Source organism: Nyctereutes procyonoides, unplaced genomic scaffold (genome assembly GCF_905146905.1).
Source record: "Nyctereutes procyonoides isolate TBG_1078 unplaced genomic scaffold, NYPRO_anot_genome, whole genome shotgun sequence".
Taxonomy (NCBI): Eukaryota; Metazoa; Chordata; class Mammalia; order Carnivora; family Canidae; genus Nyctereutes; species Nyctereutes procyonoides.
The window spans coordinates 57,453,097-57,741,454 of record NW_026575052.1 but is presented as its reverse complement, the minus strand read 5'-3'; the positions used below and the strand labels follow the sequence as shown (position 1 = coordinate 57,741,454).

The 288,358-nt window shown below is 43.5% G+C and overlaps 2 protein-coding genes across 7 annotated transcripts; both read right to left on the bottom strand.

The window, feature by feature from the left end:
* Positions 1-50,254: 50,254 nt before the first annotated feature.
* On the bottom strand, positions 50,255-72,102 carry GATA3 (GATA binding protein 3). 4 transcript variants are annotated; one of them, XM_055331810.1, is made up of 6 exons: positions 72,070-72,102; positions 69,564-70,257; positions 66,594-67,130; positions 60,990-61,135; positions 56,366-56,491; positions 50,255-52,374 (listed from the first exon to the last, which is right to left on the bottom strand). In XM_055331810.1, the coding sequence occupies exons 2-6, from the start codon at positions 69,802-69,804 to the stop codon at positions 52,090-52,092; spliced, it is 1,335 nt and encodes a 444-aa protein (XP_055187785.1). In that variant the 5' UTR covers positions 69,805-70,257; positions 72,070-72,102; the 3' UTR covers positions 50,255-52,089. The 4 variants fall into 4 exon arrangements, with proteins under 4 accessions (XP_055187785.1, XP_055187786.1, XP_055187784.1 ...); XM_055331811.1 differs by lacking the exon at positions 72,070-72,102 and adding an exon at positions 70,790-71,051 and having other exon boundaries at positions 60,990-61,132; XM_055331809.1 differs by lacking the exon at positions 72,070-72,102 and adding an exon at positions 70,790-71,050.
* Positions 72,103-104,290: 32,188 nt separating this feature from the next.
* On the bottom strand, positions 104,291-280,838 carry TAF3 (TATA-box binding protein associated factor 3). Of its 3 annotated transcripts, XR_008665255.1 has the most exons (8): positions 280,444-280,837; positions 274,432-274,674; positions 146,764-148,586; positions 136,441-136,523; positions 109,512-109,767; positions 106,150-106,256; positions 104,623-105,166; positions 104,291-104,472 (listed from the first exon to the last, which is right to left on the bottom strand). XR_008665255.1 is itself a non-coding variant. In XM_055331509.1 (7 exons), the coding sequence occupies exons 1-7, from the start codon at positions 280,607-280,609 to the stop codon at positions 105,052-105,054; spliced, it is 2,790 nt and encodes a 929-aa protein (XP_055187484.1). In that variant the 5' UTR covers positions 280,610-280,838; the 3' UTR covers positions 104,291-105,051. The 3 variants fall into 3 exon arrangements, 2 of the variants coding, with proteins under 2 accessions (XP_055187484.1, XP_055187483.1); XM_055331509.1 differs by having other exon boundaries at positions 104,291-105,166; positions 146,764-148,583; positions 280,444-280,838; XM_055331508.1 differs by having other exon boundaries at positions 104,291-105,166.
* Positions 280,839-288,358: the final 7,520 nt, after the last annotated feature.

The following is a 288,358-nucleotide window of genomic DNA, read 5'->3' as shown; positions in this document are numbered from 1 at the left end:
TGTGGAATCTTTCACAAACAAAAACAAACTCACAGAAAAAGAGATCAGAGTAGTGGTTCCCAGAGGCCATGGGTGGGGGGCGGGGGGACTGGGAAGAGCAAGGTGATCAAATTGGAGGAAGGTGATCAAAAGGTGCAAACTTCCAGTTATAAGATAAATAAATCCCAGGGATGGAATGTACAGCATGGTGAGCACAGCTAACACCGCCTATGATATACAGGGAAGGTGTGAAGACACTAGAGCCTAAGGGTTCTTGTCACAAGAACTTTTTTTTCTTTACTCTTTTCTTCTTTCTTTTACCTATGAGAAGATGGATATGAGATGAACCTATTGTGGTCATCATTTCCCAACATATGTGAGTCCAGCCATCATGTTGCACACCGTAAGCTTATACACTGATGTGTGTCAATTATTTCTTACTAAACGGCGGGGGGGGGCATAAATAATGACTTTTCTTTAGTTTCCTGACTACAATCATAATACCCCTCGATTGCATATGTTATCTTTCAAATAAAGTTTATTTCTAAGTGCATTACACATCTCAGTGGCTCTGGAACCCTGTGGAAACAACAGGAGAACGAGGCGCCTGGGTGGCTCAGTGGGTTGAGTGACCAACTCTTGATTTCAGCTCAGGTCATGATTTCAGGGTCGTGGAACTGAGCCCCGCACTGGGCTCCACACTCAGCACAGAGTGTGCTTATCTGTCTCCCCTGCTCCCCCCGCCCCGCTCGCTCTCTTCCTCTCTAAAATAAATAAGTAAATAAAATCTTAAAAAAAAAAAAAAGGAAAGAAAAACTGACAGGTGGAGAGGAAAAAGCAAGAGCAACTCTAGGAGGAAAGATGTACTGAAACAGAAAACTATTCCCTCCCCCAGTGCACAAGCCCTTCAAAGTGTGTCACCACCTCCCTGAGCAACAGGTACACGTTATACCCACAGCGGGGCCCAGATTCTCAGAATTATCGCTGCTATCCCATCCACAACTTCCCTTTTTTATTTCAGGAAATACCTGACAGGGAAATTTGCGTAACTTGCCTAAGGCCACCCGGGGGCCTAGCTGGACATAGATTTCGAGCGTCCTCCTTGCCGTCTGAGCACCAGCCAGCGTTAGCCATTCTGACGCCACTCGAAGTCACACGGAGCCTGCCTGTACAGCGAAAATAAAAACAACCAGTTCAGAAATGAAAACCTCAATGAACCCGTGTGCTTCATCGACCTCCGTCCAAACAACTAGTTTGACTGCCCTGAGTCAGTCAAATGGACTCATTTTTTTCGACTCATGAAACTCAGTAGCCTAAGTTTTTGGCACTGTAGAGACAAATTCATAATGAGTCATTGGAACGGGAGTCATGGGACAATATTCAAAGTGGCAGATGACCAGAATGTTACTGTTTCAAGGGATAACTGGACCCTCACCCAGCCACCAACACGCTACACGACTGAGAAACATAAGCAGAGTCTCTAACTGGATTCAGTGGAATATCCTGGGAAGTGAGATCTCTAAGCAGCTGCAGAGGGGTCATTGATAGTTGTTAGTTTGACTTACTCGCTCCTCTGCTCACTCTTACCGCACGCCTATCCTGTGCCAGAAACTGAACGGGATGCTGTTTGGTATTGAAAAATAAACATGATCCCTGCCATCAAAGATTTTACAACATGAAATGAGAGATCAAGGTAAATATATTGATAGAATAAGGGTCACACAGAGATTTTTTTTTAACTTTTTTTATTTATTTATGATAGTCACAGAGAGAGAGAGAGAGGCAGAGACATAGGCAGAGGGAGAAGCAGGCTCCATGCACTGGGAGCCCGACGTGGGATTCGATCCCGGGTCTCCAGGATCGCGCCCTGGGCCAAAGGCAGGCGCCAAATCGCTGCGCCACCCAGGGATCCCTCACACAGAGATTTTTAAGTGTCCCTATGCACTGTGGGATTGCCGAAGAGGGCCTGACCCTAGCAGTGAGCCTGCTGGAGGAGATAGAGCCTCATCAGGAAACCCGGGGTCAGACACTTGGAGTATGGGAAGGAAGATGTGGAGATCCATGAAGGGGGATATAAGCCAATGTGAGCAACCAAATGAACTGGACCCATATAAGGAACAACCCAAAATAGGGACCCAGTTGCAAATTCCAACTTCACTCATGGGTAAAACGTGGGGCAAATGAAGGTTAAAAGAACAGCCTCAGAGTCTTGGATAGAAAAAAAAGTGGGCTTGAGGGGGCGGGAAGGGCTGAGAAGGGCAACTGCATTTTGTTTATTGCAGCGCGTAAAGGAATATGCTAGGAGCCTTACATAAGGTATCTCGTTTCATCTTTGTGACAACCCTACAAATTGGGGATCTTTATCCCTTTTTCACAGGCAGCTTCGGTGATTTCCATGGAGCTTTACCCACATAGCAAGGACTTTCACATGCACTGCATGATCTTAATCCGCACGTTTCTGCTCAATGAGTAGGACAGGAATCCCCATTTTATGAAAGAGGAAACTGAGGCTTGGGAAGCTAAGCAACTTTCCAAGGTCAGGGGCAGAGCTGCTATGATTTCCTTTCTGTTGACAGCCTTGCACATGGGACTATGCAGCCAACCCAGACGCTCACTTCCTCCCCAGCCTGAGTTCGCTTGTTATCCACGTGACTAGGTATCAATCTGGTTATCTGAAATCCAGCTGACGGAAACCCAGATTTCTAACAGCAGCTTCCAAATAGCGCTCGGCAGCTTTGGGAAATTCAGCTTGCCCATTCTAGGAGCGCCAAACAATGAGGGGCACCCTCACAGACCTTTTGGAGATCCATTGTTATGCCCTGTTAATTGAGAGAGAAGGCTCAGCCTGAATGTGTTGTCAGGTCCACACGACCCAGGTGATGAGACACAACCCAAAGAGCCTACAAAATTCTTTAAGGAGTATATTGTAGATCTGCCTGGGAAAAACCCAAATTCTGATTGCCCAAGTCTCAACAAAACTTTAAAAAAAAAAATAAGCAAGTCTCGCTTGGCAACTGTATGAAGACCACACCTTACGGTACACATACCTGGGCCTCATCATTCTTGCACAAGGGAGTTTCAGAACGGCCAATAAAACATTTCAAGATAAAGCTCCTTTGACTCTAAGCACTGTTTTAAAAGTCCCCTGCCAAAGAAAGTCCTGAATTTCTCCAAAAGTATAATTTAGCAACTATCGCCAACAAGATACTGGTTTGATAAACTCAAGCCTACTGTCAACAGAAATCCCAGGAACATGGATTTCCATTAAATATCTCATGTGGGTTTTCACCCTTTGAAATCCACCTCCACCCACCCACCCAAGGTGCTACCACTGGTCCAAGCACATAAAGATGCAAGGAACCACAAGTTGCAGATCCCAACAGTATCCAAGTCCAAGGCGATCCTATAAACAACTCTCCTGAAAAATAAACACCACCTACGGCAACTGGCCAAATACTACAAAAAAATCAGTATAAATCTAATGGGGGGGAAAAGGCAAAACAAACTCTGACATTCCTGTCTCTCTACATAGTTTTACCAAAAAAGACTATCCACCTAGGCAGTCAAAAGAACCTAACAATTGAATCAAAAATACCCATGGCTCCACTCCTAGCCAACTGCGTACTTGTAAAAAGAAGCCAATCATTTAGCCTCCTTGAGGTGCCATTTCCCCCTGTGCAAAATGGACTTAATAATAGCTGTGTCCTATTTACTCTGCGACAATGTATGGAAGATCCTCAAGATACTGTCTGTAAAAGTACTTTGATCTCCTCTGAGATAGGGCACTCTGTACATTTTAAGTGGTGTTATTACTGCATTTTGGCACACACGAAACCTGAATGGCCACTGACCAATGAAGAACTGGTGATCACAAGGCAAAAAACAGAGAGCAGGGAGTAGCACCAGGAGAATGGAAACCCAAGATAAATGAGTACAGTGAAGACAGAGGACTCACCTCTGATCAACAGAAGAGCTCAGTCAGGGAAGAGACATGCCTATCTAAAGAGAAAAAGTTGATGGCAAGACAACCTGACCCAATTCTTGGAAATCAGTTACCAAATCGGGAATTAAAGTAACGTGAACTGGATGTTTATTTAAAAGCTCCTAAAACACCCAACTCCTTGAGGAAGAATTTAGGGAAAAGCTTGTAAACTGTCCCCATTTCCACCCTGTCTGTTCTGGGGGTTCTTCCAGAACTCACCATTATACAGTTTGCACTTCCTGAATGTGAACTCTTTGCCTTAAATTTTTTTCAATTCCCTGATATATATTTTACGTGCATTTGTGCCATTTTCTGCTCTTCCCTCGTATCACTCTCTTACAATATTATATTTTCTAATATTTTCAGGCAAAGGCCTTCTCCGGATAAAAATCATTTTGACCAACATAGCTTATTCATTAATCTACTCAACAAGTGGGATGCCTGGGTGGCTCAGTGGTTGAGCATCTGCCTTCGGCTCAGGATGTGATCCCAGGGTCCTGGTATCGAATCCCACATAGGGCTCCCCTCAGGGAGCCTGCTTCTACCTCTGCCTCTCTCTGTGTGTCTCTCATGAGTAAATAAACAAAATCTTTAAAAAAAAAAAAAAGAATACTGAGTACTTACCATACACCTGAAAGAAGCTAGCAAAATGAATTTGATGGACAAATAAATACTTAACGATTTGATTCTAATAATGGTCTGTAGTTCTATATAGTAGTGTTCCATACTCCTTTGAAATAACAAAATATTTCCCCATTCATTAAAAGAAAAGAACAGCAACATATCTATAGAGTCATATCAGAACTACCCAAAACACAGCCCAAATACCTTAGTGCAATATCCCAAACTACATTTGAAAATCCCCATAATTAATGGAACAAATACAACAAAAATTCCACCTCAATATTTGTATTTTTTTCATCTCTGGGCCTTCTCCAAAATCTCTCTTTTTTGGCAAAATGTGGATAATCATATCTATTTTGTTCTCAAGAGTCTTCTGGGGAAGCCTGGAAAGTCTCAACACCTGAACATCTACCAGTTACTCAATAAAAATCTGTGGGTTGATTATTTTATGATTCATGGCTGCAGCCATAGAACTAGATCACTTCCCAGGCTGGGAAGTGAGAGCTCAGGGGTCAAGGTTTCTGTCCATATGCCTTGGATTGTTTTCCCTGGTTCATTAACTTTCTCTTGCCCACACAGAAGCACAGCCGGCTGCTTTTCTGCCTGTTTACATTCTCTGGAGCTCTCCATGCTCTGCATTTCCATAGTCCTTTGCTACCTAAAAGAGTCCATCACTATTAACAAAACTTGGAGACTTTATTATGTGTTTATGCTGATGGGTGGGCTCTGAAGAGTTGGTGGAAGACTAGTGTGGGGCTCTGCTTTCCAAGTCTTGATCCTGGGGCCCCAGGAGTGGAAACCATTAAACTACTCAGAGAAGAAAATGTAAACCAGAGACGTTCTGGATGCTCTCCTCTTCTCTGCATCTCTTCCCAGGTGTCCTCAAGCCGATCTGATGTTTAAATATCATCTACATGGTGATGACCTCCAAACACAGATCTGTAACCCTCAAAATCTCCTAAGCTCCAGACCCATATATCCAACAGAAGCTTAACATTTCCAATTGGATGTCTCAAGGATGTCTCCAGCCATCTCATAAATGAAACTATCATCCACCCATTTGCTCAAGTGAGAAATCATCAAGTGGCATTTCCCTTGATCCTTCCCATTAGTATCCATTCATAGACAATTCCTGACCCATTTCCAATCCATACACCCACATCCAATCCATAGGCAAGTATCAACTTTTCTCAAAAATCCCAATTCCCTATCCTCTTTTCCTCACCCTAGAAGCCACCATTTTTCTCACCTTGATTACTGCAAGGACCTGTACCTGAATTTGCTTCTTCACTTAGCCTCCACTATCATCCTCTGTCTTCACAACAGCCAAAGTAAACTTAACAATATCTATCAAGTTTTGTTAGTCCCCTGTGCCAATCCCCAGTCATTTCCCATGGCACTTGAAATAAAAATCCAAACACCCTTGGCCTACAAAACCCTCCATGATCAGCTGGCCCTCCCCTCTCCATCCTCATCTCCTATGCTATCACTGTCCCCACTGGCCTGCAGCAGGATGAGTTTGATGAACAAATAAATTTCAAGCACAAACACCCCAGCCTCCTTGCCTTCAGGACTTTGCCCTTGCTGATGCTCTGTCTAAAATGTTCTTCCCCTGGATGCACTTCCATTTGACCCCTTCTCAACACCCAGACTCAGTTCAAGTAATGCTTCCTCAGAGAATCCTCTGTCTGTTCTTTCTATACCAGCCACAACCCTTTTCCCCAAATATCTATCACATCACTCTCTCATTGTGTCATCCTGAAATCCCCTTATCTACATGTGCATTGATTGCCCCCATTTTGCAGTAGAATGCCAGTTCCATCAGAACAGGAATTTTGTCTTGTTCACTGTAAAATCCCCACAGCCTAGAATAGATGCCTGGCAGATAAATACTGGCTGTTGTGTATTCGCGGATAATTCCTTGGAGTATAAGTTTTACTTAAAGATAAGTAATTTAATATTCCACCTTCTGTATTAAAATAAACATGGGTATATTAAGGAATAGGCTGTACAAAATGTTAAGAGAAAATATGAGGCTGCAAAGAAAGTCCCCATTTGCTGAGGCTGCTTTGAGCTAAGCTCCCAGACTCCCAGAGACTCAAGCTCATGATCTTCTACTAATAAGCGTTCTCTAGAAGAAAATTCTGACAAGCATATAGCTCAGCATTGTTGTCCATAGCAACCCTCTGACTTGTACGTTCCAATCTCTGAACCATTTCCCAATATGAAGTCAACAGCCAATCTCCATACCCAAGTCTTCAGCTGCCTAATTACTTTAAATATAAATATGGATTTTTTTAAGATTTTACTTATTTGAGAAGACAGAGAAAGAATCCCAATGTGGGGCTTGATCCATGACCCTGAGCTCATGACCTGAACCAAAACCAAGAGACAGGGGCACCTGGGTGGCTCAGTGGTTGAGCATCTGCTTTTGGGGAGCCTGCTTCTCCCTCTACCTATGTCTCTGCCTCTTTCTGTGTGTCTCTCATGAATAAATAAATAAATCTTTAAAAAAAACAATAAAAAGATGCCCAACTGACTGAGCCACCTAGGCACCCCTAGATATGGACTTCTTAAACTAAATAATTACATGCATTGCTTCTCCCTTGATCAATAAATTATCTCACCCCCTCAAGTCAGTGTAGATTAGCCAAAAATAGATTCTACTTTGAGAAGGATGCCAGGTTTACTTGTCAATAGCAATTCTTCCCTTTATTATAGATTTACCCATCTTGTAAATATGGAATTGACTACTGCACATAAAAGTCCCAGAAAAATATTTGCCCCTAGCAAAATTCACTGAGGGTAGGACTTGACAGCAATAATTTTCTCCTCTAAAAATGACTAATTTGTTAAACAAACATGCATGTGGTGTTTATCATGAGCCCTTTCAGTCCTGAGGATTTTGGAAAGATCTTCACACATTTAGTCCTTATGGCATGCCTATTACTATCTCTTACTTTTTAAATGGGAAAACTGAGGCATGAAAGAATTTAATAACTTGCCCAAAGTCATCCAGCCTGGAAATGACAGATGTGGAATTCAAACCCAAATGATATACTTCCAGAGTAGTACTGTCTGATACATATAATACTAGCCACGTACATAATTTAAAATGTTCAGGGCGCCTGGATGGCTCAGTGGGTTAAATGTCTGCCTTCAGCTCAGGTCATGACCTCAGGGTCCTGGGATCGACCCCTGTGTCTGGCTCCTTGCTCAGTAGGGAGTCCGTTTCTCCCTCTTCCTCTGCCTGCTGCTCCCCCTCTCTCTATGCTCTCTCTCTTTCTCTCTCTATCTCAAATAAATAAATAAAATCTTTCAAAAATAAAAATAAATAAACAAAATTTTCCATGAGCTACATTTTTTTAAAAAGAGAGAAAAAAGGAAGCAGGGGAAATCAAGTTTAATAATATATTTTATTTAAAAATAATGTATTTTCTTTAACCCAGTAATACCAAGTATTATTATTTCAACACGTAATTGATGTAAAAATTATTAATGAGCTATTTTACACTTTTTGTTGTTCTAAGTCTAAAATCTGGATGTATTTTTTACTTACAGCACAGCTCAGTTCAGATGAGCTGTATTTCTAGGGCTCGGTGGCCACATGCATCTGCTGAGTGTCTATGCTGCCTTTCCAATGATAGCTCTTGGGAGAGGGTAGAGTTATAATTTATGCAGTGTGATGGTGTTAACTTAATGACAGAGACTTGGAAGAAAGCCTCAAGCCTCATCTCAAATGGACCCTATCCCATCAGCTTCTCTACCAGCCCCATCCAATTAGGCCAATGTGCACCTTGCATGGCTTTGAGATGCGGAAGGCATGCGCACAACAGAACCACAGCAGTAGAAAATGGGATGGACTTTTCCACCCAAACCGGGAGGCTGAAGCCCGGGCTCCAGGTGTAGAGCTGGAAGGCTGACAAGCTGCATAGTCTCTCTGGCCACTCATTTCTCAGCATCTCCGTGTTCTCGTGGGCATCAGGGTGGGACTGGTGATGGTGGAGATTCTTCTCAGTTCCCAAATGAGCCCGGTGGTAAAAGCATGTATGTTACAGCAGGAGAGTCCTGGGATTGAATCCTGACTTCCCCACTAGAATCTGGCGGCCTTGGGCAAATGCTGGAGCTCCTCCAATCCCAGTCTTCTGGGTGTTGCAAGGTATGAATGAGCTGACGCATGTCCACCACTTAGCCCAGAGCATGTGGTGCTCATGAAACAAACAGACACTGTTCTTGATCATGTTATTCAATGATTATCTAGATTAATTTTTTTTCTGTACCTATAAGCTAAAGAAATTGGGGCAATTCGCTAAAATTAAAAATAAAATGAGTATGTCTGAAATATCAAAAAAAAATTTAGTAAATTGAAAATTGGAGCTGAGAAGTAGATTTCTTTGATCTCCTGGGTGCCTTCTTCCCTTTTATAGGTGTAGTATCAGTCTATTGAAGGAAAGCATGATAAATAAAAAGTTTCAGCAAGACTAGGAGACCAAAATTCCACATCAAATAGAATAAACTCTAAGATTTTCAATTATAAAAGATACAAACTCACACATGAGTCCCGTTTGGTTCCTTCAAAAACCTTGTAGCCAGGGTCACCTGGGTGGCTCGGTTGGTTAAGCATCTGACTCTTGATCTTGGCTCAGGTCTCCATGTCAGGGTCGTGAGTTCATGCCCCATTTTGGGCTCCATGCTGGGCATAGAGCCTATTTAAAAAAAAAAACCTACAAAAAAACTAACAACAAAAAAGAAAGTAGCGTGATCAAACAGAAAATTTGGGACGCCTGGGTGGCGCAACGGTTGAGTGTCTGCCTTTGGCTCAGCATGTGATCCTGGAGTCCTGGGATTGAGTCCCACATCAGGCTCCTTGCGTGGAGCCTGCTTCTCCCTCTGCCTGTGTCTCTGCCTCTCTCTCTCTCTCTCTCTCTTCTCTCTGTGCCTCTCATGAATGAATAAATAAAATCTTAAAACAAAAAAACAACCTGTAGCCTCTCTCTTGTGTCATATAGAAGGGAATTTGCAATTTAGGCAAATAAGCATTTGTAGTTCATGCTGTGTCCCATTTAAAGTGATTTTTTAAAATTACTATGTAACATCTCCTGGTAGATCTTGTGAAAAATCAGGTTGTGATCCTCAAACTCCTTATTGCAATATATTGAATCTGTGGGCTTTGCCTCTCTCCACAGTCCCCATATCTTCTGACTGCACTGCAGGATTGACAGCCTCCAGATTGATGAGCAGTCCAACAATCCTATCATGTGGGGCCATTTGATTGGATCAATAAAACAAGTAACTTAACAAAGATGCTGACTGAAACACCATAGAGCCACATCCTAGCAATGAGTCTGAATTAACACAATTCCAATGTTCACGATGAGGGTTGGTATCCACGGAGACTGAGACTCCTGAGGTCTACTTTAGAGTAAAACTCACTCACACCTATTTACATATCCGTTACGACAGAAAAACAAAAACCACCTGAAGCTGTCCCACAGCTTTGTATTAAAGACTTGGGTTGAATGACACACCATAGAAAATGCATATTTTCTGAGCACATTACCCAGCTGATCTCGCGCTGATGGAAACATGAGCAAGCGATGCCTGAACTACCTTCTTAGTGAATGTTGTTCATGCAAAACACTGCAAAGAAAAGGCAGTCTTCTTGAGTCCAGGGCCAGCTGGAAGACACGGACACAGAGGCCAAGAGCATTCTGGAATGGGGAGCCATTCGCTACAGCCCAAGACAACCCTACACAGCGGGCAAATGCCATCAAAACACATTGTTTCCATTAAAAGATCCAGCACTCCGTGCTCATATTTAATAATGGTCATCGGCTCCCTCATCGCATCTGCCTCTGGAGACCTGCTCACCATTTCGAAATCTCAGTTAGTGACCACAGAAATATTACCCAGAGCAGTGACTGGCAGTGGGGTAGGAGCGAAGGCAGCGTTCTTGTCTCAGGGCACGGCCCCAAGGGGAGCAAGCAAAGCCCACGTTTCTGCCCATGAACCAGAGAAGGAAAAGAGGCAAGATGGATTTGAGGGAGTTCTTTCCGAGATGTGGCAATACAAACCAGACACACTTAGAAGCCTGTGAAGAAAGGACTGAAGGAGAATCGTTTCCATCAAAATAGAGAGGAAGCAATTCAGATCACGCTGATTCCATATGCAAAGCAGGGTTGTTGTTTTTTAATTTTTGGAAGAAGTCCAACTGGATCGTTTTAAACTCGTTCTTCTCTTCCACAGTGTCTGTAGACACTGATTCAAGGTGCAGATGAAACCTTGCTCTCCCACAGTCCCACAAACAGAAGCTGCACAGCCCAACAGCACAACTCTTGGGAACATGTTCGTGAGCGCTAAACTATATAGAATATACGCATCAGAGAGCAGTTGGCAAAATACAACATGAGAAGAATCCCTGACTGTTTTTCTACAATGAAATACAATGCTGAATTCTTAATTCACTAATTTTGCAAACTTTCATCTACCACCATTATACTCCTTGCTCCATGGGAGGGCCTAGGGTTGAAAAGATATTCTTTGCTGTCAAAGAGCTTATGGTCTAGGGCGCCTGGGTGGCTCAGTAGGTTAAGCACCAACTTTGGCTCAGGTCATGATCTCAGGGTCCTGGGATGGAGCCCCACGTCAGGCTTCCTGCTCAGCAGGGAGTCTGCTTCTCCCACTGCCTCTTGCCTTCTGCTCCCCCTGCCTGTGCTCTCTCTGTTCTCTCTCTGTCAAAGAAATAAATAAAATCTAAAAAAAAAAAAAAAAAACATAGCTCACAATCTAGGCGGGAAGCAAAGACACAATTACTGAGTTTGACAAAAGCGTTGATGCAGGTGAGCCCAGGGTGCTGTGGGAGCAGATGAAAGGGGTTTTCCTTCATCTAGGTCCGGGCGGAGGCAGCAGTCCTAGGGAAGGTTTACTGGAGGAGGTGGCATCTGAATCAGGCAGAGGGGTTGGCAAAGCCACATGATCACAAGAGAGCCAGAAGGGATGAAACACGGGCCACAAGCTGAGTGATGACAATCGGCGCTAAGGAGGCTGACACAGGCCAGACGACGCCCTACGTTGTGGCCTCCTATGAACCTGGATGCCAAGAAAACAATGGGAGAAGCCAGGGAACATGTGACAGGGGACAGAGGTGGTCATATTGGGGCTGTGGACCGCTCACTCTGGCAGCAACCTGGAGGTAACCATCGGGAAAGCTGAGATGAGACACAGAGAGACCTGTTGGGACACTAACAGGAAAAATCTAGGCAAAAAAAAAAAAAAAAAAGAATGAAGAGGGTTTGAATTAATGCCATGAGGACAGTTCTACAGGGAATATCAACAGGATTTTATGACCAATTAGAGGCGAATGAGGAGGAATTATGGACAACTGCCAGGCTCTAGTTCGGGTCGCGGGGTGGAACACGGTGCCATTTGCCAAAATAAGGAAACACAGTTCCTCCTGTGGCTCTTTCTGACCTCTAGATGATCCCATCTCTCTCAGCCTCAGCAAGCCACAGGGCAATCCTGCCTCAGTAGCCCACTGCAGCCCCACTCCTCTCCGCCAATTCTTTCTCCAAAAGGTGGGAACCAGGCAGAAATTCTAACTGGGAGAGGCATAAACGGGGCATAAATCCACCAACCCACCAAACCATCATCCCATTACATTAGCAGAAGGCTCTAAACTAAAGCAACATGAAACTCTGTGTCCAAAGGAAGGTTTTACTCTGGAGACTCTGCCCTCATTCCAAGGATGCAAATGTTCATAGAGGATGGGTTCTAAATTCACTAATGTCTTTGCAGAGATGAAGACCAAGGTGCGTCTTTCCACTAGGTATGCAGGCAGGGAACATATAATGAAGAGAAAACAGGCCATGGAATAAACTTATTCAGTGAAAAATTATACACATCTTAGCAAATATGGCATGTCTCACCCAGAGAACAGTTTGATTATTTGAGGCTACAAACTCTTTCAAGGTTTCCACGCATCAGTTTTTCTTATGCCAAGGACTTGTGGCTCCCTCTGTATTCATCTTGTTAAAATGTTAGGTCCCCTCATATATTCTATCCTGGTTTGGGAATTGTCCATTTGAAATGATGACTACACTCCACACAAAGAACTATTTCCTGACATCATCACTTCCTTCTCAGTGGGAAGGAAGATACTAGCACCGAGCTGGCAGCAGCATTTGGAGGGATTTAATGAGTGTTTGTAGAGCACTCCCAGGACTGAAGATGAAAGACATCCCATGAGCACAGCCTCTAATTGATGTTTGTTATTTTGAATGTTTCACTAAAGAACTTTTCTCCATATAAATGAACTCTCATCCAGAAGCTTTGAGAAGGACATAAAATTGAAGTGTCTTAAGTGTGGTCTTCCACCAACATGTTTTTTTTTATTTCCAGCAGTAATTTCAGCCATGGCAATTTCCCACTCAGTAGTGATTATCCTGCTAAGGTAAAGTATTGACTTCAGGTGTTGTGGTCCTACGTTGGAGTCTATTGACAGCCAAAACAACCACTTCTTTGGAAGTAAATTAAACACACAGATAAATAAATAAATAAGCCAGTGCTTTTGATGAGCTACATCATTTGCTTTTCAATCTATCCTTAAACAATGTTGAACACTCGTTTTGCTTCTCTTGTACATTGAAAATAGACAATCAAACATTTGATGTTGAACTGTACATTTGGCTTAGCTTCATCTTCCAAGAAGTTTTTTTCATAATCCCAAGGTTCAAGGAAGAATCAAGTTGTCCCATTTCAGTCCCAATATTGGCACTATTTCACTTTGTAACTTAGCCATAAGTCATCAACCAGTACCCAACTCGTTGCCCCATTGGGTCAAATGCATATGCATCCCAGGTTAAGAAGAGAATTCAGGGCTGTGGCAGACCTGGAGACTAAGGCAATGTGCCTCAAATCTAATGAAGGAGAACTGATTCCTTTGCTAATGATGTGCTTTTCCCTGTCCTGAGTGATGTAATAATCTTCCTTCTCCATTCTTCTTTTTCTTCATTAACAACTCATACTGTTTACAACCAAAGAAGGAGATAATGAATTCAAACCCATCACATCCCCAGCTGAGCTAGAGTCTTGGGTTCCTAAACTGGCAGATAAAAAATAAAGAACAGAGGAACCTGGCTGGCTCAGTGTGTGGAGCATGCGACTCTTGATCTCGGAGTTTAGGTTCAAGCCCCATATGGGGTGTAGAGAGCACTTAAAAATAAAATATAAAAAAATTAAAGGGCGGTTGTAATCACAGATTAACTGTGACATCTTTCCAGATTTCCTTGATGGTGCCAACAACTGAAGGAGCAGGAATACTCTAAGAATGCAACTCATCTACCATTACATAGATTTTTCCAATAAGCCAAACTCAAGGAAGCCTTAGGCCAGCTCTCCCAGAGTTGACCATTTCTAAAGAGATTGTACTTGAGGAAATGTCCCTGGGGCATTCCTACAGATATATGACCCTATCTATCATGTCTCTATCTCTGTCTCAAAAGAAAACACTTGAGGTTTAGTTTTAACTCATGGCAGACACAGCTCTAAGTTAACGCAAAAGACCTGTCACCCTGTTTCCAATCTGGTGACCTAGTGTTTTATGAAGCCCATGATGCTTCACTTGCTGACGAGGGTTCCAAACATATATGGAAAATCTGGGCAAAGATTGGCCTATTGTGTTGAAAACCATCTGAGGTTCATTCATATACACGGCTTTCACCTCTACACATGCCCTGCGATCCGGAAACCAGAGCACCCTTCAGGCCTTATCTGCTAGCCCTACGACCTTCAATGTTCCCTCTGGGTTCCTTTTAACATGAGTTTGTCTTTAAGAACAGACTTGGTGGAGGGGCGCCTGGGTGGCTCAGTGGTTGGGCGTGATCCCAGGGTCCTGGGATCGAGTCCTGCATCAGGCTCCCTGCTGGGACCCTGCTTCTCCCTCTGCCTGTGTCTCTGCTTCTCTCTGTGTCTGTCATGCATAAATAAATAAAATCTTAAAAAAGAAAGAAAGAAAGAAAGAAAGAAGAAAGAAAGAAAGAAAAGAAGAAAGAAAGAAAGAAAGAAAGAAAGAAAGAAAGAAAGAAAGAAAGAAAGAAAGAACAGACTTGGTGGAGAGGATTGGAGCACAGCATAACATGCCTTCCCCTGGCCATCACACTCACCCTAAAGACGGCCCTGAATTCTGCTCAAGACAGAAAGTTCTCCTGAACTGGAGGCGAGATGCAGAATGTCAAGCCATGCACAGCACTTAACGTGTCCCAGCTAGACACGCCTATGACCCAGAAGAGACAGCTTGAGAAATCCAAGCAAATAGAGCCCCATCCTGAAATCAGATTTTTTAAAATAAAATTAAATGAACCACAGAGCAATCATCATCTGTTATAAAGGAGGCCAATGACAGTAAAAGCTTTGTTATCAGACCAGTCAGGGGAGTGGCTGCTGGTCAGCTAAAAATTCTGGTCAGTACTGCTCTATTCAAATCGCCCCGGGGGGTTTTGCCTCTTATCTCTTCTCTGGCTCCCCCTTTTATAAATGAAAGAAAGTGTATCTGGTTTCTGTGCAAGTCGCCATTTAAAGTCTATGGAGATGGAGAATTAACTTTGTTTTGCCAAAAGCAGTAGACAGAGTAGCTGCCACTCCCTCGCCACCCTGCCCTGCAGACAGACCTTGCGTTAGCCAGTTTTAGCTGGTTACCAGGGTGAACATGTTGGTTGGGTTTGGGTTTTGTTTTTTTGTGTTTACTATTTCTAATACTTTAGGGTTGATGTTACTACCAACAATAGGGTTAACTTTTTTCTCAAATAATCTGAAAGTCGTCAACTGCCAAGGGAACAAAAATGGAAAAAGTGAGCCCCAGGAAGCAGTCTGGATGGACAGTCCTCTGGGTTCCACAAGGCTCTCCTGTCTTTACCACTTATTGCCCTTCTGGATCTCAGCAGGTCACTTAGCGGCTTCGGCTCTCAGTTTTCTCACCTGTGAAATGAGCACATTAGACAGGGGACCCCTGAAGCCCCACCCAACCCGGGATTCTCAGTATATCTGCAAGAGAGAAATCCTCCAGAATGAGTCTCTTGCTGACCGTCCAGACCACCTGAAGACCATACAGAAGTTACCAGAGCCAAAGCCCCTGAAAAAGATAGCTGGTTTAAGTCAACCTAGTGCAAATTCTTTGAAAAAGCCCTCACACTCAAACCAGGACATCCAAGCTCCAAGAGTCTCCTCTTTGACAGTTTGGGAAGACCACAGACAAAGTTTGGCCTTGGCCTCTTTGTCTGAAACCGAGACATCACCTGCTGGACTTGGAAAAAATGGAGGTGGAATTGTGAACAGGCCAGCACTGTATGCCACTCCCAGGAAACACAGATGTGAAGCCCCTGCTCACCAAACTAAGGGCTTTCAACAAATTAAAAGAGGGTAGAGATGCCACCAACTCAGCCACATGTGTCAGCGTGCCAGAGCATCATGGGAGTCACTTGCTCTGAAGCTGGAAGTCTTGGTTTTGAGGCCCAGTGTTTCACTGACAGTGTGATTTTCAGTAAATTAGTCTCTCTACTAATTTACTGAAAAAAAGCTTTCTTTTGTAGATCATGAGAAGTCCCTTTCAGAATGATGGCAAGATTAAATGAATATAACACAACACAATGCCCAGTGCCTGGTCCATACTAGATACTCCACAAACTATAGCTACAAATATTTCAGCCAAGGGATTGGGGATGTCGGGAGCGGTTTCTATAGACGTGTAAAAAAATGCTGGCAGGAAACCAGCCTGCATTGGCTGGGGAGATGGGCCTGAATTATCTATCTGGCCTCCTTCTTAGGATGGGAGGAAGGAATTTCTATTCCTCAGGGAAGATTAAGGAATAGAAGGGGGCCAGGTTCTCTTGTGAAGGGTCTAAACTGATACTGGCTGGAGGGAAGGGAAGGACAGGACTGAGAAGAACTTCAGGAATGAAGGGAGTTAACTCATGAAGTGACAAAGCATTCTCCACGTGCTAATAACAACAGCGAGGCAGGAGAAGCATATGCACGGAAGGCCCAGAAGAAAACAAGGATCACTATCTATACTAGATGAGGCGGGCCAGCCAGAGGACACAAGGCCCATACTTGCCTTCAAAGTCATTTGTTTGTTTTCCTATATAAAAGGAAGCAGAATGGAAAGAAAACACACACAAACACATACACACACACACGCTGGAGACGGATCCAGTGACCATTGGTACCATATTGCCTGATGTTTAAGCCGCCATTGCCCAACACCCAAACCAGAATGGTGGTGCCATCATGGTTTTTTTCGTTAATGGTGTCAACCTTTGTGAACAACATATTCTCTCTCAGGTCAAGCAACAGCCAAAAGAGAGGAGAAAAACCAGAAAGGCGGGTCCCTGTCAACTGTCCTCTGGTTGAGTCTCCAAGACTTCTGGACAGGATCCCACAGAAGATTCATCCTTTAATGATTCCATGGGCTTCACCTTTTTGGGGAACTCAAAGGAAGGAAAAGCCTGAAGAGCAAATGCTCTCTATACTTTGGTGCTGTCTTGTCTGTATGACCGTCTATCATTAAAGATAATGGATTAAAGGATCATATCATTAAGTTGGAAAGAGAGGTTATTATCTGTTACACCATGTCACCTTAAAGAGAATACTTGGAACACAGAGCAATGAGTAAAAGTAATTAGACTGGAGACTCAGTGCAGCACACTTGCTGCCCGTGACCCCATGCTATGCTGCAGAGTAGGGCCAGTTCCCGGTAGGGGGCAAGCAAAATCAGTTTTATTTTTTGCTTTTCTTTTCTTTTTTTTTTTTTTTTAAGATGTTATTTATTTACTTGAGAGAGAGAGAGAGCATGAGCAGGGGAGGGGCAGCAGGAGAGGGAGAGAGAGAATCTCATGCTGAATGTAGAACCCCATGCGGCGCTCAATCCCAAAGCCCTGAGATCATGACCTGACCCAAAACCAAGAGCTGGATACTTAACCGACTACACTACCCAGGCACCCCAAAAAATGGATTTTTCTATCACCAAAACTATGAAAGTAGTAGTCAAGCACTCCCAGCGAGGTAGAAACTTTGCAGTGAGACTGGGAAAAGCTGCTCATTTCTCGGGGCCCTGGTGGCTTCATCCAAACAATAATGAGGCTGGGCTATGGTGACTTTCTGGACTCCAAGTTAGTGGTGTCCCAGGCCATGGGCTGTGGGGTCCCAGACAGGTCTCTATCCCCTGATGGTTGTATGACCTTGACAATCTTCTATAAAATGAGATAACAAAAGCATCTACCTCATAGAACTTGGGGGGAAATAAATTAGTGAGCGCATTAAACACTGAGCACCAAGATGATAGAAAGGAGAGAGGGTCCCTGTCTTCAATGGGCTTTCAATCCGTAAGTGGAATTGGAATGAGCACATTCGGTAGATACATCTCCACTAAAGGAATAAGATAGGTTTGTGCAAATCCATGACTTGTGTCAACACGCTTTTTTATAAGAACGGATTTCTAACTGACAATAACTGTAGTGTCCTAGGAGACCCCACCATTAATAATTACGTGAAAGCACGTACCTGAGCATCTGCCCCTGAGTGGGCCCTCGAATAAGTAGGTCAGATGTGAACACATCCAAGCTGAGCTCTTAAGAAAGGCAGAGATTGCAGGACTGGGGCCAGCCGGTGCCAGCTTGAAAAGACAGCAAGGGAGACAAATAGGAAAGACAAGAGGAAAGAATTCGGAGCAAGATGAACAGAATCGGGGGCGGTAAAATGGCAGTGGGAGATAAGGGAATGTGAGGGCTTTCGCCCAGCTGGGGTCCAAAACATACGCCAAAGGAGGGCAGTTCAGGCTTCATCTCCAGGACCAGCTCCAGAGGACGGGCCGTGGCTGCCCAGAGGCCCGTCCCAGGGACATTCTGCAGGGCCCCTCGGGGCTCTGGGAAGGGAGCAGGGATGCACCAGCAATGTTGCCCATAAGCAGCAGTCTTGCCACCAGGGCAGCCTCCTGGGCCAGGGATCAGCTGTAGAGGAATGTTCTCTGGGCAGATGAGCACTCAAGGGTCACAGGGGTGGAGAGAAAGAGACGAAAGGGGTTCTAGAGGTGCACGGTGCTGATGGTGACACCACATTGGAAATGTCTTTAACGCCACTGAACCACACACCTCAGAATGGTTAGGACGGTGTATTTTCTGTTACGTGTGTTTTAGCACAATTTTTATTTTTTTTAATTTTTTTTTTTTATTTATGATAGTTACACAGAGAGAGAGAGAGAGAGAGAGAGAGAGAGGCAGAGACATAGGCAGAGGGAGAAGCAGGCTCCATGCACCAGGAGCCCGATGTGGGATTCGATCCTGGGTCTCCAGGATCGCGCCTGGGCCAAAGGCAGGCACCAAACCGCTGCGCAACCCAGGATCCCTAGCACAATTTTTAAAAATTGGGCAGCCTGGGTGGCTCAGCGGTTTAGTGCCTGCCTTCGGCCCAGGGCGTGATCCTGGAGACCTGGGATCGAGTCCCACATCGGGCTCCCACAGGGAGCCTGCTTCTCCCTCTGCCTGTGTCTCTGCATCTCTCTCTCTCTCTCTCTCTGGTGTGTGTGTGTGTGTGTGTCTCATGTATGAATAAATAAAATCTTTTTTAAAAAAATTAAATTAAAATTAAAAAATTTTTTAAAACTAGGGTAGGGAGACCCTCATCCCCAGGCCTGGAAAAGCAGCACAACAAGGCACACAGAACCCCAGGGAGCCCGCCACTCTTCCCCGGCACCTCTGGTGGCCATGGGACAAGCGCTCCATGGAAGCCGCAGTGGGGACAGGAGACGAGGCCATGGAAGGGACAGGCGTCGACTTACATTGGAAACTTCTGACCCAAATGGCAAAAGAAAAACAAACCAAGAGGCAATGTATCCAAATCTTGACAATGATTCTATCATAGGAGCCAAATTAGGGGGGATTTTCTTTTTTTTTTCCTCTGTAGTTTTTATATTTCTTAGAGAAACCTGTACCACTCTTGCCATAAGAAACAGTTATTTAAAAGCCTTTTAAAGCCTGTGGCTACCATTCTCCAGCTTCCCAGTCAACCTCCGCCTCAGTGGCAAGAAGTCCTGGACAAGGACTTCACAGCAGGTGACAGCAAAGCAACGGGGAAACATCACTGTAATGTCTCGTCTCTGTTATGGATGCTTGTACCCCCTCCCTGACTTCTTTTTTTTTTTAAATCTGTTTATTCATGAGACACAGAGAGAGAGAGAGGCAGAGGGAGAAGCAGGCTCCCCGCGGGGAGACCGATGGGGGACCTGAGTCCAGGACCCCGGGATCACGACCTGGGCCAAAGGCAGAGGCTCAACCCCTGAGTCCCCCAGGCACCCCCCCATCCCTGACTTCTGAGAGCCATCCAGAGTTTGGAACATTTGCAAAGAAATCCTCGGGTTTTGTTGTTTTAACATCCTCAGGAATTTTCTGCCTCTAAAAATTCTTTTCTTTCTTTCTTTCTTTCTTTCTTTCTTTCTTTCTTTCTTTCTTTCTTTCCTTTCTTTTCCTCCTTTCCGTAGGTCTCTGTATCTATGACATCAAACCCGACTGTAAATTCCTTGAGGGCAGAAACTAGGTCTTATTCCCCTTGCAAGCACCCTTGGAATGTAGCACAAAGGAAAGGATCTCATCAACGTGTGTTGAATGATGGCTGTTGACGCTCATCCACGTGGTCTTTCCCCTCCCGTCCCCTGCCCTGTGCCTGGCCCCTGCTTTCCCCTTGTGTCCCTTGCACTTGCCAGGACGCAGCTCCATTTCTTGCTGTCCCAGAAAGAGAGGAGCACATTCTGCTGATGTCTTGCCCGGGGGCCATCGTGCATCACCCCCCCGGGGCCCTGGTACTTTGGAGCATAGCCTCTGCGAATGTCAAGGGATGACTCCTAACCCATGGTTAGTCTCCCCAGGGCTGGCTGCCGGATGGTGTGATCCATTTAATAATAATACTTAACGCTTAAACTGCGGCTTCTATGAGCCTCTTCAAAGCCTTTTATGATCATTAGCTAATTAAGGCACAGCCCTGCCCTGGTGACTACAGTTATAATTCCCACTTTACAAATGGGGAAACTGAGGCAGATGTTAAGCAAGCTGCCGCAGGCCAGCGTCAGCATCTGAGCCAGGATTTGACGTTGCAGATACCTAAATTCGGTGTTGAAGCTGACATACACCCCCGCCCACCCTCCTTATTCTAAATCAGTGGCTCCTGAGTAAGGGGGAGACGGGCCTCTCCGTCGGACCTGTGTCCTCAATGTTGGAGGCATGCATCTGATTCGTTCATTCAATACTTTTGTATCTTTCCAGGTCCAAGTTCAGTATCTCTCCAAGCTCAAGTTCCTGCTGGGATAACCAACAAAAAGGACAGACAATGGACTTGTTGTGGGGTTTTCCATTCTTCAGAACCCTTTACTAGTGCACATGTGAAATGCATATGGCGGGCGAGAGCCAACTCAATGCTGTTACCCACGTCAGGCCCCCTCGCCCACTTCCTCCTAGAATGAGATTTCAGAGAGAGAAAGAAAGAGACATGAGACACAATGACACTGGTAGCTGTGGGAGTCCTCAGTTGATGACAGAAATAATAACTAGTCACAGTCAGGTAACAGATTGTAGTATATGATTAGGGGGATTAATACTTCCGGTCTCAGACATTAAGGCGCTCAGTAGGAAACTGTGATTGATTTGTTTGGCAGAAAGCTAACTGACTCAAACTATCCCAAAGAGAACCCAAGACTCTTAACTACTAAACACAGATTCCAACTATTAGCACAGACTAGAGCCATGCACCTCCTGCAGCATGGTGGGTTTGCAGCCTGTCCATCCACTTACTCAGGAGCCATTTATTTAGCATGAGCAGATTTGAGGGGTATGTCAGCTGCGACATAGAATTAGGCATCTGCAACTTCAAATCCTGGCTCAGATGCTGACTCTGGCCTGTGGCAGCTTGCTTAACAACTGCCTCAGTTTCCCCATCTGTGAAGTGGGGATTGCAACTGTAGTCATCAGCACAGAGCTGAAAACAAATATTTGAGATTCTTATTAAAATGAGTCACGTATCTCCAGGCCCTCTGGCCTATGGAAATAGACTGAATACCAAAGCCAGGGGCAGCCAGAGCACAGGAAAGATGTGGGGGTAGGTCCTGAAAGACACATTCTGGAAGGTATTGCTAGCTCGGGCTCTGGAAGGACCACGGGAACTGGGTCACTGTGAGGGCGTGGCAAGGACATTCCACACTCAGCACGCAGGAAGACACAGAGATAAGAAGGAAAAAAGAGTCAGGGGACCTGACCAAAGGGAAGGACATGAGTTGAAGGAAAGAAAGCTTATTGACTTTTAAGTAGTAGAATTTTCTGTTGTTTTGAATCCCAGTGACCATACACGGTTCTTCAGGGGAAAGGGCAATCCAGGATAAAAGCAGGCAATCCCACCCTGGAAAGTAGATATTTCTTGTGTTCCAAAACAGAGAACATTCATTTTTGTGCAGCAAGAAACTCTTCAAGGTGAACACTGAGCGCTTAATGTTTGCAGCTTATAAATGCTTCCATTTATAACTCTCTGAGAAGTTGAACCAAATTCATCCCAGGCTCATGAACACCATGGTTGAAAACTCCAAACGGACAACGTATCGCAGGACAAAATTACGGTCTTGCTATTAGGGGATGGTATAACTTGGTTCCCAAAGCAAATGCCAGGGGGAAAAAAATCATAAATATTTAACTCACAAATTTTCTCCTGAGGCATAAATGAGAGGCGTTCATGCAGAATCAGGAGTTGAAGGGGGGGGGGTTGTTTGTTTTGTTTTTATGGAATTAACTATTGGAATTAAAGTAATTAAGTGCTATTAGCTTAACAATCTTGAGCCAGAGAGACTCACAAAGTGGATTTCAGATCCCACAATTTTTTTGGCCTTAAACTCTGTTTCATTTCTTGCAGAGGTAAAAGGAGCTAAGGAATAAATACCCGGGGACTTGAAAAAGGGGAAGATACAGCCCTTTGCCAGCAAAGGGGCACTGGCCACACAAGTATGCTCATGGCCTCTGCGCTTGGCCTTTCGTATCCCAAAGCCCCTGAGTAAAGATAAAAGGAGATGAGACCAGAGATTTGAGGTGATGGGACAGAGGAGGAATATAGAAGAAGACCATTTTCCTAGGATCCTTCCCTACAGAAAATAGCTATGAGCCATAGCCGGAGTGGTCAGCTGGCTGTGCAAAAATTACAATGTTCTCTATCACAGCTAGGGTTGGCAGGTCACATACAGAACACCCGGATAAACTTGGAATTTCAGATAAACAACGAATAACCATTTGGTAATAAGTATATCGCACATATCACATGGGACATACTTATACCTCTATAGCACTCGTCATTTTAATTTACCTGAAATCCACATTGAATAAATGGGCATCCCATATTTTCTTTGCTGGACCTGACAACCCTAACAACGAAAGTTTGCCACATACAAGAGTGAAACATCAGGAAAGAGGAATGAACGTAGGCACATTGTTTTGAGATATGAAGGTAACCATCCCAAGGAGCAGCTAAAGGAGTTTAAGTGGGTCCCTCTGAGAGACAGGAATTGAAATCTGGGAACATGCAGGTCAGGGGAACTGCTGTTCTTCTTAGGGCTTCATGGGAGCGTTTGGATTCTCATCCACACCCTTGTATAACCTTGACAAAAATGAAAACTTTGTTTAGAAAAGGAAAGGATGGCCCTTTCACGAAGATGACGCCGAAGGCAAAGAAGGAAGCCCCCTGCCCCTCCCAAAGCCAAAGCCAAAGCAAAGGCTTTGAAAGCTGAGAAAGCGGTGCTGAAAGGTGTGCACAGTCACAAAAAAAAAAAAAGAAGAAGAAGATCCGTACGTCACCTACATTCCGAAGACCCAAGACCCTGCGTCTTCGAAGGCAGCCCAAATATCCTCGAAAGAGCGCCGCCAGGAGAAACAAGCTTGATCACTATGCCATCGTCAAGGTCCCCCTGACTACTGAGTCAGCCCTCAGTAGAAAATAGAAGACAACAACACACGTGTGTTCATTGTGGATGTCAAGGCCAATACGCACCAGATCAAACAGGCTGCGAAGAAGCTCTATGACATTGATGTGGCCAAGGTCAACACCTTGGCCAGATTGGGATCATCTAAACTGAGTCCAGCTGGCTAAAAGCTAAATATAAATTTTTTCACCATAAAAAAGAAAGAGAAAAGAAAGAAAGAAAGAAAGAAAGAAAGAAAGAAAGAAAGAAAGAAAGGAAGGAAGGAAGGAGAAAGGAAGAAAGAAAAGAAAGAAAGAAGAAAGAAAGAAAGAAAGAAAGAAAGAAAGAAGAGAAAGAAAGAAAGAAAAGAAAGAAAGAAAGAAAGAAAGAAAGAAAGAGGAAAGGATGGACAGCCCGGGTGACTCAGCGGTTTAGCGCTGCCTTCAGCCCAGGGCATGATCCCGGAGTCTTGGGATCGAGGCCCACGTCGGGCTCCCTGCATGAGGCCTGCTTTTCCCTCTGCCTGTGTCTCTGCCTCTCTCTGTGTGTGTGTGTGTGTGTGTCTTTCATGAATAAATAAAATCTTAAAAAAAAAAAAAGGAAAGGATGACCAATGATTTTATTTTAGCTCCCTTTCCCCCACCGTGATGGGTGAACGCAGACCTCCAGCCTAGAACCGCCCCCCCTTGGCAGCACTCATGGCTGGCTGACAAAGGAGGCGGGAGGCCGGTGGCTTTTGCTGTGGTGGGTGAGGGTTAAGGCTTTAGCTACCAACTCTTGAGCGCTTACTAAATGCCAAGCGCTGCATTTAGACCCAGACTACATGATCTCCTTCCACCTTCCTGCCGCCCTGGGGGACATTGTTATCCTCACTTTCAGATGAGGGGTGGAAGCCGACTGAGGCTAGGGGACTTGCCAGAGGTCACCTGCAGCTGCAACTGGAACACACACCTGTCTGGCCCCCGAGCCCTGCACTCAACCAGAGTGGTACATCATTTCAGAGGTGTGATGCGGGGTGCAAGACTCTGGTCACAGCCCTGCCTGGACTCAGGAAGCCAAAGCTCTCTGGGATCACCTAAATTCGGTGCCACGGAGAAGGGCCTGGCACTCTGATACCTTCTCCAGTGCCAACACGGTGCACTGTTGTCATGGGAGAGGGGCCGGTCGGGCCTGTGACGGCCCCGCATTCCTGGTGCTGTCTCAGAGGCTGCAGGGGACCCACCCAGGAAGAGGGCGCATACTCTGTGCCGTCTCCTCAAGGCTCTGCCCACACTGGGCTTCTCTCTGCATTGTTGTGCTGCGTGCCTCCAGCAATCGATACGGGCACTTAGGGGTCCTCCAAGAGTTGTCATGGGACACTTCAAGGCCGGTTTGGAAAACGTGGTAGGAAGTCACGACACGCCACGTGCCTGTTTGTTTTCCTCTGGAGAGCACGGGGCTGGTGGGGGGTGTTGGGGGGAGAAGGTATGAACATGGCCAGAGAGTGAGGAGGGGGTTGCCCTCCCAAACCACTCACTGCACCCCCTCAGAGCCTTGGATGCAGTTCCAAGTCAGGAGGAGAGAAGGCCAGGCCTTCTTCTGTGCCTGGGTGCTTGCAGGCTCCTGCTTCTGGAGCAAACAGGCCTAGGACAGCCGAAGCTATGGTGACAACACCGGGACCTAAAAGCTGCCACTCAAATGAACACTTCTGTCCCAGCTTTGATTCCTTCCAAGTCACACCAGAGCACAATGAACCCATGCCATCATCTCACCAGATTTGAGTTTTAGGGAACAAAGTTCTGCTTCCTTCCTCTGCATGGTACAAATCCGGGGTTGGAGAGAGAATGAGTTTTATGACCCAGCAACAGTGGTGGCCGCTGTTCGTCGTTATGATTATTATTTGCAGAAAGCCCAAGTGCGCACTCAGCACAGTTGGAAATGCCCAGAACGTGGGGAATGCCCCCTGGTCATTTCCAGGTAAGTCGGCGCGGCTCCCCTCTGCTACCATCAGATAATGGCTCAGATGATAAGTTTCGGCTACCTGGACTGGAGCCTCTTCCAGTATTTGATCCCAGTAAGAGATCTCTTTGATGTCTGCGATTCTCCTGGGGATAAGGGGCTTGACTCCCTGCTCCAGGCCTGACTCAGTGGTGACTTCCCTCCGGCTCTTGGGAATAACTCCCCTGCTGGAAGCCTCCACCCCAGGAAGCCTGCTTCCCAGGGACTGCAGAGAAGCTCATGCTGCCATTTGTTAAAACAAATATCTAGTAGAGACTCCCTATTTTTAGATGCTAAGGACACAAGTCTCTGCCAGCGCGGGTGTCAGTGTTTTAAGAAGTCAGAGTGAGGGACCCCTGGGTGGCTCAGCAGTTGAGCATCCGCCTTAGGTTTAGGTCGTGATCCCGGGATCCTGGGATCGAGTCCCACATCGAACTCCTACAGGGAGCCTGCTTCTCCCTCTGCCTGTGTCTCTGCCTCTCTCTCTCTCTCTCTCTCTCTCATGAATAAATAAATAAATTTTTTTAAAAATAAGTCAGAGTGAAATGGTTAAGGTCCTGGCTTCTGAGAAGCTCTGTGGGCCCTCCTCACTCTTCTCTGCCACTGAACAAAGTTTCTGGGTGGTTCTCACTGACCAGCTGGGGCATTGCGTGGCCCAGGGGGTAAACTCAATGCTCTATTTAACATTGGATCACAAATATGTGTGAGACCGCCAGCCTGGGGGCCTCCATCACCCTTTCTGGCAGGTGAGGGGGAGCTGGCTAGGCCTCCTGGGAAGGATGGTGATCGCTGTGGGGGTGCTGAGCCCCAGCTTGGGAAGCTCTGCCTCCCAGCCTGTCTTCTTGCCAGTTGAGTCACTGAAAATCCCCAAACTGTCAGGGTGGGCTGGGAGCGATGAGAAACAAGACCTTAGGGGAGTTAACCCATTGCATCTTCAACTGGCATTTGAGACTGGTCAACTGCATGATCATTGTCATGGGGTGGAAAGGACTTTATTCCAAGTTCTTAACTTGTGGACTGGGAAAATACTCCCATATCCATCAAATTCACACACACACACACACACACACACACACTCACACACACACACACCCTCCCCTACGAAGAACTGATAGCTTGCACATGAAAACGAGATCAGATCACAGGGCCTGACAACCCGAGGTGGGGTTCATCGTAAAGATGGAACACCAAGAACCGGCACAGAAGCCATCCTGCAGAGATGAGCTGTCCTCCCCACAATAGAAAGGGGAGGACTCTCCTCCATCTAGTGACCTGGCTTCCCAACTGGGTAGGTCGCTGCCTTTGGAAAGGTCAGGAAGGTTAGAGACCACGCAGCGGGTGCCTCCTCTCCCGCTGAGAATGAGGCAGGGGTGGGGAGAGAGAACACGCCGGACCAGGCCACAAACTCTGATGGGTCTGAATCCACCCTCGAAGATGATCTGTGCCAAGGATGATCCTCTATCCCTAGTTCCTCCTTCCAAAACCACATAATTCCAGACTTAACTTCTAAGAGTTCAGGGGGCAACTCCCAAGGCCTCCACAATTCTGGACAAGGCTCTCCGAGGAAACACCACCCACCCTGAGATCTGTTCCCCACTTCTCCGAACCCCTGCCAGCATCTCCTGTCTCCCACGTCTCTCCCCGGGGCATGCAGCAGCAGCTCCAGAGAGAAGCTCCCCTCCCTCTCTCTCCCAGGGAGGGAGGGAGCCAGGGCTGAAGTCCCAGCAGGTGTCTCTGCCTCGCCTTTTCTCTCAGGGCAAGAGGCAAATGCAGGTGCCTCCTGCCACTCCCTCTTTCCTCCTAGTGGGAGTGGGCGGCTAGGGAGGTGTCCCAGCCACTCCCTCTGGCCCCCCAGGGCTGGTGGTTTAGGGAGGTACTCTGCTACTAACTCCTTTCTCGGAGCACAAGGCTGGAGCCCATAATCTAAGCCTCCCCGCCACCACTTCTTCCCCACCCTCCCCACCACCTCCAAACAGCTTTAGGGACCCATGAATTCTGCTTTCAACAGGACCTGAGACTCTTTACTCAAATCTGCTCTCGTTAATTGCCCCCAGTGCTGGGCCAACTCCAAAGAAATGTAAGAAGCAGTCCTGGCCTTAAGGAGTTTAGAGTCTGCCCCCGGGAGATGGCGATTTGGCTCCTTAGATTTACATGCCCATCCTAAAGCTCCGGCTTGATACAATCTCCTTGTCCCTGCTTCTGGATCTCCTCTGAGCCCTGACAGAAGAGGACTTTGGGAGAACATACCTCATCTCACCCGTATCTGATTCCCACATTGGAAAGGAGGGGAAAGGAGAATTCTTCAAGAATAGGAAGGTGGAGGGTGGAGGGTGGTAATCGGACCTTCTGTCGATGCTCTGCACACAGAACTGCAGCTGCACGCTGGACGTGCATGGCTGTGCTGGAGAGGGTTCCCGCAGGAGAACGAAAGAAGCAGGTGGGGGCCCTTCCAGGAAATGCTCACCGAGTGTATACCCGGCCCGGCCTTGGCCTTGCCGGCATTCGGGGCTGCTGGGAGCAATCCCAGGACTGAGGTTAACCCATCACAGGCTGGTCTACCACCCCCAACCCATCCCTACCCCTCCAGAGAAGTGCCGCTGCCTTATGATGCAGTGGGTTCCTCCACCCTGCAGGGAGCTATTGGGAAATGGTGCTCTACGGAAATAATGGGAACCCCCAAAGATCCGAGTCTGCCATGTTAGCCTTCCAGAAGGAATCCTAGGGAAAAGGTAAGCGGGAGGGAGAAAGTGACCCAAGGAAGCCCAGCTGGAGGCCAGCAGCAACACGCAGGTAGAAGAACGCAGATTGGAAGGTAAGAAGTGGCCCCCAGGGGTGACAAAGGTGGTCCAGCCCAGGAAGACCACCCCAAAAAGGTCCCGAGGTTTACATATAACTGATTTTTGACCAAGAGAGTTCACTGTCCCAACCCAGGGATCAGGGATTTTTTTTTTCCACCTTAACCCCTAGGAGGAAACTGAGGCTGGGCCTGGATCCTGCCTAGCCAGACAAAGAAGCTGAAGAGAAGGAAAAGGGAAGACTGAGATGTGGAAAAGAAAGCCAACGACCAGGACAGGATGGGTTGAGCGTGATGGAGAAGAAATATGGAACAACAGAAAATGTGCAGGAGATGTGGTAAGAGGCGGGCGCCCTTCCGTTGTTCAGGGTTCTTTGTGCTCGGACCCCTCGGAAGGCCTGTGTCCACTCTGTTCTGGACAAGGACGAGCTCAGACTCTACTCAGGCCCCCAGCTCCTCTCTGCTAAAAATCCAGCCACTGGGTGCTTGGGTTGAGGGAACCTTTTCCCAGAAGCAGTCAACCAGGATTAGGGGATTACCTGATGGCAATCATTTCTTTTTAAGTGTCTGGCTACACCAAGATCCGCTGGGGAAGCAGCAAGAACTTCTACATCAAAAAGGTGGAAGGGGGGGGAAAAAAGCTGGAAGGGGAATCCCTGGGTGGCTCAGGGGTTTGGCACCTGCCTTCGGCCCAGGGTGTGATCCTGGAGACCCTGGATCGAGTCCCGCGTCGGGCTCCCCGCATGGAGCCTGCTTCTCCCTCTGCCTGTGTCTCTGCCTCTCTCTGTATGTCTGTCTCTCATGAATAAATAAATAAATCTTTAAAAAAATAAAAGGTGGAAGGTCCTGGGTATTTCTCTTGTTCTAATCAGAAGCATCTTCCCAGTCCAGTATACTTGATTAGCAGTCTTCCACTTCTCTCAAATGTTCCATGGATCGAGCTGAGAACTAACAAATCCACTGTTTGACAGACAGGGAAACTGAGGCACTGCAAAGGGACGTGTTGAGCCTCAGGGGTAATGGGGCCATAGCAAAGAAAACCCCCATCTCCAGCAGCCTGCATGTGACCCAGAGTCTGTAGAGCCCAGTGCTTGAGATACAATAACCTCAACTTCCCTGTTGTTGCTGCAGGGAGAATGAGAATGTCTGTGATGTTGAGTCAAGCCAAGCTAAGTTTTGAACATTCTCCCCGAAAAGTACGTATTAAACAGCACCGCCTTCTAGAAATGTGTCTTGTCTCCATCTTTCCCACAGAATTCCTCAGGAGCAATAGAACTACAACGAGATAAAATAGGATCCCGAGATCACGTGTGGAATTGCAGAATAGGGTCCTCTCTGCCCATCCACACAGCTCGGTGTGATGAAAAACTAAATGAATTAGATCTAGAAAGATCTACAGAGACCACACATCTAGGCCACACCAAAGGACTGTGTGACTAGCCCAAGAACGCATTAGGAATTGGCTAAACTGCCATTAGAAAGGATGAACACCCACCATTTGCTTCGACGTGGATGGAACTGGAAGGTATTACACTGAGTGAAGTAAGTCAGTCGGAGAAGGACAATCATCATATGGTCTCACTCATACGGGGAATATAAGAAATATGAAAGGGATTATAGGGGAAAGGAGGGAAAATGAGTGGGAAAAATTAGAAAGGGTGACAAAACATGAGAGATTCCTAACCCTGGGAAATGAACAAAGGGGTAGTAGTGGAAGGAGAAGCGGGCAGGGGGATGGGGTAACTGGGTGACGGGCACTGAGGGGGGCACTTGATAGGATGAGCACTGGGTGTTATACTATATGTTGTCAAATCGAACTTCAATTAAAAATATATATAAAAAATAAAAATAATGCTAATAAAATAATTAAATTAATTTTTTTAAGAAAAAAAGGAATTGGCTACACTGGCCCTAGAATCCTGGTCTCACGCCCTCTAGTTAATAATGACAAGAAGGACTTAGCATTACCATAATTAGGTGGCACCCCTGTGCTAGCCTGTATGCAAAATACTGCCATGGGCATGTTGCTTACTAGTTTAACTCCTAGACACGATTTAAATTATAAATACCAGCGACAATGTCACCTTTGGGGTAAAAAGACAGCGGTCCCAAAGTCTCAAAAAAAAAAAAAAAGGGAAGGAAGGAAGGAAGAAAGACCACAACATTGGGGTTCATAACAGTATAGCAAAGTACAGGTGTGTCCTACTTCCCGCAAATTCTACCCTATTGTATTTATGTTGAATTTTTGGAGTGAGGGCCTTTGAATGCGCTGGGAAGTTGGCTACCGAAAGTAATCCTATGGTGAATCCTTTTCATTAGCTCAAGCATCTTTTTGCAAGGCCAATAATTCCTCTTGATGTTCATAAGTCAGTTTTACTTAAACTAAAGTGTATATCTGTACGGAAAGCTAATCCCCAAATTATTCCGAGCACAGCTCGGATTCCACAAAGAGTGTTACTCCGGGAGCAGCTTGGAGAGAAAGCGTTTGAGTGGGAGTGGATCCTGGAGATAATTCGTACGGATTCTCCTCTTCCCTAATTTCTCCCATCTTCATCAGCAGAGCAAAGCCCCGACCTTTGTGCCCTGAATAAAGGTTTGGGGGGAATTCTATGAAAGAAAAATCATCGTTAACGGTGTAGACAAAGAAGCTTATGTTTCAGTGAAGAATAAACAGTGTCAAAAGGCAGGTGTCCACTAAGTCTCAGCAGCACCATTCCAAAGGAGGGACACGAGAGGGCACATCTGGGACGGACACAGAAAAGATGAAAAGAAATTGATGAAGGGGTTAAATCCATCATAGATGCCCAACAGATATTTTTAGGTTGATTGTTTGTTGTTGTTGTTGTTGTTGTTGTTTTCGTGGAAACTGTAAAGAAAACTTTAAGGTTTCTTCAAGGGTAAACTGAGGTAGGGACCATTCAGAGGGAGGGGATGGCCAGTTTTTCCACCTCCCCCAGAGAAGCATAGTGTGAGATCTGGGCAAGCTCAAAGGGCGGCTGACGTGATGCTAGAGTTTTCCTCGTGTTCTCTGGGCATTAAAGTAATTCATGCTCATTATGGAAAATCTGGAAGATAAAGAACAAAGGGGCAGGAGCACCTGTAATCCCACCACACAGGTAACCACTGGGACTCGGGGACATGGTTCTGGAACTTTCTAAAGATAGAACATTGGGATACCTGGGGGGCTCAGTGGTTGAGCATCTGCCTTCGGCTCAGGTCGTGATCCCCAGATCCCGGGATCGAGTCCCTGCATGGAGCCTGCTTCTCCCTCTGCCTGTGTCTCTGCCCCTCTCTGTGTCTCTCAGGAATAAATAAATAAATAAAATCTTTAAAAAATAATAATAAAATAAAATAAAGACAGAGCATGGTCTGCCTGCTGTGTGAAAGAGGTATGTTCGAGAGCAGGACATGAATCCCACATAAAGGCCGTGGTTCCTGCCGTCTTAGAGGCCAATCCACCGAGCAAGGCGGGGGATGCTTGGGAGCCTCGGGATCACCAACCGCGACCTTCCCGGGGCCCCTTCCTGCCGCCCCGAGCGCGGGGCGCTGCTGCCTGGCCCGGTCCCCACCTGGCCCATGTGCGATGCCAGCCGCCCGTCCAGGTGAGGGTGGAGCACTCCCCGTTCTGACAAATGGGGAAGCATCACCCTGGGGCACTTGCTGCTCCTAAATCGAGCTCTCCGTTCAGGGAAAAAAAAATAAACCGAGAGAGAAATTTTCCACTGCCCTATTAATCATGAGAGCAGCAGTCTGGGAGCAGGAAATACCGTGTGGCAAGCATCCCAGGTCGTAGGGGCCACCCAGCGCCGCCACCACTCACCGTCCTTCCGGCGTATCCCCCTTACTGGACGTTCGCTGGTGGGAAAAGCTTGCAAGCGTCTCTAACCTAATAGGGGAGGTGGGTGGTGGGCTGGTGGCCTTATCTCTGTGCGCAGCTCTGGGAGGAGACAGCCTGGGGGGCCGTCAGAGGGAAGCTCCTGACCAGGTATCTCCCCGTCTCGAGTTCACAGTGTCTGATACACCCCAAGATTCAACTCCTGGACGTATTTCCCTGCCCCTGCGTCTCTCTCTCTCTCTCTCTCTCTCTCTCTCTCCTGCTCAGAATCATGGTCAGGAGGTCACCACCCCCCAACAGGCTGTGTGAACCCAAACCACATAATCCCTGTAAGCCTCGGCACCCTCTTTGGGAAACATCATAATAATAATTCCCTCCTAAAGTTGGCGTGGCCATTCCCTAAGGAATGAATGTGGAATGAATCTGGTACACGAGCCAGTCCCCTGCCAGTGGCTTGCCCACTCGGCAAAGATTTACTGAGCCCTGGTGGGCCCCGAGGACATGTGGCTTCTGCCTTCAAGGACGACATCATCCAATGGGGAGACAGGGGTGAAAATCAACGACCCTGACGTCACACGATGAACCCCGTAACCATCGTCCTTTTGCAGACCATCCCATGTACCTGCCCCGTGAGGCCACAAGGCCGATATCCAGGGAGCCCACTTTACCCGTGATGGGGCTGAGGTCCAGAGGTCACCAGTTGGTTGGTAGACACTTGTGGACTTGAACCCAGATCTTCTGAGTCCAACCAACCCTAGTGCTTGGGAGCCCTATTCAGCACTCCCTTTCGTCCTCCGCGATCGGGATCCCTCAGAGCTTCAGGTGGACTTCCCAGGGGTAATTCAGAACACCACTTGATGCTGAACACAGCTTGTGGTGTGAACCTGAGCGCGTTCACCCACGGGCGATCCACTCTTCCCGGTTGATGCAAAATCTCCCGCGGATTTCCACCGGCCGTGGTCCGCTGTGTTGTCGCTGCCGCTGTTGTTTGTCATGATGGAATTGCAACCCTGAATGTCACCCTGGGACATATGGCCCTGAGACTATAAACTGCCACCAGGCCATTGCTGCTGAAGGCTGCCCTTCAGTGCCTGACAGCGATGATTAAACATCGCCTATTAAAGGGGCCATAAAGAAGCCAGACATCCTGCACGGATGAGCAGAGGAGGGCGCAAACAATGAGCCAGATTTTCCTGTCCCTCGGGGGAGTCACTCTCGTCTTGCAGAAAAGAAAAAAGGACTCGTGCAAATGCGAGTCACCCACAGGAGGCCCCGGGGAGGGCAGGGGTCAGAAGAGGTAGTCTGGACAGAGGCCCACCCAGTTGCCCACGTCCCTACGTCCAGTTGAGAAGTACAAAGTAACTTTATTTCTTCTGAATTCTCATTGTCTATCTCCCTCATTTGCGTGACCTCCCCTCCCCTCCTTGGTGTGGCCCCGCTCGGTCTCAGGACGGCTGGCCTGGCACGCCAGCCCCCTCACAGCCTCAGCTGGATCTCCCCACTCCGGTCCCCAGACCTCTGAGCGTCACTGCAGAAGGGCCCAGACTTCACGGGGCCTGCCCGACTGCGTGGCAATCCTTGAGTCACCTGACTCCATGCCACCAGACCCACCAGTTCCCTGGCCCTCCGGTCCTCCCTGCCCACAACCCGGCCTCCTGCCCCACTGAGAACATGGTCATCAGCATGATGTCCCTCAAGTACCCACCATCAGCCTCAACCCACTGGAGGTGTGACATCGTGCAGCGATCCCCTTCTCTGGCCGCTCCCGAACTTCTGAATCTCTTTCCATCTCTTCGCCTTTTTTTAGTAGAATATTGAATCTACCTCTTCTTACAAGGCCTTTGCTGCTACCCCTTCCTCTCCCACCTCCGTGTGGCCCCCCCTGTTGTGCATCTGGAATCTTGTCTTTTCTCCAATTTCTCCTTCCCTTCCACTCAACAGCCTGCTTGGCCTGTGACCCTCTCCGCCCCCATCTTTTCTTGGTCAGAGATCTCCAGGGAGGAGTCTGAGTGTCTTGGCCTCTTCTTCCTCCTCACCTTTTTTACCTCTCACAGTCCTGCAGCCACTACAGCCATCTATAGGCCTTGTTTTCCAGCTCAAAATAACTACCTAACTCAGAAGCTGATGCCTCTTCTCAGTTCTTAACCCTTGATTTCTATGGCTCTTGGCTTTTCTTTCTTTCTTTTTTTTTTTTTTTTAGTGGGTTGGGGTGGGTACCATGCACAAGATGGGGGGGAGGGGTCAGAGGAAAGGGAGAGAGAGGATCCCAAGCAGACAATGCTCAGCATGGAGCCCAACATGGGGCCCAAGATTATCACCCTGAGATCATGACCTGAGCCGAAATCAAGAGTCAGGTGCTCGACCAACTGAGCCACTCAGGCACACTTTGGCTTTTTTTCTTGAAATATCTCTTCCCTTAGGCTTACAGGACGCAGCTCTTCCCTGGTTCTGCTCTTGCCACTTAGCCAGCTGTCCCTATTTACCTAGCCAGCCCCTCCTCTTAAGTGTGGGTGATCCTCAAATTTATGTCCCCATTCATTTATCTGTATTCTCTACCCTCAAGCTCTCTTGTGATCTCATAGTCTTAACATGATTGCAAGGATCATTCCACACAAGCCACCCCCCCAAAACCCCCCTCTTCCACAAAGCAGTTCCATGTATCAAACTACCTGTTGGACCATTCAATGAGGATACGTCCCATCAACAACTGAAGATATTTGAGGGTGAGGTTAATTGTTTTTCTGGATTCCCTGCCTCCTCGGGACTTGATATGCTCTTCTAAGAGGCAGTGAGGGTGTTTGGGAGGCAGAGCAAGTGAGAATGGTGGGTCCATTTTCGCTGACACCTGGCGTGAGCTCACTTGACCCTTGCCTGCTTCACCTAATCAGTTCCCAGGTTCTACTGATTTTTCCTTCAGAATATCTCTCTCATCCATCCCCACCTTTCAAGTTGTGACCCTGAATCCGATAGCATCTATTACCTTCTACTTGGGAGCCTGCCATGGCTTCCTGGCTGGTTTCTCTTCTGCTCATCTTTCTGCCCTCAACCCATCCTCTACTTGTTGGCACACTTGCCAAAGTGTGTGACCACAACTGGGCCACATCTCTGCTTAGACATCTTTTGCCTCCATATTGAGTGCTAAAGAAGGCCCCAACTCTTTGATCTGCTATTCATAATATGGCCCCAACTTCTCTTTCCAGCTTTTACATGTCCTCTATACTCTTAAGAACCCAGGCAACTCCAGGTGAGGGTCTCCTCATCTCCAAGCGGAGTTCTCATCCTTACATTTGCACAAGATACCTTTGCTCTTCACACCACTGTGCTTGATGAAATCCTACCAACCTTCCAACCCAGCTCAGATGACGATGACTCTCCAAATCCTCCTTGGTCTCACTCTTTGTAATCCACCTCTTGGTTTGCACCTTCCTTATCATATTTAACAGTATTGTTACTTATTACATGATTCCTATTCCCCTTAGATCATAGATCCTAAGCTCCTCAAGGGAAGGGTCATGCCTTTCTGTTCCTGACGTCATCCCTGCAGCCAGCATTGTGTCTCGCACAAAGCCCACTCTCAGTGAGCACTTGTTGATTCCCCAGCTGGAAAGTGCCTTGATCATGGATGTGGTCTACGGAGTCCTTGTAAACTCGAGCATCTCGGCCTCAGACACCTTTTTTTGAAAGATGTCTGCACAGCAGCAAGCTGTAGTGTTTTCTTTTCTTTCCGTAAAATTTCTTCTCTGATTTTTAAAATTTTATTTTATTGTGATAAGAACTCAACACAAGATCTACCCTCTTAGCAAATATTTAAGCGTACAATGAATGCAGTACTATTGACTATAGGCACTGGGTTGTACAGCAGAGCTCATTCATCTTGCTCAACTGAAACGATATGCTCATTGATTAGTCACTCCCATGTCTCCCCCTCCCCCAGCTCTTTACAGCCATCATTCCCCTGTGTGGCTCTATGATTCTGACTATTTTAGCTACCTTGTATAAGTGGAATCATGCAGTCCTTCTATGATGGCTTATTTCACTTAGCACAGCACCTTCCAGGTTCATTCCCATTCTCGTATATTGAAGAATTGTCTTGTTTTTTAAGGCTAAGTAGTATTCCCCTGTATATATATCCCACATTTTCTTTACCCATGCCTCTGCCGCTGGACATTTAGACTGTCTTTACACCTTGGTTACTTGAAATAATGCTGCAATGAATGTAAGAGTGCTAATGTCTTTCAAAATCTTGATTTTGGTTCTTTTGGAAAAATGCCCCAAAGCGGATCAGATGGCCGTTCTATTTTTAACTTTTTGATGTACAAAAGTTCCAATTTCTTTACATCCTCACCAACACTTTTAGCATCATTTTCAAAGGCATTAAACATGCTGATGGCCGGACCCTTCTAATAATACTACTTTGTTGAATACCTTTCTATGCCATGCTCTAGACTAAATGCCATATTATCTCATCCAATCTTCATAGAAATCCCTATTTTACAGATAACAAAATGTGTTTTCTACAATCTACAAATGTGTAAGTCAGTGATTCTGCCCCTGTGAACTTCACTTAAGCTCTGGAGCCTGGGAGGTAACTGGGACTTCGTGTTGGTGCCTAACTGGAAGAATATCTGAGTCTGTGTAGCCACTAATTCTCTTTACGAAGAGCCACTCATATGGAATTTGCCACTGCTATTAATCAGCCCTAGCCACGAGTCAGTATGATACCAGAGACAGAAGAAGTAGTCAAACCTGTTTGTCTTAATGTGTTTGAATCACTCTTTTTTCAGTTTTGAATTTTTATGCATCTTCTATACCCCTGGATCACCACTAAAGGCATAGCCCAATATCTGGGATGTAGAGGGCACTTAATACCTTTACTAAAATTTTCTTTTCCTTTCTAGAATGTAATCAAAACATTGTGTATATACTGTCGTAATACATAACCAGGCATATGTGCCTTTTTCACATGGAAACACATCTTCCAAAAATGCAAAGGAGAAAGAACAGGCCTCCTCATCCCCTCTAGGGTTCTAAGACTCTTCCATATATTGGAGAGTCAGACTCCTGAGCATATGACAGTTGATCGCGGACCTTGCGTGAATGTTTTGGGAAAAGTTTGGTGGGATAAGAATTCAGATCATTGATTAACCTTAAACAGAGTCCAAGGACTCTTCCCAACCTCTGTGCTCCATGAGGAGCACAAGGCCAGCAACTACACACAGAAGAGAAGCCAGCCTACAGAGGAGACAGCACAACCCCCTGTGCCTGCCTCCCCGAGGAAGTATGGAGACTCTGAGTTCCTGCCAAGTCGGTAGCCAATCTCAGCATCAGAGAATCAGAGTGGATCTCACCAACGTTTTCCTCCAGTAAATATAGTCCTACATAAAGAGAAGGCAACCATGCAAAATATCTGCTTTCCTACCCAAATATTGAGCTTCTGCTCTCTGCTCTGATGGCAGAGGGAAAAAACACAGGCATTTCATGATAACAAATAAACCTAAACTAATTTATGTTTAGACTGGGAATAACAAGATGGACCACACAAACAGGAAAATGCCTGCACATCCATGGATAAACACATACACACATGCTCTCAGACATAAGCACCCACTTTTGTGATCCACTCTGCCTGACTTGACTCTGACCCTACAATCAGAGGCTAATGTCTCGATTAGTGTTAAGTTTTATTCACTCTTTGTCTTTTCTGAGGATTCCCCTGAATATACGTAGGGCTGACATTCTGTTTTATATCAACATCACCAATAGTTTACCCTGGATGTCAAAAATATTTTATACATTGGGTTAAACAGCATGTTGCATTATAACATCTTTCAATGTTGTCCAACTACTTGACCTCAGTAACAGAATAGGCCACAATGGAGCTGACGACACTTTCTTATTGATTCACCCTTCACCAAAGGACTCACCGAAGCTTTAATTACCATGACATCTCATGGTCTTGAAGTGACAAAACTGGAACATGGGGAAAGTAAGCCTCTTGTCAAGTATCACATAACAAGAGAAAGTTAAGGCAAAGGCCAAGAATCTCCAGCATTCTGGATAATTTTCATCTCTTGCTATCATAAATCTACTGATTCCAAGAGGTAGAAAGAGAAGTTGAAGAATCAGCTCCCAGCCCTTAGTAGACACCCATTTCTCTCCATACCAATGACTTGAGTTCTTGCCTTTTCATCATAACAGACAGAGAAAGAAAACAAATGAGAACCTGAATTATACTTACCCTTGCTCTACCAATCCTTCAAAAAGGGAATTCCAGACTGACATTTAGAAATCTGACTCTGTTGGACAGTTCCTGGTGAGTAGCAGCCTCCATATTCCTGCTTATTGCCTTTGTAAAGCAAATGCTTTCAATTGTCCAATAGCTGCCTTTTCAAAGTCCAGTAGCCAGCCACCTCTTGGAAAGTAAGTCATTTTGATTTTCATTTAGTTCTGGCTCTTTATAAATGTTCCCAGTTATTCCACCAGTCCTTGATGCATATCATTTGAGGTATGCCAATGTTGACTTCCCTATTTAACACAACATGGAATTATTTGGTTTCTGGGGTGCTCTGGCCTCAGTAGTAAAGCACAAGAGTAGATCATAGTACCAGCCGTATCCTAGATAACACAGATAGTAAACAGCCACCTTCACAGCCCCTGAAAAATAAAAAGGTTGGCCACCCTGAGATGCAAGACCAACCTTCATTAAAGCTTCTTCTTTTTTTTTTTTTATTTATTTATGATAGGCACACAGTGAGAGAGAGAGAGAGGCAGAGACATAGGCAGAGGGAGAAGCAGGCTCCATGCACCGGGATGCCTGATGTGGGATTCGATCCCGGGTCTCCAGGATCGCGCCCTGGGCCAAAGGCAGGCGCTAAACCGCTGCGCCACCCAGGGATCCCCTTCATTAAAGCTTCTTATATGAGTTTTGTTCTCTTGAACATACCTAGGAACAGAAATGCACTAGAGCAGCCCTCTCCAAGAGCATTATCCCATTTCTGGGACCTCCTCAAGTGTACCTTCCAGCACATGTCTGGATAGCCATCCTCCATGATTCCACTTTCCATGCTGACTCCAGAAGATTCTCTCAATCTGGGATGTCTATCCTGAATAAATTATTTGGAAACATTTTCCAAAGCATTGGATTTGGGGCCACTTAGCATGTCACCCACACCAGGCCCCTTTTGCCCACAAATGTCCTAGAGAGGTAGTTTTAAGTCCACTGTTCAAGGATCATTGGAAGGTTCCAAGTAGGATTCTGAATGGCAGAGAGAGAACAAGGAAAGTATATCTCTACATTCCTCTTCTCTCCCTATCCAAATGAGTCTTGATTGTCTAAGATACCTCTCCTGTGACCCTGTCACAAACTGATCCTTGCCAGGTAATTCACCGATACACACACACACACACACACACACACACACACACACACACACTGGAAAGATTTCAGTAAATAGATAATAATAACTCTTCAACACTATGGGCTGAATTCATGCCCAGTGTAGTTCTAAGGACATTATATACAGTATTTCACTCAACCCCCACAATAACTAAAAACATAGAATATTCTCTTATGACAGACAAAGCAACTAACACCTAGAGAGGTTAAGTAATTTGCTATTGGGTGACAGAGCCAAAATTTGCAACCTGGCTCCAGAATCTACTTTTTACCACTCTGCTAAAGCTAGACAATCAAAGGGACAGAGTGCTGCCTGTTACAGGGCCAACCTTGGCCTTGGCAGCCTGGTCTATAAATCAAGGAATCTATCTGGGACCTTCTATCCTGCTTATTCCCAAATCTTCCATCCAATGGCTGGCTCTGGAAAGGGTGCCCCTCAGGCTGTCACCTTTCCACCCCAAACTCACGGGGTCCTCCCTCTCACCTTCATTCCTTCTTCCAAAGCAATAGCATCAGTGATCCGGGTCCTTGGGACCAATTTCAATCACTAACCAAACCTGCTTCTTGGCCAAGCCCAGCAAGCCTGGGAATAGAAACCAAACACACCCAGAGGCGAAGTACACAGCACCACAAATTGAAAACAGGCTTCTAAAATTCTGTCCTTATGTGGCAGCCCGGTGGCTCAGTGGTTCGGCGCCGCCTTCGGCCCATGGCCTGATCCTGGAGACCCCAGATCGAGTCTCATGTCGGGCTCCCTGCGTGGAGCCTGCTTCTCCCTCTGCCTATGTCTCTGCCTCTCTCTGTGTGTGTCTCATGAATAAATAAATAAAATCTTAAAAAAATAAAATAATAAAATAAAATTCCTTATGGTAACTCTGTTCAAATCCCAAAGGGGGAAGTGCATCTCATAAAGCCCACCATCTCCTTTCCCCAACACTCTCCAAAAGAAAGCAAGACTGGACCCCTATATCATAGGAAGTCAGTGACAAGGAGACCTGACAATTTGAGGGGAGTCTGGAATCTCAATCCTGGGAATTTACCACTTCCTCTCAATACACAACTTTGGAATGCCTTTCCGGTCCTTGGACAAATGCCCCAGTTGCCTCTCCATCTTCATTTTGACCACACCAAAGGGCGCCATTCATAAAAACAAACAAAATCCCTGCTTCTTTTTCTAGATCCATACATCGTTCTGACAGGGCAAGTCATATTAATTAGCATTAGCCAGTCACTCTCAGATCCAGGATGAAAGGCAGGAGGCCCTGTACAGCGTACCACTATTAGTAATATTATTATTATAATTATATTTTATGGCAGTTTCCCTAACCTTTACTGCTCAACACTGGTTAATTTCTCCATTATAAAAAGTGGGTTCTTTTATTGGACTGAGTGTTTTGTGATTAGTTTGGTTGAGTTTTACCAGCTATGTATAATTAAAGGCGGCAAGTCTCCAAGTGGTGCCTGAAAACCCGTTATCCACTCCAGTTTATGGGCAAGCAAGCAATTCGAAAGAAAATGACCACCCTTCCCGGGTCATCCAATAGGAAACCACGTCTTCCTTCCATCTTCCAGGGGATTTTAAAACCAGAGCTTCCAGGTTATTGATGGTGCTGAGCTCCTGAAGGCCACCAATGACCACCACGAAATGCAATCTAAACACAACGTGCCTCTGCCAAGAACATTCCCACAGGATGCCAGCCCTGACCACCCTAGCTTTGAGTCTTTATTCCAGCTTTGACCATCACCTGCCATGAGGTGCAGGACAAGTAACTTCACCTCTTGGGAGAGAGAGCTAAATGAGTAGTCCTCCCCGATGAGGGAGAAACTGCAAGACAGTTGGTCCACCCAAAGAACCAATGGAAAGCACTCTCAGGAAAAAAGAGAGCCTGCGGCCAAGGCAGCACAGAGGCCTTCCCTCAGCTCTTGATCTGGGTAGAGGAGCTGTGGCTGCTCACAATGGAGAGCAGAAGGCAGCAACAGAGCTCTGGAGTCTGACAAGTTGTAAGTTTGGTTACTCAATGTAGCTTCTCTAACTAAGCCTCTTTGTCTTCCTGGGTAAAATGGGCATGATAAATAATAATATCTATACCCTCAGGCCGTTGGGATGATGAAGTGAGAAAACATGGGAAGTAAGTAGTAAGTGCTCAATAGGCAGCGTGGCCACCAAGTCTAGAAATGTAGGCAAACACATCGTGATTTACTGATATTAATTTCCTTATATGATAAAGGAATTGCTATGTTCCCAGACTTGGAGGCCACCTTACACATGAGCTGATATTATTATTCAGTACATTGCACTCTTAGGTGTTGAAAGACACCAACAGGCCCCTTTGCCCAAAAATATCACATTGTCAATAGCACTTAGGAGTCCCATGGGACTCAAGGAGTTGGTTTAAGTTAAGGCATTAAAGTCTTCTTTTGCATGCAAAGCTCAAAAAAAAAAAAAAAGGATAACTTTAAGCTGTTAAGAGCCATCTACACCTTCGCTTAAAAGAGTGTGTCAGCTCTGACTAGCTACTAGCTCAGAGTCGGAGGGAAGATTAGCTGACATGGTCTGGGCACTTCTAAATGAGGGACAGTGCCAGGAGCTCAGCATTGTGGTGACAGGTACCAAAAGACAGTAGGTGGGATTCCGCTAGGACGGATGGAAGCGGATCCAAGGCAAACTACACCTTCTTGAATCAGTCACTTATTCCTTATCCATAACCCATCTCCCAGCAAAACTCATTGTTCTTGAAGCCAATATCCCACAAAATAAATGCCTACTCTGCACCATCAGTCCCCAAGAAATAAACCTTTTTTGTTTTGTTTTGTTTTTTATCATAGTTCACCCCTCCCTTAGATGGCAGTCAGTTTCGACAGTGACATTCTCAGGTCAGCTTTGGTGGGATTTCTACATGGTGGCAAAGAGGTAAGGGGACTCTCCCCTCCTACACACAGCCTAAAATAAGCTATGGGCTGTCAAGCATTCCATTTTGTTTTACTACCTATAAGCCTTCTTTAAACATTCTCTAAAAATAAAAAATAAACATCCTCTAGAGGTAGCGGTCCATAAATTCAGGGAGGCCGTGCCTACCCTAGAGTCACAGGCAGGGTGGTATCCAACAGGACGCCGGAGCCATGTTAATTATAGGGCAAAATGTTGGGCTGAGGGGCTTCATGGGGCTCCTGTATCAGACATTCCGTATTTCATGTGGACGAGTTTGATCCTTTAAGCTCTGAAAACACCAGAGGGCAAACTGTCAGCACCACGCACAAGAATTTTGCCCTGAACAAAATGACCTTTGAGTCCTTAACTGGTTTCATATTCTTCAGGCTTCTGCAGACTTCTTCCTCTTGGGTCAGTCTCCAACATCTTACACCCATTTATTTCGCTGGGAGGGTTGGCCCTCTCTGGCCAACAGCCACTGATTAACATCTAGTCCACAAACTATGTAGAAACGTAATCCTTAACAAAATGGGGAAGTTCTGAGCAAGCCAACATATTGTATTGATTTGCAAACATCAGCCCGTCGTGAGCATCTTTTCTCACTGCATTACGGCCGTCTGTCTTCACTGAAAATCCATGGAGACTCCAAGATCAAGCTGGGACTCTCTTGTCACATTGCCACAGACATGAAATTCAGTGGTTGATGGGTGCAAAGCACAGTTCTAGGACATCGGATGGGACATCCATTGACAAAATTGGGACTTTTTTTTTTAAGACGTGCGGCCAAGGTGACATCTTTCATTAGGGCTACCTTCATCTAGATAGTTCTCAATGGTAAACCAAAGCAGCATTTCCCTGAAGTTTGAGACTTACACTGTAGACTTCTCTTTTATACTGTGAACGCTGAGGACAGATATACCAGTTCTGGCACGGTCTAGGACAGGCCCTCGGGGACAGGCCTTTCTGTGTCTTTGGGTAATGTGGATACACCTCTAGAGCTTCAGTTTCCCGGGTCATGACAGAGAGGGAGCACAGGCCAGCAGTGCACCTTAGAGGACCAGGGTGATGGAAAAAACGGATTGATACATGCCTCTTTCTTTCCTCCTCTCCTTTCACCTTTGTCCAGCCAGCTGGCTATGGGGGCGGACACCTCGCCAGCTCTTCTATCTGTGGTAATGGAAAGCAGAGACACCTAATCCCCAAGCTTCGTCTTCGGCACCACCGTAGCTGAAAACCTCTACCTTCATCAGAGCCGTTGGTGATTAGGAAAGCAGGCTGGCATAGAGGGTGCCGTCTCTCCCTCCCCATCCTTGGATGGACACGCTAAGCGGCAGAGGGGTGGGCTGGATCTGGAGTCTAGAAGGAAAAGCTGCAGAAGGAAAAGGCCTATCTAGTCCATAAAATGGAGATTCAGCCCCTGACGGACCCCGAGGGGTGTGATGTGGGCAGTGCAGAGAGTCAGGCTTCAAGCTCCACCGCTTTGGGCCACCAGTCACAGGGATAGAGCCCAAGGGGCCCTCTGGTCTCCTCTGTTGTGAGCATGGGCTGGTGCATCACAACGTGCTCAACAGTGAGCCAGATCCGCAGTCACAATTTGTTCTCAGGCACAGAGGTGGTAAGCCACTGAAGGAGGGGTCGAGCCCATACAGAGTTGCATTGGATGCTCATTTGCAAGCATAATTTATTAAGGGCTAAGAGAAGGCTGTTCCCTGGCCGGGTATGTCCTGCCTCTCACCCACCAGAGTCTCTGACGTTCCATTCTAAAATCACTTTTGTGTGGGTGACATGCCCTTACTTATTATACACAATTAACACCGAATAACAGGGTTCTTGATCATTCTATTACACTCACCATTACGGAAAAATCCTGAATAGTGAGAAGACACAGAAAGAAGGTTTCCTCCTTGGGCTTCCTGCACAAAGCCATCCCCTCCGGGTGTCTCGAGATGTGCACGTGAAGTGAAAAAGATCACCCTCTCACCTCATCTTGGGGTCCAAGGAAGCCGAGTCACCCTGTGAGAGGTGATGAATACAACTGCCCCGGGCTCGGGTCAAGGAATGTCTTCGGCACCTTGCTATCCAAGTGGGTAGCAGCCAGTGGAACCAACTTCAGTGGCCAATGCCCGATGCTGATGAAATCAAGATCAGGCCCCGGCTCCAGCTGGGGCTTGCTCACTTTGCGGAGTGGTGGTGGGGGGACTCCCCAGCCGCACACTGCATGCCCCACGGGAGCAGGAGGAGAAGGGGAGGGGGTCCTCTAAGCTACTTCCTTCTCCCTTTAGATGCAGTAAGAATCTGCAGGGTGGAAGCCTGAGGCCGGAGTGGCTCAAGGAAGGGCCCCGAGTTGAGGATGCAGGGGGCCCCCGAAGCCAGCAGAGGCAAGGAGACAGACTGTCCCCACCCAGGGCCTCCAGGCGCGGGAAGAGAATACGTTAGTGCTGTGTAGGCCATCACGGTTGGGTCATTTGTCACAGCAGCGGTAGGAAACTAATACGGATTTTGGCTTCACGGTAGCATTGGACTTGATGCTCGCAGAGTTCACCTGGAAGCCAAAGATTTAGGTGTTCCTGGGGCTCTCTGACCAGGCATCTGAGGAACTCGGGGACATCCTGACCGTCTCACACGCACCCAACTACTGCTGGCTGAACAGAAGGCAGTCTGATTGGAAGCCAGCCTGTTTAATGAGCGACTTCAATCTCTCCCCTGAGAAAGGGACTGATCCATGTGCAAGCAGCACAGATTAGTCCTTCGTGTCTTCAACAATACACTCAGTGTGGTGCATGTGCCGGGCCACTGCTCCTGCTCTTGGGGTGGCCCGTGAGCCCAGTACACCCGGCTGCTCCTCCACGTGGCAGGCTCACCAGGTGTGTGGCTTTGGGCACGTTAACTCGCCCTCTCTGCCCCACAGTGTTCTAATCCATAAAACGAGGTAATAATCTTCCCACTCAACAGGGCTTTTCTGGCGAGTGAGTGGGAAGATCCCGCACCTTGCCTTCCTCCCAGTATGCCTCCGTGGGAAGGATTCTGGGTTATGCGCTTTGTCTGGCAGCCCACGTGCACTGAATGGCCAGCTCCCTGCCCATTTCCCCACTGATTCCAAATTGTCTAGTATCCCCATCCCAAGAGTCAGATGGAACAAACCACCAGTCCCCTCGTCTTTCCAGGAGGTCCCTGCAGGTCCAGGCAGGTGTCAGGAGTCGTGGGGTCCTCAGAAGACTGAACCCAACCAGATGACCACTGGAAATCTGGAATTATCTGAGGAGGCCCAGCTTGCTGCAACGAGGTGGGTGTGAAGACGCTCAAGGTGAGGAAGAGCACAGCTTCACACACTCAGGTTCTCAGGTTCATCTGACACATGTCAGCTCACAAGCCCAACACAGGATTCCAGGCCCGTGGGAGAGAATTCGAATTTTGGCCTCAGCATTGCAGGGACTGTCGCTGGAGGGAATTCCAGGTGGCTTCAGCGAGGCAGCGGTGAGGGTGGCCAGGGGCTGCGGCTGGAGCCGCTGGTGTGTTCAGAGAGGCTCCTTGGTGCTGGAGCAATGCACCGACCCCTCTCTCCTCCCCACGGTCCCGAAATGGAAGTCCCAGCATGGGGGGTGGGGGGGTGACCACAGGAAAGGTGAGGGCGGCCACTTCTTACCAGGTGGATTTTACTTAATGATCCCATCCAGTTCGTGAAATGGAGTTTTAATGACCTCAAAAAGCAAATATCCTACCCAAACCCAAGCCCCTCCTACCCCCACCCCTACCTCCACCCCCACCGTGGCCCCAACAAATTCATTAAGGCATTTGAGAGAAGCTATGCAAACACCAGAATGCACATGGCCGGTTTCACAGCAACCCCCTCAAAGGTCCTCAGTTTCTTCCACTTCTTTTATTTAAAAAAATTTGGGGGGATCCCTGGGTGGCTCAGTGGTTTAGCGCCTGCCTTAGGCCTAGGGCGTGATCCTGGAGTCCTGGAATCGAGTCCCACGTCGGGCTCCCTGCATTGAGCCTGCTTCTCCCTCTGCCTGTGTCTCTGCCTCTCTCTGTCTCTATGTCTATCTTGAATAAATAAATAAAATCTTTTTAAAAAAATTTTTTTAAGTTGTGTGTGTGTATGTGTGTTTGCAAATGTGCTTTACAAATTTGCTCACTAAAATCTTAACGAATTTGACAGTCAGAAAAAAAAAAAAGCAAAGGGAGAAAACAAAACTTTTGTTTTTTAGAAGATTTTTATGCCAAAGGCCAAAAATAAAGGAAAACCCAGGTGGGCTGATTTCTGAGTCGACTACCCAGTGGTTTGGGCCTCCTGCAGACACCATCCAATCTTTCTGCAGCCGGGTCTCCTGCAGACCGTGTCACAGAACTGGGACCCCACGTTCCAGGAGCTGATTGCCTTGCCCGCGTCCACACACATCCCTAAGCTGCACAATTCTCAGCCCAGAGCTGCTTCCATCGGAACACAAACTCCCCTCCAGGTGTTTGCACGTCTTTGGGGCTGGGGCTGGGGCTTTATAAAGCAGGCCTTGTGTTGTTGAGCCTGAGACCTGTGCAGGGTGTGGGGGGAGAGGGCAGGGGGCACGGGGGTGGGGTGGGGTGGGGAGGGGCAGCGGGCCGGCTCTCCAAATCCCCACTCCAATGCGCAGCCTGCCAAACTGCACACAGACATGACAGGGAATTGTAAAAACGCACCACAAACAATGTGGCTAATGTACCGGGATCCCCTGCAAAGGAGCTGGAGAGGGAGCAAGGAAGGGCCTGGAGATAGCAGAGCCCTCACAGAGCACCCTAAAAGGAACTGCTTTGGGTGGGGGGGTGGGGGGGGACATTGATCCACTTCCTCTGCTTCTCCCCTCAGAGAAGGGGCACCGGGAAAATGAAACACTGGGCTCTGGCTATCTCCCTAGAATAGCCTGTAAGCAATTCAGGCAGAGTTTCTTTACACAATGGATGACTGAAATATGAACCGAGCTGCCAACATCAGCAGGACAAGCAAGTCTTGTTGTGTATTCCACTCAAGAGGGGCCTGGACACATTTCAGAAAGAATAGGGAATCTGCAGACTGGGACACTCACTCCCATCCTGGGTTGACGGTCACAAAATACAAGTTAATTTTTGTCTTTGCAAGATAGCACCCAGGACAGATGGGAGCGGAATGACCCACGTAATGACCCATGTGGAGTCTTAGGACGTACCATCCCTCGAGGCTTTTATAATCCCTTGCTCTAAACTCTGACAGTGGCTGTGAGAACGTATTTCCTAAAAAAGGGTATTCTCCAAAAAAACAAAAAAAAAAAAAAAAAAAAAAAAAAAAAAAAAGAAAAAGATCCAGTGAAATAAATCATCGTATTTGTCTCCTCTGGTGGGTCTCAGAGATTATCTAGTCCAATTAGATCAAGAGTCGATTCCCAGGGAAATCAAACAAATGGCCTCAGAATATTCCGGTCATCGGTGAAAGAGCTCGGGATGAAACTGAAGCTTTCAGACTCCACGGCAGTTGTCGCCACACGTTCAAGGGATCAGTGAATTTCTCTGAGGTCCCATCTTGCCACTGTACTGCGCTTCCACCAACGGTGTGGACACGTCCAATCTGAGGGTGTCCTCACACTGTTTGAGCAAGATGGAAACGTGTTTCAGAAGTTCATTTGAAAGTGCAAGAGAGGGGCGCCTGGGGGGCTCCATCGGTGAAGCTCAGGTCATGATCTCAGGGTTCTGGGGTCGAGCCCCACCTCGGGCTCCCTGCTCTGTGGGAAGCCTGCTTCCCCATCTGCTCCTCCCCCTACTCATGCTCTCTCTCTCTCTCTTGCTCTCTCACTCTTTCTCTCAAATAAATACATTTTAAAAATCCTTAAAGAAAAAAAAAAGTGCAGGGAAGGGGTCGGCGTGTCACTCAGCTGTCTCAGATAATAGTTGCAATGTTTGCTTCAAGGTAAAAACTGTATATAAGATGCTATGGTCCCAAAGTTCTCTTTCGGACTTTCTATCATTTTAAATAATAATAATAATTATTATTACTATTATTATTATTTCTTATCTCTGCTGACCCCTGTCCAGGAGAGATCAGAAAAATGACTCTACATTTGGGGGTTAAGTGGAGGATGGAGGAGGGTGTGAAACCAAAGAGAGCCTGGAATAACAATGCTTCGAGACCCCTGGGACGCAAATGGGACAATTCACTGCTGCGAGAATACGGAGGGGTGGGGTAGGAAGGCTGGCATCTGCGTTCCCGTGTTTGAATTTTGGGAGCAGATCTCTTTTACTAAATCCAGGTCAGGCACGCAGTACCTGGGAAGGCTGGGCCTCCTCCACATGGCTCTTGATTGGGAAACACTAAAACTGAAGTCCTGTGATGAGGACAAGCCTTGAAAACCAATTCTGAAACCAGAGGGAGGTTCAGAAAAGAGACACAGATCTCAGAAGCCGGGCTCCGGGTGTCCCCACCTCTGGGGGCCTCCTGTCTGCCTGGCAAGGACCAAGGCAGAGGCCCGGCTGGGAGTGTCACCGCAGGGCGCGGCGTCCCTGAAGGGGAATAACATGTGAATGTCACACTCGAAGAAGACACGGGAGGCTGGGTTTCTCTATTTCCTGGTCTGCTTTAAGAAGAAAAAAAAAGTGGTTTGAAACGGACTTCAGTCTAGACACTCACTGTAGGTGTTTGTTGACAGAAGCACCTACATCCTAAGTGTTTACCCATGAATTTCCACCGTCCTAGAGAGGGGCTCTAAACAGTAAAAGCGCCCCGTGACCCTCTGTCACTGAGTGTTTTTCGATTGGGTTGGCTTTTTAAACTTTTTCAAGAAATCATCCAAATGTGCACGTAGGGATCACAACCAAACCTCCTCGGGATAAGCTAATCCAACTATCTCCAAAGAGAGGCGCAACAGGTTGGAAACTGGGGCTCCTGGGTGGCTCAGTCGGTTAAGAATCTGCTTTCAGCCCAGGTCACGGTCTTGGGGTCCTGGGATAGAGCCCCGAGTGGGGGTGGGAGGGGGTGAGGGCTCCCTACTCAGTGGAGAGTCTGCTTCTCCCTCTCCCTCTGCCCCTTCCCCTCCCGCTCGTGCTCTCTCTCCCTCTCTCCCTAAAATAAAATCTTAAAAAAAAAAAAAAAAACAGGATACAGTTTCCTCAAAAACATTTGAAGCAATATTTTAGATCTACAACCTCGGTCTGTTTTTTCCTAAGAGTAAAACCCTCTCCTGTTGCTCTTCTAGCATCTTCTATTTAAGTGAAGTCAAAAGAAGAAGAAGAAGAAGAAAAAAAAAAAAAACCATGGAAACACGTGATAATGCCCTAACGAAGAAACAGAATCATTGTTATCATGTGTAGTGTAGATCTTTTGCACCATCTTCTAGAAATATCTTACTGAGCCAAATCAACGGCCAGAATGATAAAATGACACTTCCCTGGAGGAGGAGGAGGAGGAGGAGGAGGAGGAGGAGGAGGAGGATGGGGAGGGGGGGGACCAGAGGTGCCAGTGTCGCCCACAGTACCTAAAACACAATGTAGCTCAGAGTACTGAGTTTAGGATTTTTGTACGTGTGCAACCCCCCCCCCCAAGAATGTCAAGAATTTGAACTCCCTGTTCTTAAGGTGAAAGAGCACGGTCTCAAATCTGTTCCCGAAGAAAAGTGGTGGCGGATCCTGAGACACTGGAACCACACCAGAAAAATCTCCCGAACCGAATACGGCAACAGTCCGACCTTCGGAGCTTTGGAAGGGGCTGAAAACAACATTCCCAGCGCAGGTCATTAATTAGCAGCCAGTAAGATCTCCGTGTGCATCTCAGTTAAGTCTCTAACTCCTTTATTTCAACATTTAGCTTTAGGTTTAAAATATTTGCTAAGAAAGCAGAGAGGCGATTTAACAGAGATTTTTCAAATGTGTGCCATAGTTACACATTCTGTCAACAGAGTCAAAGGAAACTATACAGCGTTTAAGTTACAAAAAACGGTTATTTCGTGTGTCGCAAACATGCCAAGAAAGCCTCCACTGCGGTGTTATTCAATTCGACAGTAGAAAAGTAAAACAGAGATGAACTCAAGCACCAGCCCAGCTCCTTCACATCTTGCAGAGACCCGCGGGGTCGGTCAGCTGCATCCACCCGCCAGTCTCCGCGAGGAAATCCTCCCTCTTGCTCCTGCTGCCAGCAGGAGGGGCTGCGGCTCACTGGGGGGGGGGGGGGATGCAAAAGGTCCCCCAGCCGCCCACCCTGGAAGGGGGTGGCAGAGAAAAAGCCTCTGGGCTGCAGCAGAGTGAGAGCTCCAAAGATGCCCGGCTTCCCAAAGCAATCAATGTTTGCATTACCTCCTAGCGAATAACTGAACAGGTTTGGGGTTTGCTTTCCCATTAGCTAGAGCTACCAGATTCTAGAAGAGCTTGGCCACCAACCACTTTGATACGATGTTATTTGGTTGTTTTTTAAAATGCTTTAACTTTATTTTTATATTATTATTCCAACAGACTGTATGGGAGAGGCAGTGATCACTAAACACAGAACACAGCAAGACCTAACAATCAGCCAGGCTGCTCTCGGGACCCGGTCTGTCCGGCCGAGGTCGCGGGCATGCACGTCGGTAGCTCATACATTGCTACCCTGACAGCGCAGGCTGCGGAAGGAGTGAGGGAGGGGACAGATGCTGCTGTACCCTTAGAAGCTAGTTAATAAATATCATCAAAAAACAAAATGGAAAAGAAGCCCTCCGGAGCACAGCCACCTTACTTAGTTTATTCAACCAAAAAAAAAAAAAAAATGGAGAAAGAAGGAAAATATTAAAACAAAAAAAGTAGTTCTTAACACTAGCAGTAAATAAATTTATACAACAATTCAGTCTGTATAATATGATGAAATAAATCTACATCTTTTCTTATTTTGGTGCTTTTGAATTATACATACAGACAACAATTACAGGGACTTGTTCACAAAGCGGGTAGGGCCTGGACGGGGGCTCCCTGAACCCCCGGATGGCAACGTGCGAGTGGCCACACTGGCTGCCCAGGACGGAGAGACCTTCCTAGACAGCGGCCCACCACTTGGAACGAATGATTTGCCTACGACTTTTTTCTTTTTTTTTTCTTTTTTTTTTTTTTCCTTTTAATGCATCGAACAACTGTGACCAGTGAAAGGAATCAACACTGGCGGTTTGTCCGTTTGAATAGCAGACCTAGTTTCTTCTTAATTTCCGTTCGTTATCTGCCCCGTATTCCTTAAAATCCTTGGCGTCCTTGATGCCTTTCTTATGGCTACCCAGATGCGATAACGTCTTCTTCAAATGTACAGTATTTCTTACAATATAAGTTATATGCAAAGTTCGCCATGGTTTGTTTTTTGTGTTTTGTTGGGGTGTTGGTTTTTTTTTTTCACAGCACTAGAGAGACCCTGATAAATAGGGAATGAGAGTCTGAATGGCTTATTCACAAATGGGATCCAGATTATTCAGTGATCGAGAACGCAGACACCACAGTGAGCTCCTCTGCAAAAGTGGCAAACGTCATTTTGCTTTTCTGCCTTCAAAAACATAGATCCATCGGTTTTCGGCTTCATGATACTGCTCCTGCAAAAATGCACGTAGAAAGGGCTGGAGGGACTCTCGCCGGGAGGCCTAGAAGCATCGAGCAGGGGCTCTAACCCATGGCGGTGACCATACTGGAAGGATGGTGAGGTCCGAAGGAGAGGCTGGATGGGGGGTGCATCGGCGTTGGAGTGGTCAGCATGTGGCTGGAGTGGCTGAAAGGGGAAATGTGGCCGAGGGAGGACATGTGTCTGGAGAGGGCGGCAGGGTTGAACGAGCTGCTCTTGGGGAAGTCCTCCAGCGTGTCATGCACCTTTTTGCACTTTTTGGATTTGCTAGACATTTTTCGGTTTCTGGTCTGGATGCCTTCCTTCTTCATGGTCAGGGGTCTGTTGATCTAAACAAAGATCAATTTTTTTTTTTTTTTTTACTTTTTGGCTGGCTCTGAAAGGGCACAGGCTTTCACACCTCACCACGGTGCCTCTGACCGCCCCGCACCAGGGATCTGCTTCTGGGGAGGGGGGCCCTTCCTCCCACCCTTCCCTGTCTCCTTGCAGGGGACCCGGGGTCCTACAGACTCGGCCTGAGGCGGGGTTCCGACTGTCAGCCTCTCTCGGTGTCAGGCACCGAGAGATCCCAGGTGAGCTGGTCCAGGCACAGGGTGTCATTGATGCTCAGCAACATCAATCACTTCAGGGAAAATGTGTCTCGGGAAACCCTGCGTCCCCAAGGACCCTATTCTAGAGACCCACCCTGCACGACTGTGTTTCTCTGGGAGCTAAAATATAACGACTCGTGTTACTTCCTTAGAACCTCCTTAGAACAACAGCTCATGGAAAGGGAGGCAAAAAGGAATCTCTAAGGGAAATAACATTTTGTCTCTTCATGGGAAATCCACACATTGCCAAGGTGACCAAGCTGAGGGGTTCCAGCCCCTGTGTCTGGAGGGACGAGGGCTGCACCCCTCTCCAAAGTAACGTCCGGAGGCCTCCCTCCTGCCTGGGCTTCGCACAATTAGGGGCACTGTAGAAATCCTCCCGTGGAATTTCTGGGGTCATGTTTGAATGAGGTGTCTCTTGCCCCCATCACAGCAGCCCCAACCAACAAAAGGCCTAGTTCTGACTCTGCACTTCTACCTAGAGAAGCGGCCAAGCGACCCATCCCCACCAACTTGCTAAGCACCGTGGGGCGCGTTGAACCGTGCAGGCCCAAAAGCACCCTCGTCCGGAAAATTTCAGAGCAGGAGTGAGCTCCAGGAAGGCAAGCAAGGGCCTCCTCTGAACATAATCAACTAGTCTTCAGCATCCGAGACAGCACACCACCTCCCTCTTTTGGAGAAGCCTCTAAGATACACGGGCTGGGGGCAGAGGGGCGGAGGTAGGATCAAGAGAGGGGCCTTGACAAGGCAAGCAGAGCTCACTCCCCACAACGAGTCAGAATCCGAGTCACCTCAACGGCACACATCTGCCCCGTACGGCAAACCACACAACATCTGGCCATGCGTCAGGCAAGACATCTGGAGGAGGGAAGGTCAGGGTCCCTCCCAGTCATTCTGACTCCTTAGGGAAAAGCATCCTCTTCCACCTGGGTCCTCGGGGGTGGAGGAAGAGAAGAGGCTCTCCAGTCTCCAGGACCTACCAGTCTGTTCCACAAGCTAGAACAGGAGAGTTAAGGAGGAAGACAGAGGGGCGCCAGGGAGGCTCTGTGGCTGAGCATCTGCCTTCGGCTCAGGTCTTGATCCCGGGGTCCTGGGATCAAGTCCTGCATCGGGCTCCCTGTTTGGAGCCTGCTTCTCCTTCTGCCTGTGTCTCTGCCCCTCTCTCTGTGTCTCTCATGAATAAATAAATAAAATCTTTTAAAAGAAAAAAAAGGAGGAAGATAGAATCCAACGGCCAAGAGCAAAAGGCTGCCAACAGCATTTCTGGGAGCAGCAGACCACAGCTTCCCAGGGTGGAGCTGAGAGAGGCCGCCCCAAAGAGGGGTACCGAACCCCATGCCAGAGCTGAGACCCAGGTCCCCCTGGTGCCAGGAAAGCAGAAGAGCTAAAAGGTCACTGCCAAAAGAACATCTCAGGGTTCCTCCTTCAAAGTGACAATCAAGATAAAGATGCAGCCTGCAGAGGTGATAGGAATCTACTGTCACATCAAATCTCCCCCCAAGATAATGTCTAGACACACAGCTCTTTACGCGGATATCTAGATATACACAGCCAGATATCTAAATATAATATCTAGTTACACAGATAGCAGCACAACCCCAGATAACTAGTCTCAACACCACCTAGATACACTGATCCTGCGATAGGTAGTTATCGAAACACCTAGATAAGGAGGAAGGAACTAACTCCCAGCGTGGGCACACGGGTACCCCGGTGGGCATAACACACACGACGCCACGAGACCGTTCGCAGGTTATAAGCTCCTGTCGCCAAGCACACAGAAGTCGCCTCCTTCTGCGAAGCCTCGCTAAAGCAGGGAAGGTGGAAAGACCAGTTGTTGGGGAGCAAGGTTCCCCGCCAGCCACGAAGTCGGGAGCCCATTAAGGATGGGGTGGGAGAGAGAAAGAGCAGTGAAGACTTGAGAAAAATTGGTATATCCTCTAGAACTTTCCCTCTTTCTTTTTTTTTTAGATGGGACACAACCAAGACCCTATGTTGTCATGGCTAAGGAGCCCCTGAAATTGAGGGCTGGTTCGTTTCCCCCGCACTCCTATGCGCAGAGGAAAGAAAGATCTATATGCGGCCAATTCATTACTTCGAATTGAACCCGGGTACATCCTGAAGGGAGAACGGGTTTACTTTCCACTGGTCCCTAGCAGTCCTCACACCCCCAACCTCCCCGGAAGGCCTGGGCCGCTCTCAGGCCAGTCTCGGCTCTTCTGCTCCACTGGCCAAGTTGGTTTGCACAAGACACTCGATTGTCTGAGTCATAACCTCTTCAAGTAAAACGGAAATCAACTTCTGTCCTGTCGGCATCATGGGGCGATCTGAGGCTCGAATGTAATCAAGCAACCCGAAAGTTCTTTGAAAACCAGAAATTACAGCCAAAAACAATCAGGTGAGGCTGTGGCAATGGCCAGGTAGCCCGTAAAACTCGGATGCCCCAAATCTTCCAGATTTTGATCACAAATCTGTCTGCACAGCGACGAGGGAGTCAACTCTCCAAAGTGAAAACAGAACTCGGGTTGCACTGCTGACAAACAGGTGGAGGCTGCCGTCCATCCGAGGGTCCCAGAGACGGTGACTGGTAAGACCAGTTCTGTTAGGGACCAGGAGGGGATGTGTCAGGAGGGGATGACCCCGGAGGCAGGGCCGTGAGTGTCACGGGGGTCCCTGGACATGGCAGCAATGTATTCCCAAAAGGTAAAGAGAGAAGAGGGTGGTAGGATCACCCTGAGAAATGCTCCTGCGCCTCAAAAAAAAAAAAAAAAAATCTAAGCAGGAAAGCTTCCTCTTGATTCCCAGGTATGCCTGGGTAAGATGAGCTCGCTGCCAGAATGGCCCTGAGCAAAAAGCCCTGCCTCTTCCCCATTCAGCCCCAGACTTTGCCAGAGTCAGATTGGCAAGGAAACTTTAGGAGAAAGAGAAATGGCAATTTTTTTCTTCGTTGGAATTAATTAAACTGCAGGCCTCAGGAGGTCATGGCCTGTCAGCCAGAGTTATTTCAGGAAAACAAAAAACCCTGATTTTTTTTTAATATAAAGATATTACAAAATGGGAGGACCCCCAAGTAAAAGATTGGAAACGACACAGCTAAATCCTGGCTGGGAATTCTCATTCTGCGAAAAGATGATAGAGAAGAGGAGACAAGAGTTTCTTTTCCCTGGTATGGACAACCCCACTCGGCTGCTGTCGTCCCTTCTCTGCTGGGGAGGACCAAGACGTCTGATGAAATCGGCCAGACATTTCGTTTCACGTCTTGTACACAGAGAGTCCATTTAAAATTCATAACACGGCCTAAGCGAGCCTCCTGCCTGCCCCCCAGTGACAGAGCCATCCTGTCCCAGCACTCCGTGGGCCCCGCACACCATTCCACCCAATTCTATACACCTTTCCCCTCCACTCCCTTGCTTGCTCTCTTTTCCTCTTTTGCAAAAAGTTTCCACTGCAAGGAAACATTGAAATAGAATGGTTTTCCAAAGGGAAGACAGGAGAGCCCAGGCCAGGCCCACCTCAGGCCACTGGATGGTGGCATCGTGGTGTTTTCCACACGGACCTGGGGCCATGGGGTCCCTCCTTGCCCTACACTCTCCGGGCTCAGCACAGCCATGGGGTACAGAGCACTTGGCCCAAAGGAGGGCGATCGAATGGAGAAGGGGACCTGGAGCAGGAGACACCGTCTCCCGGGCATCCCCAAGAAAGGAGCCGGGCCTGGGCCCAGGACACTTACATTATGCAGCTTGTAGTACAGCCCACAGGCATTACAGACGGGGTCTCCGTTGGCATTTCTTCTCCAGAGGGTAGTAGTGGTGGTTTGACAGTTCGCACAGGACGTCCCTGCCCTTCTTGCTGCCGACTGGGAGTGGGGAGAGAGGGTAAAATCAAAGCAAATGTTAAATGTGTTTTCAGAACTACGGGGACACACTTTAAAAAAAAAAAAAAAAAGGAAAAGGAAAAAAGAAAAAATTATCATTGAAATCAAAACTAGCAAGTGGCCCACATGAAAGTAATAAAGATCCCCAAAAGCTGCCTCAAGAAGAAAAATTCAGCCAATCCACTGGCATAGGAGCTTGTCAGACTGTCGTCAAGGGGTTCAGAATTCAGCCTGCCGTCCTATGGGCAGCAAGGGATAGTTCAGAGAGCCAGCGCCACCTCCCCGAGCTAATGACCCCCCTGCCCGAGCCTCACCCAGCAAAGTTCGCCAGATGTGTAATGTGTATGGGTAGCGACCCTGAATTAACCACGTTCTTTAGGGACTCGGCTCCCAGTACCTCTGGTCCACCAGACTCACAGGAGGCCTCTTTCAAGGGCAACTGCCCAGCTCAATCCTCAAGGAGGCTACCGGCCATCACGACACACTGACAGCGGAGGAAGAGCAAGCCCAAACACGGGGAGCGCTTGACAGCTCCCAAATAAAGAAATGCTGGATCAGAAAGAGAAGAGAGGGCCAGCATGGTCCGAGAGCACGCGTGCCTGTGTCAGAGGTGGGGGGCCGTGCACCCCCAGGACGTGCCATCCAGGAATCACCAGGCAGGACATGCCTCGTGAGCAAGACTCCAGCAAACGTGCAGCGGCCCTACGGTTGCACGGCCCGTCCCTTCCAGGCTCGGTCACTCCTGGTGACCGCCACCCTCATTCTCTCTAGGTGGCTTTCAGTTCATGAGACAAACTGAAAAGAATGAAGAATTCTGCTAATCAACAGGAACCCACCCACCCCGTCCTGCTCTCATCTCATTTCACCTTCGTGAAATTAGGTATTTCCTATTTGCTGTTCACAGAGAGCACAAGAGTTGCAGGTCAGATGTCAGACTCAGCTTGAATTTTAATTATCGGATTGTGTCACTGCCTTCATTTCCTTTAAGAGGGAGATTTTTTTTCTTTCGCTTTTTGACACACTTAAATTTATGAGGGTACGAGTCCCTATGTCCACACTTTAAAAAAAAAAAAATTTAAACTCAAACACTTTCTACAGAAAATGAAGTTGGGTCCCTTTTAACGTATACCCCTGTCAATCCGTCACCCCCTCCCCCAACATAAAAAGGCAATTTTAACTGAGAAAGTAGGCCCCTGCTCTGGACTCAAATATCTTACCAAAGTCGAGAGAGAGAGAGAGAGAGAGAGAGATCGGCTATATGTGATCTAGAAAATTCTGGCATGTTTATGAAAGAGCCCGAGATAAAACTATAGGGATCGTGCTGTGCTTTTTCTTTTTTCTTTTTTTTCCATCAATATTTCATCAAGCAAAAAGTTAGGCCAAACACCCAAAGCTGCCAGATATGGGAAAAACCTGGTAGTTATTCCGAATTAGGCAGACTGCTTCTGTTCCCTTCAAACCACTAAACCGTCCCACAGATATGCTTCTCTTTCCTACAAGCTTAAATAGCAGAGCTATGGCTTCCCCCCCACACACCCCATGATTATTTTCTGCATTCTGGGGAAAAAAAAAAAACACCTAGAAGTCAAAACAGCTCTTCTCTGTCATGATTGAGAAAGCTCTAACTTTCTGGCCGTCCCTTCTGGAAACAATTCACCACAATCGCGGAGGCACCGCCGCCTCTGGCACCGCACGTTTGCGCCCACCTGCCTTCAAGAACCTCACTGAGCTGCATCTGACCTACCTGTCACTCATATCCTCTAGGGAAGAAATTGCTACGTAAAATCAGGCCTTAATGATTCTGACAACGATGTTATCATGTGATCATTTTCTCTTCCTGTACTTTTTTTCTTTAGAACAGATACTCAGATGCAGTCGATGAATATCTACTCAAGGCACCAGATTTCCCAGCTCAGCAACTTCTAATGTGTACTACGAGCCCAGAATGCCAGCGGCTAAAATCCGAGCCCCAAGCAATGAGGTTCCTGGTACAGTCCCTCCCAGTAATATTGACAGTAACATAAATACGTAAAGCGGCCTCAGCATACATCTCCGGTCCCCAGACTTGATGCGAATTTATACAGAACCTCTAAAAGCCACACTGTTTGGTTCTCTAGCAGGAGACAAAGTACATTAATAAAGCAGGCTCTCCTCAGCTAGCCATCAGACATACGGAAACCCTGGCAACACTCGGAAAAAAAAAATTCTATTTTATGGCTCTTCTCTCCAGTCATTTCTTCTATTTCCTGCATGAGTTTATTCAGTGTTAGATATGCATCTTTCGGAAGAGCTAGCCACATTCTGGGCCCGGTGGTCTTCGGTGAATCTGCAAACGTGCACAGCCAAGGGAGCAAAGTGGGGAGGTGGAGCTGGCCCGAAGGAGCAGGAAATATAGAGGGAAGAAAAAGAAAGTTCTAGGTAACTCAGAAGTCAAACGCATCTAAGGGCTAAAAAATATATACATGATATCCTGACTGTGCTCTGAGTCGGTCTCTGGAGCATATGAATTCCATGGAACTAAAAACATAAAACCACTCAGAACGGATGAGTAAGAAAGAAAAGACAGCTTAAAATGTGACAGCCAATGAGCACCAGAATTAAAAGCAATTATTACTCAGAGTTCTAGAGATTTCTTATGAAAGGAGAATAAAGACAAACTTATATAAAATGCAAGTAGAGCCCTCCTATGCAACAATCAGCCCAGACAGAAGAAACCCCAAGAAAATGTCAAATGCACTCTTGCTCATCAACCAGCCCATACTCTCAGACTTTATGCCCTCTTTGTTCTTATTCTTTTTTACCTTAAAAAAAAAAAAGTCCAATTATCAGGATGGTATCATGACTTATTTTAAGAATTAAGTTTTTGTTGTTAGTTTTGTTTCTTTCCCTCTCCTTTTTCTTTTCTTTCTTTTTCTTTTTCTTTTTCTTTCTTTCTTTTTTTTTTTTTTTTTTTTTTTTTTTACTAAGGCCAGGTTTTGAGTGATTCAGAGCATTCTTTTGTGGTGTGATCATATTCATTCTGTGCTAACACCTCCAGCCATTTTTTTTTTTCAAACACGTCTTGTTCTGATACGTTCAAACATCTTGATGTTTAGGTTGGGGAAGCTGGGTTGTTGTTTATGAGTTATCTCCAGTGCTCAGATATCCGGCAGCTTTTTCCTAGGAAGTTAGCTTTGCACATGAGAGAAGGGAAAAAAAAAAAATACCCAAGTGCATGGAGACTGAGTGGGGGGAGGTTGAGAACTGCTGAGAAGGGTGCAAAGATCAGAAGGAATAAAGCCGGGAGAGGGAGAGGATTGCCAAAAAAATTAAAGTCACGTGGGCATTTCTATCCCTAGAAAGTTTTTCCTTCTTCTGAAAAGGATGTGAAAGGTGTTGAGTTGCGCTAAAATCTGATGGAGATGACAAATAATTCTTTAAAAAGAACACAGAGGATTTGTTTCTCCCACACACAACACACACACACTTAGAATTTGATGGATGCTGCTTTATCCATTAATCTGCATGAGAAAATTCACCTCCTCCCCTCTCTACTTGGTGAATGTCATCACCACAAAAAGCATTTTGATCTCTTGACTGTGGTTAGGGTTATCATTTGCCAAGCCTGCTTTTATTTGTCTGCTACATACACTTGCTACTCAATCCGAGCCCGAGGTACCTAAAACAAGTTCACAAATGAACTTCTCCCGCTAGTTCCCCTTCTAAATAGTTCAGAGTACTCCTGTGGCTTGAGAGAAGTTTAAAGAAAAAAGGAAGGAGGGGATTACAAACCATCACCCTCCCAAGCAGTAGTTCAAAGGGAAAATACGACCAAATGTTACAGGAGACCAAGAGGCAAGGCAGGAATCACACGGTTTCCCCCACACCCCACCCCCCAAAGTCATGAGCTGCAGAAAGCCCTCAACCCTGAAGACCAGGAAAGAAGAAAACCTCAGCCAGATCCAGTGGCTGCTGTCTGTGGGATTCAGCTAATTGGCCCCATCAGTCATACAGCCTGGGCACACGAGACCCCTCCGTGGCACAAAGTGTGCTCACTTCCTCGGGGACCTGCCACTTAGGGACCTGTCCTGGAAGGTGCCCGGCCCGTTCCATCTGCACCCAACACTTCTCCGTCCGTGGCACAGTGATCACACCCACGAATCTGAACTCGTTGCCCTGGTCCTAGTCCAGCTCTCCTTCTATTTGCAGATACATCAGAGATTTGCTAACCAAAAAGCCAGCATGCTTAGAAATGGGGCGAGCGACTTAGGAAATGGCAAAGGGGAAAAAAGAAAGAGGAGAGGGAGAAGGAGAGAGAACTTTCTTTGCTGTCTATCTAATTTGAGAAAAGAAAAAAGGCGGGGGGGGGGGGGATCATCCCAAGCAAGCTGACATGATTTTGAGCTGTCCTGCCAATTTCCTGCAGAAAGCTCTCCTTCCTGAGGAGAGGAAATTAAAAACACTCAATGGTCAGTGTTGGATCAGTGTTCCTCGAACTCACCAGCCTTCGCTTTGGCTTGATAAGGGGTCGGTTCTGTCCATTCATTTTGTGATAGAGCCCACAGGCGTTGCACAGGTAGTGCCCGGTACCGTCCCGTCGCCACAGCGGGGTTGAGGTGGCCCCGCAGTTCACGCACTCCCTGCCTTCTGGAAACAAGATCACACATAAGTCACTTATGGAAGGAAAACCAACAGCCCGCAGAAGGAGGGAATGAAAGTAACATTGGGAACTTTTTTCTTCCCCCCTCTCTGCTCCCTCCTTTGGGGAACTTCCAGCACCACCGCTGCCACCACCACCACCACCACTGCTGCAGCCGCAGCCCCCACTTCCCTTAAGGTGGCTCCCAGGTGGGGAAGAGTCACCGTCTGGCCCTGTCATGGCTTAACCATTGCCTTACACGTTCAGCTCCCGCCCCAAGAAGTGGCTCATGAATAACCAGCACCAGAACTTTGCTCTGGGCCTGCCTAACTCGATGGGGAAGATCCTGCGCAGCCAAGGAGGAAGGCAAATTGCAACCTGAAATAATTCCCTGAGAAAATCCTAAGTCCAGACGGGACCATGACCCGGCAAGACATCCTCCTCAGCCTCCTCCCTCGAAGGAAAACAAAAGGGGCCCCATTATCATCCTGGGGTCTGTCTATAGGGATCGATGGGATCCTGAAGATTAGGACCGGGAGGAAAGGAAAGATGAATCGATGGCTAGATAGATAAACAGATAATAAATAGATGAATAGATTCATCAATTGGCTGATTGATTTTCAGGACCTGAGGCTTTAGATTTTACTTCCAATACAACTGGAGGTGTCCCCGGCTGGCAAATAATAGACAAGACCCGGTGGGGTCCACTCATTCCCCTCCCCACCCCCACCACCTTTTTCCTCTCTTAGAAAAGAACAAGGTTTTCTATGATGTGCCAGCCCCATGGTGACTACGCAGAAGGCGAAGGAGGACCCCAGCTGGAGCAGGCCAGGAGGTGCTGGAGGGAACCCCCTGGAGATGTTGGCGGGTGAAAAGGAGAAGGAGGGCACGTTTGGAAGGAGCAGCATGAGGAGCAGATCAGGAGAAAAGGCCAATTAAAGAAAGGAGGGGGGGCGGCCTCTGGGTCAGCTCATTAACCAAGGCCTTCCTGCAGTTGCTCTTTTTCCAAAAAAACAAACAAACAAAATAAACAAAAAAACCGGCCAGGCCGGTTCACTCCAGGGGCGGGAGAGTGACCCAGACCCATCTCCGGAGGGAAAGCTCCTGGAGAGAATCGCTCAAAATACCATTTTAGGACCACGGTGGGGGGAGTTTGCTCACTGATTTCTTTCCAACTTCTGTGGGAGAACCTGCCCACCTCTGGGGGGGGGGCTCACCGTCCTGGCGGGCATGTACCAGCGTCTCCGCCAACACAGAAAGACTGGGAGGGGCTCACCCCACACCCCGCCCCTGCTCCCCCACCCACAGGCGACCCTGGGAGAGCCAGGGGCTTCAGTGGAGCTGGTCTCCCAAGAGGAGGAGTCAGGAGAGGGTTTCACTTTCCCTGGGGGGTGCCAGGAGAGAGGTCTGGGAGGGTGGCAGGGGGCAGAGATGAGCCCCTAAGGGTTATTGCATTTTCTGAGATTCATGGGCTAATTCCAAAGTACCAGGAAGACAGGGCGGGCGGAGGAAGGGAACGGGCAGGCTGCCTGGGAATCTGGATGATGCCCTCTGGCTTGGGGGCCCCAGGACCCGTCTGGCCTTGGGAAACCCCTTGACCAAGAATGAAGGACGAGGGGGGGTTCACACCTGTAAGCCTGTTCTTTTCTCCAGGGACAGGTTCTGGGGAAGAAAAAGACTTTCAGAAATGGAGGGCTTTGCTGGACACTGGAGTTCATAATAGTGCTGGGTAGTTTTTGTCTACTTTCCTCTTTTTTTAAAAAAAAAAAGTATGTAAGGAGTTAAGAGAAATGATATATATTTTTCCCCCCAAATTCCAAAAAGCTGTTCAACCCAGGGTCTACAGAGAGCCTCCCACGAGCCACTGGCATTATTCACAAACCGAGCCGAGCCAGGAGCATATGTCCAGGTACCCAACAGTATCTAACAGTCCTCAAAAAAGGCTGGGGACTCAGTTATATCCAGGCCCCCTCCACTGGGGGGTCAGAAGCCTGTGGCCTGGGCCCACAGGAAGAGGCAAGGGCGAGGGGGCAAGGAGGGGGCTGCTGCAGCCCAGCCAGGGGGCTAGCAGGTCCTGCAGCCCCAGTGCCCCAAGCAGGCCCCGGGGCAGCCCCTTCTGGGGGGGGCAGCGACACCGGGGCTCCAGGCCTCCTCCCCATCCGCCGAGGCGGGGGGGCCTCTGGGGTCCCTGGTCACTGCGTCCCTCTCCTGCTGGGCTGGCTCCCGCCTCCCCCGGCTGGCTGCTGCAGCTCCGGTGGGGTGGATCCCCGGCCGGTCCCCGCCAAAGCTGGCTTGGCGTGGGGCTGCCAGCCTGCTCCTGGGCACCCGGGGCTGGGGGATCTCCTGGCCCTGACGTGATGAGACTGATTTCCTTTCCTTTGTCAGGCAGCAGGGAGGATGACAGCTTCCTTTTCAGAGGGACCTTCAGAACACGCCACGCTTGCCTCTCCCGCGAGGCTCTGCACACTAGAGCAATTTTCTATCTTGATTCACTCCGCAAGTTTGCGCGATTGCCTCGGCTGGCTTTTGCTGATTTTTCCCCCCTTTTCTCATTGTTGCCTCTAGTCTGTGACTTCAGCAAGCCACCCATTTCCCTAACGGAGGCCCTGGCTGCCTCCTGCCCCCTCTCCGCGTCCCCGTTCTCTGCCCGCGGGAGCGGCTCACACAGGCACCTCTGTCTTAGGTGACAGGAGAGCCACCGAGCCGCGGGGCCTCCCGACACCCGACAGCCACGTTCAAGCACCCCCCTGGGCCTCCAGCTGAAATCCTGGGGCCCGGCTGGAAGGGGCAGGGGAGGAGCAGGGCCGGAGGCTGCGGAGGGGAAGGTGGGCCGAGGTGCCCACGTCCCAGGAGGCCCAGGTCAGCCACGGAAGGGCCCTTGGCTAAAAGACTTTTCTCTTTTGTTTGCAGAGGGACCCGGGCACCGGCAGCCCGGCGGCGGCCTCAGAGAGGCACTAGGTGCCCTAACCACCGCCTCAACCGTTTCTCCAAAACGCGACGACAGCCCTCTCTCCTCCTGCCTCCACCTTCGGCAAGTGCATTTGCACAGAGTTCAAAAAAAAAAAAAAAAAAAGGCAGCAACCACTAAACCCCTAAACCCCAGAGAACTCCCTGAAGAACTGTGCCATTTCCACCGTCTCCACCCAGAAGGGTCTAGAAACCCTCCTCCCCACTCCCACACTCCCGAAAGTCCCAGCTCCTTGGCTGCCCAGGTGTGCTGCTTTGGGGTTTCTGACTGTGAGAAAGGAATAAGGAGGAAGTAAAGAGCCAAATGGCAATGTCTGCCCTCCGCTCCCCACCTACCAAAAAATAAAAATAAAGAAATAATAATAAAAAAAATACGATAGATGAGGTCCGTAGGCCGCTTCTGGTTCTGGCGCAGGGGGAGTGCAGCTCCTCTCTCCTCCCTCCCCACCCCCCGCCCCCAACTGCTCAGGGGCTGAAGGAAAGAGTGAGAGAAAGGGAAAGACCAGCCCAAGGTGTGTGCACCCGGAGGGGAGAGAAACCAAAAAGTCGTCCTGTCCCCTCCTCCACACTAACCACCACTCCGGCCTCGGCCACCGCGATCTTCCCCCCAAAACTCTGCGCTGCCAGAAAAGAGAACTTTAAAATACAAAAACCAAAGAAAAAAAAATACAAAAATTCCCATCGCTACCTCAACGTGCATCGGTTTGCTCTCTTGGCAAAGCAGTCCTCCAGGCCTGATCTGGGCCCGGGTCCCCCACCCCCACCCCAGGGACAGCTGAACCCCATTTCCCTGGGACCCTGCCCCCCAGGCCCGGGCCCAGCCCCCGGCCAGGCGGCGCGGCCACCGCTCTCTCCGCCTGTGCTCCCTTCCCCTCGCTTTCTCTTTGACTCCACCAGCTAGCCTACCTCCCTCTCCCTCTGCCGACTTTCATGTACTGAACACGCAGGTCTGAGTTTCTCTGTCAGCCTAACCGCATCCGGACTCTATTAAAGTTCCTGGCGCGGGATAAACAATGCAACTGTCGCGTGCAGCAGTCTGAAAATAATTGGATTAGCTAAAACATATCAACTAAATAGAGACAGTCCTGCCCAGGCAGTTGGAGTGAATGTCACCCTGGAAAAAAAAAAAAAAAAAAAAACCCTGCAAACTGATCTCATGGTCACTGGGCTCCCAGAGCCCTCCCTCGGAAGTTTTTTCAACCCGGGTTTTTTGCAAACCCGGTTTCCAGACGGCTCGGCCCACCCATCCAAGACAAGTGATTTTCACCACTGCTTTGTACGTAGGATCTCTATAGGTAGAGGGCAGAGGTGACACGTTGGAATGAGCCAGGACAGACACACATCCCCCCCCCCAAAATGGACCCACCCAGGGAGACAGAACAATCTTCGAAAAACCGCCTTTTAAAATACAGCTGAATCGCATGGGAGAGAATCCCCAGGTCTCTCCACCACTCTGGTTAGGAGGAAGATTGGCGATGACCTGTTTTATTTTGAAAGCCAACATGTATTCCGTATGGGTTTGGTGTTTGGTTCTAAAGCAAGTGTGTGCACCCAGGGAAGAAAGATGCAGCGCGCTTTTAGACAGGGGGTGCTTTTTTTGAGGGAGGATGAGCAGAGGAAGCGGAGACCCACACCTGGGGAACGTCGTGCAGTCCTCCCTCCCTCCTCTGGCTGCGGCTCCGGGTCGAGGAATAGGTCCTAAGACGTCCTGCCCCTGCCTGTGCCGTCACCACAGGTGACTGGCCCACTGGACTGCTTGTTTCCATTCCAGTCGCCCCTGGGGGGACAGACCCTACCTCTCTCCCAGAAGTTAGGGCGACGGTCCCCCTCTTCCACGCAAAGAATACATACGCCTGCTGCTTTTGCCAGGGTCCTGCCTGCACCACCACCCACCACCGCCCCACCCTCCACAAAAACAGACACACGCTTTATTTATCCCTGTCTGTGCACAGCGCTGTCCTGTGTTGCCTGCATGACCCCCTCTGAGCTGAGTCCGGAGGAACAGACGGGCCGGCCGCAGAGGCCAGGGGGGTCATAGGAGGGACCTGTGTTTGTTTAGGTTCCAGGAGGTTTCGTTTTAGCATTAAACACTAAAGATTTATTCCCTGGGCTTTCCATTTGGTCTTGGAAACTGGCTAAAGGTTACTGGAAGAACCCAAAGGTCCCGAAGCAGGCAGGACAGGGTATTTGTTTTTGTTTGTCTCTTTCCTTCCCAGCTCACGGTGGTGGTGGGGGGGGGGGGGTGTAAATTAGATCCCACTTCCCCTCTGCTCCCAGAACTGCAGTGAGATAGGACACACCTCATTCTTGCCCCCCTCCCCTCCCCACCCCGCTGGAAGAAAGGGAAGAAAGCAAATCTCGCAAGGAAAGGTCTGCAACACCAGCCAGCTCCCTCCTCCCTGCCCCGGATTGAGGAGGAGAGGTGGGAGGAGGCCAGAGGCACCCCCCTCCCGGGCCCCCTGCCCCAGGGGGTTGAGGGGGGGCAGAGAAGTTTCCTACCTGTGCTGGATCTCGCCTTGGGCCTCGACTTACATCCGAAGCCGGTGGGGGAGCCCCCCAGCAGGCTGCTGGGCGGGAAGAGTCCGGAGCTGTATTCGGGGACGTAGGGCGGGTACGTGGTGATGGGGTGGTGGGCCGAGGACGCGGCCCCCCCCAGGGTGGTCATGCTGCCCCGCGAGTGCGTGGACTCGAGCTTCATGCTGTCGGGCAGCGGCACCTGGTACTTGATGCACTCCTTCTCGTCCTGCCGGGCCGAGCCGGCCGAGCCCGGGGTGGACAGGGACGGGTCCGGGGAGACGTCCTTCGGCGGGGTGGGCGGGAAGGTGAAGAGGTGCGGGCTGGAGTGGCCCGCCGACAGCGAGGACGATGAGGCCGGGGGGTAGACGGAGAGGGGCCCCGGGGAGCCGTGGTGGATGGACGTCTTGGAGAAGGGGCTGAGGTTCCAGGGCGAAGCGGTGTGGTGGCTGCCCAGAGCTTTGCTGCCGTCCAGCCAGGGCAGGGATCCGTGCAGCAGAGGCGGACGGCACACCTGGCTCCCTGCGCGGGGAGGGGGGTGGGGAGGCAGGAGAGAGAAATGCCAGTGAGAGCAGCTCCCCAGGCCCTCAGACACCCCGGCGGCTCTCCCCCTTGCACCCGGCCTCCCAGCCGGGGCAGCCCTGACACTCGCTGCACCTGGCCACAGGCCCACGCCTCAGTCCAGGCCGGCCCTCCCCTACCTTGGCCAGCACACCCCGTATACCCCTCCCTCCCACCCCACCGTCCCCTGCAATCCAGCAGCATCAAGGGCCTGGGCCCGACACCCAGGAGGTGCCCGCTGGCAGTGGGGAGAGCCGCTGGGCTTATTCGGTTTCTCCAGATAGACTTTCTAAATGGCATCCCCTGAGGTCCCTCTCTGGAACCTGACTTGATTTATCGGTTTCCTTCAATGGCCCAGCGGCCCCCATCCCAGACCTAATCCCAGCCGGCCCCGATAAGAGTTGGCTGGGCTGTGAATAATGAGGCCTGATGGGGTGAGCCTGGCCGCACAACTGCTCCACACCAGGAAAATACACGGACCCCAGAGAGAGGCCCAGCTCCCGAGGCCCAGCGCCAGGAAGGAGGGTGCTTGCAAGGGAAAAGAGGGAGCATTTGGGGGTTACCTTCAAGTAACCCTGCCTGGGCGCTCGCTCATAACTGGCAAGGCCTGAAATGGGATTTGCAAGGGCATTTTAACTGCCCAAACTGTTGGAGGAACTTTCCAAGGCAGGACCCTGCCTCTCTGACCCTCCCAGATCCTAGAGAAGAAAAACAGAGTAAACCCCATCTTGCCCTCAAAGTTGTGATTCCACCGGTGCCAAGCGTGGGTTTTCACCTGAGCCCCTGCGACACAAAAGTCCCGTGTCTGTACAGATCTCCCTTATTCACGGAGCCTATTTAAAACGCCTGCATGCGAAATGTACAGTTTTAGGACTGGCCATCCCTCCGGCAAGTCCATACACCCCGAGAGGGGCAAATGCAAACTGCGGGCGCAAATCCACACACTTATTGATCTTTTTAATCCACTACCTGCCTCAGCATTTGACATTCTATTTAACCATTAAGAACAATACTGAAACTAAAATCTTGAGAGAGGAAGGGGAGGGGAGGAGGAAGGAGAGTTCTCTGAACGCCAAGGGTCAAGATTCATGTTATGCAGGAAGTAGTATAGTAAATAATATTAAGTCTGCATCTACCACATTTCCACTTAACTGCTGATCTGCACAGAACGAGGGCAAAGAGCGCCCCATCCGCAGAAACGATTGTTTAAAACCTGGTGACAGCAGGGCGGACGACGCCTGCTGCCGGAGGGGCTCCGTCATCGGCGCCGAGTCAGGCTCCGAGTCGGGGGACCAGGGAAGACCTCGGTCGCCCGGACCAAGAGCGACTCACGTTTTCTCCGCCTGGAAGGGTGCCTTTATTTCTCCTTTAGGAACCCACTCCCGCTGCAAAGCTTAGAGCTTTTATCCACAAACACACACACACACACCCCTCCCAACCCTCTATCTACGCAGGGCTGGATTTCTTAATGTTTCAGAACCCGGCTAAACTTTTCAAGGTGAAAGAGAAAGAAAAAAAAAAAAGAAAAAGGAAAGGAAAGGAAAAAGAAAAGACAGCTGAAATCGCCCCCCATGTAAAATGAAACCCTGGTGGATCCTAAATCTTCTTGGGGAGCCTACTGGGGCTGTTGTAGGCCGGAGGACAGAGTAAGGCAAGAGTTGCCGGGAGCAGGCAATGAGGCAACCTAAAAGCAAAGACGCAGGAAAATTCTGTGCAGCCGGGAATCTAGTTAGCTTCAAACGTGTCCCATTTAAGGCAGCAGCCCCTCCACCAAACCCTGTCAAGTACCAGAGTTCAAAATTCCAGCCCTCAGAGCGGAGGGGCCAGCAGACCTGCCTAGGAACCGAATGCACTAGCTCTGGGGGAAAGGCCAAAACACAAGGCATGTGAATCAAAAATTTTTTCGGGCCTTTCCGAAAAATGTGCCAGGGGGAAAAAAAGAAACTGAGGCACGCTGACAGAGACCCCCTCCTCCCCCACCCCCGCCCCGCCTTGTGCGCCCCCAGAAGCAACTACAGGATCCCTGGGGGAGCGGAACCCTTTGAGGGGACCAGGTCGGGGGCGGGTCTGGCCGGCGCGCGGCCCGGGACCCCCCGGAGCTGCGGCCGCACCTGGAGCGGGGGCTGCAGCGCGGCGCCCGCCAGGTGAGCGCCAGGCCCGGGCGCCCCGGCCGCGGGGAGACGCCTGCTGCGACTTTTTTAAAAAACACACTCTCGCGGCGACCGAGACTGCTTCCTCGCCCATTTCCGGGCCCCAATCTTTTTAGGTTGTAGCAGGAACGGCGCTCGGGGGCTTTCGCTGGGTCTCCCCAGCCGCCCCGGTCGGTCCCCGAGCTCCCCCTGCTCCCGCCTCCCGGGGGCGCGGCGGGGGTCCCCGCACCCGGGGCGCACTCACCGTGGTGGGTCGGAGGGTACCTCTGCACCGTGGCCCTCACCGAGTTCCCATAGTACGAAGGGACGTGGTTGCCTTGACCGTCGATGTTAAAAAGTACATCCACCTCCTCGGGCAGCGGGTACTGCGCCGGGTCCATGTAGGAGTGGCCGAGGCCCGGGTGGTGCGTGTCCGGGTGCTGCCCGTTGAGGACCGCGGGGTGGTGGTGGCTCACCCAGCGCGGCTGGTCCGCCGTCACCTCCATGGCCCCGGCTGCGCTCGCGCCTCTCGCCCGGCCCGGAACCCGCGCGCGGAGAGGGAGGGCGGCGGTCGGGCTGGGGCGGGGCGGGGAGGGGTCGGGGGGCTCCGAGGCCCTGCAGGTGCTCCTGCCGTCGGAGGGGCGGGGGGGGGGTGTCGAGTGATCTGTTTGCAGTGGGGCAAAGGGAGAGCTGGGGAGGAAAGGTGAGCAAAGGAGGATTTAAAAATATATATTTGAGCAGTAGTTTGGCAAAGAGGAGAAGAGGAAGGAAAAGCAAATTCCCCACACTCCAAAAAAAAAAAAAATATATATATATAGGCACGGGAGGATAAAGGGGAGGGGGCACCAAATTCTAAAAGAGGGGAGGGCGAGCGAAGGTGGCTGGAATTTTTGCAGAGGAGGCTCTTCTGCACCGGGGCTGGCTCAGCGGCTCCGAGGCTGAGGCTCTCCGCGGGTCACCTGCGAAGGAGAGAAGGGGGAGACCTGGATGAGCTCCTAAGTACTCGAGCACCTGAGTTTATCAAGTGGCACCACCTCCCCGCGAGCCGCCCGGCCCCGCGCCCGCGCACCCAGGACACGCGCACACACGCGCGCTCGCGCACGCCTCCTCCCGAGCGAGGCCAACCGGGACGCGGCCGCCCGGGGACCAGGGCCCTGCACCCGCTGCGCGGTGGCAACGGCCCGACAGCTCCCTCCCTCGCCCCCCGCCGCCGCCACCTCCACCACCTCCACCACCTCCACCATCCCACCTCCCTCCCCCACCCCCTCCGCGGGGACAGCGATCCCCGGACCTTCCTTCCAGGCCTCGAGAAACTCTCCCAAGGTGGACGGCAGGGTTTAAAGTGTGTTAAAGTCCTCCCACAGGGGGCAAGGAGGGGAAAAAATTAAAAAAAAAAAAAGAAAGAGAGAGAGAGAGAAAAAAAGAAAAAAAGAAGAAGAAAGAAGGGGAAAAAAAATCAAACTTAAAAAAATAAAAGTTGCCAGTACCAACCTGGGTAGCGAGCAGTGAGGAGGAGGAGGAGGAGGAGGAGGAGGAGGAGGAGGAGTGTGACCTGGGAGACCAGAAACTGCTCGGTCAGGTTGCGTGGCCCGCTCTGTCGCGCGCGCTCTCCGTCTCTCTCTCTTTTCCTCTCTCTCTCTCTGTCTCTTTCTCCCTCTCTCAGTATTTTTTTTTTTTTTACAGGGAATGCATTCTTTCTGAAAGTATCAAGACGGCGCCAGGCAGCTCAGTGTTCGCAGACAGCTGTGGCGCGACAGAACTTAAGGAGGTTCTAGTGTCATCCGCGCCGAGGGGGAGGAGCCTGGCGCTGGCGAGGAGGGGACAGGATCACCAGCACAAGGAAACTGCAACCCAAACCCGTGGCAGGACCTCGCCGCCCCCCCCCCCGCCGCCCCCTTGCCTTGCACCCCTCCGCCCCAGCTCCCGCCCCTGCACTGACCGGAAGGGGGGCGCCGCGGAGGGCGGCCCGGGGGCGCAGGGGCGGCGGCCCGGGTGGGCCAGGCCCGCGGGGTTTGGGGCGGAGGGGGCGGGCTGGAGGGAATTTGCGCTCTGGCCCTTTAAATGTGGCTCCCGCTCCTGCCAATTCATTCCGGCTCGGTGGATTATTCCGTGCCGGGGAAGCCGGCCTGCCCCATTCATAAAGTCCATTTCTACAGGCGGCCTTTCTTTTTCAGACTTTTTTTTTTTTCTCTTAATGACCAAACTTGTTTTTAAATTCATTGCAGGGTTTTGGGGAGGTGATTGCTTTTTTTTGTTTGTTTCTTTTTTCTTTCTTTCTTTCTTTTTTTTTTTTTTTGGAGCTCTGTGCATATACCACGGATCAGAAAGTATTATTATTTTTTTTTAAATGCCGAAGTCCTTTGAGGTTTGCCTCTGGAGAGAATTGCCTAAGAGGCTTGAGGAGTGGGGCAAGAGGAGTAACCCTTACTGGGATGTCCCGGTGACCCTGGTGGTCGTCGTCAACGTTTCCCCCCAGCCTTTTGTGCTCGCGAGCCCCACGCATGGAGGTCCCCGCTGTTGCAGCTGTCCCGTCTAGACCTGATATTTGGGGTCGGTGCGTGCTTCTCACTTGAGTGGCAGGAGTGATGGGAGAAAATGAAAGGGAGAGGGAGACAGAGAGAGAGGGAGACGCTAAGGAGCCCCCTAAGAGCGGCGGGAGTGGTTGCAAAGAAAGAACTCCGGTCTGTTTTCCAGTGGCCTAACTTGTCCCTCCTCCCCGCCCAGCGCCCCGGGGTCTTGCCCCAGCCGAGGGACCGGCCCCTTCCACCTACCCCCGTCCCGGCCGGCGGGCAGGACTGCGGCGACCTTCCCCGGCCTCGCGCTGCGCGGCCCCGCAGCCCCGGGCGGAGGGGGTGCGGCTCCAGAAGCCCCGGTGAGGGGCGGGGCCTCGAGGGGGCGGGGCCGCGCGGGGCCCAATCAGCGGGCGAGGCTCCGGCCGGGCCGCGATTGGCCGGCCCCGCGGGCTCCAACCTCCCCGGCCTCGCCTGGTCCTTTGAGCCACTGCATCCCCTAGCGGCGCCCGGGCTTCTGCAGCCGCCCGTCCCGAAAACGCGGCCGGGGCGAGCAGGGGTCAGGCGGGGAGGGGAAGATTCAGGTTCCACCCCCTGCTCACCCCAGGGCCCTGTGTGCGAGGAAAGTGTGGGTCTCCCCGCAGGCTCCCCCACGGACGGCACTAAGAGCTGAATTTGGGGTCTCATCTGAATGAAAGCCATCATTCCCTCTTTGCTCCTCTACAAATACAAAAAAAAAAAAATTCGAAATAGAAGAGACCGTCCCTAAAAGTAAGTTCTGGAGGATTCGTTCCATCAGGTCAAGTAAAATCATCAATATTCAGCCTTCAGTTGGTGTGTGTGTTGGGGTAGGGGCGAGCGAGAGATGCCTCGTTTTAATGCACAATCCTTGTTTAGAAAGATTAGTGACATTTATTTGAGTGGTGGAAACGCGGGTCCTGCCCATCTTGGGTTTGGAGTCTCCGTCTTCTTAAATCTGATGCTTGTTAAAAAATCAGCGTTGAGTTTCAAGATACCGGACGGAAGAAGATTCCTAAATGAAACACACAGCGCCCCGCCCGCGACGGGTTTCTCCGGAGCCCATTTAGTTCCCGTTTATTAGGGCGGCCCAGTAAAGCAGCATCGATTTTCCCCTCACCCTGACCACTTCCCTCTAGAGCCAGCCAAGCTGCCAGCCTCTACTGCTCGCGGTGCTCTCCGAACCTTTTAATTATTTAGTTTCTGTCTAACATTCACCGGAAACCGCTTCATAAACAAGGGCAGACCAGCGCGCACACATTTTTGCTCAAACTCCCCGAGATTAAGATTAAGGATGGGAGCAGACAGGGAGAACAATTTTTTTTAATTAAAAAAATAAAATAAAATAAAATAAAATAAACATGAAAAGCGCTTCTCGGCGCATCAGCCCCGGGTCGAGGCGATGCCAGACCGGACCCGGTTCAAAGTCCACGCGGGGAGTCCCAAAGGTGGCCTTTTGGGGCGAGACCTGGGAGCCAGGGGAAAAAAGAGGAAAAAAGGGAGCCATCCACGGGGGAGGGGGGAGGAGGGGGAGGGCTGCTGACGCCAGGACTTGAAAATGTGAACTTGTGAGTTTAGCACAATTTTAAAAGACAAAGGGAAAATATTTGGGAGAAGGAGGCCTTCCGGCGCGGCGCCTCTCCGGGAACGCGCAGCACTTGGGGGGCGGGCGTCGTTGGTTTTAATTCAAAGCGCCGGGTCCGGCCGCCCCGCGGAGGAGAGGCCGCCCGCCCCCACCCCCGCCCCGCCCCCACCTCCTCCCCACACCTTGGAAAAATAAAAGATGTCGAAGGCCCTAGGTCTGGGTGGTTTGGAGCGGGCCGAGAGGCGTGGGGGGCTGCGGCGGGATGCCCGGTGTAATGGAGCCAGCCTGTAGGGGGTATTTAACATTTAATTCCCAGCCGGTCCGCCCCTGTTCCCGGACTGACAGTGGGTAATTGGGAAAGAGGACGTTGCTCTTTTGATGGCCCGCGCCGGCCAGTCTCGCCGACGCCACACTGGGTTTGACGTCACGGGCCCAGCCCCAGAGCCGGGAGCGCAGGGAAGGGGGGTGGGCAGGGAAGAGGAGGGGAGGGGGATGCCCGGGGGGAGGGCCGAGGTCGGCCCCGGGAGCCGCCGGCCAGCAGCGGGGGGCGGGGAGCGAGGCCGGGGCGCGGCTGCAGCGCGTGGCCCGAGGCGCAGAGCCGGGCTGCGGGGGTCTGAGCCAGGCCCGGCGCCGGCCTGACCCGCCTCGCCGGCACAGGCAGGCCGGGCTTCCTCCTCCCGGCGCGGGCGGGGGAGCGGAGGGGGCTCGGGGCCCGGGGGCGGGGGCGGGGGGGGAGGTGGTCCAGGCTCCCCCGCCGCGGGAGCCCGCGAGGCCGGCATCCTGGCCTCCTGCAGAGACGCCTCTGCGCCCTCCCGCAGGCCTGCCGGCCCCTCCGCACCCAGGCACCCCGGCCCTGGCCCGGGCTAGCGAGCCCCCCTCCACCCCGCCCCCGCCCTCGCCCCCACCGCCCCCTCCTCCCCGGGACCAGCCGGCGGAGCGCGGGTGGAGGAAGCGAGGAGACCCAGGAGGAGGATGCCGCCGCCGCCGCCGCCGCAGGGCCCCGGGCTCCTGCAGGGCGCGAGGCCTCCCTCACCAGGGTAAGGGGCGGTCGGCGAGCGGCCTGCAGGCCTGGGGCCCTGGGGGCAAGCGTCCCCGAGCCGGGCGAGCGACGGCCGGACACCCCCCCACCCCCCAGGAGCGCGGGGCGGCGGGGGCCAGGTCGGCCCGTCTCCATCGCCAGGCCTCGAGGCGGCTGCTTTAGGCGTCAAGTTGAGTGGGGTGTGTGTGCCCTCTTGGGGAAAGGGTAAGAAATGGAGCCTGGCTTGCTGTCCCCGGTGGCGGCGAGCTGGGGCCCACACACACACACCCCCAAGCACATGCCCGCGTGCAGGTCCCTCCCACCCGCCCTCCCGGGACGGCAGGGGCTCCGTCCCTGGAAGTGGGCCACCCCGTCCCCGCCCGGGAACCCGAGCCCGCGGCGGCGCCCCGGGCAGGCGCGTGCCCCCAGCTCACCCCTGCGGCCGCGGGGCCCAGAGAGCCGAGGCCCACGCGGGCCGGCGGCCCCCACCCGAGCCTGGCGCCCCGCGCATCCAGGCGAGCTCCGCGGGGTCGAGGTGCCCGCGCGCTGCCCGCGGCCGGGACCCGGGAGCCCAGCCCCGGGGGCCCCGCGCACGGGGAGCGGGCGTGCCGCGGGCCGCCTGGGGCGGTCGTTCGAGCGTGTTTGCTTAAGGAACTTTGCCAGCGGAGCGCGCGCGAAAATAGTCGGATTTCCCAGCGAAGCAGCAAATATTTGCAGGCGGGAGCAAGAAGCGGAGCCGGGCCGCGACGCCGCGTCCCTCCCCCCGGAGCCGCGGCGCCGGCCTGGGCGGACCCGGCCGCGATGCTCGAGACAGACGCGAAGCCGGGGACCTGCGGGGCTGGGGGCAGGGAGGGCGCGGGGCTGCCGCGGGCCCAGCAACCGGAGCGCGGCCGCGAGGCCCCGGCGAGCCGGGGCTGGGGCGGGAGCGGCCCTTCCCGGGGCAGCTCGGTCAATCTTCCCTGCCTGCGACCGGTCAATAAAAACGGTGTGAACCGGCCGCGCTCGCTGCACGTCTGGGGAGGAAGCGGGAGCCCGAGGGGGGCCGAGGCCCCGCGCTCTGCAAGCCTCGGGCTGGCGGCCGGCTCGGCGCCCCGAGCCCAGCGCTGCCCGGCGGGGCCTTTAATGGGGTGTCTCCCTTTTAATAGTGGCCATTGTCGGAGCAATTAGCGAGAGACAATAACCGCCAAGAGGCGTTTAATTCGATTCCTTGCGCTGGCTGCGCGCGGCACCGGCGCGCTCTGCAAGGCGGGAGGCCGGCGGGGAGGATCCGGCCCGGTGCGCGCCCCTGCCCCGGGGGTGCGGCCCCAGGGGCGGGAGTTCTAGCGGGGGCCAGCTGCAAGCGGAGGAGGGCGCCCTGGTCTTGCTCCCGGGACCGCGAAACCAGCCCTGGGCCTCGCCGGCCCTGCAGGCAGCGCGCGTCCCGGTCCCCGGTGCCTGCTAGAGGGAGAGAAGCGGACGGGGCGCGGACGTGGAAGACAGGCCTCCTTCCTCCGGGGCCCGAGGGCCCCCGCCTCCATCACCCAATTCCCTTCCCAATCGGGAAGGGAGAAGAAGCCCCTTCTGGCGCGCACACACCTCCCCCCTCCGCGGCCTCGGCCCTCGGATTAGGTTACCGCGGCCAGGCGAGGGTTTTGACTGGTTACAGAAGAGCGCAGGTAAAGCTGTATAAACAGCTCGCAGGCTGCAGGGCTGGAGGGTTACGCCGGGGACACGGCCCCAGGCGCCACCGCCGGGCGTGCGCCGCACCCGGGAGGGGGGAGCCCGCTGGGACGCGGCGCCCCGAGAGGCACGCAGCGCGTCCCATCTCTGCAGCCCGCACCCGAGCCCCCGCTCTCTTTCCCGCGTGAACTGAAAACGCAGAGAATGGGGAGGAAAGTAGAGGTGATGAGAAAGCAGCGAGGCGGTGGGCAGGGCCCCGGCTGTTCTTTGCAAATGAAAGGCGGCGAGCAGGAGACTTGGGGGATGAAGAGAGAAAGGGGGACCCCAAACTCACTGAGTGCAGATGCTGGAGGTGGAAACGTCCGAGGGGGGAGCCCCACGGGTACTCAAGCGAAAAGAGTTCCTCGCGCGCAGCTCGGCTCCCGGTTCCCACGCCCACCCGCCTCAGGCCTAGGGTCTACCTGCCACCTGCCCTGGGAAATGAGCCATCGCTTTGGAGGGGGTAGATGGTTTGATTCTCTTTTTTTTTTTTTTTTTTTTTTTGCTTATTCATCTATCATCGTTTAAAACTCGGAAGGAAACCCGCCCAGGCCAGGAGGAGCAGCGAGAGATGGGGAGAGTCATAGAGAGAGGAGATGCGCTCACAGATTACCCCCTCCTGCTCTGCTCCCGACCGCTAGGTTGGGCCCTGCAGCTTGGGGGATCCTGGCCCTCACTCTGCCGCTACCCTCTTCTCCTCCGGTGAGGAAAAAAAAAAAACCCGATTGTATCGAGATTAAAAAAAAAAAATAGGTAGGTAGGGGCGCAGCGGAAAGGGGGAGAGAGAGGGAGAAGACAGGGGATTTCTGTTTTCGAGGGTAACAGTGCACAGGTTGGTGGCATTTAGGGGGAGCCCCAGTGTTGGGCAGGAGAGAAAGATTCCCCTGGAGGACCATTCAGAAGGAAAGCCAGTCACCCTGCAGGAAGGGCACACCTCCCCTGCAGTCCTTCCTTCCTGGCCTTGGAGGTCTAGGGGGACAGTGGGAGCCCCATGAGAGGAAGAAGGGACTGGGGACAGAGGGGCTCCAGTGGGTCGGGTCGTCCCTCCCAGGCCACAGGCCGTTGATTCAGTTCCCAGCAGTACCACCGGCCCTCAGGTAGAGGCTGGCCGAGTGTAGACTCAGGCTCTCCTCCTGGGGGGTTCTCAGGCCACCCGCTGAAACATTCGGGATTCCCGGGGAAGTTGTCAGCAGTGTGGGATTCACCCACGGGAACTCCAGGGCCCTGCATTTTTCTGGCAAGAAGTGATGCACTTGGGCCACCTGCTGCACCCCCCTTGCTCCCCGGATGCTCCTGATCGACCTGGCCACCTCACTGCACCTGGCCGGCCCCAGCTCCCAGCCTCAAGCGCTCACCTTACCCGACTCTCTGGCCACGAAAATTTGTCATTACAGGAGGAGGGCTTTATCCTGGAGATATTGTGTTTGTGCCTCTCTGGATTAGCCGGGACCCTGGGGTGTGTTTGTTCCCGGACCTTCGACAGAGCACTTCAAGGGAAAGGAGAGCTCACAACACGGAGAGGAGAAGCGAGGGAAGATCATTTCCTCCAGATCGGGAGACAAGAGGCGAGCTTCCAAAAGCGCCAAGTGTTCTCTGTTCCTCCCCACCCGCTGGACACCCCCCCACCGGGGAAAGTGTGCGCGAGCGCCCGGGGCCCAGAGCTGGCAAGAGGCCTCCCCGTGTGCCTGCGCCCCGCCGGCCCTCGCTCCCCGGCCGTGCCCACCCTGCCGCCCCCGCTCGCGCTCGCCTCTCCGCCGTCTGCCACCTCGTGGACCTCAAGCAATTTGTTACATAAAACAAAACAGCCACCACACACATGTGCCTGCAGCCCCGCAGCGATGGACACCCAGGGAGGCCTCGTCCCCTTCTCCTCCTCCCGCTACTGCCGCCAGGCCAGTCTGCCCAGCGACCAGGAGCGGAGTGGGGTTGGCACTTGCAACCCCTTCCCCTTCCCCGATCGCCGCGCTGGTTAAAAAAACCTCCCTCCGGTTACCCCCACCATGAAGGAAGGGGTGATCGGAAATACTCGTCCATGCACAAAGACGTACCACAAAACAAATGCACATTTCTGTGTGAAAAGGCTCAGAGGCAGAGGAGACAATGTCTTAGTGGAGCCCAGAAGTGATGGGGATGAGCAGGCGCTAGAGAACACTGGGCTTTGGGGCTCTGGCCCCACACACCTCACCAGGACTCCTAATTCCCTGCCACCTCCGGCGGGTCCCCGGACACAAATCGCCTTAAATTCCAAAAGAGGGGTTCTCAGCCACCCGCCTGCCACATACCTGCCCCTTCCTGAGGCTCTCTCTCAGTGTGGCCCTGAGCTGCTGGGCGGCCCAACAGGAAGCTCCACCAATGAGTGCCCAGGGGCGCCCACTCCCATCCACTCACTGCACCCCCGACTTACCCCCACCTCATATATCAGCTGCGAAAAGGCAGGGTGGAAAGAGCAATAAAGGCAAGTGCAGCTTCCCCTGTCTCTGGGCTTTTGGCAGGACGGACTAACCGGAGCCTGAGTACCCCCACCCCCCCTCCACCCCATCCCCGGTGGGGTGGGGGTGGGGTGCTGGCAGAGACAGCTCCTATAGTACGGAGGGTGGGCCTGGGGAGATGATGTACCAGGCGCCACTCACCCGCATCCTCTGAATGCAGCTGGGCTCTCAAGCCAGGAGCCTTAGGCCTGCCAGGGCGGCCGGCTGGAAGCTGGAGGCTGGCCCTCCTCCTCGGTCCCCCAAGGGAGTCGGTAATGGGAGCCCAGGGGAGCTGGCACCCACCTGGAGGGGGGGACAACCAGTGTCCCTTCCCCCTGCCCGCGGCCCCCAACACGCACACCTTTTCTGCCACAACCGCGGAGGGTGGAGGGCTGCCCATGCTACTTTATTAGTTGCCACTTTCAAGTTCATAAGCTCCTGTCCATTGTCCCAGTGTCCTAGTGAACTCAGGCAAGAAGGGAAGGAGAAAATAGCCAAGAAACAGGGGAAGGAAACCCGAGGGAGGATTCAGGGGTGGGGATCGACTCCCTTCCATCCACCGCCCCGGGACAGAATCGCCCATGGCCGGTTCCTCGGGTGCCGGCGGGGGGTCTCCGGGAGGAAGAAGAGGTGGACCAGAGCCCCTCTCCTGTCCAGATTCACTCAAGTTCCGATGCCTTTTCATGATTCCTCCGTCGGGAACTGCCTCCGACTGAGGGACTGCTGGGAGGTCTGTTGGTCCGATGTCCCAGGAGAAAGTAGAGTCCTCGCCCCTGCTGCCCATCCTGCTCCCCCACGACCCTGGGCACCCTCTCTTACAGGTTGTGGTTCTCGCTCAACTCAGGGTGCTCCTGGAAGCAGGGGGGCCTCGGGGCCACTAGCTCTCCAGGGATGCCAGATGCCCTCACATCTGGACTCCCAACTTTTATCTCACAGCGCACAGCTGTTTCCCTAATTATATGCAGAGACAATGAGCCCAAGCTCACACTCGTAAGCAGAGGAAAATAAACACGCAATTGACACTCCTATCCCGCGGCTGCCTTTGGGAGAAGGCTGAGCTGCTTCTCCCCGGCGGGCTCTCTCCCCGGGTCCCCGGCCCTCCCTGCACTGGAAGACGTGTGTCCAGCCCTCCCCCGGCATTCCGACCGTCTCTCACACTTCTGTCTAGTTTGTCTCCGCATGCCTCGCTCCGCAGCTCGCTCTCCACCAAGGGCGTACACACATGCACCCACCATGCTCGCCCAAGGTCACTGCAGAAAGCCAAAGCCTGCCCGGCCCGCGGAAGAAAAAAAAAAGTAATAATAAAGCCTGGGGTCTAGTTCACTTTCTTCCAGGGGCAGCTGTCCCCTTGGCGTCTAGACCTCCCCTTAATTCTCTCCACGTGGAGCCGGGAAAGCGAGGGCAGAGTTAGAGAGAAGAGAACGATAGTCACTGACCTGGGTATTTTGCTCCCGCGGGCCAGCTGTGTTTTATTTTATTTTATTATTATTATTATTTTCCTGACTTGCCGGAGATCCGAAGGCAGAAATGACAGGCAGCCTTGGCCACTCCGGTCGCCGCTGCGGTCCTAACCGCCCCAGCTGCTTACGGCATCTCACGCGGGCTTCCAGCGAGCAGTAAAAACCTGGGTGATGTGCATCCTTCCTAGGAGCCCCCTCCCTCCGCCTCCTCTGCTCACTGTAGAGAGCGGAGCTCTTCCGGGTTGCGCAGGGGAGAGGGAGGGAGGAAAGATGACTGAGCGGGGAATGGATTTCACCCCCTTGTGCAAACACGCAAACCACACATCAGGGGTGTGTGAGGCCAGAGGAGCTGGGCCGGTGGGGCCGGGTGGGGGGGGGAGACTGCCTGCAATGTGAGCAGCCCCTGGCGCCTACAGGCCCACCGGCTCTGCCAGGGGTGGAATCACCACTGCAAATGTCATCCCTAGTGTTGACTGGGTCATTACCCCCCCTCCCAAGATATAAAAGCTTTTGCAGAGTCTCTTCGTCCCATTTTTTTGGAGCGAGTGGGGACCCAGTGGGAGCGTCTAGAGGTACAGCCCGCGCCACCATTAGCAGGGTCTCTGCCCCTCAGGGCTGTCCCTCTGCCTTCTGGTTCCTCCTCCAGTTTGTGTCTGCTGACACCTCCAAAATGCCTGTGCTGGCCTTTCTGTGCCTTGGGTGCGGCTGTCCGGCACAAGGTAGGGAGAGCAGACCCGCGGGCCACCAGGCTCCGGGCTCGCTGGTCCACCTTGGCCCTCCTCCCGGTGGCACAGGAAGGGTCGGAGGGAGGCCCAGCCCTGCAGGCACTGAGTTTGGGAACGAGGCTCACTCTCGGGGTCCCAACTCTTTTCAAGAAGAAAAGAAGGAAAATTAGCATCCAGGGCCCCTGAGGTGAGGGAGCGAAAACCAGAGGTAGCTGGGGGGGGGGGGGTGCCTGAAGGAGAATCCTCCGTTGGGTGCTCAGCGGACCGGAGCTCCAGCCCTGCCCCGTGGCATCTCCACTCCGCCCAGGGGGATCGAATCCTCCAGGGAGGAGATCGGCATGAATAAATTTCTGCAGGAGTAAAATGAAACCCCGTGAACACTGGGGGAGAAAGGTCAGGGTCCATTCGTTTTGACAGATAGCGTTTCCCCCTCACAATATTTATGCAACAAGAATATGGAGACTGACTTTAAAAATAAATACATCTTGGAGGAGAAATAAAACCAAATGTATCCACCGCCGGCCCAGGACGCTAAGAACCTCCTTGCGTGGGACCCAGCTGGGTAGTAAGGAGTCGCCCCGGCTTGGTGCCGCCAAGGGTTTAGGGGTGATCGTTCTTGGGGGGCATCGTGGGGGGGACGGGCCACCGGCCAGCGAGGGCAGAAGGAGGTGTGCAGGGGCGCGCCGACCTGAGGAGGGGTGCGGGGAGGGTCACGGGGTGCGATGTGAGAGGAGGTCAGGGAGGTGCCCGCTGGGGGGCTGGGGGGCCCCGTTCCGAGCACCCGGGGCCCCGCGGCCTGGCCCCCTGGACCGCGCCCCCACCCCAGCTCCGCACCGTCGGGGCTCCGGGCCCAGGCCGAGGGGGGAGGGCTGCTCCCGGGAGCGGGAGCGGAAGGGGCTCTCCCAGGCCCAGAGGGAGCCCCGAGCCCCCCCTCCCCACCCCCCTCCCCGCCGGCTCCCTCCCGCCTGCCGCCACCCAGCGGCCGAGCCTCGGACAGGAGGCCGCTCGCTCCACAGCTCCCCCCACCTGTTGCCCAGGGCCCTGGGAGGGGGCTGCGGGTGGGGGGGGTGGGGGGGTGGGGGCTGTGCCGGGAGGACCCGGGGTTGCGGAGCCCCGCAGGCGCCCCCGCCCGCCTTGGCCCCTTGGAGCGCGGCCTCGTGGGGGAGTCGCGCCGCGGGGGCCCCGGGAGTGAGCCGGACCCCGCCTGTCTCCGTGTCTCCCCTCCCCTCCCCTCCCCTGCAGCCCCCGCTGCCCACCGGGGATCCTCTCCAGCTCCGTCCCCAGGGACCCGCCGCAGGCCCCCGCCCCCCCCCCCCCCCCCGCACCTCCTTTCCCTCCCCTCCCTTCCCCTCTCCCTCCCCTCTCCTCCCTCCCCTCTCCTCCCTCCCCTCTCCTCCCTCCTCTCTCCTCCCTCCTCTCTCCTCCCTCCCCTCTCCTCCCTGCCCTCTCCTCCCTCCTCTCTCCTCCCTCCTCTCTCCTCCCCTCCCCTCTCCTCCCTCCTCTCTCCTCCCTCCTCTCTCCTACCCTCCTCTCTCCTCCCCTCCTCTCTCCTCCCCTCCTCTGTGTCCGCGCTGCCCACCGGGGAGCCTCTCCAACTCCGCATCCCCGGGACCCGCCCCAGGCCCCCGCCCCCGGGTCCCTCCCCGCCTCCGGGGTCCCCTCCTCGCCCTCCTCTCCCCTCCTCGCCCTCCCCTCTCCTCCCCTCCCCTCCCCTGCAGCTGTGCTGCCCACCGGGAGCCCCTCCAGCTCCGCGTCCCCGGGTCCCTCCCCGCCCCCTGGGTCCCCTCCTCGCCCTCCCCTCCCATCCCCTCCTCGCCCTCCCCTGCAGCCGCGCTGCCCACCGGGGAGCCTCTCCAGCTCCGCGTCCCCGGGGACCCGCCGCAGGCCCCCTCCCCGGGTCCCTCCCCGCCCCCTGGGTCCCCTCCTCGCCCTCCCCTCCCCTGTGTCCGCTCTGCCCACCGGGGAGCCTCTCCAGCTCCGCGTCCCCGGGTCCCTCCCCGCCCCCTGGGTTCCCTCCTCGCCCTCCCCTCCCATCCCGTCCTCGCCCTCCCCTGCAGCCGCGCTGCCCACCGGAGAGCCTCTCCAGCTCCGCGTCCCCGGTCCCTCCCGCCCCCTGGGTCCCCTCCGCCCCCCTCCCGGGTCACCCCCCACGCCCCCTCCCCCTGCCGCCCGGTGCTGCCGGCCTGACCGCCCCTCTCCCCGGTTCCCTTTTCTGCTGACGCGGGCACTCGCCAGACTCCAGGTCTAAAGTGTCGCCTGGCCAGGGACGGAGAAATCTGACCGCGTCCACCGCTCGCCCGTCACCCCAATACCACCTTTAGCAAAGGAGGCTTAACTGAAGGAAATTCGGCCTCCAAGGACACCCGGGCTTAGGACTTGGTGGAAGCGAGCAGTGTGCGGGGCAGCGCCGGCCGGAGCGGGGTTCCGAGGAGCCACCGGCCTGGCGTGTGGCCGAGAGGGGCCCGGGGCGGGGGGAGCCGCTGCTGGGGGGACCCCGGGGCGCGGCATCCCGGGGGCGGGGGCGATGGGAGGGCGGGGGGGGACCCGGCAGTGGGTGAAGAGAGGAGGTCTCCCCAGAAGTGAACAGTGGGGGGAAAGGCGCTGGTGGCCCAGTGAGACCCCCAAGATTTATTCTTGGTTCGTGGACACCGGCCCCTGCACACTGTAAAGATGCTGCTTTAATGAAGCGACAAGTCGCTTTCTGAATTTTAAAAGCTACCACTCTGGCTCGCTGATTCGCGGTTCAGGTCTCTGTGCGTGTGTATATACCTGTGTGTGTGTGTGAGAGAGAGAGGGGGGGGGGGAGGGAGGGAGGGAGTGCACCCTAGGTTATTCAGGGGCACTGTGGGCGATCAGTGCTGAGGACCAGCAGGCCCGGGTGCTCAAGAGCCGGCCCTGGGCTAGCAGGTCTGAGGGGCCCGGGTGGCCCCACTGCCCAGACCTCAGGACTCTGCAGCGAGCCTCTCCCCTGGGGAGTGCTTGTGTGGTACGCACCTGAGCAGCAGAGCCAGGAGGCAAGGACCCAGCTCTCTGCCAGCCAGTCATCCTGGGGGGGGGGGCTCCTCACCTATTGCCTGCCCCCCCCCCTTGCACACATCCCCTGCTGCTGGCTTCCCCCGCTCCCTTTCCCCTCCCTGGAGCACCTACCCCCTGGCTTCTTAACCCCTTAACCCTGGGCAGGCGAGCATCCTTCCCTGGGCTAGGATTCAGAGGCTGAACCCAGTAGAGAAATGTTGGGAGGCTCCTGGGCCTGGGGACAGAGCTGGGGTTGGGATTCCTCCTGGAGGCAATCCCGACAGCCCGATTGGCACCAGCATCGACGGCTTTAAATCCTGTGGCTCTGTTGGGCCACATTCCTACAAGCTAAGGCATTTGATTGGATTTTAAATATAAAAGGAAGTCACTGGGCAGGTGGAGGTAGAAGATGGATCAGTAAATGACTAATGATAATACAAACAGTGTGTCCCAGATCTCTGCGATGGCCAGGCAGATAGGAAGTTCACCTGTTGGATAAAGAAAAAGGAGACCCTGTAGGGAGAAATAATCGCTGGCACAATCTCCAATCTTTCTAAGAATGTGTGGCCACTTTGAGTTGTTCGAAGCAGGGCTGGGGAACCGTATATTTAACCTTCCAGGTTTTCAACATCCCATTTCTTTCCCTTAAAACACAGGTAATATTTTTCTTCCTGCCTGTAGGTCTTCAGCCTCCGTCTCCCTCTCAATTTTTCTAACCTTCCCAGCTATCCCCTCAGGTTGCTTTTAATTCTTTCGCATGCGGCTCTCCACCAGATGAAAACACACACTTTAAATACCAGCCTGGGTTTAAAAGTTCTAATCTTTCAATTCCACCCATTGGGATGTGTTCTATTATAAATGTGGAGGGTGGGGGGAGTTGGGAGGGTGTGAAGGAGTCTGGCGTGAGAAAAACCAGTTCTTTCATTTTCCTTTTCTTTTTTTTTTTCTTTCTTTCTTTTTTTTTTTCTAACGGAACATTTTATTAAACTCAACTTCTAGTTCTGTGACTTTGCCTAGGTTTCCATGACCGAGATTTGCCCGGCTGGGGGGTGGGTGGTGGTAGAGGACTGCGTGGTGGGGGTCTGGGTGGTGTGGAACCGTGGACATCTCACATGGAAGTTTCACAAAGCAGTGACTGGAAATTAAAAAAAAAAAATCAGACCTATTCCACCCAGGCGCCCTAAATAAATAGCCCAGTTTGCAAATTCCTATCAATTATTACGTGATGGGAAAAAATCCTATCTGAAAATAAAGCACGTGGACGTGGAGAATTTTAATTAAATCTTACTGTGGATATAATAACATGGAAGTGATTTTTCATTCGGCGCTTGCCTGCTCACCAGTGTTTTATGGCGTTTTCTTGCCTCTGACTTTATTTTAAAATATTAGACGAGGTGGAGAATTATAAACGACTCTTTCCTTATCTGTACTGCTCACATATCCAGGATCAGAGGAGCTGATTAAGAAAGAAGTCAGAGGCAACGTTGGATTCATAATGATTTGGAATAATGAATCCTTATCTCTGCTTTCCAGATTATCTGCCTTTCAGCTCCCAATGTTTTGTTACATGGGATAATTTATTGCATCTAATACATCACAATGAATCTGATGGTAGAAAGTGATGGCCAGCGTTGTGAAAAGGGGGCCCTTATTTTTTATCCCGGGGCAATGAAACTGCTTTTTGCAGTTTTTAATTGGGAAAATATAAGGTAGATCTGATAAAAGAGAGAGAGAGAGAGAGAGAGAGAGAGCGAGCGCTGGGTATAATCTTGCCTGCTCGTGCCTTACCACGCGGCTCTTTAATTAGTGTGTCAATTTCAGGCTGAAATTAACAAGATCGACCTGAAACCAGCGCTTAGTTTCTCCCCAGCACCGAGATCCTAATTTTTAACATGATTTATTTTTATGAAAAAGGAGATAATTAATCATAAACACGGACTAAAGCTCAGAGCCAAGTTAAGATAAAATGCCATTTGCATCTTTATATAGAAAGATACCAATAATGTTAATTTTCCTGAGATTTCCTCTCCGCTCACCCCGTGTCCTGCCCCCCCACGCGAGGTTCCCACCCTGACCGCTGCCCACTCCGGCCCCATTCCAAGTAAACAAGAAAAAAGAAAACAAAACAGCAATCCCAGGTTTCTCTTATTCATTGCTTTCTTTTAAAAAGTACATATATATATATTTATATATTCAGCTTTTCTGGCTTTGTCTGTCAACAAGCAGAATGAGCATAGGGTTTGTTATGGGTTCCCCCCCACCTCCAGCAGAGTGGTGGGTGGATCTGCCTGTTTTCCCAGACCCCCCCCCTCCTGCACCTACCCTCATCATCTTCCCTGGGTTTCAGAGTTGGAGAGAAGAGGACACACATCTCATTTAATGGTTAATTAGTTACGATAATTGGCATTTTTGTTTCTTTTGTATTTTGCCCTAACGCCAAAGGAACAAAAGCCATCTAAACGCAACAGGCTTTCCTCTCTGCCTCTTTCAGGATGGATTTCCGAATCCCAGGCTGTACCCGGAGTCCCCTCCCAACAACTGACAACACTAGCAACCTCCCAGCTTCAGGAAGTAGAAGGGGCAGGAGTCACTGGTAATTTGCTTTTTAAGCTCGTGCCTGTTGATTACTTTCTGGTTGCTTGGATCAAACAATCGTTGCAAATATGCAAACCAGCAAGAGGAGATTCATACATATCCACTCTCCAATTGTTCCTCCTGACGTCAGATCATAATTTCTTGGTAATTGGATGGCTTGCACCCGAATAACGTGCATCTGAAATTCTCTACGTTTCTCTAGGTTGCAGTAGATTTTGTACTGGGAGTGAAGGGTGGAGTGGGGGGCAGGATTTGGGTTGTTTGGTTTTTTTGTGTTTTTTTTTTAAAAGAATTCTTTCCAGTTCACCACAGTCCTATTTTTTTTTTTTAAGATTTATCTATTTGACAGAGAGAGAGAGAGAGTGAGCACAAACAGGGAGTGTCAGGCAGAGGGTGAAGCAGGCTCCCTGGATGTGGGGCTTGATCCCAGGACCCCGGGATCATTACCTGAGCTGAAGGCAGAGGCTCAACTGACTGAGCCACCCAGGCGGCCCACCATAGTCCTATTGTCTCCCTTTCTCCCCGCACTTGGGAACCTTTACTTCTCAAGTGCGGAGACGTGGTTTGTTTCCTGAGCATGTCATTTCCCCGACAGTTCTAGAGCGGGTGGACAATGTTGAACGCAGGTGATCAAGACGACGGAAGTGGGGGGTGCAGTTGGGTCTGAAGCAGGGGTGAGGTTCTGTAGAGCCAAATCCGCGGTTCCTCTGCTTAGACCTACAAGGGCTCCGGCCGGTCACCCCTTCCCACCACTGGGCTTTCCTCTCCTAGGATCACCCGAGGTTCCCAGCCCTCTGGAGTTCCAGTGTCAGTTCCTGATCCCGCCCCACACCCTTAAAGGTATCCAAATAGTTACAGATTTTAAAAACTTGGCTCTTGATGACAATAAAGACACTTGAGGTCGTGCGTGGCCCGAGGGAGGGGGAGACCTGGTTTTCTGGGATGCTCTCCTTGTAGCTTTCGGTTCAACGTTGGCCTCACGCCGGTGGATATCAGATGCCGAGTTCCAATTTCGTATTAAATACCGCATGAATTCCCTCTCCTGCCCGTCTGCCTCTCCCTCTCCTTCTCTTCTTCACCCCTGCCCCAGTTCCTCTCTTCCCTCTCTTTAGGACACATCACTCCAAGAATTTCAAGTATCAATTATAAGTAATATTAATTTCTCAGTCCCAACCAGTGAAGTGCGGATGATCTGATAGGAGTATAAAAACGGTGCTTCCCTAGATGAAACAGACCAGTGGAGCCTACTGGGCCATTTCCCATGCCCAGATGAACATTCAATTTTCCGGCATTATCTCCGCACTTAAACTCGCGTGCTCCATTTCTGTGCCAAGATAAATTTGCATAATATTTGCAGCTGTAATTAGCTGATGAGCATCTCCCAGCCTCCCCCTTTTGTCTCTCTCTGCATTTGGTCTTCCACTGATGCCACATTTGATCTTTAATATTACAGGATTCCCGATAGAGGATTGCATATCTTATCTTCTCGGCTCCAAAATCTTCTAAGAAGGAGGGAGAGAGGGAGCGAGGGGGTTTGGGGAGAAGCGTGAGGGAGGGGAATGAAGCTTCAGTAATCAGGGTTTGAACAGGTTAGGACGGGGAGAAGGTAGAGGGAGAGACAGAACAAATGAGAGCCACTGAGAATCTGTGGTGGCTGGGGTGGGGAGCGGTGGGACCAGCCTCTTGGAAGGGAGAATCTGGAATCCACCGGTTACTACTGAGAGAACTGGGGAGTGGGGTCATGGGAGGTTGGGCTGGAGATCTGGAACCTGGCTGAGGTGGGGGGAGAGAGGTGAGTAGCCAGCCTTCACGTGGTGGCCCTTCCTCCCTTCTGGGGAAAAAACAAAAACAAAAACAAAAAAACAAAAAACCCAAATGCAAACAACAACAACAACAAAACAACAACAAAAACGGTCCAATCTGCGGCTCCAAGGAAGGCGCTCCGTCGGGTAGCTCCCCTCCAGCAGAAACTGGAACTTTTGAAACCAGGCGACTGTCTTATCTGCTCATCTGGTCGCCTCTCCTTAATAGAGAGCACAGCGCTCCAGAATCTCTAATGTGCCACGGTTTCATTCTGCCCATTCTGCTGGTTAGAAGAAATAAGAGTCTCCCTCTAAGAAAAGAGGGAAAAGAAAGTGAAGAAAGGGGGGGTGGGGGACAAAAAGCAGAAAGACACAAGAGTCTAGAAAAAGAGGAGACCCGGGGTGGTCCTCCCAGCAAACTGGGTCGCCTCCAGAAGGGGAGCAAATCCGGCCAAGTCTGGGTTGTTACTATTGGGCTTCTTTTCTCCAGTGAAGTTTCCTGACCCGGCTGGGGTCCGGGTGGGGGGTGGAGGGTGGAGGGTGGGGGACGCTGGGTGGAAGGAAGGCGGATTAGAGGAGCCACTGGTTGAATTAGTATCTGTGGGAATCCAGAGGAGTAGAGAGAGAAAGGAAAGGCAAGAGGGAGAAGGAGGTAAAAAAGAAGACAAGAAAGAGTCGACTTTCATGCCAATCATTGGAACAAATAGCTAACATTTAACGTTTACACGCGCTCTGGCGACGCCCTGGCGCTCCGAGAACCCGGGGCAGGGCTAAAATGTCCCGAAAGCCTTTGGAGAAAACGAGTTTCCAGCTATCAGGTTCTCCCCATCTCCCCCCTTCCACAGGGCTTCGGTTTCAGGCTGGACTTGTCCAATGTCTGCGTTGCCGCTGCGAGCTCCTAAATGAGTGTCAAGGAGGCAAATATCAAATAGCGCCGGGGTCAAGGCGGTTTGGTTAACCGTGCAGGGCGCTCGGGACCCAGACCTGTGCGGGACGCGCAGGGGGAGGGAGGCGGGCGGGAGGGGGAGGGGAGGGGGGACCGAGGGAGGGACGCTGGGCGGATGGAGGGGCGGATGGAGGGGCGGGGGGGCCCCACCGTGCACACGGGGGCTGAGCCCCCCACGCACCTCCTCGCCCCCCGCCAAGCAAGGAAAGGCGCCTGTTGGCTCAGCGGGAGAGGAATCCCTTGGAACTTTGCTCTTTCTGTTTTAACGAGGCCAACGTTGCGCAGCCAAGTTCAGAAGTGCGCCTTTAGGGACTGGGGAGCTCCAGGCCTGCTTCCCCATCTGCTGCCCGAGGGTGTCGGACGAGGGGTTGGCCAAGGTCCCCTCGTGCTGGGGAAGGGTGCAGGGCGTGGGCCCAGCGCGGTTAACCGGGAGCGCAGGGGCCCGGGTGACAGGCTCTGCACGGTGCACCTAATGCGCCCCACGGAATCCAGAGCTGTGAGCCCCAGTCCTCCTCCACCAGAGCCCCGAGCTCGGTGGCCGCGAGCAGCAGCAGCAGCGACTGTCGGGGGGGGGTCTCCGTCCAGGGAAGACCACCCCCCCCTGCACCGCCCCTGCAGCCCAGGTTCCCGCGCTGTCCCTGCTCCAGGGCTCAGGCTCCGAAGTGCTTGCAAAGGAGGACACGTCTGCTGGAGCGGGGGGGGGGGGGGGGGGCGCCCTGGGCCTGCCGGGCAGGGCAGAGGCGGGGACACAGCGATTGCCCAAGGCCCGCTGCATGCGCTCCGCGGAGCCTGCGTCCCAGGTTCTGGACCCGGCTCTCCGCGCTCGCGGGGGTGGGGGGGGCGGGGGGGCGGGGAGACACGTGCACGGGGGGGGGGAGCGTGCGTGGGGGGTTCAGCCCCCTCCCCCCTCGGCCCTGGGGGGTGGGGGTGCCTGGGGCTGATTTCCCCCGAGGCAGGAGGCTGCGGGCCAGAGGTGGCTTTGCAGGGCGGAGCTCAGGCTGCCCCCCAGGGCTGGGCCCCAGGTCCGCGCTGTGCACCCCGCCCCCAGCGCTCCCCCCTTGGGGTGCATCCCAGGCCGAGCACCGGACCCCAGGCCTCTCCTGCGGAGCTGGGGTGGGAGGATGGGGGGGCCTGAGCTCCCGGCCTGGGGGGTGCAGCGGGGTGAGGACCGAGGTGCAGGGGTGGGGGCTGGACACGACAGCGGGGTGCCCGGACCTCGCGGGGTGGGCTGGGGCCCTGCCTTCTTAAATAACCCTCTTTGGGTGAGTTTTTCCCTTCCCTCTGTGTAATTCTCAATGACAGTCATGAAGACTCATCACGATGTTACTTTTCCCCTTCTTTCTCAATTTTTTTTTTTTTTTAAAAAGAGGAAAAAAAAAACGCACCCGACTCCACTAGCGTTCGGGTTCCGGAGAAATTCTCAAATAGAGCAGTGTAATTTCTCAGTTGATTTTGATTGACATACTGTCCCTGGGATCATGTGTTAATCCCTTCTTCACTCAAGCCTTTTCATAACTCATTTCTCTCTTGCTAGATGGGGGCTCTGATGGTTACCGAGGCAACGACGATAGCACTAAGCTATTTCCCTCTCTGCAAGGAGACCATTATTCCGCATGCATAGGCCATCTGCAGCAGAGGTCGTCGCAAAGTCATTCACAACACAGCACACGTTTATTAAACTTTTATTCTCTTTTTTCCCCCAACACGGAAACTAGTTTGCACTTGTACTGGGCTGGGGGGTGGGTGGCAAGTGCCGCTCAGTGTCGGCCCCACAAGGACAGTCCTCTAGGTGGTGGCGGCTGGCGGCCTGCGCTGGGCCAGAGGTCCCTTCACGTCCCCACTGGCCAGAGGGGCTTTGGTCGCCGCCTCTGGGGCCTTGAGAATAGGATGGAGGGGTTGCATCTAAAGGGTAGGTGGGAGCGGGCCTCCATCCTCAGTCACCTTTGTTCCCGCCTGGGCACCATCTCCTCCTCCTGTCCTGCCCGGAGCGGCCTCTCCCCAGGGTACCTGCAGACACCCCCCGGGGAGCCACCTGCCGGGGCGCTGGGGTCCTGGGCTTCTTTTCCCATCGCGCAGCCTGCTGGTGGCACAGAGTCCTGCCCCCATGGCCCTTGATGGGAGGTGCTGGGGAAAGCATGGGTTTGGGTGTCAGCCTTCTCCAGCAGTGGGGGGGGGGGGTGAACCCAAGACTGGGCCGCCTGGGCCTGTCAGTCAAGGACATGACCTGGACAGGCCCCCAGGTTCCGCATGCGATGCCAGACTCAAGGCACCCAAACCAAAGGGCACCTGTGAGGCCTGCTGATGGCCACTGCCTCGGTTTCCCTCATCTTCTCCCAGTTCCTCCCTCTCTCCCTTTCTTTTTCTTCACTTTCAGCCTCCAAGCCTTTGTCCTTTCTTTCTTTCTTTCTTTTTATTTTTTTTTAAGATTTTATTTATTTATTCATGAGAGACACAAGAGAGGCAGAGACACAGGCAGAGGGAGAAGCAGGCTCCATGTAGGAAGCCCGACCTGGGACTTGATCCGGGGACTCCAGGATCACGCCCTGGGCCGAAGGCGGTGCTAAACCACTGAGCCACTTGGGCTGTCCTCTTTCTTTTTCTTGTAATGGGAGTGGTGGACCCACTTGGGGCCCCAGGGCGGGCGTCTTGGGCTGCAGGGGCCTCTATGAGCTCAGCCCCAGAAGATGGGCTCCTGCCAGCCTCCTGCCCCAGGGACTGCCTCGATGGGCTCCTGCAGCCCCCCGAGAGCCTGCCTTCCACCACCTCGCTGTGGGAGCCTGCCCCAGCCACGGCCAGGGCCATGACCCAAAGGAGGGCTGTCCAGGCCACCCTGCCGCCAGCCGTTGGGGGCACCGGCGGTCAGGCTTGAGCCACACTCTGGGGTCCCTGAGCAGGCCGGACAGACAGCCATGGGGGTAAAGGTGAGGGGCTCCTAGCTCAGCAGGTACAAGGGCCTCCAACGGCCTCCAAGGGCCTCCAAGGGTCAAGCTCCTCCCCGGATCCCAGGATTGCCTGTGGTCTGTCTACACCCGCTGGCGGTGATGAAGGCCAGAGGGCGCGCTGTTGGAAGCCCCCCCCTCCACCATCCTATTCCTAGAACTGGTGCCGCTCTGCTCAACCCCAGGGGTGACAATGCCTGCCCGGTGGCAGGCCTGTGCCCAGGAACACACCCGGCTCAAGGCCAACTAGGACCAAAAGATCCAGGGGTGGGTCCTCACAGCCCCGACCAGCACCCCCACTCGAGGGGCACTGGGCCCCCCAGTGCCAGGGAGACCCTGAAAGAAGAGGAGGAGGGAACTTTCTGAGCAAGTCAGCCGGCTTTTCCTGGGCTCTGTGCTTCACACACCTACGTCTACCCCGGGAACATGATTAGAGCACTGAACCCTCAGGCCAGCTGGCCTTCCTGCAAGGCCTGCGCCCAGGGGGGTCAGGAGGCTGGGATCTAGAGCACCCTGACTGTGGCTGGGGGCTGCTGAGAGGGGACCGGGGCTCAGGGTGAGCTGTGGTGGCCCCAGTAGGGATCCTATGTGTAGATGTGTGTCGGTGTCTGACCCGGCTTTTTAAGAGCAGGTTCCAGGGCCCTGGATGGCTCAGTGGTTGAGCTTCTGCCTTGGGCTCAGGGCGTGATCCCGGGGGCCTGGGATCGAGTCCCCAATGGGAGCCTGCTTCTCCCTCTGCCTGCGTCTCTGCCCCACCCCCCCCTTCATGAATAAGTTAAATCTTAAGAAAAAATAAAAAAAAAATAAAAGCAGGTTCCATCTGCAGGGAGCGGGTCGAGGGTGGCAGAAGCAGAAAGAGGCCCTGGCCTCTCCACTGCGAGGGTCAGAGGGTCACATCGCGGGCCCCTCCCGCCTGTGCGGCGTGCTGGCTGGAAGGGGGACGGTGTCGGGCCGGGGTGGGGTGAGTGGTAGGAGAAAGGCCACAGGTCTCCGGGGTGCCGGGGGCAAGGTCACAGCAGTCGCCACCCAACTGACTTATCCCGGGGGAAACCGCACTGCTGGAAATCCCGCTCTGGGACTCTGGGAGAGGTGTCGTGTCCCCCCCACCCCACACACACACTAAGGCTTAGGCACCTGCATCCAAGCCCCTAAGGGTATTACTGTGTAATAATAGTGGCCACATCCACGGGCTGCGGGCTGCTCCTTAAATACTTAGCACGTCATCCTCTAAGGTAGGTTTGTCCCTTCTCTACAGGTGCCAGCCGCCTGGCCTGACCCCAGCTCTCATTGCCTCCAGGAGGACGCTTTCTCTGGTGCGAACTTTGACGGCGGGAGTGTCAAGAAAGACAAGCAGATAGATCATGACAGAAGCGATCAATACTCAATACTCGGGGAAATGCAGGACCTGTCGCCGTGTGAGCCCAGAGGAAGGGATGCCGGGGCGCGTCTCCAGAGGCTTCCTTACCAAACTGCCCGCGCTCCTTCTGGATCTTGGGGGGCAGGGGGGGATGCTCAGGAGATGGTGGAGCAGGGCAGGGGGCAAGGGGCATTCCAGAGGGGAACAGGCAAGGGTCGAGGACGGGGTACAGGGAGGTCAAGGAGCCCTGGGAAATGTCACCTGCCCTGAGTGGAGAGAAGTGACAGGGGTCGGCACACGTGACCACGAGAGCCTTGAAGGTCAAGCCAGCCGGCTTTATGTGGTGGGCGCTGGGAGGAGGGGAGTCTCTAAGCTGAGACGGTGTGATGCGGAGTTAAGTGGTAGATTCTAGAAGCCCGTCTGGTGAGCAGCTTCCTCCCTAGACGTCGCTGTACAAGGTAAGTGGCCCGTAACATTGGGTTTTTTGCTTCTCAAGATGCTCGGGCAAAAGCAACGTGCACCGAGGCCTGCGCTTCTCCCGGCGCTTTCCCAGTATTGCTGCGCGGGGACCTCCGTGCCCCGGCGCCGTGCAGGTGTCCCCAGAAGAGCAGCCTGGGGTGGGGGGGGCCCTGACAGCTTAGGCACGGGGGCCGCAGGGATGCAGCCAAGGCCGGAGGGGAGAGAAGTGCCACCACCTGGAGAGCGGGCCGGAGGAGCGCGCTGGGGGATATATGGCAGGTATCTACAAACCCTCACGCTAATTGATGGGCTCCCCATATATCATCCCAGATAAAGGGCCCCGTGCAGTAAATGCTGATGTTTAGAACATCCTGATAGGGCTTTGTTAACAAGAAGATAACAGAAGAGCAAGATATGTTTGTTTAGCTGCCTATAGATAAACCCAATAGGTCTTTGTTAACTTTTCATGACGGATGGCAACCACTAACCATGATAAATAATCCGGGAGCGGGCAACTTTCTTCAAAGTGCCCGGATCGGCCCAGATTTTTAGGCCTTTGGAGGGAGGAAGGAGCACTCTGCGCGCGAGGACACCCGGGTGGTGACACTACTGGAATTGACGTCTGCGAAATGATTTTAAGGAAGCCCAGAACCAAGCCGCCCCGCGACGCGTGTTCGGGCCTCGGGAAACCTGGCAAGTCGAGGAGCGGGATTTCTCGGACGAGCCTGCACAGCCGGGCAGAGCCCTGAGAGATCCGCGGGGATATGATTCTAGCAGCGACGAACAGGTGAGAATAGGCTTTTCAATACTTGGAACACAGTGGCCAGAGACACTCCTCCTGGCCACTCGTTGCAAGTGGCGAAATCTTATCCCAAGTGGATGGCAGCATCACAATTTCTTTCTGGGCATATCGGAGGCTCAGGGGTTGACCTGACCTTCAGCCCAGGGCGTGACCCGGAGGTCCTGGGATCGAGTCCCGCACCGGGCTCCCCGCAGGGAGCCTGCTTCTCCCCCTGCCTGTGTCTCTGCCTCTCTCTGTATCTCTCAGGAATAAATAAAATATTTAAAAAAAATTCTAGGGCAGCCCGGGTGGCTCAGAGGTTTAGCGTGATCCAGCCCAGGACGTGAGATCGAGTCCCGGGATCGAGTCCCACGTCGGGCTCCCTGCCTGGAGCCTGCTTCTCCGTCTGGCTGTCTCTCTCTCTGTCTCTCTCTCTCTCTCTGTCTCTCATTAATAAATCAATTTTTAAAAAGCTTAAAAAAAATTCTAAGAGCCATGGGGGTAAGTTTTGTCACTGTGTTTAAAGAAGTCTTGCCCACTGAGGGTCAGCATGGTGTTAACCAGACGGAGCCACAAGTAACACTTTGCCCAGAACTCACCCAAAACAAAAGCCTCAAAGTACACCCAAGGCAGCCGTTTCATGCATCCAGTTATAAAAGACCAAACTTTTGGGCCGTTGAAGAAAATCATCATCCCACTGTTACAGCAAATGCAATATTTTAAAAGAAGGCCATCATCTTTTTTTTTTTTTTTTTACTGAAAACATCATTTGAATTTTATCTTCGCTAAAATGCTGGGGAAGAGGGGTGGAGCCTGAGCTGACCGCATCATCTCCCCCAACCTGCAGACTAATCAAGTTTGATGGCCACGGTGATGCCGGGTCTCGGAAGTGAACCAGACTTGCCACCAGCACGTGGAGGTCCTGGGTGAGACGCTGTTTCCGTTAATAAGGAGGATATTAACAGGAATTCATTCTTACCTTAGGAAATTAGGGAACAAAATAAGCCAAAGCCACAGGTGACCCGGGCGGGGAAGTTCTGGGCAAGCTTCCCTCCCGCTGCGGCTGCTTCTCTTTTTGATGGGTTGTAACTAAGAAGGAGCTGTTGTCACTCTGTTCCCGTCCTGGTCCCAAGAGAAGAGTCCAGCTGGGGTCCCCCTCTGGGGCAGCGCAGGCCTGAAAGCAAGAGATTCGCTTCCCCAGACTCCCTGGAGCCGCAGGTTCACATCCCGGGGGCTGCGCTCGGCCCTTCCTCCTCCCTAGGCAATAAATAGCATGGAAAGGAAGTCATCTGTGCGGCTAACTTCCAGGAAAGACCTTGAAGGCAGAGCCGGGGTGGACCTTGGCCATGACGCGGTGCTCCCCGTTTCCCGTGAGGCCTTCCTGCGGGGCGCTGGGGTGCCACACTGCCCCCGGGGATGCTGCAGCTGGGGTTTTCTGATGGAAGTCGGCTGACGCTCGCACATGGGCTTGGGGGAGCCGTGGGCTCTATCAGATGAGGGGGAGAGGGGCAGGGCAGGGAGTTCGGGATGCTCACTCCCAGGTTCGCTCTCTGGCCGCATTTCCAGGGCGCCTCAACACCTTAGCACCACATTTGTATTCCTGGTGAGTGGGTTGGCTCAGGTACAATGTGGTTAACGTTTTCTTTTTCCTTTTTTGCAAAGAGCTCGTGCCCTTGCCTGAGTCTAAACAATCAAGTGGCTGAAACTCTAGCACACTTTTTCGACCTGTGCTGCTTCTTCACATAAGGGGTGCTGTTCTCACCTGTCTTTGCACACACAGTGTACCCGGTTTTCGGCCATGACTCCACTTAATATGAAAGACCAGCTTTTCTTGTGGGGGAGAAAAGAAATCAGGCCATGCCAGCCAAGCCCGGCGACAGGCCTGTTGTCGGGTCCAGGTTTGTTTGTTTTAGGGATGTGGGCTGTCATCAGGCCTGAGCAGGGACTGCATGAGCCAGTTCACCCAGACCTTTCCTTACTGTTGCTCCAAACCTTCTATTTCTCTTCTAATGTTTGAGCACAAAAGCAACATGTTTTTTTTTTTTTAAGATTTTATTTATTTATTCATGAGAGGCACAGAGAGAGGCAGAGACACAGGCAGAGGGAGAAGCAGGCTCCATTCAGGGAGCCCGATGTGGGACTCGGCCCCAGGGCCCCGGGATCACGCCCTGAGCTGAAGGCGGACACTCAACCACTGAGCCACCCAGGTGCTCCAACGTAATTTTTTTTAAAGAGAGAGAGAGAGAGAGAGAGAGAGAGAGAGAGAGAGAGAGCAAACATGAATGGGAGAAGGGGCAGAAGGAGAAGCAGACTCCCCGCTGAACAGAGAGCCCGAAGTGGGACTTGATCCCAGGACCCTGAGATCATGACCTGATCCAAACGCAGATGCTTCACCGACTGAGTCACCCAGGCGCCCCCGGAAAGAAACATGATTAACAGGAGCTTGCAAATGCTTGTTTTGTTCCCAAGTGCATGACACCCGTTAAAATCGGTAGCTGCTTAGTGTGACTTTTGTGTCTGTAAATTGGAAACTTTCAAAATTATGTACAAATGTACGTACCTCATGTTGTGAGGTGTAGGAATGACACTGTGTGGCTTTATATAGACGTCCTTCAGAGGAATCTGTGTCCACAGCTTTGATACACATCTCAGAGACGAAGCGTGCAACTGTCTGACATCGACACAAACCAGTCGCATGGGAAAGGAGGTGAATAACCAACCTCTTCTGGCCGAAATACCATCTATCTTTCGAATCCGGTCAGGATTTCTGCTGCATTAAATTGCTGTATTGTCCGTGACTACAAACTGAAACGTGGGCCAGCTTTGTTTGGTGGTCTGGTAATCTGAAGCCCTCACGTAGGGCCGGGTATTTTGTAATCAATAAATGGGACTTCCCTCTTGTTTTTCATGATTTGAAACAAAGCTCAGTGACCATGATCTGTACATTAAAAAGGTCCGAAAAAATAACTAGCCTTCTAAGAAATGAAATAGGCCATTTAAAAAAAAATAAGATTTTATTTATTTATTTATTCACGAGAGACAGAGAGAGGCAGAGACACAGGCAGAGGGAGAAGCAGGCTCCCTGTGGGGAGCCTGATGCAGAACTCGATCCCAGGACCCCGGGATCACACCCTGGGCCCAAGGCAGATGCTCAACCACGAGCCACCCGGGCGTCCCAGAAATGAAGTGGACCTTGAAACACTATTACCTACATGCTTTGAACCTCATGGAAGCCGCGAGGGTGTCCCTAGATTGAATGAATGGCTAGGAACAAGCACATCTTGTGTTCACATTAATGGTTCAGTCGATGCAACACAAAATTTTCCCTCAAGTCTGCTACAAACCCCTGACAACTGGTATTTTGTATGTAGTTTCAGAGTCCTGGATACACAAAGTACATACTTAGTGAAGAATTGTTGGTAAGTTGAAACCAAAGTCTTCAACTTGCCTTTTTCCATTTTATGGACAATAAGCAATATAAATGTTGCTTTCTCCAGCCTTCTGTAATTAAAGACACTGTCTGTGCAGGAGATGATAGTCCACACACTCGCTCCACCCGCCCAGCCGCGGCCATTCTGCGTGCTGGAGAAACTGTCCTTCTGCTCTTCTTTTTGAAATTTGCCCTTGCGAGAGGTGAACAGCTTCTGTGCCTACTTTTTGTATCCTAATTTGATTTCGCTTTTTGCTGTTGTTGTTTTTAACTTGGAGCTTATTCTTTGATATTTTCTTTTTTCTTTTTTGCTATTTTCAAACACACCCACACTTTAGAAGGGTCAGGGGTAAGTGGTTTCCAGTTGGGTTCCATTACACAACACACACACCCCTTCCCCATGGATTTGACATCATGACAGGCATTGGCTACGTTTCTCGGGTCACTGCCTCTTACACAGAACTTCTAACGTTTGACACCTCAGGCAGAGAATGGCAGAGCTACAAGGGTATACGGACCTCGCGTGGCATCTTTGTCTCATGATCAAAGTTCTGAGGACGGCACAGAGTTAGGAAGCATGGCTATGGCGTTGCTGCCTCTCCCGCAGCGTCCTGGCGCACGTGGAGGCTTGGAGCTTTGGTGCGGTGGCAAGAAGGGTCTATGTGTGTGCATGTTCTAGAGGTGCGGCAACTCCTGGCCACCTGTGGTTATTTATACTTCAAGGAGTTAAAATGCAACAAAAGTTGGGTTTCTTAGTTGTAGCAGCCACATGTTGAGTGTCAAAGGCCATGTGGCCTCGGCTGCTGTCTTGGATGGTGCAGGGATGATAGAGGATTTCTATCATTTCGGGAAATCCTGCTCAGCAGCCATGGCCCGAGGTAGAGCACAACAGCTAAGGGATTCGGGTCGGCGTGCACTGAGCAGGGTCCCTGACGCGGAGAGGGTGCTCCCTAACTCAGCGCGTCGTGCAGCTGGACCACGCTGCCGAGGCTGGAGAAAGCTCTCCTCCTTTTGAGTGTGAGTAGGGTACGCTTACCTGATACACTTACTGCACTAAAGCCTGAGGTCGTCCAGGAACCGCGCAGCCACAGGCAGCTGAATGTAAGGGAGGAACGTGCTGTGTCCTCCGTGATTTCCTGCTCCGTTTCGTACCCTGAGATGGTTGAGCCGCGTGACTTAGAGACGCCATGGCCACGTCAGCTGCGTCGCGCGACATACTGACATTGGTTTTACAGTCCTGCTAATGGGTGCACTTGGGTCTGCGACCGGGGCCTAGGCCTCTGTTTACTGTCCAGGCACCACATCAAGTGGCACTTGCCCATTCTGGAGAAAAGGGGTGCTGGGAGGAAGCCTCTCTCTCCCAGTGATCATCTATGTCCAATAATCAAATGATTTTGGGCGCCTGAGTGGCTCAGTTAAGCATCTGCCTTTGGCTCAGGTCATGATCTCAGGTCCTGGGATCGAGTCCCACGTCAGGGCTCTCTGCTCAGTGCAGAGTCTGCTTCTCCCTCTCCCGCTGACCCTTGCTTGTGCTCTGTCACATAAATGAATAAAATCTTCAAAAAAAAATTGCTTAGTTACTGCCTTGTCCAACTTTTCAAGCCTTGATTATATTAAGATCACTCTTTTGGTGGGGGTGTTGAAACCCGTAATCTTAGGCTCGTAGAAAATCCAGAATTTGTACAGCACCGAAAAATTACTGAAAGAGCAAGATAATACATATTAATGGAGTAAGCTAAAAAATAAAGCCACAATAGACACTATAGCTGTCATTTATTGAGCTTTTAACGTGCAAAGTGGCATACGATTTCGTTAAATGTCACGACTGTCCAAAGCAGGTGTTCTTACTCCTCCTTTACAGAGGAGGAGACGGAGACTTAGAGATGGGACTTGTTCAAGTTTATTCAGCAGCTGAATTTGAACAGAACAACAGAGCAAGGATTTGAATCCAGGTTCTGACTTAAAAAAAAAAAAATGTTCTCTTGGCTGCTATCATCCTAGAGTCAGTTAAAAATCTAAATGCAATTTGAAAAGATGTGCAAAGCAGAGCATCAGTTTAATGTGTGAAGCTCGCCAAAAACAGCCTATGCACCTTGGTGGGTCCAGACTTGGTTGAGGGCGGGCAGGGTCATCTTACTGTGAACTTTCGGCGGGGATCCATTCTGAGGTGCAGAACATGTTGCCAACGCGACTGCCAGTGACAGCTCTCTACAGCCCCGGGGACGCGTCTCATTTCACCTTTGCACCCCCATGGCACATCACGTGCCTGCCTAGAGAGATGATGGGCGAAGATTTTTTTTTTTTTTTGAGATGTGTGAGGATTATGGCTCAGTCTAAGACATCCTGGACCTGTTATTTATTATTTGTTTTTGCGCATGTTGCAAATAGCTATGTCAAAATTAACAGAGGACAGGAAAGGTGGGGAACTGGTTATTTAGAAGTCCACTTACAGAGAATTCACTTTCTAAAAGCTAGCAAACGAAGCTTAACCCACATTCCAAGCAGTATAGGAGAAATAATCAGAATATATGACCTGATAATATTTTCGGACTGTTTGAAAACTCCCTCTGGTAAGAACCTCTATGGGTCTAAATGAGCTAACTAGAAGCAGCACAAACGTTTTCTTCAGAGCATCTAACTTGGCTAGAGTTGGCTCATTAAGGGACAGGACAATGACTTTCTGCCTATGATAATCCCATTTTAAATGTTCCGTTAGTCAAAACTAAGACCAAACTCAAAACCCCGACAAAACTTCAGAAGGTTACCAGGACGCCGACTGGGTTGCCAGGATACAGTAGGAAATTATGGTTTAGGACAAAGTACCGAGAAGATGCTGCTTCTGTTCTGAAAGCCTCACAGAGTCACATCTCGTGGGAGGGTATAGTGTGTTCATAGGATGTCAGCTCGGCTGTCGTTCCTACCATGACGTAACCACTTGCTAAGCTTTGAAATCTTTTGTTGTAAACACAAACATTTCCACATGTAAAGCTATATTAACATCAAAACTGCCTGTGGTCTTGGGTAGATAAAGGTTATGATAGAGAAATGGCGCCAAGAGCAGCAAGGAAGGTTCTCAGGATTCGATGACATACATTTCCGCACCTACTATATCGTGGCAGCAGCCTGGAGAGAACGAGGAAGGACGCGCACACCTCGCAAGCCAGAGCCCGGGAAACACCCAGCTCAGTTCTAAGCCTCCATTTGCCGATCTGGCGTGAAGGGTGCCCAGCAAATGTTCAATCAACAGATGCAAGTGCTTGCAACTGTTCTAGAAAAGAAACTACTGACCAGGTTGTCCAGGATGAAAAGGCAGTTAACTGCAGTCCTTCTGGTAACGGACACCTCAAGCAAACGTTGAAATGACAGGAAGCATGAACTGCTCTGCTGTCCATCTAAGGATCTAATTTCCAGCCTCATCCTTTGGCCTGCACGTGTGGATTAATGGTGACTCTATACTTTTTCGCTACGACTAATGCGAGATTCTCAAAGAAATCCTTCCCTCGTGGAACGGCTGATACGGCTGCGGAGAGACCTCATTCAGAACAGTTTTATCTGTCTCGCTCTTCAGTCAGGGGAACTCATCTACTTTTAGACTTAAACCTTCTAAAGAAAACTGCTGTGATCTAGAGAGATTGGCGACTGGGCTGTTTGTATTGAAAACTTAGCCAGCACGCCTTTCTTTCGTGGACTTCGTTCATTAGCATTCTTACTGGCGACGTTTCCATATCTCAGTGTTCAGTTTAGACTTTAATTTGGTTAGTAGGCCTTTGTTTAACCATCCTATTGAAAAGGGAACAAAGCCGGTTTAGGTGACACAGTGGAGAGAGGCACTATATTTTATCTCTGAGAAGGAGCCCGACAAAGCCGGAATGCTCTGATACCCTCTGATTTTCTTCGGGACGTTTGGAACCATAAACCAGTTGGAGGATAAAGAACCTCACTGTACTTTGCTGCAGACATGCTCAGAAGAGAGACCCAGGTTGGCCACGCACAGAAAGCCCGCTTTGCCGGCCTCGTAGGGCTGTGCGTGCAGATGATCCCATCAGAAGTTTGTTTTCCGGGCGTGAGAGTGTTGCTCTCCTTTTAAAACACTGCCTCCTCCGATGAAATCACCAGCCAGGGTGCTGTATGTGCATGTGTCCTCCTGCTGCCCCCTTCATAGAGTGTGGTCTGCCCAGAGCAGGTGGCAGTGGCGATTCGGATGGGGACAGCCAGGCTGGTGGACACCGCTGCCAAGGCCAGGTCCTGTCTGTCTGTCCCTTGGTGTCCAGGGCTGGGCCCGGGGCCCCCTCACGTCGCTGCCGCTCGCTCTGATGTTTCCTCCGTCAAAAGTCAAAACCCACTTTCTTCTTATGGGTTCTTGAGTCCCCTAAAGCCTTGCTCTGGATTACATCATCTTTCCCCTCCCATCCGGGACAGGCCTTCCCTTGGCCGACTTTGTTCGACTGCACGAAGCAAAGCGAATCGTGTCCACTCTCTCTACAATCTTTTTCTAAGTTACAGACCTGTTGTTCTCCACGTGACTTTATGGAGAACGGCTCTGGCCAACTTGCTCACTTTGCTCTGTGACACAGGTGTTGTATCTTCCGGTCCACGTTTCTTTGTGCAGTTTCTCAAGCTTCCTTTGGCTGGTGCAAGGACAGCCGTCGGGCAGAGAGGCTGACACCGCCAGGCCGGTGCACACAGGCCGCTGAGCGGTCGGAAGATGGTAGCCGCTTTGGGTCTCCAGTGACCTGGACTGGATTCACCTCACTGACCTAGAGGTGAAAGGCTCTGTATTCCATTACTAATCCCTTGAGCTATCCAGCCCCCTGAAAATGATTCTTTGGTTTTATTATTGCAAAGGCCATTTATAAAATCATGAACTGGATTTAGGAAAGCAACCATGAAATAGCAAGGGACAACAACTGATTGAAATTCCTTCAATGTATTATGGGCTGAAGTCTCTCGACAGTAGGACTGGGGGGAAAGTCATATAGAGGCACCTCCATTCTTATTTCAGAAGTGTGACCGGCTCACTTAAACGTGGCAACTTTAGATCCACTGACCATGCCTCAAGGAACTAAGTCCTGAATAAAGAAAATGGAAAAGCAAACTATGAAATAGCCAATAATCTTTATTTTGTACTTCCCCACCCCCATCCCTCTCCAAAAAGCACTAATGGGTATATCTGTGCATGTGAAAATACTGTATAAAGTATTTAGGATGATCTCAAATTAATAAAACAAACAAACAAAAAACCCCACACATAGCTCGACATAGATGTTTCGTTTCTTTGTAGGGATAGAAACATTTTGGCTTCTAGAACAAGGAGGGCAGTGAAATACTGCACTCTTAAAAGGTTGGCTCCATTTCCACTGATTTGCAATTTAACATTCATGGCAGAAAACTTCATTTCTCTGACCACATAATAAGTCTTAAAATATGACTAATTCACACGCTAATATCAATTTACTTGGCGTTAAAAAAATTCACAATTTCTATTAATATATTTGTTTTAGGTTCAAAGCCCATATTGTAGCATTCAAGATATCCATTATACTGGCCCAAATTGGGATTATTTCAAAATCAAGTAAAAGTCCATATTTATTCCAAAGTTGCTAAAATATGCTAATAAAGTTAAATTTGATGTTTTACATTAAAAATAAAATATTTGGTTTATCTCTCAGACATCTATAACATATAATAAATAGTGGGCAGTATAGTAATATAATAAAGTTTTGTGATACCCTGAAATTTGATGAGTTTTCTTTAAAAAAAAAATCATAATATACTTCATTTCAGCCTTTTAAACCACAATCTCAATGAACAGATTTGCAGAAATAAAACAATATAAACACAAAATGCTACAGTCTATGTTTTTTCGTTTCCTGTTTTTTTGTAGTTTTTTTTTTTTTTTAACTTTCGGGGAATCTACATGTCCGTTTCATAAAAGTCAAAGAAACTTAGAGATAACAAAACAATTTCAAATAATAAAGAATGGATTTAAATTGCCTTGTTTTCCTTCCAACTGCTAGGGCCCTCCTCCCCACAGCGACCGGGGCACCGGGCGGGTTCAGCTAAAGGTAGATTACTTGGAACTATGGCTCTGTTTCTAGCCTTCTTCGCTTATGTACAGCAGTAATTACAGACATGGCTGAAATCACCATGGATTTCAGAGAAAGCCAGAATTAAACACGATAAAAATTTAAAAAATAACTACTTCATAAATATTTATTATTTACATTAGGGGGGAGATCTGCTAGTCAGGAGAGTTTTTGTACAAGTCGATGAAATGTAGAAGCAAGTGAGAACGCCAGCAGTTTAGAGAAGGGCATGGGGACGATGGCCACGAACGTAGAAAACACGTGCGAGTCAACAAAAATAATCTGCGCAAAAAGCAAACAGGACATGATAGAAACCTTTTTCTTAAAAAATAGAAGGTATTTCACAAAGGCCTGAACATTTTACATGTTAGTACTAAAAATGGGGGGCGGGGGCAGGGAAGCTTCATATATTTTCATCACAAAAATATTTACCGGCACTCCAAGTGGAGTGTTCTCTTCTGTCGTTATGATTATCTTACTAGAGAGGGGAAGAGGTGGCAAACTGTACAGACTATTGACGTCCAGGAGTTACAGTCGAGGCAGCTGACACATATCTTCTCATCTAATACCTTAACGAAAAGGCCCTGGAGAGAATAAAGAAAATCAGAAGGGAAGATTACGGTCTTTTTATTAATAATACTTGTCAATGGTAATAGAAAAGTGGGGCGTGGCGGTCCTGGGCCACGCCTTGACTCGAGTCTCTCTGCAGTCACACTGCCGGGTGGTCCCGGGGCACAATCCAGGGTGGCCGCAGCGTTCTTGTCCCCAGTCACCCGAGGTTTGCTCTCCGCAGGGAACTGGGCGGTGGACGGGCCGCCAGACCTGCACCAACTCCCCTCTGAGGCCACGCCGCGGGACGTGTCAGTGGGCCCGGTGCTTTCGCTTTTTGTGCTTTTTGTCCTTCTTCTTGTTGGCACACTTGGGGCAGAACCACTGCATCTCTTCTGGTGGTGCAGCCATTATTCCGACACATGGCCTACATGGGTAGGGAACAAACAAGATTTTGGATGAAGAAGCTTTATTTATGGACATATTCCTTCCCTGTGTGTATAATTTTAAATAATTAGATCATCTTTAGGTCTGGAGCATGTCTAGCAGGGTCCAGGCTGAACAGCTCCAACTTGGGAGGTGTGGTGGCTGGGCAGGGGGGTGACTGTGACCGGGTGGCCCTTCCTGCCACCATGATGCAGGAATTAGCTATCATTCCCCTTTTTAGACAGAAGCAGGCTGGTTCTTCTTTTATCTTATAGGTACATCCTATATCACGTGGCTGAGTGGATTTCTATCTTTTTATATCTTATTTTTAAACTGTAAAATGAGGAGATTATTCACATACATTCTGGCAGTGTTTCCTTAGTTTGGGGGCGCTGTTGGAGAGGTCGGACAGGCAGACAAGCCATGTCTTCCTGCACCTTGTGACTTGCTTACCAAGGGCATCCCTCAAGGCTACTGTCAAGTGCTGAGGCTTACAGAATATTACTGGAAAAAAAGGAAAGGGAAACCCCTTATCTCCTTTTTTTTTTCCTTTAAAGATTTTATTCATTTGAGAGAGAATGAGAGAGAGCACAAATGGAGGTAAGGTAGAGGGAAAAGCAGATTCCCCACTGAGCAGGGAGCTGGATGAGACTCAACCCCAGGACCTGAGATTGTGACCTGAGCCCAAGACAGATGCTCAACTGACTGAGCCACGCAGGTGCCCTTCCATTTTTTTTTTTTTTTTAATAAGAAGGATATATAGGCTAGGCAAAATATTTGGAATTTAGGTTGAAGAACAACACTTCAAAGATTGTCGATTTTTACAATTAATAGTAATTACATGTTATTCTTACTGTGATTTTGCTCCCTGCACTGCCCTAGGATGGTAGTGGAACGGAGAGAGTGTCCAGGATGGATCGTGGTCACCGCTGTGCCCTGAGGAGCCCCCCTTGCAGCCAGCCTGGCCCGGCCCACAGCGCTCACCAGTGATACCAGTCGTCACAGTCGTCACAGCCGATCATGGGACTCCCGTCGTCGGGCTTGTTGCATCCAGGACAGATCCAGATCTGATTCCCCCATTCATCTCGGATCTGAGGATTTTTAAATGGGAGGATGGGAAAAGGGGGACAAAGAGAGACGGAGTGCGAAAAAAGAACCAAAAAGAGGGCAGGGTAAGAATGATTAGCGCTTTATCCTGTGAGCCTCATAAACAAGCAAGCGGTTTAACAATTCACTGAAGCCATGATCGCGATCATCCCTACCCCGGTCACATGAAGAAGAGAGAGCTACTACGTACTCAGTGAGAAGACACTTCTAATAAGTATTTTATACTCTCTTTTGTAAGTCATAAAAACAAAGCATTTTATCACCAGTTCTATGCACTGTATGACCTGTAGCCACTTTGATCTAAAAGCTACTACAGACATGTAAGTCGGTGCTAATCACGGTCATCGTGGCAGTGACGGTGGATATTTCTGAAAGCTACAAACCTCGATCGTATGCAGCTTTCTCAGTCACATTCACAGGCATGGAATTAATACATGCAGCCCAATGTGCATGTATCACCTTATTACTTATTAGCCAAGCCCTTCTCCTGAACTAGCTGATAAGATCAAGGATATAAAAGAGCTGTTACTAAGTAACTTTCCATTCCCTTTATGACATTTTCAGTAAGGCACAATCAACTAAAGGGCAAATAGAATAAGGGGCGCAGGAGGCCAACGAGGTACACATTTTAACATCATTTTGTTATGAATGTGGTGAGCTCTGGCGTTTGCTTTCCCTAACCTCGCAGTTCCAAATAAGAAGCATCCGTTAGTCGCTTCCTCAAATTCCACATTAACAAAACCAATTTGGAAGAAGCAAATCTAGGACGGGCCTCCTGAACACAGTAATGACTACAAGCTGATTTTCAAAAGTTTTTTTTTTAAATTAATTAATTAATTAATTAATTAATTAATTTATGATAGAGAGAGAGAGAGAGAGAGAGGCAGAGACATAGGCAGAGGGAGAAGCAGGCTCCATGCACTGGGAGCCTGATGTGGGATTCGATCCCGGGTCTCCAGAATCGCGCCCTGGGCCAAAGGCAGGCGCTAAACCGCTGCGCCACCCAGGGATCCCTGATTTTCAAAAGTTTTTACAGTCACACGGCAAATGGTCTCATTCAGTTTGTTTTGCAAAGTATAGTTGGTTCCTAGCCTTTCGGATACAACACTGACTAGATATTCAGAAAAGAAGGGCTCTCTTTGAGTGTGGTGGGTATACTGGGGACACAGATGCTTCATTCCACTGATGTGCTATTTTAAGGCTGACCATTTTTGGAAGGGTCTCTACCAAAGGCAAGCTACACTGATCTGAAAGCTTCCTGAAGAAGCCTATGGGCAGCTACGTGTCTGGTTTCACCCTCTGCTTCTCAGGGCAGAGAACCACCAGTTCTCTGGTGCCAGCTGTCTAGGGTTAAGACTGGTCCAGCGTCCTATGCCCTGCAGCGGCCACGCATGGCCAGCCCTGCTGCTGGTTGACCTCTCTTGAAATGAGAAGGCCATAACTCTGTTGCTACAAGAGAAATTGGCCATAGCATCCTTAATAACTAACATCTAACCAGTGTACTGAGCTCTTCAAACATCTGACTTTGTTTACTCATCCTGAAACAACCCTTGGATACGTGAAGAATGGGGAAGCTGGAGCTGGGGGAACGTGAGCGACACTACAGTGGTCATTATAAAGTCCCACTATCAGGCAGTGACAAAATCAGCCTTTTTGCTCAATAGCCTATGTTGCTCAATAGCCCAAAACACACATTTTGTTCTCTGTCTACAAAGTGTTTCTGAGGAGATACAAGGCATTCCATCCATGTTGCCTATGCCAATTGGATCCATCACCAGGGAGTTAGCCCTAAAGTCCTCTGGAGAATCGGAAGGATAGAACACGTTGTATCGATCATCCAGTCTAATTACAGATGAAGCAACGGAGGTAGAAGAAGTTATATATGAAATCAAGGGGTGATGTGACCTCAATTTAAACACCCAGGACAGGGATCCCTGGGTGGCGCAGCGGTTTAGCGCCTGCCTTTGGCCCAGGGCGCGATTCTGGAGACCCGGGATCGAATCCTACGTCGGGCTCTCGGTGCATGGAGCCTGCTTCTCCCTCTGCCTGTGTCTCTGCCTCTCTCTCTCTTTCTCTGTGACTATCATAAAATAAATTTAAAAAAAAATTGAAATTTCTATTGAAATTGCCTAAAAGAGAAAATATTTATCTGATTTATAATAACTGTCAGAGTCCTACTTCCCAATCCTATCTAGTCAGACTGATCTGTGCATCAGGAGGCTGACAGGTCACAGTCTACATATTTGGTGGCACAGCAGTATCAGTACATGGAGTGCCTCTGTGCGCCTAAAATCTTTGTGTTGTATATACGTATGTCATTCCACACTTGTCCAAAGGATGCATTTATAAACACACTTCATTACTAGCCTGACTTTAGGGCTTGAGTAAGACCTGATATATTAAGTATGGGGAAAATACCTGAAAACAGTCCCATGACAACAATGTGAACTCATTAATAAGCTGAGTTTTACCATCTGAAGACATGCTTAGATACTTAAGAAGCCCTGTGGTTTGAAAGTTCATTTCCTTAACATGAAGGCCCTGAAGGTCTAGAGTATCCTAGACCTTCACCAGTGAAATACTATAAATTAGCACTGTTACCTAGAAACAGCATCTGGCCCATATGATCTGTGTACATTATGTAACTTATACTCTTTTTTTAAAAAATTTTTATTTATTTATGATAGTCACACAGAGAGAGAGAGAGAGGCAGAGACACAGGCAGAGGGAGAAGCAGGCTCCATGCACCAGGAGCCCGATGTGGGACTCGATCCCAGGTCTCCAGGATCGTGCCCTGGGCCAAAGGCAGGTGCCAAACCGCTGCGCCACCCAGGGATCCCCGTAACTTATACTCTTAAGTGAATAATTGGTTGAACGAGAAATTCAATGTGGGATTTGAATATCACTATTCATCCCTATATTTATACGTTGTCATTGTTGCATATACATATAAAACAATACAAACTAAAGAAAAACAATGCTGTGATATTGATTTGACATATGATTGACAATGATTTGATTATTTATGGAGACTAAATATGCAAATACCTTAATACAATACTTTACAGCCCTAAGCTTGAAAATGCAGTGGAAATACCTTTCTGGTCATAAAGAATTGCCTCTGAAATTCGGTAGTGACACATAAGACACCGCTTTGTAACTGAAAACATTTTCACGGTGGAAGAGCAAGCTCGGAGGTGCCTCCTCCTTAGCTACGACAGAAATAAAAGGCAGCATACCACGTAAGTGCTGACGGTCTCCGTGACCACACTTCGGACCGGGGCTTTGGAGGTTCCGGCTCCAGAGATGGCTGGGGATGGGGCCGGCATCAAAGCTGGGGCCGTGGCAGACTGCGTGAGGAGTGGTGAAGGCACCGGGGCAGGGGCGATGTGCATAGGGACAGGGGTAGGGGCTGCTGCAGGCGGCGGGGTCTTGGGTCTACTCAGAGAAGGGGCTGGTTTAGCTTCAGGGGCTGGGACCACTTTGCTGATGACACTGTCAACAAGAGAGAAAGGGAGAAGTCACAACAGATGGTACAGTCAAATCAGGCATTTTAAACATTATTACAGAAGAACTTTCTTCTTCTAGGAGCAAAATACTCTTCTAAGCAAGCAGCCGGGGACAGCCACAGAGGCCCCTGTTCCCCTCTTAGCTTGGTCAGAGTCAGGCCTGGGGAGAAGGGTGAGTAGCAGTGGTGAGGGACGCTCCCCTGGGAGGCAAGAGTAGCCACGGCTCCCTTCCTACTGTTTTCAGCTGGCAGGTCTCCGGAGTGTGCATCCTTGGGACTCACACAGGGCAGACCTGAGCTCAAACCCCAGGTCTGCCCCATGCTAGTCCCATGAGACTGTGGAAACCACTTCGAAATACTGGGCCTGAGCACCAAGGCAGGTATAATCCTGGGCACTTTACACATATCACCTCACCCAGTCTTCACAACAGCTTCAAAGAAGTTACCGTGATCCCATTTCATCGATGAGGAAACAGGATTAGAGAGAGGAATAGGGGTACATGGGTGGCAGATTTTGGACCAAGGTCTATTCGATTCCAAATTCTTTCTTCATGTTTTTTTAAAAAAATTCCTTATTTGAAAGAAAAAAGTTATACATAATTTTGAGCAGAAAGAAAACAGTATCACAGATAGTTCAGGAAATGGAGATACACAGACATAAGCCCTTTGCCACATTCCCTCCTGATCACCCTACCTCTTCCCCAAGTAACCACTGTCCTCAAGCTGCCAAGTATGTTCTGTATTTCTGTTTGTAGAGACCCACAAACAATATATACCGTTTTATGTTTTCCAACTATATAAACAATGTTGCACTATATTTATCCTTTGCAATTAGCTTTCCTTCATTTTCTTTTATTGAGATATAGTTGACATATAACCTTGTGTAAGTTTGAGGTGTACAATGTGTTCGATTGATACATGGCAATGATTATTATAGTAATAATATGATTATTATAATAGGGTCAGCGAATACCTTTACCATGTTACACAATTATTTCTTTTTTGTGTTGAGAACATTTAAGGTCTAATCTCTTAGTAACTTAGAAGTTTATAATATAGTAATGTTGACTATAGTCTCCTTGCTCTCTGCATTAGATTTCCAGAACTTACTTGTCTACCGACTGTCTACTTAGTTTTAGGTCTCTTGATTTATCCGTGGTGATATATAAATATAGATCTATATAATATATAGATCTATATTATTAATCTTAATTGTTATATAGTATTCTGTGGTATGAGTAAGTCCAAGGGTTTGTGCCCACCGCCCTACTGAAGGTAAAATATGCTACTTTGTAACTGTTTTATGTTAACTTGGAAACATGGTGAAGAATTTCCCCAGGCTATCTTCCCAGGAATAAAGTTGCTGGGTCACAGGGCATGCACATTCTCATCTCTATCAGGAATCCCAAGCTGTTCCTAAAGTGACTGCACCAACTTATCTCCTCTTTCTACCATCCTGCACTAAACTTTCCAAGTCCTGCTTGCTGATCAACAAAGTGTGAATATAGACAGCAGCCTCTGAGGGTTACAGTGAGTACCTGGATATAGAGAAACATGCCAAACACCATTAAATATGAAGTGTGAACACCAGCATTATATTGATGGCTGCTGCTCATGACAATCCCTGACATCACCATTATCAGACTGTATCTTTCCACCTTCTTAAAGTCTTAGTTTAGAAAGCACCTCCACTAAAAAGCACTAATTCTTTGCTACTCTCATTAGAAGTTTATAAAACATTAAATTACTTTAAAAGTTACGTGATGTAAGCAAGATGGTCCTAACAACTCTAACAACCTCTGGTCCTAACAACTACACCATACCATCTCTCTCACTGCTCACTGAATGCGTTTTGCCTTACTTATAGGGGGAGAGTTCAAAGACTTGACTATGGGCATATTTATATCCATAGTGCAAGCACTCCTTATGTTTATAGTTACACTAAAATGTTACACACTATTTTTGGAGGCAATTTCCCATAATGGGTTGAAATATAGGTGCTGGAACCAAAACTAAAGGAAAAGCAGGAACCCAGAGAAATAAGTAGAACACAGATGTTTTGCCCCGAGGGCGAGTGTGCATACCGCAAATCTGATCTTTGGCTTTGATAAAGAGGACAGGTTTCAAAGCCTAGGCCTGCCAAAGTGGAAAGTCTAATAGAACTCCCATCCCACATTAAAAACTCCCAACCGGCTACACTGATTAAGTAAGAATGAGTCAGAGCCTTGTGAATTCTTAGCTCTGCTGGTCTGGGACACTGTATTTAAAGTGCTCTGGACTTATAATGTGCCTAGGTACCCAGCACTAATCATCTTGAGAAGAAGTAACTTAAAATCTAAGCCTTCTATTATCAATACAGATAATTATTAAGGAAAAAAAAGCAGCACACAATCAAAGAAAACCAAATGTAAGAGAAGGCAAGATAGCATCAGGGAGAACAAGAAGCTAACAGATAGAATAAAGAGACCTTTAGAGACCACACAGTAGAATTATCAGCTACAACAACTCTGCCTACAACATTAAAAATAAATAAAAGGCAAAGTGTGACATTACCTGCAGGTAATATAAAGTTATAAAGATTGATTAGCAGATTTGAAAAGAAATGAACTTAGAAATGAAAAATAAAGCGACAAATTTACTCTCAGCAGAATGAGAGAACTATAAACTCAGTAAGAAGATAGAAGAAATCATGTAGAATGTAGCTTGGAGGGGCAAGGAGAGAATATGATAAATTGCTGCATGTTTAATAATTACTATACATTTAATCATAATTCTAAAGAAAGAATGGGGCAGAGACAAAATTTTAATAAGAATATCTGGGGACTTTTATGGAATGGATGGCAGATACCAATCCATAGACTTGGTGAAGCCCAGAGTCCCAGTCAAGATAGAGAAAGGAAAATCTTGGGACGCCTGGGTGGCTCAGCAGTTTAGTACAAGCCTTCGGTCCAGGGTGTGATCCTGGGGTCCCGAGATCTAGTCCCACATCGGGCTCCCTGCATGGAGCCTGCTTCTCCTCCTGCCTAGGTCTCTGTCTCTCTCTGATTCTGTCGTGAATAAATAAAATCTTAAAAAAAAAAAGAAAGGGAAATCTGCACCTAGACACATCAGAGTGAAACTATAAAATATCACAAAGAGGAAAGTCTGAGGAATGGTCATAGGGGAAGAAGAATACTACTTTCAAAGAAACAGATGACAGCTGACTTCTCCACAGCAACAATGCAACTGGAAGAACAGTGGAATCCCATCTTCCCTGTGCTGAGGAAACCTGCATTTTGTCTTTGTAAACTCCCAAAATAAGGATCAAATAAAAGACATCTTCAGGCAAGGAAAATCTAAGGCCTTGCCAACAGTGGATCCTTACTAAAAGAAATTCTAAAGGAGTGATTCTCAAATGTTTTGAAAGTCTTAGCGACCACTTCACATTCTTAAAATGACTGAAAAACCTAAGGAACTATTGCTTACGTGTAGCGCATCTGTCAGTATTTGCCATATTATTATTATTATTTAAAATTTTATTTATTTGCGTGTGCACGCGCACGAGAGAGAGAGAGAGGGGCAGAGACACAGGCAGAGGGAGAAGCAGGCTCCATGCAGGGAGCCCAATGTGGGACTCAATCCCAGGACTCCAGGACCATGCCCTGGGCTGAAGGCAGATGCTCAACCGCTGAGCCACCCAGGCGTCCCTTATTTGCCATATTAAAAACCAAAACTGAGATTTTTAAAAAATAAGTAGTTACTAAATCATTTAAAAGTAAGAATAAGAAACTCATTACATATTAATAGCATTTTTTTAAAAACAATTTTCGGAGAAGACTAGCACTAGCTTCATAGTTTTGCAAATCTCCTTAATGTAACTGGAGAGGGGAGGAGCATGTTAAAGGCCTTTATAGATAATTGTGTAAAATTTTCCATACTGCACCAAAATACAATGAGTGATAGTTTCTTAAGGTAGTTGCTATGTGAAACCTGAAATCATATTGGTAAGCTTTTCATATTGTGTTACATTAAAACTCATTGAACTGCTAAGCACTTTGAAAAGTTATTTTACCCACAATTTCATTATACAATATTAAAATATCACACTTGTTGGTGTTATCATCATCTCGTCAAAAATGCCTTGGAGCACCGAGTAGCTGTCAAATTTTAATATGTTTTCCAAGACTCTAGACTCTAATTTTTACTTAAAAGCTGCTATTTTATCATTTATTACACATAATCCTGGTATTTTCCATGAAATAACAGTCTTCCTTTGTTCATTTTGGAGGAAATGTTGGCCAGGTATCCAAGTCTGAATAGCCATTGTCTGTCAGTTGCTCTTTCAAGTAAAAATGGTATCTTGAAAAAAGATGCGAGCTGAGTTTGCAACTTAAATACTCAAGACAACTATCACATTTTAGTATGGAGGGAAAGTGTTTTATGAGCATTTCCTATTTCATCACTGTCCACTTCACCACATAAACCATTCAAAAGCTGTATATTCTGAGGGCCTATGCACCACTCTGAGCACCTCTGCTCTAAAAGAAAGTACTTCGGGAAAAGGAAAGTGATCCCATTAGAAGGTCTAAGATGCGAGGAAGAATGATAAACATGTTGGTAAAGTTAAATAGACACTGACTAAAGTAAACAATAATATATTATGGCATTATTTAAAAAAGATAAAATACATGGAAAGAGTAATACATAAATCAGCAGGGTTGAATACAGCTAAAGCATACTAATGTACTTCTATTATTTGAAAGGAGGTATAAAGGTATTCAATTTAAAATTTCTAGGTAACCATGTAAAGATTAGGAATGAAGTATAACTTCTAAACTAGTATGGAGAAAAATGAAATGTTAAAAAAAATAACCAATATGATAGAAGGAAAGGAGAAACCTAGAACAGTAAGACAAACAGAAAACCCCAAGTAAGGTGGACTATAACTCTAAAGATCAGTAATTGTATCATGTAAATGGCCTAAACAATTTACTGCTCAGATTGGGTAAAACAGTGAAACCTAACAGTATGCTATTTATAAGAGGCACATCTAACAGTGGAGCAATGGAAAGGCTGAAGGAAATGGCCAGCAAAAGAGGCATGTGGACACAAGGAAATATGACAGTACACAAAATACATTGTAAGGCAACAACTACCATGGTAAGGAAGGTTTCTTCATAATGGTTTCTTCCAATGTGCCAGGAAAATACAATTTAAAACTTGAATGCACCTAGAAACATTTCCTTAAAACATACAAAGCAGAACCAATAGAACTGTAAGAAACAGACAAATCCACAAGTGTAACTGGGGATTTTAGGATATCTATCTGGAACTGACAGAATAAATAGTTCAAAACCAGTAAAGAGGGGCCCCTGGGTGGTCCAGTCATTGCAGCGTCTGCCTTCAGCTCAGGTCATGATCCTGTGGCCCTGGAATCAAGTCCCACATCAGGCTCCCCTGCTCAGTGAAGTTTGTTTCTCCCTCTCCCTTGGCTCCTCCCTCTGCCTCTGCCCCTTCCCTGGCCTGTGTTCTCTTCTCTCTCACTCTCTTTCTCTCTCACAAACAAATAAAATCTTAACAAAACAAAACAAAACAATAAAGGTATACAAAGTTTGAACAAAATAAAAGAAATAATAAAACTGACCCAATGGACATTTAGAAAACTCTGTATTCAAACAAATAGACTATTTATTCTTTTCAAGAACATATTGAAAAAAAACTGAGCAAAGAATTCCCATAAGGCTGAAGAATCATTTGAATAGTATGTACACATACCTGTTACCTGGGCTACGCTAGTAGATCCTCAAAGGAATGTAAAGCCTTTTTTATTTTTATTTCTGTGTCCTTGGCACCTAACATGGTAACAGGCATTTGTAGGCACCTCATAAACCTGAACATGTTTAATTTTACTAATCAAACAAACAAAAGCTTGTCCTGCAAGTAGAGGTTTCCTGGAAGAAATGATACATTTAGGATATTTTTCTAGTCATCAAAAATCACAGGAAAAATTGTATAGTCATATGCACTATGATGTGGGAAGAAAGATGGATAAAGGACAGGAGAGGAAAATATGGGTGTCAATAAAGTGAGAAGAGAAGCGAAGAAATACCAGACAAGTTAGGAGAGTGGAGGAGAACCCAGGCACCTTCGGTTGTGGGTTCCGCAGAGTTAATGGGTGGGGGCGGGGGGTGGGGAGGACAGGAAGAAGAAAACAGTCTTGTGATCTGTGAGGACCAGAGGTGGAAATATGCCCCCAAATCTAAGTTATCGACAAGAGGAGGGTATTGGAGGGAAGGATATTTTCTATCTCCTACCTACTCATAGATGATGGGTGGGGATTTTCAAAAGGACATATAAAGAATTTGTTCTTCTGATTATCACTTTGTTTCAACTTTACCATTAGCTATTCTAGTGGAAAATGTTTGCTGGAGGTAACAACCGAACCTGTTATCTAAAATGCTTTTTAGATAATTCATGTGATCTAATGGACAATGATCATACAAAATTGAGAATTAGCTTTGTTTGAGTTGTAAGATGGTATAGTTAATTTGGAAAAAAGATGACTCAAATTACAGGGTATATCGCAAACCATAAATTCTAAAGGGATTAAATATTTGGTAAAAGAAAACAGAAAACCATTAAAGTACCCCAACAAATGAGTAAACATATGTTTTTAATCTTGGGGTAGAGGAGGATTTTCTAAGTATCTCCGCAAAAGTAGATACCATAAAAGGAAACCCTGATTTGACTGTGCAAAAACTATAAATATCATAAGCAAAGGCAAAGACAAAATGGAGGAAAATTATTTGCAAAATACATGATAGAGAATTCAGTCCCTATTATAGAAAGAGTTGTTTCAAATTGAAACCAAAAAGACTAACATTCTTAATAAAACAGGAGCAAAGGACACAAACAGGTGATATAGAGTGAAAGAAACAAAAATGTCAAGAGTCAAGATGGGGAATGGGAGGAATGGTCGGTTATAGCACTTCTGAATGGTTACCAAAACCTTAAAAAGGTACTAGTCTTGACCAGCAATTCCATGTGTAGAAATTAATCCTAAGGAAATAATTAGACAACTAAGTAAAGATATGGGGAAAAGAATATTATTTATAGCATTGTTTATAATTGCCAAAAACCCGCAAACTACAATGACTGTAATTTAAAATACCCCCAAATAGGGGATTGTTTAAATAAATGAAGATAAACAAAAGACTAGTAATCTGAGATCTCTCTCTCTCTCTCTCTCTCTCTCTCTCACACTCTCACACACACACACACACACCATACGTTTACAAAAAAAAAGTTATGGATAGTCTGCATCAGAATCCAATTTTTGTAAGAAAAAAAGCAAATAAGAATGTATGAAAGAAGTAAAAAAGAATATAAGGACATTCACACCAATATTTCCTGAAATTGACTCTGCATGGTGGGGTTATAGATGGTTCCTTTTTCTTTTTTTAATTTAAAAAATGTTAATTCTAGTATAGTCAATACACATGCTATATTAGTTTCGGGTTATGATACAGTGGTAGGTTTTTTTCTTCCTTCCCATTTATCTGTAATTATCATATGTATCTTGTGTAATAAAAAATTAAGTTAAAAACACTTGCCACAGTATACACATCTGAAATGTTGCTGGGAATTGTGAATAATGGTTTGAATTGCACATTTATGACTTATCCACTTTTCTGTATATATGTTACAGTTTATTTAATAAACTACTGGGAAAACACAATGGCTTGGCTAAAGCCTTCCAGCCAACTGCTGACCATGTTCTGGTCATAGAAGTCCCAAGCTCAATTCAAAAGCTGCTCAATTTAGTGTATTTAAAATGAGTGTATTATCATTAACAGAGATAACAAGAAAAGGGTCAAGGGAGGAGAACCCCATAAAGTTAGGTTATTCTGGTACATAATTAAAATCATACATTTGAACAGCTTTGAGGTATTTTTAAATTTTTTTTAGCTTTGAGGTATTAAGGTGGGTTCACAGTCTTGGGTCTTGTCTTTTCAAAGGAATACAATGTCCACAGCTGCTCTGTATCTATATTACATGCATATCTGTCTCCATCGTTCACAGCAGCAGTACATTTCTTAGGAGTAATATGGGTACCTTGTCTTTGAATTATTTGCAGTATAAAAGTGTCTTAATACATATTTATCAACTTTATTTTTTTAAATTTTATTTATTTATTCATGAGAGACAGAGAGAAAGGCAGAGACACAGAGGAAGAAGCAGGCCCCATACAGGAAGCCTGATGTGGGACTTGATCCCAGGTCTCCAGGATCATGCCCTGAGCCAAAGGCAGGTGGCTTAACCGCTGAGCCACCCAAGCGTCCCTATTTATCAACTTTAATAAGTGTAATGCCTAATGTTGGGTCGAGAACTCTTAAAAATAAATATCTTATTCTTCAATATTTTTGCCTGTTTAAAATATTTTAGACTGGGCTAATTTCCTCTTCCCTTCCTTCCTGTGTATCTTCCTACCATATCACACTTAAAGAGTTCCAACACTGAGATTTCTATTTGCCAACATGGATTTGGATTCCTCACCTATGTTCTCACCCTCAGACCAAGAATGATGATGACATCAATGCCAGGACCAAGCACATCTTGAAGGTTTCAATCTAACTATTATCTGGAAATGCTTTTCAATTGCTTTCAGCTCTACCAAACACATAATGAATATTACCTGCTCTGCCTGACTCTTTCCAATCCCCTTTCGTTTTCTTTCATTTCTCTTAGATTTCTCTTACCTAGAAGGTTTGTAAATGGTGCCCCTGAGAATGGCTTAGTATTAGCCAAAGGGTATAGAGACCGGTGATCATTTCATGGGGCAGTGCCTGAAATCTCACAGATATATTTGCTCCTGTCTTCTTATTTTTCAATTTAGACAGATGGCATTTTGGTTAAAATCACTAATAATAATAATAATCTTTCCAAAATGCCTGATATTCCCTTCCAGTTCAACTGAATTTTCAACTGAATTATTTCTCTTAAAGATATATATGTTCGTGTGTGCGTTTTTCTTATTCAAATTTCCTGAATGGCAAAAGGAAAAAAACGTTAAAGTGGGTACTCAGTGTTGCTGCGACAAGACATGTCCTAATCTGTTTCCAAGATATTAGACTGGCCACTAAAGTGACTAAAGTGACTTGCTTTTCCTAATTGCTTTGCATCTTATGAGAAAATATATGAGTGTTTGAGAAGTTATTTTTTATTTTAGCTGCTAGGTGACTTTTGCGGTAATCGGATACATAGCTTTAATTATCTCTTTCATTAGCTCTTCAGTTTTGCACATTCCAGAAAAATAAACCACATAACGTGATATAATTTCTAATCGCTTGTGAGATATTTTATCATCACTTAGCTTCATTAGATCACTGTAAAAATAACTTTGGATTCCTATTGGCCTTCACTCACAATCTTTATTGTTCCATACTTCTAAACAGTGTTTTTCGCTTCTTTAGATTTTTCTCCCTGAAGTATCACTGTTTCCCCGACTTAACTGCACAGCAAGTTCTCCTCCAGCGCTTTCTGTTGAATAAGCAATGGCGCGCAGAGTAACCAACACCGCCCACAGCTGTGTCCCACAATGGCTCCATGCTGCTAACGTTACATCTTTGGAGGATTTGATCAGAGTGCCCTAACTGCTATAAACACTGGAGTTATTCATAAAAACGTGTAGAAGGAGGGATTTTCAGTGGGATTTCTTTACCTGTTTCCCCACCACAAAACAGTGAAATAAATAGAATGGGTCATGGGCTGCTTGGCCTGAAATGCAAACTCACAGCTTGACAAGTCAATAAAGAACCAATCCTCACCTCTCCAGCCACACAGAGCCTCCAAAGTGAGAGGCAAACACAATTTGGATATGTCTGCCCAGGGCGTTTAATGATCCTTATTATTCAACTATTGTGTGCAAACACTATGAAGCCAGTAGTCTGAATTATCTAAGTCTGAATAACTGGCTACTAACCTGCATACAAAGTTCAAAAGTTCCCTCACAATGGCTCACTTATTCACCCTTAGAAGTGAACAGCCATTTTTAAGTGTAACAAAATGAAGCCATAGGTAAAAACTCTTGTAATCACCTCTAGGAATTTAATGTAAACTCTGGAACAGGAAATTTTTCATTGGAAGAAAAACCACTTTGATAAAAAAAAATATGTTCCTTAAGCCACGACTCTCTTCTCAGATTTAACATTTTAGTCAATCTCAGAAATACCATGTACCTTTTGAAATAACATATAAAACAAATTCCCACATTGCATTTTAAACTAACTCCATACAACACATACCAAAGGACCACTGAGGGGCACCTGAGTGGCTCAGTTGGTAAAGCATCTGCCTTTTAGCTCAGGTCATGATCTCAGGGTCCTGGGATGGAGCCCCGAGTTCGGCTCCCTGCTAAGCAGGGAGTCTGCTTCTCCCTCTGCCCCTCCCCCTGCTTGTGCTGTCTCTCTCTCTCTCACCAATAAATAAAATCTTTAAAAAAAGATCCCTGAGATTTCACTATAATATTACTATATAACTGCATAGTTGGGTCACAGTGGTTTTTATTTTTTTAAAAATATTTTATTATTTGAGAGAGAGACAGAGATAGCCATAGAGATAGCAAGAGAGAGCATGAACTAGGGAAAAGAGGGAGAGGACTAACATGCTCTGGGAAAACAATGCTGGGCAGTATCCATGCTATGTCATAAGAGATACTGAAGCTTCTGATTTGCTGTTCCCTGGATCACATGCTCTGGGGAAGTCATCTGCTACATTACAAGGATGCTGAAGCTGCCTTTGGACCCAGCCCATGTGACTGGCAATGGACGCCTCCTGCCAACAGCCATGCATGCGAGCTCTCAGCACATGCTCCAGCCGAGGCTTTCCTTTGACTGCGGCCCTGGGCAGCAGCTAGGAGAGAGATGTGAGTCAGAACCCCCCAGATTCCTGACCCACAGGAAACCAGGAAGTAACAAATGTCTATTGCTTTAAGTTGCTAAATTTTAAGGTCATTGGTTATATGGAAATAAGAAATATACCAAGTATCCATCTCATTTAGATATATAAGTAGATATTCAGAATTTAGGAGAAATTATGTTTCAGATTATCAGTGCTTAGAATGCCAAATTGTAACAGTGTCATTTCCATATTTCACATTTGATCAAAAGTAACAAATACCCAAAGACAATTATGAGGATCAGTTTTATGTTGATTCTTCAAATCAATCATCACTCCTTATTCTTCTTGATCCTCACAGCTCAACTTTAGCATTCATATAATTAACACAAATGTAAATGGATTTAATTCCTCAAGCTCATGGCTTGCCTCTTGAATATTTACATCATCTCATAAAACGAGTATTTTATCTTGTCATAGCCCAAGAACATATCAAGTAGGAAACATTTTATCTTTTAATTCAGGCATGACCTATTTGAAAAATGAAACAAATTGCATGAAGTAATTAGAGGAAAACATAGCCACTGTTTCATTTCCAAAGGAGATACCCAAATTATGATACTTCTATTGTCAAATGCTCAAAATCTGTAAAAATAACCTAAAAGGTTACTAATATTCAGATAAACAATAAATAATGCATGTTTCACTTTTGCAAAAAGATATAGTAGAAGGATAATTAAAAAAAAGTGAAACAAAAGTGGTCACTTTTTATAGGGAAAGGAAGAGGAAGGGTAGAGCAAAGACATGAAAGCAGGACCTCTCCAGAGAGATCTTACTATAGCTTCAACTTCGGAGTCAAGTGACTTTTTCACATATTCAGGAAACAGAATTATAAAATTGCCTACAACTAGAAAATAAATGGAAATAAAGGAACTGCAATGTAGATCATGCTGGTTAATACAACCACACAGAAAAAAAACCCCCAAAAACAAAAAAAAACAATTTCAGGTGACTTTAAGAGGACAGCATTTTGGTTACACACTCGTCAGGGATTTATTTTAAGAGCAAATAGAATGAATAAAACAATATATTTTTTTAAGAGCAAATAGAATGAATAAAATAATATTTAACTTTATTCAGCAGTTTTATTAAAGGAAAAATGGTGGTATTGTTGCTTATAGTAACAATTATTACTAAAAGGATATTAAAGGATGCCTGGGTTGCTCAGTGGTTGAGGATCTGCCTTCGGCTCAGGGCGTGATCCCAGGATCTAGGATCGAGTCCTGCATTGGGGTCCCTGTGAGAAGCCTGCTTCTTCCTTCCTCTGCCTATGTCTCTGCCTCTCTCTCTCTGTGTCTCTCATAAATAATTTTTTAAAAAAGATTATTTATTTATTTATGAGAGAGAGAGAGAAACAGACAGAGGGAGAAGCAGGCTCCATGCAGGGAGCCCGACGTGGGACTCGATCCTAGGTCTCCAGGATCATGGCCTGGGCTGAAGGTGGCACGCCCTGGGCTGAAGGTGGCACTTAGTGCCACCGGGGCTGCCCTCTCATAAATAATTAAATAAATCTTTAAAAAAAGAAGGATATTACTTTTTCAGATAGTTCTTGTAGAATAAAGCAAATAAATAATTATGTTAATGCTGCTAACCATCAAGACTTCAATATTAAAGAAAAGATGCAGAAATAAATTCAAAGAAATAACACTAGTGTTAAATCTCAACTGGAAAAAACAGTATAAATTTATAATTTGTTTCTGTTGTAAAGGCCCAGAAAAAAGGATATCCCAGTAGCAATGAGTACCTCTAGCACGAGATTGTGAGTCCTAAAATCCATTCTGCACAAAAAGGAACCAGTATTCCTTGTAGGAATGACTGATTTCAGGTCTGTGGCAGAAAATATGTAAGATAAACCGGGAACATTTCTTTCTTTTTTTTTTTTTTTTAAAGCTTTATTTATTTATTCATGAGAGACAGAGAGTCAGAAACACAGTCAGAGGGAGAAGCAGGCTCCCTGCGGGGATCCCGATTTGGCACTTGATCCTGGATCCTGTGAGCCAAAGGCAGATGCTCAACCGCTAAGCCACCCAGGTGTCCCAAACCAGGGACATTTCATATCAGGAAATGAAAAAACTATCAAAGGTCAATGGGGTTGTGATAAATTTCAGAAGACCACATGAAGACCCATCAGTGAAGCTGTGACCATCTGGATATTAAGAGGAATAGGGGGAAGAAGGGGGAGAGAGAGAGAGAGAAAGAGAGGAAGTGGGGAGAGGGAGAGAATTGGGAAGAGGGAGAGAGAGAGGGGATTTAAAGGTATTTTTTAAAAAGTATTTTACTTATTTATTAATGAGAGACACACAGAGAGAGGCAGAGACACAGGTAGAGGGAGAAGCAGGTTCCCTGCAGGGAGCCCGATGTGGGACTCAATCCCAGGACCCGGGATCACGCCCTGAGCCACCCAGATGCCCCTATCCCACCTTTATATGAGCTATATTTCAGGGTAACCAAAATGCCCTAGTTGATGAAGAAATATTTGTCTTTACTGAAGGATTTCAGCTAATAAATGTGAAAGGAATGACTTATTTAAAAAGAAATCTACCACTTTACAACTCCTAATGAGGTGGCTGTTCCAGCATTAATGGCAACATGACAGCCAGCCATGTGCCTGCTGATGGCAGTAAGAAATACAGAGCAGCAAAATACCCTTGTTAAACAAAAGTTGAACTTGGATCTAATCAAATCTTTAGAACTCTGTCTTTAGTGCTAAATGCCTGTTACAGGGACAGAATAGCAATTTAAATGACACTACAAGGGAGTAAGCAGAGACATCTAGAAAGTGAGGCATTTTTACTGGACAAATGATCTGGTTTATTCAAGGAATGAAATGTATGGCAAAAAGGACAGAGAGTGAGAGCTCTGGATTAAAAGGTACTTAGTCTGGTTTGGATCCTGATTCAAAAAAGGAACTGTCAAAATATATTTTTGCAACAAAGGGAGACAACTGGATATGGGCCGGGTACTATATAGCAAGAGAATGTTCACCTACTTGATGTGTTGTGGTAATGGCATTGTGGTTATACAAAAAAATAACCTTATTTTTAGAGTTGCATATTAAAGTGCGTGATCTGGAACCTGGATTTGCTTGGTCAGGACTTAGGCAGGAAAGAGAAGAAAAGGATTCCATCAAGCAAGTGTGGCAGCATTTTGATAACTGTTAAATCTAACAGGTAATGGGGACATGAAAGTTTATCACCTTATTCTGTTATGTTCGAAAATGTTCACAATAAATTCTTTAAAAATATTGGTAATATGCATTCTATCCAGAATGACTTAGGTTTATAAAACATGATAAAGCCAGGGCATGGGTACACTACTGTATCAACAGAATAATTAAATTTTCTTAAGGTACATGTGCTTTGGTTATTTGCTTTAATGCATCTTTGCTTTTTTTTCTTTTCCCCCTTCATATTTTTCCATCTTCAAATTTTACTCACCCTGTAGGGCTCTATTCAAATTCCCCTCTCCCCCAAGGCTTTTCTAACTCTTCCTAGCTGGAAGTAATCATCTTGAACTTCTATATAATTTTAGACATACCTCTTCTGGCCTTTAACACTTTCTCCCTCCCATTATGATTATTTCTATCTATAATGTTTCTGAGAGGAGAACTAACACCTGATTCCAATTTACCATTTGCACAAGTGTTATCTCCTTCAACACAGTTGAACTATGTATATAATCAACGTTAATATTTGTTGAATGCAGATCAATTTTTAAAAAATATGTAAACTCATGAAGGTGTTCTCTAGAGAACTGTCAGCGTTCTTTTCAAACACTAAATTCTCTTGAGTCAGAGCTTCTATAAGATTTTGTGATTTCAAAAAGGCTTCTGCTTTTCTCCAGCAAATAAGAGGGAGCCTTTGGTAAGGAAAAGCAAAGCCAAATGCAACTAACATTCAATACAGTGAGACTTTACTATTAATACTCCTCTCTGAGGAGGTTGCTTAATTACTTAGAAAAACATGCTTTTACATGAAAATATGCTAAAGTTGCAAGTTAACCATAAAAAATAAGAAATTCATTTCTTCAATCACTTATTCATTTTTGGATTAAAGAACATCTCAGTTATTTGAAAACATTAAAAGCAGTATGATATTCAGTGAACTTGAAAAATGAACAAGATTATGATTGAGATTTGTATCTCACTGGAGTGTTATAAAATTCAGTTATTACTGCAGTCATGCTCAGAAAATCCAACACCACTACTTTAGAAGATATTAAAATCTGATAATGGCTGCTGTGTCTTCACCAAAAATCACCATGCTTCCCATGAATTCTTATCTTCCTCTGTAAATAGGGAATTTCTATTTCCCATAGAAATATTTACAGATATACACACATATGTACATATATATATAATGTGTATATATGGACAAATACATGTGCATATATATATTCACACATACATATCCTAAACTTCCAACAGTTACATGCACATGTATTTTTTCACTTATATACTACACTTCATTTATATACTATGGTATGTATCCTACTCCCAACAGTTACATCTGCATATGTACCACTTTCACTTGTGTATACATACAGCATAATATGTATCTTATTCTGGACAGCTGCAGTATTCTTCTTCTCTTAGACTGTTTGATCATTTATCTTTTTTTTTTTTTTTTTTTTTTTGACAGAGAGAAAGATGGGGAGCAGAAGAGGGAAAAGCAGGCTTCCTGCTGAGCAGGGAGCCTGATGAGGGGCTCAATCCTAGGACCCCGAGATCATAACCTGAGCTAAAGGCAGATGATTAACTGAGCCAACCAGGAGCCTCTGATCTTATATCTTTGATAGTAAAGATGATCTTCCAAAATGAGAGCAAAGGGGATTTTAACAATTTGTTTGGAAAAGAACTTGTCCAATTGTTAAACTGTAAAACAGGAGAAATGAGATAAAATTCCCACACTCCAAAGAAATAAATTAGCTACAATGAACACTGATAAAATATTTAATGGGCAATCATTTTGGCTGCTTTAGTGTTAAAGGATTTTTGTGAATAAGAAAATCCATTTAAAAAAAGTCCAAGAGAGTTTAAAGCAGTGAGTAAATAAAGTAAAATAAAATAAAATGAAATGAAGTGATGTTTCTAAAATTTTCTCTGAGGCAGGAAAGGACTTCTGGAATTATTCCACTGACTTTAGAGCTGTGCTCAACGTGAAGATCATTCTAACAGAAGGAAAGAAAAAGAATACCAAAAGGAAGAAATGATAAGGTTGTGCAGTATCTACATCTTTCACAGCTTCAATACAGAAGAATTCAGCTGTGAGTTAGAGGCTCTGTCAGAGTTTGGTCCTCTTGTCTCCTCAAAGTTCTTCCTCGTGTCCTGTCATATCATGAACGGGCTGGAACAGGGAGCAAGATTACAAACTTTGGCCTGACAGACATGGCAAGAAAGGATGGATGTCAGGCTGGTTACACACATAGAATAACCCACCAGCTGCCCCAGGGTCTCTCAGAACTTCAGAACCATCAGGTTTAACAAATCCTTCATATATATGGTCATTTCATTCTCATTTTTCTGCTGGTGGGAACTTTAATAGGTATGACTTTTGGCTGATAATCTGGCATTACAATCTCTTAGAAATCATTTAAGATTTCCTCATCAACTTTACTTTTTTAATTTCATTTTCAAATTATGGGTGTCCTTTTTTTGGGGGGTGTCCTTTTTCATCTATTCATAGAGTGGTGCATCTGTTATTAGAAATATAATACAAGTCTTAAAAAGATCCACATTTCCCTTTTACATAGACTATAGAGTGACCGACTTCATATTATTTAAAACAAATTTGGAAATTTTAGTCACTCCACCTGTAAGACCTTCCAATTCCTTTAAGCAACTTATTTTCAGCATCTTCTTATTACTCAAATTACCTCTAATATTAAGTAAAATACCAAGAGCAATAGGTAGGAAGGAAAAGTAATCTTTGACAAAAGACTTACACACCAAATGCAGTTTTTTAAAAAATCTTATTGTAGGGCTAAGATTAAGCTTCCTCATCAACTATACTCAAATAAGCAAAATAAAAGAGCAAACTTCTTGTAGGTTCCTTTAGCCCTCTTAAGGTGGTTTTGTTTGTTGTTTTACTTGATAAAAACACAGTTGCTCCTAATGTGAAAGCAAGTTTCTAAAAGTAACTCAATTAAACTCTATTTGGATACTACTCCAAATCTAGAAAAGCTTGCTCCAACAGAGTAAATGTCAGTTCCATGGTTGAAAAGCTAAGACATCATCTGAATCCTTGAATATATCTGAAGAGATCTTTATTTTCAGTCTACTATGTCTCCTGTTCTTTGGCAGTTGAGATAAAAGATGAATGGGACACACACGCCAATTTCCAAGGAACTCCTGGTCTTGGGAGAAGACAGAGACAGATAGATATATAAAGCATACTGAGGGCATTGACAGGGATGAAAACAGTGTATTCTGGGCCCTTGGAAGAGGGATGACTGGATCGGGGCAGGGATGGAGACGTGGGCTATGGCTGCTCCTTCCAGTAACAAATGGTAATTTTAAAAGGTGAATATGAATTTGCCTCTGATGAAGAGGCAAGGAGGTGGGAAGGCATGGCAAGGCAGATGGTACCACCCGAGAAAAGAAATAAAGATGAAAAACAGCCTGCTTTGGATGGGAAAGTGCAAGCAGTGTGGTAGTGCTAAATGTACAAAGCAAACCACCAAACACTTTCAAGGGTTCTGGCTGGAGCTCCGGGGCAAGCAAGGCCAGAGAATAGTTCTAAGCAGTAGCAGGACCAGGTTAGTGGGTAAACCTGACAGGGGTGGGGGACTGTCGGGCCGCTGAGGGGTATGGGCTGTGAGGTAGGGAAAGAGATCTCTATCCTCCTTGGGTTTCATGCTTCTGTGACTGTGGCTCGGAATGCTGGAGCTCATTGTGAGGATGGAGCTCAGAACTCAGCCGTGAGATGGTATGTCCTGGGTGCTAGAAGAATGGAAAATTTCAAAAATAATCACTTCATCTTTCTGGGAAGCAAAATATCTGTGTATCTTATGGCTTTTCTGTTTCCTGGCTAACAGTATCTCTCCTTGGAGTCGGTTCCAGATGTCTGTGTACGAGGATGTAGACATCCTTCCTTTATCTGGTACTGCTGGCCACTTGCGTGTAGCCAAGGAGGAGATCCACACTTGTAGATGCTGCCCAGAAGTTACATTTGAGTTGAGAGCTCAAATGAAGACTGAGGAGACTTCTTTGGACAGAGTCTTTCTCTCTCCCTAAGTTTTGTTCAAAACAACACTTTCGGAGCTACGGAAACCTTTAGAGCTTAGTTTTCAAGATGCCCAGGCTGGTGTGACGGCAAATAAAATCTCCTGATTCCACTAGTCAGTCTTTGCCTTCTTCCAGGTTACCCTGGAGAATGGAGGCTCTGGACTCATCATCGACAGATTAAGAAACAGAAGAAGAACCAGGATGGGAGATATAATGGTATGTTCAATTTTGGAAATACTATGTTTTTGCTGCCTCTGTGCATCCAGGCGCAACTTGGGCAGCAGGGAACTGGGAAGGCTGGTCTGTGTCCTGGGGAAGAAATTTGAGATGGAAACCATCACTGTGTATCCGAAATCTAAGGAGTGAGCAGGAGGATTTGGGCAGAAAGAACAAAGTAAAGTGGCCATGGGCAAGAAGAAGGAGGGAGTCTATGGAACGGAAAACAGGAATGACAGCGAGAGAATCAGTCAAGTGCAGGATCAAGAGAGAAAAAAAAAAAGAATGTTCAGAAAGAGCCTGGGGGAAGCAGCAGGTCTACCATAGCAGAAGGCATAAGTGCTGCAGGGCTGCAGTGTGTTCCCTGGATGCAGCTAAGGATCTTAGCGAGGAGCTCCAAAGAAGTTTCTAGGGCAGAAACCAGAATGCAGTGGGTTTAGGAATGAGGCATCAGAAGGGAGTCCATCTGGAGACGTCAGAAGCAGAAGTCAGGTAGCTTTTCTTGCATCTAACAGGGACTCGGGGAACCAGTGGAGCCTCTCAGCCACAGGGAGGACAGGAGGGGAAGATACAGAGCAGAGGGGATGGTGAGGGGGAGGCACGATGGGGGAGGAGCAGGGGCGGGGAAAGGTGGGAACATAGGAGGGCACAAGAGGAAGGGCCTATCCTACAAATGAGAGGGGATGCTGTACTCCAGGGAGCCTGGCCAAGGAGCCCTGAGGACCTATACCTTTTGGGAACCCAAAGAGTAAATCCAAACAGACAGGGTAACACGGCCAGTCAGCCCCACAGAGTGACATACCCTTCAACCCATGGGTTAAGACTTTGGCAACCATGTTTTTTTTTTCTTTTTTAAAGATTTTATTTATTTATTCATGAGAGACACACAGAGAGAGGCAGAGGCATAGGCTGAAGGAGAAGTAGGCTCCCCATGGGGAGCCAACCGCATTTTTTTTCAAAGCTGCAATATTCTAAGTCACAGAAGTCCTGCAGTGACATGATTATCCATCTTATAAACCTCACAGACGGGAGCGGGGAAAGAGAAGAAACATTACACTATGCCTCTAAAGTCTTTATGTAAGTACTTTGATACTATGGCCCCATAAAATAACAGGAAAAAACAGAATGCAAATAATTTAAATTTTCTATGTTGTTGTCAGTAATGGTAAAATTGCCTCAGTATTTCTATCAGCAGGTGCGTATTCTTTTTAAACACTAGAAGTGTGAGTAGTTTGATCTGTAGGGAAAATTATAGTCAGATAGTATCCAAAAGGTTACCATGATATAGCTAAATTATCTCTGCCTGTCACAGGTTAAAGAACATTTAAATTCTGGAAGTTCACATCAGCTTTTTCTAGATAACAAATCTTAAGTACCTTCCTATATTCACTCAATTAGTGATCTTGAGCCTTGATAACACTGCAGAGAGAAACTTTCCAACTATCATTCAAATCATATCTAAAAAGGTGGTCATAAATATTTTAAAACCTAAGTGAACTAATAAGACCTAGACCCATTAAGGATAAGATCTTTTACAACAAATTAAATAAAACAATTTATTGAAGTCTGGACTCAAGATAAGCTAGATTTACTAGCTGACCTTTTATTCATTTAAAGAACAAAATTAGCTCTAATTGCATTAGAATGGAATCCAGTAAATTTCCCCAAGTCTTCTAATGTGGCATCCGTGTAAGAACGGCTGTAATTGTTTACAAGTAAGATGGAAATGCTTTGATTATAATCTTTCCACTTGTTTTACTGTGTAGTAAAAGCATTTCCCCAAACCTAAAGCCAGTTTTCCGGACAGCATGCTATTTTTTTCCTTACACACACTGCGTGTTTGGTGTTAATGAACAAACTACAACTTGCCAGGGGAGGAAATTAAACTTGCAGATTTCATCATAAGTTTAGGTCAATAAAAACGAGAGAGTAAGAGATGGAGCCCAAGAACGCCTTGTCTGCAAAAGTCAGAAAAGAGCCAAAGACCCAAATAGGAAAAATTTTAACTACTTGCTTCCCCTTGGAAGTACGGTTGAGACATATGGGTTTGGCTCTGTTGACTTTATAAGTACGATAAGGGAGCAAGAATAATGTATACAGCCCACTGCTTGTGCTCCAGTTGTTTAGTGGCTAGGAAACTTCATTTATAATGTTACCACTTGTCACTAGCATTACAAGTAAGTCATTTGGCACACATTTTAAAATATAGTTATTCTTAGGATTTTTTTTTGGGGTCATTATTTCTGTTATTTGACTTCTGATATAGGTAAAATACCTATGAGATGTTTTAGTCTCAGTGGCAAGTTAACCAGGGCAAAAGAAAACTATTAACATGTTTTAATCTTTTTTTTTTTTAATCACAGGCAGACAATTTTATTGGAAAGGAAACAAATTAAAAATAGAAAAGCAAAAGGCCTTCTAAGTCTGACAGGATGATGCTCTGAAATGTTTCTGAGCTTTACTTCTAAAGGATCATGTTTTAAGCCAACAGGCTTGGCTTGGCCTCCTCAGCATGCTTTTATAAAAATACGAAATATGACTGTCTTTTCCTAAATAAAATCTGTCTGTTGTTTCTGCCTGCCCCTTGTCCCTTATTCCAGTAAGAGTCTTCCTTTCCTTCTGGGACTACCATTGCCCCTTCTGACAGGGTGTCTCCCCGACCACGGGTGCTGGGAGACGGGGTGGGGGGGCGGTCACTGGAGATGTGGAGGACTGGGAACCATAGCAGCCCTGGGTGACTCAGACCATGTTGGCCAAACCGGAGTAAAAGAGAGTGAGCAGAGGCCTAATGATATGTTTCAAACCCTGGATACTGCCTCCCCTGAAGTCCAAGAAACCTCTTTGACTTTGCCCCTTTCAGCTAGTTTGATTCAGGCTTCTGTCACTTGGAACTAAGAGTCTTGATTAACACAAATAGAAAACATGAGCGCTTCGACTAGAGACAAGAAGATTCTTTACAGAGTCTTCTTCACTGAGGGTGCTACTACACTAGACCCTTGGATTAGAGGTTGCTGCGAGAAACCATCCAACAAAAATCGCCTTCGTATCTGCTGTAAAAGCTGCGATGGAAGACAGTGTTTTGTCGTCTGGTTCTATATGGAAATCAAGTTTTAAATTTGGTGCCCTGAGAAATTTTGTTTCTAAGAAACTCAGAGGTAACTTCCTTTTTAAAAATATATTTCACTGTTTGCCCTTCTGGCTAAGAAGCCATAATCATATCTGACATGCAATCATTCGCTTTTTCCTTTTCTTTGTATTAGTTTATTTCTTTTTTCTTATAACTATATTGTTCTCTCTTTAAGCTACTGTAAATTTGTTTACAGTGGAAAAAAGTTATATGAACAAAGAATGTTTCACATAAAGAGGGAAAATGCAGAAAGTAGGATAAAAATCATTTGCTATTATTTCTCTAAAGAACTTATCACTAAAAACCATGACACACGTTTCATCCTGTTAAATGTCTTTCAGCTAAACCTGGTTACCTTTTAAAATATAAAATGCTTATTTTCTTTAAAAATATTGTAAATGATTATTCTTGTAATTGCACTTGATTATTCTCTACTTCTAGCTATGCTGTCAAAAAGCATTACTCAGGAAAATCTGGATCTTAAAAAAACAACAAATATCTATAAATATTTTATTTTTAAAGATTAAAACTTTTATGTTCTTCAAGATTAATGAGCAAACTTTTAGCTCCCATTTTCATAGTACATATAATTTACAAATTCCAATCATTAAAAAGCCCCTTCCCAGAAATAACTAAATTCTGTGCACAGCAACAAGAAACTGAATTACTTACACAGAAAGGAAAGCATCTAATTTTTAGCACCTCTGTTAAGAGAAGTCTGATTAGTGAAAGAGTTTCCAGAATCATAAGGAGTCTGATAATACTTAAGGCAGTGTTGACAGTGGAAACCAAAATGTTGGCAGAAAGAAAACTGTAATTGCCAGCAGTAAAGTGGTCATTGAAAAATATCTCAGTATAATTTGCATGTTTTGGAAAAAGGGTTACATCTACAGAAAGACAATCCATTGTAACCTCTTAGTCAAAATAAAACTTAGAATTATCATTGACAATAATATTGTTCTCTGAAAGGCATCATAAATGATTCTGGGTCACCTGATCAAATATACTATGAGAGAGTAATTGGAAAAAATGACCAACCATTACTAGCTGTTTGGGAGGGGGGCTCAATTAATTATCCCGTCTCTGGTGAGCTCACTGCATAAAGGCACCGGCGTCCTGAGGCTTGCAGAAGCACCAGTGCACAATTTCTCCAACACAGTAACCCCCATTAACCAGCCCAAATAATACAGCTGGCAGGTGGTGGGGGCTTTACCAGGGAAGAACTCCACTCAAGGACAAGAGTGGAGCACTGGATGATGAAAAGGACAGAGACTTCCTCCCCAGTGCTGGTAGAGGGCAGCTAGGAAGGGGCATCTGAGAAATGCAAGAGAGGCATGCTTAACCCTCTATCTGCCACTCTTATGCATCCAAGTTAAAGTTATCTTACACACAGTTAAATTTTTCTTAATACTTAACCATTTATTTATTTATTTATTTATTTATTTATTTGAGAGAGAGAGAGAGAGAGAGAGAGAGAGAGAGAGAGAGAGAGAACAAGCAGAGTGGGAAGAAGGAGAAGCTGACCCCCTGCTGAGCAAGAAGCCATACTGGGGGCTCGATCCCAGGACTCTGGGATCGTGACCTGGGCTGAAGGTGGACCGAGTCACCCCGGCACCCCTATTTATTTTTCATACTTAAACAATATTTAAAATTGTCTTTCTTTTTAATGAGAAACTCCTTTAACAGAACTTTCAGCCTTAAAAATCGAGCCACACACATTTAAACACAGAAGAGTGGCAGGTCCTTTCCTGCCAGCTCCTTCCTGTCTTGTCTCACAGCCCTGTCCCTGACACCCCCCCACCACATTACTTTGTTATACCTTCTCCATAGAAACGAACAGACGAATGAATGCCGTACATCAGCTCACTTCTCCTAACTTGCTCAAAATACACTGTCAGTAAATGGTAGGACTGGGATGGCAAACAACCTGGCAATTGTGTTGCCTCTGGCCCACCTCCTGGTGGTGGGCACTCTACTCACCCTGCTCTGTGTCCCCAAGTACAAGGGTGACCACGATCCTCATCACTACAGCCACAGGCGGCTGCTCCTGGCCAAGCGGCGACCTACCAGACGGTTTCCTTCAGTGTGCTTCCCACTCACACTACTCACGAACGTCACAGGTGCTGAGACTGTAATTTCAGGGTGACTATTCCACTGTTCTCTATTCATCTTCATTACTGCCTAAGGGCAACCCTGGATGCCCATTACTGGGGGGCATGGCACAAGAATCTGAGGTCCCTGCAGTCATCTGGGATTTTAACACTCATCTGGTGGAGGTGCTCGACTTCCTACACACCCTTTCAAATACAGATTCCAGGCATGTTAAGTGAAGACAAAAACAAGGTATCTGTCTTGCTATGAGGACTAACATCAGAGAACAGAGGAAATAATCTAACCTCAAAGTACTTTTCCAGATCAAGGGCAGAAGACCTTCTTTATTTAGGAAAATTTAGAAACTAAATATTGTCCTAAAGATCTTCCAATGAGAGGGTATAATTTGAACCCTGTAAAGCTTTTCCTTTTTCCCATAATTTCAAAAGACTCTAATCCTCTGCTTGTTCTTTAGCAATAAACAACCCCTTCCCCCAGACTATTCAGACCCCCACTTTCTGAATCCCACTCTGCTCATTAATTTCACTTCAAAAGAGTCCTGTAGCACCAAGTGTGTGTACAAACTAAGTAAAGGCACATTTATATGAATCTGTCCCCTCTTTTCCATTATTACCACCGTGGAATAAGCCATGCGTCTTTATGTTACGACAATAGAAGATTACTTTTAATTTCATATAATTCACATGTGTCATAAACTATTCTTTTAATTTTTTTCAACCATTCTTGGCTTGTGAGCCATACAAAAACTGGCCATTTTGGCTCATGGGCCATAGTGTGCTGATCCTTGATTTAGATAAAAAAAAAAAACAAAAAACTCTTTACTGATTAAGATATATTTTACATAAAATCCTATTACTATGTGACTTGGACCTCTTTTTCACTCTTATTTTAATTTAAAATGTAATCTATTTCACTTAATTTATTCCTTTGTTCATTATAAGTATTTCCTTGTGCCTGACTTTGGTCAAGTGATTAATTATTCATATAACATGGGGGTTATTTACCTAAATATTTGAAAGTTCACATATTATATAATGTTATACTTTCATGGTCAATTTGTCTAGAATGTCTGAGCATTATAATTTCCCTAATACTGGACAGTCTGTTCCAGGATAATAGGATCTATTTTTTTTAAGATTTTATTTATTTATTCACAAAAGACAGGGAGAGAGAGAGGCAGAGACACAGGCAGAGGGAGGAGAAGCAGGCTCCATGCAGAGAGCCTGATGTGGGACTCGATCTCATGCCCCGAGCCAAAGGCAGATGCTCAATCACTGAGCCACCCAGGCGTCCCGATAACAGGATCTATTTCTCATGTTTCTCAGTGTCTCAGGTGTATGAGTGATTTATTGAGAGGAGAAAGATAGTCAAGAGAATGAATGGAAGATGCTTAAAGGTGGATGAGATGCATATAATTATCAAAGTTTTTTTTAAAAAAACAAAAAACAAAGTCTTTTCACGGACCTTTTTTTCTCCAAAGGGAATGAGTAAGCCAAACTCTTTTGTGGAAGTAAGGATTAAGTAATAGTGAGTTACTGAGAAAACAGTAATAAATGTGAACTAGTAAGAGAAAAGCATTTGTTGAATGATAAATAATATCTTCTCTTTAGAGGAATGAGCCCAGGTACAGAATTTCCAAAAAGATGGTATCAATAGCTGCTCTGGCTAGGTCTCCCTGCTAATCAGCCTTCTGTCCTCTATTGGTGGAGGGAGGTGGACATTATTAAATTTTTTGTAGGTAAAATAGATAGACGGCCTGGGTCAAACCGGTATCTGCTTAAAATGAGCTGAATTTACAGTATTTTTGTTACACTGTCTAAGCTTGTCAGTAACACTACCACCCATTGTCTAGGTTTTTACTGATAAAACCAAAAAAAGTAATGTGGAAATTATGTGAATAATTTGGGTAAAAAAAGGATGAACTATCTGGATTTTCTTTCAATCTTCAGAAGAACATACATTTTCCTGGAAGACCATGTTTGCCTCTACAGCACCATTCATCATAATGATATTAGACCTTTTCATTGTGTTGTTTGGAGTTAGCACAAGCAGCAGCATAAAATACAAACTTTTAAGATGTAATGAACCACTGAGAACACAAGGCATGTTTTCTGTTGTCTACCTACTATATAAGTGCATGGCTCCTACTACCATCATTACAGTAAAATCTGAATGAAAACTCAATGCCATGTAAGCCCATTTTCTACATAATATTTGACTGTTTATAATGTAAACAAATCCATTTTCAGGCTTACTGGTGAAAAATAAGTTGTATAAGCCAGTACTTTCAGCCTATGGGATTCATTTAAATGATAAACAGTATGACTTTTACAAGAAGGATTTTTAACATAATTTACAAAGAAATCAGTGTTTTATCACCTTATTAAAATCATCTAAGAGTACTGTAGGCCTTAATTTGTATCTCCAAAATGAATAAAAGAAACAAAGGCAACTAACTCACTTTAAAGCAGGGTGGGCTGATGATAGGATGATTCTGTGAAAATTAAGAACAGTGAACACAGGGTTTACATTTCTAGTCCTCTCTTGAATGAATGAATGGGCAGATAATTAAGACTTTGGTTGTTACTATTATATACTGTTTCACTAAACCTTTGGCAGTCTCTTTGTTTTCAGGTACAGAATAAAACCATAGGAATCTCCATTCTTTGTCATGGTGAGTAGAGAATACATACTTGAGAAGGTATAACATTACATCCACCCGGATGGAAAACGGCAGTCAGTCTACTCAACATATAGTTTCTTCCTTTTCAGATAACCAGGACATTCAGAATTACTCAGACACCATGTCATGTGTTTAAAGAAGAGAGAGAAAATAAGAAAGAAGGGATCCTCTAGGTCAAAGAAAGCAGTAAGCATTTACTCTGAGGAAAGAAACCAATACAATTTGAAAATGAAGAATTCTCAAAGGAAAGCTTGATCCACCGTGTTCATCTCTGGAAAAGGTGAGATTCTAAACCCATTAGGAAAGAGCAGGGAAGGTTATGTTCAATTTCTTTCACTCTAATTGAAAACGTTTATACTTACATCTTGTCTTGGCCAGCACCAACTCTGAGAGTCAATCGGGGGATGACTGGACTTGGGGCTGGAACAATTGGCTCCACTTTTATCTGTTGAAGTTATTACATTAGAGTTAAATGTGGTTTCGACAAAATTCCTCCTACTCCTTCTTCTACTTCCTCATCTCCACAAACCTGATAAGCCAGTTTAAGCCTTGAATGTGGCTAAAATGCTAGATCCAAGGACCATCTGGGCTATTTTGTTTTTTTAACAACCAAAGGCTATCTGGCTTCGTGAGAAATTCTACAAACTTGAATTACATCGTGAAAGTTATGGGAGTTATTTCTGTATTTTCTTAGTTCTGGTTAATTTCTTGGATTTTATGGTTAGAATTTTTAAACAAAAACTTCTCTAGATCATTTGGTGAACATTAATTTCCAGACTTAATAAAGTAGAAAAAAATGCACTGATATCTGCACCTATAAGCTAAAATGTATTTGTTTATTGAACTTGAAAAACATAAACTCATCCTAAGTTTGCATCATCATATAAGAAAATGGAAACACCAAGTGTAACTGCAGCATTAAACTGCTCTGTTTTTAGCTTGTGGTCAACAGATCTGCAAAAGAAAAAATAGACCTTTATAGAAGGATTTGTAGTGAAGGCAACATCTGATGAATAAACTGAAGATCTTTGCAAATATTTGAGCTCATGGTCAAATATCAAGTATGACTTTAAAGGGGTTCTTCACACGTGTTGGTGTGAAGAGTTCACGGTATAATATTTTGAATGAACAAACTGAACAAAAGCTCTGTAGCTCCAAATATCATCAATGTCAGAGATTTTCAACAGGTGTTTGACTGGCATTTTTGGTGGGATAGTCCTTTGTTGAATGGAACGGTGCAGGCATGGCCAGATGTTCAACATCCTTGGCCTTGGGCCCTGCCATATGCCAACAGTCGCTGCTAGTTACTGTGATGATTAGCTGCAAGCCACTGACTTTTAAATATGTCAAGCCCAAAAATTAAATCCTAATAGGACAGTGTGGTAGTTCTAAAGGGGAATGAATCTATAACATAATGCTCAATATATTATATCATCTAGTTAATACATTGCACATAGATCAAATTTACCATTTTTTCATATATTTTTAGCTATTTCCTTTGAGTTGTTTTTTTTAAATCCATCATCATGTCAATACCTGTGGTTTCGACCATTCTCTTGAACAATGGCATGTGGGAGGCACTCAAATACTTACTGAATTAATAGCTCAAACACCTTCAACTCTCTGCCTCTGGGTTGTTTTGCCATCTGTCCAGAACCAATTCAAAATCATCCTCAAGGCCACCAAGTAATTCCAAAGAAAATTTTAAAGATCATGTAAACTTAGCAGAAACTCCAATTCCGTCTCTGCCTTCAACGCTGTGTATCTGGATCACCTGCCAAACCAGGTAAGCACAGAGACCACCTCGGTTTAGCTTACTGCTACTTTGTTGTGCCTATCATAGGGGCTGACACACAGTCAGTGCATGAGACACAATCGAAGTTGTCTGAAGCAACAATTTCAAACTCTTACCTCTTTCAAGACCTATCCTGTGATTTCCTTTCTACTTTTGTCTCTCCAGCTCCACCGGAGAAAGCACTGAGGCCACCAGGCAGGAGAACTTCTTCAGCCCACGCAGATCTACAGACTTCTCTGCACCCGATAGTGTACCAGAGTCCCGCTCCTCTGGTCTCTTAAGGAGACGTCCTCCTTATGTAGGCATCTTCAACCTCATAGTGCCACGATTTTCCACTAGTTTTTAAATATGCTCAACGATCTTAAAAAACCTGCCTGCCCTTCAGCCTTCTACTGACCACCTCTCCTATATCAGACTCCTGTCAATTGTCTCCTTCTTCACTTACTCATTCTTCAATCTGCTCCAATCTACTTTCTCTCCCAACCAGGCCACTGAAACCACTCTCCCCCAGACACCAATCATTTCCTGATGTCCTAGTGTGCCTTCCACTGGGGGTCTCACTGGCCCCTTTCCTTCTCCTCTACTAAGTCCTCTGCTTGACCACGTCCTCTTGGCCCTCTACACTTTCTTCAGTGGGTATATCCATGTTCATGGTTTCAATGGTAGGTTTTACAATATGCCATGACTTCAAAATTTCCATCTCTAGACTAGCACTGATTGAGCCCAAGACCACAACAGAATATTACCTACTCAACATTTTCAACTCAATATCCTTTAAGTGTTTCATCTCACCACATCTAAACTTTAACTTGTCAACTTTCTCACGAAAGCCCGCTCCTCCAAATGGTCACTTTTGATGCATGTCTCATCCACTTGCCCAGTTCTTTGGACAGTATATCCCAGTGGTTTTCCTTAAGGCTCTAGGGGACCAAGGGCCACGGAAGGTGGGGGGGGCAGTAAGAGCAAGACCCATGGATAACTAGCTAGGGTTTGTACCCATTTTCCCCAACTCTTTTTTAACAGAGGGTTCCGTATCTAAACAAATCTGAAAAACCAATAGTTTGGTCTATTTTGTAAACTATTAAGATTTCTCTACTTTTCTCACCTTTCTGTATTATCTGTAGGAGAAGAGACAAATATATCCAGAACAAACATTTTAAACTGCCTGCTACTTGCCAGGCATTGTGATTGGGTATTTTTTAGATGTTCTCCAGAGTTTTTTTTTTTTTTTTTTTCAAACAAACATGAGGGGGTAGGCATTATGGTTTCTGTTTTACAGGGAAAGGTATCATATATGAAGCAATCATTTTTCCTTTTCCTTTTTCTGTTCTAAGGTCACACAAACAGCAAAACTAGGAATGGATTCGGTTGTTTTGTTTCAGAGAATGGAAAATTACATACAGTTCCTATATTTCCTTAATTCTAAAAAAACTTTAGGGTAATATGGTTATAAATTATGAGTAATATTCCACATTCCTTCACCCTGCAATATTATTTAATCACTTAACCCTTCCTTAAGCTTTATTTAAAAATAAAGCTGCTCTACCTTGAAAAAGATCTTTACCATTACCATATTTCACACTGTCGTTTGGTTCATATCACACTACACAATAATCATAACTCACACCTGCATAGCACCAAGTGTGTTCCATATATGTGATCCAATATGGATCTGTGAACTCTTTGAACTCTGTTTAGTAAGTAAATGATCTTTGAACTCTGTTTAGTAAGTAAATGATCTACCTGTAGGTCTCCTGACACTAAGTTCACTCTTACCTCTACCATGTTGCCGAGTCCTTTGTTCCAGTAATGCTGGTGTCTTACATGGAGCTGGCTACTCACTTTCTTGTAAATGTCTTTTATGATGAATGACATATATTTGTGAAATGGCTAGTGTTGGTTGTTGCTGTTTTTAGAAAGGGAGAGAGAGAGGCAGGAGAGGTGAGGGGCAAAGGGAAGGAGAGAGAGGATCTTAAGCAGACCCATGTCCAGAGCAGAGCCAGACTGGGGCTCAATCTCATGACCCTGAGATCATGACCTGAGCCAAAATCAAGAGTCAGATTCTTAACTAACTGACCCACTCACGTGCCCCCAGGTTTGGTTGTAAAATCATTTTTCTCTATGTAAGGCTAACTGGTTTATATGGAAATTGTGATTGACTTTGGCTTCACCTCCATTCAACTAAACTGGCTTTTTTTTTTTTCTTTTTAAGATGTAAATAGAGGTGCTTATTAAACTGGCTGGGTTGTTGATGCCATCTTAAGTAACTTGTCAAGGTAAAAGAATCAAGACATGGTTTATTTATGTTATACTATTTAAAAAGTTTAAATGATACTATATGTAAAGAAAGAAGCAAACAAAAACAGAGATACATCTTCTAAGTCCAATTAAAAATGGTATATATGTGCCCTGAAGAAAAAAGATATTTTGTAAACGTGTGGAATTAATGAATGATTCAGAACCCTGTTACCTTAGCTCCAAACTTTTCCTTGGGTAAAATTAGGGTGACCACATCATCCAGAGACATCTTTGAGAGTGAGAGTGGGAGCTATTATTTACGCCAAAAAAGTGTGTAAACTGGGATTGTCCTAGGCAAACCAGGACAGAGAGTAGCCCTCCCAACAAATACTTAAAACATTAATTTCACTCTTAAAGAAGCTAAATAGGATTTAACTTACAGATAATATTCAAAAATATTAATGAGGATGCTAATAACAGATACACAAAATATCATTTCTAAATTAGAATTTACCAGACTTCTGTTTACATTAACTTTATCCAAAATGCCTACCAAAATAAAGACAAAGACATTTCCTGCATTCATAAAGTAATTTCTCACATGTCCTTCTCAGAAATCACTAAACAAATGACAATTATTTGGAATTACTTAAAACCATTCGACTAATGCCACATTTTAATGGCATGAAGCCAAACTCTGGGGACAACACGAGCTTCTAAGGGTTAAAATAAAAGCACTGCACTTGAGAGTGAGCTGAGAATTGGGGCGCGCAGAGCATTTACAGTGGATTACTAAGCTTCCCAATCCACCAAAGAGCAAAGTCCAGTAATAGAAGACTCCTTTGTAGCTAACTAAAAATACATTGTCAGTGGATTTGTCCAGTTTTATGTATAAGCAATACTGCTTTCACCTGAACTAATACTAGTAGTCATATAAGCCCCTTATTGCCATGTGCTGCATTTTTTTTGCTAATCTTCAAGGATTTAGCTTCTTTGCCACATACCTCAGGGCACCAACTGATAAAGCTCTAACTCTCCATTTTTCCAGGACACCAGCAGTGCGGCCTTGCAAAAAATGAAAATCGCTCAAGAGATTTAAAGGGGAAATTTATTTTTAAAATCCTGACTTGAAGCAAAGAGGTGGATTTTTAAAAAGCTTATCTATAAAGAATCAGTTTAAATTTAAATTCTATCTTGGAACTCTTTCATGCATTCCAGCTTTAAAGTTTATCTTCTGACAGGGACTTTCTGCAAAGGTAATGGGCAGCTTTGTCAATATAATCTGGCCAAGTTTTTATTTTCTATTTTTTTTTTTAATGTTAAACTTCTTTCACTTAAAAAAAATGTGTGCTAGATAGAGGAGCAGCAAGTTCAGCGAATGCTAGTTCAGATTCCCATCTATGATATCCAGAAATAGTACTGATGAAGAGCTATTTTTAATAAGCTAACATTTTGGATGTGGAATTATGACTGGCGAGCATCATATTGTCTTTCTTAGCAATTAAGGTCTTTACATTGGTTCAATTTAGAAGCGTGGTCTGAGTACTGATAAACTGTTTAAGACATTAAAAAGACAATCAGAAGGAAATTCTACGGTGTGGTCAAGTATGACAAGTGGAATCCAGCAAGGACAACTGAAACAGAAGGCAGGCTTCTGCTTTCGCTCAAGTTCATTCACACCCAGACCTGGAGATGGTCTCTGGTAAATGGCTACTGATTCCAACACACTCAAGGAAATGTTAGGTGACTGGCTTCCCCTTGGGACAGAGAGTTGTAAGAAACAGGAAGAGAATATCTTCCTCTTTTTACTGGGCTACTGGATTGAGTAAAAACCCTTCATTTCACTAGTTAATGATGAGAGCTGATGAGAAAAAACTGGAAAGGAAAGTACTTTGTTCTAAACAGATGGAGGAACAATGGCAACCTTTTGTCAAAAGCACCAACCAGTAGGACTCTTTGGTATTCTCTAAAGAAGAAATTGTTTAAGTTCAATAAAAGATTATTTGAGGGCAAATGCTAAGGGAGTTGGAGCTAGATTAAAGAACCATGAACCATTGTAATTGTTCTGATTACTGAAGTCATTAAAGCGCAAAAGATCGCCATCGCCCATACTTTGAAATATAGTGGTTGAAGAGGAGTTCTCTAAGGTCTCTCCAGGGACTACAATTTTCTCAACTCAAAATGTTCACCTAATTTCTGAGTGTGAAACTATGGTTAGCCTTCTCATCAGCTCCATCTGAGGTGACTGACTGAGAAGGCTGTTGTGGGTGACAAAGAACACAGACACCACTCATGCAGACCTGGGGCCAAGTCCTGGCTCTTCCACCCATCAGCTACAGCAAGCTACTTGACCTTTCTATGCAGTTTGCTCAACTCAAAATAGCAGTAACAGCACCAAACCCTCCAAGCTTTTGGGAAGATTAATTCATGGAATTCTGGCCAGGTCTGGTGTTCATATGCACTCACTAAGCAGCTTAGTGATGGTATCATATACCAGCAGATGGTATCATTTACCATCTGGATTAGTTCATTCAGTAGCTGATGTTGGCTCAAAATAACATTCACCAATATATAGGATAAAAATTGGGGGAATCCTTTACAGAACTTACGACCTTTCTATTTAGCAAATATCAATTATCTGTGGGTTGATCATCAATATAATTGGCTTGTTTTAAGGAAATACTGAAGAGTCATCTTAAATGACACCAGCTGGTTCTTCACTTGGAGTCTTCAATGAGAGGGGAAAAGAGAAGGCCTCTATAAGCCAAAATATTCTTGGAGAAAGTATGAAACTCATTTCTAAGCAGAGGTCATACTTTATGATGATGCCATCTCTTCTTGGTATTGACTGGGAAGGAGACAGAGGGAAGGGAGCAGAGGGTCAGAGAGGTTTGAAGAGGCTGGTGAATAACTAATAAGTGGTAGAGCCAGAATTCATATTTAAGTAGGTCTGACTGGCAAAGCCCATGATCTTCGGTGGGCCAGCACTGGGCCTATTTATCTGCAGGTTGTGACATCATCGTTTGAATGACATTCTACTGTGCCTTCTCAGATCAAGGGCAAAAAAACATATTTTCAAATTTGACAGGTGGATTTTGGTTTACATTCTGTATCGGGTTATATGGACAACTGTTCAGTTCCAGTAACAAATGAGATATTTTCTTATTTAATTTTTTCACAGTAATCCTCCTTCTAAAAAACACTTAAAAATACCAAAAGTCAATTTGAACTAAAGTAGTCCTGTAACATTCCTCTAAACTTCAAAAATCCAAGTCATGTGGTACACACACTGATACAAGCACAAACAGAGAATTTTAACTGCTCTGAAATATACCATCAGGTTTATCACTGCCGAAGCTATCATGTTATGCTTGTGACTGCGCAGCATAATTGCTCTTGATATGTTTTCCATAAAAAGTTAGTTTGGTTCTATTTTAAAGAGCTGAAAGATCAGACTCCTAACCTTGACTAGTGTATGTTACTGCACATGAGGAACACAAATTGTGCATGAATCATTACACTGCGGATTATTACCACTACTAGAAAAACATTTTTTTCTCCTGATGATGCACCACTGAGCCAGGTGCCTTACATAATTTCAATTAATTCATTTTTAATTTAATGTAGGAAAGCGTAGTGGTTAAGAACATCAATTATATAGCATCTGACAGCCTGGGTTGACATGGTGGCTCATGTTCTATTACTTCTGAGGTGTATGATCACGGGCCACCGGCCACCTTATTAATCTCTCCAAGCCTCAATTTCTCATCTTAAGGTGATAATGATTATGGTATCTACCTTATAGAATTGTGCTAAGAAGTTAAACTTACATGTAGTGTTTGCATGATGTTTAGCATGTAGTAATTACTCAATAAATATTAAGAATTAGTGTTTTGCTGCCTTTCATTGAATGTCACCACATCCCTGCTTTAAAGATGGAGCACCTAAGGAGTAAAGAAACTACAAAACATGCCCTGGATCTTAAGTCAGATTTGCTGGATTCCAGAGCCCATGCCTCCTTCAACTTACCATGCAGATCTTCATCTAATTAATGGTACCTTTATTGGTTTTTGTGTTGATAATGTGGATGTGGCTGGTAAAAACTTTATAGGCAGGTTAAATAAATACGGGGAGGTGTTTTTCTTTTATTAAAACAATGCCCTTGCTTGCTGATCTGGGTCAACATCTGTGAGTTGCTCCTGTGAGCTGGTCAGGATGGGAAGGAAGAAGGACACTGTGGCCCTCATTTTTGTGACAAAAGACATTTTCTCAGGGCAGCTAAAATGTGCCTTATTTTGATCTGCGGATATGTAAAGGAATTCTTCAATGCTATGTATACTTTGATTTACTTGTATGTCTTGATGCTCGGGGAGGAACATGTGGAGTTGAAAAAGGAGAAGTCAAGGTTTGCGTTCATGTCTCAATTTCTGCACCTTGTCAGTGGCATCTGCATGGGCTGCCCTGGCCTTTATCCTCTCCTACCTCCATCAAGAGCTAAACTTTAAAAGAATGCCAAGGAAGGAGAGATCATTTTTCAGCACTGCTAAGCACAGCTGACACCCCCTTCCCCCCCCCCGCCCCGCCCATCAAATGTAAGTTAGCTAGTCTGGTCCATTGAAGTAGCAAACTCCACGTTACTATATTTTATGGGTTGATTCAAAAATGAAATAATATTACTTGCCTCCATCTTCAGTATGATCCACACTGACTGGGCATTTACTTACGTATGTGCCAGATACAGTACTGGGCACATCTCAGATGTAGTCTCATTTATTATAAAAGTAACTTGCCCAGTGTCATACAGCTAAAAATGTCAAGCTGTGAACTCAGGTTTAACTCTAGAGACAAGACTATTTATTATTTTGAAAGCCTTATATGATAGCCAACTTTTATAAATTTTTATCTTTTGTCATTCATCTGAGCCATAACCCATCAAACATGATACAAGGACTTGTTTTCTTCTGTTAGGTGAAGTCTAGCAAACTTGTAACTGAGCCTTTACCTCCAACCAAGTTAGTCTGAGGGACTTTTCTTTCCCAAAGTCAGGTGGAAAGGCAAGGATTGCTGTTACAAACCTAATCTGATGGGCTTTACTCAAAGTCATAATGGCCGTTGAAACAACTCCATTGACTTTCCAAAGTTAAGATGGTGATGAAAGCAACAGTACCCTGTTTGATCTACTGAGGGCTCAGCTGCCAAGGTGCTAGGTACATGACAGGTAAGTGATAACTGCTGCTGGGCAAGATCTCCAGCAATAAACATTTCGAGACCATGAAGAAAATATCTCTGTGTCAGTGACCTGGCTTTTGCTGGTTGTGTGACATTGATCTTGGACAAGTCACCCCCTCAGACTTATTTTCTTGTCCACAAATACTGGTAACGATACCTGCTGGACATCAGGCACAGGTATGTTAGAAGGAGAAAATAAGGTACGTCCAAGTGCCAGGTGCCACATGAAAATATCAGAATGATAAGATGATTTTGAAAATGGAAACAAGAGTTGGATGTGTCTTGTTAAATTGCTGATGTTCAGTTTTTAGTATCAGGATTTCCATTCTACTTCTTCATATTTTAGAATAGCCAAGGGGGACAGAAAAAGCATAAAGGTAGGCAGAAAGATGTGAGAGCTGCCTAGTGCTTGTCAGCTAAACTAACTTTTCTAGTATGAAATTTGAAATATTGCAAAAATGCTGGTAATAGATCTGCCGTGTGTTAAATACATCTTAGTTTATTATGTGGAAAAAATTACTATGTATTCTTTCTGGCCAACCTCCAAGAAGACTGCTTTTCGAGAGGCAGGGAAAGGGTTTCTGAGAATTTGTGTGAGACACCGTGAATAGTTAGACTTTTTAAGAAAGTTTAAATTTTCAGACCAACCAGTCAACCACTATAATCCAAGGAACCATGGACTGAAGAGCAAAACTATAAAAGCAGAGGTCACATCCTGGGTCCAATGGCTTGAGGTCTCAGTTTCTACAGACCTGCAGGATATGCATCAGTCTCCTTGGCTGTACTCTATGAAAGACTGACTTACTTATGCTGTAAAATACCTGGAATTATTCTCTGCCCACCAGCCAGGCTGCCCAATCAGCCTAGATACTCGGAAACATGTCCTAATCTTATAAAAGCAGAAAAGAGGAGGACAAGAGATGCTACAGAAAGTAGTAGACAGTCATAACCCCAAACACTTGCCAACCCAGCTCACCCTCCTTCAGGAGGGACTCCATGGGCCTAGCTCTGTCCTCTGAAAACACTGCCCTCTGTCAAATGGACGCTGTCTTTTTTTGGGTACCTGATATTTGGGTACAAAGCAGTGTATGCTACACTTGATAATTATAAAAATATTATTTACAGGTGAAGATGATGGATTTTTTTTTAACTGCCGGAGATTAGTCTGTTTACGAGAGGGCTTATAGTCTTTGATTAGCTCCCTCTTGGGCTATGAATCTGTAACATTTTCAGCACAGAGGGGCTTGGTTACAAGTTTACCGGTCTTAAGAATTAACATGAAATCTCACAAGCACATGAATCGCCCTCTGGTTCACTGGCGGGCAGTGCACAGCCAGAACACCGACACCACCGCGGCCTTCGTCTACCTGCCTCTCTCAGCGGGACTGTTTCTGGACCGAGCCGGCCAAGGCTGGATGCTTACTTTTTCATGCCTGTGCTTCTCCTTCTCCTTTTCTCTCTTCTCTCTCTCCCTCTTCTCTCTCTCCCTCTCCTTGTCTTTCTTCTCCTTCTCCTTCTCTTTCTTTTTCTTCTTTTCCTTTTTGTCCTTTTTCCTTTCCTTCTCCTTGGGCTTCTCCTTGTCTTCAAACAGTTTGTCAGGGAGCACTGAGGACAAGGCGGGCAGGGTGGCGGGGACCCTGGCGGCAGCGGTGGGGCTGAACAGGGGCAGCGGCGCGTCCTTCGGGGGCAGCACCAGGGGCGCCGGTGCCACTCGGGGCCTCTCCTCCCGCCCCTTCTCCTTAGCCTTCTCCCGCTCTCTCTTCTCTTTATCCCTTCTGCCTTTGTCTCGGTCTTTCTTCTTATCTTTATGCTTCTCTCTCTCCTTTCTCACCATGCCGTCTTTCAACCTCACTTTTGGATCAACATCCTCAAATTCTTTTATTTTAAACTTATAGGGATCTGGCTCTTCATCTTTAAGAAATTCCCTCCAGGGGTACTTGGTTTCCTTGGTGCTCTCCTTCTCCTTCTCTTTTTCTTTCACTTTGTCTTTTTCTTTACTCTTCTCCTTGCTTTTGTCCCTTTCCCTTTCCTTATCTCTCTGCTTCTCCTTCTTCTTCATTTTGGTCTTCAGTTCCTTTTTCAACTTCTTTTTGACTTCCACGGATGAGGGCAGTTTGGTTTTTTCCTCGTACACCTTGTGCAGAGGTTCGGGGGTGGGAGGAGACACCGAAGGAGAAGAGATGTAGGGAAAGCCGGGAGGCATGGCTGGAGGGGCTCCCATTTTTGCTTTACGCACGACCTCATCAATGGACGCGTCCATTGTCCATGAGTTGTCGGAACTTGAAGTTCCACCCGAAAGAGGCAGAGGAGTGGATCCTGACTTAGTGAAATTGTTGGAGGACGTGGAGGCTTTTGGAGTAGTACATTCTGAACCTGAAATTCTCTTAGGGCTGGTAAAGAGGTCTCCTTCTGATTCCGATCCAGAAGAAAACTCGAAAGGGTCTGGCTCTCGTTCAGCACAAGCCCGTGCAATCACGGCATTGATAGAGTCATCGATCGTCTTATCTGTCACGATGGCCTTCTTCGGCTGATTCTCATTGTTGAGTTTCCCAGCATCTGGAGGGGTCTGTATTTGTTTTACCTGAATGGTCTCTTTATTGAGTTTTTCACTTATCGTAGCTGAAGGAGTCCTATTTGGTGTTTCGGGTCTGACAGGTGCTTGGGGAATATGAGTCATAACCTTGGGACTCTTGGGGCTCTTGGGGCTCTTAGAGCGTCCGGGAGATTTCTTCTCTTTGGATATAGTTTTTGGTGACCGAATAGGACTTCCGACCATTGCTGGTGACTGGGTAGTTTTAGGCGATTTAGTCTTCTGTCCTGGGGAACTACTTTTAGTCTTTGTTTTAGGTGTAAATGACTTTGTTTCTAATGGTTTTGTGATTGGCATTTGTGATTTTGCAACTGGAGCCAACATTGGTGGCTCTGGTGATGGTGGTGCTAGGTCTGTATTGTCCTGTACATGGACTGGAGAAAGCATTGGCGGAATCTTTTGGGTATTTATTGAGCTGAGGGGTTCTCGAGCTTCCAATACTACTACATCCAGCGTGTCCCCTTTAGTGCTTAATAGCCGTGGTCGCTTGATGGCAGGCATTTCTTCAGCTTCGGGACTATCCAACGGTCTCTTACCCAAGAAATTCTCATCATTAATAATTTCCTCCTCTTCCAATTCATCATCCTCCTCCAAGGGAACTTGCATGGCTTCTGCTGACGTACCACCATCAGTGGGCACCTGCTCTTCTTCTTCTTCTGGTAAAGGAAAAGAAAAGAGGTATTAGTGGAATATTTAGAAAACCCTAACAAATAAAAATGATGTTTCAAATATGATTTCTAGGCAAGAAAGGGAATTATTCATAGTGTTTAGAGAGTAGTAAAGTGGTAAATCTTCAAAGATCTTCTAAACTTGCACATCATCGTTCTTTGAAGAGTGGTGACTGGATATCCAGACTGATTATTTTCTTTTCAAGTGATTTGGCCTACTTTCAAGATCTGGAGTTTGCAAAGTATTTCCTGTTTGCTTCCTTAACTGTATTCCTAACCTGACTAAATATGGTCTTTCTCTTCCTTCTTCTTCTTGTGTACAGGTGTGCATACATGTGCATACATGTGCACCGCTGCCCCCCGCCACCACATACATACTTCTAAAGATCAGGAGATGGGTTATTTTATGACTACTATCCTCAGAAATGACAAAAAAAGCATAGTTTTTTTTAAGGACTCTTATAACAAATGTTGATTCTTGGGAGTTTAGAAAATGCAAGCATCCAACCTGGATATGATTCATAAGCTGTTATGTCTTCTGTTTTGTTTGCTTGATGTTGGCCACTTTCAGAGACAGCATGGTGCAATGGCATACATACTGGCTTGGGCATTAGAGAGACAGTGTTTCTGCTAGCATTCTGGCACCACAGAGCAACAGGCCATAGGCAATCTCTTAACTCCTTCAGCCTGTTTCATGACCTTTCAAAAGGGGCTAATGTTACTTGCCCTGCCTACTTGAGTAAGTTGCTTTAAGATCACTTTCTTTCTTTCTACACATATTAACTAAGCATATTACAGTTTAGCACAGGGACACAATGTGGATTGCACATAGAAAGTGGTTTGTACTATAAGACAGATAAAGAGCTACAGCAGTTCAAAGCAGAAACAGATTACTGTGATATTAAAGATCAAAGAAGATTTTTACTTATTAGGTAAGTGCTTTAGATATTTAGAGACTAGGAATGGTGATGTATAGGGAGAGGGAATAGATGCCGAAGAGATGGAGGTGGAACACAGGGAGCCAGGGATTAATTCATCTGGCAAGTAGGGTGCAAGATGGGGAGTAGTACAAAGTAAGCTTACTAAGGTGGCATCCAGATATTAGAAGCTTTGAATTCCAGAAAAAAAACAAAGTGATCTTTGTTCTACTGGTAGTTTGGACCTGGTAAAGATTTTTAGACAAGGAAGAAAAATCACAGGGTATATGTTAGCAAATTATTCTGGCAAGAACATACATGATGAATGGGAGGTAACCTAATAATGGAGAGGTGACAAGTTAGGGGTCACTGAATTGATGTAGGTAAGTTACAACCGGGTCTGAACTAGAATAGTGGTAACAACAGGAAGCAATAGAGGTAGATGACATTTTTGAACACAGAATGAATAGAATCTAATAAATTTTTAGGTCTAAGAATGGAGGAAAGAGTCAAGCACCATCTCAAGGCTCTGAGTCCTGGTGAGTGAGCATGCAGTCATTAAGAGAAATAAGCAGAGAAGGAAGATGACTATTAATCAGCTCAAGCCCTAGACACAGAGTTGGGTGAACAGGTAAGGATGACCAGCACAAGACAAATTTGGACATAAGGACTGTTAGCAGGACTTGAGAATGACACTATCACCCGTTCACAACCCTAAGTCAGAAACATCCTTCCAGACTACTTCTTTGTTTCTCCATTTTCACATTGTGAACACAGTTTTCTACTTTCCTATAGCACATTCTCCCCATCGCTATTACTGTTAGTTTGAATCCTTAGCACCTCTCCTCTGTCTTCTAACTAGTCTCTCTGCCTCCAGTTCCTGTCTTTCATATTGCCTACGCTGATCTTCTGAAACCACAAATCCAAGCCTATCACATCCCCTGTCCTAAGAACGTTTCATAGGTCCCTACAGCACTACTTTGCCAGAGGAGTTCCCTGAAGCCTGAGGGTTCTGTGGAACCCCTTCAGAGCACCACACAGTACAGACTGGGTCCCCTAGTCTCTATCAAATGGAATGGTTACCCCTAAGATGATCTATTTCACATACTGAACTTCTACAAAGGCTTTTGTTTTTTTGTTTCAGCAGGTTGAAAAGCAGTATTCTAAAATGTAAAATGAACCCAATTTCCCCAGCACTACCTATATGGTGCTCCATCATCTGATTCCATAATTAACCTCACCTTGCACTGCATCCCAAACACTCTGTCATTCCAGCCACGCAGACTGACAGTTTCTCTAGGCCTCCCCTCAGCGCCTCTGCACATGCAGCTCTCTCTGCCTGGAAGGCTCTGCCCCCCACACTTTGGTGACTATCTCTTCTTAGCATCCAATCAGGTGTTCCGGCTCCTGTGACACTTTTTCTGAGCAACTAGAAATGATCACCCTCCCGCTTTGGATTCTGCTGTGCTCTGGTTATATAAGCAACAAGCAAGTCTAGGACATTTACCATCTGGTCTTTTACAGAGGAATTTTCAGATTCCTGTCCTGGATCTACACAACTCAGAAAAACTGAATAGCCCTTTCCAGCCCTATCTTTATTTGAATGACAAGATGGACCTCAAATCTGCTCAAACTGCTAATAGGCAAACATGAAAAAATGAGAAAGAAGACAGCGTTACGATATTCTCCAAGTGAACGAATAAAACATTTTAGAGTACTTATTACTGTAATATTTCTAAATTCCAAAGACCCTCCTTCTACCTCACAGGAGTTCATAAATCCCAATGATGCCAAAGCAGGAAGAGGACGGTTTGGCTTAGGCAGGGCCCTTTAGAATATGTTAAAGTATATCTTATTCTTCTAATTCTAGATCTAGATCAGCTCTAGGAGGTGAGTCCCTCAGACAGGGCCTTTGAGGGAAGCCCTCGGACCAACACAAAGAGAGTCAGTTACAGGTTCTCCAGATGAAAGGTCTGGTTTGTTTTTGCTTTTTTAGCTAAAACAATTAGTTAGAGTTCACTATTCAAACTACTAAATAATAATGCTGGTCAATAACAGAGCTATACATTATAAAGTTAACTCTGCAACCCCCTTTTTTTTAAAAAAAAGATTTTATTTATTTATTTGAGAGAGAGAGAGAGAGAGAGAGAGAGAGAGAGGCAGAGACACAGGCAGAGGGAGAAGCAGGCTCCATGCAGTGAGCCCGACATGGGACTCAATCCCAGGTCTCCAGGATCGGGCCCTGGGCCGAAGGGGGCGCCAAACCCCTGAGCCACCCAGGCTGCCCTCTGCAATCCTTTTTGAGAAGATTAGAAACAACAACAACCCAACCCTCTTCACTATAATCTCTCAAAAACCACATAACAGCGTAAATCCAGAGTTAGCATCTGCAGGTCAAGTGGATTATCACCTCCTCTATCTGGCCTAATAACTATCCTCCAATGAAAGCAGTCCAGAGCTGCTAGGGACACTGTTTAAGGATAATAGATATTTTAGTAAGGGAAGCTACTTCTGGACAAGTGTTAATGTTGATGCTGCTAAAGGTATATTAAGGAATTCTTAACAAAGCTGATATTTTCTATTCTACCTGTGTTAAAGTTTGGCTAACATTAATAGGGATAAGACTGTTGATCTGATTATCCTTTGTGTGTGAGAACTTGTTTGAAACTGTGGTATCTGTTGTAATTGATCATTACTACTATCATTCTTCAAAGAATACTATAAATTATAACTCCCACGCTTTTAGGAAAAAAAATATGACAATAAGAAAAGAGACACATTAAGAACCACACTTAAAGCAGTATAGGAACCTTTATTTAAAAAAAAAAAAAAGTCAAGTCTCTGGTAAAGGCTCATGCCCGCTATCTACAACCCTGTTCTTTATATAAATTCACTACAACTTACATACATATATACATATATGCATATATATGCTATACTTCAATCTACAATTATAAATGATATAAATGGTATAGTTCAATCTAAGGAAACCCTGTCATATTAATAAATAAGTAACTTTTCATTCTGCCAGAGTTTTGCACATATATGTGGGATGCTTTCTTGTTTGTCAAAAAAAGGAAATGAGGAGAAATAATGTGAATGACTCAGTGCAGATTTATCACCATGGTGAGAAATACAATTTGAAAGATACTTAACTGGCTAGCAAATTCTGTATCTTATCATAAGATGTGGAAAAAGAATGAGACAGAGATGATCTCTTAGGTGTCTTCTCATTTAGACAATCCATGATTCCAGGTCAATATCTGATCGTAAAATTACATTTTAACCTTTTAATTTGAAATAATTTCAAACTTACAGAAAAGTTGTAAGAACACTACAAAGTCATGAATACTCTTCACCCAGTTTCACCCAATTAACATTTTCCTTCAGTGTGTGACTGCGTACAACTACCAAGTTCCCTTCTACTTGCATATCAGAAATAGGACGGGTCTGTGGTAATGTCCATCTTTTTAAAACTTTCACAGATGTTGATGCGGGTCGGGGAGTCCCTACAAACTCCACTCCAATTTTCCCTCATTAATGACACAAATAATCCACACTCGCTACATTTCCCAGATGAGTGATGAAAAAAACAATGCTTCTTTACCAAGCTTCTCAAACAAAAGACAAAACAAGACAATGAGGCCTGAACACACCAAAAGGCTTTTTAATGGGTTAATTCTAAGCTACTATAAATATTGACTTAGAACAAAATATCTTTTTAAGTAGAATAATAAATGCCTTTAAAGAAACACTATAATCTAAAAAGCTCATGGACATTGGGGGGGGGGAGGAAATTGTTTTCATATGGCACTGAAAGCTTTTTATCTCATTAACTACGCAGATGCATGCAACTTTAAAATTTAGTGGCATGATCTCAAAATAGGCAGAAACTACACTTGCATTTCTAAACTTTACATATACGGACAATAAAATGCTATCTGCATGTATTTCACCAAAAGTTAAATGTATTTAAAATCAGATTTCTTGTGATTTTTCTTAGAAATATACATGCAAAGATTTCTAGCAATTATGGCAGAAACTTAACCTATTCTCTTATTAGTTTACACATCCTGCTGTTTTTATAATAGATTCCTCTTTTATTAACAAATATGAAAGGAATCATTTAGAATGCATATTTTTTCAAAAAACCCCTTGCTGTCTATCTGGATATTGTGGCTATTTATTGTCACCAGTTCTTTGAAGGGACTCACTCTTGCTATTATTCATTCACTCACTCATCTACTGGATGTCTTCTGAAGACCCCTGTGGCAAGTACTCTGTTCAATCCTATATGAAGTCAAAAAGGACATGATTTCTCATCCTTAAGAATCAACCACATTTTGTGTCCATCAGCTCAACCGCCATGGCAGGGATTGGTACGAGGTACACACAGCCACAACTGGGGATATGAGGACATGGCCAGGGGCAGGGTGGGGGGGGGTGGTGTGTGTTAAGACCAAAACCACGCGTACCATCTGTTACCAGGTGCCATGAGTCTACCTCACACAGCTTGCTGAGTCTCCTACATCTAAGTTTTCTCATCTGCAAAACCTCAGTAATAACATCTGACCACCTACTTCCAAGAGTTGAGGATCTTTTTATTGGGGCCATCTCTACATGCAGTCGATGGTACATGTGGGATGATCTACAGGACAGGACAGAGCTATTTCTGCCTCTACACATTTCATAGACTACATGCAATAGTGCTTGGCATTCTAACCACTTCATTTATGCCTCGGATAAAGGCAGTGTCTTTCAAAATGTTGCCACCAAAATATTTTTAAGGCTGTAAAGCTAACAAATGAACAAACTCTCTTCTACTTTTTGAGGTAAGGAGACTGAGAAAATGGACATAACTGAAGTAACCTGATGGAACACTGGGGACGAAGAAGGTTTAGAACACAAGGTGCTGCCAGGGGGTAAGGTTCGGGTAGGAGCCTGTTGTGAGCAGGGTCTGGGGTCACTGGAAAATGGTGGGCAGACATTGGATGCCTGGGAAAGGCAAGAAGAGCACTGATACAAAAACAATCCATAGCAACATTTTATTTGTGGTTCCAAATGAGGCTAAAAAATTTTTCTAAAATCCCATCCACATCCCCACATAAAATATTTTTCAAATTGTGCTGTCTATAATGTAACAGAAATTAGGCCCTTAAAACACAACTCAGTGTGTGTAAGTGGGTAGGTACTTTTTAAATAAACCTATTGACAAAAAAAAAAAAAAAACAACAGAAATTACTAGCAAAGACAAGACAATTAGGCAGTGACAATTCATATGGTACGATCAATCAATAACACAATAAATTAATAGCAGAGTGAAGATGATGTGTTATAAATACTTATACACACACTGACCTGTAAAAAAGCACTATTTCTCTAACATTCTGCACAATAAAAAACTAAAATGCTATATAAGCAAGCCAACCTGAAATGACACCTAGTATTATAAATGGCCTAATCTATATGTTAATGCTGTTGTATCACATAACTGCAGCAAGACTAAGATAACAATATGACTTTGGGGTTTCTATGGCTACATCCTGGGCTAACGGGCCTGAAGGGGCTGGCTGCTGACACCACACAAGCATTCTGAGTGCTTCTTTTTGGTTATTTATGATATGATTTATGATAACGACAACATCTCCTATTTTCTCTCCTCCTCAGGTACAATAAATTGCTATCGTTAATCACCCTTCTTGGTTCAACTATGATTACAATAGCATAATAGGGCCTAGCTATGGTAATATTGTGGATTTTTTAAAAAAAGAAATAAATACAAGATCTCTCCAGACAACGTCAATATCTCTAATATTTTAATCAACTTCCTTTAAGTCCTCTGAAATAAATTCTATTATAACTGAGATTCCATACCGAGGATGTAAGCCCTTCATGCAGATCAAGCACCACAAATTTGCAAATCACTGCTGCCCTGATTTTCTTGAACTCACTATACTAGTAAGACTATGCACACTATGTTATAATAGTGACAAGTTTCTTTTCCAAGACAAGGTGTGGCAGTTTTTTCGTTCCTACATTGATGAAACTAATCTTACTGCTGTTTTTTCCTACCAAGGACCAAACAAATTAGGCAAATTAACCATTCATCTATCAGAAGGCAAACAGAGACAGAATAAAAAAACTTTGCAACCGTTCAGACATGTGTGACCTGCCTTTGCTAGTTACTGGCTATGGAGTTGCTTCATCTTTCTGAACTTCTATTTCCTTTGGTGCCAATTAGGGTTGACACAAAGTACTACCTCTTTGGCTTGTAAGTAACAATAAAAGTATGTGAAGAATCCAGCAAAGTGTGTAATAAATGAGTTATAGTATAAAAACAGAAGATAAATTCTTCCCCTCTCCACATTGATCCCTTTTCGATGGGCTCCTCATCAAGAGGGGGAGCATATGTGCTTTGGCCAGTGGGTGAGAGCTGGCAAATGAGACAAACAGAGGTTTGAAAACCACTCATGTACCGGGGCTTGCCCTTGTACTGCTCCTGGGAAACTTGCAACCACCCCCATAAGAACAAGCTGAGGTTAGCTTGCTGGAAGGTACATGCGTGGCTTAGAGCCCCAGCCAAATCCTCAGACATGTGAGTGAGGCCATCAATGACCAGCTGATGGCAAATGGACAACTAAGCCCAGCCACATCCAGCAAAAGCACTGCATAGCTGAGCCAAACCACAGACTTAGGAGCTAATGAACAGTTGCTATTTTAAGCCATTCAGTTTTGGGGTGGCTTGCTACACAGCAACACGTTAATCATGTATTCACATACACATGTACAATGGATTCATGTCATCTGCGGTGCTTATGTTCTACAAAGGTGCTGTGAACACTAAATTAGCAAAAACTGAAATGTCGCTCCCAGGGGAAATATAAGGTTAGGTTCCTGTGAGGCTCTTGTCACTATGTATTTGTCAGCAGATCAATACATAACCTTGTTTTATGTCATTTAATATATACTGTTGGTTCATTAACACTGAACTTGTTTTTCTTTTTTACAGCCAGAAGCACTGTAATTCACACCTGAATGAAGCTGATGTAACACACGTATTATTTCCATAAGGCATATCCTATCTTTCTGACACTTGGGAATACTGCCCACACTTCAGCATCAGGCCTGGAGGCCATGTAAAACAGCATAATCACTAAAGGGGCACCTTGGTGGCACAGTCGGTTGAGTGTCTGCCTTCAGCTCAAGTCTTGATCCTGGGAGTCCCACGCTGGGCTCCCTGCTCAGCGGGGAGTCTGCTTCTTCCTCTCCCCACTCATGCTTTCTCTCTCTAAGAAATTAAAAAAAAAAAAAAACCAGCATAACCACCAAAAAAAAAAAAAAAAAAAAAAGCAAAAAATTTGAGAAACACAGTACAAAGTACAAACGGACCATGGAAATGACATTGTTTACAGAATGAGAGCTAAAGCAACAAGGCAGAGTGTCACCTTGTGTGGACTCAGCTAGAAACTACATGCCAAGCAGCTTGGATTCTTTGCCATACTTTGCGTGTCTGTGAGTGGCTGTGAAAGCATCAAGTGCGCTCAATGTGGGGCCACACGGTCACTTTAGTGAGCGTGCAGAATTGCAGATACAGAACCCATGCATAACGAGAATCAGCTTTATATAATTATATGGCTATAAATTCATCAGCATTGAATACTTCTATGGACTATGGATTTATTTATTTATTTATTTTTAAAGATTTTATTTATTTATTCATAAGAGAGAGAGAGAGAGAGAGAGAGAGAGAGAGAGAGAGAGAGAGAGAGAGGCAGAGACACAGGCAGAGGGAGAAGCAGGCTCCATTCAGGAAGCCTGATGCGGGACTCGATCCTGGGTCTCCAGGATCACGCCCTGGGCTGAAGGAGGAACTAAACCGCCGAGCCACCAGGGCTGCCCTGGACTATGGATTTAAATAAAAGATTTTATTGGAAGGTAATTCCAGTCCTCAGAAGGCATTTAGTGAAAAGATTAAATATGCCTTAAGAACTGCAACATCGTGACCATATCTGACAAGGCATTTATTTTTCCAAACCCAAACTGGGACATATTTTGGTTTAAAGAGGTCAAAGTACTAGCTATGCACAAACTTTTCTGCTCACGTCACACTACCATTGTTGGGATTTCTGGAATCTACCAAGCTCTTTCCCTTTTCGGCGTCTTTATAGCCACATGTTCTATTCTTCTCTGCTAGGAACACTCTCCCCTTTGTTATTTCCACACTTGTTTCTCTTTCTCACCCTTTATATTTTAAGCTTATGTACTGCCTTCTCAAAGGAGTATTCTTTGGTCATTCCCTATCTCCAAAATAAAGAGTCATACACAACTTGTGACTGATTATTAGCGCAGTTCTTATCTGTTTTCCCAACTAAACTCCACCAGGACAGGAACCACATTTGCCTGTAGCTGTTAAGCAATCATCCCAGGCTGACAACAAATGTTTTTTTCAGAAATTATTTGAAAAATAATACAACAATTTTACCATGTTTTATTGATTCTAAGTTGTTAAAATATAAAAAAGTGTATAGCTCTGAAGATGCAAAGTATCTTGTCTCTGATGGACAAGTAATCATAGTGATGCAGGTCATCACCAACCTGTGGGTGAACTTGTCATTCTTGGTAAAATGACAGGATGCTGCAACTCCTAGATGTTTCAGACAAAGAACTATTTAAAAATTTGAAAAAGAATTATTTGTTCTATGCAGTTAAAAAGTAATGTTTTATATGATAAGAAAGAATTGTTTCTTAGTCCAATTGGAAGCTGTGTTTTTTTTATTAGTGGTACATTAAGAATGGTGCTTCTTAGTGTGGATGATGTCTTAGGATCAAACATGACAGTCGTTCCAAATGATAACTGAATACTTGCTATATTCCGTCTCTAGAACACAGAGAAACAACAGTAAACTGGACAAACCTAAAGCCCAAGGACCTAAGAAGGGAGGACGTTCAAACTGTGACTCAGTGAGAAAAGCTCAGATAAAACAGTGGCTTGGCTGTTGCCCTATGACCTTCATTTTCTTCATTTTTCTCTCCCTCCCTGTACTCACTCACGTAAGACAGCCCTTCGTCACTTAGATCTTGGATACAGTCCTTTGTACTAGACCGACTGGGCACATGACCTCTGTGTTTAGAAGCATGCTCTTTATTTCCAGTCCATACTTTATTTATTATTAAGGCAGTGTTTCATTATAGTGGAAATGGCAATGAACTAGATAGAAGTCAACCCTGGTTTATGGAACCAGCCCTTTCCTATCCTTTGTGTTGATGGGCACAAGATTTTTCAACTGTACGCACACAAAAATACTGTTGGCCCTACTTGCTTCACAGGATTATCACGCACAGACAGCAAAACTCAGTGGGAAATCCTGCTGAAAACTGTCCCAGTGGCCGTGGATGTCAGGGATGGCAGATCCTTTGCTGCCACCTCCCCATTCCCCCGCCCCAACCAGGAGCCAGCCCTAGCCAGGAGCCACTCCTGCACTTGCTCTTACTCCTCTTCCCCCAACTATACAGGTACAATCCCAGATATTTCGACAAAATCCTGAAAAAAGGTAGGCTTGTGATAATTACACAATGACTGTTAAAAAGCAAGATTAGGAAGAAGACTAAATTCGGGATGACTCCAGTTTGAAATGGTAAGAGAAATGATCAGTTTAGTAACAAGTGATAAATTTGATGGGGAAAGAAAATTACTATTTAAGCTTCTGATGTTTACTGTCTCATCCCAACAACGCCAAAGATCCTTATATTTAGGAGACAACCTATAACATCTGCTGCTGGTCTCTCAAATTTGGTGATTCAGAACCAGCAAAAAACACCCCAAGAAGCCATCCATTATTACAAGCCACAAAAATAAGCAAATCACAATGGTATAAAAATTACTAGAAAAATGTATTAAATTATAATCAGCTCTCTCCTGGCATAAAAGGTAGAGAAGGGGAGCCAAGAGGTTGTTAATCAACTTGTGAGTAACAGAAAGTCACCATCTACCTCAACTACAGATTAAAAGTTCTCAAAAATCTGAATCAAAGGTACTGTATTTAACACTAAAACTACTTGGAACTTCATGTCATCTTTGATAAAAGGTATGTCAGGAAGTCACAATGTCTCAGGGATGAACATCTTGATACTGTACTTGTGTGACTTTGCAAATAAATAGTTTTGACTGCAAAAAGCTAACTGTGACCACTCACCATTAAGGCCACAGGATGGGTGAGGTTCTCCAACTCTAAATGCAGAACTGCATCATCTCCCTGCTCAAAGACCTCCAATCACTTGGCATCACAATTAGATTAAAATCCTAATCCTTACTGTGGCCTATAATATCCTGTCATGACCTGTCCCACCCTGACCTTCTCTTCTCCAACCACACTTGCTTCTTTGGCACTGGCCACACTGGTTCCTGGGGCTCTCCCGATGGCCCAGAATGTTCTTCCTCCGGGTATTCTCACGGCTGCTTCTCTCATTTTATCCAGGTCCCCAGTATCACATCCTCACAGGTCTTTTCTTATCACCTTCCCTCTATGACCTACTTGCCTCCCAAGCACTTTCATGCCCTGCTTTATGTCTACTGCAGTCATTCCCACTTACATTATTTATTTGCTCACTATTTCTGTCTCATCCACTAAAATGTAAGCCTTCTGAGAGCAGGGGCTATGTCTTCTAGCCTGTATTCCCAGTGTCTAAGATAGTAGTTAACCCAGAGGAGGCCCTTAATACGTGTTGAGCAAAAGCTCATGACCATGCGGGATTTCTCACTGGTGTGGTTGACACTGGGGGCTAAGGAAGGTCACCTGAGGCAATACATAGTATGTGAAGAGCAGAGAACCAGGGACAGACATCCTGGGACTAGTGGCAGGAGAGGCTCATGAAAAGGGAGTAAGATGAAGATGGGATGGCAAATAAGTTGGAAGAAAACCAGAGGGAAAATGTGAGTACAAGAAAAGGTTTCAACAAGAAAGGAATATTTGCGCCAAAGATCACAAAAGTATCAAGCACACCACTCGCCTCCCTATAAAAGTTATTACACTCCACGCTAAATGCTATGAAATAAGCAGGATAAAATAATAGAGGATAGCAACTAAGGAGGCAGTAGTAAGAAAGAGTGCCATCTCCTTAGTAGAATGAAGACACTATCTTAGTATCAATGAAACACAGATCTGAATAATCAGAACAGCTAGTCAGGAAAAGTATTCTTGGCACAGGGAATAGCACGGAGAACAGCCACATGTATAACGAGGTTGTGTGCCTGAGGCATTGAAGGGAAGTCAACATGGCCAGAATAGTGTAAAAGTACAATCAATGAATGTGATTGGCTAGACACATAGATAGGGATTCATGGGTCATGGTGAATAGTTTGTTGTAAAAGTTTGAGCTTTTTTTCTTTTTCTTTTAAAGATGTACTGATTTAATTTGGGGGGGGGCAAAGAGAGAGGGGGAAAGGGAATATCAAGTGGATTCTATGCTGAGCATGGAGCCCGACTTGGGGCTCGATCTCACCACCCTGAGATCATGACCTGAGCTGAAATCAAGAGTTGGATGCTCAACTGACTGAGCCACTCAGGCACCCTCAATCTGTTGTAAAAAGGTTACTTCAGCAGCTGTGAAAAGAATGTGAAGTAGGTCACTGGTGACCTGAGTGAACAGCTTCAGTCTGGTGGTGGAGGCAAAAGCCAGAGGGCAAGTTGTAAATCACACAATAAAGCACTCTCATCCATTCATTCACCCAACAAATACTTATGACAATCTGTACAACAGGCAATACAGATGTAAGCAAACAAAAGGCAAGGTTTCTCCCCTCATGGACTTTACCTGCTAGTGGGGCAGATAGGCAACAAATAAACACAAAAGAAATTCATGGTGATTAAGTGCTAAGAAGACAATAAAACAGGATCATGTGTGTGTGTGTGTGGGGAGGTTACTTTAGAAAGAACTGTCACTGAGGAAAAGACATTTTAGTTGAGACCAGATTTCTAAGAAAATTGTGGCCATGGGATGATCTTTTGCAGAAGCAGTTTCAGGGAGGACAGAAAGCAAGGCAAGGCCCTGCTCTTGGAACAGACTTCATGTTCAGCAAATGGAAGATAGGCAGTATGGCCGGAGGTGAAGCCCGTGGAGAGTCTGGCGTGCGGGAATCAGAGCATGCCCTGTCTTCTGTGCCTAGGGATCCAGAGTGTGTCTGAGCACAGTGGGAAACCACTGGCCAGTTGTAAGCAAGCTTGATTAAAACAAAGGAAAAGATTGAGAAAGGCAGGCAGAGGCAGCTGAGGAAAGGTTTAAAAATGTTCTTTGTGCAGATCAACAAGATAAACTATTAGATAAGACATAACAAAAGAACCAGAAGATAACATATCCCACAAATGGGAGGGAAAAGAATGAACAGTAATAATGAAGCTTAAAATAACTGATCTGACTGAAAACTGCCATACCCAGTAGGAAATCGATTATTATATGCTTTATATTATATACAAAGAAAAAAAGAGCAAAACAAAACCCCACTAAGCATGCATGATCAGCATTGCTACCCAACATTTCCACCGTAAAGCAAATAGACATATATGCTGGAGGCCAATGCACTTAAGGAAGGCTGTTTATCTTTGGGATAATATCTTACTCTATTTTGACACTCTACTACCATAAAAATGAAAATGAAGTAAAAACTTACAACTACATTTAAGAGGTTTGATGCTACATCTTTATGTTGCAGACATTCCTAGGTACAGGGTAATGTGCACTGGTTAACCAACTAATGAAAGGCTGTCCTGGCGCTCTAAATGACCTTGACAAAATTCTAGAAAAAAGATCTCAAGACCTGGGGCTCTCAAGCTATTTTAGTATTAGCTCGGAATAATTGTCCCACAATATGAGTTTTTTGATTAATTGCTTAAGATAAGGCCTCCTTTTCCTTGCTGGCCTCCAGTGGTTCCCTCTAGTTCCCATAATCACTATTGTCTCATTCTTCTAAACCCTGGAAGGCTAAGGGAAAAATCAGAGATACACCAATTCCATTACTTGAGGATTAGCTAAGAGATAACCCTTTGTATTCCATTACTGACCATTATTTAGGTAATTATTCAATAAGTATCTTACGTTTGAAAGATGCACTAATTGTTTTCTGAGGCTCACTCCTGCTCTGTATCAGACAAGTTACAAATGCTATGTTCTTTAACACTGTAAATCTACATTTGGGTCACGTGAGAAAAATGACTAGTAACTTTTACTGCATTTCATTTTTCTTTGATTTCTTTTCCTACACAAAAAATAAAAGCTGAAACAAGAATAATTAGTCTGTTGAAGGTCTTACTGACTGACTAGAAAATTAGGACTCTATTTTTGACCAGATTTATGTCTTGCAAGAGTCAAATTTTTGCATAATTTAGACAGAAAATTGGCAGGGGATGGCTGTTCCATCTAATTTCAGCAGAATTAGTATTCAGCCACCTGAATTTTTGGCAGTAGTCCAGTATGTTTATCCAAAGCAATAAGTTGATAGAAAATAAAAAGCAAATTGACAATCGTGCCTAAATAAGTTACATTCTCTCCCTCTCTCTCACATGCGTGTGCACACACACACACTTTTTTATAATGAGCAAATAATTTTAAAAGTATATTTCATAAATAGTTATGGTTTTGTATTTTTCTTAATTCAATTGCAGATAGAATAAGAAAATCCATCCTATTTTCAAAATACAAAGAACCCTATAACAGTAAACTGACTCAAACATGGTCTACAAAAGGGTAGAGTTGTTTTTAATTACTTATCCTCCAAATAAAGCAAGTCAGATACATCACTTCTTGACTATCTCTGTTAATAGATGAACATGATAGGGCAATGATTCTAAGTTCATTAGTAACTGCTGTGGAATGCATGCTAATAGAATGCTGAAAGCCCTGTAACGAATTCTTGCTTGCCTTTAGTTCCTCCTAGAACTTCAGTTTGGCACAGAAAAAAAAAAAAGCTAAGAGGCACACACATTTAATGTTTACTGGGCACCTACCATCTGTAAGCCTTCAACTCAAAAGAAAACTGAAAAGTATTCTTCAAGGCCATATTAACTTTGTGTCTGGCAGTGTCCAAGTTTGGTGGCACTGAGACACTCCTGGCAGCTAGGATGGAATTGGCAATGAAAGCGAAGAATAGTATGTAGCTTGGAAGCCATGCAGACAAGGTCCGCCAAAGAGAGGCTTCCATTCGGTAAGCATTTGTGCTGGGTACCAGGTGCTAAGAACTCAAATAAGTTGAAGACCTCCAAAATGCTCATCCACATGAAATCTGCAAACTGAGAAACAAATATTTAAAATGAGGTAGTTTGCAATAAGAAAAGTAAACACAGTACTAAGGAATCTCAGAAATAATAATAGCACCATCCAATAGAAATATAATGCAAACCACATAATGTAATTAAAAATTGTTCAGTAGCTACATTAAAATATTGAAAAGAACAGGTAAAACCAATTTTTATTTAACTTGATATATAAAAATTATTATTTCAACTGTAATCAATATGAAAATAATTAGTGAGATAGTTTAGCTTCTTTTTGTACTAAGCTTTCTTTTTTTTTTAAAAAAAGATTTATTTATTTACTTATTCATGATAGACATAGAGAAAGAGAGAGAGAGAGGCAGAGACACAGGAGGAGGGAGAAGCAGGCTCCACACCGGGAGCCCGATGCGGGACTCGATCTGGGGACTCCAGGATCGCGCCCTGGGCCAAAGGCAGGCGCTATCCGCTGAGCCACCCAGGGATCCCCTAAGATTTCAACATAAGGTGTATTCTATACTTACAGCACCCACTGATTCAGATGCTATATTTTCACTGGAAATATTTGATCTGAGTGAGGTTATATAAAATTTACTGTTGAAAAAGCAGATGTACATACCTGAGTTGTTCCAAACATACCTAGAAATTTTTTAATAGTGAATAAATCATCAGTTTCTAAATTTAAATTAGGTAAAAGTAAATAAGTACTAAATATATAATAAAATAAAAACTAAATAAAACTAAAAACTCAGTCTTCAGTCAGGTGAGCCACATTTCCAGTGCTCTATGGCTAGTGGCCATCATACTGGATGTGCATGTCTAGAACTCCAACAGGACAAGCTGAGTTGGAGCTTAGAAGTTTTTAAGGTCTGGATTAAGAGGTAACTGAGAAGCAGAAAGAAAAAGACTGACTATGTGGTTGACTATGTGCAATTAAAAGAAAACTAGAGAAGCAGTATCAGAAATAGCTGCAGAATAATCACAGTTTATAAAGAAGAGGGGGAACCAAAAGGAGCAAACACTCACTAATGGCCTATAGTGGACTGTGTCCTAACAAGGAGATGCTGGGGACTGAGTTACATAGAAACCTGGTACTCTAGAACCGGAATTTGTGGTTCCCTTGGATAGCAGCATGTTCAGTTTCAAATAAGAGCAGATTTTAAACCCCCTATACTCATGTAACCACTGGTCAAATTAGCTAACTTTGCTCCATTCCTCTGGTTGCTAAAATACAATATAAGGCAGTAGTTAAGCCCTTGGGGTTGGGAGCCTGATAGCTTGACTTCACTACCTGTCTTTACTGCTTGCTACCTGTGTAAACCTGGGGAGGCCTGTCTCCAACCCTTGTCTGTAAAATAGAATAATCTGGTAATATCTATGTCAAAGGGTTTGTGTAACGATATAGCTAATGTCACAAAGGCCTTGGTGTGGCACCTTCTACATACAAAGTGGCCAACAGAAGGTAGTTGTTACAATTAGTCCAACAGGCCAGATCTTTGCCATCTTTTGCCTGGATTATTAAAATGAAAACTAGCTGGACTTTTGGTTTCCAATTTCTTGCTACCTCCAGTCCAACATCTACTTTGCCATCAGAATTACCTTTTGAAATCAAGGATGTTCATCATGCCTATTCTTTAGCTAAAAAAGCTTCAAAGACTTTCAGACTTCTGCATCTGACTGTATAACTCTTCCTACATTTCTAATATAGAAGAAAATTTCAATACTCTTATTGTAGAAGACTTTTTTTTTTTTTTTTTTTTTTTTAAAGACGACAGTAGGGATGCCTGGGTAGTTCAGTGGTTGAGTGTCTGCTTTGGCTCAGGTCGTGAACCCGGGGTCCTGGGATCGAGTCCTGCATCAGGCTCCCCGTGGGGAGCCTGCCTTTCTCTCTGTGTCTCTCATGAATAAATAAAATCTTAAAAAAAGAAAAAAGAAAAAAAGACACTTATCATACATCTTAAGAATTCAGAAAAACCCTGACTCAACCCTCACTCCTTGGAGAATGATCACTTTCGTCTTCTTCCCATAGAGCACAAAAATGAAAAAGAGTCCTGGAATCAGACTGATCCAGGTTAGAAGTGTGATTCTGACAAGTATTAGCTCTGGACTTTAGACAAAACAGTTAACCTGAGTTGCATGTTCTCCTCTAACAGGTACTTTGCAGGGTTGTTGTGAAAACCCTAACATTGTACCTAACAAATGGAGGGCACCTGATGATCAGTTTCTTTCCTTTTCGTTTCCGGGCAATAATTCCCTCCTCTGTGAGTAAGAGACATTTGTTTCTATCATTGTTTCTCTTCTTAGCCCGTGAGTCAGAAAACCTGACTTACTCACTCTGGAGTCCTAATAAATATTACAGTGCCTGAGACATCATAGGCACTAGGTTTAACAAGTCTTTGTTGAATTAAAATGAATCACACTTTTCCAGAATGTGCAACATCCAGTCATGTTTATTCTAGATTAACATGAAACTTACATGGTCTTTGCTGAGACTACACTAGAAAACAGACTGGGGATAGAGTGGGCGTGGTCAGAAATATGCTCTGTAGTTGGGGATATCAACTTAGGAGTATGATATTTGCTATTAACAACTCATTCACTATTGGATAAACAAAGTGTGGCATGTTCATACAACGGAATATTATTTGGCAACAGAAAGGAATGAAGTTCAGATACATCCCACAACATGGATGGACCCTGAAAACACTACGATAAGTGAAAGAAGCCAGCGAGATCACATATTACAGTATTCTATTTATATGAAATGTCCAGATCAGGCAAATCTATAGTGGTAGAAAGTAGATTAGCAGCTGGCTAGGACTGGCAGGAGTTGGGGGAGATGGGGAATGACTGGTAATGGGTATGGGGTTTATCTGTGGGGAGGATGAAAATGGTCTAAAACTGACCCTGGTGATGGTGATATGACTCTATGAATATACTGAAAACCAGTGAGCTGTGTATGCTTATTGCTGGTGAACTGTACAGCATGTGAGTTGTATCTCAATGAAGTTGTTGTATTACAGCAATCATTCAATGACGATGTGGATGTCTACTGGGTTGGAGGCAATTCTCTTGGCACTGGGGGTACAGTAGTGATCAAAACAGAGAGCTCCTAACTCCATTGGGATAAGAAGCAAAAATCCCACACATATATGCTATGGGGGAAAAAAAAAGATAGGATTAAGGGGCAGAGCGGGATGGGTGTGCTACTACAAATGGGGAAGGGGGGATGGGATATTTTTAGATGGCAGTGCAGAATGGGAATCCAGAGATCCCTTCTTCCATAATGGTTGCTTCCATCTCAGACTTAACCCAGTGAACTAAAGAGCACTGCTGTAAAAAGGTTATCTTTCTCTTCCTGTCATTTTATGACTGATTTTGATTATAAATATTTAAAAAATCATTACCAATGGACTTGATATTCTCAACACTGCTTGGCTAAACAGCAGAGTAAAAATTCAACCAGGGAGAGAGAGAGAGAAAGAGAAGAAAGACAGCCCATCAATGATCAACTGGCTTGACTATCTTCTACTCTGAATTTGCTGTTTTCTCCTTTCACATGGTCTGTTTTACCTGGCGAGCCTGCTAGCAAGGGAAATGTCTTTTCTGTGAAATGCCTCAAGTATTTCGAGGCATTCAATACACGTCAAGAAGTCAGTGAGATCTTATTTGCTGAGTAAGTGATACCCTCACTATAGTTAATTTGAGCACTTTAGAAGGGACATTAAGTGGCGCTTCTGTATGTGACAATGTAATCCTCACATTGAATGCTTGTCATTCTGGTACGCTTTTCAAGCCTCTCCCCTCTCAGACTTTCTTGTTCTCCTTTTTTAGAGGGAGGACATTTTAATTCTCACCACCTTTTCTTTACCTTCATTAACATCCCTTTTACACTTGCTTCTGTCTAGATATCAACATTTTATTTTGCTATTTCTTATATCTGCATCTTCTTCCAGTTTCTCTCTCCTGCAGAAAGTCACTAGGTTATGGAAGGAAGACTTCTGTCACAATACGGACCACCCAGAGCAGTTCTGCTGCCAGCACTGGCTGACCAGGCTGCTCCAGATGAAGCCAAAGTGGAGAACAGCTAGAAAAATCTGTGAGCGAGCTCTCTCCTTCTCTCCCTCCCTCTCTCCCCTTCTCCCTTCCTCTCTCCCCATCCCTCCCTCCCTCTTCTTTCTCTCATCTCTTTGAAGGCCTCAGAGAGTCACCAAGGAACCTGTATTTGTAGGACCTGGATCCAGAAGAAGAATGGATCCAGAAGGGTGAGGCTAACATGAGCCTGTTTCTTTTACCTCCAGGTGACTACAAGAGCAGTGCTGACAGCCTGCACGTGGCTCTCTAGTCTCAGGGAACAGAAAGAAATGACAGGACTGACTGACCCTTAGTTTGAGCAGAATCAAAACAGCTGCTATGTTGAGAACAGATGTTGGGGGCACAAACAGTCACATAGGGAAGCTGTGAGGTGACTGCAGCAGTCCAAGAGAGAGGTGACAGGGCTTGACCCCAAGGCAGTGGAGATCATGACTGGAGGTCAAATTCCTGTTGGGACGAGAAGATTCCAACAGTCAATCCCAGGGCCTGTAGGCAGCTTTTTTGAGGGGAGGCGGGTGGTGTATGATGTTTTTAAATATTTTTCACTGGCTGCCAAGATTTAAGAACCCAGAAACATCCCCCTTCCTCCCAAATCTAAATGTCCTTAAAAAAAAAAAAAAGTCCTACCCTTACTAAAAAGGTCATAAGACCAAGAATTCTATGGGTATATGCCCCCATACCATGGGGGCATTGTAAGGACGTTCACCTGAGATGGGGCATATGTACTTTATTGTCATGGTATCTCCCAGCTCCTCTTGGGCTTACAACCCCACTGGAAAGCCTGAAATGGACCTATCCCAGGATCCTCTCAGATGGCAATGACTTAGGTCTTAGATAGATCCTCTAAAGTTTTCCCTGGAACTCTGTTTCACTAAGAAAGGCCAAACTTACGGTTTTAAAGGCCCATTGACAAGAATGTTTTATAGTATTATTACCTCCATGAAGAAGTGTCATATAAATATGAAAATACATTTTTAAAAATGTTTCTGGATGGAGGAAAAAAGTATTATAATTCTCAGCTGAAAAAACTCCTGAACTACCAGAGACAAGTCCTATAAAAATGCCAAAGAAATTTAATTAAAAAAGATAGGCTAGAAATGTATTTGATAAAATATTTACCATAAGTATCTTTTCAGATAAGTAATATTTATACAGTATACTCATTCTGCATGGAAAGCCCTACTGAGAACTATAAAAGGCAATTTATGTATCACCATGGACGTCTGCCACATAGACTCTCCTTTTCCCTGGACTCTCACAGAAAGACTTCTTCCAAATCAGAATTATGAATTACAAGAACATAACTAATAGAGCATTACAGAACTTAGCAAAAATGTTAACCTGTCACCTTCTGAAATAGAACTGAAGCAGAACCACAGGTTACAACCCCATTTGCAAAGAAAGTGACCTCAGAACAAATATTCCTGACTCCTTGAACTACTGTAGTCAATTTGATGCTTTTGGGAAAAATGGTAACTGAGACGGGCCTATTAAAAACAAACAATATTCAAAAGTAAAAACTTATTTAAGAAAGTAGGAACATAGTACTAGATCCCCACATACACTTCTTTCTTTCTCCTTCATTGCCTAAAAATAGGTTCAATGCTTCTCTATTAATAACAGCCAAGACTGTAAAAACTCCGCTCTTAAAACCTTTCTACTTTTGCTCAACACTGCTACCTAGTTCCAGTTAATGCTTTCTGTTACCTACTTGTGATTCCTTGAGAACGTACTGCTTTCCAGATCTAATGTAAACAGTAAGCAGGAAAGGTATTTCCTAGCCCCAGAAATTCAGTCTAGCAGGGAAGATACACACAAAAAATCAGAATACAGTGAGGTAAGGGTACTGCCAAATAAAAAAAGAGGGTTCTTGGTCCTCTGTCAAATTGCTCAGAAAGTTTTACTTGACTACTCCCCTTCACCACTCATTTACTCTTAAACTGTTAACTGACTGACAAACCACTCACCGGAAATGCTTTCCCATGGTCCCTTGTGACTTTCTCACTACAAATAATCCTCATCCTGCCTGACCTCTATATAATAAGGACCGCTTACCGCTCTTTCTTGAAATTCTCTCTCATTACATTCATTTAAACTTTAGTTCAACAAATCTTTATTGCATATTGAATCAATGCCAAGAGGTAAGGAAAGTACTGGACATAGAAAGACTTCCAACCTGGCAATGAGCTCTATCTAGCAGGCAAAACATGACAAATTTGCTGGATTAACTGTCCCGAAAGACAGCACTCCAGATGGAAATCTTGCAATGATTCCTATTTTGCCTACTAAGCTGAAGATGACCCTTTTAACCTTCAACTAGATTTCTGTGGCTCTCTATAATATGGTTTGACCTTGACTTTAATTTTTTCCTCCACTAACTTTCCTTCATTCCAGCAACACTGAACTACTTTCAACAAGTCATGAGCTTTCCATTTCTGTGCTTCTTGTTATATTGTTTCTGCCTGAAAGCTTTTTTCCCCATACTTGCTTATCAAAACCTCATCTATTTTATAAGAACTGTCTCCAGTAATAATTTCCTTCATAAAACCCTTCTTCCAATCTGATTTGAGCTCTTCATTCCCCAAATCCCCATAGCAGTTTCTAACTTTCTGGGAATACTTGTGCTTATTGTGTTTTATACAGTTATTTACCTGCGTTACTCAGGATTTGAAAACTAGAAGCTTGTCAAAGATATAAACTATGCCTTAAATCATCTTTGCTTCTTGAATCTTTTCAAGCAGATCTATAAATATTCATAAGATATTTATATGAATGACATCACGCTAAAAGACATGGTGAGGGCTCAAATATCTATTATATTTCATTGAATTTAGACCAAATCATCTGGTGGTTTCCTGATAAGAGCTGCGTGAGAAGTAAATGTTTTCAGACCATGCATGCCTAAGATGCTTCTGTTCTACACCTATCACTTGATTGCTGGACTGTAGACAGAAGCTGAGGTTGAAATGATTTCATTCTCAATTTCAATGACACATACCACTGTCAGACTGTGTATTTTGTGTGCATTTTTAAATCATTCATTGTTATGTACCATTTAGGCCCTTTAATATATTCAAATCCTTTATTTCTGGGAAATTTTCTTGTATTATTTCTTTGATAGTTTTATTTCCTTTCTTTTTATATTATTCTCTCTTCCTGGAATTCCTCTCAGTAGGCTCTAGGACTTCCCAATGGGCTCTGTAGGTGTCTAATTTTTGCCTCTCTTGATTTAACTTTAGATTTCCCTGACTTTATCTTTAAACCACTCTGTACAATATTTTATTCTGAATACTATCCTCTCAGGTTCCAACAACTTCCTCTCATACTGTGATTGTTTATTCCTCTTTGACAGTTTCTGTTCTTACCTCTTTGAAGGGGTATATGTACATGTGTGCAACACATGTTCCACACATGTGTAGTTCTGTCCCATTTACTGTCTCTATTTCCAATGGTTTTGTTTCCTGTTTTTCATGTTGGTTATTCCCCTCCCTCCCCCAATGTCTGGCAGTTACTGGCTGACTTTCTATTGACTTAAGAGTAAAAGTCATGAAATAGTAAATAGGAAGCTTGCTGGAAGCTCTATATGAAATAGCTGGGCTTCATTTTAAGACAAGTTAGCACTAATGTTAATGGTATGATCAGGAGGCAATTTCTCTGAGATGATTTGGTGTCTTCAGAGAAGGCTCCTCTCATTTTCTGTAGGAATGCAGACTTGTACCTCAACTCCACGTTCAGTAGTGAGTATCAACCCTGTGCTCTGCTGAGCTCAGTCACTCATTGTTACCAATAAACAAACACAAGCAGATGAACTACTCATCTTGTGCAGAACAATGGGGAAATGGTCAGTCCTCAGGAGTGAGTAACTGAGGGTCACTGCTCCTTGCAGACTTTCAAATAATTCCTGTTTTCAGCTCCTGAACCCTTTGAGGGAAGGACAGACAGAAGCAGCACAAAGAATTTTTAGGATAACAAAACTGTATGATACTATAATGGTGGATACATATCATTACACATTTGTCAAAACCTATAGAATGTATAATACCAAGACTGAAACCTAATGTAAACCAAAGACTTTGGAAGATAATGGCATATCATTGTAGATTCAATGATTATAAGAAATGTGCCACTCTGGTGGGGGATGCTAATAGCAGAGGAGGCTGTATGGGACAAGGGTGAGGGGAGTGTATGGCAGTCTTGGTACTTTTTGGTCAATTTTGCTGTACAGCTAAAACTGCTCTAAAAAGTCAATTCTATTAAAAAAAAGGTACAGTTCAAATCTTACTTCTTCTTGAAGTAAAGCTTCAAGTAAAGTAAAAAGTTTCGTGAAGCTTTTCAGAGAGTTTTATTCTCTACTCTAAAAGAACCAGCTAACATATGATCCTTAAGCATATACTACTTTAAACTATTACTGAAATTCTGTTTTATCTTAACTAGAAGCTCCTAGAAATGGCATTTTATAGCATTTGATAGACCCCAAGATGCCCATTAAATTATTTTTTTTTAGTTTTTTAGATTTATTTTATTTTTTAAAAGATTTTATTGAGAGAAAGGACAGAAGCAGGGGAAACAGCAGGCAGTGGGAGCACATAACTAATATTTTGTTTACCAGAATCCATCTTAATTCACTGCCCATTGTTTGGCTTTATTTACAATTTCAAAACCATAACTAGAATCATATCACCTCTCTATTTTAATACACGACCAGCTCACTGGTCCTAGATGTCACTCACTGTCTCTCGTGGATGAATCCTACCACTCTGAATAGGTCTTGCTGCCTCCATCCTTGTGCCCTTGATGGTTAGCAGCCAGAGTGAGATTCCAGATCATTTCACTCCTCTGGTCCAGAGCTTCTGCAGGCTTCCCACCTCACAACACTAGCTCAAGCCCTTGTCACAGTCCACAAACACCCTCCTTGCTAGACCTCTTATTACTCCTTTCCTGCTTACTCAGTTCTAGTCACACTGTCTCCCCCCTGTTCCCGAATAAACTAAGTGCTTTCAGCCATGAGGCCTTTGAATCTGCTCCGTCTGGAATGTCTCCACTATGTGACCACATGGCCTGTTCGCTTACTTCTTTCCAGTCTTATGGAATTACTACTTCTTAGAGAGACGTCCCCTCAATTACTTATCTAAAGTAGTAAGCCCCGCCACTCTATCCCTCCGCCTATCTTTATTTTTCTTCTTATTACTTATCACTTGACACTAACATCTACTGCTTAATGTATGCTGTATACCCTAGAACATATGCTTCATGACAGCAGACTTTAGTTCTGTTCACTACTGTGTTTCCAGCTTCTAGAACAGTGCCTGCCTCATAATAAAGGCACAATGACTATTTTTGAAATGAATGAGTGGACCACTTAACAAATTGCTAGCATTTGGTGTTTAATAGCAGTTACTACTTCTCAAAAAAAATCATAGTACGTTTTAGTATTAACAAAGTGGAAGGAGATAAAGATCTTTATATAAGGAACGAATAACTACTGTATTCTTTGAATTAAGATGCCAATTATAAGACAGACTCATGTTATGTACCACTGAAACAAAACTTGGCAATTAAATTATGAGGATGCATTTTCATCACTTTGAAATTTTATTCTAGACTGATTGAACAAGCTGCTCTACATGTATTTAGATAGATTCTAATATATCACTCATCCACATGTTAAAAAAAAAAGTAAAATAAGTTTAACGTAGCCCTAAAAACTTCTTTAGTTAGTGTCTGATTCTTCTGAATTACTTTTCAATCCCGAGTTGTCAAAATCCATGCTCTGCCACACAATATCAATCTCTATGCCATTGAGAGTGTGAGAAATACAGCATTCTGTGTTCAATGAGCATCTTTGAGATTTTCTCAGAAGCCATGATGCTCATTTTGTAAGTGTTGGTGCATGTGTGCAGGTGATGACAACTGTGTCAGGACAGCTGCCAGGCAGTGACCATAAGATGCATCTGGACTGCAGAAATGCTAAAATATGAAAAGATGTGCATCTTAGAATCCAGAAAATGTGTCTTTTCCCCCTAATACATAATTGCAAAGAAATAGTCTCAGAGATGTTTTCCATTAGCTTTGTTGTTAGTCTTATATACTTTATGTTGATCTTTTTCTTTCCCTTTTTCCCCACTGAAGATTATAACACAAAGACTCATCTTGAGAGATTGTTAAAAGATATCACTGATGTGTGTGTGTGTGTGTGTGTGTGTGTGCACGCGCGCACATGCACCTGTGTGAGAATGCTGAGGAAGTTTTTACTATCGCTTTATCACTGAGAATAGTGTCCTACTTTCTTTCTACTTGGATTTAAGGAGGGGGAGGTGGAGGGAAGAGGACAGGACGGAGAAGAGAAGGAACCCAGCACAGAAATTTCCCTTAGAGATGTTATCACTACTGGAAAAGTTATTTTCGGTAATAGATCTTCTCTCCAATGGCCCAAGCGGGGTTTCATCTGAGCTTGTATCAGAACCTGCAACGCGGCCCTTGGCTCTACACCGGGGATTTCCATTCCATAGGTGGGTTCCACAGAGCTGCTCCATTGAGAACATTATAATGTGAGCATGATGAGATAAACTCTTTCCATTGTGTATCTCTGATCTGGAACTTATTTCATGTAACCACTTGTATTTTCAGTGAAATGACATTTTAAAAAAGCAAAATGCCATAGTGTTTGTGCTCTTTAGACCAAATTTCAGTGTATGTTTTAAGTAACTGTATGTCAGTAACATGAAATATATAATAGAGATGAAAGAAATCTTAAGACAATATAATACCTACTCATTTCAGAGTAACCAACTATTTTTTTGGTTTCCTTTATATGACTTTTTAAAATTATTTATTTATATTTGAGAGAGAGAGAGCATGAGCAGGAGGAGGGGAAGAAGCAGACTTTCTGCTGAGCAGGGAGCCCAACCTGGGGCTTGATCCCAGGACCCCGAGATCATGACCTGAGCCGAAGGTAGCCGCTTAACCGACTGAGCCACCCAGGTGCCCTAACTTTTTTTTTTTTTTAAAGTAGCAAGACTCAAACCGAAACTACGTGGATTTAAGCAGAATTGGGTTTCATAGTACTGTTCATTTAATATTAAGTATAACATAAATCAACATCAGTTAAACATTTGTATTTTGGGCTAAGAAAAGAGGCTAACACAACTGGTGTTTACATTTGGGATTACCTTAAGTCAGAGAATATAAAGATGTTTTAGTTTTACTGGTGGTTCCGACTGTACATTTAAATTCTGGTTCCACAGATAATCAAGCCATCAAGCAGTCATCCTCCCCCACCTCTCACTCTGCCCTTCTGGATATTTGCTGCAGAAAACATTGAATCAGTACTTCCAGGGTTTGTGCTATCTGATGGAATACTGACTAGCGGAGATGCCATTCTCCGTAGTGGACTGAATGCAAATGTGGCCAGTATATTCCATATTCAGTGAGCTTTTGTGTTTTCTAAGATGGGGGGAGAAAGAGGGTAAATTATCGGTGCAGGTGACAACAGTATCACTTTAGTGTCCAGATCTACCCCTTACACTATTTTAAATACGACCAACTGTCCTATTGATTGAAACAAGTCATTTTTCCTTTCTAAGAATGTAAAGAAATGGTGGGAAGGAGAAGGTAAGAGATGTAGAGTCAAGGGAAAATGAGATCAATGAGAAAAGCAAGTAAAAACTGGGTTAATGGTCATCTTGTTTTACTTTCTAAAAAATAGACTATATTCCCAGTACTACATATGGCCTTAGTTAAATTTCTGATACTCATTTTCCTCCAAAAGCAACTAACACACAATTCCATACAGGATCTTTTATTTATTTTTTATTTTTTAAAAGATTTTATTTATTTATTCATGAGAGACAGAGAGAGAGAGGCAGAGGGAGAAGGAGGCTCCATGCAGGGAGCCTGATGTGGGACTCGATCCTGGGGCTCCAGGATCATGCCCTGGGCTGAAGGTGACGCTAAACCGCTGAGCCACCTGGGCTGCCCCATACAGGATCTTTTAATTTCTGCATCTCCACATAGGGTAATAGAATAATATTCTTGACTAACAATAACATATGGAAAACCTATCCTGGCAGAGTGCCATTTCGATAGCGCCCTATACTCCTCAAACACCTAGTGCACGTCTGTCGTTTTCACCTGTTCACACTGTATGATAAACAGTCTGCTCATGTGTTTGTCTTATTCATAAGACTAGAGACAACACAGTACTACTCCTGAGAGGGTAGGAACTATCATAATCATTTCTGTGTGTCCAATACCTGGCCCAGAGTAACTGGCTACAAATATCTCTCGAACAAAGGAAATAAACACTCAGGACTTACTGCCTGATTGTCCAGAATCAATTTACACAATCAAGCTGCAGAATATAAAATGTTATCATAATCTAAGATTTGAAAATATGGGCTTTTTATCTTCCATTTTGAAATCTTCAGGCCATAATTACCATCTTCATACATTTTAGAACCTTCAGCGAAATCTGTGTTCTGTTTATTTACAAAATCATATATCAGCGATATAAAATAAATGGAGGCCTGTCCCTGTGGTCTATCAGAGTTTTAACTTGTGGGCTTCAATTCCCTGGGACCAAAGCCCATAGTTAACCGCAATTTCAAGTATCCATGGCAGATCTAGTCCAGGGTGAAAAAGTAAGGGAGCTCAGTCTTAAACCAAATTCAGGAACAAGAAAAATAGAAACATAGTATAGTAATTAGGAACTGTTTCTTGGGGTTCAAGGTCCAGGTTTTCTACTGATCAGTAGGAGAACATGAAGACGTAATTCAACTTCTCCATGCCCTTGTTCATTATCAGTAAAATGGGGATAACAATGATTCACTTCTCATAGTACCCAAGAGTTAGTTTTAACTAAGACAACACATGGTACATATTAAATACTCAATATATTTTAACTGTTATAGGGGTTATTTGATGGATTAATCAAGCATAATATTAGATAAAGCAAAAACCAAATGAAAATAAAAAACAACTAGAAAGAGCAGGCAATGCCACTAATTGAATTAGCCGCACTTACTGGCATCAGATGGCAACAGACTTAGTTGGTGATGTATGTTCACATTATGTTCTTCTTGCTATACTTATAGTGTATACCACAGATTTGGTGGATGCAATTTTGGAAAGGGAGAGCTGTGGGATTTCTGAGATAAAGATCCTTTTCTCCTGGAAAGATATTAGCATATTACATGTGCTATAAAAATAGAGCCCCAGTATTTTCCTATGCTAATCTTCTGGCAGTGAGAGAAAAAACTGAACACCAGCATTAAGTACATTTATAGTCATTGCTGACTACAAAAACTAATTCTTCAAAATTACTTTTTCAGATGGTCTCCATTTCTTAGGGAACACATGACCTTAATAACCTACTCATGGATGATTAATAATCAGTTACAAGTAATTCAAATAGGTATATATTTGTCCATATTTTTCTCCTTTCTTACCTACCCACCTGTCACCTAAAAATATATCTTGCCTATGTAACTGTTAGCCTCTTAGGACCTCTCTAAAGCTGAATTCTTCACATTTTCACAGATACTTATTTGGGTTCATTCATTCTGACTTATTTTTCTCATTTCTTTTCACTTCTGGACATGTTTTATTGTTGTTGTTATTGTTTGCATACTTTAGGACTACTGTAGATTAAAGCCCAACTCTTAATTAAACATAAAAAGTATTCCACAGTTTTCTTATTTATTGGTAATGTATTGTTTGAACAATAGAGATTTATTATTTTTAAAAATTAGAAAATGCAGAAAAGCAATGTGGAACATCAACAAACAGAGACAAACAAACAAAAACCAAACATGATCTTTATTCCAGGAGATACTACATCCTGGTCCTCATCTCAAGTCACACAATCCTCCTTAACTGGAAAGGACGGAATTGGTAACAGTAATAGAGATTTTAGAAAATTGTTATTGTAAATAGAAGAAAAAAAATTACTTCTCTTAATTAATATAAATGAAGGGATTCTTGTATTTCTAGTTATAGTCAGTAAGACCTGCCTCTCTATAATACACTTTATAAAATTTATAAATTAAATTCTGAGTGGAATAAAAAGCAGAAAGAAAACAATCTGGAAGGCAAAAAAACCTTCTTAAAACAGAACTACGTACCGCAGAACAAATATAGTTACTACATTATATTCAAGTTTATGCAAAGAGTAAATATTCTCAACATGCCATTCTGAACAGTACAAATACAGAATACTAAAAAAGTAATTCTGCTTTAGAGATGAAAATTTTATCATAAGCGCATGCCTTCAACTACACAGTATAAACTATTTTATATATAATATGCCTACCTCTCTAAGGTCAGGCATTATAAAATCTTGATATTCCAGAATATAACTCTCTGAACCTAAAAACAATAGCTACTAAAATAGTAACTATCTGCCAAAAAGATCACCTGCATTACTTGAATAAGTGGACAGGAGCCAGTTGTAGGCCACTGCCTCGATAACAGCAAGTATTATTCATAATGACATACTCACGTCAGTGGATAAATTATGTTTACAGTACTCCAGATAAGAAATTAATAAAACATGATATAATTTGAAAATATCCATAAATATATTAAAATGGCATTTTTGACACCAAAGGTAAAGTTTCATGGAAAATCTATTTATATAACTCCTCCAATTACCTAAAGATGCAGGATAAATGTACTTCTATTGTGTTGTAACTTTTTGATAAACTCATCCAACAATTAATTGAGTGCTTCCTATGTGCCAGGCACTGTTAATGGCAGTGGATAAAACAGACAAAATGTTTGCCCATGTCGAATTTACATCCCAGTGCAGATCGATTAAACAGTATGAGTAGTTTCTATTTATTTCTGTCCTTTTACTGTGGAAAACGTCAAAGGTATTTAAATCACTTCATACATCTAAAACCGTAACAAATGAATTGAGCTCTTAATCTTTAATCTTTTGTTTCAAAATCAAATTTTGACCAGTCTCTTTAAAAACATAAAGTCCTAGGGGCACCTGGATGGTTCAGCTGATTAAGCACCTGACTCTTGATTTCTACTCAGGTCATGATCTCAGGGTGGTGAGATCAAACCCTATGCTGGGCTCCAAAATCAGGGGGGAGTCTACTTGGGATTCTCTACCCCTGCTTCTACCCCTTGCTAAAAAATAAGGTAAAATAAAATAAAATACCACATTTTTAATAAAATGTAGTAAAAAAAAATTCATCAACAATTCAGAATTCCACAAAGAAAAGGCCAAGAAAACAATGTCTAGATTAGAGGAAGACAGGATGGAACTGGAGGGTATTATGCTGAGTGAAATAAGTCAGTTGGAGGAAGACAATTATCATGTGGTTTCACTCATATGTGGAATATAAGAAATAGTGAAAGGGACCATAAGGGAAGGGGGGGAAGCTGAGTGGGGAAAAATTAGAGAGGAAGACAAACGATGAGAGACTCCTGATTCTGGGAAACACACAAAGGGTTGCAGAAGGGGAGAAGAGTGGAGGGATGGGGTGACTGGGTGATGGGCACTAAGGAAGGCACATGATGAGATGAGCACTGGGTGTTACACTATATGTTGGCAAATTGAATTTAAATAAAATATTAAAAAATAAATAGATCAGAGGAAGACGTACCTTCCCTGTGTATACAAGGTAGATCACATTTTACATATACACACATCACTATTTTCACGACTCTCTGGTTACTCACCATGATTAATGAAAAGGGAATGACAATTCTTCATTAGCAAACCACTATCATAATTGTTATTTCATTAGCATAATTTTAATAGTTTTTTATAAAGCTGGTTAAGTGATACATATTATATTACCAATTACATATATGAGCATTTACTTGATACCACCATTTGGTCAAAAAGGGATGGGGTTATAATGGACTTTTAAAAGCAAAATCTAAAGCAATTCTGAACATTCATTATCTGCTGTTAAATTTCAGAATAGTCATTTTGTAAATTAGTTACTGGTCAACTCATGAAAGATTCTAATTCCACATTATTTAAAGCTGGTACCAAGGAACTTAGTAGATACTGGTAGAGAAGAGAAAAAAGAACCCTGGTGGGTGGGGGGACTCAAGGGAGTACAAAGAGGGATGGAAGAGAAAAACAGATTCTTGAGCTAACAGTTCTTTAAAACTGAAAGACCACTAGGCAAGGACTGTTTTAATGACTCTCACCCACCAGTGTGTTGGAAGATGTCCAGAAGAAGATATGGAAAAATGGAAATGCGAGAGGAGAGTACGGACAACTGAAGTTGTGTGGCCAGCACTACCAGCAGGGTCAAAAGAATCTGTGTTCATTATCTTCTCCTTGGCACACTTGACTTCAATATCATTTAAAATTAATGCTAACCTCGTGGATTTGAAAGGTTAAGTATATACCAGGAATTCAGAAAAACTCTGAAAATAGACTCCCATAAATACAGTCAATTGATCTTTGATATGGGAGCAAAAGCAGTATGATGGAGCAGAGACTGTCTTCTTAACATAGCAGTGTTGGCACAAATGGACATCCATGTGCAAAAAGTGGATTGGATACAGACTCACACCCATTCAAAAATTAACTCCAATGTTCACAGACCTAAATATAAGACACAAAACCATAAACACCCAGAAGATCAAATAGGAGAAAACCCACATGACCTTGGACACAGTGATGACTTTTTAGATACCACACCAAAGGCAGGATCCATGACAGAAAGAGAACTGACACATCAGACTTCCTTAAAACCATCTCTAAATCTTCAGTTTGAACAAGTACCCCTCTACATTACTTACAAATAACCTATGCATTTTTTTAAAAAAATTTATTTATTTATTCATGAGAGACACAGAGAGAGAGAGAGGCAGAGACACACAGCAGGGGGGGAAGCAGGCTCCCTGCAGGGAGCCCAACATGGGACTTGATCTGGGGGCTCCAGGATCATGCCCTGGGCGGAAGACAGGCGCTAAACTGCTGAGCCACCCAGGATGCCCTAAACTATGCATTCTGTCTCCATCATCTGATAAGCCACATTATCATTTGTTAAAAAATAAGACAACAGGACCAAAATGGAGTTGCTTATGCTTAAGCCCCATGTCACCAAATTGAGACTTAACTACTGGATAGCTCTTCCAGAAATAGAATCTTCAACCAGTCTATTGGGAATCTCCTGATCAGCACTAGCTAGGTCATCTGCCTGATAGACCCCTGCCACCTCTAAGGGAAAGTAACCTTGCAGTAACCAACACTTCTTTTTGCCTAGAATAATTTCTTTGTTTCCATTCCCTTTTGGCTACAGCATTCTGTACAGTTCCTCAGAGTTCCTTTGTACTTGCTAGATAAAAGATGCTGCCCAAGTTGAATCAAGTTTTGCTTGAGTGAACTCTTAAAAATTTTTAATAGGCCTCAGTTTATCTTTCAACACATGTTAGGATATGCTTGTCTTTTTCTGTCTCTGTCCCCTTTCTCTGTAATAATTTCAATGGTAGGGCATTTTTTGCCTGTGGACCTCAATATCTAACTTACTGCATCAATAATATTAAACCAAATAGGAAATGATCGTTAATTCTCTCTCTGAGGATGTTAGTATCAAAGTATTGCAATTAGTAGACAAAATAAAATTAACATACTCATGATTAAAAAGAAGTTTTAAAAATGCCACTTATTAGTCTTTTACTTCACAAAGAACTGAAATAATTTTTGACATAATGAGCTCAAATTCAGAGACTAAAAAGGAAGGAAGCATAGAATTAATGAAGTAAATGTAAGAGTAAATTAAAGACAGTGTTCGTTTAATTTTCAAATGACCAGAGTAATTGTACAGAAATTTTAAAAAAGATCATTTATTTATTTATTCATGACAGACACACACAGAGAGAGAGGCAGAGACAGGCAGAGGGAGAAGCAGGCTCCATGCAGGGAGCCTGATGTGGGACTCGATCCCAGGTCTCCAGGATCATACCACTAGCTGAAGGCGGTGCTAAACCGCTGAGCCACTGGGGCTGCCCTCATTGTACAGAATTTAAAAGATCTTAGGTAGACATGATGCTGAACCTACCTCATAAATAGAATAACTCATATATAGTAATCAGCAACGATTACTCACGTATGAAATATTAGTATCGTAAAGTCTTTTAAAAATAGTTTTTTTTAAGGGCAGCCCGGGTGGCTCAACGGTTTAGCACATGCCTTCAGCCCAGGGTGTGATCCTAGAGACCCGGGATCGAGTCTCACGTCGGGCTCCTTGCATGGGGCCTGTTTCTCCCTCTGCCTGTGTCGCTGCGCCTCTCTCTTTCTCTGTGTCTCTCATGAATAAATAAATAAAATCTTAAAAAAAAATAGTTTTTAAAAAAATTGGCAAAATACAAGTGCTCTGCAATTCTGTTTGTAATTTAATGTACCCAGAAATACTTTTCCTAATTAGGGTGGTGGAAGAATCATTTTCAGCCCAGATCAATCATCAAAATTTTGAATGAAGTTTAACTTTTACTCAGTCAAGGAAGATGGCACTTACTGGACATCCACAGGACATATAATGCTATGGTAGCCAACTCACTTTTTCCTTGCTTTAATAAAAGAAAGGAACCTTGATATATTACAAAATAAATTAATGACCCACTGAGGTCATAAGAGGGACGATACCCTAAAATTATTTCGATCACATACAGAATGGCAATAAAGTAAATCACTGTTTCTCACTCAAATCAGTAACACCTATCACTGATTTTGTTGGTTTGTTTAAAATATTATTTCTACAGGACAAATAATTCTTGAAATCAAAGGGATATCTATGTCATTTCTTTTTTACATATCAGAGATTTTTAATACTTATGAACAATAAAATCCTTTTTGAAGCAAAAATTTATACATACCTATAGAAGGCATTACCAAAAAGTTTTAACAGCTTACTTTGTAAACTCAGGATATTCTTCAATTAAACTAATCAAGATACTGAAATAATAATAAGTTTGGGTTTTCAAAGAAAACTTTGTTATCACAACTATTACTCGTAATGACATAATATGAATCAGGTCAAACAAAGCATTCTGTATTTATAAGAGAAGCTGAAACCTCCATATTCCAAGGTCATCATGACAAAATATATTCAGATGCGTTTACTTGATACTTTACAAGGACACCAGGATGAGCACTAAGCAAGATGCAAAGTCTCTACTGAGGTGACATGCCAACACCTTGGTTGGCCTGCAACTGAGGGTGTCACATGCACCCTAGCTCACTTTTATGGGAGTAAACATGTAAGGAGCACAATTCCACAAAGGGTCAATAAAGGACTACAATTCTAGTCAATTACCCATTTGTGGAATTTAAAACTAATCAAAAATAACAAGAGCTTTATCCCAAGGTTCACAGGAAACATGTTAGGTTGTCAGTATTAGTTAATATCTTGGTGGTCCCCTGAGGGTTAAAATTTGGTGCCCTACTCATTTGGACAAATGAATTTTGAAAAAAATTATTACAGTTTGAACATTATGACTCTAGGGAATTTCTCACTCTCATATGCATGAAATAGTAGTAAGATAAGGTATCAGGAAACTAAATTGACATGATTATCCAAAAGCAGAATCTTTAGCAACCTCTAATTTCTGAATAGCTTATCTTTTAAATGAGATTTAGACACACTTGTGTCCTATGATAGAATGAAACTAATATGATAACTAGAGAACTAGGGATCCTCCTCTAAATTTTAAAATCCATCTCTCTTGTCCCTCTCTCTGTTTCTCTCTCTCTCTCTCTCTCACACACACACACACACACACACACACACACAAGCACAGATAATGATGGAGTAGTGATGTTATAGGTGTTTTTTTTTCCATTTTCCAATTTTTCTGTAACGTTATATTTATTTTAAAAGAAAAAGAGAATAGATTTTTAAAGAACACTTCATCTTACGTAATGTGGCCACCACCAAGATAGTGAACTTTTTTTTTTTTTTAAGATAGTGAACTCTTCAAGAGAAACGAGTTTAGTGTTGAAAAAGGCTCAAGAGAAAATGGCAGACATACCCCATAAAGATGTGTAAATGACCTACATGCTTGACTCCTCGTTTGTTATTGTTTGGTAGGCAGGCCATTGGACTTAACAAGCAAGGCTCCCAGGGAATTTCAAACTCCTAAATGATAAATGATGCACAGATACTAAGTCAAACCAGCTACATTAACAGGACAAAAAGCTCAGACTCTGAAGTACTTCAAAATCGAAACATGCTAGCAGAGAACTGTTGCTTTCTTTAATGTTACTGTACCAATCAATATATTTTCTCATCAGGTTAGCACAAAATAAAACAAACTTGGTGTACGTACTCTACCAAAAATCAGCTTGGCTTTCATTCTAGTGACTCTACCAAAAATCAGCTTTGGCTTTCTATTTCTACCTTAACTCTCAAATACCCTGGCAGGGAATACAGAACGGTAAATAATAAACACTGTCTAAGAATGATATATTCAAACTTATTCATGTTGACAGTAAAGACATTGAATGCTTTCTTTTTAATGGCATGAGGGTACTCAACATTTTTTTAAATAAAATTATAGTCTAAATATTGTCAACTGCATATTTGAACTGTCTTTGTTTTCCTGTTTCTATCAACATTTATAAAATTAAAGTATGAAACATACTTTATACCTTGAGGTGTCCCTTTATTTTCAAAATGAAAATAAGCAGTTTCAGTATTACTCTATAGCAAATGTTAGTTCTACACAAATTTCTTATTCAAGATATCTAACCTCAGTTTTTAAATAAAAAGCCAATCATGTGCTCAAAAATTCAATTCTTTCCCCATTTATTCAGATACCTCAGACTATCAACTACAGCCGTATTTGTATAGGAATCCAAAAAATTGGGGAAGGGAATCTGTATTTTGATTGTACTTAAAGCAGAAAGGTATCCTTTAAAAAAAAATTATCATCATGCCTCAACTATTGTGTTTAATTCAGTATGGACACCAGAGCAACTAGAAACTGATGTGACAACTAGGTTGGAGGGTGAAAGGGTTTTTTTGCTATATAGCAAACACAATAACGCTAACTTCAAAAATAAAGTCAGAAAAAATAATTAAGATCCTTTTTGAGCATTTTAAACATAAAGATATGGCAAAACTGGAATAATAACATTAGTTTTCATGCAAGTAACATTACAATTACAGATAATACACAATCTCCCCCTCCAAAGTACACAGGAGTCCCATTTTCATGACATGTGCCTATAAAACCTCTAACAAAAAGGTTAATAAAAAGCCAAACTATGTATCATTATTTAAGATGTGACACAAAGCAATTTTCAATTATATCTGATACCCTGCTCTTATGATTATTTTTGTTCACATGCCATGAATCAAGGATATAGAATATCAGCCTTCATGCTGAACTCTTTTACTGTTGGAGAGGTCTCTCATAATCGTAATAGGATTTAAACACAGTTGCTCATTCTAATGACTTCTGTTTACTCACATAGAAAGCAAAACTTTAGTTACTAAAGATATGGCGAGGAAATTTACTGTTCAGTGGGCAGACCAGAAATCTTACACAGAAAGTTCATACACATTCAGTGTTACTAAGTGGCTCAAATGTGTAAGCTGGGAGATCCAAGTTCTCTAAATAAACCTACTGTTTATGACAGGCCAATGCACCATTCCAATTACGCACTGTAATCCCCTCTTGTTTCCTCTAAAGTGATATATGAACTCTGGGTGATTTCTAAATGTTCCAAGGAGGAGCATCATTGTTCTGTAACACTGCTTGAAAACGGAATGCCTTTTATATGTTCTTGGATGTACCACTGTGCTGAAACACTAGTAACAGTAGTAAACTAGGAGGGAGGGACTACTAGCCACCTGCTTTAAAACCAATGACTTAAGTGAGGACAGAGGATAACCACCTCTAGGTAGTAATCTCAGTTATGCAGGACTGTTATCCACACTGTACTGACCACAAAACACTGTGATCTATATTATAAATCAGCACATTATAATTTGTAATGTCTTTGGGATTTGAGTATTGTATTATTTTAAATTAGATACTGAGGCACCTATTTGATATTTGTAGTTTGACTTGATTATCATTGATGTTGTACAGAAGAGGAAAAGAGAGAGGTTTGGGAACATTAAGGGATGGGATTAAGACAATGCAGATATCCCACTGGAAAACCCTTTGTGTTTAAAACTCACAAACTGGTTCTCACCTGATTCCAGAAAAAGTAGTTAGAATAGCCACCAAATTAGGACCCAAAACAAATGAATACAAAACTTTTTAACGATTAACACTGATTCAATGATAGTTTATTTAATAAGCAGAAAAAATCTGAGTAGGAAGAAATACTCAATTAGAGCCATGACAAAATTCCAGAGGCAAATATTTCTTCTTAAAAATCCTAAGAGTTTGGAAACTGAGAGTCAATGTATTATATAAATGGGCCATCATTTTTAAGGAGAAGAAATTTAAAACAAATATGAACATATGTATTTCAATATTTGTTTGACAAAAATTTGATTGTGACTTCTTGGAGATGGGAAATTGTACCTTACATAGTTCAACATACTTATTAATGAACGTGAGAGCTGTAATAAATGTTTCTTAAATTAAGAGAAGCATGCTTTTGGGGTAGCTTTTGCATTTCAGCTTTTGATCATATGATAATGTCAGAATTAAAAACTAAAAAAATCACTTTTTAAAAAATGTGTTAGTTAAAAAAAATTCACTGTCTTTTTCTTCTAAAATATCAACTAACAATAGTATTGGCCATATAGCTGAGCATTCAATATTTTAAAATGTAAACTTGCAAAAAAAGACAATGAAACCTTTACCTGAAATATCCTTTATAGCAACAGTTTTCAAATTTTGAAGGTGACTTACAGTATAAAGTACATATACTTTTTCATACTTCTATATAGACACACCTCCTACATGTAATAAATACAACAAAAGTGTCATGAGACAATTTCCATTCCTTACTGTGAGTGATGTATTCTAGTTATTTTTTTTTAATGTTGATTTCCAACCACTAAACTGATTTAACAACCGTTATTGGGTCATGCCCTGAAGTTCGAAAACACTGCTCAGTACATCTCAGGACAGGGGTGTCAGAGGGAGCTGTAACAGTCTTTAGTTCAGTTTTAAGCAAAATATTTTGGATAAGTAATAGAATACTGAGAAGTAAGAATTTTTAAAGGCAGTAGGGCAATAAGCTCCAGCCCAGTATCCTGAATGTTACATCAATTTTTTTTACAACTACATAAAGTGGAAAGAGTAGAAAAACTATCCCTCAACCCCCCCATTCTTACTTCTTACTTCAAAGTAAAGGTAATTATATCTTTTACTAATTAGATTTCTAAAAGAAATAGTACGCATTGTTAACAAGGTCGAGGAAGAATTAAGAAATATATAATGTTTAAGACAGCTGCTGACCTAAGAAAGAGCTCCTGAGAATTATCTAGGGATTCTAATTTCCCTCAAACAGAACACCACTAATATCCTCCAGACTGACTAGCCCAACCCCTCCCTGGCTCAAGAGAATGTTTACATTACATCTGGGTTCAAATGCAAGGTCAGTTAGCTTTAAGATTTGGGAAACTTGTGACAGCTTTTTAGCTCCAGTATAAATCACTGTTAACAAAATTATTAACTTTCTAAACTGATGAAAACAATTTCATTCTATTTCAATGCTACCAAATTTCCTTAAAATGTTTGGTAAAAAGATAAGGTTTTTACCTGCAAATCAAAAAGCTCTTTAGGTTTAGTCACATTATGTTAAAGAAGGACAACAATTAACTCGGTTCTTATCTCCATTCTGACTTCAAAAACGCCAGTTTCTATCAAGTAAACAAGATAAGGCATTTATATTGTACAAATGCAGACCTGTTCTTTAGAAATTGTTTCGGTGAATAATACAGAATAGACACCAGGAGATTATTTTCTGTTTCATTATATGCAACGCAAAAATCAATATGACTTTATTTGGTATAAGATGGCTAGAAATACATTTTATCATTTATATCTCAGAACAAAACGGACAGCACGAAAAGCTCAACATTATAAACAAAGATTGGGATCACACAATTCATACACAGCATTCATCTAGTTGAGGAGAAAACCCAACAAATAAACTGTGCATGCACGTGTGTGTGGGTCTATTTTTGAGGATAACAGCAACAAATGAATGAAGGATCGTAGAATTTAAGCAAAGACTAGAAATGTATAAAGTACATACATAGGGAAAAATGTCATTGAGCATCTAATATAACCCTGGTCTCCTACCGGGGATCTATACACACATTATCTCTTAAATAATTACAAGACTGGACTTTATCTGTATTTTACAAGTGAAAACACTGAGGCTTGGATGGGCCACATGAGTTGCTCACACGTATAGTTAATCTAAGTAACACTAGGGCAGGACACTCCACACAACGGAAGCAAGGACTACTGAGTCCTTGGCAGGCACCACTCCCCTGGGCTGAACGCTGTCCACCTTACTGTCACGCACTGCAGAAGAGACCAAACCAGAAGGGGCCTAGAGTAAAGCAGATTATCATCTCCTTCTAAGAGAAAATCAAGATGGAGATCATACTTGATATCCCCTGGAACCTCAGTCATGTCATCCCAGATGCTAAACCTCCCAGGCCATCCATCCATCATCTCGTGGATTCTGATTCCCGCATGATTTTCCATCTCCCATCTTGCCTAGACTCTGTGCCCTGTGAAACACACAATCTATCATTAGCAGAACCTCCCATGTGGCCAGGGTCTTCTCTAAATGCTTCCTTCGCCTTTCTGTTAAATCTCTTAGGACACTTTCTATCATAGCCCCCTAAACTGGAGGCATGTTTTTCTCCCACATGCCATGTATCGCAGTGCGCCAAGGTGAGGTATGTCCCTCTTTGCTCCTTGTTTGGCTAGACTACCCCCTCCTGTCCTTTACCATTACCCGCTCCTGTCCTTACCATTACCACTCGGTAATCTCACTTGCTTCTCCCGCTTGCAGCAGTCACCTTTAGTACCTGGTTTACCATCTTTCCACCCCTACTCTAGCGAACACAGGCAATATAATGGAATGGTTTCAAAGGCCATATCCCTACTTCACTCCTTACTAGTGGGCAGACTGCCTTACCTCCCTGAGCTTTTGTTTCCTCATCTGTAATGGGAGGAAAATTATGCAACGTGACCTAACTATGTACTCGGTATCCAATCCTCCCCTCATGTTCTTAGGTCCCTCTTTTCCCAGGCTAGACACCACAGACCAAACCTGAATCTGTCTTGGGAATCAGTCTTTGGGGTCTGTCAAGTGTCTTGCTCCTCTTTCCTATCATCACACTTAACTGGCCCAAACCTAATCCCGGTTAAACTCCACTCTTAAAAAAAAAAAAAAAAAAAAAAAAAAAAGATAAAATAAATAAACCCCACTCTTCACTTATTCTAGGCCTCTACCCAGCCAGTTAACTCACAACTCTGTTTGAACATAGAAATGTGTATTTTAAATCAGCCCCCAGCACTGCCTGGCAACTCCACATTTCTCTATAGATATTTCTGTCTCCCATCTTTCTTTCTTTCCTTCTTCCTTTGAGGGAGAGAGAAAGGAAGGGGAAGAGCAGAGGGAGAGAGAGAAACCCAAGTAGGCTCCACACCCAGCATGGAGCCCAACATGGGGCTCGATCTCACAACCCTAAGATTTTGACTTGAGACGAAATTAAGAATTGGACGCTTAACCCACTGAGCCACTCAGGTGCCCCTCTCTCTCCCATCGTTTTCAAAGATTATTTCATACCTTCTCCTCTCTATTCAAACTTTCAACATTCCCTTCTTTTTCCTTCATTCTCAGTTGTTAAATGTCTCTTATTTCGCTCATCTTACTGGTAGAAGCAACCAGAACTACCTCTTTTTCCCAAATCTGACAATTTCTTCAAAGACTTTACTTCTCCACTTGTGCTTTGTCTTAACCATCAACTGACCCCTCTCAACCAGGTCTTTCCCTTTAGGATACACCCATGCTGTACTATCTCCAATCCTACCTGCAAAAAAAAAACACAAACAAACAAGACTTCCTTTGATCCAGCTACTTTCCCATGTGTCTAGTCTTCATTATGTCTAAATGCTCTAAAATCGCCTCTCCTTGTCTCTGCTTCCTTACCTCTTGTTCCCTCTCCAGCTTCCTCCAATCAGACTTTCATCCCGACCCTCCACTGAAATTGCTCCTGTCAAGGTCAACACTAGCATCTACCTTGCCAAACCCAACCGTCCACTTACAGTCTTCATCCTATATAACTTCTCCAAAGTATTTCCTTCTTAGTTGCCTTTCTCATTGGCTTCCAGGTTGAACTCTTTCCTCATCCCCCATATCCGATCCATGAGCAAATCCACTTGTCAGCCCCTCCACTGCCACCTTTGAGTGCGAACCAAGTTTCCCACATGCCTGTTAACAGCCTCCCAACCTGACCCCTACCTTCTCATCTCCAAACATAATCCAGAGAGATCTTGTTAAAACATAGATGAGATCATGCCACTTGCTTATCAAAACTCCTTTCAGATGGGAACAAATCCAGACTCTACTCCACACTCTTGCCCCAGGCCCTGAGTGGACTGACTCCTGCCTGCCTCTCACACTCATCAACCTTCTACATCTGTTTCCTTCCATTTGCTCCAGGTTCTTTCTGCCACAGATTGCTTTGTTCTTCTTAGAAAGCGTAAAACTTGTTTCTATGGGAGAATGGGGGTACCTGCTGCTTCAAATAGTTTTACCTACATAATCTGCAAGGTTGAGGGAAAAAAGACATCCATGTGAATGTGTCATTAGGTTTGCTCCGAGGACCCGACAACTCCCTCAGAAGGAACTCCTCTCCCAGCTCCTTGCCTTCACTCCCTTTCCTTCCATGCTTTCTTTTCCTCACAGTCCCACTGCCATCTGCAATTTTATCAAATATTTTTAAAGTTACTTTTTAAAAAAAGATTTTATTTATTTATGAGAGAGAGAGAGACAGACAGGCAGAGGGAGAAGCAGGCTCCATGCAGGGAGCCCAAGTGGGACTCGATCCCGGGTTTCCAGGATCATACCCTAGGCCAAGGGCAGGTGCTAAACTGCTGAGCCACCCAAGGATTCCTTAAGTTACTTTTTTTTTTTTTAAAGATTTTATTTATTTATTCATGAGAGATGAGAGAGAGAGAGAGAGAGAGAGAGAGAGAGAGAGAGAGAGAGGCAGACAAAGGCGGAGGGAGAAGCAGGCTCCATGCAGGGAGCCTGATGCAGCACTCGATCCCAGGTCTCCAGGATCACATCCTGGGCTGAAGGCGGGTCCAAACTGCTGAGCCCCCCAGGCTGCCCCTTAAGTTACTTTTTTATATGGTCTGTCTCCCCACGCAGAGTGTGGTACCATCAGGGGAAGAACCTTGTTTGTTCTGTTCACTGATGTATCTCCCACTTTTGAGTTGAGCGGATAGGGACGGATACTCAGTGAATACCTGCTGGCCAAGAGAACTTAAGAGTGAGCCGTGGTGAGCCTTCACACCCAGGTCTCCACCATTCCAAAGTCTGAGTTTTTTCCTAGGACACAACAAACTGCCTGTGTTACTCAAGAGAATTAGATAAATGAGTATAAGCTCAAGGAAGTTACTTTTTATCAGCCAATTAACTTCAAAACTTTATTATGTTCTAAGATAAAGCAAATGCCTCAAAGAATAAACAAAATTTATTAGAAGAAGAAAGCTACATATACTCCTGGGTTGGCTTAAGGCAACAAGATTCAGGACAGTTGAAATTTATAAACACAAACATAAAAACTGAATTAAAAAATTCCTTTAAATAAGAAATTACACTAGAGCCGTTAAACTGGGATTTGATCTACAAATTAAATTTAATTTTTAAAATCTTACTGGTTTTGAAGACATGCTTTATAAGTCTTATAAGTTTAGCTATCTGTAAAGTTATGTTAAATAGCAAAGTGTACACCAGATGTGGTGTTATTAAAACAGTTCTAGAATTAATTCAGTTGTTATATTCTTTTTTTTTTTTTTTTTTAAGATTTTATGTATTGGGACACCTGGGTAGCTTAGTGGTTGAGCGTCTGCCTTTGTCTCAGGGTATGATCTGGGAGTTCAGGGATTGAGTCCTGCATTAGGCTCCCTGAGGGGAGCCTGCTTCTCCCTCTGCCTGTGTCTCTGCCTCTCTCTCTGTGTCTCTCATCAATAAATAAATCAAATTCTTTAAAAAAATAGATTTTATTTATTTATTTGAGAGAGAGGGAGAGTAGGAGCAGGCAGAGAGGGAGGAACAGGCTCCCCAGTGAGCAGGGAGCCTGAGCTGGGACTTGATCCCAGGATGCTGAGATCATGACCTGAGCCAAAGGCAGACACTTAATGGATGGAGCCACCCAGGTATCCCTCTTGTATTCTTAAAATTAACTGACTTCTTATATTTATCACATCTTACAGTTGAGATCTACATATGAAGTGGATGGTTTGAAGCTGAGTGATGGGTACATGAAGATAATTATTCTACTTTCTTATATGATTGAAGTTTTCCATAAAAAAAAAACCTTTCTAAAAAATTCTGATAATCCACACTTTAGTTTCTATATGTGTCTGCAACTTAAAAACAAGGTCAAAATAGGAATACTTACATTAATTACCTGAAGAAGATTAAGACAGAGACATAATGTAATAATGTGTTTATAAAGGACAATATCTAGCTGGCTGAAGGCAAGGTTTTGATTTTGTAAAGTACCTTAACAATTACTACTGGGTAGCATCCAAACTAAACACTTTTGGGTGAAGTAAAAGAACCATACTGAAACAATTTACAAACCAATCATTCATTTTGACACAACAGATAGGGCAGACTGACAGACCATGAAGACTCTAAGGAGACTGGGGCTTTAAAAGCTCCATGGTTTTAGGCAGCCCGGGTAGCTCAGTGGTTTAGTGCCGCCTTCAGCCTGGGCCTGATCCTGGAGTCCCGGGATCGAGTCCCATGTCGGGCTTCCTGCATGGAGCCTGCTTCTCCCTCTACCTGCTTCTCACTCTGCCATGTGTCTCTGCCTCTCTCTCTCTCTGATGAATGAATAAATAAAATCTTTAAAAATAAATAAATAAAAGCTCCATGGTTTAAATGCTGTTCTTCAGCAGCCTAAGAAGTCTGCATCCTAAACTTTTAGCAAGGATTCATGCACCTATAAGAAAGTAAGAGCAAAGATAAGAGCAACAGGTTTTTCAGGAAAGCACTGAGGAGCAGGGAAAGTGTGTGTAAGCATACAGGTGGAACAGGTACATGTTGTAAGTATGTGTTCACTGCCCATGAGGAAAGGCCTGATGGGTCAGTGATTTAACAACAAGGTTTTTACTCTACCTTTGGTACTAATAACAAAGTACCAACTATTAAAGAAGCTACTATTTAAGATGTCCTTTCTTATCTCATATTTGAATTCTCAAGTACAAAAGTGTAGGCAGGATTTCCTGTCTCTCCGGATTCCGGCCAAACAAAGGTAAGCAAAGAAGCTTCAGACATTTACAACAGATGATAACAACTGACAATGCAAGTCCAAATTTGGAAACAGTAAAATGCAAATGTTATGTGAAATCAGATTTTGTCACTTCTTTTTTGATATATATTTTCTGAAAGCCTACCACATGCTGTACAGTGTGCAAGGTTCTGAGTATAAAGTGGTGACCAGGGGTAGTCCCTGGTCTTCTCTAGACTAGAGTCTGAGGTAATAAGAAAGACAATAAACAAATAGATATACATGCTTAATTACAGCTTATGACAAATGCTGTGAGATAAATATGATGAAATGAATGGCAAACTCCTGCTTTGGCCAAAGACCCTGCAAGGGAAGGACATTAAACTAGATCTGAAGGAGCAACTATCTCTCTCTTTTGTCCCCACCCTATCTTAACACAAATCGCAGACATCATTTCACCAGGAAATACTTCCATACATCTTTAAAAGAAAAGACATTTAAAGGATATGTATAACCAACCACATTGCCATTATCACACCTCACAAAATTAGTAAAAATTTTAATATACAGTTCCTATTCAAATTTCCTCAAAAACTGCAAAAAACTATCTTTTTATAGTTGGGTTCCTTGGAGTTGGCATCTAAAATAGGACAAAACATGGCAACTAGTTGAACTGTCAACGTTAAGTCTCTTTTGAGTAGTAACAGTCCCCTGCCCGCTCCTTTTTCATGCCACTAATTAGTCGGGTCATTTGTTTTGCAGAATATCATATTCCAGATGTAGTTCTTTGCAGCCTCGTGGTGCCATTCCACTTGTTCCTCGATCCTTTATGCTTCCTATAAGCTTGTAGCTGGATCTAAAGTCTTGATTACACTCAAGTTCAATCTATTTGGCCAGAACACTTCATAGGTGATGTGGTGTACTTTGTATTATGCCACACTAGTTGTCCCATTTTTAGCACTGCCTTGATTCATTCATGGGATGATTTGAAGAGAGGGGGGAAGAATGTCTCCGGCACAGGGTACGACAGTGTTTTCTGAGGCAGGAGGGACTACTATCTGGGAGATAAAGGCTATCAATGAAGCTGGTGAAGATGTTCATACACACAGGCTTGTACCCTGGGCAGGGAGTTCCTCATCAAAAAAAAAAAAAAAAAAAAAAAATCGAAATGCTCATCTGAAAATACTATGGCCTAAATGGGTCAGCAAACTTTCAGAAGTGGGGAGCATGCTTCGGATTTCTCTATTACCATTATTTATTAGATAAAGAAGTAGAAACAGGATACCAGGAATTGTCCGGAGCAAACAGGGACAAAGAGGTGAAGTAGCTGCTGTGCGACATTCTCATGCTATTCCGGCATTCAAAAGAAACCCGTTCTTCACTCATTTCACTTGTATCTAAAAAAAACCTGATAGGTGGAAAAAACTAGCAGAGGGCATCCTGAGGTCTAATTTGGAAAGAAAAAGAAAAGTACCATGGCTACAGCTTACTCCCCAGAGAGTGCTCCCACAGCCACAGGGACCTGAGCTGACAGAGATAGCCCTGGCAAGGAACTGTTGGGTTACATTTGGTTTGGGGGAAGATATCAACTGATCTATTTGTATAAACACTATTGTCTGCTCAAGTTTCTGACTGGTAGCCTCACCAATTCCCAAAGATTTCTGCAAGTTTCTACCTTCTGGGTCGCTACATAGTTCCAGAAATTAAGAAAATGTTAACATTCATACCTAGAAAGGTTAGGTCATTTGGTCTTAATTTTGCAGATAAAACCAAGATCAACTGAAGTTACTGAAATCATAAAACCAGACGTGTAGCTGGTCCCAGAACAAAAGAATCCCCAACTGTTGTTTCTTTCACTATACTATACCATGTTATTTCTTAGAAAAATTATCATTTAAAAATTTTTTCCTAATTGACTTGGTTTAGTTATCATAGATAGTGCCAAGTTCACATTTTATTGTATCTACTGGCTGTTTATTTTTCCATTTCAATTCCTCAAAGACATGTTTCTGAATGATGAAATAATGAGCATAATGTTTTCTATTAATATAAGAAAATCTGTCCCCAAGCAAATGTACATATAAATAATAAACAAATCATTAATAATTAGGATTTCAGAGTTCTAGATGACAAAATTATAAAGGTGAATGTGACTTCCTGTGACAGCATGGGTCCCAACCCCAATGCCCTCATGGACCATAAATATGGTCAAGAAGTAAAAGTAAACAGTGGAAATACATCAAGAAGGAGAGCCAGCGGGCAGCCTGGGTGGCTCAGCGGTTTAGTGCCAACTTTGGCCCAAGGTGTGATCCTGGAGGTGTGGGATTGAGTCCCGTGTCAGGCTCCCTGCATGGAGCCTGCTTCTCCCTCTGCCTATGTCTCTACCTCTCTCTCTCTCTTTCTCATGAATAAATAAAATCTTAAAAAAAAAAAAAAGAAGGAGAGCCAGCTGAATAGGTTACAGAAAGGAATCCTGGCCACCTCACAAACTAGAGAGAGCAAGTTTCAGCTCTAGAGAATTGTGTTCATTACTGGAATAGAAGCTGAATGTTCCCAAATCTCTCAGTTTTTAGGGAAAGATCTAGTAACTAGTTGTTTGGTATGTAAAATTTATCCAAGTTAAAAATGTTGGCAGTGAGAGAAAAAATTTTTTAAAATACACTGAGTCAACCTAAACACATCTGTGGGATGAATGAAAATTATACCCCATGTCCTAATTCCCTTGCAGCTTCTGGTAAATGTCTTGCTGTTTGCCAGCCACTGAAATCTATAAAATCAAGCTAAAGGATCTACTGTGTAGTAGTTTCATAGAATAATACAGGTCTGTACTGTCACACTAAGTACAACAAAGGCATTTGTTAAAATACATTATTTTACTTTGGATCTACTTCTCTGACAGTTGGCAGAGAACTTATAATCGGTGTCTTCTGCAAAATTCGAGAAAATATCATTTTTATTTACAAATAATTTCAGTAACCTATTTTTTTAAAATCTGAATTTACTTCCTTAAATAAGAGAAATTACCATTCCAGATTAGGCTAGATTTCATCAACTCAAGATAATCAAAGTGACTCATGGATTTGAATATTCAAGCCTTTCCCTATATTTGCTTGTTATGATTTCTACTTTCTATAGAAATGTGTTTTGATCATATCAATAATTAACACATTTTCCATCAAAGCACCTTCTTAGAAAGATCTACATAGTAAGACTAAACTTTCAAATCAAAGGCTTTTTACTCATTCACAGAATCAAAATCAAAATACCATATCAAACCCTCAAAACATATCAGATATCAGTTAGCACTGAGGCTGTGGCAAATAATAAAAAAATCAAAGATACTTAAAGCTAAAGTCAACCGGCTATCTGACCAAGATCAGGAGCTCTACATAACAAGTAAAATATTATTTTGGGTCAGACACTATTTGCTCCAGTTTTGTTCTTATTCAACAACTTAAGTATGCATATTTCTGGTTTGAACTTATTGATATACTTTTTAAAGAATTTGACCTGGTTCATGATTCTGTGTAAAATCAATATTTAAATTCAGTTTAGAATTCACCAAACTATTTCTAGCTTTTGGTCAGTAGTTGGGTTAATATCCCTGAAAAATTAATTTTAGTTTAATACAATTAAACCTGTTTAAAATTTAGAAGGTACAGAATTAATTTCAAAAGCCCTGATATTTAGTAGTTTTTATACTGCAACAGTTAGTGTTGCCTATTTGCTACACATCATACTATACAATATATTTTTATTAGACACTTTACAGCTAAATAAGCAGGAAAAAAACTGGTGTTTACAAATCTTAAGCGCTCAACATAAGGAGGAGATCAAAGGACTCTAAGAGCTCAGAGAAATAATTACTACCGTGGAGTGGAGAGCACAGGTTTGAGTATCATACAGACCCAGGTTCAAATCCTGACTCTGCCAATTCCTAGTTGGTTCCTATTCTACTACGCAGTGGTTATTCTCTTTGTTGTTATGAAAACTAAAGGGGACCACAAAACAATCTGGCATACTTAGCAGACTAATAGTGTTCAACAGTTTAATACATTGGACAATATTAGTTTGCTTTTGCTCTGGATTTATGACCATCAACCACAAATAATATTTCTAAAATTTAATTCATCATCCCTCATACACAATGGCTCATCTTCCCATTTTATTTCCTGTAACTTGAACCACTTTTGAAATTAAGCAGTTAACTGGTGCAGCCATTTATCTAATAATACCAGCAAAGTCGAAGGCCACGGAAGCTTCTATTAGAACTATGGCCTTTCATTTCGCAGAAGTGCTATTTGGAGGGGTAGACAGTGGTGGTCAAGTCCTGAGAGTGGCAATCAGTTCTACTTGGGGGGAGTTTCTAAAGCCACCCCCAACGTCGGAGTAGGGCCAGCAGTTCTCAAACTTCAGGATGTATAAGAATCAATCAGAGAGCTTTTTAAAAAGACAGATCCTGGGTTCTCAAGAGATTCTGACTCAAGAGGTCTAGACTGGGGCCCAGGTCTCAGGTACTTGTATACACAAAAAGCTCCAGGCGATGCTACGGCTGCTTGCTGGTCAGTGGATCACATTTAGTCTAAGCCACTAAAACAGACTGCCAAGAAGGAAGAGTCCCAGCTGGGGCTGGGAAGTAACCATCTTCCTTAGGTTCTTTTCCTTTCAAAGCAAGGCTTTTTTTTTTTTTTTTAAGATTTTATTTATATTCATGAGAGACAGAGAGAGAGAGAGAGAGAGAGAGAGAGAGAGGCAGGGACATAGGCTAAGGGAGAAGCAGGCTCCATGCGGGGAGCCCGATGCAGGACTCGATCCCAGGACCCCGGGATCACGACCTGAGCCAAAGATAGATGCTCAGCCACTGAGCCACCCAGGTGCCCCTCAAAGCAGAGGAGAACTGTAACCTCTAACCAACTGTGGCCTCAGTCCCCTGAAGAATAACAGCAGCCCTAGCACTTGGGAGCTTTGTGAGAAATAAAAATTCTTAGGCCCATCCCAGATCCACTACCTCAGAAACTCTGTGGTTAGGGCTCAGAAATCTGTGCTTTACAGCCTCCTGAGTGGTTCTGCAGCAAGCGGAAGTTTGAGAACTGTTGCTCTATTCAACTTTTCCATAACTGCTTCAAACAGAGCACAGCTAACTTAATCCCCCCTCCGTAACAGGTTTCCATGTAAGCACTGGTTGAAGAAAGGGATCTGCGGCTTGAAAAATGTTTGATACGAGCTTCTGCTTTGTGACTCTGGCAACACGGAGGAACCCGGATGCTTTCGAGGGAGACAGCTCTGTTGTTTTCCTTCAGCAGCTCTCAGTAATGCAGCCGTGGAAGGAGAGAAGGTGGACGGAAAGTGGGGATGAAGACAGTGATGCAGCCAGCTTGTGACAGAGACGCTTGCAAGATGCGAGGCCCTGGCCTCAGACCTTCGCATTTACTAGCCCATTTTATCTTCATAGCCATCCCATGCAAGAACTCTTGTCAGAATTTAAAGTAACTGACATTGGGGATCCCTGGGTGGCGCAGCGGTTTGGTGCCTGTCTTTGGCCCAGGGCGCGATCCTGGAGACCCGGGATCGAATCCCACATCGGGCTCCCGGTGCATGGAGCCTGCTTCTCCCTCTGCCTGTGTCTTTGCCTCTCTCTCTCTCTCTGTGACTATCATAAATAAAAAAAAAAAAAAAAAAAAAAAAATTTAAAGTAACTGACATTTAAAAATCAGGGGATCTCAATTAATAGTCTGAATTTCCAGTTTCTATTTTTAAAATAGAAAAACCTGGCAAAAAACAAAAACAAAAACAAAAAACAAAAAACACCTGGCAACACAGGCTGTGCACTTTAGAGAGAAAAAGCACCCTTCAGTGGAAGGTTCTGACCCCCACCCCCAGGACCCTTGTTCATTTTCACTAATTTCATTCTGGAAGGCATTTGGGTTTGTGGCCTTGCTTGGGGTGGCAGAGTATCTATGTATTTATACACCGAGGCAACAGGGAAGAAAGGGACCAGCAGAATGAAAGCAGGCGGGAAATGCCGAAGAAAGGCTGTGGTGGGCAATCCGCTCTATGTGTGGGCCCGGGGCAGGTTCTTCAGGCTACACTGTACATTGTTATTTCTAATGCCTCAGTACCTTTTGAACCTAGCTCTTTCTTTCCATTCCTCCTGCAGTGAGTTTAAGTCTGTACCAACATGTGCTGATGATTACAGAGCTCACTTTCCCAGCTTTGGTCTAACCTCTGTAGGTGCTCTTTCCAAAATACGCACACGATCATTCCGCCCTCTGGCCAAAACCCTTTCACAGTCCCACACGACTGTGACATGGGCTTTCAAACAAAGACACCACAGAACCTTCTCTTTCCCTCATGGGAACACTTCCCTGGGATGTAAATATACTAAGGAGATGAACATGGGCCAGCTGTGGTTGGCCCTTACAATCCATTTGTTGCCTTCCTCCTGGGCACCGTGGTTGTCCAGCCAGGGAATTCATTCTGTAGCCTTCTTGAGGCTAGGGATGGCCATGAGACTAACTAGGGCTTGCCTGGGCACACACGGTGGCACGTTAGTTCTGAATGATCTCCCAGTTATAATTAAGCCGTTCTGGATTTGGGGACACCCAGCTGGCAGGCAGTCAGCTTCTACCATGTAGACTGAGACAATTCTTTTAGGGACAGCTAAGCAGGAACTGCAAGAACTGAGTCCCTGCAGTACTTCATGGAACACAGCTGTCCTGCAAGCCTAGACCAGCCACATTGTCAACTGGGCAATTAGACGCTTGTCCTATTTAAGCTACTGTTTTATTTAGCCTTTTAATTACTGCAGCTTAACCTCACCCTTAACTAATACAATTTGGTTTATTATTTTTTTTAATGTAGTCTTTTAACCTTTTTAGAAAGCAAGCCAATGATAAACTAAAGGTCCTAAGCTCTGAGAAAATTCTGTGCTCCCTAAAATAACAAAAAAAATATAAACAACCACCTACATAGTTACCACACTAGCCTAGGAATTAGCAAACAGCACATTCTGGAAAGGGTTGGTAGGGAGAAGATATGCACCCCACATCCTAGGGGTAAGGCTGGTAGCAATCTGTTTTTTACTTTTAAAAAGTAGAGCAAAGTGGAATACTACAACATGTAGCAAGTATGGGGAATGGAAAACTAGCATTCCTTTTATGAAAAGACAAAGGGAAACCTGACAGGCAGTCCGAAACAGCAGCCTGAAAAAACAGGCAGGACGAAGTGACTAACTGTAGATTTTTCTCCTGAGGTGTAAGCAGTGAACAGAATGCAATGTGATAGAGTGGACAGGACGATGGGTCAGGCACTGTAAAGTTCAATTACAAATCACCTAACTTTGAGAAAGTCGTTTAACTTTTAATTTTTATTTACCTGTAGTTCAACTAGGTCTGTATTTTCCAAATTTCTGGCATTTGCGTACTACCTTTATAATTTTTTTTTCAGTACTAGCATAAGTGTGAATTACCATCCCTTTATCTCTCATAACATTCAGCTAATTTTAAGCTTACACACCTACCTGGCCCTTGTGTTAAATACATTTTTCTATTTTAATATACATTAAAATAAAAAAAACTGAAATGTTCATTTGTTTGTCACCCAAAATCACCTCGTTTGCCAGCATCTCCCATTTTAGCCTTAAAAGATCTCACTGGTATTACAATCCTACAATACCTCCTGAAGGGCTGTTGGTTCATTGGTGCTCTAAGTATGCCTGGGCTTTGAACTCTGAGAGATACTCTAAGAGATTCTATTTGCACTGCTGGTACTCTGCATGTGCCAGAACCTAGGTTTGATTCTACAAAAGCTGCTAAAAGTTATTCAAGCTACTTAAGTCTACAGGAAGCTAAATCATCTGGCCACAAGAACACCGTTCACCCAACGAGAGTCACCGAAGTTTCAGCCCAAAATGCATGGGAGAACGGAAAGACTCATGGAAAGGCTAATGTTTATAGATAAAGTCCTGGATAAGAAACACACTATTAGGTTGGGGGTGGGGGTAGGGCAAGAGGCTACAAGGGACCCACAGAATACAATGTCTTTGCTCATAATGCACTTGTTCCATATGGCCAATGAACAGGAAATCTTTAAGCTTTCATAAAACAGCCACCTTTCTAAATCTTTCTATATTTTGCTGTTTTTTCCCCCCCAAAATTCAAAGTTTAACTCTGAAAAAAGAGAGCTTCCACATATAATCTTAATCAGCAAATTGACCCCTTCTCTGATCAAACGTAAGATTTCTCCTTTGAGTTGGACTCATGTAGCTGCAGTCACCACCCATTTCTGAGAGCCTGGTCAAGATGGGTATTCTATGACGCAGTCCTGCTCTGTTTAATATGGGCTTTATCACCTACCTTATTTGTTCTACTTCTTGGTTAGGATGATTCCTATAATAAGAGGAGTGCTACTTTCCAGTATGGAGATTCAATTTTAGTATATGTGCTGCTGAAGTGAGCACTCCAGTATGGAGATTCAAGATAGGGTACTATGAAGGAAAAGTTAGGGGAGAGAGTAGGGAGGCAAGAGAAGAGACCTACATATTCTAAAGGAATCAAGCCACAGAAGAAGTGTTTTCATAGCATCAACTCCTACCCTCTGAGAAGCACCTCAACCACCCTGATGAAATTCACTAAGCCACATTTGAGGAAATCTCCTTTCGCCTGGGTTGGTGGTTGGTGGTTGTCAAAAAGCTTTTGTCTCAAATTGGTGCATTCACATCTTTTTAGAAGTATAAACTATATAAGGTAGAGTTTTTCCCTAATTTTAAGTTCCCAAAGGAATATTGTAATATTTTTACCCCTTGAGTTGTAAACTTCATAAAAAATACTCAAGAATAGGCTGTGTAATACAGGCATCTCTAGCTACCTAAACTCTTGCTAATATTTTTTTTAATTTTTAAAAATATTTTATTTATTTATTCATGAGAGACACAGAGAGAGAGAGGCAGAGACACAGGCAGAGGGAGAAGCAGGCTCTGTGTAGGGAGCCCGATGCAGGATTTGATCCCAGGACTCCAGGATCATGCCCTGAGCCATAGGCAGATGCTTAACCGCTGAGCCACCCAGGTGTCCCGCTAACCAACTCTTAATGTAAATAAAGTTGGATCACAAGAAAATACATGCTCATTGTATATGACAATAAATCGGTTTTATACAAAAGAGGGAAAACAACCAATCTTTTAAAGATTTTATTTATTTATTCATGAGAGACACAGAAAGAGAAAGAGAGAGAGAGAGAGGCATAGACACAGAGGGAGAAGCAGGCTTCATGCAAGGAGCCTGATGTGGGACTCGATCCTGGATCCCGGGATCACTCCCTGAGCCAAAGGGAGACGCTCAACCACTGAGCCACCCAGGCATCCCTTAACCAATCATTTATTTGAATTAAAATTAGGGAAGATGCTATGAGCACTGGGTGTTACACTATATGCTGGCAAATCGAACTTCAATAACAAAAAATAAAAAAAAATTAAGGAGATGCACAAACTCAAATGTCAAAAATGACTAAATCCCCTTACAAGCACACACTTCTCATGATTCTCCTATTTCTGGGAGAGGCAGCACTCACTCACCAGCTGTTTTCTCTTCTGTCCACTATTACAGCCATCGTCAGGTTCCATACAGTGTACCTCAGAGGTTTCAAACTCAAATGGTTACACAGGCAGTCTCTGGGATTTGTTCTGTAAACAGCCCCTTGGATTGTATTCTTTCAATACAGATGGGTCCTGTTTGCGTATTAAAGATGAAGAACACTCTTCATAACCACAAAGATGCTCCCATCTTTCTTCTAACACACTGCCTTTCATTCTTTGTTTTTTGTTTTTCACTTTTAAAAGACATGGATACAAGAAATACTTTACTTTCCTCTTAACTCTACCAAACAAACAAAAAAATCAAGGAAAGCACAAGCGAAAGTATAGTACAAGGGGAGTACAATGATACAATGACAAACAGCAATTCCCAGAGGAGTTACAGGGGGGTTGGGGGGCCCGGGGAGCTGCAGTGAACTGGGCTGGGCACAGCTAACGGGAAGTGTGGAGAGCCTGGGTTGATCTAGCTTCAGCTGATGAATGCACGCCCAGTCTCATCAGATCTTCCAGCTTTCCAAGAGAAGCCATAAAAATCTCAAGTTCTGAGTGCTGGCAGTGATTTCAAATTTCCTAAAAAGATCGTGAAGGCCAACACTGAGGACTGAATAGATCCAGTATACCACGCCAGCTTCTGCTCAGGCCTTCTCTCTTCTTCCAGCTTGCCTGTCGCTACAACGTGCAGTTGGTTCACCTGTCCATTCCTTTGTGTCTTCACTCTGTTGTTACTTATTCTCTAACCCGTTCAAGTATCCAACAAACATGGGATACACACTTACTGTGTGTCAGGCACTATGCTAGGGAGAGAGTACTCAATCATGAACAAGACAGGTGTGGTCTCTTCAGGTGGCATTTACATGCATTAAAATAATAGGGGCAACAGATATTAGAGGAAAGACATATCAAAGATGATTTAATTTCACTTGTGTTAGGGCTACAGAGCATAACTGAAACATAGCCTACTCTTCCCGGGTTATGGAAGACTCTTATTGTGGGATCCCTATCATTTCACTCAAAGTAGTCTCCACTGAGATTCATTCACCCAGTAGCTCTGAAGAATATATCCAAACATCACTACTCAAGAATTAATAGTCCCTCATCATCTACTGGATTCAGAACAAATTTAGCCTAAAATGTAAGGTCCCCGAAGGTGATTTTGATCTCATTTTTAGCCATTTCTACTAGTTCCCTCTTTGTGGCCTGTGGCAAATTGGACTCTGCTCTAACTCAAACATTCCATGAAACTCTTCCGATACCCTAAATCAGATCTCATCTCTATTTTCTCAATCTGCATGACAAGTTAAAATACTTTGTGATGCTTATTGTAGTTATCTCATATTAGAGATCTCTGAATAAAGATCTCATGACATAAATCTCATGAACATAGATCTCTGATTATTAGATCTCTGAATATTCAGATTGTAAGCTCCTCAAGGGTAAAATCTGTGTCCCCCTCACCTTAATACTTATGAACCTATCTAGTACAATAATAAATACCTCTTAAATAAACACATGCTAAATAAAAAACTAATTTTGTCTTCCTGAAAAAAAGATATATTTTTTTCTGAGCCAAAGGCAGATGTTTAGCCACCTGAGCCATGTAGGTGCCCCTACAATTAATTCTAATGTCACATATATTAAACAGAACTATACTTTGGATCATCTAAGTAATTTCAAATACCAACTAATCATAACACCTCCTGCTTCATAGATAAGAAATTACTCCCTAAGATAAGGGCATATTAAACCACAGATTCATAATGCAGTTGAGCACTTCTGACCTTATTAAAAATCATAAATTTTGCTGCCTGTCATTTCCCCCACTAAAAGGAGCAGGGGGCTCATGAGACATGGCTGCTTCCAAGGCTGAGACATGGAGAGGACAGCACAGCGAGCCCAGAAATGTGGAGCCACGAAGGAAAAAAGTGTGAAGTTGATGGGCGCATGTCAGAAGGCAGCTTCCAGGGACATTCATTGGCTAACTCTGGAGAAATTACAGCAGCAAGGTTTGTAACACTTTAATGACATGAAGAAAGGATTACAAATTGAATACAGAAAGAATCCCGAGTCTAATAACTTGCAAAGGAGATGAGGGACAGAATCAGAAGAATTTCCATGAAGAAGAAATGAAAGCAACGGAAATCAACATTTACAGTCAACATCATAACTGATTTAAGCAAGAATCATCAGTTAAAGCTAAATAAATGTTGAGGAATACAGTGTTCACACAGGCTCAACTAACCCCTAACGTGAACCACACGTTAATTACAAAGGGGAAAAGTACCTTTACAATTAAAAAAAAAAACAAAAAAAAGCTGACAGACACCACCTTAATTTAATGATTGTTACCAAAAAACCAAACTGATTGAGCTGACATTATGTGCCTCCCGAAGAAACCAGCATCACCTAAGAAGTATCCCTGCCACAATATTTTCACCAGAATTTAATCACACACATCCATATTGGGTTGGGCTCTTCAATAACAGCGCTGTAATAAAAGATTCAGGGGAAAAAAGCTAAGAGATTGTTAGAGACTAAAAATGCAGAGAATTTAAATGCAGTGTATGATCTTTGACTGGATCCTGCACTGAGGGGTAAAAAAAGAGCCACAAATAACATCACTGGAAAAAGAGAGGGAAACTAAATACTGAACAAGTTGTGGCAATGTTAACTTTCTTAACTGTGTTAGTTTGTGGGTATACAGGAGAAATGTTTTTTCAGGAAAAATATGCTGAAATATATAGGGGTAAAGTGTACCATATATGCAATCATTCTCAAATGGTTCAGAAAATAAAGTTTGGGGTGCGCACGTGCGCGCGTGTGTTCAAAGAGAAAGAAAGCCAATGTAGCAAATTGTTAAAATCATCAATACTACCTTTCAATTATAATACACCTCCAAAAACACAAATTCAGTTATCAATAATACCTTTCATCTGCAATATACCTTCCAGAGTACAAAAGATATGGATCAGTGAAATATCAAAAAGAAGAGCAATGCAAGCACTTATTTTCTGGGGGAAAAAAGGTCTTAAAAATACATATATTTAAAAAATTTTATTCATTTATTCATGAGTGACACAGAGAGAGAGATGCAGAGACACAGGCAGAGGAAGAAGCAGATGCAGAAGGGAGCCTGATGCAGGACTCGATCCCAGGACTCTGGGATCACGACCTGAGCCAAAGGCAGACCCTCAACCACTGAGACACTCAGATGCCCCTAAAAAATATTTATTTGTTTGTTTGTTTGTTTATGGGGGGGGAGAGAGAGAGAGAATGCATGCATGCTGGAATGAGGTGGGGGAAGAAGCAAAGGGAGAGGGAGAAAGAATCCTCAAGCCGAGTCCCTGCTGAGCAATGAGTCTGATGCAGAGCTCGATCTTAGAACCCTGAGCCAAAATCAAGCATCAGACGCTTAACCGACTGAGTCACCCCCCCCAAAAAATATATATATATTATTTATTTATTCATGAGAGACACAGAGAGAGGCAGAGACACAGGCAGAGGGAGAAGAAGGCTTCCTGTGGGGAGCCGGGTACGGGACTGGATCCCAGAACCCTGTCACACCCTGAGCTGAAGGCAGAGACTCAACCACTGAGATACCCAGGGGCCCCTCCCCCCAGATTTATAAAAATTTAACATTCACAGGCCTTAGTTGATCAGGCAGGAAATTTTCTCGATGCTAGGAGATTTTTGAGACGTTTTAATGTTAAATACTAATTTAAGATTTTTTACTTCTTTCTTCCCAATAGATTCTAGAGAGTAACTCTGTTAAGCACAAACACACAGAATAACTGCTCAATGCAAACTTCACAGTGAGTCTAAGACATAACGAGCCGTTGAATTCAAAGATCATAAGAGAGAAGTTGCCAGTCAAATGCAACTGGCCATCTAAATAGCTACAAACATGGTTTTCCACTCAAGCCCAAATTCAAAGGAAAGTAGTTTTCAATGGTTGGTTGGTCAAAAACAACATTAAATAGCAAGCACTAAAAAGTTAATTGAATGTTTGCCAGAAAGCATATGACTTGTTTTTATCCTGGATAATTAATTTCTTTGTTTTTATAAGAATTTTAAAGAGTGACCAACATGCTCCCTGTGGGTAATTAACTTCATTCAAGAAAGACTTCTTTACTTTTGTGGTATGGACTATGCTTAGGTTTGGAAACACTCCAAGAATGTTTTTGTTTGTTTTAAAATCTTACTTCTTTTAGTATTTTTTTTTAATCTTAAGGATATATATATACATCATGGTGCTACAGCATTTAAACTCCATTACAAAAAGCTTTCATAACATTATTGACAGTTACATGCCTAAATAAAGCTCCATAACGAAAATAGGTTTATAATATGAAGCATTCTTAAGTAAATTATAATCAAATGCAATGGATCTTAGTCACTTTAAATGTGTAACCTCAATGCTGGTTTTGGGATTATGAATCTACGTTTAAAAAAAAAATGTGAACAACTGGAAAGCTGCCTTAACCATGCTGAAAGAAAAAAAAAAAAAGAAACCATATTTACATACACCACTACTTCATGAAGTATGACTTAAAAAATGATTTGAAAATTATTTTATGATCTTTAAAATGGCATCCTAATGTGAATTATTTTGTGATGAATTTGTTGATTAAAACAATTTTTTTAATCTCTTGTTAACTTAGGATAAATTTCACACATTTCTAATCAAAATCTTAATTTTCTTAATATGAATCCTAAACAGGAAAACATTTTATGAAACACAGTAACTTAAAAATAAACAGTATCGTAAGATTTACAGATGTACCTTTATTTTTTTATTTTTTTTATTTTTATTTTTATTTTAATTTATGATAGTCACAGAGACAGAGAGGCAGAGACACAGGCAGAGGGAGAAGCAGGCTCCATGCATCGGGAGCCCGACGTGGGATTCGATCCTGGGTCTCCAGGATTGCGCCCTGGGCCAAAGGCAGGCGCCAAACCGCTGCGCCACCCAGGGATCCCCAAGATGTACCTTTCTTATGCCATCTTGCTAAGAGTTGGGGGAATTGTTACTTAAATGTATCTCATGAATGATACTTTTTATAAAACAAGTTTTTCTGATGTAGTAATTCAGACTCTAAATCATTTCATAGCCCTCTACCTTCTATTTTCTGAGACTGGATTTCACAGTCCACATGATAGGGGCGCACGAGTTTTCAACGATACTAGCTCACCATGTTTGTGCTTGTTTTCTTGGTTCTTTTCAGAATCACCAAATAGTAGTTGTCTGGCTAGCTTACTGCTCAGCTGCCCACCTGGCAACAGTAGCTATACATAAAAGCAAAAATGAACTACTGGGACCCCATCAAGATAAAAAGTTTCTGCAACAGTGTAGGAAACAATCAACAAAAGTAAAGGCAGCCTTTGGAATGGGAGAAGATATTTGTAAATGACCTACTGGATAAAGCGTTAGTATCCAAAATATATAAAGAACTTACCAAACTCAACAACCAAAAACTGATCCAGTTAAGAAATGGGGAGAAGACATGAATAGATATTTTTCCAAAGGGGACATACAGATGGCCAACAGACACATGAAAAGATGCTCAACATCACTAGTTATCAGGGAAATACAAATCAAAACTACAGTGAGATGTTACATCATACCTGTCAGAATGGCAAAGACTCACAACACAGGAAACAACAGATGTTGGTTAGAATGTGCAGAAAGGGGAACCTTCTTACAATGGGAATGTAAACTGATGCAGCCACTTTGGAAACTAGTGTGGAGGTTCCTCAAAAAGTTAAAAATAGAGCTTACCCTATGACCCAGCAATTGCACTATTAAGTATTTACCCAAAGGATACAAAAATACAGATTTGAAGGGGCACTTGCAACCCAAAGTTTATAATAGCATTATCAACAATAGCCAAAATATGGAAAGAGCCCAAGTGTCCATTGACTGGTGAATGGATAAAGAAGAGGTAGTGTGTATATAAACACACACACACACACACACACACACACACACAGGAATAGTACTCAGCCATCAGAAAGAATGAAATCTTGCTATTTGCAAGGACATGAATAGAACTAGAGAGTATAATGCTAAGTGAAATAAACCAGCCAGAGAAAGACAAATACCATATGATTTCACTCATATGTGGAATTTAAGAAACAAAACAGATGAACAAAGGGGATAGGAAAAAGGAGAGGGAGGAAAAGCGTAAGAGAGACTCTTAACTATACAGAACAAACTGCAGGTTGCTGGAGGGAAGTGGGGGAGGGGATGGGTTAGATAGGTGATGGGTATTAAGGAGGACATTTGTTGTGATGAGCACTGGGTGTTATATGTAAGTAACAGATCGCTAATTTCTACTCCTGAAAAAATTACACTTATATGTTAACTAACTAGAATTTAAACAAAAACTTGAAACATAAAAAAAAATGGTGGAAGCGGATTAAATAAATCCTGGATGTTACTGCTGAAGTAAAAATGTCTTTATTTTGGAAAAAACAAAAGTTAGCTATTTTATCTGTAACATTCTACCAAAACCAATCAAAATCCCAAGAAATGACACAGTATTCTATTTCTTCATTAACATGATTTTGAGATAAACACCCTATTAAAAGTATAATTTAGCAATAATTGCTACAAAAAACTATTTATATACTTCATTGAGTCTTGACTTCTGTTAAAGACTTATTCTGGCAATAAATAACATAGGAAAAATGGTAAGCAGTTGTTAAACTGATGGTACTAAAAGCCTTAAGGTAAAGGCAAAAGTGATGTTATAATCGGCCATACTAAGCTATACTAGTCAGCGCATTTTACTGGTGTAAGCTTTACACCATTACAGAAATATCTACTCCTTTCCAAAGTATTCTAATAGATAAGTAATGAGGAGGCAAATAAAAAAGTGCTGATATAAGTAGATGCTAGTTAATAAAGCAATGAAAGAAAATGAGGAAAGGTAATCCTAACTACAGATCAAAAAGATATTTTTCTTTAAAAATCATCATAATTCTGCAATCTAGAAAAAAAATCACTGTTAATATGAGTGATTTTTCATTTAATATTTTTCTACACTTTTTCCTGTATTTTTCCCCAATGTAACTGAAATCATACTAACAGTTTACATCCTATTTTCAGTTTGCATTATAAAGAGCATATCCCTAATTCATCTTCAAAAACATTATATAATAAGCACTCAACAGTCTATCTTATACATAAATTATTTTGTTCAGTAACATTACTACTGTTGAACATTTAGGTTTTCCCCTCCATTTTTTTTTTTTTTTCCTTTATGTCTCTTTGTGCTCTTCGACATTGACAGGACTGAAAGCTTCCTGAAGACACAAACTACATTCTTCTTGTCTGGTGCCCTCCTCTTTAACACATTGATGTAATCAGAATATACATTCAAATGTTAGGTGACTTAGGAAGGAATCATGCCATAATCTGGTCTGTGTCACAAAATGGCAAAAGTGAAACCAAGATTAAATCATCATGATTAAACTATCAAAGAAGGAGATCTTCTGGCTCAACATGGTAGAATGAGAGAGGGATTTATCTCTGCTCCCATCCAATCCCTCTGCCCACTCCCCCAAAAAAGGTTTTTAAAGGAACTTAAAACTGTGTTAAATCTACAATGATAAAGAAAATAGGACAGGAGGGACACCTGAGTAGTTCAGTGGTTGAGCATCTGCCTTTGGCCCAAGTCACGATCCTGGGGTCCTGGAATCGAGTCCCACATCGGGCTCCCTGAGAGGAGCCTGCTTCTCCCTCTGCCTGTGTCTCTGCCTCTCTCTGTGTATCTATTATGAATAAATAAATAAAATCTTTAAAAAAAGAAAAAGAAAACAGGACACTAGAACATAGTGGATGGTGATGTCAATGTTTTTAGAAGATGGAGAGGGGGTGAATGGGTGTATCTAACTTTGAAGGGAAAGGAAAAGCTGATATGAAAAGCACCCTGCAAAGAGAAATGCAAATGAGTAAATCAACTGCTTCTCTGGATAGGTCACGGTAAAATTCAAGAATCAGAGGCACTAAGTCCCTGGGAAGGTGGAGCACAGGGCTAACAAAAGGGGAACTGGTTGAATACACTAGAATTCAGCTATGAGATGACCTTCCTAACCTGAAGCAGTTAGGCAAACTATTCCTTCTTTACTCTGGCAAAAGACCTGAGGGTTTTCATCAGTGAAGGGGATCAAACGTGCCCAAGTGCCCAGTAGCATAAAAGAAAAAAAGAGAGAGGGAGAGAGAAACCCATACAAAGGCAAATCAGAGAAATTTTAAAATATGCTTATAAAGACAAGAATCTAAATTTGCTAGAGAAAAAAAATACTAATATAATTGGGATTCAGAATGGCACAGGCTATCTCAACTCTATTTCTAAATCCTAAAATGATGGAGTAATTCCTTTAAAAATTCTATAGGAAAATAAATACCAATTTTGAATTTTGAATTCAGCCAAATGATTGGTGGCAGGCAGAGTTTTACACATGATTCTTGCTTGAGTATAGTCTCCTCCCTTCTGAGTGTGGGGGTACCCATGAATGTGATATCACCCCCGTGATTATGCAAAAATGAGATTAGCCCACAGGACCTAGCTTAATCAAGCAAGTCCTTTAAGAAGAGAGAGAAAGAAAAATCAGGGATTCAAAGCATGACAAGAATTCGATGGGCCCTTATTGGCTTGAGGATAAAGAGAATATGTGCGCAGCCTCTGCGCAGCCAGCTGCTAGGAGGAAACAGGGACCTTAGTTGTACAGCTATAAAGAAATGAAACCTGCCAAAGAAGAATCTTCTCACAAAGAGAAATGATCTAAAATACAATGTTGTAAGAGTCCTTCTTTGCCTGCCCCCTAGTATTAGGCTCTCCTCCTTGGGAGCAGTCACACAGGATAGCATTAGAGAACCGTACCCAGAACAAGGCTTTGCTCTTCATCCTCCTCCTGCCCATTCACCAGAATACAATATTAAAAGATCTGACAAGGGGATCCCTGGGTGGCGCAGCGGTTTGGCGCCTGCCTTTGGCCCAGGGCCCGATCCTGGAGACCCGGGATCGAATCCCACGTCAGGCTCCCTGCATGGAGCCTGCTTCTCCCTCTGCCTGTGTCTCTGCCCCTCTCTCTCTCTCTCTCTCTCTCTGTGACTATCATAAATAAATAAAAATTAAAAAAAATAAAAAAATAAAAATAAAAGATCTGACAAAAATAATATAAAGTTATTACTTTATATATATATGTTATTACTTTCTTAGAAAATTGGAAAGTTGACATACACTTGCTTTGTACCTAGCTTTATATTAGAAGAGAACAGAGCAGAGGTCCAATATTCTATTTCATGGCTGGGTAACCTAAGGCACAGGACCAATTAGCAGCAACAGATGTAACCTCCTCTGAACTGTCATCAGCAACCCATGCCTCTTCTCATCTTGCCCAATGCTCCTGCTCCTCCAGCTCTACTCCCCACCACTCAAGTATAATCTCTCCTTTACCAGCATAGTTACTGCCCAATTTAACATTTCTACCTCCACATGCTTAGGCTGGCATCTACTAAAGACACTGTGGACTCTTATCATGTTATAACTAGGAGCAGGGGTGGGGACCAAGCAACACCAGCATTGTGAATGTCCACTATGTGCTGGAAAAACTGTATAAATGATCCCATGTTACCTTCTGGTGAACCCTATGGAGTAGCTTTGTCACCTCTGTATTAAGGATGAGAAAGCACAGGCTCTCTAACTCGTGGGAGTCATACAATTAGTGAAAAGATGTGGCAAGTCTTACTCCAAAGCCCATGCATTTTTTTTTTCCCAGTTAGAATCACATCCCATTCTACCAAGACCCAACCAATAGCCCTGCACTTTTACTCTCTATTCCCTTTTACTGTAAATGGGACTCTTATACTAGTCACCTAAAGCCATATATACAGCGCCCTAGCAGATTAGAAGCGGTTGGACAAGGTAACAGGCCAATGATGGCAATAAGAAATGTTATGCACTGATTCTAAGAAAAGTATTGCCTCTCTTCAAAAAGCTGAAGATAGAGCCACGCCATGTCAAAGGAGTAAGTAGGAATTGTCTGCTACCTTCAGGAGAGAAATCATTGTCACACACAATCTCTCTCTCTCTCTGTGTGTGTGTGACTATCATAAATAAATAAAAATTTAAAAATAATAAAGTAGTTCTGTATTTTTTTAAATGTGTTATATAGTTCTTTTTTTTATTTTTATTTATTTATGATAGTCACAGAGAGAGAGAGAGAGAGAGAGAGAGAGAGAGAGAGACGCAGAGACACAGGCAGAGGGAGAAGCGGGCTCCATGCATCGGGAGCCCGACGTGGGATTCGATCCCGGGTCTCCAGGATCGCGCCCGGGGCCAAAGGCAGGCGCTAAACCGCTGCGCCACCCAGGGATCCCAGTAGTTCTGTATTAAATACAGATGCCCCTTGAACAATATGGAGGTTAGGGGCAAAACAGTCAAAAATCTGAGTCTAGTTTTTGATTTCTCACAAACTTAACTACTGTTGACCTGAAGCCTTAACATCGATTAACACATATGTTGTATGTATTATATATGGTATTTTTATAATAAAGTAATCTAGAGAAAAGAAAATGTCATTAAGAACATAAGGAAGACAGAGATATTTATAGTACTGTACTGTCTTTATCCAAAAAAATCACATCTGTACCATTCAAACCTGTGTTGTTCAAGGATTGACTGTATTTGATTATATATATTCAACAAATGTATGTAACATTTTCAAAGATGATTTTGACACTTTTAAATGAGTGGGAAATAAATACTAAATGACTGAGTAAATAAATAGAAAATAGGTTTTCAGGAAATAAACTCCAATTTAAAACTCTGACCAAGGGGGCGCCTGGGTGGCTCAATTGGTTATGTGGCCAACTCTTGGTTTCAACTCAGGTCATGATCTCAGGGTCGTGAGATTGAGCCTCGCATTGGGCTCCACGCTCGGGGCGGGGGAGGGGGGCGGGGAGGGCGGAGTCTGCTTGGGATTTTCTCTCTTACTCTGCCCCTCCCCCTGCTCACAGGTGCTCTTTCTCTAATAAATAAATAAATCTTTAAAAAATAATTTAAAAAATACAACACTGACTGATAGTAAATCATTATTCTACTTTCAATTGTTCAGTGTCAGTCATCATCAGGGAACGAACTGTCTCACTTACACAACGCAGTGCGCTTGCTAGGATGAATGAGACATCCTCTCTACTTTAGAGACCTACATTCGAAACCAGAGAGCACTGAAATAATGCTCCATGCAACGAGTTTTGGTTGTTTCTGTTTTTCTACATTATCATTTTTTACTCTATGTGGTCATTTTCTTATTTGCTCTGTGGCCAAATGTGTTTTTTGAGGACTAACATTCCCTGCTGTTAGTAGGGACAGTAATTATGTCACCAAAGAATGAGTACTGATTGGAGAAGGCACAGTTTTTAAAATGTGTGATGTTCCAAAGTCAAATACAAAGAGTAGCTATGACTCTAGGGTAGACTCCATAGCTTTCATTAAAATAGCTAATTGTCAATTGAGAGTTTACTCTAAGACAACAGACAACATAAAAAAGAGAAAGGATAATTTTAGGCTTAGTAAAAAAAATGTGCAATTCCCTTGCTGATACAGGGCAGAAGATTTCAGTTGGGAAGAAGAAATGTATTTTGAGTTTTGCGCCTTCTCTGCTGGTGAAAGCATCAGGTTAAAGATCAGGGAAGAGAAAGTAACAGAGACTGACCCTATCTCTTTCTGTTTTTCTTAAGAGTTCCTTTGAGAAGGATGATTAAATAGATACGGGGGTACTGAAATATAAAAAGAAGTGGTACTTTAATTATGAGGGTGGATTTATATAAGAAAGCACCTAACAAGGATTGAGAATATCTGATAGAAGGTTGATAACAGGAAAACAGGTAAGAAGCTGCAGCTGGAAGAGCAGGAGGAAAAGATAACCTTAGTGAACACACGTCAGATACGTGAGGATGATGCTAGCAGCATGTGGCAACAGTCAAAGCAGAAGATGACCAGGACAGATCTGGCTCCAGGAATGAAAAAGAAGTGACAAATATAACCAACAATATGAAGGAAAGTGAGCAGTGAAGGCCTACAGCCACCTGAGATCTGAGCACAGAGGAAAACGCTCTAAGATGGGGCAAGTTCAGTAAACAATCCCTGGCTCAGCACAGTTCCTGACAGGTCACCATGCAGGACAGATTCGAAGGACTTACCCACTGCACAGCTCCTTTCTACTTCTTACCTGCATATCTGATCTTAAACAGCAACACTGTTTAAATGGTAATCTTACCAAATTTAAAATCACAGATAAAACATTTCTTCCTGTCAGGCCTGTACTAATTCATTTTTTAAAAGCAAAGCTTTCTTTCAGAAATTAGGCCTTTATATTATTCTCTTAAAAGACAGCAAGTTCAGGGCTCCTGGGTGGCTCAGTGGTTGAGCATCTGCCTTTGGCTCAGGTCATGATCCGGGGGTCCTGAGATTGAGTTCCACATAGGGCTCCCTACAGGGAGCCTGCTTCTCCCTTTGCCTATGTCTCTGCCTCTCTCTGTGTCTCTTGAGAATAAATAAATAAAATCTTAAAAAAAAAAATAAAGAGCAAGTTCAAGAAGCAATTACCCCAAAACTGTATTTTATTTTTTAAAGATTTTATTAATGAGAGACAGAGAGAGAGGGAGAGAGAGAGCAAGGTGCAGAGAGCGAAACAGGCTCTATTCAGGGAGCCCGACATGGGATTCAATCCCGGGTCTCCAGGCCCTGGGCTGAAGGCGGCACTAAACCGCTGAGCCACCCGGGCTGCCCCCCAAAACTGTATTTTATTATCATTATATTATTACTGGATAATAGCTGGCATACAATGTTATATGAACCTCAGGTGTACAGCAAAGTGTTTCAAGTATATATCGCACAGTGCTCGCTCAGGACAGTAAGCGGTTATCATCCATCACAATATAATGTTATTATAATATTATTGAGTACTTTTCATCTGTACTTATTTATTTTCGTTATTTTAAATTTATTTTTATTTTGTTTATTTATTTAAGATTTTATTTATTTATTTATGAGAGACACACAGAGAGAGTTATTTTATAACTGGAAACAGATTACATTTTAATTCCTATTTACAAATTATTAGAAAATATACTGAAATAATGAAAAGTTATTTCCAATTCAGATTCCTTGAGATTTCAAAGTAAAGATGAGCAGACAGACAACTGACCAATTGATGGGCCAACATACACAAATACTGTTGGGATTCTGTAAGAAATGATGTGTTTCAAAAACCAACCTTAGCTTCACAGAACTAATAATTAGGGATAACAAACATTTTCATTTCAATAATCTGATAATATATTCTATTTTAGTAGGGTAATATTTAATACTTTAAAATACTTAAAGAAATTATAAAATATGTGCTGCTTTTAAAATACAATCTTTTTTTTTTTTATAACAAGAAAAACAAGAGCAATCTAATTTTCGTCTGTTTTTTCATCTTGGTGTTTGCAAAAATGTTCCGATCAAGTAGAACAAAGAAAAGAAAACTATGATACTTTCTCATGAAATTTGTATTTGTAAAAGGAAGGAAGAGTCCCCCACGTTAAGAGCTCAGGAACCCACACACACGAGTCCACGCTACAGTCCCTGACACAGAGTATACACAGAACCTGCTGATTGATATGTTTAGTTCAGTTCAATTATTTCTTAATCAAACCCTTCCGAAACAGATAAAGTACACAGAAAACCCAAAACTCTTCCAGAGAAAAGGGGCAAAAAAGCATTTACAATATATATGTGAATTTCATAATACATAAAGTTGTATGCACAATAACTTATGAATGAGTTAAATAAATGAATGAACATCTGGGTTTTAAAATTAAATTTTTAAAAGAGGAAAATTTCTTATTTGTTAATATGAAAAGTGGTTATAAGTTAACTATCAGCAAAAGTCATTCACTGTTACAATTTATACACATATTGTAATACCACATAACACTATTGTGCTTGAGTTAACAAGCAAAGTAGATATTCCATTTATATTGGCAATGTTCCACAAACAACAAAGCTAAGTCCAGTAGATACAACATTTTCAAAATGCATGTAAACTATTTAGATGAATTCTTTCTGCTGACAATCCCAGGGGAGAGAAGAGAAAATGATGTGTTTTACCCTAAGAGCTCAAGGCTCTCTTGGGAGGTAATTCAATTGAAATTTTACATTCAGTCTAGCCAGGCAGTGATAAACAGATGCTTAAATTAGCTGCCTCATGCCATAATCAAATATCTTAAGAAAAAAAGTTTCTAACAAAAACAGAGAGAAGAGGGTAAAGAAAAAAAAGAGGGGAAAGAAAATACTTTTTAAAAGCTTACTGATATTTTTATAGAAAAATGTTTTTCTAACTTCCTCTGTAAGTAGTATACCATAAGAATCAATAATGCCTTTCAATACATTTATTGGTTGCTTAGTACCATACGGCCAGTTAGCACACAAATAATCACTTAAAGTAGCCGAATTCTTACATTTAAGTTTTTTGAAATTGATATAATTTGCAGAATTTTTTAATGGTGCATGTACAAAATTTAACTTGTATCTGCATCTTTTACTATAAGCATCTTCAAGTCTTTTTTGAAAGTAGCGAGGCAAATAATAATATCCATAAAAGATGAAAGATTAAAACTGATTCATAATGTACTCCTATATATCAAAATGGGCAGAACCATAACAGCAGCTAAAAATAATTAAGACCAGCAACCAAACAAAGGCAGATAACTTAATCTACATAAAAAACCTGCAACCTTCATTTAACTGACTCACTAGATTGAGTAATGTTAATCCTCCATCCTTTCTCTGAACTGTACCTACTGACACAGTCTGTGGAAAGCATGCAGCTAGTAAAGATTCACTAGTTGAGCTATATGCTTTAAAAATCAGTTGTGTGGGGGCGCCGGGTGGCTCAATCGGTAAGCATCCGACTCTTGGTTTTGGCTCAGGTCATGAGCTCAGGATTGTGAGATTAAGCCCAGTGTTGGGCTCTCCACTCAGGGAGGAGTTTACTTGCAATTCTCTCTCCTCCCTTCGTCCCTCCCCACCAAGCTCACTCTTTCTCTCAAATAAATAAAGCATAAAAAAAAAAAATCAGTTCTGCTGTTCTCAAACTCATTTTTGCCAGTTGCACTGGTTAATGTTGCCAGGTTACTTAATTAAATATTAACCAAGGAAATATGAGTGCAAAAAGAGACTTGTTTCTAATGAAAACTAAATTGAATGCTTCAGAAAGACTCCATATAGAGTAATCACTGGGGGGAAATATCTGTTGATTTAAGTGTGGGCAAAGATTTAAAAAATAACCCAGAGGGATTAAAAGTTAAAATCTAGAAGGATTCTGCACTGATTACTTTGCAAGTTTTTAAAGTTCTAACTCCAGTGAAACTGGAGATCCCAGGTGATACACTAGAGTGTGGTTTATGCAAGAAAAGCAATGTTAAATTCCAATCAGAGAAGCAACACTCAAAGAGCCCTGATCCCACTTAAAAAGGTAGGTGAATGTACATTTCTGTATCTTAACTGGAAATACAGTGTTTAAGGTTTTCCTGTAAGATTTAAAAAAAAAAAAAAAACCAATTCTCTGCATTAACTTCTTTTCTGTGTTTAATTGACCAACTGTGAAAGGATAAGGGTTCTCTACTGTGTTGGAACCTGAAACACAAAGACAGGAGCTCACTAACTGGTGGGAGAGATAATTCGTGATGATAAAATACCACAGCGGAAATAGGAATAGGATGCTAAGAGCATCCAGGGAGGCCTGGACAGCCGGGAGAGGTTAAAGGGAACCTGACATGAGTTAATGTGAAAAGGGAAACAGAAGTTCAGCAGGCAGATAAGAAGAGGAGGGCTCTGAGGCAGAGGAAACAAGGCAGGCAGGTGAGAGGCATTCAGACGGCAGCAGTGAGGGCCTGGGAGTAAGGGCAAAGGGGAACTGGCCGGAAGTAAGGCTGGTCTTACCTGCTATGGGCAAGAGTTTGATTTTCATTGGGAAGGCAAAGCAAAGTGAAGGATTAAGTCAGACTGCTAACCAGATTTCTGTTTCAGAAATACTGCTCTGGTATAGTATGGGAGACAGAGGAGGAAGGAGACTATAAATTGGAAGCCAACTGTAAAATCAGAAATCCAAATCAGAACAGAGCCCCCAGGACCAAAAAAGAATATCATTTCTATATTTAGGAGGTAGCACTGATAAGAATTAGAGAGAACTGATGAGAAGAGTACGGAGGGGAAGCATCTGAGAAGACCGGCAAGCTATGAGCATGGGAAACAAGTCAGATGGTAGAGGCCAGTGGCCAAGATGTGAACACGGGGAGACCCAGATCAATGGAAGAAATCACTGACCCGGTGTTAGAGATACTGAATGGGAGGGGAGGCTTGTCCAGGAAGCCACTGCATGCATGGGTATGACCTCACAGAAGAGGCGAGGGCATGAGGAAGAGAAATACATTAGCAGTATCTGTGAATGGTGAAAAGCACGGTTCTGGGAGCCAGGCTCAATGTGCATCCTGGCTCTACCACTTACTAGCTCTGCCACTGTGGGCAAATTACTCTACCTCTAAGTGCCTTTGCTTCGTCATCTGTAAAAAACAGGGCTAATAATAGTACTTCCTTCCCAGGGTTGTTGTGATGATTGAATGAGTGTGTATGAAGTGTTTACAAGAGTGCCTGGCAGGTAGTAAGTGCTACTGGGTATTAGGTTTTGTTGCTCCTGTTGTTATTATGACCAAAGCTATTTGTATGGCTGAGATCAGCCTCCAAATGCAGAGAGCCGCAAGAGACCAAAGAGGAAATCCCAGAAACACTGCCATTAAAGAGAGAGAACAAGCAGCAGAGGAGAAGCAGAAGAGGCCAGGGTATTGTCAGAGGAGACAAAAAAGCCTACAGTTGAAAGAAGGGAAAACTCTGCAATATGGAGGCCACAGAGATATGAAGTAAAGTTGTGAAAAAAGTTAAGTGGATTCAGGAATTAAGAAATCATGGGAGATTTGAATAAAAGCAGCAGCAATAGTTTGATCCGAAACTTTTACAATTATATATATGCTCCATATATTAAAAAAAACCATTCATACAACAATTATTTTATCTATAGTTATAATGATATCCTTATTCTACTAACACTGATTAATCTCTCAAGGCATAATATATGCTTGATGACATTTTCAAACACCAATGATGCAAGAGATCAAACCCAATTCAAATAGTTTAAGAACTTCCAATTTAGGGGGACAATTTCTTGCTAGATCAGCTTTGATGGTGACTTTTAAAGTACAACATAGTTAACAAACAAGCACATACCAGGAGTAGACATGCAAGCCTTGACACACTCTCACTGTTCAATTGTACCTACATAATATTGGTACAGCATATGCAATCAAAGTCTTTTAAGTGTCTTCTTTTTTTTTTTTAAGATTTTATTTATTTAATTATTTATTTGAGAATGGGAATGGGAGTAGAGAGAGGGGTAGAGAGAGAAGCAGACCCCCTTCCAAGTGGGGAGCCCAATGTGGGGCTCAATCCCAGGACCCCAATATCATGACCTGAACCGAAGTCAGATGCTTGAAAGACTGAGCCACCTAGGCGCCCCATGGTGAATGTCTTCTTAAGATACTCCTCCATTTGGTGAAAGCAGGCTCAGCTAAAATTAGATGGTATTTGTCTGAACTATATGAAATCATCATTTTTGTAGGTAAAATATGGTCAAATATTGGCAATTTCATCTGCATAATTCCAATTTCAATCTACATAATCCATAAGTGCACCTAACTGGGCACAGAAAACTGTTACACATTGCTACGTACTGAAAATAAGTGAGTGAATGACCTCAGTCAACCCTTCAACACTGAAGAACTGAGTAAGAGTATTAATGTTTAAATATATGAAATGTAAAAAAGTTATATGTATCAAATATTAATAAAGTTTAAAAAAATAAATTTAGATATGCCTTCAGCTCAGGTTGTGATCCCAGAGTCCTGGGATCGAGTCCTGCATCGGGCTCCCTGCTCTGCACCACCTCCCTCTCTCATGAATAAGTAAAAAGTCTTTAAAAAAAAAAAACCAACAACCCTAAATTTAGATAAAAATAAATGGAAATTAAACATGATTCCCAATGAGTGCACTCTATTCTGGAACCATTGTTGCAAATGTGAAAAAATTGAAGAAGTAAAGAAAACGCACTTGAGCACTTTGGGGAAAGGTTGGCTGTGAAAGAAAGAAGGGCTGTTGATTGTGGCTTTGACGAAGATGGAGTTAAAGAAAGGGTTTAAATGTTTTTCTTAAGAGGAGAGTAATGTGTAGTGATGTGTGGGCTGCCGAATGAAGCTCAGGGAGACAACGTGATGGGAGGAGAGAGATGTTGGCGCCTTAGCTAGAAGGTGGGTCCTGTCACTATGAACACAGGGACATTTTAAAATATAGACTCAGGGGCCCAGAAATCTGATATAGCTGCTCCATGACATGGAGCTGGAACTGCTGAGCTAGAGCTCAGATTTAAAATGCTTCATTTTTCCAACTCTAATTTACATTGGCGTTCTGTTTTAAATGGTCAATTAAAATTACAAAGACTTTCAATAACCTAAAAGTACAATCAGGTATCTTCCTCTGTAATCCTTAACTTTTATCACCTCCAATTTTAGCTTAGATGGAAAAGCCTTTCTTTAGGTTTGTTCTCAGACTTCAGATGATTCAGCATCAAAACACTCCTGGGGTTCTTACCTGTCTCAGTCACAGGCTGTCAGTCCATCTTGCCTAAACAGTTTGCGGTTATCACTGGTAAAGTCTTAGGTTGCATTTTTCATCTACTCTGCTCTCTGATCTCCTGTTTCCTTTCCCTCTAAGTAGAAATGGGGAAAGAAAAAGAAGAGAAGAGAAAAAGAGGGAAGAGCTACTACGTATGGAGTCTTTTTCATTGTGAGGATAGAGCCTTTCTTGATTCTGTTAGATCAGTGCAATCACAAAAAGTTCTCTCTATGCCTGCAAGAATTTTGCAAGCAAAATTCCAAGCCTGGTTCATAACTACACTATTTTACATAAAGTGGCAAGTCCCCAAGTAACTTCATTTTCCTTAGCAACCCCTTTAATGATGGTATCATCCCACAAACTGCTTTAGATTCCTCTTCCTTAACCAGTTTGTATCCCCTGTATAAGAGAGAACATTCAAACAGAATTTAAAGATAATCTTAAAGAAGGTATTTAAAGTAGGTGCAATATAAGATTACTCCAGTCTATATTATTTTTATTAGTGTCATGAGTATAAGTTTCACTTCCTAAATAAGACTCATGGAAGTTACTTGAGAGCAGAGATCTGGTTGTTAAGTATGAAAGTAAAATGAGTGTTAGTATTAAGATGGGGAAATGGGAAAGGGATTAACATTTATTGGATATCTGCTATGTGCTATGATGTATATATGTTATTTCATCTAATTTTTACAACATCTCCATGAGATACTACCCTCATTTTGCTGATTAGGAAACTTCAGTTCACAGGGGTTGAGAGTCATATAGGTATTAGTGGAGAAGCCAATTTTAAGCCAGATCTATGAATGCAAAGCCCATACTTTCCCTTGGTTACTACATATTGTGAGTAAAGAAAGAAACAACAGTAGTTACATATTTATGATACAAAAAATTAAAGGAGAATATGGAAGGAAAAAAGTAGGAGAAAGGAAACAAAGAACATACTTAAGAAACAGAAGAGGGACAGGAAGGGAATCCAGATGAGGCCAGTACTTCAGAAGGTGACAAACAGCTGGTACAAGGTGAGGGGTGGCTTAGCTTCATCACATGTGGCTGGTTCATCTGTAAGTATCAACACAGGGCAGATTTTGCCTAACCAGGGTTCTTCAAACTTAAAACTCTAATGAAAGGTAATCAAACAGGGCACCTGGGTGACTCAGTCAGTTATGTGTCTACCTTCAGCTCAGGCCGTGATCTCAGGGTCCTGGGATCAAGCCCCAGATTGGGTTCCCTGCTCAGTGAGGGGTCTGCTTCTCCTCTTCTCCTTTCCTCTCCTTCTGCCTTCCTCTTGTATTCAAACTCTCTCTCAAATAAATCAATCAAACCTTTTTTTTTTAAAAAGGTAATAAAAAAGTAATCTGGAGGCAAGCACCCATGAGAAGGTTCAGCTCAAGAGCTTCCATTTAGACAAAAGATGGTAATGCATTTTTTCATTACCTAATAAGGCATTTGCTAATAAGAAAGAACATATGCATATTTGTCCTTGTTGGGGAGGAAAGGTTGATTAGTTGGGGGACAGTGAACACCATGTAGGAAGTACTGAGATCAAAGGCACACAAAGAAATATTTGAATTAGAAACGCTTATAATCAAATATAGGCACAAGAGATAAAACGAATATAAAAGAGACATGAGGGATAAAGCAGAATCTACAGAGGTGGGTGGGAATGAGTGGAAGGGATGAGGGAGGGTGGCAATGCAGTGACACTGGTCTGAGTATACATCTCATGTTTGGAACCATGTTAATTTACATAGGAAAAAATCCTCAATGGAGGGGCCAAGCCGAAAAAAGGAATATAAATAGAAAACAGATAATCTATCTATATTTCAAATGCATCTCATAACTATACTGGAGGTGGGGATGGGGTGGGGAGAGGAAACTAACCCGAGTTAACTGTTTTGTGTGTGTGGTAAAATATATAATAACGCAGAATTTGCCAATTAAAGCATCTGTAAATGTGGCATTCAGAGGCATTAATTGCATTTACCATGTTGTGCAAGTATCACCACTATTTCCAAACTGTTTTCAGCATCCCAGGCAGAAACTCTGTAGTCAGGAAGCAGTAACGCTCCATCTGCAAGCCCTTCCACGTAACTTCTGGGTACAAAACTTTGACTACATACCTTCAAGCTAAACATGAAAACAAAACAAAACAGAAAACAACGATGAACAAAAACAAGTCTAGTTAGTGGGTTTGTTTTTCATATTGCCAAGGATTAGTAATTCTGAAGCTGCTTTCTGTATATTCTGGAATTAAGCAAATAAAAGAATAAACTCTGTGCTTTGAATTAGATTTGGAGCTATCAGAAGGAACGCATGCTTTTACTCTATATGGGGAAATAATTGTGGAAATACACACAGATGTGTTTTTGTATACACATAAATGTACTTCCTAGCTCTGTCTGCTAAGAGCATCTAAAAGCAAGGGCAGTGTAGAGCAATGATCTTCTAATGTCCTGCTCTTGGATTTTAAGCTCTGTTCTTCAAAAACAGGAAGAAAGGGATGATTCCACGATGAGAGCTGAGAAGTATAAAAAGAAATCATCTCATTGGGACAGAAAGTAATGAATTGCTCAAATGATAAAAACAAGTTAAAGAGCACAAGAGACAGGTTAACGGGTTCCTAAGAGCCAAATCAGGGGCAATTTGTGCACCAAAATTAATGATGACATTAATGGAGTATAATGTATTGATTAAATAAAAATCCACAAGTGAATCTTCACATAAATATACAAATAAATAAGCAGGAGAGAATGGAAAATCCTCTGTAAAGTAGAATGTGAACTAATAAATGTAGATAGAAGGACAGATGGAATAGACATTTACCATCCAGTAACTAGGACAGTAGTAACTCATCCAAGTAAAGGTCATCAATGGATATTAAAATTTGGTAAAATTTGATGAGAAACAGTATTTACGTCATCTCCAACTATCCACTCACCAGTTAACAATATCAAAGAGCAAACTAGTTAGTTGACAGTGGATAAACCTGGCAGACACCACCATAACCAAGTACAAGTAACGAGAAATCAACACCACGGGAGTCTTCACATGATGCTCATGAGAAGAACACGAGACCGCTGGTATGGAGCTTGCTATGGGACTATGGGACCAAAATACATAACCTCAATTTCATGAGTAAATATCAGACAAACCCAAGTTGAGGGACCCCCTACAGAGTAACTGACTTGTTCTCTTCAAACACTTCAAAGTCATGAAAGGCAGGCAGCCAGAAGAAGGGTTCTAGAAGAAAGGAACTAAACAGACATGATAACTGAACACAGTGTGTGAGTGTGACTCGAGACTGGATCCCAGAGCAGACACATTCCTGTCTCCTTCTGCTATGCAGGCTATTACCAGGACAACCGATGCAACTGGAATAAGGTCTATAGATTACTTACTAGCATTATTTCAATGTTAATTTCTTGATTGTGATAACTGTACTATGGTTACGTATGAGAAACTTCTTGTTTTTAGAAATACACATAAATAGTTAAGGACAAAGGGACATCCTGTCCTGAATTTACCTTCAAACAATTCAGAAACAAAACAAAACATGTATATATACCAAAATAGAATGATAAGCAAATAAGATATTAATGTTTGGAGAATCCAGATAATGAATATATGGGAACTCTATGTGCTATTATTGCAGCCTTTTCTCTAAGTCTAAAATTATTTTAATGTAAAAAGTAAAACAAAACCATCTACTGTATTAAACCAGCTGTTGCTTAATATTTTTGCAAGAACCTCATCAAGTGATTACCTAGGCAGTGTTTGAGTACCACCAATGCCCCATTTCACTGCTCTGACCGCCTGATATGAACAACTGCATCTTTAGACTGCTGTGGTTGTTAGAGAATTCTTCCTTGCATGGAGTCCAAATCTACCCGTGTATTTTTCATCCATCAAATCTTATGTGGTCAGAATGTTACTTCCCTAAATCTCTTCAAAAGCTTTCTGTCATCCTTTTTAGATTTAATGGTAACATGTTCCTTTTTCAAAGGCCAAACTTCTCACTCTCATTTCTCGCTCTTCAAGATGCCATTCCTCATCCCCTTAATAATATTGTCTCCTCTGCTATAAAATAAAGTATATGGACTAGTGGCCTCTGAGATCCTAACTATTGGACTGTGTTTATTAGAGGCAAGGGCTGTGGGGTAACTGTAGGGCCAACATTAACGTGTAAATGAGGAATTCGGGTTTTGGACTGATGAAACCGCCAAATCTAATATGCTAAATAAGTAAGATCCATGATTCTCTGATAACCTCCAATAAGCAGATCTCTGCACTATGCCACAGATTATATATAACCTCCCAAAATCCAAATAAGAAAATGCCTTTAAGTTTCTGTTCCCCTGTAATTCAGTAAAATATATAATGCATTCTTAGAAAGTAACTGTTCACAAAACGGCCTGATTTACAGTCTGGAACCCTCTGTAGGTACCAAATACCTAATCGGTATCTGTTCAACTGAACTTACTAATTCTGTACTCACTTAATGACACACCTGTTAATTTACAGGAAGAGACTACATGGAAGCCGATCCACATCTACCAGAAACAGTCTCTAAGTGACGTTATCTCTGTTGAAGAATCACAAAACACAGTTCCATAATTTTTTTTTTTTAAAGTCAATGAGGTCAGAGGAGGTAAGTAACTGATCCAAAGTTACACAGTGAATTAGGTTTAAAGTTGGAATCAGAATTCCAGCCTAAGGCTCCCCTGTCAGAGCTCCTTCTACTGCACCACTCTGCCAGCCCGACCTGAAAACACTGCCTCTAGGGTAACTGTTTCATTACATTTAAACCTACGACTCACTCTATCACGTTTGGAGGGGCTCTTGAGAAACTGTGTCCTGCTCTCTGTTTGTAAAACATATACAAACATATATTCAATATAAAAACAAATTATTCCTAAAGTTCATGCATTATTACAAAATTTTGTACTAAATCTGCTGTCCATTTTGTGTGTTTGAGAGACACAAGTCTTTTGTTTATCTCCTTCCTAATTCAATTAGATAACCCTGTCTTATACCATATGGTCCTTTTAAAGGGAATTCTGGAATTTTGATATAGTGCTGACATGGAAGTATTAATTAAAGGCAGCTCTCGAAGGTTAAGGCCCAGGATATCAAAATATAACTGAACAGTTAAGATATACCAACATACGACAACACATGGTGGGTAAATAGTATATTAAAAGAACGAACCTTTTGAGGGAATCCTTTTGTGATGTGAATTTCTAATTTTTTTCTCTTTGTCCCTTTGAACACTGTTTCTTCTGTTTGCAGAACATCAGATATGCTAATGTTAATAGGCTGTGTAGTTTAAATAGTATACATTCTATAATACTCATGATCAAAAATGATGTTTGCCACATTACAAATAGCTTAGTAAATACAGCTAAGTGATGAATAGTAAGTTGATTCTGCTAACCCTGGTGGTCAGAATAGAAACTATTCAGAAAATACACACAGGTGAGATACTTAAAGCCTGGAAAGATAGAACTTGTTCTATAGATTCTAGTTTCTTCTAGGAATGTGAATGCATTTATGAAATTGGCCTCAAAGAAACAACAGCAGTGAGATAAGACATCCTATAATCTGAGAGTGGGAGTGACATAAGAACATTCTGTTACACCAGTGTTTACAATCTTCAATACTCCTCAGCACTGTTGTGCAGTGTGGGGATACTGGTAAAGATCACTGTGTATTTTTGATTTCTCACATGCACTAATTTCCTCCAAACTTTCACCTAATCTAACATATTACATTTCATGACAGATGATCTCACTAATCAAAAAAATTTTTTTTTCAAATGTACAAAGATGTCTCAAATGAATGCATGCTCCTAGGTGAATGTTTTATTTCCCCCAAAAGTCTAAGGAATGAGTTTTAATATTCCAAGTGTATATTTTTCTTTACCTTTAATGATATAGGTTGATAGGACTAAGACTAAAAAGACAAAACCCAAATCAACCCCATATTTTTAAGGCTAGAAACATAAGTAACTGTGGACCACTAGGTAGACAAAGTGACTTGCCCAACAGGTGGAAGAAGAAAGCTAATATCCTAAAAACAACTCACATTATTTCAAATGCTCTGAATTATCTTACTAAAAGAACCTGTGGTTACATTTTATATTTCTTTTAGGAGTCCATTTTGGGGCTTCTTATAAATATATAATATTTTAATTTTAAAATTATAAATACATAAAATTTCTAAATGTCATCTAAAATAATACTATGCCATTTTCCAAATAAAACAGTTCCTTGTCACTCAAGCAATTTGATTAAATAGTCATTTGGAAACTTTTTTTTTTTGTCATTTGGAAACTTAAAGAAAAGTCAGTTTGTTGTTCATTTTAATCTGTGACAAAATGAGGGTATCTTGTTTTGTTTAATATATACTGAAAGTAGTTCTGACTCAAATCCATACAAAATAAAATAACCAAGTGTGTAGCAGCATGTTACCAGTTGTGATGCAAAACTGCCTTTCATTAATAGTATATCGTTCCAAAAATCTTTCATAGGCAAGTTTGCAATTATCTATCATAGTTTAATACTTAAACTTGGTGAAAATTAAAAAAAAATTTTTTTAGATTTTATTTATTTATTCATGATAGAGAGAGAGAGAGGCAGAGACACAGGCAGAGGGAGAAGCAGGCTCCATGCTGGGAGCCCGACACGGGACTCCAGGATCGCGCCCTGGGCCGAAGGCAGGTGCTAAACCGCTGAGCCACCCAGGGATCCTTGGTGATGAAAATTTTATACAAAGGTACAACCTTTTAAATAAAGTGTGAAAAGAGAAAAGAAAACATAAGAGCCCTTGTTACTCTACTACTAGAAAACAGGACTTAAAAAAACCAAACATGGGCATATTAAACATTTCATAAAATTATAAATTCATAAACTTTCAGCTTCAGGGGATACCTATACTAAAACCAGTGTGTGTTAAAAAGTAGTAAACCAAATTTATTATGGTATATATGGAGAGGGATTTACCATGAAGCCAATAGCCTTTGGGTTCCTTACACGAGCCCCTCCTAAGGTTGTATATCTGATTTTTAAAAATGTCTTATTAAGACATAACAAGTATATACAAAGTACAAATATTATAAGCATAAAGCTTGATGAATTTTCATAACCAAACACACTCAAATCAAGAGAAAAACCTTAGCAGCACTCCATTGCTCCTCTACCCCTCCCCCACCTTCACTCCCCACTGCTCCTCTCCCCCTCCCCCATCTTCACTCTCCACTGTTCCTCTCTCCTCCCCCCAACCACTCCCACCACCTCCAGTCACCATTATATGGTCCTCTGACAGTATAAGCAGTACTGGGTGTGTCTGGCTTCTTTTACTCAATTTGTGTTTGAGAGATCTTTCTGCACTGTGTGCAGCTGGACATCCCTTTTCATTGCTATATAATACTCCACAAGTGATTTTATTCATTCTACAGTTGCTAGGCCTTTGAATCTGCTCTGCTTTTGGCCTCACAAAACCAGGATCTGTTCCTGCATGCATCCGTATGATGAAATATCTTGTATTCTTTTTGAAAGTCATCCTTTTGAATGACTAAAAGCATAGGAAGGTCAAGATGCATATTATCTGTGAGCTACCATTTGGCATGCCAGTGTCTACTGAATAAATGCCACACTGGAAAGTACAATAAAAGTTAGCCACAGGAAACCGTGACAGGTAAGGTGACAGAAACATTAGCTCAAATGTATTTTAGATCTGAATTGTCATTACACTACGGATACCTCTCTAGCTAGACCTTTCTGAAAACAACATAAATTGTGCATAAGGGACACTCAAAGGGGATGTAGGGATGCTGAGTTCATATATCGTTTTTAAAAAATGGAGTACGAATCAAGAAACCTTTTTCTATCTCTACCCCTATCACTCAGTAGCTTTTAAACCCTGGTCAAGTCACTTGTCACTCTGGCCTGAGTTGCCTTATCTTTTAGATAGAAGAACCTGAAATATGATAGTTCTCTTCAGCTCTGCAATTCTCAGATTCTCTTACCCTAAGATAATATGATAAAAGAAGAGCATTTCTATTTTTAGTTTTGTTGAAAGAGTATTTGAAAATTCTAAAAACTTGAAAATCATGCCATATTCTCATTCATATCCTAATACCTAGGAATTAAATAAACAGGTAGTTTGTTGTTGTTATTGTTTTGTTGTTGTTGTTTTAAGATTTTATTTATTTGACAGAGAGGGAGAGTACAGCAGGGAAGCAGCAGAGGGAGAGGGAGGAGACTCCCCGCTGAGCAGGGAACCCCATACAGAGGATACAGGGGATACAGGGCTCTCTCCCACAACCCTGAGATCATGACCCAAGCTGAAGGCAGACGCTCATCTGACAGCCACACAGGAACTCCAAACAGGTAGTTTTTACAATACTTTTTTTTCCTATGTGTCATAAAGAACTGAGCAAGGGATTTTAACTTTTTTTTTTTTTTAACTTTTACTGACAATTCTGGGCTAAGAAGTTGTCTACCTATTTTACTCAATGCTTTTATCATACTAAGAAATTAACTATGTGAAATACATTCAGATATAAAAGGCAAAAACATTCCTAGGTACCCACAATGTTACTACCACTACCTCAGTCCCTAGTGATGATTCCCAAAGTTACAAATTCAAGTTATCTTTAAAAAAATTTATAGTTAGTATTAATTACTCTTAAAGATTCTTGGAGACTGACAATTTTCTCATTTATTCTGTAAGATTCTCAACTAAATCTGTCATTATAGAAAGGGAGTAACAACTAATAAGTTAATAGTATTTTTAAAAATCCAAAAAGTACAGTAACAGTAAAAAATAAACATCAGATGTGGAATCTCCTTTAAAAAAAAGAAAAAGGTAGGAGCAGATAGGAAAGCGAGCAATTTGAGTAAAGGAAGTTCAAAGACAGATTTGAAAATCAGGATGACAGTTTTATTTAGATTTGCGAAAGATAAAGGAAGCAAATCAAAGTAAAAGTGATAGGTTTGGCACTGCCCTATTTCCAGTACAAGAAAAAAGTCCAGAGGAAGAATCATGCACTTTCCGAAGTTTAAGCAATCTGTCTGGGGAGTTGAAAAAGTAGTTTTAATAGGTGGCAGAGAATTCAAAGCCTAGATGGAGACTTCTGTAAAACAATGGATTTTGACTATACCCAAAAAATAAAGAAAATAAATTAGTTTTATGACTTTCAGGACAATACTTTAATATTTTCTAATAAGCTAATTAAAAACACACAGAATGTGACATAACAATTAATACCCCCAATTTTGCACACAGCTCTCACATATATGAATATGTAAAACTGCCATTCCCTTCCTTCTCCTCTGTGGACAATAAAATCATTCCTAATGATAGCATTCTGGTAGCTACTGTGAAAATAAATAAGTTGTCCTTTCAAATTTACTTTTTACAAAACCAACAGGAAAACTTTTAGAAAACAGTCTGTACTTCAAAATACCTGCACATGGCCCATCTAATTCAAAATGAAATACCTCTTTACAATATCATAATTAAATTTAGAGGCTACAGCGTCCACAGTCAGAAATGGAGGCCTTAACCGTTGTTTTTGGTAACCATCTTTTTGAACTAAAAACAAAAACAAAACACCCACCTTCATTTTAGAAAGAAAATGTTTTAGAAAATTAACACTAAACAATAGTCTCATCTTTCTCTTATTAGTCTCTTCTATTTTATGACTGACTACTCAGGGACAAAGGAAAAACATAAAAATCCCTGCACACACTAATTTATATACATGTAACACTTTTCTTTTGGTCATTAGGTGTCTCCCTTTATTATGCAGAAGAGACAAACGTAAGAAAGAAGGGAAAACTTTCTCTTTTTTTGGAAATAGAAATTTTAAACCTTAATAGTAATACGAGATTGCTATCACTTGGAGTTTGATGGTTTCTGTCAATAAAATCAGTTCTATGGGGAGAAAAAAAATGAATATTTAAAAAATCTGCCTGCTTTTGAAACCAAGTTAGTTCTTAGCTGCCCTCCTGGTTAAAGCAGAATGAAAATGTTCTCTGTGAAGAAAAGTAAAATCTTGCCACTTTTGTAACGTACTTTTCTGTCAGTAGATAAGGATTTCTCCTTTTTCTCTTTTGTTTTGAGTAATGAGACACCAGACATTTGGGGAGGTAAATTCACTAAACTAGATCTATTTCAAAAAGGACCATTGTTCTATTTTTCAAGGTCTAATTTTCTGAAAATTGCATTAAGGACCACCACGCAGAGATAACTTTCGAAGAAAGAGTCAACTTCTATTTCAAACTCCTTTGCACCGACAGCCAGCGGCACCTTCATGCCTGCTGACTCCATCCAGAACAGTGCCTGTCTCCACTGGGTTTTCCATACTCACTGCACACTCCCTGCACACCTCCGGATTTTCTCTTTGTTACAGCACAACCTATCTACTCCAGCAAAAAATAAACCGACCTATAATGTTAAGGAGAAACTGTCATGCTTCAGCCAGAAGGAGAACCAGCTAAGTAGATGAAAATGTAGACCCGTATTATGAAGATTAGTAAACGTTAAGGCTCATAGACCATCCTTTATAAGAACTTTCAAAGAAAACAGTTACAATTTCCAGAAACGGTGCCAGGTGTTTATATTACCTTCAATTTAAATGGGCAAATGGTCAAATAAACAATGTATGAAGTACAGAGAGGGGGCAAAAAAATTAGAAGGGTCAGTTATGACAGCACAGTCTTTTTACTCACTACCATATAAATAATGATCAATAAATAATACCTAAACGCAACACGAAGGAGACTGGCTTCAGTTTCCTTATTTCAATTAACAGCCAAGACAAGCAAGCTTCACTGAAAACAAGGAAAACCTACAAACTGGTATCTTTAAATGAGTGTCAAAGGAACAACAGCGCAGTTGGGGAAATTAACAAAGCATAAACACAGGCAGGCACCGCGTAATTCCAAACGATAAACCCATGGAGTTTAGAAAGGCTTTTTTAACAGCAATGCTGGAGAAGGGGAAGAACCAAAGTTCAATACATAATACATAATTTCTTTAGTACAAGTGTTCTGAATAGTTCGTTGGTATCTGTAGGTAAATAAATCCATGGACAACTTTTCCACCTACCTAATCAGCACCTACAGAGAAAATTAATTCAATCGCTGTTTCTAAGGTTGTGTTCATGTTTCCCACAAAAAAACTGGAAAAAAATGAGGATAAAACATGTTTTTTTAGCATCTATATTTTTTAATACGTTCATGAATAGAAGCCATAGAAGTAATCCTCCAAGAAAGAAAAAAAAAAAAAAACCCCAAAACAATGAAAATCCTTTTTGTCTTTATAGACAAAGAGCTTATTTATATATTTTTATATATTTAGGTTAGAACAGAAATTCTAAAATCATGAAATACTCAACATCAGCTCTTGGTAGGTGTAAGAGGTTCTTTTTCCCTCCACTATCCCCCCAAACAAGAAAGCAGAAATCTGATTTACACAGAAAAGTAAAGGGTAAGGTACATATAACTTCATAAAAATGATGATCTTAACAAGCAAACTCAAGTTATGCATGTAATATATAAGTGTCTTATAATATTTATTCTTTTGCATTTCTTTTCTGTAAAAAAATTAGCTTCCAAAACTTCATCAGTACAGGTCTAAATCTAGAGCAATTAAGGATTTCTAAAAAGGTTACGTTAATTTGTTCCTACATTTCTTTTCTTTAAAATGTCTGTAAAATTAATTGCACTCCTGAGCTCCATACATATGAATAAAAACAATATAAAAGATATATTTTATGACAAGCTCACAGCTTTAAAAATTCATTAAGAGCTTGGCAATAATATTTTCAGTGCATTTTACTATTATCTATTGATCCTAATGCACTTGACTTATCTGTAGAGATAAAACTTATCTTGACCTTGCTGAATACAAATGGCCTAGACTAAAACCTGGGATGGCCTCTCTGGGGAAAACAGCGATAATCATTACCAAGATGACAGAAGGAACTGTAAGGACTCAATACAAATGCTACAACAAAATAAAAACTTGTTTTATTCTCACTTTGGTAATAGAAAATGAGGAAACAATAGTTTTAGATCTATGGATAAATAGCATTAAGTTTTTCTCTCATTGACCTAACATATTTTAGTTTCCTAACAAGAAACTAGTGTAGTTTCTAAAATATTCTTCTTCTGTTATTTGTCTACTATTTCAAAACACCTGGCCCCATCTATCTCAGAAGGCCCCATAAAGCACTGGAGTGTGGGGCTACTAATATGAGGGAGTGACAAAACCAGAATGTCTTCCTCTGGGGACGTCCAAAACATCCTAACACGAGAAAAAAAAGTGACAGAGAGCTTTTTAAAGGTGTACTTAAATTTTCAGATCATGCTTTACTCCAACCCAACTAAAATATTCTAAAATTACACCTACAGTGACTAATGCATAATGGACATTTCTAAGTTTTTTTTTTTTTAATTACATGGGAGCTTCCTTCAACAGTCTTACTCCTATTTTACCCCTGCATTTTTATTGTTAGAGTAAATAAGTCAACACGACATTATCTATTCAGCTTTTCAAAGTCTGTGATATACAAAGTAAACCAAAGCAGGCCCTTCTTCCCCTTTGAAAATAAAGGCCTGTTTTGAGACAAACACAATTTCAATAGTCAATTAGACCCTTAACTGGAACATTTCATAAAGTCAAAAAACCCCCAAAACCAAAAACCTTCTTGCAGAAAATACTAGTTAATTTTATACTTTCATGTGGTTATCAAGTAAAGATGAAAAAATAAAGTTAAGACTTTTAACTTTCAAATTCTTTTCTTTTACAAATACTAAAGCAGAGAATCAAATTAATCTCAAATATATTAAATTATTACTTAAATTTTTAAAAGTGTCTGAAAATTATACAGCTAATAATCTATAATTTGATTTGAAACAAGATTTCTGTTTGGCCTTAAACTACTTATGGGGGCTCTGGAACTTATGGATAAATTACAACTTTATGAATCACACCTCTGACAACTTAAAAATTCAGGCTGGATTTTTTCCTCTGACCTCTCTGCCCCCAAACATTTCCCAAGGTAGCCAGGAAATAAATACATATTTACTGTTATTTTATATGACATTTATGTTCCTTTAAGAAAGAGAGGTATAACTTTAATTGTGCTTTAATATTCACTATTTAGTAAAGTATCTGTATCAATATTGTATGATTTTAAAGAAGCACAAAAAAGAAATTATACAGGGAATTTGCTAAGTAGAACAGTGTTTTTTTAAAGCAGTACACTAATGCTGGTACATTTTTAAAAACCCTGCAAGAATTCGTTGTCCTCTATTATTATTCAGGGCACCTGAACACAAGATATTACTATGGCACATTAACTCTGCTATTTCTCAAGATAGAACCAGGAATTTTAAACGTTCTCTATCAAATAATTTGCTCAGAGCACCTAAATGAAACATACTGTAATTTTATATATTCCATCTACAATATTGCTTAGTGCTGATAAACCACAATACAACTTTCTATATTTTAATAGGCGACAGTTTTTGGCATTGGCTATAGAAGAGAACAGACTAAAAAAAATAACACCATCCACAAACTCTGCCACAAAGAATAAGGCTCCATTGCTAATTATACAGGGAACTGATTTTAATTACACAGAGAACATTGCTTTTAAAAACACTTTCCAAACTGCAAAGGCAGTTGGGGGAGTTAGTGAATCAGTAAAATGCTTCTATCACGTTCCAACAGTGCCCTCTACTGATAAGTGTAGAACTTTGCAGGGAAAAAATGACATTTTACTTAGAAACCAAAGCCAGGAAGAACAAACTTTAATTATGAAAATCTTGCTGCCTTCCTTTAATATAAATAATGAAATCCAACTTGTGTCACTTTAAACCTAAGTCAATATTTAACTTTATATTTGAAAAGCTTCTTGATGAAATTTATAGTTTTGAAAATTAAATTCTAGAAATATGGCTTCCAACTGTACACCATCTGGCTAAAAGACAAACTATGTTTTTTAAAATGATGAATAAATATTAGAAATGTTTAGAAAATTCATCAATACTATTTCATAATCTAAAATTTGCATATTTAATAATAGAAGCTAGAATTCCATTCATTAAATGAATTTCATCCATTAAATGGATTTTTACCTACCTCTCTCAACCCATCATGCACATAATGTCATAATGTCACAATAGCAATACATATTTCAAACCAACTTAGATTCAGAGAGAATTTATTTCTCCGATTATTTCTCTTAGCCAGCAAGTATTTCTTTAAATCAGTAAGTAGTTCTGTAAGAATACTCTTGGTCTCAGCAACAATTAACAATCTATGCTTAGCATATGGGCCCCAATAACAAAATAACCATCATTACCATATAGTTCCTTTGTTTCAAGTAAAAACTCCACCACATATGAAAGTCTGACTTACAAGAAATCACAATAGGAGACTTAAAATTATATGTATTTTAAAGTCTTTGAATCTTACACATAGGAAACTTTTAAAAAGTGAACAAATAAAGTTTAGAAACAAGTATATTCAAATGACCTCCACATCCTATGATTTTTAAATCTCAAGCCAGAAGAAACTATTCCTTATCCCTAGAATATGGAAGAGAATTACATAGATTATTTCTGTTGCAGATCCATTCAATCTAAGTTTTGGAAATTGTACTTTAAAAAGTAGTGGCAGAATTTCATGACTATATTAGGAAAGCAGTTTGTTTTACAGAACATGAACCTCTGGGCTTCAAGAATGGTGATGCCCAGAATACAGTCTTTCAGCAACTTAAATATGGGGTGGGGAGGAGTGGGAGGAACGAGACCAAGGAGTGAGATCTCTTCTTCCACTGAAGGGATCAAGAACAAAGCAGCCGTGAGCAGGAGACAGGCTGGAGTGTAAAGTCAGACAGGCTGTTGAGAGGTTCTAGGAACAGATCCAGAGAAAGAAGGAAGTAGAAATGGGTCCAGGTTGGCTGCTAGGTCAGGGTTGAAGCTCTCAAGTGAGAACAGTTTTGCTGATGACAGTTTAACCAGTTGCAATCAGGGATAGGCTTCAATAGAGGCCTCCAACAGCTAATTCTCAATTTTGCAACAGACCACCAGAAAATATCTTCAATTAAGAAAGAAATTATATTCAAACTGACCACACTGGGAAAGAAGAAACAAGAATAAATAGGGCAGGGCAGCCCGGGTAGCTCAGTGGTTTAGCGCCACCTTCAGCCCAGGGCCTGATCTTGGAGACCTGGGATTGAGTCCCACATCAGGCTCCCTGCATGGAGCCTGCTTCTCCCTCTGCCTGTGTCTCTGCTTCTCTTTCTCTGTATGTCTCTCATGAATAAATAAATAAAATCTTAAAAAAAAAAAAAAAGAATAGGGCGCCAGCAGAGAATTACAATGGAGTAAAAACGGAAAGGACAGATCCCAAAGGATGTGAAAGTGCTTTTTTTCCCAAGGACATACTTCCTTAAAAAGTCTAAGTAGTTCCAAAGTATAATAATGACTGATAGAATTTCAGAATTAAAGGAGGAATTATGGATTACAAGAAAGAAAGGATCCACTTGATCATTCTTGGGATCAGAATTTTATTATTTCCTAATTTTATTAGTTTTATTATTTTTTATTATTTCCTAATGATTAAGCTAACACAGAAGGAAAGAAGACAAATCCTTAGGGCATGATGTTTATTTTTTTCTGATACCTCTATTACTATTTGTGTATTACAGACCATCTCTCATTTCTCATGATCTTAAAAAAAAAAAAGGAAATTTACAATGGAAAAATGACACACGGTTCACAAACGTATTTACTGGTAATCAAAGGCATGTAAGATATAACCATGCTTTGTCAGTATGGCAAAGATAAAAAACTAATACGCACTACAGATGCAAGTTTTGGGAAAGAGGTGGTCTCGTGCTGCCACGGGGGAGCACAGTGAGATGACCTTCCCGGAGGGCAATCTGGAATATGTATCCTTACAAGTTCCTTAAAAACAAGGGCACCTGGGTGGCTCAGTCAGTTAAGTGTCTGCCTTTGGCTCAGGTCATGATCTCGGAGGTCCTGGGATCAAGCCCCAAAGTCAAAGTCTGGCTCCCTGCTCAGGGTAGTCTGTTTCTCCCTCTCCCCCTGCTCTTCCCTCTGGCTAGTGTTCATGTGTGCGTACTCTGTCTCAAATAAATGAATAAAACACTTTTAAAAAATGTGGCAACAACCTTTTAATCAATGCAATTCTACAACTAAGACTTTCTTTTAAGGAAATTATTAGAAAGTACAAACAGATATGTGACCATGGACTTTCATGAATGCTTTGCTAAAGTGGCAAAAATGCTAAACAACCTAATTCATACAACGATGAATGAGGTAAATGAACTATGGCACACCTATATAATGTAATACTCGGCTGCCGTTAGGCTAAGGTATTAAACACCTTAGGAGAGGGAAACCAAATCTGAACATACACATGTGGTGTGATCTCATTTGGGAAAAAAAAAAAAAAAAACAACCCAGAACTACATACATATACACAAGAGAAAACAATTAGGAAGGATATATCCCATTATGCTGTGAGGTCATTAAGAGATTTCTTTGATCATATATGTATTTTTAAATTTTTCTAAAGTTAGTATCTTTCTTATGTGATAAAGTTTTTATTTTTAAAATAGGAGTTGGACATGAGAATATAGCATAAAACCTTCAGAGTAACAGACAAATTAGGGTGACTGTTCTATCTGAATATTCTCTCTAAACTTTGAATTCCGATGATCTGCGTTCCGATCTTAGAAGTGCCTTTTTTAGAAGATGCTACATAGTTCTGATTAAAAGCATGAATTCTAGAGTCAGATCATCTTGAGCAGAAGACCTCCCTCTGCATTCGCTTGCTGTGTGATCTTGGGAAAATTTCAAAAAGTTCTCTAAGTGGTTTTTCATCTGAAAAATGGGAGTATTAATACTTGCCTTATGGGATATGAGTAAAACAGGTAATAAAATTATAACAATTATTATATTAGTTAATACAACTGTTGCTTACCCAGCACTTTCTAGTTGCCAGAAGACAGGGTGCTGAGACCTTGCCCAGATTATCACTGCACCTCCTCTGCTACCCCATGATGTAGTTAGCTCTTTACTAAGTATATACTTCTGGAAGAAGGGAGTGACCAAGTACTAATTCTTGAAAACATAAAATGCCTTTTAAATGTATACTTGAAATCACATCTTTAAAAACGCTTTTCTCTACTGGGAATTTAAACTGTATGCTGATCTAAAATTTATCTTTTGAATTTGGAGTTATCGTTTCAGGTAGATTAGATTTTAGAGTGCACCATAAAAACAAATCAATAAACCTCTTTTTGGTCCTCAACCTAAAAACATCCATCTGATATATTTAACACTGCAGGGGTTTCTTGAGACTCACTCCTAACTTGGCTTTCTAGATTCCCTTTTGACTCATCTGTTGACTGTGGCCTTTTCTAAGATCCGTTTTCTTTCTAATAACTTAAACTCTTCGATGGTTTTCCACTGTAGTTAAAAGAAAATCCTCATCCTCCTCCCTGATTACCAGATAAGAACCATCCCCTGCTTCATCTTATACCACTCTCCCTCTCAGAAGGTTCTAGACAGACTGGCCTTATTTGTATTTCTTGAAAATACTGCATTTAATTTTACTTTAGAGCTCTGGCACCTGGCTCACTGTCTTGCCTAGCATGCTCTTCTTCCCAGATCATGACCTGCTTTGTTGTCACTGCCTTCACCACCTAAACTCACCTCCTGAAGTAGGCTTTCCCTGAAATCCCACCCTATCCCTCATAATCACACCCCAGCTATACTGATTTTCTCTATACACAGACACCCCTCCCCCACACACACACATTTCCTCTTTTCTTATTTGGTGACTATTATCCTATAGAATACAGGTGCCCTGAAGCAGAATCCTGCAGGTTTTATTTACTGCTACATCCCCAGTGTTTAGAAAACAGTGAGGGCACAAAGTATACATCTGTTAACAGAACTAAATTTAACATTTCAAATTGACTAATCATAAAAGTAACATATGCACAATTAAGGAACTTAGAGACTATGGGAAAACGTTTTAAAACTCTTTTACATTCCAAATAAAACTGCTATTAATATTTTGACACGTTTATCGCTAAGATGACTCAAAAATTCTTAACTGCTAACAGGGGAAAATCAATAGGATTTGGTGTTAGGTACGATTAAAAAAGAAAGGTGCAAAACAGTGTACGGTGAAGCTCCAATTGGTGTAAGAACAGGGAGGAGGGGAGTAAAATACAGTCACGGTTGCTTTCATCTGTATAAATCAACTGCAAAGAGAAATATAAAAGTGAGTACCCATAGAAAGCAGAAGGAGGAAGTAAAATAGAGGGGGAAAGCCTGGGCAGAAACCTCAGTGTTGTGCTGATTTTCAAACTAAGTGAAAGTACCACCTATTCAAGAAAAATAAACTAACCTTTCCATTTCTTTCTCTCTGGCCTGTGAGAAGCCTTAAATCTAGATGAATCCAATGGCCACTTTCCCCACACCTGCTTCCAGACTGCTAGACACTGAGAGCTGAAGAGCACAAGCAGCTCCGTCACTCTTATCAACCTCAGAGGAGGCCCTCAACGCAACTCCCCAACCACACTGGCTCTTCCCTACCTTCCCAAGCTTCTCCGTCCTCTCCGCTCCGGACTCAACGCTCACTGACTGCTCTCCACTCAACACACCTGTCTCAGAGCCAAAGGCTGCCAACTCTCCCCAACCACCTCACCAAATCTACCCTATTTCTGCCAGAATCCTCCCATTATGATGGACAAATGTCTTATCAAAGACAGTTGTTCCACGTATATTTGGTTAACTAATTTTCAACAAAGGATTCAAGGCAAGTCAATGAAGAATATGCTGCTTTTCAACAAATGGTGCAAAAAACAACTGTATACCCATATGCACCAAAACCCCTAAAATGAAGCTTAGCCTTCTCTTACATCATACACAGAGATTAACTCAAAGTGGATCATAGCCCTAAATGTAAAAGCTACAACTATAAAGTTTCTAGAAGAAAACATAAGAGAAAATCTGTGATCTTGGGTTAGGCAAGGATTTCACAGGATGCAAAAAGTACAAATTAAAAAAAAGGTAAAATACTTTATCAAAACATAAATGCCTGCTCCTTGAAAGACACTGTTAATAAAATGTAAAGACAAAGCACAGGCTGAGAGAAAATATTTGCAAAACACACATGTGATAAAGGTCTGGTGACCTGAAAATACAAACTTTGACAGCTCAATAATAATAAAAAACCAAACAAGCTATATGACCTGGAGGTCGTACTCCTAGACATTTACCCAAGAAAGGTGAAAATACATGCCTACACATAAACCCGCACATGAGTTCATACCAGCTCTATCACAATCACCTGAAATTCCTTAAACAGCATCCAACAGCTGGTGAATGGATAACTAAATTGTGGCACATTCATAATATGGGATAGTAATGGTACATACCATATGGGTGAATCTTAAAAACACTTATGCTAAGCAGAAGACAGACTCTAAGGTTATGTACTGAATTATTTCTTTTATGACAATCTAGAAAAGGCAAAATCACAGGGATAGAATTGACCAGTGGTTGCTGGGGAGGAAGGATAAGGAGAGGAAGATGACTAAGGGCACAAGAGACTTATTGGGGTGAGGCATGCTTTTAAAAAGTACTTTGAAAACTCTGGGAAAATAATGGTAGCGGTAGCAGCATAATATTTGGATCTAAGGCTCCACATGAAGACAGCAGAATGAGATGGCAAAGTCCAAACCCTACTGATCGGGGATCCCCGGGTGGCTCAGTGGTTTAGTGCCTGCCTTCGGCCCGGGGCGTGATCCTGGAGTCCGGGATCGAGTCCCACATCAGGCTCCCTGCATGGAGCCTGCCTCTCCCTCTGCCTGTCTTTCTCTCTCTGTGTCTCTCATGAATAAATAAATAAAAAAAATCTAAAAAAACAAAAAACAAAAAACAAAACCCACTGATCATCTTATAACAAACTACGGGATACAGTATCCTCAACATGCTCAAAAGACAAGCAGATGTAAACAAAAAAGAGCCAAAAGATCCACCTGCTTTCAGCATGTTAGGGAAAAAGTCAAGGAAAGCAACAGATCCTCTGACCTACCCTGAGAACAGAAGGACCCCCACAATAACCAACAGACACACAATGGAAAGCACAGGGACCACTCTGAGAACCATGGCTAATCCTGGGGAGGTTCTGGCCATTCCAAACCAGAGTCCTGAGCCCTGCAGTCAAGTCTGAAGGGGCTGGTGAAGTCCAGCCTCTGTGAGCTCTCAGAAGAGATGTGCCAGGGCACCCTTCCAGAAACATCCCCCCACCCACACACACACTGATGAGAAACTCCTGGCATGGGAATCCAACCAGAGAAGGATATGGACCCCAGAGATGAAAGAAAGACGACGTCCTATAAAGGAAGTAGGCAAGAGGCTCACTGCCAGCTAATCTCAGAAGTCAAACTGCCGGATTTTTCAACACTGTGTGTAAAGACCAAGAGAGGGAGCTCTGGGAAGCTAGAAAGACTATCTGAACCCAGCCTTCTAAGCAATCAAGAAAATTAATCTCGAGGAAAATGAGCATCAGAAAAGTATCAAGGTCAAAACCCAAACAAAGATACTATACAACAAAAGCAGCAGATTAACATCCTATCAAAAATGGAAGCAAAACTGAAACCATAAAAAAAGTTGAAAAAACAGAAACAGCTCAACACTGAAACATACTATTTCAGAACAAGCTAGGGAGGAACATATTAAAAATTATATAAGCTATAAAAATAACAGAATTAGAAAAACTCAGAAATGAGGTGATAAAAGCAAAATAATCAGACATTTTAAAAACAGTATTTCAGTATTTCTGGCTAGACCAGAAAACACAAAAGTCAAATAAGCACAAAAATGCCTGGAGGGAAAGAGGGGTACAAAGGAGGAAATTCAGAAAATCAAAATTAGAAGATTAGAAGGAATTAAAAAGGAAAGAATATTGATAAAAGGCCAAAATAGCCCTGACACATGGCTAATAGAAGTCCTGAAAAAAGAAAAACCAACGTAAAGGAACAGAAGAAACACTAAGGCGCTACTTGAAGACAATTTTCCTCAAGAAAGATTTTTTTAACTTTGTATTGAAAGAGGACACAAGGTACTTGAGGATATCAATCCAGAGCAACAAATGCCAAGATATTCTGGTAAAGTCAACAGACATTTTAGAAAAAGGAACAAAAAAGATTCCTTTGGGCATTGAAGCAAAAAGAACAAGTGATTCATAAGGGCAGAGAAAGACCCAGAAATGACAGGCTAAGCCAATGGCAGCAAGCAGCTCAATGGCTCTGAAATACTGTTTCCCAAAAGAACAACTGGTGATTGGAGCTTGGTTTCCAGTAACGGCAGAACTGTCCAGGTCAGACCAAGCCTTCCCCAGATAACGATTAGGAACTCTGGACAAAATATTAAAAGCAATTATCAGAAGGCACTGGAGAGCAACCAAAAGCAGAATCTGAAAGGGTGTCACTTGGAAATAGGGAGAGGCACTGAATACCTTCCTGGTCCTACAGCTCTCTGCTTGAGGGAAGGCCCCAGCCTGGGCTTTGCGAGAGGACCGGAACGAGAGCACCTCCGGAACTCAGCAGCCTGCAGTTTTACTGGACAAGGTTTGGAGTTATAATAACAGCAAGTAAGGGGAGAATCCTACAAAGGAGAGGGCCAAAGATGGGAGCCCTCATTCCCGCTTATAAATTCTGCCCCAAATTTCTGACCTCGGAACTATGCGTGTGCAGGGCAGACTCCAAGCAGATCAGATAATGATAAAAAGAAAACAAAACCAAAACAAACCAAAAACCAAAACAAACAGTTACCTAGATGAGCTGAAAATTTATGTCCACACAAAAACCTGCACATAGGGACGCCTGGGTGGCTTAGCGGTTGAGCATCGACCTTCGGATCCAGGATCGAGTCCCACATCGGGCTCCCTGTGAGGATCCTGCTTCTCCCTCTGCCTATGTCTCTGCCTCTCTCTATGTCTCTCATGAATAAATAAATCTTAAAAAAAAATCTGTACATAGATATTATGGCAGCTTTACTCATAATTGCCAAAATTTGGAAGCAACCAAGATGTCCTCCAGGGGGTGAATGGATAGAGTGGTATATCCAGACAATGGACTATTACTCGGTTTTGAAAAGAAATGAACTATTGAGCTACGAAAAGACATCAAAGATTTCTAAATGAATCTTACCAAGTGTAAGAAGCCAATCTGGAAAGACCAAATATTGTACAATTCTAGCTCTGTGACATTCTGGAGAAGGTGGTACTACGAAGACACCAAAAGGATCACTGGTTGCCAGGAGTTAGTGCAAAGTGGGGGATGAAGAGGTAGAGCACAGGTGAGTTTTAGGGTAGTGAAACCACTCTGTATGACCCTGTAATAGTATCATGTATGCTATATATCATTATACATTTATCAAAACCCACAGGATATCCAACTCTCAGAATGAACCCTAATGTGTAAGCTATGGATTTTGGGTGATAATGATTTGTCAATATAGGTTCATCAATTTTAACAAATGTATCACTCTGATTTGGGCTGCTGATAGTGGAGAGTGCGGAGCATGTGGTGGGAAGGGATATATGGGAACTCTCTGAATTTTCTGATCAATTTTGATGTGAATATAAAACTGTTCTAAAAAGTAAACTCTATTTTTTAAATGCTACGCAAAACAGCAAAAATATGAAATACTTATGGATACAGTTACAAAACATATATGAGCTGTACACTGAAGACTACAAAACATTGCTGAGAACAATTAAAGACCTAAATAAATATAGATATTCCACATTCAGTGATTGCAAGGTTCCAGTGTTAAGATGTCATTCTCTCCAAACTGGTCTATAAATTCAGTGCCATCTCAATACCAATTCCAACGGTTTTTCTTACAGAAATTGATCAATTGATTCTAAATTTTATATAGAAATGCAAAGGACTTATTGACAAGAACTTAAAGTGTCTGAAACGCTATGGTCTTGCAAGGTAGGAAGTCAGTCTGTCACAGTTTCATGGATTCTGGTAGAAGATACCAGACACCTGACTCAGATAAATAATAGTTTCTTACTCACAGCCATCCCACTCCTGGGTACTTATCCAAGAAAACCGAAAGCATAAATGCCCATAGATTTTTTTATTTGAAATAGTCCAAGAGAGGAAACAAGCCAAATGTCTATGAATAAGTGAATGGGTAAACAAATTGTGATATATCCACATAATAGAATACTACTCAGCAATAAAAATAAAGTGTGAGTATTTGTGACAACATGAATGAATCTCAAAATAATTATGCTACATGAAAAAAGTCAGACAGAAAAATAGAATATACTATGGTTTCCTTTATATAAAATTCAAGAAAATGCAATAATCTATAGCAACAGAAAGCAGGTCAGCACTTGCCTGGAAAAGGACTCAAGTAGGAGGGAAGAAGAGATGGATTACCAAGGGCTTGAGCAAACTTTTGAGGGTGACAGACATGGTTCATTATTTTAACTGTGACGATGATTTCACAAGTATATACATATGTAAAAACTCATCAAACTGTATATTTTAAACATGTGGATATCAATTATGCCTCAATTAAGCTGGAGAGAAATTTAAGACAATAGTACAGGAAAAAAAAATCAAACATTACTCAAATTATAGCAGCTGCCCAACATATGAGAGGCACAGTTTGAAGTCTGATTGGAGCCAAATTAGCTTCCTGCTGAAATGAAAAATCAATACTCTTCAGAGGAATATAACAGAATTCATAGTCTCTATAAACTATCATTTACAGTATCGAGAACATAATAAAAATTATTTGACATATGAAGAAACAGGAAAATCTGATTCATCCTCAAAGAAAAGGCAATCACCTGAAACCATCCCTAAGAATCTGTAACAACCTGACACATCAGATAGCAAGAAATCTATCAAAGACTAGTTGCACCAAGTCAAAAAATAAGGAGCAAACAGTAAAAGGCTTCTGCTAGCAAAAGACCGGGCAAGTGGGTTCCAATTAGGATAAAAACTGAAATGGATTAAAATCCATTGTATATGCTTTTGTCAATGAGTCACTTGAAAACTGAGTATATACTCTAAGTCAAGCACTTGTCCTGCCTTTTGTTTTATATGAACTATCCTACTGGGTAACCAAATAGTTCCTGAGAGGAACTTATAAAAGCATTTCAATGTGTCTCCTTATAAAATCATTTCAATGTGTAATCAAAAGTTAATGTACAAATTTCTTTTGGAGGGAAGAATAGGTTAGGGGCAAAATAACCTAAAAGATCACTTCAGTTTCTCAGTTCTAAACTTCTAACAGTTCTTTCAAAATAGAAGAACCTTTCCTTTTTTTTTTTTTTTAACATTTTATTTATTTATTCATGTGAGACACACACACACAGAGAGGCAGAGACACAGGCAGAGGGAAAAGCAGGCTCCCTCTGGGGAGCCTGATGTGGGACTTCATCCCAGGACTCCAGGATCATGCCCTAAGCCGAAGGCAGACGCTTAACTGCTGAGCCACCCAGGTGTCCCTAGAAGAACCTTTCCAATTTAAAAACATCAGCTTCAGCAATGCCTTATCTGGGATACGGAAATTTGAGTGCTGGATCAGAACAAAACCTTTCCAAAGACAAAAACACTTCCATTAGTGACCTAAAAATCTACATGGCTTTCATATGTTTACTAACTATAAATGATTCTGGAAGAGTTCTTTTTTTTTTTTAAGATTTTATTTATTTATTCATGAGAGAGAGAGAGAGAGAGAGAGAGAGAGAGAGAGAGGCAGAGACACAGGCAGAGGGAGAACCAGGCTCCATGCTGGGAGCCCGATGCGGGACATGATCCTGGCACTCCAGGATCACACCCTGGGCCAAAGGCAGGCGCCAAACCACTGAGCCACCCAGGGATCCCCTGGTTCTGGAAGAGTTCTAATGTAAAATTTATTGAAGAAAGTTCACTAAGCAACATAAGATTTATATCTTAATTAATTCATGTATATATAATGTTCCCTGAACTATAGATACTAGAGTTGATAGAGACTGCTGATTAAATCTAGTCCATTATTTAAATTCCTTGAGTTTGTTATGTATCTCTTGACTGCTTCCTATACACCTCCTCCCACACAAAAAACATGTTGGTGATGGCACCATTACCTCTTACTAGCCAACTTTAGAGGTACCCAAACTATTTCAGTTCCACAGAGGCCTTAGCAAGTCTCAGTAATTTTTTTTCATGGTCCACCGGGGCCAAACAAAGTATCTCACAGTTCCATTTATTTATAATAGAAGCAAACAACTCAGCACTTCTGTCCTAACAACCCGACAACTGTTTAAATTAAATAACATATATACTTTTTTTTTTATTAACGTTGTGTTTTTGGTCTTAGACAACCCAGTTACTTACTCATAGAACATGTGCAGCTGTCTGCACCACACTTCTCTAGTCCTACAGCCAGATTGGACGCAAGCATCATCTCCTGTTCTATCGTGTTTTTCACAGTTCTTATTCTTAATGACAGCAACCACTAAAAATCTAGTTTTAAAAACATATGACATCACCAAAATATATTTAGTGGGATTCAGTGTTAATACCATAAACTACCCTGAGCTAGTATTTGCAAGTGTCTGGAAGATGTTAAGTACTGGTGTTTTCTGCTGGAAAATTAAAATATCTTATGGCACCAATGTCAGTTCACTGTGTCACCCCAGAACACCTCAGCATAGCTTGGCAACAGTATGACTAGTCACTGTGTACTTGTTCATACTAGTTAATTAGTTATATGAATTATTATATATTTTTAAGGTAATAAATCAAATGCACTTATAAAAAAGCACTATTTTATTGCATTATGGAACATATCTCCCTATTACACCAACCATTTTTAAAAATCCTAAACACCTTAGAATTCATTTCTTGAATAAAATTTCAAAGCATGAATTTCAACTGAAATAACAGCCATCAGTAACCATATTTAGAGTCAAATGAATTGGGAGATACAAAACAAGGATGGAGGGGGACAGTATATATCACCAGAAGCTTGGAATAAATTCTCCAGGAAAGAGCCACTTGTTCAACAAACATTTACGGAGTACCCACTAGAGGCTATGCACTGTGCAAGTATGGGGAACCAAACAGTTAATAAAATGGACCTTCTCATGGATTCTGTTTTAGTAGAGAAAGACAGATAAATGAAATTAATAAATTATAGTAAAGTGTAGCCATTAATGCACCATGGGGGAGAAATGGAATATAACACAATTGGCAGATGAATCCGTTTCCTTACCTCAGTCTCAAATGAAGGGTGTTCTGAAGTTCTTTTCTTTATCTAGCATAAAGATGTGACGATAGAAATGAAGGAGGTAAGATGAGGCCATAAACAGTATGCAACTGTATCCTGGGCATGACTTGAAGAGTTAGGAAAGTTGGAACATGGGTCGCCATCATTCCCTTTGCCCAATCTGGAATGTGCTGAAGAACAAGCCTATGTCAGGTGACTTCAGAAATGACTGCTGCCCTCCTGGAACCCAGAATCCACACAGCAGGAGATGAAGATTGATTATGTGTGTACAGGACGGGGGTTACAATTCTCAAGGTATTCAAGAAAGGCCTTGGTGAGAAGATGGCATGAATAAAGACCTGCAGAAGGTGAGGAAGCAAGCAGTAAGGCAGGACACACACACACACACACACACACACACACACACTCTTTCTCTCCCACACAGACCTACTCTGGCACACACACTCACACAGACACACATACTATAGATAGCAAAGCCTCTGACATCATCCCCACCAACAAGTCTCTAGCTTCAATAGGAAAGGGACAACACCAATTTTGAGAATCCCTATGCATCCTAATTTTCTTTCACACTTGTGTGATACAAGACTAATTAAGAAACAACAGAAACTTAAAAAAAAAAAAGAAAAAAAGAGAAACAACAGAAACTTATACATGGACAGTCCTGCAAATCTGACTCTGTAACTTGGCTTTGCCACGTAGGAAATGCAGGACCTCAGACAATTATGTAACTTGCCTAGGCCTCAGCTGTTCTTCAAAAGTGAGGATGACAATAGCTACTTCCCAGCGTGGCTGTGAGGATGAAATAAATGATGTATTTGAAGCAATAAGCAGACTGTAACACATGGTGGATGCTCAAAATAAGCTAGTTCATTCCTAAACGTCCAAACAGAAACTCCACTTTAAGCTCCACTCAAAAGCAGATACCAAGTGCTGCAAACAACAGTGTCAGCTGCTGTGTGTTTGAAATTTGAGAACAGCAAGCCTTTAAAATTAAGTGCTATCTGAAGGCACACTAAGTCCAAGTTTTATTACAACAAACCTTAAGAGATTATCTACATTTTGTGCTGACACTGGCATTTTGCGGCATCTAATTTCTCGATACAAGTGGGATGGAGGGGCTTGGTCATTTGGGGTCAGACAGCACTGTCCATAAAAGACACACCGAAGGGAAAGGAGAGAACTGTTCCTCTATAAAGTCGTTATTTGGGGAGGTAGAGGAGTCAGCTGTTTGGTTCTTACTCCTTTCCTATGTGAAGATAACCAGTTCCCTACCTCACTGCATTCTGAAGGGAACTGGCTTCAGATCAACAGCAGAGGCATGGGCTGGACTCTGAAAGCACTTTCTCATGTTTCTGTTCCACAAGTAGAGTAGTACCTTGGATGAACTAAACAAATGAACAAACAAAAACAAGAAAAATCTGTAATACCAAGGATCCAGCAATGATGCCATTCACAGGAAAACCATCAATAGGTGGGAACACGTACTGGGTACTTGACTAGATTTCAAGCACTGCTCTAAGTGTGTGATGTGTATTAACCTCAAAATCCTAAAGTGAGTTCCAGTTAACAACAGATATATCTTTGAAGGTCAAAACAAAAAAGAGACAGAACTCAGTCATGAGTTCATGAATGGCTAAGACGCCATTCAACACGACAGAGCGGGGAGTTCTAGGATCCATGTTGAGCCTCTGACTCAGGCTCAGTGCTCTGGTTTGCAGCCCCACTTGAATTCGAAAGCCAAAGGCTTCCCAACTAATTGGTAATGATCAGAACCTGTGAGAAACTAGTTAAGAAGTTGTTTTTTATTCTCCAAGAATAAATCAACTCTGTCAGTGATAATAACTGGAGCATAGCTGACATAAGTTAGGAGGTCATGCAGGGGGTTCGAAAGCACCAAGTGCCAAAAGAAAAACTAAATGTGTGATTTGGCAACACGAACCAGAATCCAAGTCCAAATTATACAAACTTACTGGAAATCGCTTGTATATCACTCATCTTTGATGAAATCAGTGGCTTTAGAGTGAAGATTCTATTTTCTACCATTACAATTGTTTGGGAAAGATCTTTTTTAGATCTGGTTGAAAGATCAACCAGATCAGTCACTATTTTGAAAGAGTTATTTTTTTTTACCACGGGATATAAGAGAGAGTAGTATAATTTCATGTCCCCATTTATACTAAAATAGAGCTCAAAAGTTAACGTGCTACCAATGCCATTCAAACCTATTTGTAAGCTGTTAACCCTATAATACTCTAATTCCACTCTTCCCTACTTTTGCCCGCACCCCCCCCCAAACAATTCAACTGACAAATGCTAAAGTTTCTGAGAAACCCCTGAGGTTGGTAGAAAAAAAAAATGTCAGAAATGTTGCAAAGAACCCTGGAGTGTGGTAGAGCTGAAAAGCAGAGTTCCACCCTAATGAATTTAGAAAGCTAATAGTTTCATAACTTCTCTGATTTTCTCCTACCTTTTCTTTCTTAAGCTTAACAAAACATCACTTAAGATTCTGAGGTAAATAATCATGTAAAAAAGCTAAGAGAAAGCTAAGAGCTGTTCTTGGATGATATTTATACCCGTGTGAAAGAAAAAAGTCATTATTTCCCCTCAAATCAAAATACAATCACCCTTTCATGAAATAACTCACAAATAGGATGAAGAATTCAAGCAACATAAAATCAAAATGCCTTTTAAAACTTGAGAACAAGTCTGAGTAGAGTCCTGTGACAGTCTACCAAATAATACACTATCCAGTATCTACTTTAATTCCCAAAGACTTTCCGGCACCAACTCTGACTCTCTGGGAGTACCTATTGCTATTCCGCAGGCACCCAGCCAATTTCTCCTCCAATTCCAAAGAACTTTCTCCTAGACATATAGTCTGAGAGAGCAGTGGCGAGAAACAGTTCTTACTTACTAATGGGATAAAACGATGTACCTGTGATAGGAAAGACACGGTTTCAGAAAAAAGGTTTGTATGGCTTGCTTGATGATCCTGCATTTTTTACTCAATTAATCTTTGTTTTGTCCTTCTTCTTCCTTACTTTTACATTCCTTTATTTTAGGCGTCAGTGTGACCATCCAAATAATAGCACCTTAGAAACTAAATTAAATGCTTACTGGCACTGATCGTTACTCAAACAGAAAGAGGAGATTTGATTCCATTAAGAAGTAAACTTGAAAGAAATTTTAGAACATTAACCAGAAAATTTATAGTCTTCAAGGCGCTCTTTTATGATGGAATATAATATCATTCTCATAATATTCTAAACACAAAGTACCACCTACCTTCCCTCTAGTGAGCAGAAGGATCGAGCTTGTTCTCTTGGGTTTTATGATCTTACTCGTGTAAGTGAAGATAGGTGTTTCTCAAAAAACTAATCTGAAACTCAGATCACTACTTGTTTTACAGGATTCATCACTTTACAAAGGATTTGGGGCAAGTAACTTTCAAGTAGGGAGCATTTGTCTTTACTTTAAATTCTGTTTTAAAAATTCTGAGTCATATCAATTTTTCCAGATACACAGCTACTGCAAAAAAGGAGATTTGCCTAGTGAGGTGCTGGAGTAGGTCTAAGATTTAGAGTTAAATCCTATACGCTTACAATTAATTAAATTATACAAAAAGAAAAAGTAATAAATGCTTAGAATTCGTCATTCCTGATTACCATATTCTTTTGGTTATTTTTATCTACTGTAACTGTATGATGAGAATACTGTATGATAATGTAAGCCACCAGTTCTCCTCCAACTGCATTCAGGGATCTTATGTTAGTGCCTGAAACTGACCAATGGGGAGAGGATTTTACATCATGGAAATGGGTAAATGCTACAAAACACAATGATTTACTGTTTTGTTGAATGTCTAGGCTTAAGAAAGTGAGAAAATGTTGAAAATGCAGATTAAATTTAAAAGTGTTTTGTGCCTGTGGTCATTTCATTGTAAATAGCACACACACACACACACACACACACACACACACACAAAAAAAAAAAAACATATTCTTCCAGAATTTAAAAACCAATATCCAACTCAGCAAAGAAGTCCCACACATTATCGACGAATGAGTGAGGTTTCAACATATATATTTGTTGTTTCACTTTTGTTTTCCTCATTGACATAAGAGAAGATACCAACCACCCTTTAGGTTGGCACTATACCTATTTGTCAGCTGTATCTATAGTTTGGTCATAGACATAAGAGGTTAGCATGCTGTGAGAATTGGTTGTCTATATGGAATCTACAAAAGAGAGTAGTGTTTATTATTTGTAAATTATGTACCACACATTTCTATATTGGTAAAATTCATTTAAAAAAATGCATGAATGCATTTTCTTTCTTCTTTGGGGGGAGAGGGGAGCAGCTGTGAAACACCAGAATACCCGTGAATGGGATCCTCTTTAAACTGGCATCTGAGTCCTTTCAATACTACCCTTTGATCACTTTCCTATCTGGTATGACAAGATGTTCTAGAATACTTTGTAGATATCCTGCACAAACTTGGAAATGGCCATTTTTCTGAGGAGTCTTGGTTCCTTTTAGAGAGAAATAAATTCAAGACAACACTCTGGCTCTGACAGTGCTCAAGGCTACTGGTTGGCCACTGTTTCTAGGCTTCTTCCTTAGACTGGTTATTCAGACAGTGGGCCTCCTGGATGGGTTAATGTTTAAAAAATCTTTTCCCTTTTAAAAGCTTTTTTGTTCTCCTTTCTATACCTGTACCATATAATTCTCTACTGGACTTTTTATTTCTGCTGCCATGATTTTTAATTTTTTAAAAATTTTTTATTTATTTATGATAGTCACACACAGAGAGAGAGAGAGAGAGAGAGAGAGAGAGAAAGAGAGAGAGAGAGAGGCAGAGACACAGGCAGAGGGAGAAGCAGGCTCCATGCACCGGGAGCCCGACGTGGGATTCGATCCCGGGTCTCCAGGATCGCGCTCTAGGCCAAAGGCAGGCGCTAAACCGCTGCACCACCCAGGGATCCCTGATTTTTAATTTCTGAGGGCTCTTTTGGTCTTGGAATGAATGCTTTTCCTGCTGCTTCTCTTCCTCCATCTCCTTTTTAAAACAGTGTCCTGTTCTTGCTTCATGATTATAATATTTCCTTTTAATTCTCTGAGGATATTAGTAAAGAATGAAGTTCTTTCCCCTTGCATGATTCTGTTTCCTCCAGGTTGCTTTTTTTGTTTTATTTTCCTTCACAGTAACAGCTTTTTCAATTGTCTGGTAATCCTTGGTTATGTTCTGTTTCAGAGTGGAATTAAAAAGCCAGTTGGGAACTCTGAGTAAGTCATGGGGTTTGGGGCTTGGGGCTTGTGGAGAGGGGACTTCATGTTAGAGAGCTACATAGTTGGAACATGTCTGATGGCACCATCTTAGGTATATTTCATCTTGGTCTGGACAAATGGGCATTGCTATCCAACTAAGTTTTATTTATTAAATCAGGCTGCTGGCCAGAATCAGTTTAAACTACAGTAAAACCAGGAAAGCTCATGTCAGGACTTCACTTGATTGTGAACTATGTGAGCAACCTCTTAGCTAAGTCATATACAACAGTTTTAGAATAATGGACAAAATATTCCTTCATTTTTGGGTACAATTTACAAGGGAACAGTTACAGGCCTTATATATTTTAAAGTTAATTTTTATTTCCAACATTTTCCACTGTTACTTTCTAAAGTCTAGACAATCAACAAAATAGCATTTGCCGATTTCTGTGATGTAAATACTTTTGCCATGACTGGTTTCAAACTGCTAATGTCACGTCTTTGAGCGCAGAGTTGGGAGGCCACATGCAGGGACACACAGTTACACAGGATGTTCTACCATATGCAGTAAACTTAACCTCAAGGACAAAATAACTAGGATGTGATGAGTTTTGAGTACCTTTGCACTAAATGTTTATGTAGGGCAGCCCCGGTGGCGAAGCGGTTTATTGCTGCCTGCAGCCTAGAGCGTGATCCTGGAGACCCTGGATAGAGTCCCATGTCAGGCTCTCTGCATGGTGCCTGCATCTCCCTCTGCCTGTGTCTCTGCCTCTTTCTCTCTCTGTGTGTCTCTATGAATAAATAAATAAATAAATAAATAAATAAATAAATAAATAAATAAATAAAGTCTAAATGTTTATGTAACTGTAAGTTTATATGATTTTTTTTTTTTTTTTTTTTTTTAGTATATGTGCTGCCGAAGTGAGCACATGATTTAATTTTTAATAAAGGCTGTGTTTAACAACCAACCCACAAATTTCTGGAATATTTAACAGTTGGTTGCCGGAGGAGGGTCTGAGCCAGGTCCAGCATATCACTAGTTCCAAACACCAAAGAGTGGACAATCTGAACATCATTAAGAAAAATAACTGCAATGGATCAACACCCATCAGATCTATTGAAATTCATGAGTTCACAATGATACTTAGGGTGAAAACACACATACACACAGCTAGTTAATGACTATTGGAAGAAGCTAGGGAATCAACTTGTTACCTGGAAAACTGATGAATGAATAAAAGAGGTCAAAGATTTATGCAGCCTTTCATTTATAAACTGTACTATTAAGTAACCAAATAGTGGATGAGGGAAATTTTTCTTTTTGGAAATGTTTCTTTATAGAAGAAATCCAGCTGATAAAAATTAGAAGAAGGATAGGATTAGACTTCACCATTTTACAACTTCCACTGACTGGTTCAGTCTCACACACACACACACACACACACACACACAATGACATTATATGTCCCCAGATAGAATTACACATCTCTAACTATGAAATGGTGTTGCCAAAACAATCAAACCTGACAGTGACCAAACTTTTAGATCCAATTATACTTAGAGGATATACGGAAGATCATATAAAAACAAAGCCATTAGTGCAGTCAACAAATATGCAAATACAAAAGGGAAAGGGAAAGAGAGTAAAGGAGGGACACACACATACACAGAGATATCAACAAACGACAATGTGTTACTTGGATCCTGATTTTTAAAAATAGTAAATAATAAATTTATGAAACAATTTAAAATTTGAAAAAAGACGGGTTATTTGATGATGTTAGAGAATTGTTAATTGTGAGGGTGTGATAATATGTAGTAACATTGTAGTTATGCTAAAAAGTCATTTTTATGTTTTAGAGAAGCAGACTGAAGTGTTCATGGGCAAATTAATATAATGTCAAGGACTTTCTTCAAAATAGATGAAAGGGAGAGAAGCATACAGACAGAATAAGACTGGCCATGAGAAGAGATTGCTGAATCTGGGTAACTGATATGTAGAAGTGAATTCTAGTCTGTTCACTTTTGTGTGTTGAAATTTTTCTAGAATACCTCTTCAAAAATATTAAAACGCTTCAACAGCTATCTCACTGAAAGTACATCTCACTCCAACTGCAAGGCCTCTCATGATGACCCCTTCTGGTGTTACCTCCTGAGCACCCTTCCTAACACTCTGCCCCTCTATCACCATCCTGCACTAGCCATACTGACCCACATGTCAAATGCACCAGCCATGTGCCCTTTTTTTGGGTTGCTTCATTTTCTCTGAACATTCTTTCTCCAGATGTCTCCCCTGACCGCCTTTTAATCTGTGCTTAGATGCTCCTTTCTCAACAACTACCTGACTCTGCCATATTTTTCATTGCAACTATCTCCCCTATCCCTAGCATTTCATTTCCCTTTATAATGTTCTATTTTCTTTCTCATAGTATCCTCCCCAATAATACTATACAAAATATGATAGAGGATGTTTATGTTTATTGTTATGTATGGCATGAACTTTGCCTCCCACATATGACTTCCCCAAATTGATGGCATGAGTTGTTCTATCAATTCCAAAATAAAAGGAATGCACTCATTCATGAGAGCAAATCAATAAACAGAGTAGTAACTGTCAACTGCGCTTAAAAGAGAAAAGGGAACCCTCTTACACTGTTGGTGGGAATGTGAACTGGTGCAGCCACTCTGGAAAACTGTGTGGAGGTTCCTCAAAGAATTAAAAATAGACCTGCCCTACGACCCAGCAATTGCACTGTTAGGGATTTACCCCGAAGATTCAGATGCAATGAAACGCCGGGGCACCTGCACCCCGATGTTTCTAGCAGCCATGTCCACAATAGCCAAACTGTGGAAGGAGCCTCGGTGCCCATCGAAAGATGAATGGATAAAGAAGATGTGGTTTATGTATACAATGGAATATTACTCAGCCATTAGAAACAACAAATACCCACCATTTGCTTCAACGTGGATGGAACTGGAGGGTATTATGCTGAGTGAAGTAAGTCAATCGGAGAAGGACAAACAGTGTATGTTCTCACTCATTTGGGGAATATGAATAATAGTGAAGGGGAATATAAGGGAAGGGAGAAGAAATGTGTGGGAGATATCAGAAAGGGACACAGAACATAAAGACTTCTAACTCTGGGAAATGAACTAGGGGTGGTGGAAGGGGAGGAGGGCGGGGGGTGGGGGTGAATGGGTGACGGGCACGGAGGGGGACACTTGACGGGATGAGCACTGGGTGTTATTCTTTATGTTGGTAAATTGAACACCAATAAAAATTAATTTATAAAAAAAAAAAATTAAAATACAGCAAAGATGTAATCTACAGGAATAGCACTGAAAAGAAAAAATAGCATTGAGTTTCACTGTTGTTGTTAGCTGAGCCATTTACCCTGGCCTGGACAGAGGGTTTATCAGGAGACGGGAATCCATATGTTGGGCAAATCTTGTCATCTGTCACTTATTGGGTCCCAACTATTGCTATTTCTAATAAATACCCCCTTTTTATAACATCAAAAGATTTCATGAACCTTAACAATACAGATGTAATTTTACTGTATGTTAATTAGGGAAATATGTCATAACAGGAAGTTCTGAACTAAACTATACTACATGAATTTGTATGTTATGAGCCACAACAACCGTTGTACACATTTAAAATAGCTATGTACATATATGTACGTATATATACATTTTATATATTTTTTACTTAGTCTACATGCGATGCTCTATGCAATATAAATTCACACATTGCTTGCAATAACCAAAAGTCTAAAATCTACAGGATGAAACCAGTGGCATACTGTATCTAAAAATCTTCCTAATGAATTTTTCAGCCTTATAAATAGGAATATCACTCATAGAAATAGAACTTTTATTTACTTGAGAGAGAGAGAGAGCACGAGCAAGAGGACACAAGCGCGAGTGAGTAGAGGGAGAGAGGGAGACCGATAATCCCAAGAGACTCCCAGCTGAGCATGGAGCCTGACTCAGGGCTCGATCTCACCACCCATGAGATCGTGACCTGAGCCAACATCAGGAGTAAGTCACTCAACCAACTGAGCCACCCAGGCACCCCTAGAAATAGAATTTAAGTACAAAAATTATTCAAAAAAAAAATAAGCAACTAGTTCTCTAGAGTCAAGTTGCCTGGATTCAAATCCTCGATTCCACAGCTACTAGTGTGTGATCTTATTTATCATTCTTAGACCTCAGTTTTCTCATCTTCAGAATGAGGACAGGAACAGTCTATAAGGCGCAGTGTTATGACAAGGAGTAAATTAGTCAGTGTGGGTAATGCCTGAAGAAGAGTGTGCCGCACCCACGTCAGGCTACCCACGTGTCACAGGTGTCTACCAAGTTTCACCAAATCCAAAATTTGGCCTCTTGACCCTCAAGCTGTTAAAAACTCACCATGTGTTATTTCTTTTTGTCATTAAGGTTTGGAAAGACAAAGTTGGAACAACAAAGTCTCCAAACAACCCTACCATGAAGCATTTGTTGAAACATTTAACATTTGTTAAACTATAAATACATGTTTGTTGATAGGCTCTCGGGCCACAGTCCATTAAATATCACTTTGGCAGGCTTGACACCTGCCCAGTACCAGTGAAGAGACCTATGACAGGCGCCATCCAGGTATGTTCAGGTATGGCAGGTACGCCACTCAGTGTACTCTCCCAGAGCATCCTCTGTCCTGACGTGGAGCACACTACTAGCTCGCCCTGCCTTCCCAACAAAGTCAGAGTTAATATAAGTGAGCACACCAACAACCTCATTCAGAGCTAAACTTTAAGAAATCCTTTCAATGCGAACCTGTGTCTCCCTGTTTCATATTTAACTTGCAACAGGATATCCAGCAGCTATCAAGGGACGGGGAAAGGTCTGTCAGCCGAGGACGAGGGGCCTGCTGTGGCGGGCTCCACACACAGGTAACACTCAACTGCAGACAAAGTCTCCGACCTACAGCCCGGCTCCTTTAAAGTTAATCTGAACACACTGTACGTGAGAGGAAATGAAAAGTGAGTTTTTCTCCTTTACCATGGCCCTGGGACTTCCTGAGTTTTTCATTCCACTGCTGATTGGTCCAAAACTACTCTTTCCTTCTAACTATTCCCAATTGTGTCTGTCAGACATAATTAGGGTTACACACTAAAGAGAAGTGTTAAAATGCAATAGTGCCATTAAATCTGACAAATATTTTTTTTTACTTTAACCCTCAGTACATCAGGAAAAATAGCTATTATCATTTGACATCTGGGTCCAATGGAACCTTTATATTTTTAAGCCATTTTACACATAATTGACAGAAGTCAGAATAAAAGGATAGCGAAAACTTGTTTATCAGAAATTGTACTAAGAACTTAAACACAGCACACCCTTTGTAGCATGTAAATTTCTGAGTCTAAGAGCATGAAATATGGAAAAATACTGTCACACATCCTCTTAGCAAAAACAAAATGGTCTCAGTTTTTGTTACAAAAATATTGCATCATGAAGCCCTCTTTGATAAACAACTAACTGGATAAGAAAACCATATCTGTTTGTCCTGAGAAACATTGGTTGTCCATGTTAAGTTGAAAATTCATCTAGCCCATTGTCATCTGAAGACCAGAGTCTTTTATACAACCAACTGCTTTCTCTTCTCCTCCTCCTTCTTCCTCTTCCTCTTTTCCTTCTTCATCATCATCATTGGCCAGAAAGGTTGCTAGCTCTTTGCATTCATTTCTCATTTGTCCACAATGTAAAACATGCCATTTTTTCTCTTTTCCATTATACATGGAAAATGAAAAATTCCATATTTTCAACTATATTCAATGAAATCTAAAAGTAGACTAAAATGATGGTGTTTCCAGGCACCTCTCTAATACATTCTTGAGGTAGAATATAATACGCTGGCCCCACAATTAGAAAATAAAGGATGACAACTTATTTCACTATTGGATCATCCATATCCAGGCAATTCCAACATTCTTTTAATGTTAGCATAGTTATTCCCATAACTGATGAGCAATGATGAGTCATAATATAAGAATTATTTTCTTAAAATTATTTATTTGAGAGATTGAAAGCATGAGTGGGGGGAGAAGCAGAAGGAGACGCAGACTCCCTGCTGAGCAGGGAGCCAGACCTTGGGCTTGATCCCAGGACCCTGAGACTATGACCTGAGCTGAAGGCAGACGCTTAACCATCTGAGCCACCAAGGTGCCCCTAAAATAATTCTTATGATGATAAATAAGCAAAATGTTTCAAGATACAGGAAAATATAATCCATAAGATGGCACAATGTAACTTAGATTTATAGAAGAGCTCAATGGAACCATATGGTAATGGCAGGATAGAATGGGTTTTATTCGATTTTTTTTAAAAAAGCAAATTTCCTCTTTTTTCTTTTGAAAGCCTCTAAGAAACAATAAATATCATGAGATGCCAATGCTTTCAAAGAATAGAACTGCTCAAGGAAAACACACAACAAAATTTAAAAAATACAAATAATGTTAAATAAAAAGAGTAAAAGAAAATTATACTAATGATTTCAACTAAACAAATATTCTCTTTAAAACTAAAAAAAAGTGATTGGTACATTGAAAAATCAGGAAAACTGTTAAGTCAGGGAAAGTGTATTTATTTATTTGTTTATTTACTTAAAGATTTTATTTATTTATTCATGAGAGACACAGAAAGAGAGAGAGAGGCAGAGGCATAGGCAGAGGGAGAAGCAGGCTCCATGCAGGGAGTCCGATGTGGGACTCGATCCCAGGTCTCCAGGATTACGCCCTGGGCCGAAGGCAGATGCCCAAACGCTAAGCCACCCAGGCGTCCCAAAGTGTATTTATTTTTAAAGTGAGTATCCACTAATGGGACTCTGAAGATAATTTTTAAAAATCAAAACATGGAAGGAAAATAGATATTAATGGATAATAGTTTCAAATTTTTAAAAAGAAAATCTCATTTCAGAAAGGATAGCATTAAGACTTTTGCTAAATGCTAAAGGAATTCTTCTCTGGATACAAGTTTCCTTGAAGAAAGTAAATATTAAACATATTCATATGTAACTGCTCTAACAAAGTTGCACAGGAGCTAAATCATTAACAAAATTGTTATTTTTCTTTCTAAAACAAGCCAGCGATGGTTTAAGTTATATGGTTTTTCTTAAGACTGAAAATTTTTTGGTCATTTAATTGGTTAGTCATTAACACTAAGAGGAAAGGAAAGAGTGCCACCTACTGAACTGCAATCACTTTTGCATTAAAAAAAAATCAATATTCTTTATTTAGGCTGCAGAATTTGAAGTCTCCAGCAAGAAAAAAAAATGGATAATTGAATATTTCTGAGTATATTTAAACATTACATTTCTACTACTAATACTTGATAAAAATGAATTACAAGTTTAAATCAGTCTGATTACATGAATGAGAAACAATAATTAGTGGCAGTCAACTGTGCCTATGGTAATGTATTAACACAAAACAGCAACAACTAACCAACAATATCACAGAACATCATCATGCTCACAACAAAAAAGGCAGAGGGGTAAATTACTGCTTTTCTCCTGTGGTAAAATTAGATGCAAATTAACTGTTCCAATGACCTAAAATGAAATTCTCAAATATGTCTAAGGGTTAGAAAAGTCGGCTCAAAGTTCCTAAAAGTAGATCAAACTAGTCTATCACTAAAAAAACAATGGAAGAGGGGTGCTTGAGTGGCTCAGCCAGTTAAGCATCTGCCTCAGGCTCAGGTCATGATCTCAGGGTCTCCTTGGGATCAAGCCCCACATCAGACTCCCTGCTGGGGGCAGAGGAGTATGCCCTCCCCCTGCTTGTGCTTTTTCTTGCTCACTTACTCTCTCAAATAAACAAATAAGACTTTTAAAAAAAAATTGAAAAACAGGGGATCCCTGGGTGGCTCAGCTGTTTGGCGCCTGCCTTTGGCCCAGGGCGCGATCCTGGAGTCCCGGGATCGAGTCCTGCATCGGGCTCCCAGCATGAAGCCTGCTTCTCCCTCTGCCTGTGTCTCTGCCTCTCTCTCTGTGTCTATCATAAATCAATCAATCCATCAATCTTTAAAAAAAATTGAAAAACAATGGAAGAGACATACGGAAATTTAAGAGATCCAGCCAATACCAACTGCGTATCTGCATGTGTCATTTTATTTCTCTCAAAGCTAACCAATCATATAAGATTTTGAGTTATGCTATGGTCTTCAGGGTCAAGGAATCCATGCCAGCTGGAACACTATCTCACTTCACCAGAAGGCAGGGAAGTTCCCCCAGGAGAGGAGAACTGAGCCTACTCTATGCCACAGTACTCCACACACCAGGTCAGGATTTCCACATTAGAAAGAACCGAAGTGTATGGGATGCCTGGGTGGCTCAGGGGTTGAGCATCTGTCTTGGTCCTGGGCATGATCCCGGATCAGGGATTAAGTCCCACATTGGGATTCTTGCAGGGAGCCTGCTTCTTTCTCCCTCTGCCTATGTCTCTGCCTCTCTCGCTCTCCCTGCATCCCTCAGGAGTAAATAAATAAATAAATCTTAAAAAGAGAGAGAGAGAGAAAGAATGAAGTGGACAGCGTCACAAATGTGTATACTAACTGTACTGTGTTTTTTTCTGGATATCATGGTATGACAACCATTATACTTGGTGCTGAGATCTTCAGGAACAAAAAGGAAATGTGGCAGGTTGGAACAAGACTGTATTGAAGATCTACCACAGTATATAACATTTTTCTCATTCATTTATAACAATCTGATGGAGGCTATTATTCCCATTTTATAAGTGTGTCAACTAGGAGAGAGGAAAAAGTAAGTAGGCATACTGTACTTGGGAGACAGTAAAACAATGGCTTTGAATTGTCATACTTCAATGAAATACCAAGTTATAAATTTTTGGTAAAGTCCTAAACTAGTAAACTAAAACTTAATATTTAATCTCTTAATTAAAAAAAAAAAAAAAACTGGGCAGCCCGGGTGGCTCAGCGGTTTAGCATCTGCCTTCAGCCCAGGGCCTGACCCTGGAGACCCGGGACTGAGTCCCACATTGGGCTCCCTGCATGGAGCCTGCTTCTCCCTCTGTCTATAGAGAACCTGTCTCTCTGTCTCTGTCTCTGTCTCTGTCTCTCTCTCTCTCTCTGTGTCTGTCATGAATAAATAAATAAAATCTTAAAAAAATCTTAAAAAAAAAAAACTAATGTTAGGTGTTTTCCAGCAATTTCTGTTCTAAGAACTTAAAGAACGCTAATTCAGTGTCCTACAATGACAAGCTGGGCCATGGTTAAATACACTCACTGCCCCTGAAGTCAACGAAGGGCAAGCCTTTGCATCTGTGAAAGGCACTTGGCAGTGCCTGGCATAGAGTGAGAATTCTATAAGTAAACTAGTAATAATAACACTAAGAACAATAAGTAGACCTGGTCTTTTTTTTTTAAGATTTTATTTATTCATTCATAGAGACAGAGAGAGAGGCAGAGACACAGGCAGAGGGAGAAGCAGGCATCATACAGAGAGCCCGACGTAGGACTCGATCCAGGGTCTCCAGGATCACACCCTGGGCTGCAGGCGGCTCTAAACCGCTGTGCCACCGCGGCTGCTGTAGACCTGGTCTTTTTAAAAGCAAGTGTATCCACTGCCCTTAACAAGCAACAAAGTCTGCACTGTGTCTCAGGTTCAAGACAGACTACACAGTCTTGAACTCTACCTGGTTTCTCTTTTTCAAAATAAATACATGGTTATGTTAGATCACTGCCTGTGAGAGGCATGTGAGAGCTATTCTAAATTTTAACTCTAGATCAGGCCCTCTCCTTAAGATCTGGAATTTATATTACCTACACAGTCTTCCAAACCTTGGCTCTTCTATCATATTCTCTACGATCTGTCACTGAATCCTGTCCATCCAATATCTCTCACATCTGGCCCTTCCTCTGCACCTCTTCTTTGCCACACTCAGGATGCAGGCCCCATCATCTCTGCCCTGGATGGCTACTACAAGAACCTCTATCAACACTTTTCCCACAGCCTTCTCTCTCTTAAGTTTATTTTATCCTTCTCATTGCTACCAGAATTCACAATCTAAACAGCTTGTCCAGCTTCTTAAAAATATCCATGGATTCCCTCCTTCCTCATAGAATACTGAGTAGATTATATGAGAAATTAAAATCATGTAAATATTAGTCTAATTTCTCTTTCTCCATATAGACTGGAAACTCTAGGAGGGAAAAGGAGTCCCTTCCTTTGTTGTTCACCTCTGTATCTCCAGAAATAAACAGCATGCCTGGCATACAGTAAGTTCACCACAACAACATGAATGAATGACAAAGTGATTCTGATTCCCCTTTAGCTCTGCTGGCACAAGCTCAGTATGTAAGCACAGTAAAGGAAGCAAATAATTTTGTATTGCTTTATCAGAAACAGGAAAGGTCTAGGTTAGAGCAGGTAATTAGTTAAATAAAATGCAATTACTGCACTGAAGAAATTCAAATCCAGAAAAGCAAGACAGAATAAATCCTAACTTATAGAAAAGCATTAACTTTGGGGTCTTATACCATCAGCCATAAAACATCTATTGCCCTACACCTGCTTGAACTCCCTCCTTTAACACACACGTGCATGCATTGTAACGTGGGAAATTTTCCAAAAAATATAACTGGAGAAGAGAGATATTAAATTTCGAGATTTTAAAATTGAGAGAAAAAAATAACAAAATCTTCTTTTGTTGTGGTTCTGGATGCCTGCAAGGGGAAAACAGTAAGTAAAATATCAAAATACTAAATTTTTCTAAGATATTTTATATGATTACTTTGTTGATTTAGAAACACAAATACTATCTGACTATAACATCGGAAATGTGTACTTATTTTTATAAATCCAGAGAGATTAAAGGAAAAAATTGAGTACAGAAGAGAATTTTAACCAAGTCTGCTATAAGTTATGGTCTATCATATCCAGGTATGATGGTACTTTCACTCTCTATCTGGAAATGTATACACCTCTACTGCAGGGCTAATTTTGCTGGTTTGAATGCAAAGGCAGATAACTCTCCCACCCACCCACCCCGCTTTTTATTTTAAAGCTACTGTAATCCTCATACTGTAGATAAAAACTACTTCTTCAAAAGATAACAATAATAAGCAGGAAAAGTAACATGAGTAAAAGAATCAAATCAGATGTTATCAAAACATGATTTTCCCCCCTAAGTAACTAGATTCAAGAGGGCAATGTGAAAAGAAAAGAAAAAAACTTCAAGAGTCGCAGGATAAACCTTTCTGTTTTTATACCTATATTCTGAGAATAACACCAGGGCAATAAATGGCACAAAGGTGCAGTGGGCTAAGACTAAGAAATCCGGGACTTGACTGTCACCTCTGCACTTAACAGCTGCGTGAATTTGGACAAGTTATTTTTTTGAGACAGCTTCCCCAACATTCTGAAGAAATTCTCCTAAAGATAGCAGGAATTTTGTCTGTGCTTGAGTTTACCTCTCAGGCAGTCTCAAAGGACTTCAGTTTTGTGCAATAAAAAGTAGGATACAGAATCAGTGCAGGACTGAAAGAGGGGCAAGAGCAGTGTAAGCTCTTGAGAAAAATAAAACTAACAATTAACAGTACATCCAGTATGAGGTAGAGATACATATTATATGGCACCCAAGCGTGGTGAGGGAGGGGAGCTCCACATCAGCCTCAGTAAAGATATGGAGGCCACAGTTCCTTTTGGGAAACAAAAGCAAGTTTGTGATTCTGGAGATTAAAGCCTGAAGCAATGAGGGGGAGAAAACTAGTACGTAAAGTAGGCAGAAGTCTGGTTTTCAAGGGCCCTAACATCCTCAGAGAGATCTGTGATTGGAACATCACAGGCAGGCCACATCTCAGCCCTTGACATCCTTTAGGTGCAACCTTTCGGCTCGGATGCTGCAGAAATAAGAAAAACAAACATGATGTATCCAGGAAACTACCCTGGATACAGGGAATAAACCTGGTCCAGACCCCTGCACTCTAGCCCTGCTGTGTAACAGAGGGAAAGTATCCGAGCATCAAGGGCAAGGCAGGGACATGCTCATGGAGTGGGTAGGAGTGAGGCTGGACTTCGGGGCCAGAAGAAATTCTGCAAGCCTTCCCACTGAGAAAACTGGCTTGACAATGACACCTCTCCACTTAGGAATGTAATATCCAAGCAGAGAATTCCAATAATCCCAGGAAGAAAGGCCTAAAGTGAGCAGGGAGGGACATCTTATCCATCTATTTTCAATTCCCGTTCCTTGTTTAGGACTCAACACATTGTGGGCACCTACAAAGGCAGCACTGAGTGTCATCGACTAAATCTTGACCCAGCTCTGCTCCCAATATACAACGTAACTCAAGATGAGTAACGTGACTTTTTTTTGAACTTCTATTTTTCCTCTGTAAAGTGGGAATGATACTAGCTAGCATCTGCTTTAGGGGTTATTTCAAGATTCAATGAGATAATGCTTATGAATATACCATGTGATATCTAATATAAATTATCTGAAGGCTGCTTTTATGCTTCTATTTTCAAATAAACACAAATATTACTATTTTGGTGTTTGAAATGCAGTACAAAATTCCTCATTAACATTCTTCTATTCATTTAGTAAGTAATCCAAATTGTAAGAACAAGCATCTTTTCTGTACATGATTAAAGCTATTTTCATTTTGAAAGAAAAAAATTCAATTGCTTCCCATAGACATTACTGGTTTTCCTTAGGAAAAACGGGCTGCTCATTTTAACTGTATGCAGTGGGAAGCTAATAAAGTGTTTTACGCTGTACAATATACTTACTCTTTGTTCAACAGTTTATTGTGGAAGGGAACGATAGTTCAAACAAAAGATAAAGGCTTAAACAAACATAGTATTTTAGAAATTTTTGTGAAATAAAATTAGCAGAATTGTTTGTGGGGAATGAGGGAAAAGAATGAGGGAAGGGGTCAAAGACACAATTCCAGCTTGAGTGACTAGGTATTCCATGATGCCACCAATTGAGATCAATGATACAAATGTATTCACAGGGAGATACTGTGTGTAGCTTTTGGCATACAGATTTGAGGTGCTTGTGGGAAATGTGGAAATAGCCAACTGCCAACTGGATATAGAGTCTGAAAGGTGCAGTATGGAGAGGGAGTTTGGGGAGTCATCATATATAGTTGGTTGTTGACATCATGAAAGTAGATTAGATCACACACTGAAACTATGTCAAGTGAGGAGAGCAATAGGTCAAGAAAAAATTTTAGGGGTACCCACATTTCAGAGGTAGGAGAGCCATGGAAGATGAGCCCATTAAAGGCACAAAGAATGAATTAATAACAGATGGAGCACTGAAGAGTATTTTGTCTCTGAAGAAAAGTAGTTTCAAAAAGTGCCCAACAGTGCTAAATTCAGCAAAAAGTTTCAATAAAGGAAATCCTGGGAAGAAAGCGGCAGGGTGGCAATGATCTTCTCAAACTGCTACGTAAAAATACAGCAACGTAACAGGGTGACAAAGCTTACCCATGGACACCAAAATACAAGGGGTGAGGGCCAACCACCAGGAGACACAAAAGCCAAGTATTACCAATCTGTATAGGGGCAAATGGTGAGAAACCATGGGGAGACGGGCCTGAAAGAGCAGAACCTCAAAAAGCCAGGAGGTACTCCTTAAAAGCCTGGCAGACCAGCATGAAGGAGAATGGCCCAGAAGCTGCAATGGGCTTGTCTTCATCCAGGATGGGACAGGAAGGGGGAGAGGGGGCTGAACAGGAGCCCAAGAAAACGTCTACAGAGGCTCCAGAGTCCAGCTCCTGACTTTCAAATCTAACTCTCCACTGTTCTCCCCAGCACAGGGCCCACGGAGAAGACACTTGTTAGGACCACATCATGACTGAGCAGAAGAGGAAAGCCAGCATCATGGAAGAGAAGATCTAAATAGAAGCAGTGCAAGAAAACAGAAAATCTCAGGGAGCCAGCCACCTTTTCTGAGCATTACACCTAACAACAGGAGAGGGAGCACTGTGAGCTTCCGTCTAGATGTTCAGAAGAACTACATTCACACACACGCAATTTCTGTAAGAAAATGCGGAGATTAAATACCAAAACGACACCCCTACAGGCACTCAAAACTGAGAAACACATACTCAAAAACCAGATGAAAACGCTGCTGCACTATTTTGAAACAGTCTAAAAGATACAAATCAACTTTAGGGAAAAACTAAGAAATGTGATGACAGAGCTCAGGAAAGTGGCCACATGGCCCGACTGAGTATATGACGAGATCACAGAGAACTAGGATGAGTAATAGGACAGCAAAAGGGTACAAAACTACCCTGCTTCAGTAATCATGATGGACAGTACCAGTATTACCACTGAGTGTGTCATGTAGGAACCAGCAAAGGAATAATGATGGAATGTTCTAATTGTATCTTCCTGTTTATCCCCGGGAACCAGAATTTTTAGTTATGGACAAAAGTATCTACTGATAATAACGATAAGAAACCCTATAGGCCTGAATTTGAATTGGCAATCTCTGTATGAACTCGTGAGATACCCCGCCTCTTACCTATCTATCTACATACACATATACACATATTTTTGAGTATAAACATTTACTTACTGCCTAGAAACAACGGCCAGTTCTAACAAATACCCCTATTGCCCAGATAATGGACTTGATTTCCCTGGAACCCAGGGCTCCATGGGGAAGGATTCCTAGTGTGGGACAAGACCATACAACATTTTGATACACCAGTTGTAAGGACGCTATCAAAGACTACTAGTGTTGTATTGACAGGATTCAGAGGCCAGACTGAAGAGGTTCCATTGGTCAGAAATGGGACAATACAAGTTGCAATAAGGTAAATACCGTAATGAAAGGAATCTGTCAAGTATGTTTAAGTCTATGAGTTTATAATGTAATTCAAAAAAATTAACTAGTCACCTGTGGATGATAAGGAACCAATTCATTATCTTGAAAACTGTGTGTATAACATGAAGGAGCATTTACCTTTGTTTCCCTGTCTGAACTGTACCACTGAGTAACTAAATAGCATATGAGCGAAAAGCTTTCCTGATAAATTATTCTAAAGAATGAAATTTCTGAAATCTAAAGAATGAAATAAAAACCTTGCAACTCCAAGGGATTAATGCTTCTATGCCTTAATTATCATCAAAAAAGCAAGAATTGGACATCATCAGCCTCCTGACAAAGGAACACAACAGTACATACATCTGAGGTTGTACCAAAGGTTTTGAATCAGAGTCTGATTAAGCCTCAGATTCTTGCTGCCAATGTGCAAAAACACACTGAATTGTACTATGAGTACACAATCAGCAAAATCCACTGTGAGAAATTGTTCCAGTCAAATGACCCAGATTCCCCAACAAATAAATGGTAGGAAAAAGACAGGGATTGGGCATGGGTGTGGGAGCCTGTACAGGAAACGAGCCTCAGAAGACACATAATATTTAAAGTGAGGCAGGGGTTAAACAAAAGGGTCTAGGGATACACATTTGACTGACAAAACTAAAGACAAGGAAGCAGTAATCCTTGGAAGGTAGGATGGGGGTTACTTTGGAGGGACAGATGGAAGGACTGTGGCTGGGCACATGGGACTGGAGGAGCTTCTGGGGTAGCCGGTAAAGTTCATGTCTTCAACTGAGATGTGGTTTAAAAGTTACTTGCCTTCGAATAATTCACAAAACTACATTTCCCACAAAGAAGAGCAGTTTAGGATACAAATTTCATCTAGGTCAGCCAGTTAGGTAGGAATTGGTGATCTGAGTGGGAGCTGTTTCAAGAAAGAGTGGGGATGGAAGTCAGATTGCACGACTTGAGAAGTGAATGGCAGGCTTTGGAGTGGACTCAGGAGTCCCAATGTCTCACGTGAGAAGATCTAGAAAGATTCACACCTTTGAAACAAGGTTACTCTTGGGAAATGGGAGTTTAAGGAAAGTGAGGAGAACCCTTCATTTTATACCTCATATACTTGGGCAATATTTTATTTTTCAACGTTTGTGTTACTTTTGTTAGTTATTTTAAATTCGTAAATGTCTAATTTTTAAAGGGGCTTCATTATAAAAATAGGAACCCCTGGGGGAGAAGAGACACATCAAAGGAGTTCTAAATAATTTCCACAGAGGAGTTTAATTTACCGAGGTACTTACTCCACATTTGGGGAGGGACGTCTAACAACCGACTCTTTAGGTGTGGGCTGTGCACAGCGACTTCTCTCCAAAGAGGACAGCGTGGGAAGGGGGGAGAGAGTGACTTCCAGGGGAGAAACCGCACTGACACTACCTCAGGCAGGTAAGCAAGGTCAACACCAACAGTGGTAAACCATATTCATAATGCGAGGACAGTGAAGCTTTCCCTCTGTACTCTTCCTCTCCAAAACTAGTAACCCCAGTTTGCTCAAATTCCAGGAGAGGGACATTCTGTAATATATCTGACAAGCACTCCTCAAAACTGTCAAGGTCATCAAAAACAAGGGCAGTCTAAGAAATCACGGACAACAAAAGCCAAGAGGGCATGACAATAAAATAATGGGCCTCCTGGATGGGATCTTGAAACATAAAAAGGACATTAGGTAAACACTAAGGATAATAGATTTTAGTTAATAATAATGTGTCAATAGTGGTTCATTGATTATATTGAGTGCAGCATACTAATGTAAGATTAATAATAAGGGAAACGAGGTATAGGCCATAAGGGAACTCTGTACTTCTCAATTTTTAGGTGAAGCTAAAACTATTCCAAAAAATAAAGTCCATTTGGAAATTTTTTAAAAAACAGAAACCCTAAAGGTAGCAATGTCGCAATATCTTTACCAAGTGCAAGTGAAGGTGGGCTAACTTTCTTATAGTAAGTAAAGCCGGGTAAATAGCTTCCGTTTCTTTTTCTCACACAGAAAGGTTGGACCAGTCAACAGACCACCTAGAAAACTTTCACAGACCAGAGATCTAGTGACCACACTCCAAAGCAAACCATGACTGGCAGAGTATACTATTTTCAGACATTCCTCAGCACAACAAAACAGGGAGCAAAAAATATGTTATTCATGTGAATCTGAAAATATGTATGGCAAGCTGAGGAGAGAATGTTCTTGGATAAAACACACCGGGTGCCAGCCATCAGAACTGCAATAGTCTAAGCAAAATGTGCATTTATAAAACATTTTCAGGGAGGTCTCATTTCTAAACATACAACTGGATACAAGAGGCAAAAATTCTTTCTATATCATCTCCTCCATCACTCCCATGCGGCGGAGAGTCACCTTCCTTCTTTGTCATGCACCTGCTATAGTCCAGCTAGTAGGTGCACACTCTTTGAGCCCGAGTGTGTGATCACCACCATTCTGGATCTATTCTCATTGCAGAGTCACTTCACAAATGTATATTGTATTTCAACTGAAAAGCAAATTCCTTAAGAGCGAGGAAGGGGATATGGGCTGAGAACTAACATTCACTGTTCTGTGTCTCGTGTGAGACGCGGTCCGATTCTATACAAATGTCTCATAAAACCCTCTCACTGAATCCTCACGGACATCCACATGGTAGGTATTACTAAAACTATTTTACAGATGATGCCTATGAAGGTCAGAAAGGCAAAGCAACTTGGTAAGACGTTAAACTCAGTAACCCGTCGAGACCCAACTGAATGGAGCCATGGGGCCCATGTCTTCTCTACGACTGCCTGTTTCTCCACCCTCAGCAGTGTTCCCAGTGCTACAAGCAGACAAGTCATTCTGGTGCTCTTCTGACACGAACCAAGCTGAAGGATCAATAAGTAGGTAGTCTCATGATCATACTTTGTTAATAATATTTTATGACCAAAGCCTAGCCCTGTCTGTGGCTCTTAAGGAAATAAAAGGAAAATAAAGAAATTTGTGAACAAGTATTACTATCACAGGTATATCACCCTCTGCAACACTAACCAGAATACTAGGAATTTTCTAACATGGGACCAGGGGGGGAAAAGATTTCAGATTGTAAATGATTTATTAAATTGACTTGGGAGGCTATATTAAAAAATGGTAACCATGGGACTGTACTTATTTTATATCCTTTTCCCTGAACAGGAGGAAGAGGTTTGATAAACATCTTATTGTACTGCCTATCACTTATTGCACCCTTTGGAACCATATGCATACCTTATGAATCAGCAGAATTTCTGCTCCTGAGAGAATCTATAACTGTTAGCTGAAAAAAAGAAGTGTTCAGGTTTATGTTATTTTCCTTTTAAGAGGTTTATAATTTATATTGCCTGAAACTTCAAAAAAAAAAAAAACATGATTCTTTTTGCTTCAAATGATTCAGGAGACTCAAAAATTTATTGTAGTTAATTTCAAACTGAAGTCAGTATTAAAATCCCTAAACTGTTTTTTATACCCCTTTACTGATATCTTAGTTACATTTCCATGGCAGTATTTACAAATGCTAACCATGAATTTCCTTGCGTATCACTTTCAAGCTATAAAAATAAAATGAGAGGGACTAAGTGGTTAAGTGTTGATTATTATCAAAGTCCTGAGCTTAATTTTCAAAAGTGAGCTTGGTAGGGCTTACTATGTTATTACAAATGATTCAATAAACTCTCTAAGTGAATAAATGCAGGTTATAGATGGACCAATGATGAGCTATATATGAATTACGGGTTAAGATTAATCAAATGTCCGAGTCCAAATTTTTTAAAAGGCCAGAAAAAAAATTAAGCAATTCATTAAACAGAAGGTAGAAAAGGAAACAAAAAAACATGTAAACCACAAAATAGAATTAGAAAGCTCAAAAAGCACAGAGTATATGGACTAAAATGTTTTAAATGGAGAAGATAGTAGTTCTGGTTCAAAAACACACCAACCGATAATGCCCAGAAGTCCTGGCTAGTAACCGCTACCTAATTCACTAATATCAAACTCACCATCACTTATTATCCAGAGAATCGCTGACACGCCAGTTACTTACATTAGTGTGGCTCCTTTAGTGTCGTCCTATATAACATCTTAAGTTCTCTCCCAGCATTTTAAAGATTTTATTTATTTATTTATTTATTGATTTATTGATTTATTGATTGATTGATTTCAGAGAGAGAGAGAGAGAGAGAGAGAGAGGGAGAGAGAGAGAGAATGCATGCACAAGCATAAGTGGGGGTGGAGCAGGGTGCCCAATGTGGGGCTCGATCCCAGTACCCTGGGATCACGACCTCAGCCGAACGCAGACACTTAACCAACTGAGCCACCCGGGAACCCCCTTCATGTTTTCTTAGCACAATTTCAAATTCTGTACTCCTTGTACTTTTAAGTGGCCTTTCAACTAAAAATTTCAGAGCCACTCAAAGATTACTCTTAGAGCATACTTAGTACTGCTTTCATGAAGACATCTAGGATGCTTAATAAATCATATTGAGTGACAACAGCAAAGAAGGAAATTCCAGGCCTGCTTGATATTCATGACCTGTCTATAAGAAAAGATGAATTCTTTGCAATCCAGCTACTAACCAGGCTTCTGCCCAAGAAACCCTCCTTTGATAATTTTGATACTGAAATGCATTGGTTATGTTTTTAAAGCAAACAAATATATGTTTAGAGAAGTTGTGAGAAATATACATTTCTAAGGTCAAAGACACTGACATTAGGGAATGAGGGGTTTACAGAGACAGACCTCACACAGGGGCTATAAGGAGGAAGATCTCAAAGGTACCACAGGCTACAGATACAAAATCTCAATGGTGAGGAAGAGACGGAATTTTACGTAGTTGCTACAGGAAGTTGGGATAACTGAGATACATCTGTAGATTTCTAAGTCCTGCTGTTAATAATATAAAAGTGGGCCCGGAAAGGAGGAGAAACAACGAACTTCCATTAACAAGCCCCTACAAACAGCATTTCACTCAGTTCCAGAACATTTACCCAAGGCACATTTTGTGTGAAGCACTGGTGATACCAGTTCTTGTCAGTTTTGTCATTATTAAATCCCCAAGACCTACAGCAGAGAAGTGCTAACCTGACAAGCAAAGTCAACTTCCCACGCCACTCAACTCAGAAAACTCTGGTACCTACCTATCTGAACCTCTATACCTACACAGCTACCAACAAGCACAGGTACAGTGCTGCATTCTCAGCATGTTAATGACAGCACCATCCCTCTGTGGGAGGGCCCACTGCACCCAAGACGCAGAGTGTCTGAGGATACACTAACCCATAGTAAGTCTCCACGACGTAGGGCCAGTTTTTACCCGGTTTTTCAAATGAGGCAACACTGATACGCAGATTGTAAAACAACTATTCCAAATCTAAAGCGAGTCAATGAAAGAAATGGGTAGCATCCCAAGATGCTATTGAAGTGGAACAGGAGATTACAAGAAATGAATTACAAGAAACTGGAAACTTGGGGCATTGCTGGTGGAAGGTAGAAAGGTGCAAATATAAAGGTACAAGGATATGAATTGGAACTTTTCCATTTTTACAAGAAAATATACTGTGTACCTGCATGAGAGACCACAAATTACTATGTATCTCTTAGAACCTTAGTAAACCTAAAGGATCAACATGTAAAATCATGCAGGGAGGAAGGAACTCTGTAATGTTTGACTACTGAGCCTGATTTGCTATTATTTTTTAATCAAAAATGCTGCCATGGCCAAACAATAAACATTTCCACTCATCATTTAAAAAATGGAGATAAATCTGCAAAACACTAGTAAATATTACTCACTCACTGTTCCTGGTATCATCCAAGTCACATTTACAACACAGAGGAGAGGCAGAGAGTGACCCCGATTTTCCTTTATGTTGCAAAGATTTTCTAATTTATTTAATGTCCCGTTCCCATATGATACATCTATGGGAAGTCTTCTCTCTGGGATCACATTCTGTTCTCCTCTACTTAAACTTTAGAAAGGAAATAGATGCCCCATCAGACAACCCTGACTGTGCCATGGCTCTGACTGGTGACGCCAGTGTAAGTTTGCTGGCTTAAAGGTTAGACTGATTTGAAAATAATATTAGAATATCTTGATTGCATTTCTAGAATTTATATGTTGGCACAGTGTTTTATACAATTCAGTTAGGAAAATTAAGATTAAAAACACATTAAAATACTTACAAACGTATGAGTAAAAACAAACAAGTCACAAACCTTCTTGTGAAGACACAATGGGTGGCATGTAATCAGGAATGTATTCTTTTCTTTCCTCTGCATCTTTACTTCCAGGTTGAGGAAATTGAAGGACATTGTTCTTACTAACAGGAAATGAAGGAATCTGATGTGGGAAAGTCACAGGTTCAATATTGTGAATATAGTCTTCTAATTCATGAAGACTAACCCCCATAAGCTGGAAAGCTTCACCAACATCATCCAAAATTGGGTCTGTTCGGCCATCTGAAACAAAGTCAAAAGCCAAGCAAATTATCTTAAGGAAGTCCCATAAATACTTTTTTAAAATATGAAGAAACATTAGGTTCACATGTAGTTCAGAATCTAATATAATATACTTCAGACCAAGTTATTTGGAAGAATTTAATGGATTTTAAATAAAACATCATACTATTTAAATATTAGTGGATTCCTTAAGTCGATTTGAAACATGATCTGAGAACCAGACAATTCACACTAACAATCAGCTAGTGCTGAGTACATATCAGAAGTAGTTTATGGACAGACAGTGACCAAAAAAAGGTAAATGCCCAGTAAATATAACTATTACTGTTCTTTATCAAATAACCAGAAGGCTGTGCTAAGTAAATGTCCATTACATTTTTACCATTGTTCAATGGTGTAGCTCTGAAACCTAAAACAGTGGCTGGCATGTAGTTGGCACTCAACAAATACTGGTTGAACGACCTCCCGTACTTCTTCCCCTGACATCCCAGATTTCACTTTGTCTGGTTTCAGTTATGAGCAGTCAACATGGTGAAGCAGCAGACAACTGTCCTTCTGACTTATCATCAGAGGGTCAACAGTAGCCTAGCCCTAAGTCACAATGTCATTCATCTCCTTATGCAGGAATTTTGTCATCTCACATTGTCACGAGGATGAGAGCAGCGTATTAAGATACTTTGAGAGGGAGAAAAAGTGATCATTCACATAACTTTTATTACAATGTGCTGTTATAACTGTTCTGTTTATTATTAGTTATTGTTGTTACTCTCTTAATGTGCCTAATTTACTAATTAAACTTCATCATAGCTTTCTATGTATACAGTTCAGTACTATTTGTGGTTTAAGGCATCCACTGGGGGGGGAGGGTCTTCAAATATACCCTCATGAATGAGGGGAGACTACTGTATGCCACTGAATCAATTTTTAATTTAAATTCAATTAATTAACATATATTATTGGTTTCAGAGATAGAGCTCAGTGATTCACCAGTTTTATATAATACCCAGTGCTCATTACATCATGTGCCCTCCTTAACACTCATCATCAGTTACCCCATCCCCACTCCCCTCCCTTCCGCGACCCTGTTTGTTTCCTATGATTAAGTGAATCACTTTTTAAATCCAAGAAAGTCTACAGAAAACACTTAAATCAGAAAGATAATTTACACACAAATTTTAAATGTCATTAGAAGATACCATATAAAATGGATAGATATGAAAGGATATATCAAGGTTTAATTAAGGTTTAATTAAGGAGGTTCTCTTTACAAAGGTGGTGGGGTTTTTGTTTTATTTTTTTTTACACTGAAATCTCCTATGATCACTTCAAACTCAGTATGTCTGAAATTAAATCATGCTGTAAAATGAAAATAACCTAAAGTTTATAAAAATTAGACCCATGCTTGCTCACGCCCACATAAAAAAGTTCTGGAAGGATATACGTCCGTCCAAATGTTAACAGTTTAAGGGGCTGAAAGCTGAGTGCAGAGAAAGGGAAGCAGGAGACTTTTACTTGTAACTTCAAACACTTTTGTAGTCTCTGAATTTTGCTACAAGTAGGAGTTACTTCTATGATGTATAAAATAGCAGAGATAAATAAAATGGATTATTCATTCTTCCTCTTAATGACATGCATATACATTTCAACTCTTTAATTCCCAAGAAAAGCATTACTATTCTCTCAGTCCAGAATAAATGATTGTCTTGAATTCCTCCAAATGCTTTGCAATTTCAATGCAAGACCCTCTGGTTCTCTCCTCTTCCTGTCCATTTCCCGCAACAGATTTCAGAACTTTTTCTTTCCTTCTTTTCCAACTGTCACTCTCCCAATTCATTTTCTGGGTATATCCTCACATGAGTCTCTCTTGTATTCGGTGAGAGCGTGATTTTCTTAAGATATCACTTTCACCCCACTGTCTCCCTCCTTAGAAGTATGCAGTGTTTCTGACCATGCTGTCTTTCCTATAAGGCCTTCCCAAACCTGACTTCACTCCACGTTACATTTTCCTATTAACACCTTCCTAATGCACTGGCCACAAGTTGTCAAGCTGGCCACCTCACTGGTACTTCTGGCACACTCAATCCTACTTGGATATCTTAGGTGATGGTTTTCCCTAGCCTGGCGTCCACTCCACCTCTATGCAGGCACGCTTCACAGCTCAAGGCAAATCTAGTCTTTGCTGTGAAGTCATCCTGCCCCCGCCCATACACCACACCCATCTTTCCTTTACCTTCCTCCTTTTGCATTTACTGCTTGTATCATGCAATTATTAAGCTACAGGTACCAGTCTTTGAGAGTCATTCTGAAATATTGAGCGCCTACTTTCAGTGCACACTCACGTATTTAATACGTAATACAACGCACAGAGAAACATCTGCCCTGAAGGCTTTCACAAATCATTACCTTAGGGAAATTTAAAAATGCATTATCTGTCGAATTAATAGCAACTTCTGATACTTGCTTTACCTTGAGAGCAATTTTCTTAAAAGGAGCATACACCACCAGTTTATTTTGTTGACAGTCTGCACAAGTTGTGGACAGGGACTGTGTCTTAGGACGTTAGTGTCTCCAACACAGTGCTCGGTTCTTTTTTTAAAGATAGATTTATTTATTTATGAGAGCACGAGCAGAAGGACAGGGCAGAGGGAGAATCTCAAGCAGAGTTTGCGCTGAGTGTGGCACCCAACACTGGGCTTGATCTCATGACTCTGAGATCATGACCTGAGCCAAAATCAAGAGTCGGGAGTTCAACCAACAGAGTCCCCCAGAAGTCCCAGTGTTCAGTTCTCAGTGCTGCTCAGTGAATGTTGTCAGAACGAAAAAGAAGATTTAAAGGAGGAGATTACAAGACTGCACAGTGGTAACCCGAGGTCAAAATTTGAGTTTAAAACTAGGAGAGTATAGAAAAAAGAACCTAAAAAAGTCTAATAAGCTAATAAGTATACCAGGAATCAGCATTTTTATTAAAGTCACAAAACCATGATGGAGAATAATGAACCTGATAGTCACATTCTCACTAAAAGCAAGAAGACTGACTACAGAAATTGGGTAATTTGAAAAGGGATTTAACGTTAACACATAACAATGATTACTTGATGACTTTGAAATACAGGGTTACTTGCAGTGCCAGCACATTATTCTGGTTCTGTGTCTAAGGCAGGAAAGGTAACTATGAGTTCAGGGGATATTTTCATTACCTAAAAATACAGAATATCTGTCCTTATTTAGGGAACTTGGTAGCAAAAATACAATCTGGACTATGCATAACCGTAACAGTATATCCAAGGACCACAAAGAGGCGGAGGGAAAGAAAAGAAGCAAAAACCAAGACAGCAGGGTGCTGGTGGTGTATTCAAGGTAACAATGAATGAGAGTTACTTTGTCATACCACGTTTAGATTAGAAGTTATCAGTGAAATCAAGCAATCCCAAAATTCACATCTTGGAACTCAAAAACTCAGGTGACTAAACAGCTATTACAGTAGTAGGTTATCAGTTCATTCATTTATTCAGCAAACACCTCCTGGGTGCCAAGTATATTATGGCACCATACTAGGTTACAGAATACAAATATAATAAATTTGTTGCCTGGGGAAAAGAAAGGGTGAATGATAGACACGGATGATTACAAAACAAGGTGTTAACGTACAGGAATATGGACAGAATTATGAGAGCAGATAGGAGTTGCTCAAATCAAGTGCTTTAAGTGAATCTCAACATAGAAGTAGGACTACTGGTGGATCAGGGGGTGAAGAAAGATACTCTATGAAACGGCACCCATATAGGAACGGATAGTTTAAAAAGTTTTGGAGAAGGCAGGTAGCTCAGCATGGTTGCAATAAGAACATCAGGAGGGAAGGGAAAGCTCACAAAGAAAACCATGTGTTGTGGAAGAGTTCATATTTTCAGCCTGTAAGCCATGGAGTACAAATTAACATATTTTTAAGAATGACACAATCAGGGCAGCCCCGGTGGCTCAGCGGTTTATCGCTGCCTTCAAGCCCAGGGCATGATCCTGGAGTCCCGGGATGGAGTCCCATGTCAGGCTCCCTGCATGGAGCCTCCTTCTCCCTCTGCCTCTCTCTCTCTCTCTGTGTGTCTCTCATGAATAAATAAAATCCTTAAAAAAAAAAGAAGGGAAGAAAAGAATGACGTGATCAGATGTGCCTTACCGACAGATTATTTTGGCAGCACTATAGAAGCTGGTACGGAATTGGGGGCCTAAGAAGTAAATGGCATCTGTGGGTCTCAATTTTCAGATCTAGGAATGAGTTTAAAGAAGCAATAATAGGAGCACCTGGGTGGCTCAGTGGTTGAGCATCTGCCTTTGGCTCAGTTCGTCATCCTGAGGTCCTGGGATGGAGTCCCACGTCGGGCTCCCTGCATGGGACCTGCTTCTCCCTCTGCCTGTGTCTCTGCCTCTCTGTCTCTCTGTGTCTCTCATGAATAAATAAATAAAATCTTAGAAAGATTTTAGAGAAGAGTTACTCTAAAGAGTAAAGAGTGAAGAGAAAGAGTTACTCTTTCTTTAAGAAAGAGAAGAAAGAGAAGAAAGAAGAAAGAAAGAAAAGAAAGAAAAGAAAGAAAGAAAGAAAGAAAGAAAGAAAGAAAGAAAGAAAGAGAAAGAGAAAGACAGGCAATAATTTGTTCACCCAGTTCTCCAGCTTAGGCAACTTAGGAGTATGGACCTCAAATTTCAATGAATGGTAGTTCCCCCTGTACACACACCCACTTACTTCACATCCCTGGGGTGATGTGTGGTTCCTATCAAATATACTCTGAATTATGAAATGCCATCAGCTGTCGATACTACCAGACGCTCACTTAAAAACCATCAATACGGGGACCCCCGGGAGGGGGAGGAGGGGCTCAGCAGTTGAGCATCTGCCTTCAAGCCCAGGACATGACCCCAGGGTCCTGGGATCCAGTCGTGCACCAGGCTCCCTGGAGGGAGCCTGCTTCTCCCTCTGCCTGTGTCTCTGCCTCTCTCTCTCTCTCTCTCTCTGTGTCTCTCATGAATAAATAAAAATCTTAAAAAAAAAAAAAGCCCATAAATACTTGCAGCGCAAGCCACCTGCTTTGATAACCGCGGACGTAGAAACCCAAAAAGAGGCAAAACCCCACGGGTATGCGGAAGCCCGTGTAAGCGAGCCGGACAGAGCCGGCCTCGGGGGAGCGAGCGAGCCGCGATGCTCTTGCACGCTCCGCACGGCGCGGACCGGTCACAGGAGAGAAGAGGCCGCGTCCGCAGCGCGGCAGAGCTGTCAGCGGGTTCTGCGAGGTCTGGGAGCTGAGGGGTGGCCAGGGGGGCCCTGCAAGAAGCGGCCGGTAGACGGAGCGCCTGTGACAACTAGTTGTAGTAGTTTGCAGGCACGGGAGCGGGAGGACCCAAGTCGGAGCTGGCGGTGGCTGTGCACGCGCGGGCGGGCAGCGAGGCAGGTTTCCCACCGGGAGGCGAGGCGGGCGGGCCGTGCAGCTGCGAGCGGGGCCGGGGGGGCCGGGGGGTCCCGGCGGCGGCGGCAAGTGAGCGGGCGACGCGGAGACGGGGGGTGGGGCTCCCCGGAGTTGCCAGGGGCGGCGGAATCCGGGGGGCGTCCGAGAAAATGCCCGATCTCGGGGTCGAGGAGGAGGAAAAGGAGGAGGAGGGGGGGAGGGGGAGGGAGGGGCGGGGGGACCCGCAGCCTGGAGCCGCGGAGCAGAGGCGCGAGGACCGGAGGTGTCACTCGCCGCTGTCCGGGGGCAGCCCTCCCGCTCCCGGCCCGGTACTCACACAGCTCAGAGTACCGGTGGCAGCCCCGTCCCAACTGCTGCAGGTAGCGCTGCAGCACGTCCGTGAGGAGGTGGCAGGCGCTCAGCTGCACCGAGTCCCAGCCCAGCGCCTGGCAGATCTGCGCCACCGAGACCCTCAACAACGACCTGGAGTAACTCTCGCACATCCCGCTCCGTGGACTCCACCGCAGCCCTCGCTGCCACTGTCTCCACCCGCACCGCCTAACCTTAGCACAGCCCTCGAGTCATCCTCTAGGGCCCCCGCGGCGGGGAAATCGTGCCCCCCGAGCCCCGGCGACCGCCTCAAAGCGCCAGCAGCACGGAGCGCGCCAGCCTGAGAGCCGCCATTTTGGGCTCGCTCCGCCCCCCGCTGGACGGCCGCCGGGGCCAGGCAGCACTAGCCGAGGGCGGAGCGCGCCCGTGCGGAAGCTCCGCCCTGCCGGGGCAGAGCGATGCTCTCGGTGGCGGCTGTCGGGCCTGGGAGGGCGCCGGAGACGGCGCGGTGCGGGGCGCAGGTGGAGGATGCGCGCGCGCCGAGGCAGGTGCCCGGGGGTCCCTCGGGCGGGCGCTCAGGGGCCGGGGCCCGAGTCCGGCAGCTGCAGCGGGAGCGCGACAGGCCGTGAGTGCGGGGGCGGGATTCGGGCCGCGGGGACGCGCGGGGACGCGCCGGGACGCGCCGAGCCGGCCTCGCCCGCGCCGCCGCCGCCGCCGCCCGGGGTTGCAGAGGTTACGTCACGCCCAGGCCGTTCTGGGTCGGGGCCGCGCGGGGCGGAGCCTGCGGGACCCCGGGAAGGGCCGGGCCCCGCCCGGCCTCAGGGCGCCCCTCTGCTCCAGCTCTGGGTTCCCTGCACCCCAGTCGGCCCCGCAGGGCATAGCCAGTTCCGGAAGCGGACGGCGCCGCTGCGGGCGTGCGGAGCTGCTGTCCACGGATCCCCCCGGGCTGCCGAGGGCCGGGCGTCGTCGCAGGTACCTCGGGTCGTAAGTGTTGGGTAGAGTCAGCCCGTGGGTGGCCTGCGGCGGGGGCTGAGCTGGGGGTCGCTTAGGCACGCCCCTTGTGCCCCCGCCGACTCAGGAGCCTGCCTGCCTGCTTCCTGCCCACCTGCCTTCCTGCCCGTCTGCCAGCTTGCTTCCTTCCTTCTTTCCTTCCTGCTTCCCTGCCTTCCTTCGTTCCTCCTTCCTTCCTTCTTGCTCCTTCCTTCCTTCTTTCCTTCTTCCTTCCTTCCTTCCTTCCTTCCTTCCTTCCTTCCTTCCTTCCTTCCTTTTTGCTTCCTTTCTCCCTTCCTTCCTTCTTGCCTGCCAGCTTGCTTCCTTCCTTCCTTCCTGCTTGCCTCCCTGCCTTCCTTTTCCTTCCTTCCTTCCTTCCTTCCTTCCTTCCTTCCTTCCTTCCTTCCTTCCTTTTTGCCTCCCTGCTTTCCTTCTTCTTCCTCCCTGCCTCCTTCCTTCCTTCCTTCCTTCCTTTTTGCTTCCTTTCTTTCCTTCCTGCTTCCCTGCCTTCCTTCGTTCCTCTTTCCTTCCTTCTTGCTCCTTCCTTCCTTCTTTCTTTCCTTCGTCCTTCCTTCCTTCCTTCCTTCCTTCCTTCCTTCCTTCCTTCCTTTTTGCTTCCTTTCTCCCTTCCTTCCTTCTTGCCTGCCAGCTTGCTTCCTTCCTTCCTTCCTGCTGGCCTCCCTTCCTTCCTTCTTCCTTCCTTCCTTCCTTCCTTCCTTCCTTCTTCCTTCCTTCCTTCCTTCCTTCCTTCCTTTTTGCCTCCCTGCTTTCCTTCTTCTTCCTCCCTGCCTTCCTTCTTCCTTCCTTCCTTCCTTCCTTCCTTCCTTCCTGCTTTCCTTCTTGCTTCCTTTCTTCCTTCCTTCTTGCCAGCCTGTCTCCTTCCTTCCTTTCTTCCTGCCTTCCTTCTTTCCTTCCTGCTTGTCTCCCTGCCTTCCTTCCGTCCTTCTTGCTTCCTTTCTCCCTTCCTTCCTTCTTGCCTGCCAGCTTGCTTGCTTCCTTCCTTCCTTCCTGCTTGCCTCCCTGCCTTCCTTCTTGCTTCATTTCTTCTTTCCTTCTTGCCAGCTTGCCTCCTTCCTTCCTGCCTTCCTTCCTTCCTTCCTTCCTTCTTGCTTCCTTTCTTCCTTCCTTCTTGCCTGCCAGCTTGCTTGCTTCCTTCCTTCCTGCTTGCCTCCCTGCCTTCATTCCTTCTTGCTCCTTCCTTCCTTCCTTCCTTCCTTCCTTCCTTCCTTCCTTCCTTCCTTCCTTCCTTTTTGCCTCCCTGCCTTCCTTCTTCTTCCTCCCTACCTTCCTTCTTCTTCCTCCCTACCTTCCTTCTCCTTCCTTCCTTCCTTCCTTCCTTCCTTCCTTCCTTCCTTCCTTCCTTCCTTCCTTCTTGCCTCCCTGCCTTCCTTTCTTCCTTCTTGCTTCCTTTCTTCCTTCCTTCTTGTCTGCCAGCTTGCTTGCTTCTTCCTTCCTGCTTGCCTCCCTGCCTTCCTTCCTTCTTGCTTCCTTTCTCCCTTCCTTCTTGCCAGCCTGCCTCCTTCTGCCTGCCTGCCTGCCTTCCTTTCTTCCTGCCTTCCTTCCTGCTTGCCTCCCTGCCTTCCTTCCGTCTTGCTTCCTTCTTCTTTCCTTCTTTCCTTCCTTCCTTCCTGCCTTCCTTCTTTCCTTCCTGCTTGCCTGCCTTCCTTCTTTCCTTCCTTCCTTCCTTCCCATCATCTCTCTCCTCTGCATTTCTCTGTCCGTTTCTCTGTTCTTATACTTGGCACAGTGCATTTGGTATTTGAGTTTATGTGCCTTTCCCAGCAAATGGTGTTTCTGAGTAGATCTACATCTTCCCCACAGGAGGTATTCCAGAACTGTAAACATAATAGACACTCAATTTTTAAAAGCCTTAAAAACACAGGAGAAAGCTGTGTTAAAGCACAGTGGTGCTTTAGCCAAATGACCATTCTGCAGAGATGGTGCTCGGTGGCAGGGTGCCTGTAATATTTTCTTTGCTGACACTTGGGTACCCAAGATTATCAGGGACCTTTGGGATGCTAACTGTATAGAACACTTTGAAGTCCTAGCCTTACCTGACCATTTTGTGGCCATTTGATAGTGTTGAACACCTATTTTCTTATTTTTTGAAATATCTTTTTTTTTTTTTGAGAGATTTTGAAAATCTCTCCTACCTTGGATCTCACAATACCGTGTTCTCTTGCTGTACCTTCAGTACTACTGGAGGCTCCTTCTAATATCTATATTAGACCCCTCTTTGTCTCTGTGTGTGTGTTCAACTGCTTAATCTTTTATTCCAGAAAATTTCAAACCTACAGCAAAGTTGAAGTAGAAAAGTGTGAGCACAGGCATCTATACCTCATCTAGATCTGTCAATTGTTAATGCTCTGTAACATTTACTATGTACGTATACACATACACTTCTTTTCAGAACAGTTTGAAAATAAGTTGCAAACTTCATCACACATAACTCAGAAATACTTCAGCTTTTATCTCCTCAAAGAAGGACATTCAGAGGTTCAGTTCCCCCAGGAAGTCGTTTCTGGGATGGAGCTCAGCCTGCAGGAGGTTTTTTAAGGAGTGCTCCTGGGATCACCACGTGTGCAAGGGGAGGGGATTGCAAGGCACTTTCAAGGAGACCTCAGCCAACCCCACAGGAACTCTGAAGCTGGGTGGCTGCTTCAGATCTGTTCTGAGTCGGGACAAGGGGGCTGGATCTTTATATTCCCCTGTTGATAAGTTAGTGCTTGAGGGCTTTCCTAGAAAGGGTGTGTGGTTTGGGACAGAGGTGCTCTCTGCTGCTGAAGCGATTGAGGGAAAGCTAAAGTCCTTTATTCCTGAGGATCTGAGCAGTGCACTACAAGATTCAGTCCTGCCCTAGTGTGTTCGGGTTACCGTAACACAGTACTACAGAGTGGGTAACTTACTAACAACAGAAACTTATTTTTCACAGTTCTCGGGGCTGGAAGTCTGAGATCGGGTGCCGGCACAGTTCTCTTCTGGGTTGCAGACTTGTGGTATATCTTTTCAAGGTGGAAGGGACAGGGGAGCACTGTAGATCTCTTTTATAATTGCATGAATCCCATTCATGAGGCCTTCACCCTCATGACCTCATCCCCTCCTAAAGGCCCCACATTCTGACACCGTCGTGTGTGTAAGGATATCCATGTGTGAGTTTGGGGTGACACAAACATTCGGGCCATAGCAACTAGTGTACCCCTTGTATTAGGAGATCCACTTCTTGGTGTAAGTGTGAGGAACAGCTCCTTCAGGATCCCAGGAGGCCTCTTTTCCTAGGAAAGGCATTGACAGAAGCAAAGTCCCAGCCCCTGCTGCTGCAGCAGAGCCCCCATGGTACTTACTGTTTGTGTTACGTCCTTCGCCTTTGGCTAACACCGCTACTGGTCTAAGTGGCTTTCCCTGTGGCAGGACCCAGAAGCTTGTCCCCACAGTGCTGCCCACCGTGTAACTGCGGCGTGGGCTTCTAGGGATTGTGGTCGGTTACTCCTGCCTGCACAGTGACTTCTCTCTGCATGCTGACCCCTGGCTGATGTGCCCAGCTGGCAGCGGTAGCTAACATTTCAGTGGGACTCCTGCTGTGCCCCATGGTGAAAACAGTCCCCCTTTTGCAAATTAAGACTATTTATTTATTATTATTATTTTTTAATTTTTTATTTATTTATGATAGTCACAGAGAGAGAGAGAGAGGCAGAGACATAGGCAGAGGGAGAAGCAGGCTCCATGCACCGGGAACCCGACGTGGGATTCGATCCCGGGTCTCCAGGATCGTGCCCTGGGCCAAAGGCAGGCGCCAAACCACTGCGCCACCCAGGGATCCCCAAATTAAGACTATCAACCTGCAGGAGCCAGCGTTGCAAGGACAAGAACAGTTTCCTGGGTGGGTCACTAAGAGTTATGCTCATAGGGACCAAACTGTCAAATGATACACAGAGATAGAATAGGGGCCATTGGCCCTGCATTCTTTGAGTCCTTAAGGATGCCACAAATTTCTCCCTTCTCCTTTCCCCCTCAGCTGCAGGGCCAGTCCCAAGCTTGTTTCAGCCTTCCTGCTACCACAGTTCTGACCCCACAGGCCAAGGATCAGCATGGAGGTGGTGCCAACTTCCCTGTCTAATCTAATTACACATTGAGGAACTAGGGAGTGGACTGTTGAATGGGTCCATCCACCCAGGGACCCAGTGCTTCATTTATTGCTGGGCCTCATCTGCCCCCACTCCAGCAGAGCCCCACAGTGACTCTGCATCTCCCGGTTTCCGTCTCTCCTCTGCCCCTGTGTTCAGCAGTCCTCAGAATGCTTCAGTATTCCCTTTCTCCAGTGCGAATTACTTGAGTAAATGACTGTTGGTTCCTTTGCGGAAGGAGTGGGGAAATCATTATCTTCTCTGTTTGCTGTTGAGTTCTCCCTCCCAAAGACTTAAGTGTTTCAGTCTGAAAATTGGCTCAGATCCAGATGTTGGGCAAGGAATCATGGCTGCTCATTGGGGAGACTGTCCTCAGCCACCTAATTATCTAGCCATGAATTTTCTTGATGGTGCCCACACATTGACCGCCCATCTGTTTCACCCACCCTTGTTCTGGGAGCCGTCTCTAAAATTCACCAGGTGAGCCTTCCTCCCCCACCCCTCAACATCTCTTATCAGGAGCTCCTTCACGTGGCTTCTGACTGATACGCAGTGAAGCACAGCCCTTCTGGCCGGTATTATCTGACAGTCCTTTTGTCTCCACTTTGCTTGATTATCTGAACTCTGATGCATCATACCAGCTTGCTTCCCCTGGTAAAAGTTGTACAACCTGCACACTCCAGAAGGGCCTACCTTGTGCCAGGGGCTCATCCTGCTGCCACCAGTGCCGAGGTCCTCATGGCCAGCCAGGTGGCTGATCCAGCTCCTAAGATCCTGTCTCAGTGTCTACTACCTCCTCCTCTTCTTCCAGTACGCACTGCCCCAAGTGAGCCTCTCCAGGAAGCAGCCTCTGAGGTGGAGGTCAGTTTACAGGGGTGCTCTTGGGATCACAACCCGGGGAAAGAAGGAAGGTAGGGATGGGACTCGTCTGAGTTCAGGCAAGGACTTTCTAGTATGGCTTTGTACTCTCACATGGAGCAGGCACTGGGTATGGGCTGCGCAGGAGGGAGGGGGCCGCAACCTTGGGCAGGGCAAGCTCCAGCTGGGCAGTTCCAAGGAGGGTTAAGTGCTGGGGACTGTGTGCTGACACAGTTCCAGAAGCTGGGGGGCACACACCCCTCGGTCCTGCTAGGGGGATCTGAGAGGAGCATCACACCTTCCTCGACGCCATAATACCATTGTGGCACACAACACTCAAGGGTGACACAGTAGTATTACCCAGTATCCATTGCATACTCAGATCTTCCCATAGACTCCAAATGGCTTTTATAGCTTTTTTTCAGTCCAGAATCTAATTAAGAATCACTCATTGCATTTGTCATCTCTATAGTCTTTTTCAATAAGATCCCCCCAGTGCAGCGTTTCCTTTTTTTTTTTTTTAAGATTTTATTTATTCATCAGAGAGAGAGAGAAAAAGAGAGGCAGAGACACAGGCAGAGGGAGAAGCAGGCTCCATGCAGGGAGCCTGACGTGGGACTCGATCCCGGGACTCCAGGATCATGCCCTGGGCCGAAGGTGGTGCTAAACCGCTGAGCCACCTGGGCTGCCTGGCTTTCACTTGTGTGTGTGTGTGTGTGTGTGTGTGTGTGTCTTTTATGACATTTTTGAAAAGTCCCAAGAGGTTTGTTTTGGTTTTTTAAGGATTATATTGTGTCTTGCAATCTTTGATTGTTTTCTCACCTAATTAGGTTCCAGCTAAACATTTTTTGGCAATAATATTCCTACACAGGTTAACAGCAAGGATCGTTTTGTGCCATCACTGGCGACAAAATTTGGTCACTTGTAAAGGTGGTATCTACCAGTCTCTCCATTGTAAGGTTTCCTTTTCCTTTTTTTTTTTTTTAACTTTGAGATTAATAAGTAATCTATAAGGTGATACTTTGAGACTATTTGAATAACCTGCTTCTCCACAACCTTTCACTGCTGTGGTTTTATGAGCATCCGTGTCTGATCTTTTACTAAGTCAGCTATTACTCTGATGACTACGAAGTGGTAATTTTTCTAATGCCAGCATTTTTTTCTACCTTTCTTAGCAGACATTCTATAAAGTTCCCTCATTTTTTTTTTTCTAGTCTGGCATTAGTATGTGGCCAGAGATTCTTTTTTATTCAGTGAGCTAGAGTATCTTGCCTTTTTTATTCTTTTGCTGCTTAAGTTGTCCCGCATTTAGCCAGCAGGAGCCTTTTCCGGCAGTTGCTGCGTGCTTTTAGCATGCCTCTATCATTCATTGGTTGTTTCCATACCTTGTGGCACAGGATTTTTCAGGGATTGGCCATCTCTGGCCCTGGTTCTTCCCACTGAGGAGCAGTATTTAGAAACCAAGATAGGAGCTCTAGCTGACCTTTATTATTACTGGGCTGTCATTGCTTCAGGGGCTTCTTGATGGAGAAAACTAGAAAGTATGAATATTCCAAAAGTCTGAAGTACTTACTGATGCCTCTGATTCAAATCCCTAACTACATATTCCTTACCTCTTCTTGTTTCATATTTATAGTTCCCTCCTCCCCACGTGAGAACCCTGGTTTCAACTGCATCAAATGCTTTTTATCCTAAATTCTTCCTGAGTTTCAGACTAGTGTAACTAACTGCATCTAATCAACAACTAATGTCTATCTGGCTATCCCACATCCAACTCAGACTTAGTGTTTGATGGATGCCCCAAACTGAACTCCTCTCTTCTTGGCTGTATACTTTGGAAGGAAGGGCAGCTATGGTGTTCACCTCATTTACTGATAAATGCCCAATATACAGCATAGTATCTAGCAGGTGGTTAGTGCTCAATAAATGCATGTCTTCTAGAACAATTCATCC

Bases quoted from the DNA above. Each gene is read 5' to 3' on its own strand.
- TAF3 (XM_055331508.1), bottom strand. From the start codon at position 280,609: ATGTGCGAGAGTTACTCCAGGTCGTTGTTGAGGGTCTCGGTGGCGCAG. The intron at 136,524-146,763 runs GTAAGCATCCAG...TAACTTCAACAG, and splicing joins AGAAGCACAGGCATGAAAAA to ATAAAAGTGGAGCCAATTGT. The intron at 109,768-136,440 runs GTAAGTATAAAC...TCTTGTTGACAG, and splicing joins GGTGCTGGCCAAGACAAGAT to TGTCATCAGCAAAGTGGTCC.
- GATA3 (XM_055331810.1), bottom strand. From the start codon at position 69,804: ATGGAGGTGACGGCGGACCAGCCGCGCTGGGTGAGCCACCACCACCCC. The intron at 61,136-66,593 runs GTAGGAAACTTC...TCTTGTTTCCAG, and splicing joins CAAGGCGAGATCCAGCACAG to AAGGCAGGGAGTGCGTGAAC. The intron at 52,375-56,365 runs GTAAGTGTCCTG...ATCTTTGTTTAG, and splicing joins TGTACTACAAGCTGCATAAT to ATCAACAGACCCCTGACCAT.